Source organism: Pezoporus flaviventris, unplaced genomic scaffold (assembly GCF_033815535.1).
Source record: "Pezoporus flaviventris isolate CSIRO_AGI_PZ_B2104156 unplaced genomic scaffold, CSIRO_AGI_Pfla_v1 ptg000031l, whole genome shotgun sequence".
NCBI classification, from domain to species: domain Eukaryota; kingdom Metazoa; phylum Chordata; class Aves; order Psittaciformes; family Psittacidae; genus Pezoporus; species Pezoporus flaviventris.
In genome coordinates, this window is record NW_026892579.1 from 21,550,531 (window position 1) to 21,838,888 (window position 288,358).

Here is a 288,358-nt window from a genome sequence, read left to right on the forward strand (position 1 = left end):
GGTAGGCTTACTACAGCCAAATAAAGGGAGGCTCTTGTCAGCATCATGAATTTGTTAGTTTTGGAAGGAAATTTAAACTAATTCTCTGTATTTGGTGATGGAAGGCAGAGAGAGGGCTGTAACAAAACTTGTAGCTTAATGGAGGATAGTAGCCTATGTGGGAAAGTCCATGTTGCTGCTCAGTGATACATATTTGGTAGTCCTGTGCAGTACTGATTTGCTTTCTGATGGACTGTTGAAAGCCAGTTAGTTTAGACACTCTGGGTCACAGGAAGTTGAAACGTCTGAGCTGTTTCACAAAATCATCAAAGCAGTACTTCTAAGCATTTGCCAATTTATGGGTTTATCGTTCCTATGAGGAAGGGTTTTGTGTACTCGCATCATTTTGTGTGGCTAGCTGAGAGATTAGTGGCCTAATCCTATGTAGATAGTTGGAGTTCTTGAAATTACCATTTTAACTTAGCTTTGGCATGAGCATCACAAGGCACTGACATGTTTCTGGACACGCTTCTTTTAGAAGAGCTCCTTCTACTGAATGCCTAAAAGGTGGACAGAAGTGGAGTCCTTAAACTAATCACACAGTGTCCTAACTTAGTCATTTTGGCATAAAATTCTTCTGTTAGTTTGACCAGATTTGGAGATTCAGAGTTCTGTCAGAAGCATTTAACGGCATAAAAACGACTTAGGTGAAGTTTAATGAAACAGACTGTCCTGCTGATCAATGTAAAGTTTCTGTTTTTTTGGAAGTGCTTTGTAAATGCAATGCTTTCCTGTCTTTTTCCTCTATGTGCAAGTGTTCAGAGAAATTTTAAAACACTGTGTTTAAGTTCTAGACCTTTTTCGAAAAAGGGAATGGTTGCACATTCAGGGGTATGTAACTGGAGCCTTCATGGGCAGCTGGTGATCCTGCAGACCACCTTCAGGAAGTATGTAAGTATTTTAGTTGCGAAGTGGCACTTGGAAGTGCCAGGTGCTGTATTTGACCCATGAAGAAACTTGCATCATCAGTGACATTTAGCGACTGGCTGCTTCACACTTGAGCGCAAGGTTTGGAGTGATCCTTAGGAGTGATATGTTCTGAGAGTGGTATGTCCATGTAACAGCTGGGGAGTTCAAGGTACATTAAGAAAATAAATTGGGAAGTTCTTAAAGAAGGCAGGTGCATCAGAAACAAACCCCAATGAATGATTAAAAATAAGTCACTTGAATAGTCACAGCTCCGCCTTCCCTTAGCTTTGTATAATTTCAGTTGTTACTTTCTGCTGCTTCCCTATCCTTAACTGACCTTGGGCTAATTGCGTTTGTCAGTACAAGGTTGCCCTTGGTATTTTGTCTCTTCAAATGGCAAAGGCAGCTTTTTCTGAATGGAGACCCGTGCGAATGAGATGCAGATACCCAAGGGGAATGCTAATGGAAATTGTGCTAAAACAGCAGTGCAAGTTAAGTTGTTTCACTGCATTTTGCTCAACTCTTGAAAGTTTGAGTGGCATTTGGTCTGTTCAGAACTTCAGAAACAGGAAAGTGGAGAAATTGAGAAGGAATAGCAAGTAAATGAAGATCCATTATTAGAATAAATAACATAAATAATGCGAGTTACATTTCTAGTGGAATAGAAAAATCTTTGGTAGTGTTTTGTTTGGTTTTTTTGGTACGTTCAGTTCTTGATTACTTTTTTAAAATGTAATTTCAGAAGGAGAAAATAAGATCACTTAAATGTTTAAGGGAGAGAGCGTGGTTTAAAAGCAAAGCAGTTCTGCAATCCTAAGGTATACATTATGATACCAAAGTCTCCACAGCCCCAATGTTGATTAAATTTCTACTGAAATTACAGCAAATTTACACAACCCTAAAGAGATTACACAACTGAGAAACCAGTGTCCAGCCTGTGTTCTCTGAAAGTAAGCTGTCAGCAAAAGATAAAGGGCAAAATAAGCTGAAATGTGAGGGAATCAAGTCTGTCCTGAATAAATTGCTTTTGACCTGGCTGCCTTACTGGACCTGTATTTTCACATGTATCACTGTATCTGAAGTAGAGCTGGGCAGCTGAGCACTGTCAGACTTAAAGCCACAAGGTAACCCACTGTGTCAATTTATATTAAATAAGTTAGTAAGCTTCTACATTTGAATCAAAGCACAAGAAGGTACAGGAGCCTGTCTGTAAACAAGTCCAGTGGCAAGAACTCTGTCATCCTCCTAGCTAAAGGTTTATTATCATCCTTTTATTTGTAGGAAAACTTGACCAACACTTCCACTGTTGGTTAAATTGCCATATACGTAGCGGTCGGGAGATGCACTAGAATGTTCAGCGCTGTTAGTTTTTTGTAAAGGCAAGAATTTTCTACTGCTGTTCTCTGTAATAGGGGTACTTTTTGCTTTATTCAGAAAGCCTGAACTTAACTGTAAAGGTGTTATTTGGCTAACTATAGCCAAGTTGCCTTGTCAGATTGCCACCAATTGCCTTCTCTAATGTCCAATTCTACATTTATAATAAATCAGAATGAAACAATCACAGCTTTCCCATAGAAAACAGACAAGGTGAGAAGCAAACTATTTTGTTACATTATTCCCTTTGTGATGAACCACACAAGGAGTTCTATGGTTTTGTGATATGTAACAGGCTAGGACTTAAAAGCATTCGACTAGTAGGGCAAAATACTGCCTTATTCTAAGCACCATTGAAGTGGTTATAAGTGGGTTCTGGTAAGAAATGGCTTAACCAACACCACATTTCAAACTTGTCAGTTGATACTAATTCGCCTTTTTTTTTTTTTCCCAAATGTGAATGGGAAAGTGTATTTGCATACCTGCTAAGATAAGGCTAAGCTGGTAATACAGATTCATGCTCAAAACAGAAACTTGAGTGCGTGAGGCCATTTTGCCTCATTTCCATGCTGCATTTAAGTTACAGTGGTATAACTTGTAGGAATTGTTATATCGCTGTTTTGATTCTCGTTAAGAAAGAAATTTCAGACTTGGGGCCTTTAAAAACTGGAATTGTATTGAGTGATTTCAGGTATTAAGCTTTCTGATATGAATCTTCTAATAATGAACAATTTAATGGAAAGCAATATAATTTCAGATGACAATACAGCAAGTGGAAGTACTGATCTTGTCAAAGTGCTCAGCCTATTTCTAAAATGAATAAAAAGTTACTGTAGTTCCTCACAAAATAGAGGTTGTAGAACAAGAACTTCTGCCTTGTCTTGGGCCTAAGTTGGAAGGCCATTCTAAGCTTTGTTTAGAAGAATCAGAGTAAAATACCACAATCACAGAATGGTTTGGGTTGGAAGGGATCTGAAAGCTCATCCAGTTCCAACCCCCCTGCCACGGGCAGGGACACCTTCCACTAGACCAGATTGCTCAAAGCCCTGTCCAACCTGGCCTTGAACACTGGCCAGGGATGGGACAGCCACAGCTTTTCTGGGCAACCCATTCTAGTGCCTCACCACCCTCACGGGAAAGAATTTCTTCCTGATAGCTAATCTACATCTACGCTTCTTTCAGTTTAAAACCATTCCCCCTAATCCTAGCCCTACATTCCCTTGTCAAAAGTCCCTCTCCAGATTTCTCATAGGCCCCCTTTTGGTACTGGAAGCTGCTCTAAGGTCTCCCTGGAGCCTTCTCTTCAGGCTGAACAAGCCCAACTCTCTCAGCCTGTCTTCATAGCAGAGGTGCTCCAGCCCTCTGGTCATCTTCATGGCCCTCTGCACTCGCCCCAACAGGTCCATGTCCTTCTTATGTTGGGGCCCTAAGCTGAACAGTACTCCACGTGGGATCTCGCCAATGGAGCAGAGGGGCCAGGATCATCTCCCTTGACCTGTTGGCTGCGCTCCTTTGGATGCAGCCCAGCATATAGTTGGCTTTCTGGGCTGCAAGTGCACACTGCCAGATCATGTTGAGCTTTTAATCAACCAACACCTCCAGGTGTCGTAAGGATCTGATTCCTTAAAACAACATGAGAAATCATAAGGATATTTATCTATCTCAGGAATATTCTGTAAGAAAGTGAAGGTGTGAACTCTTTAACATGTTTCATAACCTGTGGAGATTAAGAAATTGGTGTATGTATGTCAGTTGCATTGAGAATAACGAGAGACCAAAATTCTTTGCATGTGTAAGCAAGCCTTGACTGTCACTAGATTTATTTCCCCCCCCCCGTAAGGTTTTTAATCAGCAGTCCAGTTACTGAGGGTACTTCTTTCGTTGTTGCTCTTTCTGGGGTACACTTGGGGTAAATCTTGTAAGGTTAGGGGATTTTCCTAGTTCCTTGAGGGTGTTTTTGCATTTAAGTATCATTTGTGTGTCAGTGCCAGATTTCCACCAGTAGGATAACTACTGCTTGTGTTGAGCTTCTGAAGTCTTTCAGAAAGTTTTGCCTGCTTCATCTGCCAGGGGAACGAGGTATGTGACAGCTTAAACTATAAAGTCATTCTGAGAGACAGCATCCAGAAGCTGTTTGTTGAGGTTGCCACATCATCTTACACAGATTTACAAATGTGTTACACTCAATCTGGAGAATTAGCAAGTCTCCAGCCAAGCATTGCATTCATGGTGAGAGGGTTCAGTGAGCTCTGACTCTGTTCCAAAGGCAGCAGGAGAGCATCCCTCATCATGTGAATGAAAGTCTACATCAACATTTCAGCTCATTTTAAAATAAGGGCTGAAGATGAAAATTCTGATGCCCAGTTTTTTGGTATGGAGGGGATCACATGGGATAAGCAGTCTGGCATCAAGGTGTTCCTGGAGCTGGTGAGGCACTGGAACATGTTGCCTAGAGAAGTTGTGGCTGCCCCGTCCCAGGCTGGACAACGCTTTGAGCCACCTGGTCTAGTGGAAGGGGTCACTGCCTGTGGCAAGGGATTGGAACTGGATGAGCTTTAAGGTCCTTTTGTGAGAAAGTGAAGTACTTCAATGTCCGTTGCCTGGAGGAAGGGTGAGAGGAACTGAGATGGGTGGGAAGAGCTGAGATAAGACTCTTTAGGCCATTATCTCAAGGATTGGTGTATGGAATTGTTGCCCATTATCCCAAGAATTGCTGCAGGTATGTGCAGTTGGAGAGGTGGTCCACCAGGAACATGTAATATGTGACATTAAGAACAGAGATACTCCCCCAACTCATTATAAAAGGGGGAAAAGTTAATCACCAGGTAGGACAACTCCAGAAGGACATCCTCCACAGGGACACCCACCTCTGATGGCTACTACAGGCTCTTGGGTACACTGCTCTGATACTGACTATGGACCCTGGAGGACTCCCACCACCTCTGACAACAGCCACAGACCCCAGGGACACCACTGGATCCACGGTGGTGACTACCTCTCTCTCTCTGCATCCTGAATTCTTGCTTCATTTCTGTCTTTTCTCTGATCTGTCCTCTCACTATCCCTTTTTTTATAATAATTTCCTTCTTTATGATAATTGACTTTTGCTAATAAACCAACTGACCAATTATGGTACTTGACGTTTGTGTCTTAATTTCAGTTTTGGGATCAGGAACGAAATGGGTCCAACACTGGGGTTTTCTTCAGTCAGACAGACCCTGACACCTTTCCAACCCAAAACGTTCTGTGGTTCTATGAAATGTACTATCTACATCAGTGTCAATAGGTACCAGCCTTTTAGATAAGGCTGAAGATTGCAAATTAAGATACAGCACCAGGGGAAGGCTTCATGAACCTGGCACCTCTACTGCTACTTTGATACTTCTTTATACAATGGTCATGCATCAGATGGAGATTGCTTGGCCTCAGCAGCCAGAGGTGAGGTGTGGGCCAGGAAGTCAGAACGTGTGTGTAATGACTGCTGCAGGGTTATTCTGATACCAAGCAGCAGAGAAAGGGCATGCTTCCAGGAGGTTGTGTAAGGATAGATTTGGTTGTGGCTTTTTTGGCAGCTGGTTCTGTTAAATGACCACAGTGCTTCAGAAAGCTGGCAATAATTATTCAAAGATAGTGGATGTGGATAATGATAATAGGAATTAATTACAAGAGGCAGTTAGCTCTGTGGTAGTACAGATGCTGTTACGTAGTGTATGAAACACTTCCAATGTTGAGTTGCAAGAGCCAGTTCCAGCAGCAGTTCAATGTAGTTGGTAACCCAAAGGCCAGATAAAAATTAAATTGTATCTCCAAGTAGTTGTCACCCTTGGTGATGAAACTGCAAGGGGGGATCAGTGCCACACAGGTTTCAAGTAACTGATGTTAGAACACTTTTTTGGCTCTGTCAAGCCGCTGTCACGTTCACACTTCCGTGATTACAGGGGTGTCTTAAAAGATCCAGCATTTCAAAACTACGTGGAAACAGCAGTAACGCTTCTCATCTGATGAATGCTTCAGTATTAGCGCTGGATTCCCTTTTCTTGGTGGGGTGGTGCTTTAGGTCTCTAGATCCTAAAACATGTTAAGTAGTATGTAAAAAGCAGCCTGCAGCACAAATACTGCCTTCTTACAAAATTGAATGACTGATTCAGTTTATCACTGGTAACAATAGCCTTGTTCTGTATCAACAAGCATGGGAGATACTGACTGTGCCCTGTATTTCATAAAGAATTAGACAATGCTTTTGGCATCATATATCTCTTTACAACAGCGCATCTGTCACATTTAGCAGATTGATGCATTCTATGCTATTCTTGGACCATGAATAAAGGGCTCTGCTTTATATGACTTTTAAAAAAATGGATGTTCCTCCTTGTCCGCAACAGCCCTATTTTTACCAGGTAAGAACAAGACAGCAGGAAACTTTACACCCAAATCTCAATTAAGGATTCTTTTCAGTGCTTTTATGTACTAAACCTTCCTGTTCCCTAGTAAGGTCTGACAAAGCCTTTGATCACGTAACATCTCCTCAATATCCCTCAAGCACTTTTAAATAGATAGGTTGCAAACAACTACAACCGGCTCTCCACTATGTCTAACTATAGGTAGTTACTAGTTCAGACACTGTAAATGTTTGAGACATGCTGTGAATCAACCTGATAGCTGTTAAATTATGTTTACCTCCGTTTAGCGTTACATTGTTTTCTTTCAACTTCTGTGTGGCTTTATACTTTGTATTTTCCAGGTTTAATAACTTTAACATCAACTCTGCAGTGATTTTTAGTTGGGGTCTGAGAAGCTTTTATGATCATTTTAAGCTTCTCAGAGTTTTCTCATTACTTGCTGGACAGAATGAAGAATCAAATAATCGGAGGCTGAGCAAAAATGGACTACTTTGATGTACCAGGATTTGTTGCAAACTAGGCAGGATTTATCTCGGCCTCTAGAACTTCCTAACAAAGGACACCTGTGTTGGACGTGTCCCATATTTTACACCTCACTAAAAAGACGTGATTTTTTAGAAGTAAAGAACAGTGGCAGTCTGTGGTTTGGTTTGTTGCAAAGGCTGTGACTGTTGACAATTAACAGGTGCCAGGGTACAGAACTAGAGCCTTGAGGCCACTGCTTTCACTGTTGAGCTGTCAGTCAGCAGAGACCCAGCGTTCTCCCAGGCAAGCCTGCGCAGGGGTCAGGGGTTAGCTCAGCCCCAGCCGATGATGCAGATGCAGTTGCCCTGTTTTGGTGGCTGAAAGTTTAATAATATGGATACAGCCATTGGCATGAGGCAGCTGGCCTCAGAAACAGCAGGCACTAGTACTGTTCAGTTTACTGATATGGGTAACATTCAGAATTGAGGAATACAAGTACTCTGTATACTGGAATTCAAAATGTTGTTGTCTGTAAATATACCATGACCTGCCCTTCTACACTGCTGGAAACATCCAACAGGGAATGAACTGAGAGGCACACACACCACCCCAGAGGGAGGATTAAAATCCAAGGGCACTGGCTGCTGGAAAATCTCAAAAATCGGGGCTGGAGGATATGGGAACAGCATGTTTACACTTAATCTGACAGAATCTTCGATGCACTGAGTAGACCATAAATCAAACTCAGCCAATTTCGTCACCCATAGCCATCAATTTTTAAATGCTTTCCTATAGCACAGGTAACTTCTGCAGGTTCATCTACTACTTTCTCACTTTCTCTCTAAACTCCTTGTTCACCCCTTGAAAACCCAACCTAGAAAAACCTGACAGCTAGCAGGCTCTGCAGGAAACTGTTTTGGTAATTTATTAGGCAACTCTTCTGTTTGCACAAAACATACTTTTCAGAATTCTCTGAAACTTAACTATGTCTTGAAATTTAAGCTTTGAGACATAAAGATTAAGTTCTGAGGGAAATGTGATTAGCAGGATCTATGTGATCCTTTCATTCCTCTTGCAGCTCAATAGTTCCCGCCCCGCCCCCCATTCTTCTCAAACCCTATGATTTTTATGAATTGTGTTGGACTACATGGGAGAAACCATGTTTTCTACTTTTATTTCTCAAATTGTGGGAATTTGGTATTTTTCTTTCTTGCTCAGGTCTGGAACAAAGCAAACTCTGAAAACCTCAGCTTTGATTTCTAACATAAAAAACTTAAAACATGGCTCAGCTGCTTCTTAAGAACAAAAATACTCTGCATGCAAGCAAAAAGAATCAGTGTTTCTAGATAAGGACTTTGGAGGGTTCCAGCTCCTCAAATGCTGACAGGCAGGTCTGGCATGACTTGTATTTTAACTACGTGATTCAAAATTTAGTTGGATTTAGGTGGAAAGGTCAATGAATCCTACGCAGTCATTTCTCTTTTAAAGCACTTTCAAACATATATACAAAAAAAAAACCCTCAATAACGTGGACGAAGTAAATGAAGCTTTATTATAACCATAACAACCAACTCTAAAATTAGAACTATGTTAAAAATAAATGTCTCTGTATTTCTTTAAATGCTCAATCTAGTCTTTGTAAGATAATGTGTTTTCTTTACGTTAGTTGATTTTTAGTGTTACTCAGTGCTTTATGAGGACCTTGTGCTTGACCTCATGCTTGACCTCGTGCTCACCAACAGGGAAGGGCTCATTGGAAATGTGACTCTCCAGAGCAGCCTTGGATGCAGCGATCATGAGATGCTCGAATTTGAGATCCTCAGGACAGTGAGAAGAGCGTGCAGCAAGCTCACTGCCCTGGACTTCAAAAGAGCAGACTTTGGCCTCTTCAGGAACCTGCTTTGGAAGGTTCCATGGGATACAGCCCTAGAGGGCAGGGGGGCCCAAGAGTCTTGGTTGATATTCAAGGATCACCTGTTACGAGCTCAGGAGTGTTGCATCCCAACCAGAAGGAAGTGCAGCAGGAGGGCCAGGAGACCTCCTTGGATGAATAAGGAGCTGCTGAGGAAAATTCAGATGAAAAAGGAGGCTTATAATAAGTGGAAGCAAGGACAGGTGGCATGGGAAGAGTACAGGGATCTTGTCTGGGAAGCTAGGGACCAGGTTAGGAAAGCTGAGGCCCAGCTAGAATGAAACTTAGCTAGAGGTATTAAAGATAACAGGAAGGGATTCTACAAGTACATAGCAAATAAAAAACAGACTAGGGAGAACGTAGGCCCCCTCAGCAAGCTCTTGGGAGAACTGGTTACACAGGATTTGGAGAAGGCTGAGGTTCTGAATGACTTCTGTGCCTCGGTCTTCACTGGCAAAGGCTCTGACCAAACCACCCAAGATTTGGAAGGCAGATGCAGGGACTGTGAGAATGAAGACCTTGGACCCACTGTAGGAGAGGATCTGGTCTGAGACCACCTTAAAAATCTGAACGTGCACAAGTCCGTGGGTCCTGATGAGATCCATCCGCGGGTCCTGAAGGAGCTGTCGAATGAAGTTGCGAAGCCACTGGCCATCATATTTGAGAAATCATGGCAGTCAGGTGAAGTTCCCGATGACTGGAAAAAGGGAAATATAACCCCCATTTTCAAGAAGGGGAAAATGGATGACCGGGGAATTACAGAGCAGTCAGTCTCACCTCTATGCCTGGCAAAATCTTGGAGCAGATTCTCCTGGAAGGCATGCTAAGGCACATGAAAATCAACAAGGTGCTTGGTGACAGCCAGCATGGCTTCACTAAGGGGAAATCCTGCCTGACCAATTTGGTGGCCTTCTATGATGGGGCTACAGAACTGATGGACAGGGGTAGAGCAGTTGATGTCATCTACCTGGACTTGTGTAAAGTGTTTGACACTGTCCCACACGACATCCTTGTCTCTAAATTGGACAGACATCAATTTGATGGATGGACCACTCGGTGGATAAAGAACTGGCTGGATGGCCGCACACAAAGAGTTGTGGTCAATGGCTCAGTGTCTGGCTGGAGACCAGTAACGAGTGGTGTCCCTCAGGGATGGGTGTTGGGACCGCTCTTGTTTAACATCTTCGTCGCTGACATGGACAGTGGGATCGAGTGCGCCCTCAGCAAGTTTGCTGATGACACCAAGCTGTGTGGTTCGGTTGATATGCTGGAGGGAAGGAATGCCATCCAGAGGGACCTTGACACACTTGTGAGGTGGACTGATGCCAACCTCATGAAGTTTAACCATGCCAAGTGCAAGGTCCTACACCTGGGTCGGAGCAATCCCAGGCACAGCTACAGGGGTTGGGCAGAGAAGAGATTCAGAGCAGCCCTGCGAAGAAGGACTTGGGGTGTTGGTTGATGAGAAAATGAACATGAGCCGGCTTCAGTGTGCGCTTGCAGCCCAGAAAGCCAACCGTATCCTGGGCTGCATCAAAAGGAGTGTGACCAGCAGGTCGAAGGAGGTGATCCTGCCCCTCTACTCTGCTCTTGTGAGACCTCACCTGGAGTATTGTGTGCAGTTCTGGTGTCCTCAACATAAAAAGGACATGGAACTGTTGGAACAAGTCCAGAGGAGGCCACGAGGATGATCAGGGAACTAGAGCACCTCCTGTATGAAGATAGGATGAGAAAGTTGGGGCTGTTCATCCTGGAGAAGAGAAGGCTGCATGGAGACCTCATAGCAGCCTTCCAGTATCTGAAGGGGGCCTATAGGGATGCTGGGGCGGGACTCTTCATTAGGGACTGTAGTGATAGGACAAGGGGTAACGGATTAAAACTTAAACAGGGGAAGTTTAGACTGGATATAAGAAGGAAATTCTTTCCTGTTAGGGTGGTGAGGCACTGGAATGGGTTGCCCAGGGAGGTTGTGAATGCTCCATCCCTGGCAGTGTTCAAGACCAGGTTGGATGAGGCCTTGGTTGATATGATTTAGTGTAAGGTGTCCCTGCCAATGCAAGGGGTTTGGAACTAGGTGATCTTAATGTCCTTTCCAACCCTAAATATTCTATGATTCTATGACCTGACAAAAGGCAATTAGTCAAACTTGATGCTGAAAGATCAAGTTCAATTCATTTTTTCTTTGATCTCAGAAGTCTGAGCTTCAATAAAATGCACACGTGTGGAAACTAGCAGTTTGCTAATACACCAGAGCTTGTTGCAAGAACACTTATCAATGCGAAGGTGACCCAGTGCGGGTGAGAATCTGTATAATAGTGTAACTAAAATAACCTTCACATAATTTTACCGTTCATAATGTAGACACTTAATTCTCCAACAGTAGAAGTTTCTGGGCATCAAGAAGGTTCCCGAACATGTGCAAAGCTACCTGTTCTGGCTAGCTTGCAATCCACAAATCTGCTTATCTCGCTTGCATGCTCCACATCCAGAGCACTCTTACCAGACTAGGTCCCAGCTAAAGTGGCGGTTGTGCCTTTAGTCTATCAACTTTCTCGTTTTCATCTACTCTGATGCACAGGGGGATCCAACTTCAGCTCAAATTCTTCTACAGGGAAGGGAAAACAGTATTTTGTACCTCTGAAGAGAATGAGCTAGCCACCTGGGTAAATACACTTGAAAGACCCTTCCTCTTAGTCTCTGTTAAATAAGCTGCTCCACTCTGCATGGGAAAACTATACAATAGTTGAGTTTCACTCATTAGGTGTGTTTCAGGTTCACTCATTAGTGTGATCACTCATTAGGAGTGATCACAGTCTTTTAATCTTGCAGTAGGTCCTCACCTGGGAAAAGGGAGGTGCCTGTGCCAATCTCCATCTTATATTAAGTTAAAAAGAAGGAAGCAAACAAAAACCAGCAGCACATATATGCAAGGTCATTTCTGGTCTAATCACACTTCTTGTCTTGGGTACTCTAAAACCTGTAAAATCAAGAGGTTGATTCTATGATTTTGTATCAGTGGTTATCTTACACAATTTAGCTCTCAGTTAGCATGCCACACCTACCTGGCACAGCAAAATTCTTCTACAGTTTCTCTGGGGAAATTGAAAAATACAAAATAACCCTTTCAGGGCACCAAGTAGAAGCTATAGAGGAATACAAAATATTGAGAAATCTGGATCAGCAACCCAGTATTTTCTCAGAAGACTGAACAATAAATGGAGATCAGAATCTCAGTGATGTGTATTTCATGGATGATTGACAAATCACATATGCTGCACAAAGTAGGCACTGTCAGCCAAATGGTTCAATGCTAACAGCAGTAAAATCTTTCCTGTAAGTGCAAATATTGGTACTACTCTCACTGCATTATTGCTATTTTGGGGAAAGCAGATATTCCAAATACACAGACATAAAAATACTTCGCAGCTCTAAATGAAATCAAACAGTAGAAGGAAACACTTGGGAAAAACTCAGGATTGTCTTAAAGCTAGCAACAAGGCTGTGCTGGATCAGACTAATGATCTTTCAGGAGTCTTACCTATAGAAGTGTCAGTTCTTCTGGCAACTGCTGAAATCCTTGCTTTAGTGGTTTCTGAGGAAAAAGTAAGGCTGGGATGGCTGTATTTTGTGATGGGGAAAAACATAATTTTTAATTTGAAATTGTTCAACTACTCCAGTTCTTGAACTGTGTCCTAGAGTTTATGAAGATCCTGATTTATCTTCTCTGAAACAGGGAAATTTTGCATGCCATACTTAAATATTACCTCCACCAAATATTTTATTCCATTTCCCTTGGTCCTTAATCCTATTCCTAGAGTATGTTTTTCTTGTTCCTAATATTTTCCTTATGTATCTCTGAACTCTTATTCTCTGAAGATACAGTGACTGACTCAACATTGTATTCCAACAGAAGATGTATCATTATTTTGTTTGACTGGTTTAATGTTAAGAGTCCTAGACAAAAATTACCATATTCTCAATGTTGACTCTGTAATAAATAGAATGGTGGTTTTAAATTATTTACTACCAACTATCCGATACAGATTTTTTTCTTACTTTGGTTTAGAAGCCCAGAAGGAACATGACCGACTCATATTATTTCTTCCAATAGATTATTTTGAATGTAATGTCATGAATTTTTACCTACATGGTTCGGCTCAACTCTTCTCTGGGAAGATCTCTCTGATATTTCTTATGGCCTCCTCTGGTTTTATCTAAATTGCACAATAAGTAAACACTGAAATATTCTTCCTTCAGCCTTTCCTGTAATTACACATTAACAAGTGTATCAGACTGTATCTCTGATAACAGTACAACAGAATCTCTCAAGTTATTACATAGATGTATATCTTTAATAGTCCACTGCATTACCTTCAGTTAAATTCCAAGTTTATACCAAAGCTACTGATAACCAGCCCTGTTCTGAAAAGTCAGATAAATAACCCCTCATCTATATTTCGAAAAGCTGCATTTCTAACCATCTACTATTGTAACAAAAAAAAAAATAATCAATCCAAACCCCAAATCACAAGTGGCCCTCAAACTGGGTTAAACAGAAATTCAAAGAAACATTAAAGAAACATTAAGATAGTCACTGAAGGACACTATTAAATTGTTTCTTATGAAACTTCATAATTTATCAATACACATAACATCTGTCACATAAGACTTAAAATAAGTCTTCTCGGACTTAGAACTCTAACATGAAACCAGTAAAACATACCAATGATACACCTCATTTTGAGAATCTTTCGCTCCACGGAGGTTGCCTTTGCATACTGGAATACCTTACCAGGAAGTACAGTAACAGCGAGCATCTTCAAAAGTTTTCTAGAAGCAATAATCTAAGAAAATAATGATCAATATACAAAGCCACATTGTAAACATTCTTTTTTCTGCTCCTATTTTTATAATGGAGCAGCCCTCCTCTTAAAATTATTTTTTTGAAAGCTCTGCTTAAAAAAAAACCCCACATAATCCTGAGAATTCTCAGAAAACTTTGGACATCAAATGGATGTGAAACTGAACATGGCAAATATCCAAGATTCTCTGTGAAGAAAGGCCCAATAGCAAACAATTAAGCACAGCAGTTCAATCATTTTCTCAAAATTCTCAGGATAATTAGGGAATGTATTCAGCACAGAAAATTGTACTGTCAAACTAATCCAGTAAATTTAATCGAAGGTCTTTCACCAAATACAGGAGCACAAATTCAATTGCTTTAAAACAAAACAAAGCAAATCCCAAACAAAACCCCACCATAAACCAGTAGAATTCCTTTATTCAGTAGGAATTACGTAGGCCTAATTTTCAGTTTCTCTTTGTAAGGGAAGTTTTTTGTACTGAAAGATATAATAGTGAAACTGAAAGAGCACCAAGGCTGATTCAATTCATGTTTATTTGGGTAACAACATACTAAAGAGATTTTTAGGGTTATTGGATGAAATTCAACTAGACCTATTTACTGCTCAAAATATAAATGACATCTAGATCTACTTTCAGATGCTTGATAGTAGACATGTGGTTTATTATTTATTTTTATACAAAAATAAATGATGTCGTCCTCAGTGACTTGATTTTGCTTTACTCTTCAACCTGCACATGAGGAGGACACGAGAAACCTGCCTGTCGGAAGCTAATCTTTGCATATGCTTTTGGAAGATGTTAATTTGTCAATGCTGATGGTGGTTTGGGTAACACAGATACCTAATTCTATGCTACTTTTCACAAATAAGGAGAAGCAAGGTAAAGAAGTGTTTTGGTTGGAGTGGGAAGGCATCCACAGTCTATGGTAGTAGGTGCACTGAAAAAGGAAAGAAAGGTAAAGAGCAGAAGCATACAGTTCACTATTTAATATCTGATACAGGCAGAATACACAGTGGCTAAGCACTCTGTAAAGAACTCCATAGTTGAAAATTCAGGTTAGCACTGGAAGGTGCAGACAGGACGTATTGTTGGCCTGAACCACAAACAAGTGAGTATTTGAAGGAGTTTTGCTGTAAAGGTGCTTAGTTAAATTGCAGACTAAAAGAATTTTGATGTGAAGACACTTAGTTAAATTGTAGGTCATTGTTTAAGACTATAGGATTAGTTTACTCATAGTGGTATTTTATTTTGGCATATTTGGTTCTTTCTGAAGATGTTTAATATATGTGACAATAATAAAAAAGTTGACTGGCCCTCCTAAGTTCCATCACTCACTTCTTGATTATTGGTTGGTTTCAAGTGTAATAATTGACAGTCACAAAAAGGGAAGCATCAAGGGACCAATAATTCTCATGTGAGGTGAAAAAAACCCCACCAAACCCCCCCAAACAAACCACCAGTGAAACCTGAGGGAAGCTTAGTCATTGCTTTATGTTTCTCTCAACCAGCCATCTCCCCCTCCACCCCCCACCAATATCATGCTTCAAATATTTAGCTACATTGTTCAGCTTGAGAATTTACAAACCCTAAATACTTTCCTTGTCTATAAAGAGCAAATTTCACAAGAAACAAAGTATTTCCTTCTTGAAAACTGCTACCATTAAGGTTCAAGTAACACACTTGCTGGTTGCAAGCTGTTAAACCATAAAACTGATATAAACAATTATGAGGGGAAGAAATGTCAGCTTAACTCCCCCCCCCCCCCCGCCCCCCAACTATCAAGATACAGAAAAATCAAGAAGAAACCAAAGATACTACATCAGAAGTAACTAGTAATTCAAGAGAACCAAATGCATGTCTGTATTTGGATACTTACAGTGCTTATGCACTTTTTGGGAAAGGAGAAGAATAAAATATATAAGGCCAAGGTAAGGAAAAAAACACCAACCAACCAACCCTTGGGATGAGTCCATAACTGACTGTAAATTTTATGTATCAGCTTTATTTACAGCAAAACATAGTAAACTTTACTCTTGATTTTTTGTAAAATTATTTTAGTGAACATGTAAATATTCATATTTAGAAGTCACAGTGTAAAAGGACGCAACATTTGCAAAAAGAATATGTAAAACTATTAGATGTTAAACCAATTAAATGATTAAAATTATACGAGGTTTTCTTTTGAACTCAAACAATCGTTATAGCTGAAAAAAGGAAAATAATTCCATTACTACTATAACTTTTTTTCCTCTAATGCAAACCTTTCGGAGTAGAAACACCTCCTAAAAAAGTACTAAATCTCATTAACAAAGCAGAACTGATGTAGTTTTACTTAAGGATAATGGGAGGTGACAAGATCACATGAAAAAAAGGAATTATTTGAAAACAAAACAACCAAGGTAGTAAAAATTCAGAGATGAGGCTATTTTTCTTCACTTGTGTACATAACAAATATCCTCAATTTGACTGCAACAGGGACAAGAAAAAAAAAACAACAAAACAACAAAAACATCAACAGCCTTTAAAACATCTCTGAAGAAATAATGGAATATTTGTTACTGCTGTAGGAATTCTTAAACTTATTCTAATGCACACTACCAAACAATAATTCTGCATCTTCTCCAGTGACCTGTATGATTTCCACATTTAGCCACAAATAAACAAAAATCCCCATCAGGTTTCACCTGTCAGGGGAGGTGGAATGTATGTTTGTAAAACCTGTTTATTAAATATTATTTTAGTACCTCGGTGCTCGAGCTCAGGTCAGGCACTGGGGTTCCATTTTGCTCAGTGCTTCACAATAGTTAAAGACAATCCTTATTTTGCAGTCAAAACACCACTAACATCTTGATTCTGTGGGCTGTATTTTAAACTGCATCAGGAAAAGTTGAGTTGCCAAAAGAACAGGGAAGTTCAGTATACTCTGATAGTTTTCCTCTATTTTCAGACTCTTTAACTATTACAATTTCTGTATTCCTCAGTTGATAGTTTTAGTGATGCCATACAGAAGTATATTTATGTAAGCATCAAGGGAAATTAAAATGTTAATCACATTATTCATGTAGCCCTTTGTTGTGAGAACCACCTATGAGAGATACTACAATATGTATTTTACATAGCTAATAAAAGACAAGCCACTTTATGTTTTAAATCTTTATTAGATGGTAAATATTATTTCATTGCCACTTCAATTATGTGATGTGTGGATTTAAAATACAGCTGAAACACGGAGCAGTTATTGTTAGAAAAACTGGGAAAAGGGAGACACACATACATTTTTAAATACATAACGTGAGCCTGGCTACAGACAAAGTGATCAAACCCATGCAAGAGTTTATATCTTAAAAAAACATTTGTCCTACAAAACACATTTACTCTGACGATTACAACAGACATGCTGGATTATGATTTCAATGATTTTTTGAACATTTGATAACAGTATGTCAAAATGCACAGCAACACAGCATCTGCCACATCAATCTGATTTTTCTCACTTTTTATAACACGACTTCATGGAAATACCTGACATTTCAGCCTCCCTTCTCTAACCTTCCACGGATATGTTTGTGCAATAAAGCTGAAGCGTGGTCGCAGCAGCTTTCTCACCGTGCCAAGCACAAAGCTCAAGCAGCAGGCTTGTACACCAACCTCAGAGCCTTGGAAACATACATGTAAAAATGCTCAACTCAGCCTCCCCTCAGCTGCACAGAAAGATGCTTTAAATCGAATTTTGTTAAAAGTTATGCAGTTGGGAGCTTTAGGGTCTCTACATACACAGCATTATTTGTCTAATTCCTATATAATTTCAAACATACTTTCGGCTTTGCCTCACGAGTCACATTAGTTAGTAAACGGGGCAAAATAATACTAAAAAATGACGGCTTCTCCTGTTTACACCGATCCCTGCTACATTCACTCTTATTGTCCACAAACATGTTGGCTCTGGCAAGGCCCAAACTCGACCTGAAAAAGCATAGATGCATTGCAAACCATAAAGTAATTATGCTCCTTTATACCCCTTCCTTGTCGGACACAGATTTGTTTTTTAAAGGTAGTTATTAGTAGTAACGATAGTTACCTTTAAACAAAGCAAAAATTACTTGCTTTGGTTTTATTTTCTTTTCCTTTATGACTGCAAGCAGCAAATAAAAAGATACAGCACGAATCAGAACGTTTACTCGGTATCGTCAAGCTAACAAGCATTAAATAAACCAATGTTTTAATCTCTAATCAGGCCCTGTACAATGTTGCAGCCTTTCAGGAACCTTCGGTACGTTATTGATCCACTAGTGAATTACCTCCAGTCCAGCCATAGGTTGCAGGCATCATCATCCTTCGCTTGTCCTCGCGTTGACAACACTCCTTTTGCCATCGCTCCTAGAGGCCGCAAGATTCGTCAGTCCGGCGTGTCTGATGTGGTTGGCGGCAAGAACAACGAATAAACCGGTTACTAGCTGTTTGAGTTTTTTTTTTAAGGGAAGTTCTGAAACGGAGTACCCTGCGAGCTCTTCACCCTCCGTGGCAGAGACATGGCCCCAAACAGAGCTGCCGCCTGACGAACAACCACGTTTCAGGTTGTCTGGGGCTTGCTGGGACTCCCACTCCCCCCAAACATAAGGCAAGAACCCGGACCCGGGCACGATGTTGCAAGAACAAGACCCAAAAACGCGTGACATTGGCACTTACGCGCAGATGCCAAACCCGCCGCACCCCAAGGCCCCGCCGAGCGCCGAAAGAGCCCGGGGCTGCCGGAGCCTCGCGCCCGGGAGGGGCCTGGTTACGGGGCTAGGGGAGCCTCAGCGGGTGGAGGAGGGGGGCTGAGAGGAGGGCCAGGCTTCCTCAGCCCGCCTCCCCAGCGGGGCCGCACTCCCCAGGGGCATTTTGGCTTCGTTCGCTTCCCTTTTCTGCAACACTGCAACTCGGTAACTTCCAGGCCCGCCGCCGCCGCGAATCGCCGCTGCCCCTTCTCAGCCCCTCCTCCCCGTGCGTTGTATCCCTCCGCGCTCCGGCCGCCCGCACCTCGCAGAGAAAGCGCCTTTCAGCAAGCAGCCCGCCGCCTTCCCGCCCGCCCCGCCTCTGCCGCTCCGACATCTTCTGCCTCAGCCCGCCCGCTAATAAACACGTAGCGCTTGCTCTCGCCCCTTCTCCCCTCAGCCGGGCAGCGGCGGAGGCCGCCGCGGCGGCGGGGCAGGGGCAGAAGAACGCGACTCCCCCCTCCCTTTCCCCGCCTGGCCGCCGCCGCCGGGCGCTGGGGACTGAGGGGTGCAAGGAGCTGAGGGAGGAGGGGCTGCGCGCGCGGCGCGGAGCGGAGAGAGGCGCCGGGAAGGCTGAGGCGGGGGGCGCGGAGGAGGAGGGAACTCTTTCTCCGTGCGGAGGGATCGCGCTCGCGCTGGCTGGCGGCCGCGGCGGTAGCAGCGGCGGCAGCAGCAGCAGCAGCAGCGGCGTCGGCGTTGGCGGCGGGTCGGTGTGAGTTGTTTCCTCCTCCTGCCCGTGGGTTGAATGGTGGAGCCGACACTCTTCCTGGTGAACGAACAGTGACAGCTACCGGGCGGGCGGGTGCGTTTCGCTAGGACCCTACGCTGCCGCGGGAGCGCGGCCCGAACCTCCCTCCCTCCTTTTACTCCCCCCCCCCCCCCCCCTCCCGGTTTTCGCCTCGCCATGTCCGGGGACGGCGGCAGCAGGCACACGGCGGAGCTGCGAGCGGGTGAGTGAGTGCCGCGGAAGCCACCGTGCAGGGCGGCGGGAGCCTGAGAGGGTCGGCGGGGAGGGGGAAGAAAGAAAAGCCAGCGGGGAAGGGGCGAGCTGCAGCCTTCACCGCCTCTCCTCTACCCGCAGAGCTCTACTTCCTCATCGCTCGCTTTTTGGAGGACGGACCCTGCCAGCAAGCGGCTCAGGTAGGGATGGAGGGATGGAGGGAGGCAGGGATGGCGCCGCCGGGCCTGGCGGGGAGGGGGCGGCCGGGCAGGGCGGCGGAACGGGCTCTTCTTTTTCCGTATTTTCTTCGTTCTAAAATCCACATCCCTTTTCTCAATACATTCTCGCATCCCTTTTGTTGCTGCAGGTCCTGATCCGAGAAGTGGCGGAGAAAGAGGTAAGCGGTGCCGCGCACCCGGCTCTCGCCCCGCCTGCGGCCTCCCTCCCCCTTCCCTCTCTCTCTCCTTCTTCCCCCGCCCCATCCCGGGGCCCTGCCGCTGCCGGGGGGCTGCTCGGGGGAGGGGAGCCACTCACGGGGCGTCCTCTCTGCCCTCCCCTAGCTGCTGCCCAAGCGGACCGACTGGACGGGCAAGGAGCATCCCCGTAGCTACGAGAACCTGGTAAGCAGCCGGCGCGGCGGGCAAAGTTGGGTGGATTTTCTTTTCCCCTCGCTCTCCCTGAGCAGCCCTAGGAAAAAATTGAATTTCCCGCAAAAAGAAAATTACAACTTAAAAAAAAACCGCAAAAAACAAACTTGAGAAATTTTTTTAAATTTTATTTTTTTAACATAACCTCATCCTCGTCCTTCCCTTTCCCCCCCTATCCCGGGGGCAGCCGCGGGGTCCCGCCGGTGTAGCCTGCGCGGGGTAAATAACAACAAGCACCCAAGCCCCGGCGCGGCCTCGCCGGCTGCAAACAGAGGTACGTCATGGACGCGGCGCGGGCGGGCGAGAGCGAGCGGCGCGGGGCGGGGCCAGCGCGGGGAGCGAGCGAGCGGGCGGGCGGGCGGGCGGCCGAGGCCGCGCCGCCGGCAGGAGGGGGCGCTCTCCTCCGCATAGAGCCGCGCCGTCCGCACGCACAATGGCTCCGCGCTGCCGCGCACCGACCCGTGGTGAGGCAGCGGAAGGGGTCGGGGCCCGGGCCGCTGTGTTGAGGAGGCCTTTATTCCCCTTCGCCCTGCTGTTCACGGGTTGGGATCGACACGGCGGTTTGGGTTTGGTGTGTCCTTTCTGGTGCGGTGTGTGCCCGCGTTTCGTATTGCTTTTGAAGCTTGTATACAGTGTATCTGGTGTGTAGGAATAACTGGTTCACAGGTTGACATCACAAACTTAAGTGGTGTCGTTGTCCACCCCACACCTCCCCCTTGGTTTTTTTTTTTATTTTCCCCTAATTCCCCGTGTGTGCTTTTCATCTCTGGTGCGCATCAGTGATTTAAAAGTGTTGTCTGCGCGAGTGGTATAGCTCTTGCTAGCTGAGAGGGGCCTGGATATATTTTTCTTTAATATACTATGAACTGCAGTAGTTGGGGAAACGGCAATTAAGGTGCCTGAATTGTGTTTGTTAGCAACTCGTTGCTGGTATTATTTTTGTTACAGGTGCGCTGTTGTGCAATTTAGTCTCTGGATTTCTGAATAAGATTTCAGAGGAAAATTGAGCCATGTTTGTAATATGCGTCAAAGCAAGATTTCCCTTTGGGATTTCTGGTTGGTTATGGCAGTTCTGAGCTCCAGTACTTCTGAGACTTAGACCAGAGAACTTTTGAGCTTGCACAAAAGGAAACAGAGCAGTTCCCATCAGTAATGCATCCAGTAAATACTACTGGCATATACATTATCTTAGTTATATTATTAATGTTACAGTATGACTCATAGGTATTTATTACAGTTGGAACAGGTTTATTTACTGCATTAGTTTTCTCTGGAGCAAGAGGTAGATTGGCTCAGGCACTTTAATGCATGTGTTGTGGAAGAATTGATAGCAGCTGACTTGCTGAAAACTGATTCGTACATACCAATAGTTCTCAATTTTCCTGAAATCAACCATCAAGAAATTCAACTGTGAATTTCAGAGTGCTGGTACTTTTGCATTATATACTGTGCTTTACCTATCTATTTATAAGGTCATATTATTTATTTCAGGTAATAGTCAGAAGTTGGTTGGCAAAACTTCCCATGTTTCTTGCGGTTTTGTTTTTTTTTTCCAATAAACTATGAAGAATTGCAGGTGTACTCCTAGTGTAGAATGGATTTGGGTTTCTTCTGTATAGTCAGAGTATGAAAGGATGTGACAAAAGAGAAAGTGAGAAAAAAGGGAGTTTGAAGTAAGAAGACTTGATGAGAAATAAATTCATTCAGACCCTTATTTCCAAGAAACATGTCATGTTTGTTGGAATGTTGGTATTCAGTTGTAATAGATATGTAATGAGGTAAGATGTACTTACTCAAAATTTGGACTTGATCGTGGGTACAGGTATCAGGCAGTGTGATGCTGACAAGCACCTTTCTGTTTTCACAGTCTTCAGTTCCTAACAGAGTTTCCTTCCCTTTGTCCCTACCTACATGTTGGGGGGGGGGGGGGAGAAACTGGTTACTTTGTTCTTGATGCTTTTCTCCATCCTCTCTCTGCTGTTGCTTCAGTTGTCAAAGATTCATAAACTTTGTACTACTTTACATTTTAGGCTTGTGAAAGCTGTCACGGAAGTGTATTTGCAGTGTGGCAGTTACATTTCATACGAAAGAGATGTTTTTCACAATGTCTTGTTTCATTAAACAAAAAATTTGCTTATTTCAAACCAAGGAACCTGTTAAGGTAGAGGGTGATGATAAGCTAATTTTCTGTTTCTACATTTTTATTATCTTTTTACTATTATTTAAATCTTTTTCCCAGCTTTAAGATGCTGCTTCTTTTTTCTGGAGACAGCATTTTCTGTCATGTTGGTACCACTTCTCAGACTTGAAAGCCTTGAGCTTTCACTAAACTTCATAGAAGGAGCTGAAGGGAGAAAAGCTAAGAAATAAAAATACCAGTAAATGTAGTGTTGGATGTCTGACTTTTGCTCTTGGAGGGAATAAAGGCTCTGTGTAACATGGGTGGAATTTAATCCCAGGATCTGTCTTGTTGGTTGCAAAATCATGTCTTTTATTATACATCTATTAAGGTGCATATCTTTTAAAAGGATGATGTTTTTCCTGGTTCTGTCCTTGTTTTGAAAACACTTACTTAGGAATTCCTATTAGAACTAACTTTCTGTTATTAGACTAAAATTCACAGCCTTAGATACTTTATTTCTGTCACTTAATTCATGCAAATAATGTTAAATCCCATGCAATTTTCATCTTGTAAATTATTTTCATTTTTCTGTTTGGTCAGTGAAAGTAAATGTTTCATCATCTTACAAGCTAACACTGTGCTCTGCATCCTTGTAATGCTACAGGAAAATAAATATGTTCAGAAATGCTATTATAATACAGTTTACATTCTGAAGTGATCTTTTTTGAATTCAGAAGTATACTGTTTCTCTAATACACTTTTCTACAGCCACCATTTGTCATATATATAAACCGCTTGAATCTCACTTTGAGAGTGTGGTCTCATTTCAGAGCACCAGTCTCATTTTTGTGTGTCAGTATGAAGGTTTCTATTTGTGTGATAACAAAACAGTTTCCGAGAACTAAGTACGCCGGTAGGTCAGTCTCAGTCTGTGTGTATCAAGGTTGGTGAGACTCTCCAGCAGCAGATCTCGGGATGTTTTGCATTCTCTTGCATTAGTTGAGACTTTTTAATGGTAAGCCAGCTGTTTTTGTCTTCTTTTTGAAAGACTGAGGATTTCTCATGATGGGGGACAAAAATCGAGGAGTTTTATGAGTTAACAGCTCACTTCGGGAGAGCCTGCAAATTGTTTACAGATTGTGGTTAAAGATGTTGTTTAAGTGTTGTGTGGTTAGGCTTTAAAGCACCTTTGCTAGGGCCTTGACACATGCACGAGCTGTGCATCATCATTTGACTCTAGGGTAATTGTTTTTTCACATTGCAGTTTTGACGTGCGTGTAGCTGCTCTAATTGTACACTGCAGATCAAAGCTGTGCATCTCTGCTGCATCCTTTGTGTGGACATGAGTGCTCATCCCAGCATGCGGTTAGTTAGATAAGGGAGCTGAACTGTCTGAAAAATGCACAGTAAAAAAATAGGTTTTGGGTGGTTCAGCTCTCCTCTTGCATGCAGCAATGTGTGTCCTACCAGCACAGTGAGGGATGTGATAGGGTTGCGCCTGGAGGGCTTTGGCAATGTGTTGGTGTTGCTCTTTTTGGGAGCAGAGTGGACTTTAGATGGGTGAACATTAAGATTCACAGCAACAATTTAGAGCTACTGGATTTTTTTTTTTGTTTGTTTTTTGGGGGGAGGGTTGGTGTGGTGTTTTTTTTTAAATAATATTATTATTATTTTAAAGATCTTCTAGGTTATAAGCATCATACTGTGCATGAGTTCAATTTTTCTTATCCAAAATATCAATGTAACTGTCATTTTCACTGTTGAGTTAGAATTTTGTTCATGTTGGTGGTGGTTGAGGAGAGAGAAATAGGAAGGCGGTGTGACAGGCTTAGGGGGTAGTATGCCTTGTTCTCAGGAACAGAACAGTTTATTGCTGTTTTGTTCACATTTGTCCTTTTCTCTTCCCCTGCCCACAATTATTAAATGTGACTCAGAAATGATAAAATGGCTGTTTTCAGGCAATCCTAGTGTTTGTTCTTTTTTGGTTATGCAAAGGTATGTGAAGTTACAAAGTATCTGTGGGACTGGGACACTAGGTCCCTTACACAAACAATGAAATACAGTGCCTAAACTACTTTTACCAACATAGTAAAAGTCTTTTAGACAGCATTTTGGTTACTGTTTAATAATTCTGCTTTTTAATAAGTAAGCAGATAGCAAGTGTGTTTTTTTTTCTTCAGGAAATGTGCAGTAAAGGTATTCAAAGACATGGGGAGCAAAAATAAAAACTTACATTGAATCAGACAGCTGTGTCATCATCTAGTTTCTGTTATTAACAGTAATTTGGGGAGAGTCTATATTCAGTGCTTTGGAAGGTGGTCTGAGAGACTGGAGGTAAGAAAACCTGTGAAATCATTGTGATCTATGGCTGTGTTTTTGGTCTCATTGTCAGTGCTTCTGTTGGACATAAATCAACTTAAATGATTTCCTTTTAGTTCTGAAAGACAAACATTTCTGTTCTACAGGCTGTTCCCTTACCTGGGAAATTTAGGTAATGTTAGAGCCTCTCTGTTCAAACTGTTACATTTTGATGAGAAGGAGCTGTTCATTGTGCAAAATACCACACCTTCGTTTTGTTCCACAGATAACTGAGAGGGTTAGCTAAGTGACCTGCTTTGTGCTAGTTCTTTCAAACTGAAACTAAGGAACATTGATGAGAGATGAGATAAAGAGGTATATCAAGTTTCTAAGGTGTAACTTTTATTAAAAAAAACCAAAACAACAAAAAATGCACAAACCCCCACAAATGCATGAGTTTAAGATGGGCAAAAGGTGCACGTAATCTAACAGTAATAAGCATAGGTGAATGTCTTAGTTCATAAGGCTGAAAATGCTGCTGTTTTTCATACCTTCTCATGTGTAAATAGCAAGCTTGCTGTGGTGTGTTTTTACTAAGGTTTTTCATCTGCTCTGGCCTCACGTCTATTAAAAGTGTTAAATAGTTGGAAAAAATTGTATGTTCTTGAGATGGCTGGTTTCATACAAGTCTCTTTCATATAGAATCACAGAATGGTTTGGGTTGGATGGGACCTTAAAGATCATCCAGTTCCAACCCCGTCCCATGGGCAGGGACACCTTCCACTAGACCAGGTTGTTCAAAGCCCCATCCAACCTGGCCTTGAACACTGCCAGGGATGGGACAGCCACAGGTTCTCTGGGCAACCTGTGCCAGTTCCTTACTACCTTCACAGGAAAGAATTTCTTCCTAATATCTGATCTAAATCTCCCCTCCTTCAGTTTAAAGCCATTCCCTCTTGTCCTGTCACTGCATGCCCTTGTAAAAAGTCCTCCTTCTGCTTTCTTGTAGACCCTCTTTAGGTAGTGGAAAGCTCTTATTTAATTAGAGGAAAAAGTAATCTCGCATTAAAATAATAGGTGTTCCCATAGGAAATAGAGGTGAAGTATCCATATACTTTTAGCTCAAAGATAATTAGAAAGTACCAGAGAAATAAATACACTTTGGAGGAAATGGTTAATTCTCCAGTTCTCCTCTCCCTGTTGTTTGTTGCTCTGCCCCTCCAGCCCCCCAAAGGAAAAAAAAAAAGAGAATCCTTCAGGGAAAAGTAATTGCACTTCATTGCAATTCCTAATTTTAAAGTAATAAGGCACTTGCTAGTGGTACAGGGTACTGTATTAGATTGATGGTTTGATATAGTACAACAATCACTGTAATTCAATTGGAGCTTGTTTTGGGTAATATGTTACATAGCAGAATAGTTAAGCCAGGATAGCTGCTGATATTGGCAAGATAGAGCTCTTGCATCTTGAAACGAAGGTGGCTTACTGACTCTGGATTTTGTTGCTGAATGTCCTTGTGAGGAAATGTGTTTTTCTGAAAGATATTTACAGTCCGACTTGTAGTAAAGCATGTTAATTGTTAGCATGGGGAGGGGGGAATCCCCCAACAGCAGTACATCGGAGAGCGTTTCTGTATGCTTTGTGCTTAGAGCAGAATCCCGAATAGGGTCGTTTTTAACTTGATGCCTAAAAAATAACTGCATTATGTATTACAAATTTAACTAGAGTCTAGGTCAAATCTTGATTCTGTTCACGCATTCACTGTGATTCTGATGCTGAATTATTCTGCAGAGTCATGCAGAATGAAAATACAAGCACTTAGGTCTGTTTCAAAGATAATAAAGATTTGAATGTTTGTCGGAATAGCTGTGGAGCTGCATTTTGTGTATTCCCATGCTGTTTGTTTGGAATAAGTAAAGCTGGGGTAGTAGGTGAAGGGTGAAGTTGAAGATAATGCTTCTGTTTGTTTTCTAAAAAATACTATTTGTGCTTGAGATCTGTATTTTTTTTGTACTTGCTGACAGAATTCTGTTTTTTATTAATGTTTAAGAAATGTTGTCTTATGCAAAAATTCTATTCAAACAAGACCAGCTCTTTATTATACTTACAAAAGCATGTCTTCTGTGCATTTCTGTTGGAAGAAAGAGCAGAACTAGATGTTGCAAATAGCCTAATAGGAGGAGGAAAGAAATCAGCTAGAATTTCAGCTAAGTGGGATTGGCAGAGGAAAAAAAAAAAAAAAGAACAACCCTGGTGCTGTTTGACATCACAGTTTTGGCATAAAATTTTTAAATTCCTGTTTGTAGAGTCCAGTTCTCGCTTTTTCTTTAGAGCTGTTTGAATTTTAAATACTTGTACATCTGTTATTTTTTTTCCTTTTGCTTTTACTTTCTCTTCTTGGTATTAGAGATTGATATCAAGACAAATTTCCATCATTCTGTTGTGTTTTCATAAGCTTTTCTGTTTCTGACAAAGCTTGTAAAGTGTCCTTTTAAAAAATAATTTTATTTCTTTTGTCACTGAAATCTGATTTGAAAGTATTCTTGACAAGGGTTGCTTTTCTTTGTTATCTGTTTTAGGAAAAGGACTCAGAGTGGTGGGTATATTTTAGGTTCGTTCTAGCTTCTTTTTACAGTTAGTCAGTGCAAGAATTGTCTCCTGATAGGCTGTACTTTAGAAAAATGCAAATAATTTTAGCTTTCAAGCCCCTCTGTTTAATGTGTTAAATGAAAGACTTCCTTACCTTGTCCTTTCTTGAGTTGTGGCTGTAGCATTGTGGTTCTCTTCTGCAGTTTTTTTGTTTGTTGTTTTCAGTTTCTCAAAAGGGAGGAATCGGGATTAAGGTGAATTCGTGTTACACACTTTCTTTATTTGTGACTTCTACTGTAATGCTGATAGTCACACATACAAACTGTAACTGCAACAGGCTTCCTAGAGAGGTGGTTGCTGCTCCAAGCCTGTCAGAGTCGTGGGCATTTGGACAATGTGCTTAATACCATGCTTTAGGTTTTAGTGAGTCCTGAGGTAGGCACTTGGACTAGATGATTGCTGTAGGTCTCTTTCAACTGGAAATATTCTATTAATATTTTTAAAAGAACTTTGTTGTTGTTTTGTTTTTTGGTGGTGTTTTTTGTTTTTTTTTCCCTGATGGAGAAGAAAGTACTACACTGGAGAAAACTTACTTAATAGCCTGTTTGTAATGAATATTTGATTTCCACTGTTTATTTCTTTATAAATGAGAAAACGGGAAAGAAGAAAGTCCAAATAAACCTGTAACAAAATAAGAGGGGTTTTCGTTAGTAGATTTTACAAGCTTATTTTTATTACTAAAATAAAGTTGTATAAATTTTCTGGAACTGAGAAGTGTTTAGATGGCCAGTGTCACTGTGTTTTTTTTTTTTAAGGGTACAGCTCACTTAGTATTGTTGAATCAGTTTGTTAATGAGGTGGTTGCAGATGCTGCTTAGTAGCAGTATTTGGACAAATGCTGCGCAGAAGCATCATAAAACTGCTGCGTAATTTGGTATAAATAGCTGTTTTGACACAAGTGGACTTAGATGAGGAGAGACTATAGTGTGGGTGTGAGGTATAGATTAAGATCTTTAATAGGCATGATCAAGAGTAATGCAAATAGATCTCCCTTTCCAAAACATTTCCTGTAAAAACTACACGAGGAATTGAGCCTACCTCGTTTTTGTTAAAATAAAAAATGAACACATGGCTTATGACAAATCATGAGAAGTATGACTCAAGATGTCATCTAGCCGTAGTTTTGGAATGTGTCAAAGCCGATTTGCTTAATTTACTTTTGATTTTGTGTATTTGTGATGATCTATAAAATGGAAGGTTTTTGAGCAGGATACAGTGATAACCGAATTGCATATGTAGTTCTAATACTTGTGGTGAAACAAAAAATAATTCAATAATTATTAATCTTGGAGAGACAAGTTCAGGTTTTGCAGACGTGAAGTCTGTTTTCAGGTAGAATTATACAAAGGACAGTATTTAAGTTTTTCAACTCTTTTTGGTAGTAGAGGAGGAGAACAAAAACTAAGGAAATTAATCGGGGCTGTTGGTGGCAGAAAGGTACGTAGTTTTGTCACCTGTTACAGCTGTTCTAATATTTTAGGGCTCTCAAGCATGTTTTTGACTGATTCCTTCCTGTAGGAAAAAACTTCCTTCCTGTAGGAAAAAACTTCCTTCCTGTAGGAAAAAACTTCCTTCCTTCCTGTAGGAAAAAACTTCCTTCCTTCCTGTAGGAAAAAACTTCCTTCCTTCCTGTAGGAAAAAACTTCCTTCCTTCCTGTAGGAAAAAACTTCAGGTTCTCTTTACAATTTACTGATAAAAATGAATTGGAATAGCAAGTTCTGAACTGAGTAGATAATTTTTTGCCACCCTTCTAATGATGTTGAATTTAGACATTTTGAAGAGCTGATCTGTACAATCTACTGTAACTTGATTTAAAAAAAATTTTTTTTTTTTTTTTAGTAAGAGGCTTTTTCTTTTTTTAAATGACTTAAAAGATTCATGCAGGTTAACCTTTAGGGAGTCAAATTCCAGCAGCTTGCAAGGCCTTCTACAAATGTAACATAATTCACGGAAGGGAAGCCCTGCTTTCCTGGAAGCAGCTAAACATTTGCCTGCTGATGGGAAGTAGCGAATGAGTTCCTTATTTTTCTTTCTTTGTCCTGCAGCTTTTGCTTTAACTGTTAAATAGTCTTTATCTCAACCCACTGGTTTTCTTTCTTTTACCCTTACAATTTTTCTCCCCCACCACACTGAGGGGGAGTGAACAAGCAGCTGTGTGGGGCTGAGCTGCCGGCTGGATTGAACCATGGCAGGAGCAAAAGAGGAGCTTCACTTCCTTCACTAGAGTGTTGTGTTGGTGGTGGTGAGAATTACTGGTATAAGCAAGACTTTTCCAGAGTCTCGTTTTCAGACATCAGCACTCTTTATGTTACCAAACTGCTGGACTACATGAAGCGATTGTAGCTTGTCGGCAAGATAGGAGCACATTTGTTGAGAATGAGGTAAATTCCTGTTAATTAGGGGTAATATAGAAGCATCATTCTGCCTAAAATGTCAATCAAGGCATTCTCTAGTTGAAGAGTAACAAAACATCACTAGCTTCTACTGCAGTACCTTTTTTTTTTTCCTTGTTTCTGCAAAGTAAAGCTGTGAAGATGTATTTCAGGCTGTGCGAAGGATAAAACTGCTACACACTAGATCTTGTACAAGAACTGAAGAAAACAGAGTTTCTCCCCTTCCTCCTAATTTTATAATTTTAAGTTTGCTTTGTTATTGTCTAAGCTGACAGTAGCTTATCCGTTTTAAAAATGCTGTTTCTTAACCAAGAGCTTTATAATAGGATTGTACTGTTGACGCATTTGAAGCTTTTTTCCCTTCCTATGCAAGATGGTCTTCTGCTCTAGTATTATAGTAGTTCAAAAGAATGAACTGTGTTTTTTCTGGTCAGTCATTAATATTCGTTCAACACTGCTATAAGAGGAACTCTACTGATAAGAAGAGCTTGTTTTGATACTGTGTGGTTGAAAACAATGAGCAGTTTCCAAACTGGTCATGTTTGTAGCCTAATAGAGGATCATGCATACCAATTTTAAATTGCTTAAGCCAACAGTTTCAAGATAAAAAAAATAAAATCCAGTTGTGAAGCTTCAACAAAATCTTGTAACTGGTAGGTTGGAGGAGGATGTTTTTGAATTGTCTTCTACAAAGCAGCGTTATTTGTGGATCTTCCAAGAATTCTGTAAATAGAACCATAGAATGGTGTTGCTGTCCTTACAGTCTTTGTCTCATCTTTATCTTAGAGTAACTCAAATTGACCAGATCACTATTTAAATATAATATTGAATATATATACTTTACATTTTGTACTGTGGTTGTAAAGGTGCTTATTAAGTCTATGAGCAACTGTGCCTTAAAGTCAGAAAGCAGAAAATACCAAAAGTTCTCTGTACAAAGTGGCATGTGTTGAATAGAGTAGTAATTAGGACCAGCTGGAAAGAATTATTGCACTTAAAGGTCATTATTTGTTTGTATCCTTAATAAACTGTGATTTTTTTTTTTTTTGTGAATTTGTGTAACAATCTGGAAAAAAAAATCAGTAATTCTTCAAAAATACTGGGTTCTTTAGCAGATGTTTTGTTTGCTCTTTCATAAATAGGTGAAATATTACAGACACTTGGCACCTGACCACTTGCTTCAAATATGCCATCGACTTGGACCTCTTCTAGAGCAAGAAATTCCCCAAAGTGTCCCTGGAGTGCAGACATTATTAGGAGCTGGCAGACAGTCTTTGCTTCGTACAAACAAAAGTATGAAAAATTTATAATAATTTTGAGAGTTCTTGATATTTCGTGCCTCTTCTGAGTTTTTGCATGAAAAAGTGCTCGCCTATATTTTGTTTGTGTAATTTTTTTTTTAAAAAACAGGTTGCAAACATGTTGTATGGAAGGGATCTGCTCTTGCTGCACTACATTGTGGGAGGCCTCCAGAGTCCCCTGTAAATTATGGCAGTCCACCTAGTATAGGTAAGTCAGTTTTATTCTGGCATTGCCATTACCTAACTCCAGGTTGATTGATTATTGCGAGGATAAGAGCTAAGTAGTAGTGCTGTGCGTATTTGACCTTGTTTGTGTTATATACCTTACATTTAGTATCCTTTTTATTAAGATATATTGTCATATTTGCCAGTTTGTATGTGGGAAAAAAAATGGGTATTGTAAGTTAATACACTAGTTCTGCTCTGAAGCTAATTTTGTCTTTGAACTATGAAGAGGAATAAAATACATTTCAGCAGTGAATGCATGCAAATAAAACTTTTTCTTAAAGATGTAGGAAAGCTCTCAGTAGATAAATAATTAGTATATAACAACTTAAAACCAGGAGAGTGTGGTCTGCACCCATTGTTGGGGAGAATGAGTAATGTAGACTGGTGATGCTTTTCTTTGGAAAGATGTGAGTGTCTTGTAGAAGTTATTCTTTCTGCTCTTTGGTCCATTCAGTAATCTTGTAGCTGTGCTTTAGTTTGCTGTGCTGTGTCATGAAGCATGCATGTGCTGTCTGTACAGCTGAAAAAGTGAGAAGCTGGGGGTCAGAGGTGTTTTTTTGTTTTTTTTTTTCTTTCTTAGCTATTTTTAAGCTTTCATATGGTCACTAAAATATGTTTTAGTTTTCAACCTCTTAACAGAAAGATACATGGGTGTATTTTTTTTTTAGTTGCTAGAAGAATTAAGTTGTGGTATTTTAGGAAATTGTCATCCTTTTAATTTTGTCATGAATAGGAAAACATGCAAAATTACTTTTGTCTTTTCATCTTTTTCCGCTGATGTCCAGGGAAGGGGGAATGACTAAGACCATATTACCAGTGTGGGTTATACAAAAGCAGTAGTGATTTATACCAAACCAGTAGTTATAGATAGATGTGCAGTGTGAATAGCAGTGTGCAAAAGCTATCCAATTGATTGGTTCCTGATCAGGTGGAGCTGCTGCAAAGACAAAGGTTTCAGTCTTGGAAAGAAAGAGAAGGCTGAGTATATATTGGGAAACTAATGAGTAACAGTGTACAGATATATAGGTAGGTGCTTTTTGGAATAGGGGCATATTTAATGTGGTAACTTGCCATTACATTTTTTCAATCTCTGAACTCCTTTCAGAAGCTGTTGGTAGCCTGTAAGTTTTCCATTAATTGGAGGCATATATATAAAAATACATAAACTATATGACTGAGCTTAATTTTTGCTGTTTATATTATTTCTGATGAACTCCAATCTCAGAATGCATACCATTACAATTTACCCAGAGAATTAGTTCAAAAACATGATACAGCTGAGAAGCTTCGACTTGGTCAGGTGTCAAAAGTAATTGGTTATCTTGGTAGCTCTTTCATTTTAAAGCACAAGTTGGATGCTTTCAGTGGTATTTTTGTAGATGCTGGGAATATAGGAAGAAAAGATGGTTTTGCTGGGTGTTTAGAGCTGAGTTTTCAGAATCTCATCAGCTAGTATGTATATTGGTTAGAGGTAGTTCACCTAAATGCTCATGTAGCACCTGCATCCATTCAATGTGGTTTTGTTTAGAGCTACTGTTTTGGTACCTATGTAGAGAGTCGTTTCTGTGTCATGCTCTAGGTGTGGGGGAGAAAATGCTTGTTATTGAATAGAAGAATTCCCCTTTTGAGTGGCTGCACATTGGCCTGAATTGTAAACTGACTAATTGTAAACTTGGAAAATCTTGGGCTAGATTAGTGGCTATTTCTGTAAGGTGACTGGAGGCCTATGCTTTCTAATAGTTAAGATTTCTGTAGCGGTTGCCTTACCCTATGCCTCCAACATGCCTCCTATGCCTATGCTTTACTCCAACATTTTAAAATATTTTTAAGAAATCAGAATAGGAGGAGTGTTTAGCATTGTACTGTAGCTTGCTCCATGGTATATAGTTTTTAGAGGGAAAAAGGTCAGTGTATGAAATCCATGGCAGCTGGAGTTCAAAGAAGGTTGTAGAGCTGCTGTGGTAATAAAATTAAACGTTAAGACAAATAATGTCCAGACTCTCTTTGGGGAAGAGCAAGTTAAGGCTTTCTAAATAAATGTTACTGTTATTGAACCGTCTGCAAAACATTGAGTATTTGCAAAATTACAGTTATTTCAGCATACCACTTTTTTCATGACCAAAGATTTCCTTTTCCAAACATTGAGATAAGTGCTGGTAACTGAATGTTTTCAGCTGTGAAGTATATTCTGATTTTTTGGATGTCTGGTTCAGAACTCTTGTGTTAAAGCATTTGGTTTTGATTTGTCCTAATCTGATCCTCTCAATGAAATCATGAACTGCAATGACACTTCTCTTATAAATTGAACTATAAAATTTTGTTCTGTTTCCTTATGTAATTTCTTGTTTTCCCTATTGGAAGCCTGTATTTTACGGTTTTGTCCAACAACAACAACAACAAAAAGAAACCTATTATTCTTCAGGCTGTTTGTATTTCAGGTGGAGAACCCCCTAGTGGTTGAGGAATAGAAAACATACTGAAGTCTTTCTCTTGGGCAGGAAAACTTAATTTGATTTCAGCAAACATACTGAAATACTTGTTTGTTTGCTAGTGTGATGAATCCGTGCAACCTTGTAGCTGGTTTATATGCAATTAAAATACAAATACGTTATTCTCCAGAAAACTACACAATATCTGTAGAACGTAATGAAGAGAAACAAAGCTTCAATGTGGAATAATCTTTGTCCAGTTGCTATTACTTGTGTAACATAATCTAAGAAGTTGCTGAATTAAGAAAAAAAGAGCTATGTCATATGCTAAATTTTGGTATTATTTTTCTTCTGTTTGTTTTTTTAATTAAAAAAAATCGTCTTTGATGCAGAAAGGAAAAACAAACTCAGTATTTTTCAGGAACTGCTGAGAAAGCACAGAACCAAAGCACAAAGCTTAAAGAGTTTCCAGCTCAAGGCTTTTGGGGAAGCTGGCCACTCAGGTGTGAAGACCTGCATGAGACTGGCTGTTTACCCCAGACATTGAAGAATGTTGTTCCTGACCATCAAAAATAGTATATCATGGTCTTACTGAATAGTCCACCTCAAGAAAAGTTCTGAAGCATTTTGTACTTTTCTCAGTTTCTTCTTAAATGATCCTGCTGTTTTGGCTGTAGGGAGAATGAGAGGTTCTGCAAGTGGTGCAGATCTCTGTTTCTAGAAATACAGTAAATACTTCAGGCCTAAAGGCTAACCTAAGAGTACTTTATGTAACTTTATTACTCTGTTAATTAAAGTAAAAAAATCTAAAAGACCATCTTGTGTTAAAGGATCTGTGTAAAAGTGACATTTTCTTATGCATTTATTCAAGTCTAAAGTAAATTATACTAAATTACTTTTGTTGTGCAAGAAGGAATGAGCTATAGAAGTCTTAAGGAATTTACACTTTGAGTAAAATATGAGTTGAAAAAATATATCATGAAAGCAAAGGGGGTTGCATTGAAGTCAGGGAACAGTTTGGAAATGGTTTTGATTGTATAATTTTCATTTGTTTTTACCTTACACCTTTTGAAACACCTCAGATTCTGCTGTATGAATTAGAAAGGTTGGCAGTTATTTTTGTTGGGTGAATTAATACTATATATATAAAGTTTTAGATGTGTAGAGAATTTTTTTGTTTTCATAAATGCTCCAGTGAAAAGTCAGTATACTTCCGTGAAATGCCCAGAGACAGGTTCTGGCTTCATCACATTCCTGGCTTACCCACTTTCATTGGTTGACAATGATGTATAAGCCAGGAGAGCTGGAGTACTGCATACAGTTTAGAAGTTGAATAAAAAAGTGGCAGGAAGGTAGAAGTCGATTTAAGCTGGTTTTTTTACCTTGGACATCTTTACAGAAGAGGGGGGAGAGAAACCCCAACAACACAAAATTGAGTGTTTGATCCATTTAATCTTGCTAGCCTGGAGTGTGAAAGCAGTCTAGGTGTCTTCTTACACACACACACACATATATATATATATATATATATATATATATACACACACACATACATGTTATTAACAGCTCTGAATGCACTGGTATTTATTAGAGGCTTGTCTAGGCTCTCAAATTAAGGAAACTTGATTCAATATGGATAAGAGTTGTAAGTGAAGTATATTCTTTAGGTGTCCTTCCAGGTTTCTTCTGAATTTGGTTCTGGTTTTGTGTGACTGGAAGGGGAATGCAGGTGGATTCTGTTCCTCAGAATAGAACTTTCATTAGTTAAATACAACTCCAGAAAGGAAGAAAATGAAAGAAAAGTTATAATGTTTTTTGTGTATGCTTTTTTTAAATGTAACTTGGTACAAATTAAATTTGCTTTATCACTAACTAGCAGATAAAGCAGATTACTCTCCCTCATCTTTAAGGCGTATTTCATACCTGGGATAAGATCATGTAAATAAGCTGATGGAATCAGTCACTTTGGTAAAATTGAAATAAGAAAACCAAGAGGGAGGGGAAATCAGCACAGCTAATACTGCCATATCTTTCAGACCCCCAGATTTATTTTCCTTCTACAGATCACTGTTTTTCTCTGAGCTGCTTGTTCTGTTGTGGGTAGGGAGTGGGTTAGAGACCTTCTAAAACTTTGAAGGTATTCAGTTGGTGCCTGTTGCATACCTTTTGAGTGGGAGAAAATCTGTTTTGTAAGTCTTCCTGAAAACTCCCTGAAAACTGCCACCGCTTTACCTTCAGCAGCTTTATGTTTGATTTTTAGATAGATTGTTCTGAGGGAAACCAAACAAACAAAGTCATCTTGACTGTTTGAGATGTGTGGGTTTCAGATTGAGGTTGTTGGCAGCAGTGAATTGTAACAGTCAAAGTGAGATTATAAAAAATGAAGTTCCATTTTATGAAGTTGTTTGAAGAGCCCACCTGTCAATTCACAGTTTAGGTTCCTAAGTGGCCCTTACAAAAAGGGAATTTAAACTCTTAGCTTTAGTGTTTAAGCTTAGAGCCTTCTCACCCTACCCCGTTTTCTTTTCTTTTTTTTTTTTTTAACTCTTCGTTATTGCTGAAATGTTCATGGTGGTCAGGGGAGCTTCCTGAGGACTGGATGAGCACAGTTGTCACGCCTGTCTTGAAGTAGGGCAAGATTGAGACTGCAGAACTAAAGGAGAGTCCTTCCTGCCTCAGTCCTGGGGCAAGTGATAAGAAGATACTCTGGAAGCCAAAATACTAAGGTCAGGAACATGGCTGAGTAGTTGACATTTATCTGTGAAGAAGTGGTGCCTGACTAGCCTGGTAGCCTTTTGAACAAGATGAGTACTTTGGAAGATAAGGGAACAGCAGTGAATGTTGTTTATGGCCTCAGCAAGACTGTCTAAATAGGCTCCCGTAACATTCTCACTGACCAGCTGATAAGATAAGGCAGAAATGCTTGACCCCAAGGGTTGTGATCAGCAGAATGAATTCTAGTGACTGATGTGAGGGCCTCTCGCTCATGGTGTACTCTAGGGGTTGATACTGGTAGAGCCAGTATTGTTCAACATATTCATTAATAACTTAGATGGTGAAACACCATGTTTTGCAGATGATGCAAAAATAGGAGTGACTGATGGATCAAACGGTCTGTGTTGCCATTCAGGGGACCTCTGTAGGCTGGAGAAATGAGTCAAAAGGAATCTAATGAAGTTCCACAAAGAGAAGTGGAAAAGTCACTGGAGGAATAACCTCATTAATCAGCAGACACTGGGGCCAACAGGCTGAAAAGCAGCTTTGCAGAAAACAAGCTGGCTGTCATGGTATTGAACATGTGAGATGTTGAGTCTGCAACATGCCCTTGCCACACACAAATGAAGCAGCATCCTGGGCTATTGGACACAGTGCATTGCCATTAGGTTAAGGGTGTTCCTTTCTCTCTGCTCAGCTCAGGCAAGATCATACCTAGAGTGTTGGGTCCAGCTCCTCAGAACAAGAAAGACATGGACAGACTGTGGATAATCTAGAAGCAGACTAGGCAGATGATGAGGGAATTGAGGTATCTGTCATTACAAGGAGAAGACAAGAGAGCTGGGATTGTTTAACCTAGAGAAGAGAAGAGAAAACATGGGGGTAGTGCTGTCAATGGGCATAAATACCTAAATGGGAGGGTGTGATGAAGATGGAGCCAGACTGTTCTCACTGGTGCCTTCTGGCAGGACAGAACCTTATATGAAGTCATTGGTTCTTATCCTAAAGAGTCTGCTTACAGTTTCCATTTATTGACAGAACATCTCTTCAAATTAAATTTTTAGTTCAGCTTTTTCTCCCTTTTTGTAAACTATATTTTCATTTGAAGGCATTGCTAGAAGCTGATTTCCAACAGCCATCTCCATCTGACATTAAAAACAAGCAGAATGTAACTTCTGAGTAGGTTATTGTGTAAGTTCACTTTATTACTGTGACAAACACCTCCCTTATTCTCTTTGTCTGTGCATGTGTGTGTGTGTTTGGTTTTTTTGTTTGGTTGTTTTCCTGGGGTGCGTGTTATTTTTTGTTGGTGTGTTTTTTTGTGGGGTGTTTTTGGTTTTGTTTTTAACCATAGGATAATTTGGCAGAAACCAAAACTAGATTTATCTTGTGACTGAACTAATCCTGGTTTCCTGCTGTTCTAAAGTAGACTCTTGGCAAGGAAGAGCTTTGTCATAAAGCAAATGCGACCACATCTTTTTCTTGCGAACAGGGAAAGTGAAGAGGGTATAGTAGAACCTTAAGGCAATAGTGGCACATTGACTAAAAATGGCTCTTCCACAGCTAATGATCCTGCTCCTTCACAAAGCATCTTGAACTGTGAAAACTTCCTTGAATCCTTGGGCTGCACAGGCAGTTAACCAAAATGTTTCAGGGCTCTTCTTATGGCCTGAGGCCAACGGGCTTGGCAGTTGTCCATACCACTAAGTGCTTTTGCTCCTTATAGAGTAGCTACAATCCAGTTTGCATATTTAATGTAGTTTGACCTGTTCTGACTCATGAACCAGTGTCTGGTTGGTCTGGGCTAAAACCAAGTGATGCAAGAGGTGTGTAGCTGTTCCACAGTTTGATGCTAGGGAGTGAATGTTGTATCGCCTGCTTTATCACCATTCTGTGGAGTATAAAATGAATCGCCATTGCCATTCTGCGGTCTGGTGATGATACCGGGAGCTATTTGACTAATGTCTATGTATGTATCCATGCATATAAGCATTATACTCTGTTGCTTTGTCATTGCATGAGTAACAGTTTAAAATTACTAACACCGAGCTTTATTTTCCTTACTGAAGTTCTTGATGGAAGATTTTTGTTTGTTAAAATGAAGTAGATTCCTGCTCCTGGACCCGCTTAACTTTAACAGTAAATCCTAAACTCTTTGAATAAGGTTCTGTTAAACAAAATCAGAGTGTTCTGTAAAGTTTTATAGCTTTGTATGTAAATTTGTTTGGTGTTTTTTTTGTTTTGTTTACCTGTAGTGGGTAGCAGTATTAATTATTGACTTGTAAGTGGTAGATAAATATTTGATTACTTAGAAATCAAAAATCAGGTTGTCTTGGAGAAGATTTGAATGTTTAGTCATATTCAGTTAGTAGCTGTGTGGAAGCTCGTAAATTTACTTAACTCCACTATGGAAACTCTCTCAGTTCTCCTGAATTTCTCACTCTAGGTATAAAGTTTGAGCATTGACAGTTAAAAGATGTATTGCAACTTTATGCTCTGTCTTGCATTTTGGTACTTTTTTTGACAGTCTGTGTCATAGGCTACCTTTGTATATATTTTTCCCTTAACTAGGGCAAAATGAGAGAATTACTATAGTGACCTGTTCATGTGGGAAATGGTCCAGTGTTGAAACAAGCTTTCCATCCTGGAGATGTATTTTAGCTTATGAACCCTTTATAAATGCTGTCTCTTCTTTTTTCTTCCCTCATTTGGTAGTGGATACCCTATTTTCAAGAAAACTAAATGGAAAATACAGACTTGAACGCCTCGTTCCAACTGCAGTCTATCAACATATGAAGATGCACAAACGAATTTTAGGCCACTTATCTTCTGTATACTGTGTAACTTTTGATCGGACTGGCAGGCGAATATTTACTGTAAGTACAAAATCTTTACTTATGCAGATTAATTTTTTTTAAGTACAGATAGCATTACATGATTGTTTCCAAAACTTAAATATATTGATATTGTATATCAAGAGCAGATATATGCTTTACTACTATTGCTATCATATATACTTTTTAATAACCATACTGGTTTGCATGTTAAAACAGTTTTGTCACACATCTTAAGGCTAGATGATTTCTGACTGAACTACGCAGATCAGCAAACTCATTTTTTTCAGTAGAAAGGAATTATGCTGTGTAGATTCTTTCTTTCCTTTAGGAAAACATAAGCAAAAGGATGGACCACCACTGCAGAATTTGATAGGAAGTTAGAAAGGACAACCAATATGTAATTAAAGGTTGTTTTGACTTTTCCCTGTAACTTTTCTTACATTTAATAGCATGAATATTAAGTTTAACAGTTTGGTCATGCACTTAGGTTTGATACAGCGTGTTGAAGGAAACTAGAAAGCTAAAAATTCATGTGGTGTGTTCTGACAAATGTTGGTTCATAAGGAGTTGTCTCAATGAGATCCAGGAACTTCTTTACTTTGTACCAGTGTCTTAATAGTTTTAACTATTTTACTTTTTGACAACAGCAAAAAGCAATATTGGAAGGATGTCTAAAATCAGTACTGAAATTGTGAAATTACAAGTTTTCCAAGGAGTGGGAATTATAAAAACAGATATGTGTCAGTGGAAGTTGGATATCTTGGTAAGCAGTTAATTTAGTAGAACCAAAGATCTCATGCACACGCACACCTCGTGCCAGTCTGGGACACTTTGGCTGCCTTTATTACCTTCCCACAAATCCTGGATGTAATTGATACCTTTGTGCATCCAGGAGTTTGACTGTCCTTTCTAACCTCATGGCAGATAACACCAGCAATGCAGGTGGAGGTGTAGTTCAGTTCTGCTTTGTGTACTGCACTCTTAACCTCTCAAATTCTGTCAAGGCAGTCGTTAATATAATTGGCCCTTTTGCCCACACACATTTTGCTTTGTTTCGTGCAGGGATGTGGGGTTGCAGAAATGGGACGCTTGCAGTGTTTTGAACGGATCTGTTTGCTTTTTACCTCAGGCATCGCAGAGACTTGTTTCATGTTTCTTCAGCTTTCATTGCCAAGCTCAACAGTCATAGGCATTAAATTCTTATGTTCTGTAGTTTGTGTGGTTAAGCTATCAGGAAAAGGGCTCTGTGTTGTAGCTTTATTTTATATGTGACATGGCAGAATGGATTAGAGATTTCACGTGTGGAAGTTGGCTGTGCTTACCCTGTTCACCTTTAATATAAGAAGCACAAACAATTTTTTATTTAAGTGCGTAAAACTCCTTATTAAGGTCTTCAATTCTTCATTTTTCTAAAAATTACCTAAATCTTCTTCCATAGATGTACTGTACTTCCTCTGGTGTGCATCTGCAGTGATCATTCTTTGTTGCACATTCCCTTGTTTTCTGCAGTCTTATTTAAAAGTGATTAAGAAGGGAGAATTCTCTTGACTGTAAGAACAGTTTGTTTCCAAAAGAAAAGTAGAGGAACCTGAAATAAAATGGGGGGAGCAGTATTGCTTCTGCTGTAATCCCATATCATTGCTGTCAGTCCTTTGCTGACAGATATACTGGTGTACTGGTATGATTGCTTGAAAAAAAAAATCCCAGTTTAGATCATGATTACTTACATCTAGTGCTTAAATAAAGTGTCCATAGAAATCAGTGGTGGCTGGTGAATATTCATTTTGGAGAGCCTCAGAACTTCTTACGTTTGCATTCTGAGGTAGATCCAGGTTTTTTTGTGTAGATGTTTAAGTGGTTGTTAGCAAACAGAAAACCAATGGGTTGGATTCCGTTTTCCATTAAAATCCAGGTTGCTGTAGCTGGTGTGATGTAGTCAGTGGATAAACAGTCATGAGCTGTCTTCTTGTAATTGCATCTGTGTAATGAAATGGTGCCAGTTCTTTTCAGTCTAGACCACTACTGTTACTGAAGTCTCTAGTGCAATAAGGAGGAATAGGAATTGATAATAAAAAGTACGCCAAACTTCATTCCAGACACGTCTGTTGCCGGCATGTAGATTTGCGTGCATCAACAGGGAATCGTTCTCGCTCTGCTTTTTCACTCTAAACCCGTAGCATTCAGTGTGGCATGCGCTAGAGGAGAGGTTGGTTTAGATTTATAATTGGTTCTAGAAGATGCATCATAACCATTTCCTTTTCCTCCTGGCCTCTGAGGATTGAAAGCCTCTAAAATTCAAGTTCTTTTTATGTTCTGCTTCAAATTAAAAGGAAAATGAAGTGATCTCAGCACACTTTTGAGTCATATTCTTCTGGGAGATGTTTGCTAGGAAGATGATGCTCTTAGTTTGCCTAAAGGCAATGAAAACAGGGCATTATGCAGTTCTGCTAGCTAGTAGGTCTGTATTGGGTTTTTATGTCAGGGAGAGAAGGTAAGGGTACAAGGGTGGCATGAGAAGTTGCTATAAGCCTCTTCTGTATCTGATGGAGCCAATGCCAGCTGGTTCCAGGACTGACCTGCTGCTGGTCAAGGCTGAGCCCAACAGTGATGGCAGTAGTGCCTCTGGGGTAACATATTGTGTAAAGGGGATGGCAAACCTGGTCAACAGCAGTTGGAAGAGAGGAATGAGAATATGTAAGAGAATCAGCTCTGCAGACCCCAGAGTCACTGCAGAAGGAAGGGAGGAGGTGCTGCAAGCGCCAGAGCAGAGATTCCCCTGCAGCCCATGGTGCAGACCATGGTGAGGCAGGCTGTCCTCTGCAGCCTATGGAGGTTCATGGTGAAGCAGGTATCCATCTGCAGCTCATGGAGGACCCCACACCAGGGCAGGGAGATGCCCAAAGGAAGCCGTGACCCTGTGGGAAGCCCACACTGGAGCAGACTACAGGCAGGACCTTTGTCAGTGTGGAGAGAGGAGCTCACGCTGGAGTAGGTTTGCTGGCAGGCCTGTGATCTCATGGGGGACCCATGCTGGATGAGTTAATGAAGAACTGCTGCCTGTGGGAAGCACTCACATTGGAGAAGTTTGTGGAGGACTGTCTCCCATGGGCACCCCCATGCTGTTCTTCCTCCTGAGAAGGAAGTAGTAGCAGAGACGACATGTGGTGAACTGACCACAACCCCAGTTCCCCATGCCCCTGTGCTGCTGGGGGGAAGGTAGAGAAAATCAGGAGTGAAGTCAAGCCCAGAAAGAAGGGAAGGGTTGTGGGGGAAGTGTTCTTACGATTTGGTGAACGATCTCTCCCTGTCGTTACCTTGACCCATGAGCCTTTTGTTATGTTTTCTCTCCCCTGTCCAGGTGACGAAGGGGATGATAGAGTGACTTTGGTGGGCACCTGGTGTCCAACCAGGGTCAGCCCACCACAAACTCATGCAATGGTTGTTTCTGTTTATATTCATGTATGGTTTTCACAAGGTGTTTCTGAAGATCAACCTTTTACACATTAGTTTTTCAATTTTTTTCTTTTTTTTCTTTTGTTTTTTTGAATATACAAAAATATTTGTAATACACAAACTGTGGCAATTTAGTTTTTTTAAAATTAACTATAATTAAAGCATCTTTACTTGAAAAGACCCAGCTAAAAGACCTATCAGCCATCAGTGAAGAAAACCTAATTATTTGTGAGACTTTGTGTTCTGCCTGTCTTGAAAAGCATGACTTGCAGAACCCACACAGGGTAATAGAAACAAGCATTGTCTTTTCTGGTTCCCGAACTGCTTACCTTTCTGACTGCAAAGGGCGGCTATCTCCATTTTCCCTACCTTTATCATCCTGTCTCCTCTGAGGTTACTCTTTCTAAGGAATAATAAACAGCATTGTGTAATAGCCTGTGTAAGATTTCCAACCCAAGATTAATTTGGATGTTTCTTGGCAGTTTTATTTCAGCCCACAAGTGTGTGTAGTAGTAGGAAAGTGAACCAGTTTTACTCCATACCTTAGCAATGCTGTCATTAGTTCTCTTGGTGCTGAACTTGTTCTAGGATTCACTTTTGACAAATGCTTTTTAATAGGCACATAATTCATAGCAGTTGCAGATATGACCTTGGAAACCTGAGCTGTGGTGTAAGCCAGTGCCTTTGCTAGTAGAGCTGCAGCAGTATTTTAAGAGTTGTGAATTGTCCCATTCAATTCAGATAGAGTTCAAATAAATTTATGGGATTATAATATTGTTATCTTGCCGAGATGCTACAGAATTTACAGCTTTATTTTGAAGTCTTGTTTTTTCTTCTTCCCTTTTTTTTCCCCTTTTCTTTTTTCTTGTTAAGACTTGCTAACAGTCATTTTATTTTCCTCTGCAGTGGAGACATACACACATTCCTCTGTAGCTATACTATAGTCAGCTGGTAGGGAACAGGCTCGTTTTATGCTGATGTTCTTTCCTTGGTTTGTTGTTATTAAATAGACCTCTGAGGACCCTCCAGGTGACATTGTGTCCCAGAACTAGCATTTCTTTTCTTGCTGACCCTTTTACATATTCAGGTTGTCTATGTGCAGGTTGTTGCCCATCGGTTATGCTCTGCAGGCAGCATTTTAGGGCTCTCATAATGCGGGGTTTTGATTATTGGTTGACTTCTCTCTCTTTTATTTCTTTTTTTCCTGTGCTTTGAACAATCTGTTCATCTGGTAAAATGTCTGCAGGCTGTAATCTTGCTCTAAAGTCAGCAGCTTATTCATGATATTGATCTGTACAACGTGAGAATTGCAGAAGCGTGTTTGATGTAATATGTATAGTTCTGTTGATGGAGTAGTTTTTAATTAATTTGTGCAGCCCCAAGAAAAACAGGACCAGTGGTTTGAGGTTTCTGGACTATGATGCAATTAATGTTAATGGCTTGGTTCTGTTCTCATGCATGTACTGCTTTGAGAAAGAGATAAATCCACATGTGAATTATTTTCACCTTCTATAGTGTTTTGGAAGCTTGGGGTTCTGCATTCCCTTCTGCTTTCAGGTCTCTCTTCTGAGCAGTGAAGCTGTTGTCAGCATCAGTTTTACACATGCACATGTGCATGCACACCGTTGTTGTCTTCTCTGCTTCTTGGGGTGTTTTGGTGGTGACTGTAGTTTTGAGAAGAATACACAAGCTTTTTCATGTTGTTAAGTCTAGTAACATCATGATAACAGTAGAACAGAATGAGCTGATACTATTATTCAGATAATCATGAAGAGTTTTAAACTTTCTGAAGCTTTAGATACAGAAATGCAAATTGGAATCTAGAATATAGGAAGAGTTGCAGAAACTTTGTAAGCATGGGTAAAAAAATCCAAATCTGACAGCTTTATAGAGTGCTCTTATGTTTGTTTTTAAAGAAGCAAAGGGATTAAAACTGAAACTGCTTAGAGCTTTATAAATAGAGTTTAGAGATAAAGGGCCCCATTTTTCCTCTAAACTGCTTATAAAGCTCTAAACAGCAAGTTTGCTAGTTCCGTTGTAAACCTGTGTTAACTTGTTCATTAGAATTGATGTGGCAGTGTGCATTATTGAGCTTGTTTACCAACCTTTTTCCTTCTCTTTAGCTTCTTAGCAACTTACAAGTGAATAAATCAAGCTATAAGTGAAATTAGCCTGTGTATATATTGTTGTCAAAAAAATTCTATGGTTGAGCTAATCAGTTATGTTTGGTTTTGTTGGTTTTTTTTTAAACAAATAACATTGTATGTCTCTTTCAAGATATTCTATAGGAGTAAGGTTAACAACTACATTTAAATGCAGTTCAACAACTGGTAATTCAAAATGTCATTGAATCTTCCTTTTTTCTTGTAGAAGTTAAGTACAAGTGAGCATCTTTTTGGGATGGTCCTAAGTTCTACCTATTAAGACCTGTTTCTGAAGGGAAGTAGCAATAAAGGTAGAATAAAGTGCACAGTAGGTTCATTTATTGAACCTTAGTTCAGCGAGTCTGAATCAAAACAAGGGCAGTGATTTAGAAGGAAATGTTTTTTTTTCAAGGGCTTAAGATTTTGAGAGAGAAAGAGAACAAGCTAGAGTACTGAGCACTTGGTTTTCATACTTGTGCAGTCTGACATGGTGGGGGCAAAGAGCAAAGACTGCAAGCACTTGTGACAGTTTGCAAGGACACAGTTTGAACAAGTTCTGATACCTTGGGAGGACTTTTGAGGTTCACGCCAAGTAAATTGGGTGTCGTGGTTTAAACCCAGTCAGGTAACTCGTTCACTCACTCCCCCCCCTTCTTTCCCTCCCCCTACTCCTGGAGGGATGGAGAGGAGAATCAAAAAGAATGCAACTCCCACGGGTTGAGATAAGAACAGTTTAGTAACTAAGGTATAACAGAGATCACTACTGCTACCACCAATAATAACAATGATAAAGGAAATAACAAGGGAAGAGAATACAACACCTCACCACCCGCTGACCGATAACTCGCCCCCCCCAGCCCGACCAAGCACTGACCCATACCTCCTCCAACCCCCCAGTCTGCCAGCCCTTCCAGGTAACTCCCAGTTACCTCCTGGGCATGACGTGCTGTGGTATGGAATACATCTTTGGCTAGCTTGGGTCTAGATACTTGCCCATACTGTCCCACACACCCTGCCACTCATGACTGTCCAGTCTTGGGGAAAATCTCCTGGTCCCCCTGTATTGTCGTCTAACCCCAGACAAGGCCCAAAACCGACTCTGCTTAACTTCTGAGATCAGACAAAGTGGTGGTGGGTAGAACACAGTCTGTGTGTGTGCCAACATGCTGATCCCCATCACAATGAGCAGGCAGGTCCCAAGGATACCCAAAGGCCATTCAAAACCTTCAGAACTCTCAGTTGATGCTGCTGTACTTGTCACTGGGGCTGGAGTAGCTGCTGTGCTCGCCGGCTCTCCCACCACCAGCTTCTCTTTTCCTGAGTCCAGCTCTTCCTCCTCTGCCTTGCTGGGAAATGCTGCGTGGTCTCCTGCGTCCTCCTGGGGCTTGGCGGGCGGCTGCCGGGGAATGCTCTCGGCCGTCGTGCGGCTCGGCTCCTCCGCCGCCTTCTCCCTCTGCTCGGCAGCCGCTTCCTTCCGCTCCTCGACCGCCCCGACCTCCTCCACCGGCAGCCGTCCCCTCACGGCTTCCCGGCCCGCTCCCGCCGCCGCTTGGTCCCTGGGGCTGCTCTCTCGGGTCACTTCAGCAGCCGCCGGCTCCTGGGGCCGCTCCCCCTCGGCTCCCCGCGGCCTCACGAAGACGGAGGCGAGGGCGAGGGCCAGGACGGTGAAGAGCAGCCGGACGGCCAGGTACAAGTCCATGGCCACGTCTGTCCCGCCCTGCTGCTGGAGCCCGCCCGTATTACAAGTCATTGCCATAAAGCACAGTCAGACAAGAACCTTAGCCCAAGCCCCACACTTGATAAACACTATCACAGCAAATACCGGCTCTAAGTAAGGTACTACATTCTGAAGCTGTGAGATCAACAAGAACAACTCTGAGAGCCAATAAATCAGCATTGTGACGAGTGACTATTAATCCAGTCAGATCTGTCGTTATCTCAACCCCTTGAGCTCCATGTTAGCCACCAAAAAGAACTGTTGTGGTTTAAACCCAGTCAGGTAACTTGTTCACTCTCTCCCCCTCACCTTCTTTTCCTCCCCCTGCTCTCAGAGGGATGGAGAGGAGAATCGAAAAGAATGCAACTCCCATGAGTTGAGATAAGAACAGTTTAGTAACTAAGGTATAACACAAATCACTACTGCTACCACCAGTAATAACAATGATAAGGAAAATAACAAGGGAAGAGTATACATCACCTCACCACCAGCCAACCGATAACTCACCCCCTCCAGCCCCACCGAACACCGACCCGTAGCTTCTCCACCCCCGCAGTCTCCCAGCCCTTCCGCCTAACTCCCACTTACCTCCTGGGCATGATGTGCTGTGGTATGGAATACCTCTTTGGTCAGCTTGGGTCAGGTGTCCTGTCTCTGCTTCCTCCTGGCTTCCCCTCTTCCCTAGCAGAGCATGAGGTTCACAAAGTCCTTGGCCAAACCAAAACATCATTGTTATCAGCTCTGTTCCCAAGCCAGAAGTCAAAACACTGCACTGCACCAGCTACCAAGAAGGAGAAAAATGACTGCTACTGCTGAACCCAGGACATTGGGTTAATATATATATACTTGGGTTGCTGAGTTGTGATTAATGAGTACGAGTCCTAGCTTAGAAAAAATAAAGAGAAAACCACAGAATTTGTATTGTACTTGCTTCTAGGCTTCTCTGATCCTTTTATTTATTTACTTATTTTTTAATGATAATGCCTAAGGATAATAGAAAAATTGAAGATTAATGCTCAGAAAACAGTTGTGGCACTGTCCAAAATGGTGCTTGTTTAGTAGGGTGCTCTAGCATGCTTGAGGTTTAGGACTTTTAGTGTAAAACAGAGGTTCACTGGTTATTGTGCAGTTTTGCCTATAGATTACTTACTTTCTTTTTCCTTGGATCGTGTAACTGCATTAACAGAGACGGGTCCAGGAGAGCTGAGGGAACTAGCCAGTGACACTGTGAGGCCATTCTTGATAGTCTTGAAAGGCCATGATGATAACAGATTCGTGAGGAATGGAAGAGAGCAACTGTCGCTCTTGCCTTCAGGAAGGGCAAGAAGGTTATTCTAGGAAACTATAAATCTTCATGTCAATCACCTAAGAAGCTGATGGAGCAAATCCTCCTGAAAGCCGTTACCAAACAAAACAAGAAGATGATCAGCATAGATCTATGAAGAGGAAATTATTCCTGTCCAACTTGATAGCCTTACACGATTAAATGACTTAAGTTGGATGTGGGGTAGTAGTGGATGGCTGGTTTTTCCTGACTGTAGCAAAGCTGTCAGCACTGTCTCCCATAGCATCATTACTGACAAACTGATAAAGTACAGGCTAAGGGAGTACAGTGAGATTGAAAATAGCGTGAAGTGCCAGGTTTGAAGGGTTGTGGTTAGCAGTATAAAGTCCAGTTGGAGGCCAGTCACTAGGGGTGTACCACAGGGTTTGGTATTGTGGCCAGTATGTTTTAACATGTTCTTTAAGGACCTGGGTGATGGGACAGAGGGTATCCTCAGTAAGTGTGCAGAAGGTAACAGAATAGAAATGGTTGATACATGGTCCTGTGTGACCTGCTTTAGCTGACCATACTTGAGCAGGGGGTTGGGCTAGATGATCTCCAGAGGTCCCTTTCCACCTCAGTGGTTCTGTCTGTCAGTGTTCAAATCTGCAGAGTCTGGTTATTTTCCCTGGGCTGGCGCTGCAGCAGTCTAGCAGTTAAATAAGGCAAATGTTTACCACAATTTCAGTGTGGAAGTTTTATGCATAAGTAGAAATAGTGTGGGCTATACCTTTAAACTACCTTTATTTCACATGTCTGGAGCCCCCCTGCAAGATATTCTGTGGGGTTAAAATGTCACCAATGCTCCGAAGTAGCCTTTTTGCCAATGCTGAAGACCAGTAGAGAGTAACCTGTATTTATGAACTGCAGAAAAAAGTGTGTTCTCAATGTACCTGAATACAATCAACTTGCTTTCAACTGTTTCACAAACTGGGGCTATAGCTGTATCTTCTTGTGCTGAGGGATGTGTGTCTTGTCTGAATTGGTATAAGTAAGGAAGAGAGAAACTGCTGTGGATAATTGCTTGTGAGCCAGAAACAACTTCTTGTTCACTGAACAGAATGTAAGCCTGAGGAAGTTGCCTGGTTTGCAGGGTGTTGCTACAAATGAGAATTGGGTATATAATTGTTAAGTAACTGCATGTATGCTGTTCTTCTTCTCCCAAATAGTAGTTTTGAATCTGAACTAAGGAGCAAAATGTAGCTGTTTTTTCAGGTAGAGAACTGACTCTTTTAAAATATAGTAATAATAAAAAGTTAAATAAGGGGAAATAAATTGCCTATTCATCAGCATTAATGTAAACAGGCTAGTCAGTATTTATTTAGAAAAGGGAAGAAAAAGCTTTCTAAATCCTTTTCTGCATTCCAGTAGCTTCAGGATGTACCTGGGTTCCTTCCTGAAAGCATTGCCTTGGAGTGTTTGCCTCTACTCCACATGTAGTAGCTGCATTGGTGAGAGCCTGCCAAGCTGGGTATTGGTGTTCTGGGACTGGGCTGCCCAGAACAGTAGCAAAAGTGGGCTGTGGCAGTGTGGAATTTCCGTAGCTGCATAAATGTAGTCTAAGAATGTACTAAATAAGGAAAATATCTATAATTTACCTGTTTGTAAAAGCTGTAATGTTGAAAATAGCCTCTAAATATGAGACTTTTGGTTGTTAGGTGCTTGTATTTACTGAATGCTTGCCAGTCTTTTAAAAATGTGGCTGTTGTACTTTGGATACCTTTTTTTATAAAAGGTGGATGATAGTATTGCCTTGCCTTCTGATGTCTGTAAGGAATAAATCCTAGAGGATTTCTGTACACAGATAAAAGAGGAAAACCCAGGTGAAATACTACGATGGTGTCACATTGTAGCTTGCTGTGGCACGTGTCCGTGTCCAGTAGCAGATCAGTGATGCACGTGTTAAAACCCAACTCCAGGCTTTATATTGCTTCTGAACCTAAGCAAATGAGTGAAATGTTTACAGCAATTCTCCTGTCAGTGTCTCTTTGCAGTGTTCAAATGCCATTGTGTCGAGTGAGCTGCGAAAACGCTTTCAGATGCAATAAAAAATGAAAGGCTAAGTTCTGAAATTCTTACTAGGGTTGTGACTTTGCTGTATGCAGCCAAGCAGATGTTACAATGATGTGGGAAGATCAGCAATATAGGAGTTAAATATGAATAGGTAGTGTTTGTTGACAAAAATTGGTCATTTTGATGTTCATTAATGTGAAAGACAACGCAGATTTATGGTATTTCAGCTTAATAATGGCATAGCTGTTAAAACAGGCTCTTTACCTCACTGTTACTTGGTAAGCATACTACTAATGCTGGTAGGGCATGAAAATAAAGCTACAAAGGTAAGGCACATAAGTGGGTATAATGCTAACAAGCAAACACTGCACCTATTCGCAATTCATTTTCACATTTAATGTAAATTTTCATTTCAGTGTATTGCCACAATTTGGCAATTTGGGCTGGAGTTTTGCAAAAAGTGTCTTGCTGAAGAGCGTAAATCCAACTTGCTGCAGGATTTATGATTTATAAATGCTTTATGCTTTGTATATACTATTGAAAATGTAATCTCATGTTCTGTTTTGAATGCAGTGTGGAAAACTGTTGAAAGCTGGGGGGATGGGAATGTTTATCTGTGTGTGCTACTAGTTCTGTTTTTTTGGTTAATTGTGTTAGTTAACTGTAACATCAAAATCACTAATGGTGTGGTTAAAATGATTTCTGCCTTACTTCTAGGGATCAGATGATTGCCTTGTAAAAATCTGGGCAACAGATGATGGAAGATTATTGGCTACCTTAAGAGGGCATGCAGCTGAAATATCTGATATGGCAGTGAACTATGAAAACACCATGATAGCTGCTGGAAGCTGTGATAAAATGATCAGAGTTTGGTGCCTTCGAACTTGTGCACCCTTAGCAGTTCTGCAGGGCCACAGTGCATCGATAACATCATTGCAGGTAGGTTTTTGCTTTGCAAATTCACCTGAGCAAGAAAATTAATCATTTGACTGCAAAAGGAACCACCCAATGTTCTTTGTAATAAAAATGCATGCCTGGCAACAAAGCCATGAAGTCAGAAGGAATTTTCATGTTATACATTGTGAAATAACACGTGTCTATTGTCAAAATGCCTGACCCTTGAAAAATGCCAAGCATAATTCTTGTTCAAAAAAAGTTGAATGGCGCATGTGGGCAGTTCTGTTTTGAAGTATAGCTCCTTTGTAGGCTGTGATTCATAGTACAGGTACATTGAGTAAGAGCTGCAGTCATTGCTGAATACTTTGGTTTGTTTCTGTTTAGAGTTTCGTGCTGTTGTGCAACATGGGTTGTGGGGAGGGAGAATCCAGAGTGCTTTGGCAAGTAACCCAGAAGGGTTATTCTGAAGGAAGAGATTAGCTCTGAGCAGCATCGTGTTATTTTTGGTGTGAGTTATAATTTACCTTCCCTAAGTACAGTTTTGTGTCAGAAGTCAATGACTTGAGGAACTTCTTAAAACATCTGGAACAGATTAACAGGAGACCTTTTCTTTTTATTTCTTCCGCCAGTTCTCTCCACTGTGCAGTGGCTCAAAGCGATACTTGTCTTCAACTGGGGCAGATGGAACAATATGCTTCTGGCTGTGGGATGCTGGCACCCTTAAAATAAAGTTAGTTGCTGTTTTATTAGTTGCTTTTTTTTTTTTCCTTTTGTAGTTAAGCATAATGTACAAATGTTTGAGATAAAAAAATTGATTAAACCAAAACTTGTCACTGGCTGGTTCACTGTGTGATGTAGCTATTGCTTGCTTGTCTTTTAAGGACTAAGTTGATCATATAACATTTTGTGGAGTGAAGCATGCAACTTTTTTTACTCTTTTGCTGTATCTCTGTCACTTTTGTAAAAAAGTCTAATGAGGTATCGTGTTTGTTTTTTGTGATGTCAAAGTTGGCACTTTTTGGTTCTGTTCTGACCTCAATCCCAAATGAAATTAAAATTATGTTGGTAAAATGATTGCAATTTAGACTTGAAAATCCAGGGATTTTTAGGAGGCTGTAATGTCCTAGTAGGATGGGGTATTTTTGATGTTTGTTCTTTCCTTATCTGTATTACCTTTTCTTAGTTGCTCTTTACAGTAGCATGGCAGGAGGCAGAATTCTTGGGTAGCTGTGTTTTGGTGGCTGAAGTTGAGCCTGAAGTTTCTGCTTTCAAAGTATGAAACATTTTGATGTTGTCAGGACCCTCAAATAGAGACAGTTTTTTAAAATTAACTTGTTAATTGGCTTTCAGATTCTTTTTGCTCCTTCTTTTCCTTTATCACAAAACACCTGTAGCTTAATATTGGAAATAGTTGTTTTGGTAATCATTAGTGATTTAGCTTTGGGGATGGGATATGTTCTTAGGGATGTATTCTCCTGGCAGGTAGGTTCCATTTTCTTGTAGTTTTGATAATTGCTGTTAGAATTACTCTCCTGAAGTGCATCAGGTTTATGTAGGGCTTGTAGGTATGTTTGCCCAGATACTTCTCTAGTTGTCTGACCCTGAACTATTTTGACATTCTCTGGGCATCTTGGCTCTCTTGATACTGTAGATGAAGCTGCTTCTCAGGCTGTTAATCCTCTGTTGACTGGTGCATGCTGTAATCAAATTAAGACTCTTTCTTACTGAGAGGAGGAGATGGCTTACATGCTTATTTTTAATGTGTGAAGGAGAGGAGTTGCCACCACATTATTTTTCTTAATGTCTCTTAAGTCTGAGCTCTTGTTGACAAGATGAAATCTTAATCTGCCTGATTTGTAAACCTTCGAGCCCATGTTTCTCTTTCTTTCTTTTTTGTCCTTTTCCTAAGTAAAGTTTGAGTCTATGGAATTGAATTTTGAAACAAATGCTGTCATTGGAGAATAGCGGAGTCCATGAGAGTTAAGTGGGTTATGGTATATGAGCTGGGAGGTGAATGTTTAGAAATCATGAATGTTTGGATGCATCATGGGGTCGCATGGGGTTTATCTTGAGGTAAAACTTACGGAGTGAGAAAGCTGACGTGAGTTATGGTAGGGGATTCTCAACTCATTCCTTTCCATGATGATACAGAGAATAAAATGGAGAACAAAAATTTACAGTCAGATGCACTCAGAAAATATTAAAGGAATAAAGGATTTTTGAGTAATGCTTTCACTTCTGAGTAGTCACAGCAGATGTGATCAGGCAGTGGCATAGAGATTAGTTCATCTGTCTCGTGCAGCTGAAGGAAGGAAGTGCAGTTCAAGGAAGTGGTCTGGAAAACCAAGTCATGGCAGTGATTAACTACAGAATGCAGATAAAGTTTTGAGACTGGAATTCTGTCATCCGTACCTTCTGTTCTGGAAATATTTTATACATTGCATTTGAGAAGACAGAGGAACCCTTTCAGCTCTGTTTTCTTCATTGTGGAAAAAAGATGAATGCATGAAGATGAGACATGAACAGTCATGGGTGTCTTGAGGAGGGCCTATGATGAGTAACTGCTTTTTGGCCCTTAGTGTACTGGAGGATATCAAGTGAGGGTAGCCAATTCCAAATTGTAAGGAGGAGCTTTTTCTGCTCTTACACTTTCAGTTTTGACTACTTTAGAGGCAGGATGCTGGTCTTGAATCTTTGTTTGGACTTGATAAACCTATTAAGTATTTGAAGTAACTGACACTTTTTGTTCCAACATAAGACTAAAAGAATCTATGATTATACAATTAAGACTTGATAAAAATATGGTAAAGTCTAAATAAGAAACAGATATGTCTTTTTGGACTGGAAAAAGCTGTATGTCACATACAATATCAGAATAGTTGGACACACAGTAAAGTCTTGATGTAGCTCTTCCTGAACTGAACAGTATACTAGTTCAGGGGAATTTGTTAGTTATGGGAAGTTTCACTTACAGCTTTACTTACAGCTAAGCTATAAACTTTTCTAGCTGTGGTTGCCATGCATATTCCAGTAAACCAAAATAAGTGATACCTGGAAACTAAGAGTCCAGTGTAATTTTCCACAAGTAAGCTGCAGTGGATGGTCAGTGTCATAACAGTCTTCAATGAAGTGATTGCACTTTCTTACACCTTTAGCTTTGGATCTGCTTCCAGAACTGCAGCAACATGCAATCCATTCAATAATGGGGGGAAATGAGTGCTAGCAATAAAAGAGTATCAAGAAAAATAGAAATTCCAGTTATTTTTTCAAACGGCCTATTGTGAGGTAATTTTTTTAAAGAATATGACATGTAGGCTATCTGGAGGAGAAAATAACTGGTGGGGTGGGAAGTTCGTTCTTCCTTTTATCAATACTTAACAGAAACAAGTTTGGTTTTTTTACTGTATCTCTAAAACAGACAAAAGCTGGCAGAGAAAATAAGATCTCTTCCAACAGTTATTCAGACTCTGAGCCTGCAGCCATGTATCATGGTTGCAGTACCACTCCCACCCAAGGAAGCTTAGGAAATGGGAGCTTTCAGGCAAGACCAAAAGATCTGGGTCGTACAGGTGAAGAAGTGTGCTATCACATGCCTAAGTCAGAACTTGGTTTTGTGTTCTTCCTGAGCATCACTGCAGCCTGTCCATCAGGAATACATTTATTATCAGTGATGAAAGTGCTACTGAATCATCCAGTACTTTAAATGGGGACTGGTGGCGAAGTCTTGAAATTTCATCTGCTTAAAAGAAAAAAATCTGTATCTACCTATACTCCACCCCCTGCTTTTTATACTCGGTACTGCTTGAATCATCTGGCAGTAAATTAAGATTAGGAGCTGTTGCGCAGCCTCATGATGATCACGTGGTTGATTGTAGTTTCAAGATGATTGGCAATGCCAGCAGTACTTTGCTGAACTTTTTCCATTAAATATGGGAGAGGCAGCATTTGCATACGCTACTGTCTTCCGAGTGCTCTTGAATTAAAAATAACCTGTTTTGTTCTTAACTACACTGAAAACTGTTTCAGTGGAAACCAGCTCGATGGTTAAGTCTACTGGATCAGCTCCCTGTCTTTAAATGAAAATTGGACTTAGTCCCTCCTGGGAAGAACTCCCTCTGAAGGGACTCTTTCCCTGTCAGCTTCGTCAGGAGATGAGGAAACGCAAAATCTTGTTCTTTATTCCCCACTTAAAAGATCAAAATATGATGGAGCAATTATTTTATCTCAACAGATCATGAAAAACTGGAAAACTCACTACCTTGAAAACTGTAGTATTTGCCATTAAAATGGACTTAGACATCTTTTAAGCCTCCTAGTGTCTAGTGCCCTATCTCAGTTCTGCCAGTTCTGTTTTCTGTTTGGTTTTATTTTAGTTGATTGTTTTGTTGGGTTTTTTTTAATCTCTGCAAATGTTTGTTTTGCTTTATTCTTAGATCTCAAAAATCCTTGTATTCGGCTTTGCCGGCAGCTCTCCTGCAGTATTAATAGTATCTCTGAAATTAGAGACTTCCTATGTTGGTTTCCCAATTTTATGATAATGTCGTTAATTGAGGCGTGTTCAGTATCTAGGTCACACATATGGCCCAGACAGGAGATCCTTGGTGACAGACCTCTGTTTTGTTAAATTGCAGAAGGACACATTACAGTAGATTTGGTGCTGTAGGATGAATCGCAGCTATTAGCATGGCTAACCACAGAATTCTCATGTTGTTCAAAGGAGAAGGATCAGCCTTGTTCACGTGCTTCTGTGACTAGTGTGGATGCATGTTTTTCAGTACTATAGGTCTTCCTCTGTGCTTCTTTCAGTGAAGAGATTTCTGACCAGACAGTTACCATGTATGTCTGAAAGCAGTAACATTCCAGGTAGATTCTGGTTGCCATATAGAGGAATGGTAAGGTTAGTTGTTACTGCAGGTAAGGACGTCAGGGAATGTGGTCCAAACAGGATGGGAAAACAATTAAAAATTTAGGCAACCAAGATTTTTCCTGTATTTAGTCTCCTGTTGTTATTTTGGATGGTGATAGGAAACACAAGAGCTGGATTCAGTCAGTTGACAGTAAGGGGACAGAAAATGAAGAATAATCTGCCTCAAGTTTAAGGGAGAATTATTACAACTGATCAGTGCATCAAAGTTAAATGAATTGCACTGCTAAATATTTGCAGATGTGTCTTCTCTGAGAAAGACGGTGAGTTTTCTTGTTAGTCTTCTGCCACCTGTTTGGATCATGTTTCCATTATTAGTCTGTTATTGGCAGACCGTAGGAGCAAGGCAGCAAAACAGTCTCACAAATTTGGGTAGAGGAGCTTACTGTACTGGGTTTTTTCCCCCATAATTTTAAAAAGATGAAAAAAAAAAGGATAGGAAAAACATGTGCTGATGATTTTGATGTTCCTGTTTTGGACAAGATGTTGATTTCTTAGTTGTCATCAGTGTGATGTTATACTTCCCATCTGCTTTTCTTAATCAGAAGGCATTTGATGTTAAAGGGGCTGGTCATGCATCAGAATTCTGACATGTTGAACCTTGGTTGTTAGCTTGTGAGCAAATACTTCTTTTGGAGAGGTTATATCACACAGGTGTTTCCTGGGAAGTCTTGCTTGAGCCACTACACGTCCAGGTTGAGGTTAGTCTGTAGAGCTGAATTAGGTAACCATTCCTAATTTTGAGGCATTTATATGGCTGAAGTGTCCCTTACTTGAGGCCTATAGACGAAATGGCTTCTTTGTCTGCTGCTCTAAGTGCAGGTTATTTTTGGACTGCAGCGTCTCATTTCTGGATTTGTGTTGAGCTTTTACTCTCCAAGAGGAAAATGTCTGACCAGGGCTTTTCTGGACCTGTTTATCAAGTGTTTGTGAAGGTACCCTAGTGCCTTCCAGCCACTTAATAGTTGGATTGAGAATGCTTTAAAGCAAGACAATTAGTTTGGTTTCTGCATGTTGCAAAAAATTATGCTTTTATCCCCCTACCTTGCTTCCCTAGAATACTTATTGCCTGGCTTATGTTGCAAAGACCACAGTCTGCTCTATCATAAAAGAATGACATAATCTTTTGTTTCCTAATGCCTACAGTAGCACACATTAGAGAGACATAGGTTGGAGAATTTAACTCGGTTATTCAAACTAGAACGTAAGTGCATACTTGCTCTATTTTACAGCTGTCCTAACTCCAAAGGCAGAGTTCACAAACCACAGTGGAAGAAAACAGCAGCCTATTTATCTATTTACACTTGCTCCAAATTAAGTAAGCTGCATATTGAATCATCTGATAGTTCTTTTGTTAGTATCTCAGTTAAGAAGGGTTTCCACTGCTGTAGAAAAGTTTTTTGTCTTGTTTCATGTATCTTGTTGTGAAGTTTCCTTGTCATAAGTCTGCAGGGAATTAAAACTCCTGGAGGAAAGTTCACAGAAAACAGCCTATACTGAATAGACAGTTTGGAGAATGATTTCTTAACTGATGTTCATGGTGTTTATTACTTTGTTTTATACATAGGCACCACTGAAGTTTAATGCTTACTACTTTTCTTTGAGATAACAATAGATGATTAGTGAAGAAAGGTCTCTTATACATCTGCCTTCAGCTGAAATACATTATATAGACCATTTTGCTTTTGAAAGATAAAATTTTGGATAAGTTATGAATATGCATTCTTTTTTATGTTGAAACAAATCTTTAGTGATGACAGTTGTGGGTGTAATGCTGCTGTTCCCTAGTAAGTTTGTTCTTTGAGTGAAAATTGCAGATGGTAAACTATGCAAGACCACCTACTGTTCTGAGGTTGCTGCAGTGCATGAGCAGAATTGAAGTAATGATTGAAGAGCCAGATCTGATTTGTTTTGGTTTTATATACTCTTAAAGTGCTAAATCTATTGAAGCTTTAGTTCTGCTTGCACATCAGGTTCTGAAGTGTCTAAAAGAAAACATAGGCCATAAAGTAGAAATCCTTACAAACTTCTAACCATTGTCCTGCCATTCTTTGGGCAGTATTTGGAGCTAGCCCACAAAGAATACATGTCCTCTGAATAAACTGGTGTATTCTAATAATGTATCTTATTTATTTAAATATTTATTTGTTTGTTTATTTAAATTTCTCTTGCAGTCCTCTATAAAGAGTGGCAAGCCCTGCTTGTCTCTTGTGAAAGCAGTCATGTGCTGCAGGAGGAAAACCTGAGTTCCAGTGCACCTAGTGGTTTAAAACTGAACATCGTGGGCAACTGGCTCTAGTGCCTTCCGTTCTGCTTTGCCGATGACTTCGGGAGAGTGTTTTGTATGGCAGGAGGGGAGAGGGGAATGGTATTTAAGTTGTGAGACAACTCTCCTTGTTACATGGATTACTTAGTCCATCTGGATGTCTTAGTTTCCTAAAGATCAGATCATGAAGCATAGTCACACAAAATTGTTTATAGATGGGCAGCCATCTGTTCCTTCATATTTAATTTTATCCTTCTGTGCTTTATTTCTAAGATACTGACTTATTTTTTGAAGCCCTATTAGGAAATTGTTTAACTTATTTCTTTATTTCTAGTCCAAGGCCAACAAAGTTTACAGAACGCCCTCGTCCCGGAGTCCAAATGATCTGTTCCTCTTTTAGTGCTGGTAAAAGACTTCTGTTTTTTTCTTTTTCTCCCGTATATAGGTATAAGAAGTCATTTGGAAAGTATAATGATAAAAGTATAATACATTTACTGCAGCATATTTCTTGTTCATAAGATGCAGTCAAGTTAAAGTAGCTATTAAAAACCCAAAAACTTAAAACAGAAATTCAGAATCTATGCATTAATGCTTGGTAATATGGAAATTCTTGAAAACAGTTAAATATGTAATGTTGAAAGTAAGTCTCTTGTGACTGCCAGTCTTTTAAAACATGACGTATACCTTTTTGTCAGTGATCCTGAGATTCGGCCTTATCCGAGGTGGAATTTATGGGGATTGGGACAAAGAGGGTCTTATGGTCTGAATTTCATTGATTTCAGAGTTGGCAATTGAAGAATACAACCTAAATAATTGGATGAAGTATCAGAATGACTATCCTATTTTCAGGGTTTGCTAATCCTCAAATTTTATTCAGTTTTTGTTAAGATTGAGGCTTCTGAGGTTTAGTTGCAAACAGATTACTGTTGTTAGCTGATCTTTCATGTACATCTGCAGATTTGTATTTATCTGAGAGCATATGTGAGGTCATTTAACTCCAGTTAAACTTTAGAGTTTCTAAATCTTGTTTTTATTTAAAGATTAGTTACATAGGTGAAATGAGATACAGCTATAAAGGGAATAATACATTTAAGTATTTGATGTTACAGCTGTATGAAAGTACTCTAATAACATTAGATGGCCCTTTTTGCTTAAGTCTTATTTGTTTGTTTTTCTCAGGTGGAATGTTTCTGGCCACTGGAAGTACAGATCACATCATTAGGGTTTATTTCTTTGGATCAGGTCAGCCAGAGAAGATATCAGAGTTGGAGTTTCATACTGTAAATACTTTTAAAAAATTACATATGTATTTGATTAAAATAATACTTTGGATAAATTCGGATATTTTGTATTCATAGTTGACTTTTTTTTCTTTTCCTACTCTTTTTTTTATATAGGACAAAGTTGACAGCATTCAGTTTTCTAATAGTAGTAGCAGGTAAGCAATTTGTTCATTCAGAGCTAGTTTTTTGACCCGGTGGACATTTGTAAATATCAGTTTCAGCTGGAAGTAGCTGTTTAAAAAATACCTGTTTTTTGCTTTAAGGTTCATCCAATTAAATAATCTGTATCTACTTGATTCTTGCTGTTTTATTTTAATAATACGGGGCCTCAGGATTTCACTTTTACAGGTCTTCAATTTTTTCACTGCTGTGGGAGGTGGTTTTCACTTAGCACCAGTAGTACAGTATTCTGACGCTGTTTGGACTTAACTTATAGCTTCCCTTCTCAAGTTCTAAATTTTGGGACTTCAGTTTTCAAGTGTCTTTTCTGTACAGATCTGCCTTTGTTGTCCACGTAACTTTTTTCTTCTTTTGTTAGATTTGTGAGTGGAAGCCGTGATGGAACAGCGCGAATCTGGCAATTTAAGCGAAAGGAATGGAAAAGCATTTTATTAGATATGGCCACTCGCCCAGCAGGGTAAGTGATGTAAAATGTTCTGCTATCAGGTAGATACTTAAAGGCCATTGATATCATTTGCTGACTTATTGGGGGAGGGAGGAAGAAGGGGGAAACGCCTTCTCACAGTATTACTGTTTAAATGGGCAGTATGCTTGTCTAGCTCTTGAAGTCCAATGAAAACAAATATTTGACTATATATTCAGCTGTGAAAGTAGCTTGTCCTCATAATAGCTCCACTAGTATTTTAGTTAGATTAAAAGAATAAAAGATACTCAAAACACATTAAAGGTCAAATTTATATGGCTTTTTACATAGGTATTTATTCCTGAAGTGAGAAAACCAGGTCGGATCTGTTCTTGAGACTGCTTGCATTTTAGTAATACTTAAAGATACTGTGGAATCTGTATGCCTGGAAGAGCCGTATTGGGTTCTTTCATGCCATGTGGCAGAACAGATAAATCACTGGCTCTGTAACAGCTTTTCATTTGTTAAAACAGACTGAGAATTTACAAGACTTTGTAGGTATGGGAAACTTCTGTACACTGGAACAAGCAACAAAAGAGGCCTTGAAGATGGAGAATAACTTAGTAGGGCTTGTGGCTTGCACCGTTTTACTTTGGCATGGAGGAGATTTTTCCAACTGACATACATTAGAAAGATGTAAGGGGTAAACCTTTTTCCCCTTACTAATAATTCTGTGTGATTTGAAGGATGATATTTAATAAGGAAAAAAAAAAAAATTACTTCAGGTGTAATCCTGTGGAAGGATGTCTGAAAGGCCAAGAGAGGGATGGAAGCAAAGGCTAAATCTGATCTAAACATCTAATGAAATTACAGCTTAGTGTATCTTGTCAGTTATGGGCAGATGCAACAAAACAAGGGTATAAAACTGTTGGACAGGAGCATATGAAACACTGGTACTCTGAGAACAGACTGAGTTGCTCTTTCTTAAAGTGCAGCCTGTAAGAATTGTTAGTTTTACCTAATCCTGGTAAAAAATAGGAATGAATTCTTCATCGTGATCACAAATGCTGTGAATTTCTTTGAGGAACTGAACTGCTTATTTCAGTAAAGCACCTTTAACTGAATGCTGTTTTGTCGTTTCCACTAGAGGCTAAGTGCAGTTCCAAATTTGATGTTTTCTGCACAAGCACAATTTTGTCAAAGAAAATGAAATTACTGCACTGAAAGGGAAGAGTGAATTCAGCTTGTAAAGCCTCCTGGGTTCTGCAATGATTCTAGAAGAGAATCTGGCTATAACTACATTTTCTGTTATTGAGTTGTTTGATATATACTGTTGTGTAATGGAGTGCTTACTATATGGAAGGTTCTGTATTTTGTCTGCCTACTTGGTGGTAACATGCTGTTGTTGTGTTTGGTTGATGTTTTCCCAGAAATTAATGTGCTAGAGAATTCAGTGTTGAATCATCTTGAAACCACAGTGAGAAAAATAGAATTTTGGAGTATTCTGATAGATTGTATTACAGATGGCTATTGTTGGGGTTTCATAGGGATAAAAATAAAGTACATGCAAGGTAAAGCACCACTATTATTGATAGTAAAGTGATGTAAGAGTGGTGGTATAGTCCCTAAATAAAGGCTGAGAATTTAACTCATTTAAAGACATCAGAATACTTCTCTCCACATTTGTAACTACTTGTTACAAATACTCTTCAGGACAAATTACTGTTCACTGGTTGAGTAGTTTGAATTTTTACTCTTCAAATGTCACAACAAATACTGTAGCTATCAAATTGAATTGGCTTAGGTCGTAAGTATCACAGGGCACTTTCCGGAAAAACAGATCAACATATTATTTAAGATATTAAGAGGACTCTGGTCATTCTTTAAGCTACAGTTGTTTTGTGGTTGCATGTGCTACATAACAGAAAACATCTTGTTTCTTCAGTTTCTTGAAGAAGTAATGCTTCTCTTTGTAATAAAGAAAAATAGAGAAGTATTTCACATGTTAGGGACATAAAAATGTTTTGTCAAACTAGGATTGCTTCGAAACCTTTTGCTCTTTTGTTTTAGGCAAAGTTTACAAGGAGTTGAAGATAAAATCACAAAGCTGAAAGTAACCATGGTAGCATGGGACCGCCATGACAACTCTGTTATAACTGCAGTAAATAACATGACTCTGAAAGTTTGGAATTCTTTCACTGGCCAACTCATTCATATTCTCATGGTAAGGTGTTCCATCTTGATGTTTTAATCCTGAATGCAAAATTTACATGTGCATTATCAAAATTACTCCTTATGTGGTTTTTCTTGTTGTTTGTTTGTTTGTGTATTTCTGGTGTTTTGGGGTTGTTTTTTCTGTATGAAAACTGCCTTAGAAAATGTTTCTGGATAACTGAAGGGGTAATAGTGATGTCTGTCAGCTGCTTATTAGAAAATAAAGCTTTAAAGTTGCAAATAACATTGCTGTTCAAGATGTCTGAAACTAATTTTGGACTTTTTCTCCCTGATGTGTGATCTTGAAGGAGAGAATGAAACAATTGTTTCTTTTTAGCCTTATTTAATTTGACAAATGTTTTGAAATACCTTTAATGGGTAAATTTACCCAGTTTCAGCAAAGACACTTCTGAAACTTAATTGTTTAATGAGTATAAAAAATAGTCTTCTAGCTAGACTAAATCAAACATTTTTATCTATGTCTGGTACTTTTTTTGTAGCTGAGAAAATAAGTAACTAGATGCTCAGCCAGTGATGGAAATATTTCATAGAAAGCTTTAAAATTCAGTATTAATTTTGGAGATATTGTTCTCTAGCTTCTAGTTATGTATCTCTTTGATTCTTTATGGGTTTTCATTAAATTTCTAACTGCTACTCTGCTATACAATTTGAAATATGCAGAGCATTAAGACCAAAAATACCAAATGTTATGGACTCTAATCTTTTAAAATCCTACCAGAAGTATTAGGACATACTTGTGAAGGTGATATACTTGACATACTTCTTAGGAAGCTAAAATTGCAACTGGAAAGAAAACGGTGTAATACAGCAGTGGGGAAAAAAAAAAAAAGTCTGTTTAAAGTAGTTATTTGCTGGACACTTTCTTAGGTTAATATTGCATTTACTAGTGGTGTTATACTGAATTCCTAGATGAGTATTTTAAGACAATTCTCTTGTTCATCTTGCTGTATCTTTTAATTTCAGGGACATGAAGATGAAGTGTTTGTACTTGAACCTCATCCATTTGATCCAAGAGTTCTCTTCTCTGCTGGACATGATGGAAATGTCATAGTTTGGGATTTGGCAAGAGGGGTCAAAGTCCGGTCTTACTTCAACATGGTAATTATTGTGCTTTATGCAGATATGCCAAATCAACCTTCCTGAAATTTTGCTTTTAGTACATTATGTAGGCCATCCTGAAGCATGCATTTGTGTGCAGGGCAAGATCCTGCATCCAGTGAATTCCAGATGATTCCTATTCAGTTTAGTGGGGCAAAGATTAAATCTGTAAAACGTAAAAAGGTGGTTTTTTTCTGTTTTTCGTAGTGTCACCTTTCTATATGCTTCATCCACATAATGTTGAGGTACTAGTTTACATTGGCAGAAATCATGCGTAAGAGACAGACAAGGTGACAGAGACCCTGCTTTTGAGTGTTCTGTCTCCTGCCTGGGGAACCAAGGTGGAACTTGGTTTATTTTTGCATTGCTAATTCTTAATCTGGCTAAAGCTCTTCAGGAGTCACCTGATCTCGTACAATGTTGTTGTGTGCTGCCTGGGCCCATTGGACAGAATGCTGTCAGCCTTTCTATGTAGAGCTTTTCCACATGCAGGTTTCAAATTTGGTCTGTCCTGCACTAAACTAATTCTTCTGGAAGATGGATACAACAGGTATTTCCATCTGTTTCTTGATTTTAAGTGGGTCTTTACATGCCTTTTTTTCTCAGAAAGGTAGTGATGTGTTGTGCAATTCAGGCTGTCTCCTGGAGAAAGTGACAAAAGTCTTTGTAGAACATGAGGAAATATTGAGAATGCTGAGAGTAGGCAAATGGGCTTCATCCAGGCTTCAGCCATAGTGGAATAGCAGTCTTGGAGACCAGCACAAAGAAAGTTATCTGAAGAAGAGACCTGCCATAGATGTACTCACCAAAAAAAGGAGCATTTAGAAACGAAGTCAAGCTAGGAAGGTCACTTTGAGCCTAAAGAAAGATTCTGAGATTCGCAGTGTACAGTACAGTTCAGAAAGTCTCTGAAGAAATTCTGCCAACTTTAATGGAGGAGAGAGGAGCCTAGACTCCTTCAGTACTGACCTAGGTTCAGTAGTGTTCCCTCTGCACTGATTTCTGTAATTGGACTTACGAAGGATCTGAGGCAGTTGTCTTGGAGCTATGAGTACAGATCTTCATTACTCGATGCTATTCACTGTTACCAGTTGAGGTTTATGTTCTCACTGCATGGTTAGGTTGCCTTTCCAGTACTAGTCAAAATGTATGTGATAGTTTTCATGGAATTTAAGGTCAGAAGAGGCTGAGCTCATCTATTCTTTATAAGACAAGCCTATTTAAGAGCTATCAGAATTTAAATTGTAGATGACTGTGACAGAAGGCAAACCCATGAAAGACTGAAATAATTATTTCAAGGGTGCAGTGCAACACAAACACCTAAAAACGGTAAAGATCACATACATTTTAAGATCTTTGGAATCAGAGAAATATGTAGACAATCAGAAGATCTCAACAGCTAGTGATCTGCTCTTCATGCTAAAAGTGAATGTGAGAAAATCTGCCTACCGGGTGAGGTGAGGAGAATTGTAAATCTGGCAATTACTTTGTCTCAAACCAATAAATAAGTCATATGAGCCAGGTATGCAAGAGAGGCATCTCTTTACAGTCTCTGAATATTTCAGCAGCCAGTCTTCCATGTCTGATGTTTCAAAACACATAGGTGGAAATTAGAGGTTTTCTTAGATGACTGGGGGGGCAGGGTAGTGTGGTGTGGAAATGTTTCTAGATTGCATAGTCACCTTTGTAGAGCTGCAAATGTTAAGTGTTCTGGTTTACTAAGGGAGGGCATGAACACATACATTGCTGCCAGTCTTCTCCCAGTTTCCTAACTGGCATATCAGGTGGGAACATTAGCAGATTAGCCAATATTAAATTATCCTGATAACCACAGTTGCCTTCATTGACTTCCTCAATATGTCATCTCATACTTCTGAGCAATAGTATTCATATTTAGGGAATGGGAAATTTTTACAGGTTGAGTTCTTTTGGATCAGACAGAGAACATCACCTGGAGGAATCAAACCTGAGAGTTGAATGACACGAGAATCCTGATACGCAGTTCAAGAACTTTGTATTGTCATGCCTGATAAGACAGTTTCTGTGGTACCAGAACTGCCACTGGGTGACTTTGTCATAACAAAAGCTCCTTAAAAAAAAATTCAGACTGTGGGGTGTTGGTTGAAAGATGACTGTTATCTTAATGTTAATCTAGTCAGGTATTCCCATCCTAGATGGGTTGCTTGGTACATCTGAAGCTTTGTGGAAAATCCCAAAAGTTGAGTTGGATATTTTTAAGTTTTGTTTGTGCCACCGACCCCAAAATCCTTCATTGTCAGCATTAAAAAAATAAAAAAATGAATTGGATGCAAGCAGTGTCAGTTAGTTTGAAACTTAATGTCTTTCATCCAGTAAGGGAATGTGAAATTGTAAAGCCATAGTAACCAAATATACTTTGTGGTTTGTATTTAATTTAACTGGGAGAATCAAAGTTTATTTATGCTTTGATGGTTACAGAGAGGTGTCATGAGGAAACTCTGGTGATCCTACAGATCATTCTCTCCCATGTTTTTATGCTTAAGATTTGTTATATCACAGTTTATTTGAAGAATCTTCAGTCTATTTGTCAGATATGTATTTGTCAGTCTTTATAGTTACTAGTAAACTCAGTCCCATAAGTGACTGTCTATGTACGTGGGTTTACTCTCAGTAAGTATGTCTATATTTTATATATTCTGTGTTTTCACCTATAGTCTTCATTTTATCTAGGTCTGTTTTATATAACTCTGTGCTGGACTTCATGAGCATTCAGAAGTGGCTTAATTCGGTGACTTTAGTCAGCTAGACTCAGGGAGTGTGTCCTTTATCCCAGAGAATGAAATTTGCCATAGAAGTATCAAGAGTGTGAGGGTTAAAGCTTTCTAGGAGATTTTGAGATGCAGAAAGTAAGTCCTGAGATGTTTTTAAATTGCATGGGCAAATACAGGTACTTTCTGGTTTGTGCCCTGTATGATACCTCTGCCGGTCCTGACTGAATGCAGCTGCTAATGAAAATGTGTTGTCAGTGTATTTTTTGTCATTCATTTTTCCAAGGAATCAGTGAGGTCATGACTTTGATGCTGTAATGTTAGGGCAGTTTCGCATGCTGTATTTCCCAGGTACAGATAAGCATTTAGCAGACTTCTGAAGAAACAGGGTAATGAAAATCTGAAGTGGTTGCTGCAGCCAGTTGTTTCAGAGCTTAAATATTTCACAAAAATAGTGGGTCTGCTACAGAATGATAGCGCAAAACCTTGTAAATATTTAAATTGTGACCCATAACCCAGGGCCTAGATTCACTGAAGGGATTGACTGTTGTGGTACCTAAGTACTGGGGACCAAGGTTCTTAGTCTCCAAAGTGGAATGCAATATCCTACCAAATCTTTAGTTTACTGAGCAGGATATGAGATTTAGGTGTCCCCATTCCAGGAAAAAAATATACACTGAGTGGTGGGTTATCTAGTGAAAGCCACTGTGTGATAATCTATGTAGAGACAGATCTGAAATGCAGTTTCTTACTGAAAGCTGCTGTGAGGCATGTGGATCCCTTGTGTGGTAAGGCATCTTTCCAGTAACTGAGGGAGGTCCCTGCTCTCCTGAAAGGAGTGTGCAGGAGCAGATGGCACTCATCTTTTGGGATTGATTTAACTAATGTTGAGCTACTGAGCTGGGAAATAGAAGTCCTAGATTCAATTCTGTCCTCCATGGGAAGGTGTTCAATTCAGTATCTGTCGCTTACAGAAGAGGGTATCTCAACTATAGATGTTCAGACAGGACTTTTTCCCAACTTTCTCTTGAAGTTGTGCTACTGTGGAGGGGAGTGAATCTGTAGCCTGTGGGTTTAGACACTTCTGCTAGGCTTGTTTTGGAAATCATATATGGAAATCATGTTTGAGGTAAATTGGAAAGTGATAGAAATGGCCTTTGGCTTCAAGCTTCAGGCAAGCTTTTGAACTTGAAGCGTTAGTGCTCACTTACGTTATAGGATCTGTTTTCTTTCTGGTGTTCTCACAAGGTTCCTTAATAGACCCAACACCATTGGTTTGTTAGGAATGCTGGGGTTGGGACTTGTATGTGTTACAGCTTAGCCTAAGGCTTGTAGTTCCTGTAGGCTTTAAGCAGAAGTTTCTCAATTCTGAGAATGTACAAGGGGGGGAAAAGAAAACTACAGGTACTTAAGGGTCTTCCAGATCAAACAAAAAAAAAGGTGCCTAGTAATGTCAGGTGGATGCACTGGTTTGGTGATTGGGTTTTTATTGGTGTTGCAATTTGGACATTAAGTACTGGAATTCCTCAGGTCTGACTCCAAATACATCTGTAGTGTTAGTGCTGCCCTTGATTTTTATTTTTTGGACTTAGACTGTTTTCTTTAAGCATGCTTTCCTTTAAGCAGTACCCCTTGGGGGATGAGATTTGCTGATTGAGACTGCTTGCAAAAGGCTGTCTGTCTGCAGCCTGTGAGTGCAGGTTTCTCCTGTGGTAAAGCTGATAGTTCTCATGTGAGTGAGGTGCCTTGTAGAAGGATATTGAAAAAAGTTGCCTAAAAAATTTTAGGGTATGTACAGGCCTGTAGCTCTGTTCTTTTTGGTTCTTTTTTTAATAATTCAGTTTACAGTATAGCTTTATGAACAGTTGCAGGGACATATGGTGACTGCAGTTACTTTAGAAGTGTGCCATTGGAAGTATGAAAACTGTACTACAGTAGCAAAGAATGAAAGACAAGGTGAGAACAGGCATTTTTTACAGTCTTTGTCACTGAAGAATATTGGATTTTTGCACTGCATCTTCGGGTGTAATTGCTTTGACTGAATCTGATACCTGACTTAGCAGATTTTGTGAGGAGGCATTGCAATTACTGCACCAGGAAGCTTTGTGTGTTAGTTGATAAGGACGAGCCTTACGGTGTTTTCAGAAATCCTTTTGTTAAGTAGAAATTCAGTAGGCATGCTGATGCCTTTAAATAAAAAAAATATTTTTCTAGTCAACAAATTGAAAAAAAACAAACCAACCCACCTCACCCCCCAAAAAAACAACCAAATGGAAAAACCCCAACAAACCAAACAAAAATAAGCAACAAAACATATTTCATGTCTGGGTGTTGCTCTTCTGTTTTACTGGATTGAGGCTTCTTGAGAGATGCTTCTATGAGAAGCTGGGCTTTGCTGTAGCCAGTAGTAGGAGGTCTCATGTCTGACATGATTCATGTACCTCAGTGGAGCCTGTGTGCCTTAGGTTAAGGTCAGATTTCTGCTTACCTGTAATCTCAGTGTGCTTCTAGTGGTTGTGAAGAGCTCATTTATGTTACGTTACCTTACCACTAAGACAGTCTTTCTGAGCACTGGCAAGTATTACAGTGTTCTTTGCAACATGCTCTAAGTGGGTGGTAGTTCTGGAACCCACTTTGAACTCAGTGCAAAAGTGGCCTTAGTCCTTTCGTCGTATTCTGAAGAATGCATTGAAAATACCCGTACAAAAAGAATGCTTTTACGATCTTGTGTTAAATTCACAGATCTGAATACTTCAAAATCCTTCTACCTTTGCGATGTTGTCTGACTTGCTGAAAGGATAAGCCACCTTAGCCTTTGATACTTAAAGGTCACACTGTGTATCTCCAGCTGTTGTGAATTTGATGATGAGTCATTTTCTGAATGCCTAAAGCACATTTCATCAGAGCATATAGAAATACCATGCGTATATTTCAGAAACACATTACAGCTCAAGCTTTGTAAAGTGGCGATTTGAGGCAACCTTCAGGTTCTTTTTGAGGAGAAAATAAATAGAAATTCCTCACAGAACCTCTTCTTCCCTTCACCCACCCTCAGCTGCCTTTGAAATGACAACAAACTGTTACATTTACGAAAGAAGAGCTTTAATCTTTCCCAGAAACACCACTGTTCTCTGTGTCTCTAAATGTTGCTTGCCCAGGAAAGCAGACTGGTGCTTCGAGAATAGTGGATGATTTCTTAAGGCAGTGTAACTTAACTGCTTGAATTGGTGTTTGTTGTTCTTAAGCTCTGTGTCCTGCTTTCATGGGAACCATCAGGAAAAAGTAGGGGGACAGACAAGGAAACTTTAAAATCTCAAGGCCCGACGGGGAGGCTGACCTTCCTGTTGCATTAGTATTGGAGAAGATACAGGGTATACTTGCATTTCTTGGCTGTTTTTGAAAATCTCTGATCAGGTTAAAACATGTTTCTTCATTAAGATCTAGAAAGACATGATGTCTTTGATAGTTGTAGTTGCTGTAAGGTATGATGAGCCTTCTTACAGGTCTTCAGGTGTCCTAGAAAAAGACAGGATTTTTTCTTTTTAACTGGGCATGTTTTCATCTAGATCTCTGTACCAGAATCCTGGCTGTTTGCTTCCATTCTGGGCCCTTTTCTGTTGGAAGTTCGTGATGAATAGTCCCACACTTCCATATAGAATGCATAACTTAAATTTTATGTAAATAGGCAAGATATCCTTAACTAGGAAGCTCATGACTTGCATGTGTTGTTTCCAGTATGCTTAATAATTAGCAACAGATTATGAAACATAAACCTTAAATGTGAACATATTTTAAACAAGTAAAGGCGCACTTTGTTTATTTCACAATATGTTAAATAGCTTATTTAAAGATTTGGGTAGTGTGATGAGCATGGCTTCTTCCATCTGTATTAAAACCCATATATTAAAACAGGTACAGTGTAAGCAGCTGAATTGAAAAGTGTAAATTTTCTAACAAGTTACTGTTTTGCAGTTGCTATTTTAACAAAAGTTTAGTAATATGTGATTTTGTCCAACTTCATGTAAAATTTCCAGCATAGAAGCAAATTACTTGAGATTTTAGGATAAAGTCTGGATTTAACTGTAGAAAAAAAGTTATATTTCCTTTTCTGTTCTTTTTTTTTCTTCTAAAGAAAATTTGTGACAGCTGAAAGAAAAATGGGGACAAAACTTTTTGGTTTTGGAGTTCAGAGACCGAAGGACGTCTTACAGCTGTACTTTAGAAAGCTGGTCAGGATTTCTTAGCAAGACTTAAGATGAGCTACTTAGCATGACCAACTTAATGTTGTTGGCTTTTGGATTTTTAGTGGAGGGGGGGCGTGTGTGTTTGTTTTGGTGGTGTGTTTTTTTTCCACAAATTAAAGGGAAAATACCTGAAAAGAGAAAAAATACCACAGCTTGTTTATGTAGTTTTCAAGCAAATGCATAATACCTTTCTCAGCATTACTTAACTTTTTAGAGAAAGGACTATATATTGTTACTTTAAAATTCATTATCAGTTAATTTTAAATTTCCTTTTTAATTTCTGTACTTCTGTCATGAAGTGAAGCAATGTAAGTAAAGCTCAGTTGACATTTTTTAAGAGCTGTGGTGGTTATGTCTGGGTATTCCTGAGATAGAAGTTTTGAAGAACAAATGTTTTGCTTCACTAAAGAGATCTTTCACTCTATAATTTAGAAGACAAGGCTTCAGCATCTGATTTTCACTTTTAAACGATTACAACATGACCATATTTCTAACAGTTACCACTAGAAAAGTTAAGCAAAAGAAAATACATGTTGGAAGGAGCTTGTGATGCTGCAGGACTGCTCATAAAACTTTATTTACTTCGCTGCAGTAGGTTTCCTTAGACTACATTCTAACTTTTTATGCAGTGAAGCATATAATGCTTTCACATGATCTAATACAAACAAATTTTTAGGTCCTTCGTTTCCTGATCTGTCTTAGACTCAAGCTCTTAGGACTGAGTTGTAGTAAAGAAAAAAAGTGTGACTGTGGTCCTTAGCTTTCTTATTCAGGTTGCTTATTTCTTGAGAACCCTTGGGCTGAGGAAACAAAAAGTGGTTTTGATGTGCTTGTTTTGAAGGTGATCTCTGAAATTCGTTTATTTCATTTGATTGTTTTGAAAACACGGAGTAATAGAATCAGCAAGCAGATACTATCCTGCTGTGTAAGGTCACCCTTTTCTGGTTACAGGATGATTGTATTTGTATAGCTCTGAAATACTGCTGCTGTTTCAAATGGTGTCTTGATGAAACACGTATGCTTCTTAGAAATGCTAGCAGAAAATTGGGAAGTGTAGTGATGTGTATTATGATAAAGCAATAACATTAAGCTCTTTGAAATTGAAACTGTACTGTCACGCATCCAGTGAGAAAGCTTGTAGCAAGTGGATAAATTCATACTAGTTTTGCTTTACATTCTCTGTGTGAAGTTGCAACAGTTAATGTATGTCTTTTCATAGCAGTTTTTCTGCGCAAATACAGATAAATGTTTTATACAAAACAAAACACTGCCCAAACCAACCAACCCCACATTGATGTTAAGGCTGAAAACTTCTGGCTACATAGACATTAAGAAATCAGGACAAGATTGCTGAAGCTTACATCCAAGCTTTTGGCGCCAAGTCTGTAGCTGGCTGGCTATCTAGTTAATGTAAAGTTGTCTGGTACTGTTCCTGGTTCCATGCATTTCTTTTCCAAGTGGGTCCTTAACTACTTTCATAGGATTTATGGTAATTGCATTGCATGGTCCTTTTACAAGCTTACACATTTTCCCCAACTTTCTGACACTTAATTTATCTTTTGAAAATTTTTAATAGAAACTTTTGCTTAGCTTTGTGCATATTACAGATTTATTTGAAGCTGCTGGCATAAGCAGTGGCTGAAATTGTCATATACAAAACTTAACCATGAAAAACTCAAGTTCAAGCAGCCTGTGGAATTTTCCTGATTTCTAAAGAGGAAGTTATAGAGGGTGTAATTTTGACCCTACTTGAAGCTAATGGAGAGTCTGCACTACGGTTGGAGAATCACACCATTTGGATGTAGAGATGTGTTGGTGGTTTCCCTGTCCAATCTCTCTGCCCTCTTCCCACATCTTAGATTTTTATATAGATGAGTGAGAAAAATTGGGAACCCCCATGGAGGTGATAGTAGCAATATGTTTAATAATGGCAACGATAACCTACTTTTTGTGAATTTGGACACACGCATCTCCTGTTAATGACCGTTAAAATGTTTTAATATAGCTTAATCCCTGTTTTGCTTAGAATTTACTGTCGGTATTATGGCAATAACTGATATGAGTCAAAAGGGTTTCTTCCTGCAAATTGTCAATCAAGCAGAGGCTACTAAGTTGCAATAGGATTTTTCTGTGTGCTCCTCCTCCTTCAGAGAGCTGGTTGGTTGTCCTGTAGCTTTGAGTGAACACTTTGTTCTAGGCAATTCCTATGCTATGCCTCCTCATCTATCTTAATTTTTTTTCCTGACCTATTTTCTGAGGTCTGACCTTTCACTGATCTGTGCAGTGTGGTTCTTTACTGTCTGAAGCTACTTCTACTGTCAGTGCAACCTGATAAACTCTGAAGCCCTAAAAGCATTATCATGTCGCTTACAACATTCTTTCCTTTTCATTAATCGGTAAACCTGCATGGCCTACCTAGATATTTGTTGGCAACTACTTGATTAGTTTTAGGCTAAATGGGCTGCATCAGGAAGAGCATTGCCAGCAGGTTGTAGGAGGTAATCCTTCCTCTCTGTTTAACCCTGGTGAGGCCTCACTTGGAGTCCTGTGTCCAGTTCTAGGCTCCCCAGTATGAAGAAGATACAGAACTCCTGGAGGAACCCTACCAAAGGGCTACTAGAATCATTATAGGTCTGGAGGAAAGACTGGGGAGCTAGGCCTGTTCTGCCTAGAGGACGAAGGATCCAGGGAATCTGGCTAGTGTTTGAAGGAAGGGTGTCAAAAGGATTAGGTCATACTCTTCTCTGTGGTGCCAGGTGATAGGATGAGAGGCAACAGGTATAAACTAAACCACAGAAAGTTCTTCCGGAACATGAGGAAGAATTCTTTACTGTGAGGGTGACTGAGCATTGGAATAGGTTGCCCAGAGAGGTTGTGGAGTCTCCTTCCCTAGAAATATTCAGGAGCTGTCTGAGCACAGTTCTGAGCAACATGTTCTAGGTGACCCTGCTTGAGTAGAGAAGCTGGATTAGATGACCTCTGGTAGTAGCTTCCATCCTCAACTGTTCTGTGATTATGTCACATACCAAACAACTGGAGTCCCAGTCAACATCTAAGATTATATTCCAAATAGGACAGCTCAGCAGAATGCTCTGTGCATGGATTTTTTTGTCACATGAGGTGAGATTTTTGGACTAATGTCCAAAAGACATACATCTTGCTTGTATGGATAATGCATAATAATCTCTAATGGACGCAGAGATGTTGATTAAAAATGTTAAAAAGAAACATATTTCTTATGCTGTGGCCTTCATAAAGTCTGAAGAGACTGCTATTTTTGCTAGAATTATATGGGATTGTATTTTTAGATGAGGTTTTGACTAGAATAAAGTTATAGATGCATTATTTATGAATCAGTGAGTGTATAGTCCTACTGAAATGTTCCTGAAAACTCTCAAGAGGTTCCACCTTTGAATGGTACATAAAAGTGGATCCTGAAGAGCAAAGCCAGCATGATGCTCTAGTAGTCCAAGCAGAAGCCAGTACTGACCTTTCAGGATGTTTACGAAGAGTAAAATTCTCTTAAAGATAAAAGTCAGAAATACTTTGTTTTATAGCCTCTCTCTAACTTCAGGCATCCATAGGGTGGGTGATCTGTCAGATCTTTTTGTTGATACATTTATCTTTCAAAACAAATACAGTGTTCCTGAATGGATAACTGACTTGTGTGGTAGGAAGAGAGAAATACTATTAGTAAACATTTTACTCCTAACTAATTCTTGACATCTTCCTACTTTTGATCCTTTGCTACTGTTGCGGAAGCAGTGTAGAAACCCTGTTTTTTCTTGTTTTTTCCTTTTTTTTTTCTAGCTTAAAAATTGAGTTTTTGAGTCCTCCAGAGTTGCAGCAGCCTCTTCTAACTTTGCAGAATGTCTGTACATACCTTTTGGCTTATCATGGAAGCATGCTGTGATCTGAGATTGTTCAAAGCGACTTCAAAATACTTGGAGACTGGGTTGACTCAAGCAGCTATGATATAGTTTCATCACTTCTGAAAGAAGTTACATGTTTTAATAACAGTTAAATTTGGAGGGGTTTGATAGTTCTAGAAAATTGGTCTAGCATGCTGTCATTCTGATTGTTAGCATAGGAATACCAGGTTTCAAGTTGAATGTTACTTGTAACTGATTTCCATTTCTTCCTGTGCATTTGAGTAGTTCTCTTTCTGCTAAAGGTCTTTCTGTATAGGCACACAAAATAGTCCTCTTTCTTTAGTGTCCATGTGAAGAAGCTCAGCTCTTCAGTTTTCCATTAGCGTGACAAGTGGAAACATTTCTCTGTAGCTGTTCTGCTTAGAATTTACCTACCTTGAGCGTTGTCTGCCTAGCATGCGTGTGCTTTCTCTTCTGGATATACTTCTGGTTTAGGATTATAGGTTTCTTGTTGATGTTGCATTGTATGTGATGCATTGCAACGAATACACAGTGACCTATCTCCCTGTGTTTCCAATTAATTGCCTCAGTTCCTTAATGTGAAGGACAGGAGAGAACATTATCTACCTCAGGCTAGTAGAGGCTTAGTTCACTGACTTTCTAAATAATGCTGTCTCTGTTGGCAAGTGTGGTAGAAATGCATGGTATTGCTATATGTAGACTGTGTTCCTTCATTTTTTCTGGCAGTGTGTTAGTAAGTTATTTCTAATGATGTTATTAGGTTCATGACCTATTGCCTTTTGTCATGTTGGCTTTTAATTGCTTCAGTCAATACCGTTTGTGCTGTGTCCTAAATCTGCTCTCAGTGGATGGTTTCCTAATGTTCATTTCATCAGTGGGCTCTCATTTTTTTTCTGTAGTCACTACAGAAAGGCCTGGCTTGGAGAACTTCACGGATCAGTTTAGCTTCCTTTAGTTTTGTATGTCTTTTCCAAAACCAGTAACTGTCATCTTTTCCTTGGCAAGTTCGCCTGCTCTGCATTTCTGTTAATAATTACAATCTCTTCCGTTAAAACTAAGTTATCAGTGCCATATCATGTCTGTGAAATCTGCCTAGGTTGAATGAATTATATTTTCTTGGTATAAAAAAGAAATCAATTACTTTACTGAAGAAAGTCTGCTATGTTTATCTGGTACTCTCTAATCTTGACTATTAGGCTTATTATTTAGTTCTCTTTCTGTAGGTGGTACTACTTGTGTTCACATAACAGATTATTTTTTTAAGAAATTATTTTTATGGATCTAAGACATGTTAGTTCCTGTACTAGTTTCAGGAGTTTGGTTTGGGGAGAACAAAAAGTTCGCTTCAAGACTTTGAGGGAAAGAGGAGCTTCCCTTTTTCATTCTCTTATTTCATCAGCTTTCCTCCCTTCGTGATGTATCAGTGTCCACCTGCTTCCTCGCTAGTGAAAATATAGGCAAATAGCTTAATTCTTGGGGTTGAGACTAAAAGTAATCTTAAATTAGTCCTCATTGTATAGCATCACTGGTCCTTCCCTGTTCATAGGTAAAGAATCCTTGCTATTTGCTTTGCTGCCAGCAGTGTCTTAAGATGTTCGCTCTTCGCAGCCGTATGTTGGGACAGCTCTTAATTGACCAGTGCTTTTTCTTTTCTTATGAGTGGTCTCTTCCCTTCACCATCCTTTTATTCAGGTGAAGGTTCCAGTCAGAATAGACAGTCAACCTTCTTTGGAATACAGTCTTCTTACAATTCTTGCATCTTTGATTTAAAAGAGCTGGAGAGGGGAAGGAAGTTTCCTTCTTGCTCAAGTCCTTTATCTAGTTTGCTGAAGTTACAACTCAATGATTTAGTACAGCTCCCCCTTATGCAACTTAACATTTAGTTTCTGTTCCAAATGACCAATTCCTCTCTGTTAGCTTTATTATTGGAGAAATTCCATTGTAAAGTGTGATCTATTAATCTAAAAATAGTTTAAAAATTTTACTGGGTAGCACACTCTGGCAGGCTTTGCTCTTCAATTTGTGATAGTAATTATATCTTTGAAGCTTATCCTCAGCAGTAGTTTTTCTTCTTATAATATTAAGGATCTTTATTTCCAAGTAATAGTACATAATACTTGAGGGGCTGTACTAAAAGGTCTTGCTGATTTCCTTTCCAAAAGGACTTTTTAAACTAGATTCTGGCCACATGTGGGTAAAACTATTTGCTCTGCACTAGTCACTTAATAATAGATCGCTATTCTTTTCCTTTACATAAGAAGGGAATGTCTTCCAACTAACATTCTACATTCCAGGGGTTTCTTGAAACTGATCCATCCAAACCATTTCTTACTGGGAAGGATTAAGAATCCCATCATCTTAATAGTCTGATTTTTTTTTTTTCCTGCTATTTCTGACTTTTTTCCCCTCACTGTGATTAGCAAATAGTTCATACAGTATGCCTTGTTTTCCTTGTAAAACAAAAGGTCTTAAAATCTTAGGCTCTAGCAGAGCCCTGAAATTCTATTTATGAAGGACTTGAATGTTAAGAAGCTTGATACTTTGATGTTTCCTTTGTTGGAGGAAGGGAAAGGGAACAGAAGTCTGTTTCAAAGTACTCCTTTTCCAGGTTTTACTATACATCTGCAAAACTTATTCTTGGGCTGAAGTTCTTTCTCCTTTCCACCTGTTTCCCCAGACTGTCTCCCTTGAATGCTGTGAGCTTTCTACATACAAAAAGCAAAACAAAGTTGTAAGTTTGCCTTGGTTGTTGGATCTTGCTTAGTATAAATTAATTCTTCATTCCTAGCTATTGTGATGTTAGTGTCACTTACTTGAAGCTATTGTGATACTAGTGTCACTTACTTGAAGCTCTGTTTTTATTTTTCATCTCTTTCTATAGGATACTTCATTTCTTCTGGAATAATGGGCAAAATAGAACATAAAACTAGCACTGGTTTATGTTCCTCTTTTGCTAATCCAGAAACCGATTTGACTTTTATGGAAAGTACTTAGAGTAAGAAAGACCTTTATCATCACCTACCTGCAAGGACTGGCAGTAGGTGCAGCAGCCTCTACCATTGGGGTGGGGGGGGGTGTGCAGGGGTGTGGGTGTGTTTTAGGGCCCTGGGCAAAAGATGTAGACTTCTTGCCTTTCTCTCAGCCTGTAAGGCAGTGAGAACATTACCTACCCTGCAGGTTTTTGGAGGCTTGGTTCCTTTTTAAAGTAAAACTGATGGCCTCTGGGAGGTGCTACAGAAGTGCATAGTGTTACTGCCTGCAGGCTGTGTTTTCTGGCAATGCATAGGCCTGCCATAGTTAGGGAAAGAATTTTGTTTGGTGTCTCTTTAAAGAAAATGCGAAAGTGCTTTGCTGGGGAGAATAGAAAGGGGCTTTCTGAAGAGGTGCTGAAGACATGAAAATTCAGAGTGGTGATTGGTCACCTCTGCTTGATTGACAGGTTGCAGGGAAAAACAAAAACCCATTTGTTCTGGCTTAATGGAACTGGAAAACAGAAAATGAGTATCAGGTAAAAATTCCTTTTTTAAAATCTTTGCAGTTCTCCTTTAAAAGGTGGAGTTTTTACACAAATCTACACCTCACCCACTCCAATAAATTAGGAGTAGGAATTACAGAAGCAGGCAGTTGCTAAGTTGTGTAATGTGGGTTGTCTATGTCCGTGCGTTCCTGGCAGGCAGGTGTTGTGAAACACCACAGCAGCCAATGCTACTGGGCTAGCTTAGCAAGAAGGCAGAGGATTGAAAGGGTGTAGTGACTAAGCCCTGAACTGGACCCAGCTCTCTGGTTAGGCTCATTAGCAGGACATTCAAGGGGAAGCTTTTATTTTCACTTCCTATACTGTGCCTGCTTTGTGGATAAAGTCTCAGTTTCTACTACTATCAATTTGGCATCTTTCATGAGCATTATTACAAAATTCACTGAGAAGTGAATAGCTAAAAAGCAAACTATGTTTTAAAGTAACTTCCATCTAGCAGTATACTGTCTTACAGATTTTATAATAAATTTCAACATCAGCACCACAGTTTTGAGAATCATAATTGAAAATGATTTCTTTCTGGTAACTTAATTATTTTGTATGTTGATGTATTTCAGATTGAAGGACAAGGACATGGTGCAGTCTTTGACTGCAAGTGCTCTCCTGATGGACAGCATTTTGCATGTACTGATTCTCATGGTCACCTTCTGATTTTTGGCTTTGGTTCCAGTAGCAAATATGACAAGGTACAGTGCAAGATGAAAATCAAAATGTTTGTCTGTGTTGAATGCATTCGTGCAGACTTTCCTCCAGAGCTTCATTGTATCATAACATAGGTTTGAGCCATTAATTACTGCATGTTTCAGATTCCTGTTGTTGACATTGAGCTTTCTTTCACTCTCTTTGTTTTTTAAACTCTGGAAATATGCTATTAAGCTACTGTTTACATGGGAAGTTAAAAGTTAAAATAAACCAGTCACTTTCTGTCTGCTCTCTTAAGTGACGAGGCTACAAGTGTCTGCTAATAGATCCACATGGATCAATGAATGAACCGAAGTGAAGTTGATAATGGTTAAATATTTTGCTTTAAATATTTTTTTGGTTACTAAGACAAAAATGGGAGCGGGGATTGGGGGAGGGTGAGAAAGGGGGACAGATAATAGAATTAATTCCTGCTATATGTATTTAAATATCGCATAGCCTGTGATACAGTTTTTTACAGTAAATACACTATGTGATGTATGTCTGCTAATGAAGTTGTGTCGTGGATACCTCGGTGCTTACACTGCAATGTTTCACTGTTACTGTGCGATTAAAATACTACGTCTTTATTCTAATGTCTACATTGTGTATTCTAAGTGTGGGTGTCTTGCCACAGACCCTTATGACTGTAAAGATGCGTGGTGGTTTTTTTCCTCTGTGAATGCACGTGCCCTATGAACCATATAGGTTACCTAATCTGGAGTGCCCATGCAGTCCTAGTTGTTCTTTTACCATCCAGGGAAAAGGTGAGGTGGATCTCTTCTCCCTCTTTCTAAGACTTAAACAAGCATGTCTGCTCCAGGATTTTCATCTCTGCTTCTGGTAGCTGGTACTTGAAGGTTGGTTGTGAAGCACTGGCTTCTGGATCTCCCTTCTGCTTTGGATCTTTGGATGTATGCTGGCCTTGAAAGCTTTTTGGCAAAGAGTAGCACAGAGAGGCCTGAAGGAGGAATAGCAAAAGGAATTTTAATCTTTGTCTTGTAAGCCACTGCATTTCTTTCTGTAGTCTTCCAGCTCTCAATTTGATGATAGTTACAGCAGCGTTTGCATATTGGGGATTTTTTTTTTTCTCTTTGGCTGTCAACTATGATTCAAAGCACTTGGTACTTGGCTGCTATGGTTGTTCCTCACCTATTGCTAGCTGTGCATTTCCCTTTCCATTCCAAAGAAAGCAAATGAGCAGAGAGACACCACAGCAAGGAAAACTAGGATTATCAGATCATTTTCAAACTCTTTCTCTTTAAGAGTTCCAAACTTTAAAGCCCCTTGTAGTAGAAACCTTTTTCTCACCATATCCATGGGTCATTCCAGGTATATTTTTTCTGTCCAGTCATTTCGGAAGCATATAGTCCTCTGATTCTCAGAAATGTTGGACATGAACTTGGAACTGAGAGCCTTTTTGTCTTTGCTGGAGTTGCCTTTAGACTCCCATTTAAGAATTTATCTTGTGAGGGATTAGATCTGTTTGAAGAATGAAAAGAGTTGCTTTTCACTTCTTGAATTCTGCAGACCTTTGTTCTCTTGGTGCTTTTGCTGCAGCCTCTGAGAAAAAGATGGTTTAAAATTTTTCACTTATTGGATTGGATCTAAAATTATCTTCTCCAGCTGTTATTTTGCTGGTGATAATCTTGTCATGCTTGACCATAGAAGAAATGGAAGCAAACAGGACTTACATTTGTTACCTCTTTAATCTTAGTCTTCAACAATCAGAAAACTCAGCTTGGAAGTTTCTGGTCTCCTTCTTGTCTGCGTCCCTCCCCTCTTTAATTTTGATTGACCTGATTTATGCAGAAATATAACTACAGATAGGTAGGTGCTGGAGATCAGATGTTCTTGATCAGACCTGCAGGCTTTTTTATTTTAAAGTGTTTTCCATCCATCTTGGGTAATGAGTCTTATAGAAGAAAAGAGTGCGCTAACCTGTGCATTTGTGCAGTTATACTCAGGACAGTAATTATAGCTAAGATAATGTTATCTCTGCTGAGAGAGCAAGCTCCTGGTTTTCCATGTGTTTGTTTTTTCTTGTGATGTTCAGATAGTACCCATGTTTTCTAGTTCACTGGAACTGCTGTTCTGGTTTTGGTTTTTTGTCCTGCATGTGATCTTGGCCACAATGAAGATGATGGGATGTTCTCTTGATGATAATACTGTTTAGTGGAGTAATTTTTAGTGATGGAAAGAAAATATACATTTGCTGCTTGTTTGGGGCTCCTTTGTTATTTGACCCAGTTAAAGAAACCTTGAGCCAATCTCAGCTGAATTTCTGAGTGTGCGAAGATCATCAGAGATGAGATGAGCTCACTTTCAACAGGGCATGTACACTTCAGAAGTTCTCGCTTGGGTGGAAACTTGTCCAGGAATGCCTAATGATTCTAAACCATAAGGTACCATTCTGTTGATTTCAAATCTTAGCTTGGACTAGGTCTCTGAGCTTTCTATGGCTTTTTTTTTGTTTAGACTACCCAAACCACAGTTCTTTGTCAGAAGACCTGTGTGGTGGATTGATGCAGTAATGGGGAAAGTCTCTTTGCATTTGCATAGGTCTTCCAATTGGGAAAAACAGAGCATTGTGAATGTGTAGTGCAGTTACTGGAGGAGAGTCTCTTTTGTAGAGCTCAGACCTTGTGGAAAGCTTCTGCTCTGAAACAAAGTGGGTTTGTGAAGTCATATATGCTAATGGTGTTGTAGCGTCTTCTTATTGTTATGAATTTGATCTCTTAATAGTGTTATCAAGAAATATGTATGATTGTTGGTAACATAGAATCAAAGAATATTTTTTAGTGGAAAGGACCTTAAAATTCTAGGTCTCTGGAGCTGACCCCCCCTGCTATGGGCAGGGACACCTTCCACTAAACCAGGTTGCTCAAAGCCTCATCCAACCTGGCCTTGAGCACTGTGGTGTTCCAGACTTCTGATACTCTTCGTGGGTCCATCATGGAGGTTGGCCCTGCAAATTATCATTTAATATGTCATCTGGTTGTCTGTTGAACATAGCCATTTAAGATTCACTTAAATGTCTAATTCTGATTTTTCTCAGGACTTAGAGTAGCCTGAGGGCAGTTGTTGCTCTGGGTTTCCAGGAGGGACATTCCAATATTCTGCCTAAGAGTTGGTCTGCACCTGGATTCTTCATGAAATGCCATTATCTTTTGGAGTAGAAAATCGTTGTTTACCACATCTCATTGCATTGCAGAGACCAAAGCAAAGAAGGGTGATTGCGAAGAAGTCCTCATGATCTTCCATCCAGAGTCTATTCTGGTAGAGGTCACTGAATCTAAGGAAGAAATTTCAGATCTTCCCTTTTCTTATGAAACCTGGGATGCAAACAACACTGTACAGCCAAATCACAGCACATTAGGACTCACAGTCTGTTTGATGCCATTGGAATCTCTCAGTGTGGGAAGTATTTAACAGGACTGCTTACGCTAGGTGAAAGTACTGGATACTGTACTATTATTATTCTGGGGAAAAATTTAAGCTGTGCTAGAAGACCTGTATTTTTATCATATTGAGGTATTTGAGCTGAAAAAAATAAAGTTATTAGGCAGACCTTGATTCTGTCAGTCAGGCACATGAAAGTACGTGTATGTTCGGCCTCTAAGTTACAGAGAATCTGGCAGCAAGACTTCATCCAGTCAGGACTTCTTAACTGCAGTGAGATGTCACCTTGTCCATACTTACTTTGTTCATATCCTTGCTTTTGGAATCCATGAAATAACTCCTCTGCTATTGCATCTTGCCATGCATCTTTCCAGTTTCTTCCAGTTACTACTTTCTTGAATTTCTATGGGATCCATATTCTGTGATTCCTGTAATTTTTTAAATTTTTCTTGCTCATCTCCTGTGGATGCGCGTAGGCATTTGCTGATGTTGTAACTGACATAAGTTTATGGCTGTCTTTCATTCCTGGTTGTCTCACATCAAGAATGGGAGACCTTTGTCATTGAGAGACCAGACCTCTGCACAGATGCTGTAACCTCTGCCTTACTGATTTCTACTTAGCAAGTAACCAAAAACTATGTTATGGATTGGTCATTATGGAGCATTCTTTTCAGAAATCAAGAGTATGTTCTATGACAGCTTACGCATTCCTCTGTATATGTTCAGATACCTCACCTAAGGCAATACTTTCTGGAGATCTCCATGCCTTAAGTCAATTATTTAATCATTTTTATACTGCACAATCTAATTTGTGTGGATGGTGATATTATGATTTTATTTTTACTTTTTCATAGTTAAACTGAGTGTATTAGCTGCCAAGGGGTTTGCTTGCCAGTAGGTAGTGTTGGGATGTGTGTCAGCTTGTCTTCTGTTCTCTTTTCTCCTTGCTGTTCAGTATCTTTCTGACTGCACTATATTGAGATGATGTGCCAGCAAGGGATGCAGCATAAGCTTTTTTACATGCTCTTTGGACAATAGAGTTCCTCAGTCTTGAGTGTCTGTGGAAAGGCATCTAGAATAAATCGTGAACAGGTGGACTGAAATAAAGAAGGCTTTGAGCCTGAAGAATTCAAATTTAGATCAGCCTTGTTTTATCTACTGGAACTATTTCACATATCTAGCATTAAAATAGGATGTATGTTTGGCTGCCAGTTGAAGTATTTGGCAATGATATGATGTGATAATATTTTCCTCCTCTTCTACACCATAGCTCCTAAGTCTGTGACACAGTTCTTTTATCAGAATATATATTCAAAATATAAAAGAAAATTTGTAAACTAATATGTCCATGCTGTGGTCAGTCAAGTGTCTTCCAGCAGTTAAATGTTGCCCCGTTCCCCTGTTCTTTAAATGCTCCCCACCCTCAAACATGTGGATTATTCTCCTTGCACTATAATACAGAAAAGGAGTACTGGGGAAAAAAAAATAATCATGGAGTCATTAAATTTTGCCCTTTAACTAAGATAAACAGATCATTTTATAACCTTGTTTTTGCAAAAGTGACCATGAGTAACATTGTTAAAAATATTTTTGGCAGTTATCTTCTGTATGACTTTTTTAATAGGTTCTTTTAAAAAATTACAAAATGACTTTGTTTACAGATAGCAGATCAGATGTTCTTTCATAGTGATTATCGGCCCCTTATCCGTGATGCCAACAACTTTGTCCTGGATGAACAGACACAGCAGGCTCCACACCTTATGCCTCCCCCATTTTTGGTTGATGTGGATGGCAACCCTCATCCTGCAAGGTATCAAAGACTAGTTCCTGGTCGTGAGAACTGCAGGGAGGAACAGCTTATTCCTCAGATGGGAGTGACATCTTCAGGTATGGAAACTTTCACTTCACTACACAGTAGCCTATGTAGTTACCTCTAGGTGTCCTACACTTTCCCTTTCACTTCATCGTTTTTATTAATTTCTGGGCATAGTAGTTCATGTATTGTTGAAGAATTACAGTGTCCATGGCACTGATTGCTTGTGACAATTACAGTATTGTCATTGATCAAGTCAGTACTAGTTGATGTTACAGTGCCAGTTAGCTTGGAGCTCATTTCATTATTGGAGCAGCGTATGATGCTGAGTGAGCTTTCAGTTGATCTCTTTGGGGTAAGATTTCCTGCTTTTGAAAAGCTGGGAAATAGACTGTTCTGCCACAAATCAGTTGGAGTAGGTAACACGTACAAGAAGAGAAAAATGAAGACGACACCTTAAACATGCAAAATCCCCTTCCCCTTCAGATGAAGGCAGTCATTCAACTTAAGCTTTAATGGTTTGGTTAGAGAACTCTGAAGACTTGATAAGGGTACGGAATCTAGGAAGTTCCTGAAAAGTTGTATTCTCCATGCACACAGTGTGGGAGGAACGTGCCTATTCTGAGCCAGTAGGTGGCTGTTTGGAAACTGCCAAATGTGGCCCACATGGGTGGGGCTGTAAAAATGATGCCTACTTGTTACGTGTCACTAGTTTGATATTAGCGTGAATGAGCAGTGACTGGTGAAAGTAGCTTTAAATGTTTTCAAGATAAACATTGTGAAGTATTTGGATATTCTTGAAAATATAGGGAAAACTGACTGTGTCTGCAAATAGTGGCTTATATGTACACCACATTTAATCCTGTGTTGTGTCACACATTCTGGGAAGGTTAACTGATAGTGTTGTTAACAAAAGATCTCTTTATCCTCATTTGTAGATCTGAGAATTATAAGCCACTGAATACTTGAGTAATAATCTTTAAGGAGCATTTCCGTATTTCCTCCAAAATTATAGGAAGAAATGTTACCGGACAAGCAACTGTAAGAAGGAAAAGGCCCTTGTGGCTGAATGTATGCTGTGTTTTATTTAACTTTTTAGCTAGTGGCTTTGAAGCTAAATTCAATTTCCAAGGAGGGATATGATTTAAACTTTGTTGTTAAAATTAGAGTGTCAATCCATGACGTTCTGAAACTCTCCAAATTTTAAAATGTTCTGGGCACATTCTTCAATATAATATCTTGAAACAAGTCAGACTCTGTATGCAGACCCAGCAATATTAAATCTAATGGTGTAGCTGCATATGACACATGAATGCCTATATCAAGATGGTATCCATACCATTTTGTTTAATATCAGGAAGCAATCAACTAAGCTGACACAAAGCCGGAGAGATGATGGAGAGACAGAAGACATTTGTCTACCTCTTCACAGTTTAGCAACAATATATGCAGTCTTAGCAGAGCTGAAGTGTGTGCATGTATTTCATATGTTACCTTCCACTAAGGAAACTTGGTTTCTTTCTGAAACTTTATTGTATGAATTGACGGATCTCCCTCAGAGCACTGATAATTTATTTTGTGTCAAGTTTTCTGTAGGGGCTTATAAAACTGGGGGAATTTAGGTAGTGATGCTTGATGTACTGTTTAGATATACATGAAGCTCCTTTGACAAATCAAATATATACCAGTGTCTTCATTATTTCTTTAAAAAACCTCAAAAAATTTGCTGTAACTTATGAAGGCAAAATCCTGCAAGCTATATGCATAAAGAAGCACTCATTTTGTTTAGGTAGCTGTTCCTTATTTAAGAACATTCTTGGGTTGCTAGGTTTTTTTTCCCATTGTTTTCAGCAGGCAGTATATTGGATTATGAGATCACCAAATAAAACTGTCTTACTACATGAGTCAGAAAACATCCAGTTGTGGTTATACCAGAGCTCATTCCATGATTCCAAGCTTCTGCTGCTTTAGGGAAGTTGACTTCAACTACAGTAACCTTGAAACCCTGAGAGCACTGTCTTAAATATTTACGTTCTTTCTGCATACCATCATCTGTTAAGAGAGAGCTGCTTCTGTCTAGCCACATAATCAAAGTTCTTCATTTCATAGCACAATTACTGCAGTATCTTGTCTTTGATCTTGCAAAGTGCAGTTGATAATATCTCTTCAGAATTATACTGGGAAACTAATTTCTGTAGCTTGTTTCTTTGAACATTGTCATTCTTCAGTACAAAATTTTGCAAGTTCTACTTTTCTTGACCAGAGCTTCCCACCAATCCACCATCTGACTATTCTGTGTGGAGGTATCTGACATCCTTTTCGAATGAGTACAGTAGCCCTTGCCTATTTCTCCATAAGTCTTAATTTTTTTTGTGACCATTGTATGAAAAGAAGTTTTGTGTGTTTTATGCTTAGATGCTGTTTATTTTGCTTCCTGCGCAGATACTGCATTATCACCTTGTAATCGCTTCTGTGAGAACTATTTCTTTTCGGTCTTTTAGGTCTTTTATTTGAGACCTTCCCAAAAGGAGGTTTCATGGCTGTTTTATACACCAAAGATTATTAGCATTATTTAGTCTGTGCGGTCATTATGCCCATGTGGAGCTCAGTCAGACATTTTTACTGTTTGGTGTTCTGCATTATAGATAATTCTTCTCTAACTCAGTTCTTGAAGTACTTATTTTATTGAAGCTTATACTGAAGTGTTTAGCCTGCCCAAAATGCATTATAAAGCATGAATTAGAACAATTTAAGTTAACTGAGAAACAACAGCTGTATTCAACTTCTGTGACTTGTTTGCTCTTGATCAAATTTAGGCATTTATTAGGAGTGCCATGTGATCATCCTGACCCTCCTTCAGAAAATACAATTTTCTCAATATATTGAGAAAAAGGTTGTACTGTTTAGAAACTGGCTATTACAAAAATATGCATTTAGCCCATATTTACACATGTGTACATGCATTCGGTCCTTCAACATTTGTATGTTGTTTTCTTGTATATTTTACTTCACAGGATTGAATCAAGTTCTTAGTCAACAATCAAATCAAGAAGTTAGTCCGTTGGATAGCATGATTCAAAGACTTCAGCAAGAGCAGGACCAGAGGCGCTCTGGGGAAGCAGGAACCAGTAGTACGAGTCGGATAAACAGAGGTAGATTACTGGGAGACGGGTGTTGTGGCTGAGAGCTGGAAAACGTAAATTACATTATTGTGCATGATTTGTGAATTTTCTGGAACTATCAGAAAGGAGGTTTGGAGCCATGGAAAAGATGGAGCTTCCCTGTTTTGTGTTTGGGTTGTTTTTTTTTTAACGTTTTTGCAAAATCTCTGAATTCTTACCATTACAAATTTATCTTTAATGTTATTGTGTATGCTTAGTCAGGGAACTTGCAGCAACTGCATTCCCTTAGAAGTTAACTACCCTACTGTTTAATCTGGAATTGGCCATCTACTTGCTTAAAACCTGAATTGTTGCAAATAAGAAAACAGGAGAGAGAAAAGAGGAAGGAGTTGCTTGTTTTTCAGTACAGCTGTTCCATGCTTCAATGTCTTGCACTAGATTGTGTAGTAGTTTTCAACACTTAAAACATCATGGTTGGCAGTCCACCTGAGTAAGCAAGAGTAACTTCTTTGTGGAAAGATGTAGAGAAGTGTTAAAGTTCTGCTACAGTGTAGGTGTTTTGAAGGTTTTGGCAGGCATTTGTTGGTTTGGTTTTTTTTGTTGAGTTTGTTTGTTTGTTTTAACCCTTTCGATAATTTCACCTTGTCTGTAAATTTTACAGCTTGAATTCCTTATAATTCAGTGTTATGGCTTCTTTTTTGAAGGTGTAGAAGACACTGATTCAGTCAGATAGCTCACCTTTTTATAACATGGATCTAGAGTGCAGTAGCAATAGTCAGCTTTACATTTTTAAAGAAAAGCAAACCAATGAAGCATTTACTTCACTTCCAATTGTTGATACACCTTTTCCTTTTTGATACAAATTTTTTAAGTATAGTATACTGCAGCCCAGTAGCTGTTTACATGTGTGTTTTGATGACTGTAGAGATGGATGAAATAGTTATATTCAGCTCATACTTAGTTTCTTTTGAAGGAATAGATAAGTAAAAGTTTTGGGGGCTTTTCTTGTTTTGGGTTGTTTTTTTTTTCCCCTTTGAGTTTGCTTTTTAAATGCTTCCCTCAGAATTTCAGATCAAGTACAGCTATCACTTTTTGACTTTTTAGGATCTGTAAGTTCTACCTCAGAAGTACATTCACCACCAAATATAGGATTAAGGCGTAGCGGACAAATTGAAGGTGTGCGTCAGATGCATAGCAACGCACCAAGAAGTGAAATAGCCACTGAGCGAGACCTTGTGGCTTGGAGTCGAAGGGTTGTAGTGCCTGAACTGTCTTCTGGTGTGGCCAGGTAAGCATAGGCCAAGTATGCAGTGAATATTAGCTTGGTGAACTTAACAGTTTTAGAATTCACATTGTCACAGAACTATTTATGTGGTATTTATCTATTGTGTGGTCTCATATTTCTTACAACATTGGGTTTAGTTTCAAATCAGTTGTTTGTGTAACACTTGAAGCATCTTGGAATTGTGAATAAAAATCACAATCATTTAACAAATGACAGAGTAATTTGAGTTGTATATGCAGTGGGATCTAGCTGCCTCAGTGTATTCTGGCTTGTAGCATAAGATTGCAGTATGTTTTTACTCTATTTGTACCTGACATTATATGACATTTTATGGCTGGGAGACTGACCTGATCCATTAGGTGCCAGCGGTGAATTTTAATTTTCCAAACTGGAACTTTAGTTAACTCACTAATTAACTCTTGTGACGAACACTTACATTAGTAAGTCAAAAAACCTTTCTAGTCACAATCAAACATAAGCTGCTTCAGCTTTTTGAAGTAAGATTGAAATCTTACTTTGATCAGAAAGTGTAATATTGAAGTCATCTTCTGACTGTAAAGAAAAGAACTAGTATTCAAAGAGTGTTGTAAATGGTAAACATCTATTCCTTGATTTGGAATAGATCATCTCAGTTGTAGTATTAACTTGCTTTATAGTTAACATCTCAATTTATATTTTTTTCAGTAGGCAGGAAGAATGGAGAACAGCAAAAGGAGAAGAAGAAGTAAGAGTGTATCGATCAGAAGAGAAAAGGAAACACATAACAAGTCACATTCAAAGAGACAATAAGATACCCACATTCTCTAAGGTAAATAGTCAACGTTTAGCTTATTGCAGTAAGAAGCGTAAAATATAACTTAACGACTTAAGCTACAGAAATTTACACTCCTCAGTTTTAAAAACCAGGGGTACAGGAATTTGTACAGAAACATCTCTATGTTTCACTATATTGTGGATAAACAATGGGGTTTGCTTTTAGAACCCCCTGAGAAGCCATGTGAATGTGGTGTTTGGGGCATGATTTGATGTAGGGAGTCTGGCACTATTAATCAATATACCCTGCTAGTCTTGTCTGCTGTTTGACATACTGTTCTGGAGAAAGGTTTGATTAAAACTCAAGTCATAATTCTTAACTTTCACATATTTAAATGAGCCTCCAAATACAGAACTGGGTATTTTCTCTCATGGTTCCTAATAATCATATGGTGGTTTTGGATGGAATGTTTCTAAGTTGTGGTTTTTGCTAGAGCTGGACTACATTTTTCAGAAAAGAGGAAAACAGGGTAGATGAAATAGAAGGGAATGGGTTGTATTAAAAATGAAAGTCATAACTTGCAAAAAAAAATCTGATACATATATGCAGGTAAGAAAATGTGAAGGATGTATGTTCTACATTTACAAAAATTATTTTACTTTTTTGTTAGAAATTAGTTTTATCTGTGTATCTCACATGCTTATTTGTGCTTTTCTAGCTAAATAACCAATTATATTTTGTAATCTACAAAGTAAATTTCAAACAACTGTAAAGGAGAACCCATGCTTCGGATTTTGTAGTATGTTTATTCTGGATGAGACTCTTTCACCTTTAATCAAAAGCTCAGTAAAATACAGGCCTTAGGGAATGCCTGTACATTGTCCGTTGAAAAGTAAAGATGGCTTACGTGGTTCAAGGTGGAAAATGAAAAAATAAGTATTAATAGCAAGTATATAGAAGATTGTGCAGCTCTTAACTTTATCAAAGTACCATAGTTAATTAGCTAATTGTTAAATTAGTCTGGGGGAGGAAGGGACTGAGATTGAAAGCTGTCTGGAAATAAGTAGATTTCAGATATTCAGCAGTGCTTCGTGTGTTTTTTAATAATGACAAATTAAACTTGTATGCAGTTGAAAGTGTAAATTTGAGATGGGCAAGTTTCTGCTTGATACTAAACTTGAGTGTTTAGTTTTGCTTCTGTTTTTATAGTCTGCTGATGTAAAGCTTTGGAAAGAAGTGAGATTAACGCTCCCCCCAAAAGTCCCCTGATAATTTTCAGGTTTTCTCCAGTTTCTTTTGTGTATCAAAACTGTGTGAATTGCTGTCTTAAGAAATGGTACTGATACAGTAATTTCAGTGCTGCAGGCAGAACATTGTGTTTGCCCAAGGTAAAGCAAGCAAACATGGGTTTTTTTTTTCAGTGTATGTCCAAGTTTTGTACATAGAGGGGAGAAGCTCTGCCACTTATTGTTCCGAAGGTTAACACGGCAGGGCTTATTAATGAAATATCAAGGCACCAGAAATCTAGGTAACTCCCATTTTCCTCTTGGAAATAATGGAATGCAGGCCTCAAATTCAGATTTTAACAAAGCTGTTTCTTGTCTTGAGGGGATATATTTTGGTGCTGAAATATAGATTTTCTTTTAGTTTAATTAAATAATTGCACTGAGAGTTTGTTTGGTTTGGTTTTTCCTGCAGCTAGTTAGAAGATCCTTCCTGATTATGTGAATTCCTACCAATTTACCCTTAAATTTCTCATTGGATTACAGTTTTCCTAAAATACCACTAGGACACAAACATAGCAGAGTAGGCTAGTTGGGCCAGCATTTTGGTTTCAGCAATTACTTCTACTGCAGCTTTGAAACAAAGAAACTTAATATGGATGCTTTTGGAAATCTCAGAGGAGACATTTTTTAGTCTCCAAACTTTAAAGGTAGCCCTGGATCCTTCTGAACCCCACATTTTCATTGTGGATATTTATGCCCTTAAAATCCTTCAGAACTACAGCTAGTGTGGGAAAATCTTTCTTCAGTTTCATATACTTACTCGGAGAAGAGTATGTCCTCATGTATCTCAGTCCTTGAAGGGTCTCTGATCTGGATTCTGATGCCCAAAATACAAGGGAGAGAACTTAGTAAATCTTCAGTCACTTCCCACCTTTGTCCTGAGGAGACAGAGCAAAAAACAGATACTCATGGTCTCTGTAACTGAGAATGTCAGTAAATTTTTTTAGAAATTACTGTTGAATTCAGTAACGCTTTCAGAGCATTTAAATAAATCCTTAAGCCCTACAGGATACTGGCATCTCGTGACAAAAAACCTGACGTTCCTTGTAGTTTATTCTTCATTAAATGTGTCTCTACTTGGAGGACTCGGGTGGTTGAGAAGTACAGTAATTAAAATCCCTTGAGATAAATCTCGGAGGGATTCAGAAATGAGTAGATGTCAAATGGGCTTTAAATAAGCAAATTTGCAAGAAGAAAAGGGTGCTTGATCATAAGTAATTTGAGTCTCCAAATTAAACTCAGATTTTAATGATTTGCATTGTTGCTTATGATTAGCATGAGCAATGCTTCTGCCCAGTAGTGTCTGAACAATAGGCATGGTGAATTGGAATTGTCATCTTCTGCAGTGTCCATAATAAAATCAAATAAACTGGGAAGAGAAGCAAGACTGACTGCACTCTAGAAGCTGTTACGTGATATTTTTAAGGGTTTTTAAATAGAAGTTAGTAACTTAATTATAGCAGCTCTTCTGCTGCTGTTCTTTACGGTAACCGTCTGGCTTTAAATACAAGCTGTGTTAAGTTGAAGATAGAACTGGAAAGTATTACGTAAATCTTTGTTTTCCTTGAGTGCATGCAGCAGGTTTTGATGCTGATACCTTGTCATTTGTATTACAGTAGTGTTGTGAGACTACAGTCCTTTTGTGTTGCATAATGAATTTTTAAGGCTTTAATGAGAGAATTTATGATCTAGAGGAGATGGCAAGACCTTAAATGAAATACAGGGGAAAACATCACCTAGTAATGTATAGACTTAAAATTACAGCATCAAAAATTCTAGGAAGTCTGTCATTCTATGGTACTGTCAGCTGGTCTGAGAACAGAGTAACAGAGCTTGTATTAAAACATAGTTCTCATATGCAACTTCATTTGTATTTATACCAGCAGGAAATACTCATTTTTATATCAGCTTTTGTGAAATGTATCAGTTCTGTTCGTGTGGTGAGAAAAATTTATTTTCTTTTGTTCCCCTTAACTGAAAAGAGTGAAAAATACAGAAGTAAAATGAAAAGGAGGGCAGGAACAAATGTTAGCATTTTGGATTACAAGCTAAAAGCATAGGTCAGTAAAGAAGAACACACAGCAACTGTAATTACTTTTTGAGGAGATTCCAAGTACTGTTACTAGGTTGTTTTTTTTTTGGCCAGGGTCATTATAAGGGTATATTAAAAGTAGCACAGAATCACAGCTTAGTCTTTCTTCTTTAACAATATCTCCAGCTTAGATGGAAGTCACGTAAGCATTCTCATTTTAAAGTTAGAAACTCCACGTTTCTTTGGCACAGGTCATATTGAGGAGCGGTTGTATGTGATTGTTTGAGGGACTAATGGACTTGTGTGAGAGAACCTAAAAGCTTGGGTATTTTGACCTGAATAATGTTTAGTATCACTGATCTGCATGTTAAATGAAGAACCTTGCTTGACTTTCAAGGTCATTGGTGAGGAATAGGGTTTTCTTTGTTTTTTATTATTAAACAAAAGCACTTTAAAACCCCCAAGCCCTTAATGACAGAGGATAGAATGTGACATTGGAATCTCCTAATTTTCAGATCGGAACTGTATTTCAAATTATTTTTTTCAAGACCATGCCAAAGATGGGAAGTGAGAGAAGTAACATATTTAGGTAAATGTTCCCAGTTGGAGTAGTTAGTTTATCAATCTACTGGGATTACAGAGCATTATAATAAACACTGGAAGAGTGTGAGATTTTTATACTGTAGCAGGTTGATGTGGTGTGTGTTCTAGTAAAAAACAACAAAAAATGAAGAAATATTTCAGCTTAAAGGTAATTAGAAATTATAAGCAGAAATTTGAAGGAATTAAAATTTGAGATTTTTATGGATGGACACAAGTATAGGCCTCTGTGACAGGTGCAATGACTATTGAAACCTAACAGAAACCAGTGATGAGAAATGTGTGCATTGTTTTGTTTAGTTGTGTTCCTCAAAAGTAGTAATTTCTCCATTTACATGTTACTTAAACACTACTTCCAGGTAAATCTGCAAGACGTTAAGAGCAAAATAATCTAAAACTTGAGAGACTAAGCACTTACTGCTTAGTGCCCGTTATCTTCACTGCCTTTGGAGTAGTTTTCACTAATGTCTTGCGCATGTGATGTGGTTAAGAGTGAAAATGAAGTAATTGCAAGCAGTGAACCAGATTTGAGACTATGGGAGGGTGATTTTTAGTCAGAAAATGACAGGCCAAGAGGCAGTGGGCACAATCTGCTGAAACAAGCAGTTTTGCCTGAACATAAGGAAGCCCTTCACTGTGAGGGTGACTGAGCGCTGCCCCAGGCTGCTCAGAGAGGCTGTAGAGTCTCCAACCTTGGAGATGCTCAGAAGTTGTCTGGACGTGATCCTGGGCAGCTGGCTTTAGGTGGCCCTTCTTGAGCAGGGGGGTTGGAAACGGTGACCTCCAGAGGTCCCTTCATCGTCAACCATTCTGTGAAATAAAAGCTGTTTCAGCACTAACAGCTTGGGGGATTTGTTGTATTTATCATCTGGGCACAACTCATAGTCATCAAAGAATGTTAAACTCGGGCAAAGGTATATGCTAATGACTTTGGTAATGCACAAGTATCCCTCCAGAAAAATAAGAACTTAAATTCAGTAGGGATATTTAAGTTCATAGAGAAAAGTTGTATTGAAGAATTTAAATAGCATATCTAGTCAAGAATGAAAGCAGTTGTGTAGGCTACATTGACTTTCAGCATATCATTTCAAATGCAATGTGAAAATCATATGCAGACAAAAAAGCCAAAGTTTCCTTTCTTTGACTTAAAGAGGCTGCAAGCGTCTGTTTAATGTTAGGGTTCTGATACTTGACATATGCTTGTGCCCTGCCCCTGTTAAACTTTCTAGTAGAGGCTAATTCCTGTTTCTTAAGGAGGACATATTTTTAGATAAAGAATAGATACTGCTGGTGAAGAAATAGTATGAAAGTGCTACAGCCAGAGCTTTCTAAAATAGCTGCAGCCCTGTCTGAAAGCACAGCAAAGCTGTGCTTCCTGGAGGAGTTGTGGTCTTAAGGACAGTAGAGTGCAATGGTCTGATCTGTCAGAACACCACTGAGTTTCCACTGTATATTTCACAAATAGTGTTACAAAGATGCTCAGCAGTGTCCAGATGACATGTTTGTATCTGTCCTGCTCAAATACAGGAAGTGCCATCATTTGTTTGCAGAAAAGCTGTTCTGACAGGAGCTGTAACTTCTGGCTTATCTGTAGATGTGCTCTGATCCTGACTGGGAGCCTTGGATATGATATGAAGTACTTGGCATATATGACTGTTCATCAAAGTGTAGCAAGAGAAAGTGCTGATTGAACCTCAGATCATAGGTTATCTTGGCTTTGTTTCCAAGCCTCCCATTAGAGTTGAGAGTCTAATTTCAGACTCTAGGATATATATTTGGAGGGCAGGGGGTAGAGACCATCAGCTATTTCTTCAGTCATTGTTGAACCTGTTGGTGATAGGTTCCATTTTGTCAGAAAAAGTTTGTAATACTTTGTTGTTAGTTAGACCTTCACACCTGAACCCACCCATCCCTCAAATAAAGATCTGCCTGATCTGCAGCTTTTCATCAGAGTTTGGCAAAGCTGCGTGGAATAGGAGTCATGTTAAATACATTTTTTTTTTAGCAAGACATGGCAGACCTTTTATAGTTCCTGCTTGAGCAGTGGGGTTGGACGAGCTGATATCCAGAGGTCCCTTTCAACTTCAGTTATTCTGTCATTCTGTTGCTTATGGATAACTACTTGTGTGTTTGGATGTTCTGGGTTTGTGGGTTTTTTAGTTTTCATTTTGGGTTTATGATGATGATGATGGTGATTATTATTATTACCCATTCTTGTTTTGCTATTGAATCTTTCCAAAGCAATTTTGTTACTCTTTGGCATCACTCTGGCCCAGTATTTTATACAGTCATGTTACTTGCTTCCAGGAAGGAATAGTTTGGGTGAGGGGATATTCTTTTTCCTCAGGCTTTGAATTGCCAGAAAAGAACAACTCTTTCCAAAACCAGAGTAATGCAAAACGCTTCAGTTTCTCAAGGTTCCATAGTTTCAATATAAGTAGGGAAAAGCTATATTTATAACAGCCATTTGAGAAATCTCACCTCTGAATAGAAATGGGGATGTAAATTTTTAGGACTTTAGTTTCTAGAGAGAAGGCATGATTATTTTTGTTGGGCTGTGATATAGCTTCTGTAAAATACGTCCTCGTTATTGTAAAGGATACTTGACTATTTAATTGAGTTTCTGTGATTCCATTCTGTTGTCTGTGCTTTTTCATACTGTGTTTCATGATGCTAAAAGGCAGACAGGCTTTATAAAAAAAGTTGCAATTCAGTGACAGAAGCAAGTTGCTGTAACACTGGCTCTTGAAGGCTCTCTGCTTCAGCAGTGAATCTTGAAAGCTTGACAAGGAGTGAAGGACAGAAAGGCTCAGCCCTTGTATGATGGGCTCAGCCACTAGTCTTAGGGTTGCTCTGGAGCTGTTCTAGGTCAAGTCAGAGCAGCTTGAGGAGATCTGGTAGTGCTGCCAGTTTGACTCCAGAAGGAATGGCCTAGGTCTCAACTTTGGGTAATGATAAAATGCTGATTGCTGAGCAGTCCCATTAAAAGTGTCTCTGGTAGCTGTGCTGTCAGTGCTAGGTTACCCAACTTGAATTCACTGGACAGAAAAACAAGCACAATGCTCACTGAATAGAGCACAGAGCAGTTTGTGTTGGTCTTTTGTGCTTTGGTGGAAACTGTAATGCAGTTGTACAGTTTTCACCAAAAAGCAGTTGTGGGTTTTTTTTTTTCCTCAGTGAGAAAATTTAACCTCATGAATCAACTTTTATCATACATGACAGGACAGATATTCTCTTCCCTACAAAAGAAAAATCAGGAGGAACAGGTACAAGTAGTCTGCCCTGCTAGAAGGCTCTGCTAATATTAGCATCTTTCTGTGGTTTGCTCCAGTTCTGCTTTCTTCATCTCTGCGACTGTGTTTTCAACCATATCACCATCTAATAGATCTCTGAGGTTTCCTTTATGGAAGAAAGCAGTGGGGAAGTGATACCACCTTTTGTGGCATTTAGAAATGGGTCCAAAAACTATTTAGTTGTGTCTGATCTAGGCTTAAATTTGAATATTCATGCCAAAAAATTAGCACAAAACTCCTGAAATTGAGATTGTAGCTCTTGGGGGGGCGGGGGGCAGTTGTTGTGGTTTTTGTTCGTTTGTTTGGGGTTTTGCCAGGGGTTGGGGACTAAAGATAAATCACTTTCTGGGGAGAGCAAGTGTTTGCATTATGTATATACTACAAGACGAACAAAATCTCTTAATGCTGGAATGTGAAATGATTCTTAATTACAGCCTTATTTCAGTCTCCTAATCTTCATAAGAATTTAGATTCTTTCCAACTGACTCATTTGTTTGAACTGTTCCATGCATCATCATACCATTTAAAGGCCTTTACTTGCTAACAGTCATCCCTGTATGCCAAGGGATGTATTGCCATACAGGTGCTTCTTCTGACAGATCTGACCACTCAGCTGCAAAATAACACACTCGGGAGTTCTCTGTAAGAGTCCCCTTTCCTCTGATGTCCATTTTTAGTGTAATTTTGAGCTGTTAGAAGCTCTTAGCAGCCTATCAGTAGTTAACTGATAAATACTTTGTAAGAATGGTTTTGATAATTAAAGGTGAAAAATTTTTATTATATCTGTGGAGAAATTTTCATTATTTCCAGAATGTACTGAGCTGCTTGGTGCTTATATTCAGCTGTGCACACGGAGTGCTTTCTTCAGCAGCTCTTCAGTTTTGGACTCGTGGCCTGGTTTGCATTTTGTGATGTTGAAGCTTGTATCTTCTTGCTCCTGCAAAAGTTGCTTCGTGGAATACTATTATTAAAATACTATGATAATAATAAAATGTATACACAAAAAATACATATTTTGACATTTGTGTCTTCACAGAACCATTCTCATGATCATTTACTAGACACAAGCGACTCAAAAAAACAGCAGCAAGCTAATCAGCACAACTACCGTACGAGATACGCAGTAGAAGAAACTGCAAGGCCTGCTGAAGAGTTAGAAAATGGACACAGTTCCTCAGATGTAAGATCCTTATTCATGAGGCAATCTTACGTATTCCATTTCTACTTGTTAAGCTCCTGCCTCAGCTAATAAAATATTGTTTCTAGTGGAAACTCATGTTGCGTTTTCCACTGTGTGTTTTCTTTCACCTCTTTAAAAATTATGAAGAATTAGGTTTTCACATGTTGTTGTATATTTAGTATTACTTAAAAATAATTGTCAGAAAGGGAGAAATGCTTATTTGTAAGGGCATTTTATGAAGTGTATGTGTGCAATGCTATATCTTCCTTCTATTTGTAAGCCTAATCAGTATTGCCCATATGGCCTAGCAAGTATGGTCACCAGCTCTAGGTGGCCCTGCTTGAACAGTGAGGTTGGATAATACAACCTCCACACATCCCTTCCAGCCTCAACCATTCTGTGCTTCTGTAGCTGTAATAGAGAAAGGAGTAGTAAGAGCATATAAAGTTCATACTGTAATATGAACTTCTGTAGCTGTAATAGAGAAAGGAGTAGTAAGAGCATATAAAGTTCATACTGGGTTTTTGTTTGATATGAATTGAAAAGATGTGGAAATAATTGCATTAAAAGGGCTGGAACTAATTTTCAAAAAGGCAAGCTAGCCTCTTTAATTGAAGATTGAGAATCACTCAGGACTCTACTGGCTGTACGTTAAAAAAATGTTGTTCTACACTTGTGCATCTCTTCAGGCATAGATACTGTTTTATTTCCTTTATTTCATTGCATCCATTAAAGTAAAATAACTATTTGCAAACTAAAATGCCTTTTTACCAGTATAAAGCTTTTGTACTGCTAAATGTTTATAACATATATAAAGCCTAGAGAGTTTTAGTGATATTGTCATGTGTTACAAGTTTTTTGAGGTTTAAAGAAAATGCTTTCTTTTTCTCTGCCTCCCCTTTGCCCCCGCTATGTTAGGAAGGGGAAGTAATTGTTGCCAGTGGTGGAACATCAGAAGATGATGAAAGAGCATGGCACAGTGATGGCAGCTCTAGGTAAGTGACAGTATAAAGTCCTGCTGATATATTTTAAATAATCTTCTCTGTAAACATTTAATGAATAATAATGAAAATTGTGCACATTTAGAAGAAAACATGCAGAAGAACTTAAAACTTTAAGGGTTTAATTTTTAGCTATATTACTAACTAAAATTTAGGAAAGGTTTCATTCTTGTTTGTGAGAAGAATTGCTTCCATTTGGTTTTGCAGGAGGGTAGCATGCATGCTTCAGGCATGTTGTAGCCTTTTCCTGTGACTGTCAGCCTTTGCTGTGTGACTGCCTTGCTGACCCTTGGTTTGAAATTAAAGAGCAAAGCTTGAAGAAGATTCACACCATCCTTGGTTTCTTTAGCAGATTGAGTATTTTTTTTTTTTTGTTGAAACTATTCAAAATCAGAAGTCCTGAGAGCAATATTCAGATTTTCACATGTATCATTCTTGAATTGACCGAGTTAACAGTGGTTTACTTCTTGTGGTGCTAGAAGCTGTTTCTTGCAAGACTGAATGATACCAAGGCTTTTAGTTTACTAACATTTAAATTGTAGATAGAATATACAGGTTTAGGCACTGGTTTTAACTGTTAAAATATTGTAGTTACTTAGAATATTGACTGTGATCTTCTGTTGGGTTATATCCTATAATCCAATGCACTCTGAATTGCTTTTTTAAGTTCCATTTTTTAATTTCTGTTTTATTTCGGTATATGATACATAGTGACTACTCAAGTGATTATTCTGACTGGACGGCAGATGCAGGAATCAATTTGCAACCACCAAAGAAAATCCCTAAAATTAAAACAAAGAAAGCAGAAAGTAGTTCAGAAGATGAAGAAGAACCTGAAAAACAAAAGAAGCAAATTAAAAAGGAAAGGAAAAAAGGAATTGAGGAGAAAGATGGACCGTCAACATCACCAAAGAAGAGGAAACCCAAAGAGAGAAAACAAAAGGTTACATGTTCTTTTTATATTGCAGGATGCTCACTCTTGATGTCTAAAGAATTAGTTCTATGATTCAGTTACATGTACTACTTAATATTGTCTAATTTGAAAACACATCGTGACTTGTGAGAAATGATAATTACTGACTCTTGTAAGTCAAATGATAGATTGTCGTAATGATACGCTTTCTAAGTATGAGGCGCTTTGCTTAAGGAACAGTTCTAATGTTCTTAATACCATCTTTTCACAGACCAGAAACTTCTTTCTATGGATATATTGAGTATTAGTATAACAAATGCTTGTATTTTTCCAGCTGTACTGACTGTCTTCCTGCTTAATTGCACTTAGTCTGCACAATCATGTAATATTTTTCTATCAATTCCACGATATATGATGTTTGCTTTATGCTTGCTGCTGTACTTCTGTTGGAGGGAATTTCACTTGATCAGGGTTCTGCTGTTTGTCTGTTTTGTATTTTTTTGCTTTTGAATATATTCATGTCATTCCAGTTTAGATCAGTACACATGGAAATTTTGAGTTACTTTTGTTGCATTTGAATATGTTACCCTTGGAGTATCCCATCTGCAGTCTGCGGGTAGAGTCTTCTGTCAGTGGCTATATGGATTTCTGTACAACAGGCCAAGGCGTCTTTCTGTTCATGGACAAAATTCTGTTAATTTCAAAGCAGCCTTGCTTGAATGGTTGCATAAAACCCTGTTTTATCTGGCGTATCAGATATAGACATGCAGTGTGCGCTTAGGACCAGCAACTGCAATGAGCTTTGTTACTTACAAATACATGGTATGAGCACATAGAATTTGAAACTGCAGTCCCACAGCACATTATAATAAAATATACCATTAGGTAACATGGAGATACCCAATCTGGGTCATTTCCACATGCTTTACCTCTGTTTGTTTGTTAATCTCTCCCTCCTCCTTTCGTGGGGCTCCTTAATTGGCATCTGTATAATTGGTCTTACGGACCAAGGCAGTTGATTTTAATAAGACACTTCCCAAAATACAGGGCTTCCTCAAATGTTATTTAATTCATATTAATCTTCTGTGTGTATTTTCTTCAGAGGTTGGCTGTAGGAGTTCTGGTAGAAAATGGTTTGACACTGGAAGAATGGCTGCCTTCAGCGTGGATTACAGACACTGTTCCTCGTCGGTGCCCGTTTGTGCCACAGATGGGGGATGAGGTATTGTATTTTTTTTCCTCTGTGTTCTTGCTTCTTTCAGCTTGTTTTTGCTTTCTTTTGTTTTCATCTATGCATTTTTTTCTCAGAGATTTATTATCAGAATATTTGGGATTTTCTTCAGAACATTGTTTTATCTGGCTAAAATTTTTTCAGTTCCTTCAGTCTTTCCCAGTGTTGCTTTAGCTGATTTTTATTCCATACTACTGTGGTAACATTCCTTCTTGCACTATGTTCACTGTGTTAATTTCCTTATGACATGCATGCAGGCTGTGTGAGGTGCTTTATGTAGTGAAACTAGTTCTTAGTGGTAGCGTATCTTGTATGCTGAAGAACAGGTAAAAAAAATCAAATACAAATTGAAGTTTAATTAAACTTTGGTTTGGAACTTGAAATAAAACCCAGGAATTAAACCTCTGAGAGGAAGGTGGGGGTGTGTGTTTTGTTTGTTTGTAAATTTATTTATTCTGAATAAAAACTGATACTGTCGTTTTCCCTAGTGTTTCTGGTATTGGGAAGCTTCTGCTGGTCTCTTACCACAGAAAATCATAAGGGATTTTATGTATATATGTATTTTATAGGAATTGGACTGTAAACAGCTTGTAAACAGCCCAGTAGCAAAAGGACACCCACTAGTTTCTACTTTGGAAAATGTGAACATTACAGTGAATTGTATGAATAAGTAGTATCAGATAGAAGGCAGTCTTGAAAACCAGAGCCTGCATTTTTCCTAAAATCTCCTCAGGTTAAAATAAGAGGAAATAGCTGCCTTATGCTGTAATGTATAGTCTTTTGGCTCTTCAGGGAGGTACTAAGCAGAGTGCTTGTAGAGCTCACACCTTCAGAATGAAGTTGGAGAAATACTTGATGTGATAGCAAAGTTGATTAACTTTGGTCCTGAGCCAGAGCTGTTTGCAGGCACCACCTCAGATACTGAACCTGAGCAGAGGTTGAATGTGCAAGCTATTTTGTTTTTACTGGGTCGCTTCACTGATGCAGTTCACAGCACAGCTATGCAAAGATTACATCACTGCTGCTCATGAGGGAGGGAGGGAGCACTTCAAGTTGAGAGTTGCAACTGGAGAAAACGCTTATGGATTTATACTCTCCAGCAAGCATGTTTTGGAGACTATGCTGTTCGAAAGTTCAAGTCCAAATAAATATATTTGGTGCCTGATACCATCTGGATACAGTGAAGCAGCCAAGGATTTATCTGTATCATATTACTCAGGAGACTTTAACATCATATTGATTTAGTAAGCTAAACTGGTGTGTTTGGTTTGGCACCTGCTGAATAGCGTGTGCAGTGTGTACTAGGAATATCTAAGTAGGCTGCATCCTTTTGCTGGAAAAGGCTTTATATGGTGAACAGGAAATTTCGTGTCCTGTGCCTAGAAAATAGGAGTAGTTGCGCTAATAGAGCATACGTTTGTAATCAAGATGCTCTGTCTAAAATTCCATCTCTGATGCTTGCACTCCCCAGATTTGCATAAAATGTGAAAAGAAGCTATTCATCTAGTAAGTTACTTGTGAGATCCATAGGAGTAGAAGATCGGTTTGATTAGAGATGGTGATGAGAAGAGGTCTCCTGTGGCCTTTGAACATTTTGATGGATGGTTGGTGTGCTTTATAAGATTTGGGAGGAGAGATATTTCAGATTCATTCTCTTACAGCTGTACAAACAAGTAAGAAAAAACAGTAGTGCTATATTTAGTTCTCAGCACATAAGAATAGCACATACCATCCCTTTCCCCTTTCTAAATACTCCCATTTACAGACCTTTGTCATGTGTTTTGAGGGTCAGGGGAAAGAACCAGAGAGATGTGACTGCAATTGCCCTGTCTTGATTATCGAGCTACAATGCTTACTCATTGGGGTATTCTGCTGTTAGCACAATAAAGAATAGTTTTGTCTGGGTACTACAACAAGCGTGCAGAAGTGGGAATTTATCAAGATTAAAAGTATGATTTCCTGGAAAAGACGTAAATTCTTTTTTCCAAAGATATCTTTTGAATTTGTTCCTTTGACAGAAGACGCAATGCTTAGAGCCATTTATAAAATAAAAGTTTTTCACTTCTGTAAACAGATTATTGTATGGAATGCATCATTGCTGGAATACAGCTGTTTAATCAGATCTTTATTCTAATTAGTTTGGGAAAACTGTGTTTTGCATTTCTTGAATATATGCTTAAGGTTTTCAGCATACTGCTTCATTACAGTGATGGTTTATAACAAAAACGTTCTTCCACGTGATACCATGTACAGCGGTGTCGAAGTAAAACTAATAGACTCTGAATGTCTGAACCGTGGAAATTCGTAGTGGAAGGATTAAAAAAATAAGCACTTGAAATGTGCTTATTCAATTTAAAATGTGCAAATACAAATATTCTGTTTGTTCATGTCTTGGGCTATTTGTTCAGTGAAGCAAATACCAGAATCTTACAAGAACAATAAGAAACAGCAGAATTATCCTCTTAAAATATATTTCTCATTCTAAAAGGATATGATTAGCCAGACAGTGAATTTAGTAATACTTGATTGTCATCTTAGGGCTGTCCAACAGTGATGAATAAACAGATGGATTAGTGGAATTGATGTTGCTTGAATTGTTCTGTAGTGCAGTAATAAATAGATGGTTCCGTTACTGATTTTTGGTTTTTGTCTTGTGTAGTTTAGGATATTTTGCTCATAGGGAAAATGGTTATAGAACATATTTCTATAAATGTTTCTATGATACCTGCTTTAATTGGCCACTGCATTTTATTTTTTTTTTTTGAGAACCTGTGACTTTTTCAGGAAAACCAGGTGGAAAAAAATTGATAACAAAATAGAAAGTACACACATTGTATGGCAGTGATATGCTAGCATTTCAGCTCCTCAAAGTCTTTGGTAGATAACTGTCACATTTCACTTCTAGGTCTACTATTTCCGACAAGGTCATGAAGCATATGTTGTAATGGCAAAAAAGAACAAAATATATAATATTAATCCCAAGAAGCAGCCATGGCATAAAATGGAATTACGGGTATGACTTATTTTCTATTTTGTTTGTATTTTAATATTTTTCAAAATTTGGAAACTAACTGAAACTAATTCTTAATATGGATGTTTCTAATGTGCTCTTAAAATATTAAGGGAGAAAAGTTAGTCTAATAAATATTCAAATGAAATCAAACCTTAAACTGTATATCCTTTTGCATCTGCTTGAGCAAGTGAGGTGGTCACACTTCACAGCAAAATACTTTTCAGACAAGTTACATTGTGGAAATAATAGCTTGTTTCAAAAGACTGAATCTCAGATACTTGATTTTGGCATGTTCTGGCAGAAGTCTGATCTTTTCAGTATACCCGTATTTTCACGTTTTAGAAAGTTACTATAGTCATCTTAACTTCAGTGGTGGTACATAACAGTTTGTTTATTCCAGGAGCAAGAGCTGATGAAAATAGTTGGGATTAAGTATGAAGTGGGATTGCCTACTCTCTGCTGTCTTAAACTGGCTTTTCTTGACCCTGATACGGGTAAACTAACTGGAGGATCATTCACCATGAAGTAAGGAAAACAGTATTGTATTCAAACTGTGGGATTCCATCTTGGGAACCAGGGGCTGAGGTTGAAAGTTAAAAGATAACATTAATGTTGTGACTTCAACTTTGGCTTTTGAAGTATTGAATTGAAATTTTTTAGTTTTTTTGGTTTTTTTTCCTAAGTGCTTTACTTTATGCTTTTGCTGTTTTATCGCTTAATAGTTATGTGTTCTGTTTTAATTAGGTACCACGATATGCCAGATGTCATAGATTTCCTAGTTTTGAGGCAGCAGTTTGATGATGCAAAACACAGGCGATGGAATATAGGTGAGTTGTGTGGGGAGGATTTTTTTGGTGTGGCTTTGTTTGCTTTTTTTCTAAGTGTCTACGTATTTTCATGATAACTTACTAAGAAGTAGCTTACGGTAAATAAATCCTAATGCTCTGCTGAAGTTGGAGAACAGGCTCTGTATATTTGGATGCGGAGTGCTGTTTCACCCCTGACTGATGCCTAAAGCAAGCAAACAAAATACAGAAGGTAATCTGTAAAAGGAAGTGCAAAGGAAATCTCAGTTGTGTGTTTGTAGAGAGAAATGAAGAATACTTTTTAGAAATGTGTTTATTGGTAACTAATAATTTACTGTAGCCTATATATGGCTTGTCTCTGTTCTGATTTAAGGCCCTCTTACAGCTGCATTGCTAACTAGAAATGGAGGGGGGTGTCTATTTCTGGAATTTCTACTGGAAATAGGAAATGCATGACTTCTAGACTGTACAAAGAGAATGCCTTTCCCATCTCTATATTTGCTCGAATTCTGTTCTAAAACCCTTATGCTTTAGCTTTATTGAAATGCGTATGATTATAATTCACTGCCGTGTGAATGGGAACGTTTTCTATTCATTTTGCTTTGCCTGTGATTAATTATTTCCAAGTATTGTATACTGGAGGAAGTCAGTGGCAGGCTTGTCCTTCAGTCACATCTATTTCCTAGTCATCTTTTTCATATGATAATAAAGACCACCTTTCAACAGTGGAACCTAACCTAGGTGGAGAGAAAGTTCCATTATGATAATATGAACATCTGGGGGCGGTGGGGGGGGGTGTTAAGGAGGTCAGGAAATACGTATATTCTCATTCATAAAAACAGCCTTAGATTGTCTCTGAAACTTAAAAGATTAAGCAAGTATTACTGATTTTTCAGAGTTCAGGATGAAACTCTTTTCCCCCAAGAGAGAATTTGTATATGATACCATATTTACAGAATAACAGACAGTGTTAATGTCTTTCCCAGTATCTCTGTATATTCTGTGAAGTGACATGTTTCTAAAAGCAAAATATTGATAGCCTTCCTTTTTGGTTGGGTTGGTTTTGTTGTGTTTTGTTTTGGTGTTTTTTTGTTTGGTTGGGTTGGGTTTTGTTTGTTTATTAAGTAGATCTTAATGTTAAAAACACATCATCTGTAAAGCAGCAGTGATTTCTGTACCAACTGAGTTCCTGTGGTTCTTTAATTTGGGAGCTGTGGCTAATATTTACAAAGCTGACTTGCCAGCATTTCTTGCCACTGCAGGCAAAGCATCATGTAGGAGAATGGTGGATTTTAATGCAATAACATGATGGTGTATCTGACTGCCTGTGTAGAAATGACTGATCCAACATACAACATCTCTGTAAATACACTGCCCCCTTAGTCTGTACTTGCAATTTTCAAAGTGCTGTCCTCTCAAGTTCATCATAACTAAGTAACCTGAAGAAGTGGCACAGATGGATATTAAAAACTTCTTTATCATTTCTTACCTGACTTTGCCAGGAAAGATGAATTGATCTTCTGTCCTTTGATTACACATCATGATATGCCTACTTAGATGTGTGCTTTAGCAGTAGATGTGTAAATTACATATGACCGTATTAATAAGTTCCATATCATCTCATACTGTATTCTCTGTTGTCTGAAAAGACAGCTTATCTTTGATTCTGTAGGGATTTTGGCAGAGACCCTCAGCTTCTGATGCAGTAGGAAATGTATACCTTGATTTCTTCTTTAAAGATCATTTTGGTTTAAAGATTTTTTTAAGGGACAAGATTGGGCAACATCTACTGATATGTCAGCAAGCTTTGCTTTTTCCTGATGGTTATGGATCTGTGGTCTTGTCTTGCTCTGCCATGCCATACATATTTTCCCACAAGATCGAAGCAGCAGTAGAATAATGGCTGCTATACCTTGTATGTGGATGGCCTAGCCAGATGTCATCTGTCAGTTGTTATTATAGAAATCCAGGAGTTAGGGACTTTGAAACGTTGCTCTTGCTGCCCTGAAGAGAACAAGCACGGGTAGCATCTCCTTCCTGGGCTAGCAACTGTATTTTGAGAAACTTGCAGTGTGGAAGGAATCAGAGCTGCACAAAAAGTAATAAAAGTGCCAGAACCTTTTATCAAGACTTCAGTGTAAATAAATATGAGTTTAAGGCCAGTGGTGTCTAATACCAGCTTGTAACTCTGACAGGTGTGCATTAGAGTTCATTCTTCAGTTCTTTTGGGTGGTAGAACTAGTGATAAAATAGCTTCCTTCTTTGAGGCCGTATGAAATGCTAAAGCAGAGATAGCAAAGACACTGCAGTTAAAACTGCTACAGCTCTTCCAGAGGCCTTCCAGATAGCTACCCTGCTCTCTGTGTTGACACTTCAGATATTTTACTAATGTATGCTTATGTATCTGGGACAGATCATGCACTGTTTTGTGGCAGTGTGGAATACGGTATAAAAATGTTCCTTAAGGAGATAAGGAGAAATGCCTTAGAACTGTACCTGAATCTGTTCCTGACTTTTCAACCAAATGAATCTGAAATCTCCAAGATTTATCTGACATGGTCAAGTCTTCTGAACTTTCACTTTTTATGAACAAACTGGTATTTTTTTCAGTCATGCAGTTGCTGGTTTGTCTTCTCAGGACTACTGTAACTATCTTCCTTACTCCTCTGTGATTTCTGGCACCTAGCCTATAAATCAATATTTTTATAGCAACTATTTGGGGAGTTGCTGGATGTTAAATTTTCTGCCTCCACTTTAAGTCATTAAAGCATTGATCCTTCAACAAATAACAATCCTGGGTGTTTTGGTGGGGGGGTTTTGCTAGGTTTTTTTGTGGTGTGTTTTTATCATTTGGCTTGGTTGGGGCGGGGGGGGGGGGTTGGATTTTTTGTTTTTGTCTTGGTTCTTTTTGGTCATTTGTTTTTTTTGTGTTTTTTTTTGTTTAGGGAAGAATGTATTTATGGAGTTTTTTAATATTAAAGTTATATTAATGTATTAATCCTTTTGGAAAGAACAAAGTTTGAGAAGTGACAGGTTCTTATTTCTAGTGAGATTGTATTTATTGCATATCTTTGTTTTATTATAGCTTAACTACAAGATTAATACATGGCTAAAAGCTACATTCTGCAGGATTTGTGCAGCTTTAGCTATATGTCTTAGACAAGCGTGCATATGTGTCTCTTACATAGCAGCCACTTTTAAGTTCGACCTACAGTTTACATTTTTATCAAGCTGACACCTGGTGATTAAAAAGTCCTGGGAAACTGTGCTAAATCCTTCCAGTAAGAATTTCCGATCTGCTGTCCACATAGATGAAGCAGCACAAAGGACACTGGAAAAACTATGATTCAGGAGATTGTTCTCTGGGCTTTTTCAAACAAATTGTTTTCAGCTTTAGCGTTCTGTCCGTAGGAATGCTGTGGCTCTTGAAAAATCAGAACTGCTGCCAGGATACGCTCCTTTCAGTGGTTTTCATTTGCTTAATGTTCAGCCCCATGAGGGCACTTGCAGTTGTACCTACACACATTTTGTTGTAAAACTGATTGCTAGGGAGTGACATGTTAGGAGACTGTGCTTTAAGAGCTCTTTAGAAAAATATATTCCTTTATAATAAAGCATCACCTCTTATATTTTTGATCTTGCCATTTCAGATATTTCTGGTATACTTTGTTCTCTTACAATCATCACACTTAGGACTATTAATGGAAGCTTTGTAATTCTCATAGAATTACTTGCAATCCATTAAATGAAAAAAAATGCAGTAAAGAACAATTTTGAGAATATATTTTCTTCTTACTAATTCAGACAACTGCAGCAAGCATTTGGGCAGAGCGTGGATGTGTTGGAATAGAGCAAATACTGCAGCAGTTGAGAAAGAGTGTGTATGTTCCATGCCATGAAAACAAAAAACTGCAGTTTTTGGAATCGTGCACTTAAATTACATTTGTTCTTGTATTGAGCAAACTGAATACGCCACTAAAAATTGTTTCTAAATTCTGTGATATGTGTTACAGAAAATGTTGGGCTTTTTGATGATGTGTAGTACATGGATTCTCATGTGTAATTTTTTTAATAACACTTGTGACCTTTTTTCTCAGCTAGGCAAATGCTTTACAGTAGTGAAACCATTTCAAATCACAGTAAATTACTTTGCTAACCTTTTGGAAAAGCTTTAAAAATTTTATTCTTTATCAGTCAGATTGCCTTCATAGTAAAGAGAATGAACCTCTGGATTGCATTTGGGTAGCTGGAAAAGCACTTCAGAAACTGAGAAGGAGCTCAGCAATATTCAGAATATTCCCCCGTACAAAAGCATCGCAGTACTCGGTTACTTTAAGATAATATGTAGTGTTTAAGACAAGTAGATTTGAGTCTTAAAGTTACAGCATTGAAATGTCTTACATTTATATGTAATCAAGAAATGCATATATGAAGAATATGTAGGTAGATTTTTTTTAATAATTTTTAATGCCATATTAACTTTTTGTTTAAAAGCAGCCTTTAGGAAGAATTTTAATTTTTGTTTTAACTGAATGCGACTTAACGTTTTGCCTGTCGATGTTGCAAATGTTCAGAAGGATTTCTGTATTCAACATCAAGCCAAAGGTATCTAAAAACTGCTTTTACTTGGAGGTGTAAGGTTCCTTGTATTGATAAAATGGTTTTGTGTTCTCACCTAGGTGATCGTTTCAGGTCAGTGATAGATGATGCGTGGTGGTTTGGAACAATTGAAAGCCAGGAACCTCTTCAGCCTGATTATCCTGATAGCTTATTTCAGTGCTACAATGTCTGGTTAGTAAATTTATGATCAATCTTTTATTTAATTACTTCATTTGAAGGATTGACTAAGCAACTTGCTTGCATTAAATTCAGTCATGCATCTCACTGTACCAGTTTATTATAATACTCTGTGGTATATATATAGTTATTTTGCAAACATTAAATAATTACATTGTCTGTGGTGTATGTATAGTTATGTTACAAACATTAAATAATTACACTGTTGAAGCAATATTAGTAGATAATTTAAATGTGGGGTTTGTTTTGTTTGTTTTTAAGCTGGGACAATGGTGATACTGAGAAGATGAGCCCTTGGGACATGGAGCTGATACCAACTAATGGTATTGTCCATTAATAACATAATTGCTTAAAGAGTGTGTTTAAAGAAGGAAAAAAATGTTGTATGAGTTTACTTAAATAATGCTGTTTCTCTTGGGCAGTAGGGGGAAGGCCCACAAACCAGCTGCATTTCAAGAACATCCTTAAAGCAATTATTAAACTAAAAGTGGGTCAAGATAAATGAACTGCAAAAGAAAAATACAGCTATCCTTTGACAAACTAAGTGTATGTTGGAAATAGAGACGTTAAAAAACTTGTAACAGATGACATACAGTTAAAGGTACAGTTTTGCGCAGTTAGGGAGGATTAAAGATATACTGGTGCCCTGTGTCATCTTTTCTGAGACCTGTCAGCATGACTGCAGATGTTCAGTGTATTGAAGATTCAGCATATGCCTATGTGATAGTTTGATTAACAGGAGGACTTGCTCCCTATCTGGCCCAGCATGTGTGGCAGATAGATGTGCTGCAGTGGACGGCATAGTTTGTGCACTGTTCCCAGGGAAGAATACTGTGTTTCTTCCTTCCTCGCTTAGTTTTTGGGGATTTTTTTGGATTTCATAAAAAGCTGGTTAAAAAACAAAAGTAGAATCACATTATTTCCTTGTGTTTTCTAGAAAACGTTTGATAATACTGGCACTCATAAGTAAGCATAGAAGTAACCATTAAATAATTCTTTTAAGTTATACAGCAATATACAGAAAGCATACTAGTTGCATCCAAAATGTCTTTGAGCGAATTGGGTACTATGCATTTGTATTGGTTAGTAAAATGATGTTATGTATCTTTGAATCGCAGGTATATGTACTGCACAAGATACAAAGATTTGTATTTTATTTAGTTTTCATGTTATTACATTCCAGCTGTATTTCCAGAAGAACTGGGAACTAGTGTTCCTTTAACAGATGATGAACGTAGAACGCTGCTCTACAAACCTCTGGATGGAGAATGGGGTTCCAGGACCCGAGATGAGGAGTGTGACAGAGTTATCACAGGGATCAACCAACTCATGACTTTAGGTAAATGCTGAATAATACAGGAGATGCTTTTATGTTACGTTTTTGGGAATAGGCTCACGTGTACTTCTAAAATTACCCAAATGAATGTGATAAAATACACCTTTTACTTCTAGATTAACTGGAACAAAACTTGAGCATTGCACATATTTTAATTTTTCATGTAGTGAGTATAAATTCTCCCGTTTTCAAAGGTAACTGTTGTTTTGAAATACGCTAGGGGTTTGGGTTTTACAGGAGAAAAACAAGTCCTAGTTTTTTTTACTTTGGCTAGCAGAATCTTCTTGGGGTTAAAATGGCAAACTTCATGATAAACAGAATATTAACTATATTACGAGCAGATGCAGTCAGGGGAATCTTTTATGCTTAATGCGAGAATGTGTAGATTTTCCTTTCAGTAGGCTTTTCTAACTCCTGTTTTCTCCCCCATATTGCACAGTTAGAAAAATGTTTAGGAAAAAGTGATTAATTCTCTGCAACTGAATAGCAAACGGCTTTTAAGTTAGTCTTTAGTTGCAATTAGTCTTTACAGGCAGCTTCTGAAAAGGTAACTGTTAAAACATTTAACACATCACTGCAACATTTACATGATTGAAGGTAGGTGCCGGAGACTGAGATCCACCAGTGAAATACCTGCTAAATCATTAGTCTTCTGTATGTTTTGTGATAAGAAAACTGTGTTAAGTCAGCAGTCTTGGGTTTATGACCAGGCTAGCACTGGTCATAAATTAAATATATAAGTTGTCACAGATAATTGTTTCTTAACAGATTTTTTAAGTACTTGAAGGAAAGCAATAGCCATACAGTATAGTAATCCAAATTATAGAATTACATTAAAAAAAAACGCGTGAGGAAATGAAATTCTATTTGTTCTCACTCTGTTGTCTAAGAGTAATGGTTATGTGTTTTGCATTACCTTTCACGGCATGCTGCTTAATTTGGGATTTAACTGTAGCATATGTGGTATGTATCAGTACAAAGTAGCAGTTCCTAGAACATTCTTCAGAGTGAGTAAACAGCTTTTAGAAGGACAGTCTGTTTAGCAACAAGGTACGGTCTGTTCTTAAAGACTTTTCCTGAGAGATGTTAAAGGTTTTTTGTTTTTTTACGGTTTTATATTATGGTATTTTCCCTCGAGGTATAAAATGTTAGCATGTGTGTAAGCACTCATGATGCTCCTAAACACAGGAAGAATAAAAAAAAACAAGTTTGTATAGGTGCATAGACTTAAATTGCTCAGCAGTCTGCTAGCATTATGATGGATTGGTTTTAGAAGTCTTTGCTGTTAGGTAGGGACAGAAGATGTGTTTCTGTTTTACTTTGAGTGTAGTTTTCAGTCTTAATGAGATTGAAATAGTACTGTAACTTTATGGTAAGAATTCAATGCATTGCTTGCTTTGAAGGTGGGAGAGTGGCAATATCAAACCAAATGAAATCGCCCTATATTGTAAATAACAATACTGAGCTGCATGTTTTTATATATAATTTATACATTTAAATCTACTTTTCAAATGTTTGTGTCTTACATGCATTTGCGTTGTCTCTGAGGAACATTGGTGCTTCATGTACAACTGAATGGGTAGTGACTGCAGTGGTTGTACTTAGAGCATACATATCAGCAAGCACTTTTATATGGAGATTGTCACAAATTTTCAGAGTAGTTATTGTTGCTATTTTATAAACACACTAAGGAAAGTGTGTTTCAGACATTAAGAAATGGCATATGTTGTGGGAGGATGTGAATCTTGAAGCTGCCAAGGGACGTGTGTGGAATATATCTTATTTTTATTTATTTTTCATTCTGTCTAGATATTGCTTCTGCATTTGTGGCACCTGTGGATCTCCAAGCTTACCCAATGTATTGCACTGTTGTGGCATATCCCACAGACCTCAGTACCATTAAACAAAGACTGGAAAGCAGATTTTACAGGTTAGATCCAAGTCTTGGTTCCTGCTGTGAAATACTGCCAACCATATTTTTGGCAGCTCTTTGTCTTGTAATACCCAAGTAAGAGATAGGTACAGGTGTGTGCTTTCCATTTCTCCCATCTTCTATCCTTGATAAGATTTCCTTTTGTAAAACTTTAAAAAGGACTGTACATCTCTTCTCCAAAATGTATTTCAGTGTTATGTGACATTCAGATTCCTGCTTATGCAAATAACATTCAAACTTAGTCAGAAGGATTAAGTTTCCATTTTATAATTTAAAAAACAAAACCCTATTTTTTAATAAGTAAAATCTTAGAAATAGTCAAGTGTGTTTGTCCTAATGTGCTTAAAAAAAAATAATCTTGTAATGTCTCTTAAGAAGCTACACAGAAAATAGCTTCTCAAATTACTGGCCTTGAAATTCTCAATTGCTGGACAGCAACAGAAGTAAGTTGACTTTTTGGCACAGTTTTGATGTTTTCCTAACCAGGGATTGAAATTGCTGTATTATTTTGCAGTAAGTATTATCTATGAAGGAGAATGCTCCATTAAATTACTTTTGTTTCCTTTCATTCTTGGGATATTTCTGGGTTGAAGATCAGTGTCCCTCTAATACTTGTTTTGAGTAAACCATGGATGGTGTTTTGGTTTGGGCCAAATTTCAAAGCTAATTTGTAGTGTTTTGAGTCCTAACTGAAGATTGAATTCTAAATTAAAATCACTTTTTAATTTTCAGAAAAAAAGCCACCTCTTTCTTCAGATGTTGTAATTCAGTAATGCACATTTATTGTTCCATGTTTATTGTGTGACATAAGGTAATCCAGCTTTCACTTCTGCAATGTACTGCTTTGCAGTTGGAGGTGGAGACGATTTTTTTTCTGGATTTTGTTTCTCTTGTCAAAAGAGTAAGTAGATATTTTTGGCAGTCAGCATGCCTTCTTCAGTTAAGCCTCTGTTGTTAGTTTCTAGTATTGCCAAAGCCTGGTTAGGTAATAAGCAACACCTTGTGTTGTGCTTTCTAGTAACATTTTTTCTTCACCTTTTGAAGGAGGGATTGTTCAGATCACTTGTGACTTTGGTAGCTTTTTGTGAGGCTTACCTTAAAGCACACTTTCTCTTCTCTGAACTAGGAGTCTTGGCATACAAAGAAAAATGCAAAACCAAACAGAATAGTTACAAACTTTCCTAGTCACTACTGGCATCACATAGCATTAAATGCTGGACCCATAAACATTATTAAATTGCATTTAAGTGCTTATGCTTTTCAGCATGTTTTACATAAAACCTTCTACTTTCATGCTAGTATTTGTAACTTCTGTGCTGTCAGAGTTTTGATTTGAAATAATGTGGGGTTTTTTAGATCACAAATGTTTAATTTGTTGTGCGTTTTTTTTTTTTCCTAGATTTGGGTCTATTTTTTCAGTTATTTTTGCTTTCGTGCATCATTTTTCATACTGTGTCTATTGTATAGTTACGTCATTAAATCAGAGCTATGGAAGGAAACTCTTATCATTGTCTATCTGTCAGAAAAAATATATACTTTTAATAAATTCTTTATTACTATTTTGGTGATCCTCAGCTGTGATTTAAGAGGTGGTAGGGGCTGGGTTATGTATAAAAGCTGAAGCATCACAGCTGAATTATCCCAAGGAGTGTCAGCTGTATATTCTCAAAGCCATTTGTATAGATTACTGCAGGACATGAGAGCAGGAAACCTGAGGAAGCTGCCTTCTGCTGGTCACATAGGGCAACATCTCAGAGCGTGCATGTTTTCTGATCTAGTGTAAGCCAAAAAGATGAATGTGATAATACATTGGAAGAAGGATGTAAGGCTTTTCTCCTGTTTCATATATGTTGCTGGAAGCATGTTTTTTTAATTCCCTTCCCCTTTTCCCTCCTTTCACGTACAGGCGCCTTTCTTCATTAATGTGGGAAGTCCGGTACATAGAACATAATACTCGCACATTTAATGAACCTGGAAGTCCTATTGTCAAATCTGCCAAATTTGTCACAGATCTTCTGCTGCACTTCATAAAGTGAGTTGCTTAGTAGCTCTGTTGTTGCTCCTGTCTCTTCCCAGGGTATTCAGCCTTTTCAGATCTGAATTTTAAAGTGAAATAGTACTGCAGCTTGAATAAGCCTGCTGTCTGCTGTTGGGGCAGAAAAGAATAAAGCTCATCTTGACAAAGAATGCCTACATTTGCAAAACAACATAAAGTTTTGTAATACATTGATTGGCATAGATTGACGTGGCATTTTATTTGAAGAGACTTTCTGCTAAATGATAAAAATGGGTCTGACTAACTTCATGGAGCGATAGATACATTTAGAGTTAAGTTAGGCAGTATTCAAACTCAAAATTAGAACTCCTATGTTAATGTAATCGTGGGCATTTAATTCTGAAGTCTTTACAATTTATAGTGTGATTGAAAATGGTGTTATGCAAAATAAAAATTGGAAGCTTTGAGGTCGACAGATAGTAGTTGTCTGTCAAATGTTTTATTATTGTCTGTAGAAAAACTGAATGGGAAATGTTTCAGATTTCTCAGTCACTTGATACATCTGTGAGCCTGAAGTTTGTAAGAAGAGCTTACCGAGTGTGTCCACTGCTTTTATTTGCTTTACACTGTGAATGCTCCTGTTCCTGCCTTGTAAAAACAAGAAGATACTTCGTTAGTGTGACAAAAATCATGATATTTTTAGTAATTTAGTTTCTCCGTGTTAAATTGAATCTTCTTATTTTTTGTGTGCTCTTAAAACATTAGAATTGCATTATGTATTTGGAAATGTTGGACTTTGACGCCGTACACAAATTTTTTGTATCTTCAGGGCTCATGATTTCTGATATTGGCTGGAGAATGAAAAATACTCAAAAGTTTCAGTGAAATGCACCGTTAGAAACACACATGTTTCTAAAGGGCTTCTCTAGTACTGTGTTCTTTAACATTTTCAGCTTACATGGGGTTTCCTTCTGACTAATTAAGCAGCTCAAGGTTTGTCAAAGTGTGTTTTTTAATTGGCTAAGCTAAATTAGTTTAACATGTGGATATTCTTCCTTAATAATGGCCTATAGCTTGTGTTTATTAATATACCCATGTAAGTGAACTAACAATGCACATAAAGCCCAGACTTGTATTTTTAGTGTGGGGCAGAAGGCCTAGACCACCATGGAAGGCAAACCCCTTGATTCTAATGAGAGTGAATTATTTAGATGCCTCTGAGAATCCAGGGCTTAGACCTTGAATTACCCAAGTCTTTAAAAAGCAGAAAATAGGGAAGGGGGTGTTGCTTGATCTTTTTCTCACCTTCTCCCCTGGCTCTTCTAGTGATAATTATAGTTAAATACAGTAGCCTGTATTATGGATTGCAATTCCAGCGTAGAGTTGCTGAGTATTTACTCCTGGTTTTCCAGTGGTTTGTATGGCTACATAGTGGAACACCTTTGGGCTTTCTTTTGCTGGGTTGTACAAGAATTGAAAATCAGTGTTTGTTTTGCTGATTTAATTATGCAGGTTTATATAATAACAGTGTTAGTCCTTACACAAATAAAAATTACATTTCAGCTGTCTTGCATTATGGGTGCTAATGTATTGAATTGCACTTTTGTACACTAAATCCACTGTACTGTTTAAGTGGTATAGTGTTAGATTTTTCTAATGCTTATGCATTCATGGTAAAAGATCATGGTTTTCAATTTTAAAACATTGACACTGTTAAATGGTCTGTATTTTACAGAGTGCAGAGATATTTTACAGCTTTTTTGAGCTGAAGACAAGCTTTTCTCATTAGTGCAGTCCTCTTAGTATTCATACATCGCTAAACACTGTATCATTTTATTTGGGAATGGCTTTGTAAACATTTTTCTTATCATAGGCATAATATAGTTGATCCCATAAGTGTAGATAGAAAATAAATGTTAGTGTGTATTTCTTTTTACACAGAGACCAGAGCTGCTATGACATAATTCCATTATACAATGCAATGAAGAAGAAAGTGTTGTCTGACTCTGATGAAGTAAGTGGTTGTGTCTTAAGACGTTGGCATTGGTTAACTGGAGAAACAGGGCTGCTGTCTCTGTCCTGCTGGGTACAAAAGTACCAATTTCTGTCGCTGTAAGGGAGTGGGGTGTACTTCTCTGTCAGTTAAATGTTTCTTGTTTGTCAGCTGGGAAACTGGGTAAAAATTCAGGCTCCTCTCCTTTAATGCTTTAGCAGCTTGCTGGAGAATTTAGATGCTGCTTAGAATTCTGAGAGGTTCTCAAAACTGGCAGTCACGTGAAATGCTTCCCAGAGGGACAGGGGTAGAACTATAAAAAAATCAAATTATAAATGAAGTATAAAAGAATTCACCTACTCGTACATGCTTACATTTTTTTAACCTTTTTATGCGACTCATTATCTTGCTCAAAGGAAGAAGAGAAAGATACAAATGTGCCAGGAACTTCCACTAGAAAAAGAAAGGTAAATCTTATTTTATGATTTACAGTGCTACAAATAATTAGACAAGCATTGGTTAAACGAATGCAAAACTGAAAGTGTTTTTATTATCATCTAATGTCAGCTTTTGGAAAGTTTTGAACTTAAAAGTCATGTGTTGTTCTAGTGATCACTGCAAAAGCATTTTTGTCTGTGCTGCTGCATGTCACGGATTCATCAGTTAGAATTTATATCCTGCAGGGTACCTTTTCCATTAGATTGTGTAAGAACAGCTAGTTTATTTAATATATACCAGACAACATTGTCATTTCAGGATCATCAGCCAAAGCGGCGGCTACGTAATAGAGCTCAGTCATATGATGTTCAGTCATGGAAGAAGCAATGCCAGGAGCTGCTGAATCTCATTTTTCAGTGTGAGGATTCTGAACCGTTTCGACAACCAGTGGATCTCCTTGAATATCCAGTGAGTATTTTGGAACAGGAAGGCCAGTTATAATCCAGTTTTTAGGTGGTTGGTTCTTGTTTTTTAAACTGTGACCATGTTTCCAACTCTTAACTTCAGGCACCTCCGTTGACAGAAATTTTTTTCAGTGCTTGGTTGTCGCCTTATATTAATGTTTAGTGTCTTTGTAAAGTCATTTCAAAAGAAATTATACTTCTCTGCTGTACTTTAGTTGCAAACTGGTTTGTATTCAGGGATGCCATGTTAAGTAAGTTACAGCTTTTACAGTTGTCTTCCCTTTTCTGAGCGAAAAATGGTTATATGTGAAGTACATGTGTTTGGTTGTTGTGTGTGACCATTGTTGTCATGGGTCGTTTTTTGTTTTCAGAAGTACAAAAAACAAATTTTCATATCAGTCATCTGGGCTTGATTCAGAAAAAGTACCCACTGAAGAACTGTAGTGAACCATTAACTGTAGTAATGATGACTTTCCCCAGTTTCGCTTTCTGCTTGGGTGACTGCACTGGAGTTCAGATAACCATGAGCTAGTTTGTAACTTCAGAATATTTTAACATGAAAGTCTTGTTGCCTTGGATTTGGTTTAGCCTTTTAGTTCAGTTTAAGTAACGAAGCCAAAGGGTTTGCATACTTTTCTTCTAGCATATCTGAAGGTTTTGTTTAAAATACCACTCTAAAGTGATTAACATGGGGGAAATTAATCTTCCCAATTAGAGAAAAGAAATGCTTCTCTTTCAGAAGTCACTGATATGTCTGTCTTGACACGTATGCAGTCAGTGGGCACTGTCATTTTTGAAGTAACTAAGCTTTATACCATGGCCTAACTACAGGTGGCCCTTTGTGTTTTGAGATCTTTAAGTGGTTTGAGAGAGAGCACCTTATTAGGCTTAAGTATGAAACGCCCTGCTCCTGATGTCACACACCTGCTTAACATTCAGAGGCACTCAACACAAGTTCTATTTGCTCTCGTGGATTAACTGTTTTACTTCATTTTGGTGTTTAAGCTTTTTTTTCACACAGATATTCCTCTATTTCTCCCATAGCCTAGGAAAAGTTATGTCATTGGCTTGAACACAGTCCCATTTAAGCCTGTGGAGTTTTCATTATTATAATATTACTTCCCTAAATTGTCAGGTCTCCATTTGGGAAACTGCTCTGGTTTCAGTAGGGATGTGCTAAGCCTCTGATCAGGTTCAAATAGCCAGACGTCGTATTTTAAAGTTAATATGTAAAAACGATGTTAGGCTTAGTACCAAGTCTGAGCTGTTAAGCCATCCAGAAAGCTCGTAGTCACACTTTCGTATCACAGTTATCTTCATGAGTGTGTGTCAGTCATACAGCCCTTAGGATGCAAATTTTGAGCTCTGTATTTCAGTAAATCCTTTTTTAAAATTAATTAAGTCTTGTATCAGTTAACTTCTATCCTCAATCCTGTTGAGGAATTTCATTGTGTATGAGTGGAAAGGAGCAAATTGCCCTCCATATCTATTTAAAGAAGACATTTGCTTTGAACAGGTTCGTCGAATGCATCCTAATGAAAATGTTCCATTAAGACTCGTGGTGGGGGGGGAAAGCTTGTAATACATGGCTTTGCTATTTCTCAACAGGATTACAGAGATATTATCGACACTCCTATGGATTTTTCTACTGTTAGAGAAACACTGGAAGCTGGCAACTATGAGTCACCAATGGAGTTATGTAAAGATGTGAGACTTATTTTCAGCAATTCCAAGGCCTATACACCAAGTAAAAGATCAAGGGTAAGACTTTTTCTTTGTTGTTTGAAACAATACTTACATCTGAAAAATATGGGACCCAAAAAAAAAGGAAAGAGACACTGTTAACAGATTACTTTAAAAACAAGCTTCATTATTTCTGACCTTCAGATGAGAATATTTCTGAGAAAGTAGTATAGTTTGGGGTTTTAGAGGAATTTGTGCTGTTTATATGCCTGAAGTTCTGATGTTCTGCAAGTATGGTTCAAAAATAAATACTTGAAAGTGGATGCTAAGGGAGAGCCACATTGAAAGATCTGCAGAAACATGAGTATAGGTACAATAGTGGAATTTAACTGGTGTTTCTGTGAAGAAACTAGGTTTTGAAAACACACGTATGGAACCACAAACTCCTTTGTTTTGGAGGTTGCCCCAAACTGAAATACACAGGTATAGAGAATGGGGGATAATGAAATTCTATGCTGCTTATCAGTATGCAGTGAGATTGTAATGAAATGCTTAGAATTTCTGGGAAACAAAGCTGTTCACATTCTTCCTAATACTGAAATGCCCTGCCAATGGTAGAGTTAATAATGCTTTTCTCTAAAATTGACTTGTAGGTACAGTATCTGTAAGCAGTGAAAGTTGTAAATGTATACACATGTTCAAGGCTTCTGTGTAGCTTTTCTTCTGGTAACATGCATTACTTAAACTGGAATTATTAGCAGCTTTTATGTTTGGCTGTTCTGAATAGCAAATTAATCATCAGGACTTCATTGTCTTAAAATGTAGGGACAAATTTCCTTCGTAAGTAGGTGACTAGCAAGAAGGGCTGATCAGTGATCGATCTCTCTTCAGTCAGTAATAGACGCTCCCACTCGCTGTCGGGGCTGCCTAAGAATCAACACTACATAATTCTAATACATGCCTTGAGCCTGCTTCAAAGGAATGGCCTGATGTTCAAATACAGGATATAAGGACTCAACTTAATACAGAAGAAAATCAGATTCTTCACCCTTGGTATGATACAGTAAAATTCAGTTAAGGATCTCTTTGTGGTTTCTGCTGAAGCTAGAAAGGGATGCTTTCTGGAAAGGCAGATGGAATGGGACAGTTGAAAAGGTGGCTTTTCTAATTTTAACTTGTGTGTAATCTTCAGTTGTAACACACTTGTCAAAGACATGAAAATAATTAAACCTACTCATGGATTAGCGTAAATTTGTTGAGACAGACTGTACATTTCCTTTAAACATTTCCGTATCAGTTTACTTTTGTATCTGTTGCTCAATGGTAAATAAGTACAGTGATGATTTGGAAAGGTATATAACTTGCTTTTTTATTGGCTTTTCTTTTTTAGATTTACAGCATGAGTTTGCGGCTGTCTGCTTTCTTTGAAGAACACATAAGTTCTATTTTATCGGATTATAAATCTGCCCTACGCTTTCATAAAAGAAATACAATAAAGAAAAGAAGGAAAAAAAGAAGTAGAAGCAGCTCAGTTTCCAGTAGTGTTGCATCCAGGTACATTAATTCCTGTAAAGTATTCATGAAATGCTGTGCCAGTTTGGCATACCTGTACAGCAGAACTTAGTGTGGTTTGGTTTTTTCTTAATAGTTCCTTTACTGTTCCCTATATTGCAGAATGGTAGCTTTGACATGCAAGTCCCTATGATGTGGAAGAGTTTAAAACTTTACTTAGTGCTATCCTAGTGTAAGTCCTTAAAATTCAAATAACCAATAAACATGTACAGTAAAACAGCATCATTAGGGTAGTGATGGCATCGTGCTTTGTCATGTAACTGTAGCATTTATTGTAAAGATTCACTGTTTGGAGGCTCACGACTACATGAGTTTCCACAGTAAATGTCATATTTTGAACATACTTCATACAGAGATGATTGGTTTACTCCCACAGTCTCAGACGTGGGAGTAAGAAAGTGGTCATCCAGGATCCAAATTGTTACTCCTTTTGCAGCCCTGAAAGGAAGAGGAGATTAATAAAACCTCAGCTGAAGGCAGAAACTGCTGCCACCTCTTCATCTTCTGCACCTGCACGGTCAACAGCACTGAGACATGCTCCACCTCAGATGAATGGAAAAGCAGCTGAAACCTCTTCCCTTGTGCGGACTAGAAGCAATAGGGGAACAACAGAAGTGGCTGTTACAGAGCAACCATCTACTTCTTCAGGAGCAAAGCCTTTAACAATAAAGCCTTTAATTATGAAGTCTAGTACTACTGCAGGGTCAGGAAAGTCAGGCAAGTTGGGGTTTTTCACTGTTTCAGGGTTTTTTTGTTGGGTTTTGCTGGGGTCTTTTAAACCATGAATGTTTATAAATATAAAACTTACTTTTTGGAAACCCAGTGTATTTGTCTCAGTTAAGACTGGTTCTGTTTTCAAGATGCAGAGCCTTTGAGATTCTTCAGAGGAAAACTCAGCAAGTTAGGCTGTGTTGTTTTATCCAGGAAGCTTTCTTACCTCTAGATCACTATTCAAATGGTTTATTTATAGTAGAACATGAGTTCCTTTTGAGCCAGATCAGAATGATTGTGGTATAAACTAGTTGACTAGAACAACATTTTTTTTTTTGTCCTTCTAGTACTGGAGAATTCAACCAAACATTCCAAGAACCAGAATATTGTGTCAGTCCCTGCTCAGTCTGATTACAGTCATCACACTAGGAATAACTCCACAAGAGAAAATCCTGAGAAAGAGAAGCAAGTCAAGCGCAAAGTAAAATCTGCCACTGTTAATCAACAAGGTATGGGGTTTCTTTGGAACATTTCTCCTTTCTAGTTACTGATGTAGTGGCTGTAATGGCACACTTTAATTGTGACAATTTGTGGGTGTAGAAATCAGTATGCATTATGATTTATCAGAATAGGGAAGTCTGATAGAACAACTGAGTCACGCTTAGTTCCTTCTTGATAAATCAGCACAGTTTTGACTATTCTTAACACCGTTTCCATGATTTGATAACTGTTGTCTAGCCAATTTTTATATCTGCACTTTCATTTCAGTTATGACAAGGGTCATATAATGAGTTCTCGGATTCCAAAGCAGATTTTTGCAGGGTCACACTCCAAAGCCTGTGGATTTTACCTAGTAAAATTTATGTGGCTTATGTTTGGGTCAGTAACGCTAAGTGTGATGACACTGCACAACCACAAGCATAAAATCAGAGTATCCCAGCTGCAACTTTGTTCTGTGACTTCTTGCCACAGCAAAAGGGAACTATATAGTGTTTACTGCTTCTGTTTAGTGTATCAATCCTATAGCACAGGATTGATTGAACCTAGTTTTATGTAGTCTTCTAACTGAACTTGCTTGGTCTTTTTGAGTCTGGGTACCTTAAAACTCAAAGCATCTGTGGAGACTGAAGTAAGATCTCTTAGTCATAAAATCTTTCCCGTTAGTGAAGGAGCTTTGAACTGTTGTGAAGCTTCTGTGAAGCAGCTAGATCCGCTAAGCATCGTTTTTCTGAAGATGAAGAAACAGTGGTCTGCAGATTGGGCCCTGCCTAATTAATCTGGTTACTCCTTGTAGTCCTCCTCTCCCTGAGGGTTTTCCTTTCTTTCTCACTCTTACATGCTTCTGAAAAAGCAGCTTGTGGTCTGATAAATTGTCCATTCCTTGCAAGCTTCCTCACAAAGGCCTCAGCATATTATGTGACTCAGTATGCACCCATTATGAGATTGGATGTTTGGTCAAATCAGAGGTATTTGAATGTTGTTGACATGATCCTGTCTCTCCTGCACAACCACCCATATGGCAGTGGAGGCCTGTGCTTTTAGTGTGTGATGGAGGACATTTGAACACAGCAGGAGCTGTGCATGACTGTTTCCATCAAAGGACTGGATGAACTGTCATGCTAGCTATGAGTCTGTTCCTGGCCTCGTTTTAGGCAAGGGTTGTGATATCAGAACACCTGTAAAAGGTCATGTGACATGCCCCACAAGGAAGTTAGGTACCACTCACCTAAGAAAATCTCATAGCCCATGAAAGTCTCGAAGCAAATACCTTCTGCCATGTGTCTGTAAATATGAGAAATCTGTGCAATTTGCATACTTTTGTATGTGTGCGTGTATGTGTGTCTCCCATGTTTCTACCCTTTTTCTGGGTTATTACTGAAATAACCCTAGTCTTATGAACTGATTATGAAGGATCCTACCTCAAGCTGAAAGAGGTAGCATTCTCCAGAAATGACCTGCTGGGAAGCATTCCTGATCCTTACAGCAGTGCTTCTTGAGCAGCTTGTTGCTGTTGCAGGTACCAAATACGAGTTTTAGTCCACTGGTGGTGTGTCAGCCAAGAAGAACACTTGAGCCTTTTCCTTTTCTCTTCTCCCCTCCCCATCCCCCATTTTTTTTCTGAGGTTTTTTATTTGTTTGTTTTTTGCAGGGTAGGGGTTTGGTTTGTTTTCTTTCTTCAAGCTACCTTGAGCTAAACCCAGCTAGAAGTTAGTCCTCACTGTATACTGGAATGAAGCTGTTTGGGCTCTACTTTGGGTTTCTTAGATTTTGACAGATTGTCAATCACTGTGAATCCATTCAGATATTTTAATAAGAATTTTATTAAGGCAGCTTGAAAGTGAATGTAAATCCACATCTGTTCCATGACACATACTTTTGTTTCTTTACAGCAGATTGCAAGAATAATGCTTTGGCATCAGGAAGCATCCAGGTAAACGGACATGGCGGACAGCCTTCAAAACCTCCCGTTAAAAGAGGTCCTGGACGGAAGCCGAAGGTGGAGACTAATAACAGTACCTGTGAGGTGGTGCACAAGAAAAGAGGCAGAAAACCAAAAAAGCTGCAAATTGTTGAACAGCAGAAGGTTACAGAGCAGAACGCAATCCAGACCACAAGGGACGTACCAGAAGAAGCCTCTGCTTCTACCGCATGCAATTCTCTTTCTGAAAATAATATGAAGGAAGACTTGTTACAAAAAAAAGGCCGTGGGGGTAGAAAGCCAAAAAGGAAGATAAAGACCCATCAGCCAGGCTCGGACCTCCTAGTTCCTGCGAATGTTAAAATGCAGACAAGAAGCAGGAGGAAAAAGATAGATGAGCCTATGGAGGAGGGGTCTGAAGAGCTTAAAGATTCTGAACCTCACATGAGAACTAGAAACCAGGGTAGGAGGACAGCCTTTTACAATGAAGATGACTCTGAGGAAGAGCAAAGGCAGCTATTGTTTGAGGACACCTCCTTAACTTTTGGAACATCTAGCAGAGGCAGAGTCCGAAAGTTGACTGAAAAAGCAAAAGCTAATTTAATTGGTTGGTAATTTTTACCAGGGGTTTTACTTCGGAATGCTATGAAGCAGGTAGTTAAGGAATGGCAGAACAGACTTCTGCTTCCCTGCTGCTATTATGGGTTGGAAGAGTATGTTCTGGCTTGAGGAGAAAAATTTAGCAAAAAAAAAAAAAAACTGAAAGAGCAGTCTTTGAAAGAAATATATATTTTAAACTTTTGCTATTTATTGCCCTCCAAATAGGTTATGCATTTCAACAGTCATTTTGTTCACAGTTGAGAATAATGAAAGCAATTTCTGGCTGACGCACAGAGTTGAGAGCGACTCTGCTCGAGTAGTGCATAGTATCCTTACACCAGTAAAGAAACAGGTGATAGAACTTGTAATGCCCTAAACTGAAAGCAGAAGTCTATTTTTGACCAAGCAAGGTGCACCTTGATTGTAAAGTCAGGTTGCCTCAGAATGCAGGTTTTGGCAAAAAGTGGCAGTAAATTCACTTACATTTCTACTAAATACAAAAATATCAAACTTTGCTAATCTAAAAATGTTTAATTTCAGGTGGGATGGAATGTTCAACTGCAAAGGAAGCCTAGCACAGGCTGTGGGTTTATCCAAGCTCTGCCAAACATAGCAAAAATGTAATCACGTATATATATATATATATCCACATTGGAAAAAGTTTGACTAATGTCTAATTTTTCAGACCTTGATTCTTGTATCAATCACTAAATTTCTGTTTATTGTGCCAAAGACTGAGAATCAGTGCAGTGGAGAGCCTTTTTTTCTTTCCAAGTGTCAATACAGCATACCATTTGCAGTGATAAAAGCTGTGTATTGTTTTAAATAGTAAGTGGTTAACATTGTTCTGAAATGTATCCTTTTTGGTACTTTTGGTAGAAAATAATGCACTGGTGGGGTCCTTTGACAGAGATGTTTTAGACAAAACATATAATTGGTTAAAGGATTCAAGGAAATTACAGGACAGGTATGGAATGAAGATGTTTACTTTCTGATTCAGATTGATTGTTGTTTCTACAACTTTAGACGTGCTGAAGAGGCTAAAATGACCTACAAAGAAGAGTGTATGTGTATATATTAATATATACATGAACACATGCATATAGAATATTACCCAGGTATAAATTTTTTTCAGGATTTTTTAGATAGCACTAGAACTGAAAATAAATTTTAAAATGTCATACTTTATAGTTTAATTTTAAGGGGAAGATTGGTTATTTTCAATTATTAAGGTTAAAAGGCCAAATCACTTTTTATGCAATCATGTTTTATACAGTCGTCTCATTGCACATTGTGTTTTTCTGCACTTTTTATGGTATATCACGCTGACATAAGTCAACATACACCCTAAAGAAAAATTCCATTTAATGATTGTGCCTTGTATTCTATTATTTCTTGCATCCTTAGTAAAATTAAGTTGTCTATTGTAAATGATAACTATATGACTTAGGGGAATGTATTGTTATATGTACTGCTCTGGAAAAGAAAAGCAGTTATTTATTTGTTTATGGTACATCTAGTTATTTTATACCTTTACAAACAAACTTTAATACCATTTTCTATCACTTAAAAAAGTATTGTCCAGTTTTAAGGAAAAAAATACAGAAGCAGTCATATTTTCTGAGATCCAGTATGGTACAAAAATGTAACCAAAATTGCCTGGTTATACATTACTTTGGAAGCTTGGGTAGTGTGAAAGGGGTTTTTTTGTGTGTGTGTGTATGTGTGACCCTAACTTAGTTGAAGAAAATAAACCTGAAATGAAACCTCAATTCCGTACACCCTTGCTGAAAAATAATTCTCTCTTTTTATGAACATCATCTGCAATAGCTGGAAGGGACGGCATACAGAATTAAGACCTTAAATTTGCACCGATTCTGTATTCGTTTGGGGCCTGATTGTTCACTCTGTATTTTCTATTACATACAAAAAAAAAAAATAAAAGCTTAAACGACACTGGTATTTGACACTGAGAGGAACAGATGTAAGCTAGTGTGGACAGCAAATTATTAACCACCATACCTAGTTTTACATTGTTCACCATGCATTTAGCTACAAAGAATGACTGAAGTATTTTCCAGATCCTCTTTGAATTGTTCAGGGTCTGACTGTGGGGAACAGGGATTAGTTTGCATTTCATTTGTTGGGATATTTATTTTGTCTGAGAAGTATTTCTCTATGATCCAGTTAAAATGGAGTCACAAAATGTGTGGTAAGATAACAAGCTATGGTTGTACAGTTGCAATACAGCTTCACCGTTCACAGCTGATTGACTCTACTTGTTAATTTTGTCAAATCTCACTGAAGGCAATCATTTGAAAATGTGTAATTTCCTGATGTTATCTGCATTGTAATATATGAAATAGATTATATCTAAAATTCAGCTTCTGTATTTACTCCATTTGTAATAATGTTTGTTATGGCATGTTTATGTATATATTTATGTATCGGAAATACCTTGTATGTAAGTTTCAGAGACTGAAATAATATGCATTCCCTTAACAGTAGGTAGACAACTGTACATCATAATTCTATGGTAATAGAAGGCATTATCTGCAGAACTGGGTACTGCTTCCCACCCAGTGATATCGGTGACTTTAGCCAGTAATTTTTAAATTCATATTGGACGCATTAACATTGTTCCTTTTAAAATAAATTGTGGATAATTAGGGTCATTTTTTATGGCAGCAATACTAAGAATTTATTAGAAATTAATACCAGATTATTTAAAAGTTATATTTTTATAATTTAATTTCATGAGGTTACAGACTTATTTATAAGACTTCCGTCACCATCAGACTGCATTTTGGTCTAGGAAAAATTACTTGAGGTTGTTGTGACAAACTGTATCAACACAGAAAAAGAGCTTTTGATTACAAAGTCTTAAGCTTTTAAATGTGAGCAATGAACTATTGGTCAGTGTTCTGACATAATTTAAGAATTACAGTTAAATGCATGTTTTATAATGCCATCTTTAAGTACCTAACAACTGGCTCAGAAAATGGAGTATCAGAATCTCATGTGCTTGTTTCACATTTGCATTGTAAATTGGTTCATAGTCATACACATGCAAACGATCTCACAGGCCTGGCAGCAATTAACGCAGTTTTATTCATTAAATTAATTTATACTTGACATGGGTATGAGGATACTGTTCTGGTATTTCTGCTCTATACTGGAAAGCGTTAAAATGGGTATTTATTGCTGAGTGATATCTTAATAACAGTGTGTTCTCTAACTACCAGCGAGGAAATAACTTCTGTTGCTGTAGAGCCAGTGTGCTCTAAATGTTTAACAGAAATCATTGTACCTGTGCCTGCATACTTAACAACTCTTTAGCCTTTTTGTTTCGGTTGTTAGTTCATTCTCTGGGGACTGAACTTAAATTTTACCACTGTAGTGTTCATTACTGTCGATATGGAACTAGAGCTCTTTGTCACTTGGCACTGATGGGTGATTCAACTTTACAGAAAAATGTCTTCCTCCGGTGATTAGCCTGCTGTGGTATAGATTTACAGATGTTTATTTGTACAGTGTCCCGTTCGTACATGTGATCAGTTTGTTGATAGACTTGTAAGATTGAGTTGGTTGAGTTAAATATTACTATGGCTTAATATTTGTAAAACTATTAATCGATAAAGGACCCTAATGCAGCACGTAGGATATATTAATATCTATAAAAAAATAAATGTAGCGTAGAGACAACTTTCTGTATTGCTGTACCAGTTCTGATTCTGTGCCAGAGGCTTTTGTCTGACCAAAAAATAGACAACATACAACACAAAAAATAGTCTGTCTATTCAGTAACTTCAGGCTTCTTCCAATTTTGACACCACGTTGTTCAGTCTTTTGCTCATATTTGTTGGATCGAGGATTGCAGGTAAATGCTTTAGCATGTAATTTGGATTCAGGCACGTATTAAATGGTTGACTGGTTCTATAAAAGCAGTAGGCTTAACTGGATGAGACCCTTTCACCCCGTACTTAGAGTAGATTGGAGGTTGCAGGTGTTTAAGCTCACTTTCATCAGCATTCACATTTAGTCTGAAGCATGCAAATCTTGCAGAGGTAATTTTAGCATATTGCTGGTCAATCAAGGTACCGCCATACCACAATAATTACATTGTGTCATAGTCCCTACCCTACTCTAAAATGGTATTTTTTCTCCACAGTAGTTCTTCAAAGCTTTTTCTTTTTGCCTTTTTTCTATGTTGGGGTTTCCTTTTGGGGGGAGTTGAGTGTTTAACAGGAATTTAAATACACCTCGGCCATAGTGCTGTGATCCAGAAGGTAGAGGGCTTTAAAACCTCACCTAGAAACAATGAAAGCTCATTTTCTTCTTACTACTTAATGAAGACGAGTTAACTGTGTAAAATTGCTATATAATATATTTTATCCCTGAAATTCTTGTAGCAGATTGGTTTCCAAGGGGATCTGGATATTCAACTGATAGAAGGGCTGTTAGTTTTCTGCTGTGAATTATGTATACAGGCTTGTTCATATGCAGAGGAAGGTGTATTGAATTTCATAAAATCAGCCAGGGCTTGACACTGTGTTTCCAATAGCAATCTGGTTCTGACAGCTTATGTAGTTTCCTGGTTTGGAGTCGGGAATATAGCTAGTATGATTTCTACTGTGTCTGGGAGAAATGGCAGGTAGCTTTTAAGCTAGAGCTAACCTCTAGGTGCTCTTGCGCTTGTGCTAATTCCAACATGGGAATTTGCTGTGTCGTTTTTACAGTGTGTTAGAGGAGGAAACACGCCAGATTACAAGACATCTTAAATAGCAGGAAACAGCAATTAGTTGCCCCCCTCCCTTTTCCCAAGGTTATAACAGCCTCGAGGCACTCAAGAGAAACCCTATATGCTGCAGTAAAATAAAGATGAATAAATTTAGCTTTTAGGAGATAGATAGACAAATAGTCATTTGGATCCTTTTTAATGCAGATAAATACATCAGGAAATGCACTTCAAATAATGCAAAGAGTACGTTTTAGGGAGGGAAGGTAGTGCTGTACTATGAATTTCTACCCTGAAAGAACAAAGAATGAGGTCATACAAATTAGGAGTAGAAGGAAATACAGGTACTGACCATGTACACATGCCTGTATGATGTACATGTACTATTTTTAGCTTACCACTGCGTGTGCTGGTTTGCTGATACATTGAGACCCTACAGAAGTTACATTTTTGGACCATACTAAAACTGCAGAAGTGTGGTGCACAACTGGATAATGATCTCGCATGAATTAAATTCTGTCATAATGTTTAAATATGTATAGAATGGAGCTCAACTTCAAGGAAATGACCTAGAAAGGTTAATTTTGAAACTGACACATTTTCAGATTAAAAATTATGCTTATTTTGTACAGAATTATGTAAAACACAAATCTGTTGTATGTAATGAGTAACAGTTTTGAAAACTATAATTCTTTAGCTTTATCAAGGTTGTTTTTTTTTCCTCCTTCCAGAAGTCTAGATTATCATGTTATAACCTGAAGTATCTCACCAGGATAACAGTGCCCTTTCTTTTTGTACATATTGATTGGAAATTTCTTTACTGTTATGTGGACACTTTCTATGTTAGTTTTGATGCATAATACTTTGAATCCTTTTATACAAACTAGAATGTATGTGTAAGAATTACTGTCACTGCAATGTAGTAACTACAAACTTATTTTTAAATAAATAGAAAACATGTTTTTCTAAGCTGTCCCAATTGTGTGTGTTTCTAGCTAATAATTTACTGTTAAGGGACAATTGCTTATGTGTTCTTCAAACAGCCTAAAATTGGCCTGGTTTGATTCCTCACAGAACATGGTATGGCAGTGTATGGTGGTATGGTCTAGGGTTCTATGCAGGAACAGACAAAATTACAACCAAGTTTGTTGGTTTGTAGGGTTTTCACTAAACCCTGCAGTTCTGGAGGCACGGTAAAGGCACTGGTGTCACACTGAAGATGCCATGATGCCAGTCCTCTTAGCTCACTTCCACATGTACAGCAGGGTACCCCTTGCCTACAAGAAGCCATTCCTGTTCAGGTGACAGCTGTTTGTACCAGAGCTATGTCCGAGCCCAGTGGAAATCTCTGCTTCCCAACAGCTCTAAAAGAAGCAAAAACTAAGCAGAGAGAAGTCTCCTGCCTCCCTGCACATAGAGTACTGATGTCCAGACTAGTTGCCCTGAATGGGTAGTGCACAGAAAAGTCAGTATAGGGTGTGTTTTCACAATGCTGTTGGGTTTCTTTGTTTACATCTACATGTGTCTGCTCAGCAGATGTAGGACTAAAGAAATGCTTGGTATTTCAAATACTGCACCATGTGGATTGTTTAATCTCATGTTACTTGCTTTATTAGATCATCTTTTCCTCCATATGTACCTTACCTGAAATCACAAGGAAGTGATAGAAGAACCCTTACCCCACAGACGCAGGTATGTGTGCTGCTGAGCAACAGGGTCAAGAAACGGTCAGAACCAGTTGAGTTCTATGTAGCTTTCCAGACATGTCCAATACGGAGTCTGGCAAAAGCAAGACTTGTTTTGTAGCATATGAGGAAAAATCTCCTTTGTCTCAAGTATCTGAGTATTAGTAATTGGCATGTTCTGCTTGGAGATAAATTATTTTAGAATACTGAAAATGCAATATGCCTCCATGTTCCTGTTCAGTACTGGAGGCAGTAGCACTGTTGCATATGCGTCTTCAATATTACAGTATTACAATAGTGATACGCTCTTGTGAAAACAAGCCACTGTTCTGTTACTGTGAAGAGTTTTAAGAAGTTAATATTTATTTTTTTGAAAAGATCTTTCTGCATAACTTTGTACAGAATCCTTAAAATACAGTTCTCGCTGGTGTGACAGGTGTCTTTTTGAAACCTACTGCGGTTATTTTACTTTAGGTAGGAATGAAGACTTTGTTTAGGATTAACTGTGAAATTGCTGGTATCTGACAGCCAGACGCTCACTGTGCCAGTATTAATGCTTCATTGTTAATACCATTTATTCCTGTTTAGATGGATTATAATGCTCATTAAATGAAGGAAATTATGTATGATCACTGAATTTGACCATTTTGTTTCCAAAGTGAAATGTTCTTATACCAAAACCTGTGCTCTATCCTGCTCTACCAAGAAATGTCAGCTTCACAAGAGTGGGTTTGTCATTTTCCCAAAGACAAATGAGCAAAGTGTAATGGCCTTAAAAATTAATCGATGTTTCTATTTGAAGCACATGATGAAAATAAAGCAAGTGCCAGAAAACTAAAACCAGCAAGCAATGTAGAAGGTGACTGGAATTTAACTGGCTTTTAACTGAGGTTCTGTACAGAAAATTTGCATGCGAAATACAGTTTTTGTGGGTTTTTACTAATGTGTATGGGAAACAGCTCAAAATGTCAGGTTGCTTTTTAGCTCAGAGAAATATTATGCTAGATACCTTCACAACAGGCTTAACAAACTCTTTTACAGGAGTGTAGTGAGGATTATGAATCCCCTCTCATAGTCTGAAACCTGTGTGTGCGTTGAAGGGAGGGACAGGGTAAAGAATTTGGGAATACTGTTCTAATCTGGTAACAGGCATACAAATTTCCTTCATGCTTCCTTTTCTCGTCTCAGAAATGGGGAGGCTTCACCTAAACTTGATCCCTAATTTTACTTTAGCTTGTAGGCACATCAGTGAAAAAGGAGACAAGAGCAGAGGCAGGTAGTCGGTTCATTCAGCATCCAATTTCTTCAGAGGCATATTCCTGAAAATACCGAGTTCAAACTAAATGTTTGTTGGTATTCCAGGGCCAGAGAAGCCTTATCTGTGAATCTGTGCTTTGTCTCAGCTCTCTGAATTTGACTTTGAACAAGGATATTCAGAATAATGAAGACTGTAACTTAAAATACAAAGCTAGTTCGAATACAACTAACACTCTAGAAACACTTTATATAAATTCTACAATAGAGAAATCTAGTGGGGTTATTTTTTATCACATTTGAGCACCCTAGTTCAGAATTTGAATTCTCCTTGTAACTAAGGAGGGTGGTGTAAGCTTCCATGACCTGCTAAGAAATGCAGTTCAGCTGTCAAAAACCTCCCATAGTTGTAAAGGGTTTGAGGTTGGTTGTAAAATGTGAGTTAATATTAAACTCTTCTGAGAAAGTTATTAAGGAAATGAGACTAAATTATTTAGGAAAAATATTAAAAATTCATATAAGCTTTGTGTTAAGAAAGGTAGATCATCTGAAATAATCTTCTGGACAGGGTTTTCTTTCTTACATGCTGATTTATCAAGTAGTAATTTTCCTCTGGGTTTGGAAATGTCCCAAGAAAATGCTTCAGTCTGTGTAGCATCATCTCTAGCCTTTCTACAAAACCTGCAGTCTTTTAAAACTTCTTTGAGCTTTGGACCTTATTTTTGCACTTGTATTGGTGCCCTTGGCTCCCTGTTAAACTTCCTCTCTCTTCAGCAGGTTGTTACTGCTACGGAAGACTCCTAGCAGAATTGCAGTTTGCTGAGCAACAGTTTCCTTACCCCAGGTTTCACAGACTGGTTGAGAATTCCAGTTTCCTTCTGTGCATGCGATTTGATTCTGTTGGGTTTATGGAGAACTCGGTCTTCATGAAAGAGGCTGTTTGGAATTTTTACAGGACAGAAAACAGTTTTCCTGGTTTTCTACAGCTTGGTAATCACTGCTGTTTCACAGCTCTGTATCTTATTCATTAAGGGAAATTTGGTTCTTTTGCACATCTGGAAGTTCTTGCTTCCGCATGGAGGAAGAGGACAGCTGGAAACAATGGGAATTTTATGCATGCAAGAAAATTTATGCAACTATTTAAGAAATAGTTTCCTAAACTTAGGATCTTCCCACAGGCCAGAGCACCCCAAATGGATGGTAGCTCTTGACATGTGTTGTTCTCCCTCCACCTGTTTGAAACATCCAAAATGATTTCTGAGCATTTTGTCTGACGTTCCCCTTACACATCAGGAAAACTTCTCTGATTCCCTCCCTGTGGTATTCTAATAAATCAAAACCTTTAGGAAGTAAAAGTCCTTTAATTAATTTCACTTCTTTAAAGAAATTGCAGTACAGGGGTGATGCAGCTGGTGCCATCCAAGTCCGGGATTCTGGGAGCCAAAATGTCAGTAGGCACAACTGATTTTATAATTGTTTCTTACGCCCGTGACAAAGCCTGCTTTGGCAGAGGCGGAAGCTGCCCTTGCTTTTAAGGCCCTTACAGCCCCACTTTTGCGGTCTTCCATGGAAGACTGAGAGCTCAGTTTGACTCTGCTCATGCCAAAAGCAGTTCTGACCACTGATGCCTTCCTTTCCTTGCAGTGGGTGTGTTGTGTGTGCCTCCAATTTGGGGGAGAGAAGAGTCTAAGTAACTACAAAACAGCTGCTGCTATTGTATGCAAACATATCTGGTTGAACTTGCATGAAATTCAGCTGTACTGAACCTGAAGTCCTTCATGGAGATACTGATAGTGAAAACCCTGGGCTCAAAAAATGCCCAGTATTTCTTTCTTTTTGGGGAAGATTTAATACAGACTATACTGTGCAGGGTTCTCACCTTGACTTTGTAGGAAAGATCATTTCCAGGGAAAAGGAGAGACAGTTAACCACTGCAGTTCCCTTTTGTTTTCCTCAGTTTTTCTACTCTCTATGTACAAAACCCAAATGATCTTTACAACATTGCAGGAAGAAAATGTTTTTTTTAAAAGGTACTTGTTTAGTTCAGGACAATAAAAAGGTTGACTTCAGCAATCTAAACTTGAAATCATACCGTTGCCAAGAACAGAAAAAGACGAGAGAGAAAAAACCTAGTTTGTGCACCACTTCATGTATCATCACAAAAAAGTGTCTGGATTTAGACTGCTTTCCAATCACTTGACACCCCACTGATTATGTGCCTGTACCTTACATGAAAAAGTATATAAGCATATGAATAGTCTTAACATAGTTATAGTGGAAGCCTTTCTGCTTCTTCCTGCTGGCCATGCTCTTATTGCCTGGAAGATGACTGCAGAGAACTCTAACAAAATCCAGAGACATGAAAAAGATTGTAAAAGCTCCCTTTTTTTTTTTTTTTTGGAGCTTCCACACCAGATCACTGATAACTTTAGATTTTTTATGTCATGAATGTATGGAGAGTCTTTCCCACTGCACAGATAGCCTTTCTATCACTAGGTAGGAATATTTTCTCATCTTGCAGGAAATTGTTTCTGTTCAAGTAATAGCATAAGTGCCTCCTCAACCTCTCTATCACTGCTTTCTCAAACAGTTGTTACCTTCAAATCTAGATAGCCCATTTAAATGCTAGAAACTGCATTCACAGCAGTCCAGATGCTAAGTGTGCTTTTCTGCCCCTATTTTTCTTCCTTCCTATTATCCCAAGTTGCTTTGCCTTTTGATGCTGACTGGGCTGTAAGGGAAGTGGAGCTCCTAAAAGAGGTCCTAAACTCATTCTTCTGTTACTACCATGGCAACATAGGGGATAAACAGGCACCTTCTCTTGTGCTGATGTGGCTATGGTTTGTGACACCTTTGTGATAAGCTATTCCTAAACAACCTCAGAAAACTTAAGCTGTTATGTTTCCCTTGTCATGGTTTAAGCCCAGTCAGCCACGCAGCTTGCTTGCTCACTACCCCCCTTCTTCAACCCCGCTCCTGGAGGGATGGGGAGGAGAATCAAAAGAATGTAACTCCCATGGGCTGAGATAAGAACAGCCCAGTAACTAAGGTATAACACAAATCACTACTGCTGCTACCGCCAATGATACTAATGGTAAGGGAAATAACAAGGGAAGAGAATATAACTGCTCACTACCTGCTGACTGATACCCAGCCCGACCGAGCAGTGATCTCTCCCTTCCAGGTAACTGTCACCAGTTTATATAGTGGGCATGATGTGCTGTGGTATGGAATGCCTCTTTGGTCAGTTTGGGTCAGGCGCCCCGTCTCTGCTTCCTCCTGGCTTCCCTTCCTCCCTGGCAGAGCATGAGACTCAGAAAGTCCTTGGTCAGAGTAAACATTACTGAGCAGCAACTACAAACATTGGTGTTATCAGCACTGTTCCCAGGCTGAAAGTGAAAAATGCAGCACTGCCCCAGCTACTAAGAAGGAGAAATATGACTGCTACTGCTGAACCCAGGACAACTGTGTAATGAAATTTCTATTGGGTTAAAGAATAATAATTAAATTATCAAACTGAAGCTATTTCTGCTTTATTTTATCTATAGAGAAACAACCTGATTGGTTATCTTTTAAAAACAATTTTTTCTTAGGTTAAATTTGTATTTCTAGTCTGGTAGTATTTATGTGAGTTTTCAACTGGGCACACTTGCCATCTTGCACAGCTTTAAATCCATCAGCAAACGAAATCAGAAGCATGGCCACATAATGTGTTTTCTACAACTGCTGTTCTCTTGAAATCACTATTGTAATTTTTGCCGACCCCTCATCATCTTTGTACAACCTTAAAACTGACAAACTGAGACAGTCCCCAAAGCAAGAAGGTCTCTGAGGAGACCCTGAGGTGGCAAGGGAAAGGAAGAACAAGTGCCAACACAAGCAACGAAGAAGGGAAAGCAGCAGTGCCAAATCCTGATGCATATTTTCCTTAGCTTCCTGCCTAGCCAAGACACAGGAATTCAAAGCACTTTATGCACTAGAAAAATGGATTATCCTTGTTTGACCGCCTGCCCCAGGGTGCTGCATCTAAGCTTCCTGAAACTATGTTTGCTTTTTTTCAAAAATGTTTCGTAGGCCTCAGGCTCAAAACCACTGCCTGAGACAACTGCCTGTGTCAAACTGGTGCAGCCAACAGTGTGCTCTTCTTAAAAGCTAACACCTCTGCCCTGTCCGACATGGTGTAGGAGATGGTACACGATTTTCCCCGTCTATGAAATCATAGAGTGGTTTGGGTTCAAAGAGACCTTCAAAGGTTATCTAGTGCAACCTCCTTGCAATGAGCAGGGGCATCTTCAACTCCAGGTTGCTCAGAGCCCCATCTAACGTGGCTTTGAATGTTTCCAGGAATGGGACATCTACCACCTCTCTGGGCAACCTGTGCCAGTGTTTCACTAGCCTCATCATAGCAAATCATAGAATCATAGAACAGTTAGGGTTGGAAAGGACCTTAAGATCATCAAGTTCCACCCCCCCTGCCAGGGGCAGGGACACCTCACACTAAACCATGCCACCCAAGGCTCTGTCCAACCTGGCCTTGAACACCACCAGGGATGGAGCATTCACAACTTCCTTGGGGAACCCATTCCAGCACCTCACCACCCTAACAGTAAAGAACTTCTTCCTTATATCCAGTCTAAACTTCCCGTGTTTAAGTTTTAACCCATTACCCCTTGTCCTATCACTACAGTCCCTAATGAAGAGTCCCTCCCCAGCATCCCTATAGGCCCCCTTCAGATACTGGAAGGCTGCTACGAGGTCTCCATGCAGCAATGTCTTCCTTATATCTAGTCTGACTCTATCTATCCTCTTTTAGTTTAAAACTGCTATGCCTTGTCCTGTCACTACAGGCCCTGTTAATGAAGATGAAACATAATGACTTGTTAGGTGTCTACTGGGCCATTATTGGTAGCACTATTTGTACTATACGTTGTTGATTTTGCCCGCAAAAGACAGCAGGGACCATTTCAGTCTGTACCATCATATGGCGTAGTTTCTGCATTATTCAGACTATTTTTGAGACTGTTTTTGCTTTTAGCATATGCCTAAAGGAAAAAGTACTTTCTGAAGTTTTTCATTTGAAAAGCGTGTATCGATGTGTTACTGAAGATACAACGAAGAGTAAGCGACAGCTTGATGACATTTTCCTTTTTTTTTCTCCATAGTACTGCCCTTTACAGAGATATGCGAGAAGAGATGACTAGAACATTTCTTCTCCCTTGGTGAGACTCAGCATTTGCTACTGCTGAATTTCCTGTGTGGTTTGTAATGTTCCTGTTGTGCTAAACCTGTCTGGGTCATTTGCAGTTTGAGCCTGTCCTCTCCTGTTTGCTCTGATTTCAGTGTCATCAACAAATTTGAATTCAACACCGTTGAATTTACACCAAAGAGATCCCTGACTCATTAACAGGTTCTGACCCCCATGCAGCAGCTTCCTGGTCACAGGCCCAGAGGGAGGCTCTGCTTGATGGCTGACGTGCAGTACTGAAACCATGCAGGAGACTTGTTCCAGCTATGCCTTTACGCGTCTGTGACAAAAACAGGCTCATGGCCCGCAGCCAAGTGCTCTCTGAAGTATCATCAGGGTTGTTAGAGGTGCGCTGTGAGGCTGGGTTAAAAGTTTCTGTTAAAACAGGATGCCTTTTGCATGAACTTTTCACTATAGAACTTCCTTCTGACCTCTGCTCAGAGCTGGATGAAGGAGCTTGTCCACAGAAAAAAATTGCTTAAGGGAGTTACAAATATAATTTGCAGGGCTGACCTCCATGACTGGACCCATAAAGATGAACAGAGGACTGGAGGGCCTCTCCTGTGATGACAGGCTGAGAGATTTGGGCTTATTCAGCCAAAGAGAAGGTTCTAGGGATGACTTAGAGCAGCTTCCAGTGCCTAAAGGGGCCTACAAGAAATCTGGAGAGGGACTTTTACAAGGGCATGTAGTGACAGGATAAGGGGGAATGGCTTCAAACTGAAGCAGGGTAGGTGTAGGCTAGATAGAAGAAGAAATTCTTCACTATGTGGGTGCTGAGGCACTTGCACAGGTTGCCCACAGAAGCTGTGGCTGCCCCATCCCTGGCAGTGCTCAAGGCTAGGCTGGATGGGGCTTTGAGCAACCGGGTCTAGTGGAAGGTGTCTCTGCCCCTGGCAAAGGGTTGGAACTGGATGAGGTTTTAAAGTCCCTTCCACCCAAAACCGGGCTGTGATTGTGACTCTGTGATTAAAATAAATAAAAAATAAATTAAAAAAAAAACTGCAAAAAGAAATAAGAAAAAGTATTTCTTTATACCTCCTCAGAAAGGGTAAGGATGTCAACTGCCCCCAGGCTTTTGTTTTATTGCATTTTGAGCATGAGAAATCCTGATACACTTTACATGCGAGGGGAAGGTGGCCAACAGTCGGGGCGAAAGGGGATAACCGCCGGACTGAAATCCTGGCCCGGGCTCAGGCCCACCTTTCACCACCCGGGCACCACTTCAGGCACCGAGACGTTAGCGCCGAGGAGGCCGCGAAGCCGAGAGCAGCCCCGTCCCGCCACTCCCCTCAGCCGCACAAGATGTCCGCCGGCCGTTACCTGCCGCCCCCGCCCAGCCCCAGCCGAGCGGAACGGGGCCTGCACCTGCCACTCGGAGCCGCGGGGCAGAGGGACGCGGCGGCCGCCGACGGGTGAGGGCCTGCCGGGGTGGCTGCCGGGCGAGGGGCTGCAGGGGAGGGAGGGAGGGAGGGAGGGAGGGAGGAAAGGAGAGTGGGTAACGGGGTGGCACCGGCACCTGCCGCCGTGCAGCTGCCTGCCGGCTACCTCAGCCGGTAGGTGGGCCGGGTCGGGAGGGCTGCGAGGCTGTCCTCTGCAGCGGCAGCTCTTCGGAGTGGGCAGCCCGCCCCGCCGCCTCACCTGCCCGCTAGTCGGGGGGCTCGTCGGCACCGGGGGTGTTGAGAGTGGGCCCTGCGCTCGATCCCTGCCTGTTTTGAATCCATCAGCATAGGCGGGGTGAAGGCTTAGCTTGTTTCTGAACGGGTTTACGGGTGTTTAGAATAGGCGCAAAAGTATTTTGGTTGCGTGGGGTTGCAGCCTTGCTCCAGGCTATCTCTGTCTGCATCCACATCCTTTCTGTCCAGTGGATCCAGCTGCTCAAAACCTGCTTTTAGGAAGAGGAGAAACACCTGCCGCCGCCGGGTCAGCACACTCGGGTTGGGCAAACGCTGTGGGCAAAGCGATAACCTTCTCCGGGGTGCCTGGCCGGCTCTCCAGCCCAGCAGGTACGGTCATTTTGGTGGTGCTGATGGACACTGTTCAATTGATGATTCTTCCTCCCTCCCCCCGATGTGCATGGGTAAACAAGTGCTCCGGATGTACAGTACTGGTATTGTCTCAAATTAGATGTGTTTTTCTTTGCTGTTGGTTCTAAAGGAGGTAATGCAGAAGTGAAAAATGTAGTTTGAGTAACTCTTCATCACGTGCACAGAGGTTTACATATTCTTGGGCCTCCTTTAGCATTATCCTGTGATCTTGACTACTTTTGCTAGGTGGTTGTCGTAAGTCTAACTTCCCACATACACATGTATATATTACAGCAACCCAGATTATTTTGTAGGTGACACAAAATAGCAGGAACTAGAAGCAACTCAGAAACAACTGAAACTATTTGCTTGTACTTGCAAGGTGAGTACTTGAGTAGAGAGTAGTAGCTGTAACTGCCACTACTGCAGACTAGTAAGACAGAACAGAGAGTGGATATAGCTGACTCTCTGAACATTGTGATAAGTCTGTGTGCTCTAAGAATGCTTGTATAAAGTCTCAAATATCAGCGAATCTTAGCTCTGGTTTGAAAAATCTTCATATATGTAAAAAGACAACAAATGTGCTCCTCAGCTGCAGGTGAATATCTTAATTTGTCAAGAAGGTGGAAGAGTCATGAATATCTTAACGCATTGGTAAGGTGTGCAGGTGCCTGCGAAATGAATGGTAGCATCAAATCCTTTTCTAGTGCTGGGGCTGTGGCACATCTTGTTATCATCTTGGTATGATGCTGTACATGCCTTTGATCTGTTGCCCTTAGTTCTGTCGTATGTGCAATAATCACTTAATCTAAATAGATTTTTCTTGAGGTTATCAAGCTGATATGTCAGGCATGTTTAATAAACTTAAATAGATGATAAATTAGAGCAATGAATTTTGTTCTTCTAGAGCAGATTTCTATTACAAACTGGACAACCACGTAACTTTCCTGTTCTCTTTTTTTCTTCCCCCCCCCCCCCCCCTTTCCAGATGAAACAGATGACTGTATAACTCTTAAGCAGTCTTTATTTTTGTTTGCTTTGTGAAGGTGTCTGCTTGGCAAATCTGACTGCTATGTTTTCTGTCTCTCCTTTTGTTTCCCTCCCTCCCTTTCTCTCTTCAGAGTAGAGAGCAGGGAATTGTTTCTGAAGAAACTTCCTGTTAGAATGCCTTACATCAATGTGGCTGCAGCTCTGCAGATTTGTGCACTGCTGTCTGCACTGCCTGCACAATATTTCATATCCCAGTGGTATGGAACAGACTCTGCTCAGCGCATCCAAATAACAGAAAGGTTGGAAGTATCTCTTTCCCTGCTTTTTATAAAAATCTCTTTCTCATCCCCAATGACACTTTGTCTTGCAAAGCTGGAGTGTGGGTGAGATACATTGGCCATTCCTACACGAAAACAACATTCAAATCACACCTCAGGCATTTTTGTGGCTTAATGTGACTATTTATTTGTCCTTCAAAAAAAGATGTCCTTCAAAATTTGAATAATAATCATTGTTTTCTTTACATAAAAATCTGTGTACAATCTGTGTTAGTACACAACTGTCCCTCAATCTCATTCTGCTTTTGGACATTTCAAAATATGTTACTATGGGTTATGTCCCTTCAAAAAGGGAGAAATGAAGTGTTTGATTAGTAAGACTGTAACTTTCCATTACCTTTTGACACTTACTGTCAAAATAGATTTTCTTGCATAGTATGACTAAGTGCAGGGCCTTAAGCAGCAAAAATTTCGTAGTAAATTACTTAAGGCACTCATAATACCAGAGTTAAATAAGTTGTGCCATTTTGTATATGAATTAAGAAGTTATGTATTGACATGGTCATGAGTGTCTATCTCCAAATGTAAAGTGGAGCGTAATACATCAATCCAAGTATTTGCTAGTGGTAACCACTGGCAAATGTTGGTATCTTGAAGATGAACCATGCAAAGAGACTTAGTTTTAACAGTGCAGCCTGTGTAGTGCACTGGTTGTGCAGTTCATCTGTAGAACTTAAATATGTGAACTAATGAGAGCAAACAATGAAAAAAAGAACCAGGTCTGGCTTTGTGCGCAAAGGCACAGATTTAAATAACTCTTAAGTTTCATGATATGAGTCAATTGTGAACCCTTTAGATTTATGCAAAAAATTTTAGGATATTTTTAATAGTCTTTTGATTACATGCATCATGTTTGAAATGTCTCATGCTCAGTACTCTCAAGTAACAGTTGAAACTGAAGAATCTGATGCAATTTAGCAGTTCCTGTGGTCTCAGTACAGAAAGCAAGTAACATTGTCATGAAAAATGGCCTTTTCCAAAACTTGTATACAGTTTACTGATACAAGTGATGATTGAAAGAATATTTATTTGCAGTCTGGATATTAATCTTGAAGACAACTTGTTCCTGGCCACTGACTTTTTTTCCTGTTTGCTACAGAAGTGAAGCCTTAAAAGTTTAAATAGTAAAAAATATATATAAAAATACTAGAGATTGTTTTTTAAACCAATGTGATAATCACTTTTACCACTAAAGGGTCATTGCCTCTTGGAGAAGCTTTGCAAAACCTTACTTGAGTCTGGATGCATGGGCAGATCGTTTAAAGCTGTGGCTGTCAAAGACAAGGTAGGATGATGTTACATACTGTCTACACTTACGAATCAATTTCAAACATGGCCTTTTCTTAACAGGAGGGGATTCTGTAGGGGTGAAACAAGTAGCAAAAAGAAAGTGTCTCTTATTTGCTTATTGAGACTGATTTAGAACACTCTACCAGTTTTAAGAAAATCTTGTGCCTATATTCTACACAAACATGCAATTTGAGCTCCATGTGAAACAAAACGTCAATCATGGCAGTAATTCTATATGTAGTCTCCTCTACTTTAAATTTATCTGACTGCGGAGTCAGGACAATTTAACCATATTAGTGATTACAAGCAGCTACATGTTTGTAGGATCAGATCCTACAACGTGGGATGGATATCCTGTGCTGCATGTGGTAGTTCAAAAAAAGTTGAAATTGAATTCGAAAACTAGGATGGCAAATCTGTGGGTTTAGGAAGAAGGGGGAAACTTAATTCTTGGGCATGTGACAGTTGGTCTAGAAAAACTAAAGTTATATGCATTTATGTATATGCAATTTTAATTTAAGAAGAACATTGCTTGGACTTGTTTGGGGAGGTTAAAGGACTTGTTTGTGAGATTTAATTCTCCAAAGGTTTTACCTTGTCTGGACCTTCAAAGATCCCTTATTACTGATGATGTACAATAATCATGAGTGTGAAGTCCTCTGAACTGGGGAAGATTCAGACTTAGTTTTGCCCCCAGGAAAACTTAGGGGAATGGTGTATGAATGAAAACAGAATCTGTTCTTTTCTTAGGTTCACCATAAATTGCTTTGAAACTTTGTGGAAAGCTCCAGGCACATCTAAAAAGAAAGCCTTTGAAGACTGAATGATCCCTTGCTTATTTGTATATAGTGTTTTTATATAGTTTGAGCTGCTTGTGTCTTCTGATATCTTATAATGTAAAGAATTGGTTATCCTAAAATTGCGGAGACATTTGAGACCTTCCAAACCTACTATATTAGCTGCTGTTTTCAACAATGCAATCTGAAAGTCAGGATATTTGCCCATTCCTGTTTCTGTTAAATGGTATTTTTCAACCTTAAGACTTCCTACAGATTTGAGCTAAACCAAGACTTTTAAAAAACACCTTGTTTACACAGTTGTGCAACCTGCTCTGGCCTTCTTGCAGGTGGGGTGAAGGGAGTAAGACTGAAAGGTGAACACCGTAAAAGAGGAAGGAGACTAAGAGAGAGAGCCTGCAGTTCTTTGACACCAGCAGGGTTTCTGGCTGGTGTGGGTGAAGAATGTTAACCCAACTACATCTGTTTGTAGACTTCTCCTGCTGCATTGCCAGCAGAAGGAATATTTGAAAGCTCCCTGAGTAGATGTTTAGTTTGATCACTGTTTCTTTACCCTTTCTTTTTCACAATAGCATGAAAACCAGAAGACATTTCTGCTTTCTAAAGATGCCCCTCCCTTAGTCCCCATCCTTTACATTCAATGAAATTCAGCCTGGTGCAGAAGGAAAAGCTAAACTTACAGTAGCCTTAAGATGGGACTCATTGCCAGGCACCTTGTCCATACCAGTGGTAACCAGCCTGTAAATATTTTACAGAAGATACTAAAGAATCTCTCTGTTAGATTTTAGAACAATATTTGTTCGCATGTGTAAAATAAATGGGTTTCCTCAGATATAAAAATTTCAATGCAACTGTAGAGTTACATATCCAAAGAAATGAGATTCCCCTGTTAGAACAAATTCCTATGTCTTGTGTACTTTTCAAAGATTGTTTTAACGTAAAACTTATCTGGGCTTCAAATTGTGAAGAATTTTGTATGAAAAGCTTTGCAGTATCCCTTTATAAATGCTGAAGATTGTAATAACCAGAACACAAATGATCCTAAACCTCTGTTTCTAAAGAGCTTGACTGTTGGGTTACTTCCTAATTTCACATTTTAGGAATTGGTACTATGGAGCAAAGAAAACTCTAAGTGGTGATAATGAACCAGAACCCTATTCTTATTTTGCAGGTATTGGAGTCTTTGCAATCCTTTTTTTGATTTTGCTTGGGATGGTGTTATAAGGTCTTCTATAGTGGGTTTCAATACTTAATATATGTTTGCCTGTTCTCTAAGCAATATTGATAATGTTCAGTAAGCAAAACAGTAAAATCCAGAGCTTTTTCACCTTGTGTTGTGTAACAGCATCAATAAGCTATACTATATGTATCTATTTAATTGAATACATCTGATAGTATGAAATTGATGGTAATATTGATGTATGAAAGAGTGGTATAGCTTTCACTTGATTCAAATGAACTGACTTGAATCAATTTCATAAAAGGAAAAAGAAACAGTTGATCAGTCTGCTTCTGGGAAAAAAATTCCTTGCAGTCAGACTGAATAGAAGAATTCCATGAGCTAAACTGGGAAAAAATAACAGCAAACCCATTTATCATGTGTAAACACTGTAGAAGTAATTGTCAATACATTCAGGTGTTTATGCTTTCCAAAATTCTGTTAAGACCCACCATGTAAAAGCAAAGGCATACAAATAGGAAAGTGCCTTCCTTGGTGGATGCTGTTTTGTCAAATATCATAGTAATATTCTGGGGGAAAACCAAAGTACCTGTTCCCTTGTTTACTTCACATATTAATCTAATTGTCAGTTCTCAACTGGTAAAAGTCAGGAGAATTTCAGTGTTTAATATACTTGATCAAACACTTATCCTTGATAAGTCTCTTTCTATGTTAAACTAGAATCAACTCACATTCACAGTCCAAAGCCTGAATATATTCAGTTCAGTGTGGGACAGGTAATAGTTCACAAGAAATTTGGCTATTCTGGAGTCATTATTGGATGGGATGTGAAAGCTAACACTCCAGGAGAACGGCTGCAACAGAAATATCCTCCAGTGAAACAGGTTTGAATGTGTTAAACTCTTGTTTTATTAATATATACACAGAGTAACTATGGCTCAAAACCCCCCTCAGAAACACTATTACAGACAGACTTCCTTTTAACTCCTGAGAAATACATAAGAGCCCCATATCACCCCTGCAGCTGAGCGGTACCTCTTCTGCTTCTGTGTTGCTGTCACAGTGGAGCTCTGTTTTAGCATCACTGATTAGTTAAGCTTCGCTGGTCAGGATTGTACTGGTGTCCTGGGTTCAGCATGTCTCAAATGAAAATAACTCACTTTTAATGCACAGTGTTGTATTTAAAGCAGTGGTGCCAACCTATAATCACAGAACCATAGAATGGCTTGGGTTAGAAGGGACCTTGAAGATCATCCAGTTCCAACCCCCTGCCATGGGCAGGGACACCTTGCACGAGGCCAGGTTGCTCAAAGCCCCATCCAACCTGGCCTTGAACACTGCCAGGGATGGAGCAGCAGCAGCTTCTCTGGGCAACTTGTTCCAGTGCCTCACCACCCTCACAGTGAAAAAAATTTTTCCTGATAATGTTTGAATGGATTTCTTGTGGTGTGTTACTAAAGTTGAGAGGTTGTTAAATCATCTTGTAACTGATCATCCATAATTGGTAACATCTTCATTGCACCTAAGAAACACAGGTAATCTGTTGTGTTTGATCAGTTTCAGTTAGAAAGCTGTTGGGGATCTGGGTATTGGAATGGAAATCTATTTTTAAATGTTTTTGCTGGAATTCTTGAAGCTTTTGAAATTCTCTAGCCGAAGTCCTTGTATTTGAAAATCAGATGCTAAATCTTTGTTGACAGTGCTGGTCTGATAATAGAGTGCTGCATACTCTGTGGGTTGGCTGCTGCCACGCTGCTCAAGTGGCAGGAAGGCACTAATCATTAAGTCAAAGAGGACTGAAAATGAGAAACTGCCTGTAGCAGAGAATTCACATTCAGCTGGGAGCAGACGTTCAGTCCTGTTCTGTGCATTGTGTTGCTTCCCCACTGTAATTTTATCCACCTGCCACTCATCTTGGGCTTCTAAAACACCTGCATCCTTGCTTTCTTTTCTCCTCTCCTTTTCTCCCCTTAGTATTGTTGCCACCAACTGAATACCCTTGAATTTCCCCAAGGGCATTCCGATTCTTTTTATGTGCGTTACATAGTTCTGTTCTCCCAGTGACCTGGTGTTCATCTTTCTTGTTTTAATTTCAATAGTGATGACATGTGGTTTAAGCCTGTGCCTTTTGTTTGTTTTTTAACTTGCCTTTGCCTATCATGTTACATGCATCAGCTCTGCAAAATGCCTTCTGACCTTTGCAAGACAACTGCTAAGCCTGATCCTTGCAAGTCCCCTCCAAACGTTAGCCAGGATGTCAGCCCAGCTTCTCCTTGCCTTTCTCTGACTTTCAGTTCTTTACTAAATTGCTGAGCAGAGGCCACGTGGATCAATACTAACTGCTTCATGAACTCATTACCTGTCTGCATGCATCTATTGTTTAGACTGTGGGTTACTTTGGGCAGGAATGTTTATGGGTAGTAGTGAGCATCGTGGGACCCTGGCCCATGTTTTGTTTTCAAAGGCACTGTAAAAATAGCAGTAAGCTACCCTTTTTCTTTCTTGGCTGCAAGATTTTGCTATATCCATAGAAGCTTCCTGAGCTCTGTCCAGGATTGGGTCCAAGACTGTTATGGGGCCCATATACAAAAGCAGGGGGATATTCTAAGTCAGGTTTCTTGCCAGACCTATGGGAGAATAGGTGAATAAAAATCTTGGCTCTTAAAAAATGTTTCAGATGTGGCATGAGCTTCATGTATTACAGGTTTGATGGCTTTATATTTAATCTTCCAAATTGATGTTGGCAAGATCGTAAAAATGAACTTGATGTATGTATATATTGAGTGGGTTTAGGTTCTGTAAGCCTAGGAAGAGTTAACTGATTCTATAAATGTAATCTTTAGTCGGCATCTCCCCTTGAAGCTATTTACTTTCCTTCTATTTTTACAGGATCTAAAAGGTACTCCTCACTATCGAATTCTAATTAACAAAGCAAATGGATTTGGCAAATCTACAGCTTACATTCCTGAGGAAGAGATAACAATTATTATGGGATTGGAGGTGCTATTTATTTTTTATTCAATTGCAACTTTTACGTTATCCTGTGTGTTTAAAAGCTGGCTGACCTTTGGCTTAATAGATACTATCAATTCTGTAAAGTTAGTGAAAACTAATAGAGAGAGCAGATAAATAAATTACTGCTGTACTTTCAAGTATGTAATGAATGACCAAACCCAGGTACTGCCTCCTTCAGAGTATCCCACTGCTTAGTTTTGTAAGTGTTGTAGCAGCTTGCCTTCTGTTACGTAGAGGCTGCTGCAGACATGGACTTTTGTTTTAGGGTTTCACTCACCTGACAAAGATGAATGAATCATTTAATACTTTCTACTGGATCTAGCAAAGTATATTGTTTTCTCAATTCCACTCTGTAAAATCTGCATTTCCAAGAGCTCCTGCTCAGCTGCTGCCCAGGCTGGATCATGTCTCCTTTCTTGGCTGCAAAACTCTCTGGGAGCCAGAAATTTGTTTTGTGTATCACAGTCTCGATAGCTTTTGGTTTCTAGCTTATGCAAGCGCACCTGATTCTTATGCTAGTCAGAGACTTTGATTCAGAAAACCAACTTCAGGCACTCATGCCAAATATGAACAGCTTTTGCAAGGGAAGCATTGCTCCTGCGGATGCCTTCTTTTAAATTGTGATGGTGGTAGTATCTGTATTTGAAATAACAGCAAGTGCTGAACTGTTCCTCTAGGAGGAAATGCTTGGTCTAGTTAAACAGAGGAGATTCAAATAGGCATCTTCTGCCTTTCAGGAGAACCCCCCAAAGGAAGTGTATGAGTTAGACTGGCCTAAAGTCCTGAAACTGTGCCACTGCACATAAAGGACAACCCCCCACCCCCAATCAGTGGGGTGAACAGTGTGACACCATCACCTCTTTTATGTGGGAGTTCAAGTCTTTATTGCTGTTTTAGCCCTGATTGTAATATAAAATGTGCTAACATGCCTGAATTTAGGAGCAGGCACTATGCTGTCCCAGGATAAGCGCTATCAGTATTTAAAATTGGGTTCTGACAGCTCTGTGTCTGCACTGTTCCTTATGTCAGTCAGCTGGCGACCTTCCGTTACCTCTATAGTCCATGGGCAGAAACAGATATCTCATCTTAAACATTCAGTAAATTAGCCTTTAAGATGTCAGATTGCTTCATTCACCTGCATGACAGGCTAGTTCTCCCCACAGATTATTAGGAGAACTCATAGTAACAAGCTCAGAAAGTCAGGTATTTGAAAGTTAGCTTGTTGAGATTAATTACAGCTGGTGAGTCAGGCCTATGCCTCAAGTTCAAAAGGTCTGTAGATTGCCCTCACTCAGCCTTTCCTGCAGCTTAATAGGCAATTTCCTGAAGAGCTGAGAATGATGAGACAATGCTTAGACTTGTCTTAACCCTTTCCCAGTTGGCAGCTCTAACCTGCTCACTTCAAGTTTCCTGCATCATGACAAGGCAGGAAACTCGGACTGCCCTGTGTGCATTTGCGTCTCCAGCTTAGACATTGTGGTACCTAAGGCCATTGCCTTGGTGTGTCTTCACCATTTCTCCAACTGCTTCTTTACTGTTCCCACTGCCTAATTGGACTGGATGACTGATCCACTGTTAAAAATAACAAATAGCTCTACCAACAACATGTGAGTGGCAACTACTTCAGTAAGAAACAGTGCCGATTTTAAAACAGCAATGCTGGTGTAAATCTAGCACATAGCATCCCATGAGATGTGCTCAGCATTTGTAGAGTACTTTAACAAGTTTATGTTCTGATGACATAAATTAGGTTTATACAGATCCATGATGAGATACATGCAAAATCTCACTGAAAGAATCTCCATGTACATTGTGTATTTAAAAACTCATCAGGAGTTTTCAAAAAGTTACCTGTAGTAATTGTAATGATTCTTTTAGGTATGTTTGTGTTTATTGCTAATTTTGGTGCTTATTCAACTTGACATTGTTTTTGCAGGTGCACCACCCTGATATGAAAGCCTATTTCAGTGGATATGATGGAACAAAATACATCATGCAGCCATGGTTGAAAAAGATCTATCCTCACGACTGAAGGGTTTGTACATGTAATGTACAACCACACAATGTATTTCCTTTTTAAATGGGAGCAAATAAAACTCCTGTATATTTTTTTCTATGATGAAATAAAACATTCCTAGGTATGTTTTATGTTGAACAATCCATTTCATTGGAAGTGAACACACTGTGTGTTCAATTTACCACAACTCGGGATGGGGATTAGTTTCCTTCTAGATCTGTGAGGAAAGGTCTTTATATAGCCTGGGTTCAGCTGGAAAGTACCAAAGGTTTTTGCACATGAAGTATCTGGCCCTTTTACAAGGGCAGAGGAAGAAACTAAATAGTTAAGAACTGTACTTTCAGAGTTAATTGTAACCTTAGAGCTAAATAAATGCCAACAGGAACTGAAATACTTCTGGGGAGAGCTGTAGTAATTAAATCCTGCAATACTTCAGCTATTCTCTCTTATCAAAGCCTGCATTATGCTGCTTTCAAATGAGACATGCAAAGGAAGAGTTCATCTGCTTTTTTGCACATGGACAGATATGTTAGGAAACCTTCTACCTGGGCTCACTAAACAAGCCTCATTCTTAATATCCTCTTCTAACCATACTTGCTATCATAAGAATAAAGTTAAAAAAAAACCCAACCCAACACACTCAAAAAAGCGTGAAAAATTTATTAATATGTAGGGTTTGAAGATTTCTAGAGCAACTTGTTTCTCCTGTTTTCTTTTCCCTTTATCTCAAACACAGCGAACACTCTACAAGAAGCATAAGCTGTAGCATTCTGGATTCTTTCCTGCAGAGTCAGTAAATCTGGGGAGTTGGGAAGGTGACTCTCAGTGTGGCCTCCCCATTCTCTTGTTTCTTCTTCTCTTATTAATAAAGGTTTTCCCAGTGACTGGCCAAAGAGCCGGCAGACTTCCTGGGCCTTCCGTCGGGTGTTTTCAACAGCAGCAACGCAGACTTGACGGCTGAGAGAAAGAAGCAGCAGCGCAATAATAACAGGGCCAACTGAATTCCAAGTATTCCTGCCAAACATTTATTGTATTTTACTTTTTAAAGCCTCAGCTTTTGTAACTGCATAGATGTAAGCACATCACCTGCCATCAGCTTCTGCGCAGTAGCTTAGGAGTATCCCAGATGCTCCTAAACCACACTGGCCTGAGCTCCTGCCTAGGTACCTCTGAGATACACTCCGACACCTGCAGAACCGTGAGCAGCAGCCAGCTGAGCTTGCTTCTTGCACCAGATATAATTCTTTTGTTTAAAGAGGCAAAACCCAAACCAAGACTAAAATTCCCTCTGCCCCTGCAATATCAATAGAAGCAGCACTTTGAATAGTTAAAATCTAAAATATCAAGATTCTCAGCTTCAAAGTAGCATGTTTCGATGCTGAGCAAGCACCACACATGGTTCTTTTCAGATCATGTCAGCAGCTAAGAGTAACTGGAATTAGCAAGGGTACTTTGAATTACCAGCATCTGGTAACACACTTGTACCTTCACAAATAAACACAAATCTACACATGCTGACGTAGTGACAAAAGTCAAATTCTGTTGACCCAGTATTCACAGTAGCTTATCCTTCCATTTATTACATTCTCCTTTTGCACATAGGCACTGTCAAAAGAACGAGCTGTATCTTCTAGGGTAACCATTAATTTCCAAGTTATGTTTGAAACAAATACTGAAATATTTGAACATAAATTTTAATAAGTATGAAGAAAACAATTCACTCCCACTACAAACAGGATAAATTATGTATTCTATGTATTCCTATTAACTATTATACAAGGCTGTACAATCTGTGGCATGAGTGAGAACTTACCGAAGGGTGTCCACAGCTTCTGGTGTATGGTAGAAATGGGGTGGGCTGATGGTAACAGAGGTTCCTAACTTTTCAATGAGTAGATTGCAAACATTCTGCATTTTTCCAAAGTCACTGAATATGATACAGACCTGGGAGTGAACACAGACGGCACGCAAAGTTTTTCATTTTCTCCCTATGACTTAACACTTGGATATAAATCAGTATAAAGCCAGATATGTAAAAACCGAGTAAACATATTAGTCCTGTATATAACACCAAATTTATTTACTTAGAACACTTTTACATAGCCCTAGAGACTGTAATTAGGTTTTCAACAGAAAGTAGTTCATAAAATGGTTTAAAATTGAGGATTAAGAAGTGCTCTTTTGTGAGGAAGTGAGGCATTCTTGGTATGTAGACAATCTGAAGAATGAATGTGCTCTTTGGGACACATGACCAGGTGCATCCCAGTTCTTCCCTTTTTTAGGTTACTAGATGTTAATTATGCAGAAGTTCAAGCAAAATGATGTGGAAATCATGGTGCAGGAAGGAAAATTACATTTTAATTCCAAGCATTAGGTTCAAGAAACCGAAACTATGAGAATAAACTACGGGTAGCCCCGTCCAGCTTGCAAGTGAGCTCAAAACCCTGCATTGGTTTAAGACTCACTTCAGTGCCTACAGAGAACTGGGCACTTCAGACTTGGATTAAAACCAGTTTAAACATCTAGCTATCTGTGGCTTTGGCAATAAGAAACATTAAATACAGATGCATCAGGAATTCAAGTGCTTTCCTGAGTGCTGCAAAGCAAGCATCACTGTCAGCCCTAGAGAGATTAAGAGCCCTACCACTTTTCTTGTGGGGAAGTGCCAATCCAGGCACTGACTTTCCAGGCAGAAGCCACCCTTTCCCTGTAGCAGAGCACAGTCACCAGGAGCGAAGCAATGATGCTGAGCTGCTACAGCATTCCAGAACCAGAAATCCTGGCTCCCAAATCTTGGTTTTGGGAGAACTAAATCCCTTGTGTTCACTTCCCAGTACAATGCTCTTACCACCAAGTCGGACTCACCCTCTCTTTTATTCCTGACTCATTCCTTTCTTTTTGTACACCTTCAACAGGAGAGGAATTAAAAAAGCTGTGGTAAAGAAAATTCTGCTGCTGACCCGTGACATACAGTCAGCCCCGTGACGGCTGCAGTGCCTGCAGATGTCTATCCCAGTGAAGTTATACAGTACAGAAATCTAAGTTATGGTACTTCAGTTGCACTGCAGTAACTTCCTGTGTATACCATAGACTTACCTTGTGGAAAATGTGATAAAATTCAAGGCAGTGGAATCGCTTGGTGAGAGAGGAGGGGGTTACTTCATATATAGGGTAAGGTAAAAAATGGATATTGACAATTATCACAAAGTAACTACTGCACATGTCTTACTGCCCTCGGTAGCCTAGTGGTGCAGCACATGTAAGCTCATCCTGGCTTGAATCGTGGCACTGGCTCCATAGCTCTCCACATAACTGAGGCAAAGCTGAACTTAGAGCCTTAAAAATTGACCAAGATGAAGTGCCAGTGCAATTCCATCTTCTACTTGGACAAAAGCTCATGCCTGTCCTCCACAACTGCACCAAGTCTGCATCTTCACCTCTGCTCTGCAGCCTCTATCTGTAACTCAGGGGCTGGATCGCTTTCTGCAAGGCGCTTTATCAATCTGAACAAAGATTGAAGATGAGACCAAGTCTAGATTTCTCTCTTCAGTGGGAGTTCTTGCCATATATAAAAAGCATGCATCCTCTTGTGCTGTTTTGCCAGAAAACTGTCATGTTGTATTTTGTGAAAAGTTGGAAGTCTCACTGTGAGGACCTGTCACAGTGTTTTCCAGATTGCTATCAGTGTTTATGAGATTAGTTCTCTCAAGGGGATGAAACAAAAGAATGCTCAAACAAAAGAACCACAAGTCTTAATCAAGAGATAAGCTACTCAGACTGGGGCAGTTTGGGCACTCAGGAACTTTATTGTTAAAAAAGCATTTAACCAGGTGCCCTCAGGGGAAGAAAATAACTGAGCAGTAACAGTGAATTTTGTTGGGTTTTCCCCATTAAAAAAAATCAGCTGAAAATAAATTCCACTTACATTTGCAGGGGGTACTTAATCATTACAATGCAAAGCAGCATTTCCATTTCTTCTATTATGATTAAGGTTAAAAAGTGTGAAAAAGCAATACAAGGGTATGCAAAACCATTATGAACATTGCAAGGTTTGGATAAGGCTGTGAAGGACAAGAAGCTACAGGTTATAGGGAGGTGAGTAGATCAATAAATGTAAAAACCCAACATAGCATTCATTCCATGACAGCACCATGCAATAAATTAACTATTACGATTTAGACACTATAGAGCTTTCCTTTGTTATACCATGAATTAAAATTTATCTCCTTACAGTTGAAAGTGTGTCTTGTATTCTTGATTATACCTTGAAAGAGCTATCTGGGCGTTGCTTTAGTTTTTTAAAGATTTACAGCAGATAACTGGTGAAAAGTTTGTAGAAGGAAATAATGCACGACTTCCATTTGTGTAAAACACAAATATAATGGCAAACTCTTTAGTAAAGAAGCGAGCAGAAGTTAGTTTTAAATTCATTTATATTGCTGAAGTATGCAAATACACTGGGCAGTGGAGCTTCATTGGTTTATGAAGCTGCACTAATGAAACAAGTACACAGATAAAGGGAGAAGCAAGGAGAAACTAATCTCTGCATAAAGAGCGACCATACTGATAGTTAAATGCACAGGGCAGCCCAAATATCAATAGTGTGGCTAGATTTTTCAAGTTCTGACACTCAGGATCTAGGCAACCACGCAGCTCTTGAACAGCAATTACTCCTGGTTTGAGCTGCCTACAAATGAACACTAAATCCAAACTTTCCACCTACAAAAAAAAAACGAATAGCAGAAGGGAGACGATTGGTGAAGTTACCACTGAAGACTGAAGTAAGCCTTAGCTTGTCATAATTCAATATAGTTTTATTAAATTGTTAAACACGGTGATTTAAGCTCTCATGATAGTAGGTGTCTACATTATGAAGTTAAAGTCACTGAGAACACAACACTGATGAGACCTTAAGACTCATTCTAAAACTCCCAAATTTGTTCTCCAAATTCTCAATTATTTCTGTATTTATTGGTGTTATTTAGATGAGAATATACCTGAAAGCAAGAAGACTAAAGAGGCTGAACTCTGGTTTAGGGGATTGTAAATAACAGCTCTATAGAACTAAGCTATCATTGTATCGCTGGCTTCCAGGATTTCTTCATAGGAATCTGTAAATTTGCTGGGTGAACATTAAAGTTTCATGGTCTAAAAAGATCTACTGGCTGAATATATATCATTTGCCTCAATGAATATCTCCAGCACAGCATTTATTTATTACTACAGAACAAACATGCAAAATTATACTCTCTTGAGCCACTTCTGAAGTAAACAGGATTATTCCCATAACATTCAGCTTCACACAGCACTTTTTACCTGCAGGATTCCAAGTCAATTACCCAGGAAACAATTAGCTTTGCTTTACTTGCAGCAAGCTAATGGCAGAGTCGTGTCAGATAGACCAAAGTCCAGGTGCTGTTCAAGAGTGGATTAAGCAGATCTAGATTATGGCTGCCATGCCACTGTTGTCCCCCATCCACTCTTGTCCTCTGCCTTGCATTGCTTACAGTTCAGGGAGCTAAAATAATGGAAAAAATAAAAACTAATCTGGAAAAAGAAGAGTTATTAGCTGGAGATGCTTTCTGAACTGACCTATCACCTGATTACCTAAGTACAACTCCTTGCAAGAAGTAGAGGGCAGGAAGGGCAGTGGGTGGAGGAGAGTGCAGAATCGTGGGTTTGCTTACACTGCCACAGAACAACAGCTGTAGAGCTCCAGAACCAAATATTCCTTTCTGTAGCATTGTCTAACACTTAAAAAGCACACATTCATCTGAGAAGAAAGGATTTTTTTTCTCTATTATAGTGGCAGAAAACAAGTTCTACACAAGACAGAAGACACCATCTGAAATCTGCTTTAAACTGCCATCCTCAATAGCTTCTTTTGACTGTGCTGCCTTTAAAGAACACCTACTCCTCAGTATGAGGAAAGGCAGGCTTTGCAGTCTGTCCTCCTTGATCCTTGAAATATTTCTTATTCTCCTTTTGTTAATATTTTTGGTTAGGTTGAATACGTACCTCTGCTTCCATTTGGTAAGTATTTTCTACTCTATTAAAATCCTCTGTTACAGTCATATTTTCTTCCTAAAACAAAGTACAAGAACAGGATCTTAAAAGACTGAAATAAAGCACCTGTTGGAATTGTATGTACATTGTGCCTTGTAAAGGTTGAACTGTTTTAGCTTATTACTTATGGCTTTGCAACAGAAATATGGAATTTTCCATGCAAAACTCTTCAGTTAAAAACTAGCTGCATGCTAAAGACTTCCTGATGTTATTTAAATTATACAGTAGCTCTATAACACCATTTTATCACTTTTCACTTGAAGAGAACAACTAGGTCTTCAAAGTGACTGCTAGCTAGAAGTGGTGTGTATCAAAGTGTGACTGTGAATTCACCTGGTTCAAAAATCTAGAAGCTTCAATTGCTTTCAGAAAGTTCGGGTGTGAAAAGTGCATTTCAGGCCCCTATTTTAAGATATTTTAACAGCAGTGTCTTGTAACAAGGTGATGAGAACAATGACTGAGCACTGGTTATTCTGGCAGAATGATAACCTTTAAAAACTGTTCCACCAGTGACACTTTTGCATTCACAGCAGCTACATTATTCAACATAATGGCTGCACAGAGCACTAGCAAATCCTCTGTGACTTATAAATAAGATACTGAACTAAGGTACAGAATAATTTTGGTTGTGGCTGAGTATGTGACAAGCTTGCTAGTGGTCTAACAATCACATTTCTCTCACACACTTGCTTTTTCAGTAAACAGTTTGGAGGAACACTTTATTGTGAAATTACTACAACACAACAAAAAGCAAAGTTTGAAATTTAATTGTAAATATCACTTCGAATTTAATAGCCAGGAGTCATAGGGAAGCAGCTACTAAGCCTTTCAATTACTGAAAAAGTTTTACTTACTAAATTTGTTTGCACAGGAGAACAATATTTGCTTTCAGTTTTGACTGACATTTCAAAAGATGCTTTGTGTCTGAATATTTTCTACGGAGGCCCAAATCTTCAAGTTTCTCCTGTAGCATGCATGCGTAAGTTTATATAATGACATTAATCATGAGAAGCATTTTCCTTTTAAAATATCATATGGAAATTTGATCCATAATTACCATTGCACAGCAGCCTACAAGAAACAAATTTTGAAATGTCAATTTTTTGATTGACTGGTAGTACTCAAATCCAAGAACAACAGTCCTATTCTTGGATAATCTCTTCCAGTAAGGGCAAGGACCAGAGCCAGTTAGTCACTAAAAACTGTATTTCCCCTTTTATGTGGCTGGCTGTTGTTTGCTAAAGAGTGAACAAGTGAGTCCAGAACCAACAACTCATTTAACTTTCAAAATGGAGCAAATGTTACTATTTATGACAGAATCCAATTACAACTGACAAGAAAGATATTTTTCTAGAGCCCTTACATATCTTACATAAATAACCACAGAGAGAAGCTTTCTTCTACAACTCTCATTTCACAGAAATAACTATGCTGTAATAAAACGTAAAAAAAGAAAAAAATGCATTTGCATTCCCTTGTCCCCACTCCTTAATCATCTTTTCGAAAAAGTCCTCTTTCGGGGTGAACAGGTTCGAGCTTCCAGTTTGGTTTTGCCCTCCACGAGGTTCTTGTGTATTTAAGGACAGTGCCATCCTGTGGCTCCAGGCGCTATTGCAAGATCAACTGAAAGATCATTTTGTGCCGTCTATTATAAAATTTCCCTCGCAGCTAATTTTTATCCCACCAGATTTGACAGTAGCTGTGAAATACGTGTTTCTGAAGATAAATAGGCGAAATAATCACTTAAGTCATAACAAGGTTGCCTCCTGTGATACATCCTCGGTTAGATACTTTGTTCCTGTGTTGGACTAAGATATGGAAAAGACAGGTAGGTGATGGCTGAATTTTAAGTTGGAATCAAAACTTCGACTACATCAAAAGCAAAAGGCTTTTTTTATTTTCCCCTACTGCTTATGTCTATTGCTCATATTTTGGCAGAGGGCCTATCCATTTGGTTTCAAAAGCCACAGGAAAAATAAGTTTTCACTCACTGAGGGAAAGCTACACTTTTGATGTGTCATGTGTGCAGGACTTCTGCTATAACTTTCTCAATTTTCTAAATCTGTGGGTCAAAATCGCAATAGGAAAATTAAATGAATATAACATTATTGTTACGTGAGAACTCAATTACCCCAAAAGCCACTGAACAATTCTTAACAGAATAGCATTTGTATTCCGGTTATACAGCCTATTCTCCAAGTCAGCAGTGACATAAACCATCACTGCTGCAGATACTCTAAAAAACAAAAATGAAAAAGACAGTCATTATCCCACTGAGCCTCTAACATCTAGTCTAGACCTGTGTTCCACCTTGTATTTTCCTTTTCAACAGAACAAAATCATATATAGCCCTTCCTCCTACCTATCTGCTACATATTTACCTATTTCTGAACAATATTTTCTCCACAGGACCATCGTGTCCATCCTCACAACACCACTGCTCTTTACAGGAATGATTGCTCCTTTATCCAGGAAGAGAACAGGGAAAAACCTAAATAGGTAAGTTCGCAAAAGCATGCTGCAAGGAAACAGCTGTATAACAAGACAGTATGAGAAAGCCCATCTGCAGATTAAGTTATGCGTTCTGCTCCTGTTACTGAGTTAAACAAAACTGTGAGACCTTGTCATTAAACACAAGACCAGCCTTAGTAAGGGAAAGTGTTTATAGTTTGGAAATACACGCTAAGGCACCCTTGTGGTAAGATGCTGCTGGGTGTAGCTATAAACAAAAAAAAACTGCAGACACCTGGAAATACCTCTTACAATTTACTTGTACATTTGCACTGATCTATCTAATATGACTTTACATTATGAAAAATAAACATATTTAAACAACCTAAAGTACTTGTGTTCTTAGTAATAAAGAAATGGTTATTGAGAGTCTCGATGCATGCTTGTATCTCAAAACATCATAGTGTCCCTGGGTAGGTAAGGATGATAAGCAGCTCTAGTCGGCATGTACCCCAGTTAGGCACTGGGTACCCATGCTCCAGCCTCCCATCTGCTCACTCACTCAGCTCTGTCTGGCATTAGTCGGACAGAATGACAGCCTAAAAATCTATGGTGAAGAAGTTTCTGCTGCTTAATGTCCATTCAAGAAATAACTGAAGTATGTGGAAACAGTTATTTTAAGATGGGTAAAAAGCAGATTTGTACTCAGCAAACGCAAAGATACTTTGGGGGTATTTCTTAAAATACATGGTAGTCTAAAAAAGGTGATGTCTTACAAAGGTTTATACCTTTCTTATTCAAGGATATATTGAAATGGGAAGATTTTGTAACTGAGTGAGCAAAACTACAAACTCTCTTTTTAACTGATTGACTGGATGTGCATCCATAGCTGTGACTCCTAAATAACGATTTCAAAATATGGAGGATATTGCACATATATCCAAGGATATATCCTAGTACAGACAAACTCTAAGCCAGAGCCCACTGGATATAGTTTGTGAGCCGGTTTGTTTTGTTAAATAACACTCTGACTGGTACAACAAATACTACCACTGTTATTTTTAAACAAGATGGCCAATGCCAATTATTAGATATAGCGATTAAAGAACACAAGTGTTATCTCTACTCCCCAAATAAAACGCTAGGTGGTAAATATAAAATCAGTTTGCTTCCAGAGAAAGGGAAAAAAATGCTGCTTTTGAGCAGCTGGGCTGAGTAAGAGAGATTGGATTCCCCATTGATTTTACTTTCCCTGCAGCCTTCAAAGCAGATTCTATGCTCTGTAGTGCTGCATATACTTACAGCACTCTATAAATAAATGCCACTATGTGCATCTATTTCTGATTAAAATCCTGTGTAAATATATATGGAAATTAGGTGCTGCCCCTAGGCATCTTGACAAACTGCTAATGCAAGCTCCTGCTGCTGCAGAGGTTGTGCACTTCTGATCTGGTTCCTCACAGGCTTACTATGATAGCAATAACAAGGGTTAAGGAAATTGTTTTATGGCTTAATTAAAATAAATATATAGAATAGCCATCTGATTTATAAAGAGGCCTTACATAAGCTTGCAACAACTAGAACAGTATGGAGATTGTGAAGAGATATTAATTTTACAGTGGTCTAGAATGGTATTAGCTACAAGTGATGTTAGTAAATGTGGTTAAGAACAAATTGCCAGTAGTGAGAGTTGTTAGCAGAAAAGCTGCAAGGCAAATAAAAGCTCCAGCAGTTGAGTGATTTAAAATTGGATGGAACAAAGCACTAAAAATTATACTGCAGGGAACTACTCTGAAAAAAACCCCCAACTTCGTGTTGTTTTTCTTGGAGTTCCCTAGAGCTAACACTTTGCTAACACTGAGAAACCTACAACTTAAGCAGCATTTCACAGTCCCCAAAGTAAGCAGAAAGAACATTTTCATTCTCCAAAACCTGGTATCTCTGAAACAACAAAAAGATTACTGTGAAAATATTATAACTATAATAAGACACTGAATGCTCTCACAGTGTAAAAACAGTTACCTCTCCACCTATGTTACACCACCACTCCTCACTTGCTCGCATTACATTTCTGAATCTGACTGCATGTACCCAAGTCTAACCATTGTCCTTATAGGCCCCCTTTAAGAACTGAAAGGCTGCCCTAAGATCTCCCCAGAGCCCTTTCTTCTCCAGGCCGAACAACCACAACTCTCTCAGCCTTCCCTCACAGGAGGTGCTCCATCCCACCAGACTTTAAACTCCTATTAATTAACTTCATAGAAACTGAAGGCATTCAACCTGTAACCCCATACAAAAATTCACCATTTCTGATTGAAAAAGTCATTCTGATGGTAACAGAACTGTGCTTCTTGTGACAGACACGTACCCAGCCATGCTTTCCAGAAAAACGTATGGAGCAGGATCAGGTCTCTAGCCCACAGCAGCCTCCATCTCTCCTTACCTTCTAGTCCCACAGCTCCAATATGACCTTTTTGTAAATCATGGGTCTTTTTTATTGCCTTCTTTATTCCTGAACAAATGCTTTATTTAGAAACACAAAGGTGATCACTGATAGCATCACTGTCAGTTTAATAAGAAAACAGTAAATCCTATTTTGTTGGGGCACTGCACTTCAAATGCATACAGAGTTGGAAACATGAGCATTTTCACTGTAACTCATCGCTGTTTAGGCCAACGAACTTACTCTCTTACATCGCATTTACTAATCCTGTACTGCACTGTAACACCACACAGTACCATGACGCCCTTCTGCAATCCTTTGTTTTTTACATTAAATAGTTTGGTGTTGATGGCAAACTGTCATCTCCTTTTTCCTCAGCTCATTTGTGAATACACTAAAAGGGCACAAACTTCCTGAGGAGATTCACTAGTAAGTAACTTGCAAAAGCAACCACTTACTCCATCAAAGATCAGCTTTGTTCTGTTTTTAAAAAGAGTCCTAGGTGTGGGACACTATTCAAAAGCATTTTATAAAATCAAAAAACATCAGCAACATAATTGCTAGGACAAATATCACCCTTATGAGCATTTATAAAGGTTTAGAGCTTTACGGACAAAAAGCTTTAAAGGCAAGACTATGCTTTTCTCATTGTCACAAATCACTTCCTGAGGCCAAAAATCTTATTATGGTAAATGAAGCTTTTGAGTCTACAAAGGGGTTGTGTCACTTTGGCTGCCTTGACCACATCTCGTGTTTTTTCATACCTCTCTACTAAAGCTCTGCAGGCATTTGTTGGTAAGCTATGGCCATCACATAGCTATACTGACACTTAACACACGTGTACGGGTTACGTTGCTCTGTACCACTTTAACAGTTTCATCCGTATGCACATAAGGACTGCATTCATTGAATGGTTTGGGTTGGAAAGGGCCTTAACATCATCTATTTCAAAACCCCTGCCGCGTGCAGGGACACCTTCCACTAGACCAGGCTGTTCAAAGCGCCATCGAAGCAGGCTAGTTTTCCCAAGCCAAGCCAACGGCCTGTTGGGACAGCCCGATTGCGACATTCCATCTTTTCTGCTGGGGCTGGCAAAGTTACAAGCTCCCAAGCACAGGCAGGCTTTCACAGCAGTCCCCCAGCGCACTCCTGAGACAGCGGGCCGAAAGCTTCAAACCCCGTTACTCCCGTTACTTCTGCGCCTCCCGCCGGTCAGGCCGATGCAAGCACCGCTCCCGGGGCCCCTCAGCCGGCGCCTTTCCACTCAGGGCTGCTCCTGCTCCCGTCTCCGTCACGAAGACACCTTTACCCCACAGGCTGCCGAGCGTGGCAGGGGAGGCTCCGAGTGGACCCCCCAGCAGATGAGAGCTAACCCGCCCGCTCCTCCACTCGTCTCTCCCAGGGAAACCGCCCGCCCTCCAGAGCCCGCCGGCCGTTTCACAGAGGGTCCCCGCTCCGCCGCCGGCGCCTGCAGGAGGCGGAAGCCTGGGGGGGGCGTCTCTCACCGGGACACCGCGCTGGCGGGCGGTCTGGGCGATGTACTCCAGCCGGCGGGTCACGCTGCTCCGCGCCGCCCCGGCTGCCTCCTTCCGGCTGCTCAGACGCGCCGACACCCGCGCCCGGTCCGGGCCGGCGCTGAGCTCCGCGCTGCCGCTCACGTGCACCTCCCGGCCGGACGGAGCCGAGGGTCCGCCGCGTCCCGCCTGGGCCGGAGTTAGAGGAGTCGGAGCCTGGGCCGGGACGAGCTCGGCGAAGACGCGGGAGGGGGCCGGCGCGGACAGCGCCATGACGGCGGAACCCCCTCCCCTCACAGCAGCACCATGGCAACCAACGCCAGCGCGCCCGCTGTACCCTGGGAGCAGACCCACGTGACACCCTCACGCCTGCTCACTACCGCCACCACGCGGCGACGGCACGATGTCACCCGGCCATCGGCAGAGCGAGGCTCCCTCTCACCCGCCATGATGGGTACACAGGAGGAAGCGCCGGGCCGCTCGCTGTGGCGGTGCCCGAGGGAGGGCGGCGCTGGCCGGGCTGGAGCCGATAGGAAAGCTGTACCAGGGGACGTGTAGGTGCGCGTACTCCGAGGAAAAGCTGCCATGTTTCTGCCATTTTGGCCCTTTTACCATATTTTTTTTCCCAGCATACTAATGTCTGGAGCAACCTGAGTGTGAGAAGGACTCGTGGAGAAAGGGCTGTAGTCACCATCTGTGGAGGGAAGACTGGGGTGTGCTGCAGCACATACTTGGCTGGTAGCAGGACCTAGGCAGAGGTGACTAAAATCCATTCTAGTGTCAGTGCTGCTGGTTAGTTGTGGAGGGGTCTAGCAGCACACATGTTGGCTTTGCTAATGTCTGCTGTCCCGGTTCTGCTAATGCTGCCTTCCTCTGCCCTTAGGAAAGGCAGAGGAGTCCAGTTTGGCTCCTCAGAGAGCTACAGAATGATTGAGGTGGGAGGAGACCTCTTGGGAGGCGGTCCAGCCCCTGGCCCAAGCAGGGTCAGCCAGAGCAGGTTGTCCAGGGTCATATCCAGTTGGGTTTTGAATATTTCAAAGCACGGGCACTCCAGAGCCAATCTGGCCAATCCGTGCTAGTGTTTGACCATACATAATAAAATTGTATTTTAAAATAAATGTAAAAATAAAGGTAATAAAATAGGTAAAAATAAAGTGTTTTCTTGTGTTCACAAGGTGTTCCATGTGCTTTAATCTGTCCTGTCGGGCACCACTGAGAAGAGCCTGGCTCCCATCGGGCATTTGCATACATTGTTAAGATCTCCCTTAGCCATCTCTTCTCCAGGCTATACAGTCCCAGCTCTTTCAGCCCTTCCTCGTGGGAGAAGTGCTCCAATCTTTTAATCATGTCTATGGCCTCTTGTTGGACTCTCTCCAGTATTTCCTTATCACCCCTTCACTGAGGAGCCCATAACTGGACACAGCGCTCCAGGTGTGTGTCACCAGTGCTGACATCTCCCTTCACCTGCTGGCAGCGCTTCTCCTAGTCAGTCCGGGATGCTGTTGGCCTGCTTTGCCATGCGGGTGCATGATCTGCTTATTTTACACCAAGACTCCCAAGTCCTTTTAAGCTTTCCAGCCAGTCAGGCACCAGCTTGCACTGGTGCATGGGCCTGTTGCTCTCCAGATGCAGGATTTCTCATTTCTCTTTGCTGAACTTCATGAGATGCCTCTCGGCTCAGTTGTCCAGCCTGTGCAAATGACTATGAAATGACTAACTCAGTGACTAGGTCTCTATGTCTGGTCTCGTTTGCATAAGGGTTTTTGGGAAAGACTCAGGTAATGTCATTCCTGTTTCTATTTGTGGTACCTGGTGTTTTGATTACCTGAAATCTGGAATCTGGTACAGGGTCTGGAAGCTGACAGTACTGTGTGTTTATACAAGATCTTGCAGCCTTCAGAATTCACATAGCAAGCGTTAGAAAGTCTGCATGACGTGATGCAGGTTAATATTGCTAAACCCTCCTAGGCAAAAACATGACATGCAAAGATATCAGGACCTGATCTTACAAGTTATATGCAGAACCATCAGAAGTGGCAGGAAAGAAATATTAAGGGAATAGAATCTCTGTCTTTTTTACCTGTCATTCATCTGCCTGGTGTGGTGTGTGTTTCATGTCCCATCAGTAGGGAACATCTCTACAAACTTCTTTTCCAGTCAGTAATATCAGATCTGCTTTAAGAGGTATCAGTGACTTTTGTATGCCTTCTGACTTTTTGAGTCTTCTGCCTTTGAACCTGTTTTTCTCTCAGATTTGCTGAACACTTAAAGCTTCAAATAGAATGGATTGAACCTGTTAAGTATTTGTTATCCCTGGAGATGACACTCCATGTTTCTCAGCATGAATAACTAAAAGTAGAGACACCTAAAATTTTGAGTGTAACTGACTTAGATCAAAGTCGTATGACAAGACAGGAAGAAGCTTGTAACAGAATCCAGAAATATTGGTGCCTAGTCGTTTAACATAATTCAAGAGCTTACATGAATAAATTCTAGGCACTGATGACTTTAAGAAATAAAATATAAAAGGAAAATGAGTACAGAGGAAATTATAAATGCATATTCCTCAGAGATACATTCTTTCATTAAACAGGGAATTAAAACTTTTGAAAGTAGTTTGTCACAACAGTACTTTTTTTGTTTAGCCAAGATGTTTGGCGAGGATTTACTTTAATATGTAATGGTATCACTGTACACACTCTAAGAATTGAATGCTGTTTTATCAAGCAATCATCAATAAGCTTTTAAAGAAGTGTTGGATAATGTAATGAAGCCAAATTATGTACTCTCCAGGTTATTGTGTGATCAAGACTATTCTGATTTAATTGTTGATTAGAAGAGATTTTCGTTTTTTTGAAAGACAGCTTGTAACAAACGAGATCTGTTGGAGTAGATGCATGCATATACGTAGATGTGCAGTGAAATCTCATGTGTTATGCACCTCATAATTCAATGCTATACAATCTTTAACTTTCTGGGAATGCAGTGTGTGTTGTAGAATTATTACAAACAGGTATCATAATTAAGAGCTTAATTGGATAAATCCTAGAAGACCTTCTCTAAGACCAGTTATAAAATGACCTTAGATGCAAATTAATCTATAGAAAAATACTTTTCTTTGAAACAGGGTCAAACATTATTGAGTGGGTAGCATGCACTATAAGAACCCTGCACTAAGGATAAGTTAATAAATATAGCCACATTTTTAGTTTGCACTCAAGGGCGCTTTGTAAAGATCCAGTTTAAGTATATTGAGTCTGTCACTCAGAATTTGAATATAAAGCCAAATCTGTGGATAATAAGCTTTTCTGACTTAGAGTTTGAGTAGGAGGAGTTTTTGAAAATGATGGATTAAACTGTTATTTCAGAATTGGAAACGCTAATTTAATTGTGAATATCATTTGCTAACTTATGGTTGAATTAAAAAATTGAGAACTTAACTACAGACTACGAAGAGATGGAGAAGGTGCTAAATTGTGTGTGGGATTTGTTTTTTTTTCCTTAGGAAACAGATGGTTTCATGTTTGGATCTATTTCTGTATGGTAGCAGTGAAGTGCTACATTGCTTATGACTTTTAGCAACAGAGCTGGATTTATTTAATGAGGTAAGATTTTTGAGGTTTGGAATGCCTGTGACAAGGAAATCTCTTTTTAAAGCTGCTGCCAAATGCTTTTTTTTTTTTGTGAAAGGACAGTTTGCACCAGCCATGTTCACTGCTGTCTTTCTGTCATGTGTCTCAGATGCTGGCTTACTGTACTGTAAAGCATTTAATGAATGGAGGCCCTATGTCAGTTATATCTGTGTCTTAATTGGTTATTCCTTACAATGTTTTTATGCAAGGTTTGTCAGTCACCCACTTCTTACATGGCGTTGACAATCACTCTGTAAGCCAGATTTGTTACCTTTTCAAAACCATATGAGAGTCAAAACTGAGAAGGTTAATTCTGAGCAAATAGAAAATTCTTCTTCAGTATTTGAAATTAATTTGTCAGAGGTCTAAATTACTGAATTCTTAACTAAATAATGACTGCTGAAGAGTTCCAAACTTTTGTTTCAGAATTATTTACCTTTTAAGAAGAAACACTTGTTGAAGAAAGAGAGAACAAAATTTCTTGCCCTGCCCCTGCTGGTGTTTTATTTCCAAGATCAGTTTTTAGTGGATAAGCTGGATCCGATGCAGAACTTAAGTGCTTTCTGTGAAATCTCCTATTTTAAAGAAATGCGTGTCCTCAGTTCCTTCATGGACTAATGAAAATAACTGAGACTTACTGAGGCTTGAGCGGAACGTAGTAGGGCTCACAGGAGGTGGGACTGGTGTGAATTTTTAAGCCAAACAAAGGTTTATCGTTTAACAAGATACAGAGGTCTGTAGAGAAAGAGAAGTGTCTCCAGTCTTCTCACTCTGACCTTGCCTACACAATTTCCAGGGGTTGTTAACAATTTCTGTAGCTCAGGAGGTTTCTCAGTGAGTCTATGCTGTAGATGTCACTTACTGGAAGACACACTTCTATGAGTAGAATCTGTAGCCCAAGTACAGGACGTGGCAGCATTGCTAGAAAATATAAATGGATTTGTCACATTTTTACTTTATTTTAAACAGCTCAGCATCTCACAGATTCAGAAAAGACATCTGTCATTTTTTTTCCTCCCAGACTTCGTACCACGTAGTGATTTGACAAGACAAAGTGATTTTAGAAGTGGCTCCGTACAAAACAACTGACTCAGGCCGCGCTTAGATCTGATCTGATTTTTTCTAGTTTGAAATTAGTTCTGTTAATAAAAGTGGAAATTTATTTACTGTTTTTCTAAGTCAACTTTAACATGCAATGTGAGCAATGAAATTGTTCTCTGTAGCTAGCCCTTGATGTCAATTTAGTCTACTGGTCCAAGGCCCACAGTACAAAAAACCATCAGAACATCATTATTGATGATTTCTGTAAAACTGTAAGGAACTTAATAGAGTTGCTACTGAAATCAGTTAAGACACTGTGATTGTCTTTGGTTGCAACTTCATGAAGCCCTAAATCATGGAACATACTGATATTAATAATGCTGTCAGAGAGAAAGTTAGGTTAAGACTAATATAAATATGATTTTCATCTGTTCTCTGTGGTAGATGTCACTGAAAAGTCTCCTATTCTGTGCTCAGTAGTATCTGAAAGTGAAAAAAGACACAGTTGCTGTTCAAGGGTGTTAACATTATGGAAGTTCATCAGGGACATTAGTGATAGGACAACGCGTAATGGGTTCAAACGTAAACAAGGGAGATTTAGATTAGATATGAGGAAGAAATTCCTTACTGTGAGAGTGTGAGGTACTGGAATAGTTTACCGAAGGAAGTTGTGAATGCTCCATCTCTGGCAGTGCGCAAGGCCAGGTTGCATGTGGCCTTGAGCAACCTGGTCTAGTGGGAGGTGTCCTTGCCCATGACAGGGGGGTTGGAACTGGATGATCTTAAAGTCCTTTCCAACCCTAACTATTCTATGATTCTATGATAGGCTAAATGACTCCTTGAAGCAGTCTTCAGTGTTGCATTTGTGAGGAAATGGCCTGGAATTATTCTTTGTAAGCAATAAATCTTATTTATAATAAGATAAATATTATAAATCTTGCAAAAAAAGTGTGTCAAAAGCAATATTTAAAAAAGTGTGTCAAATGCAATATTTAACAATTTTAATACTGTGTCTTCATTTGATGTTATTTAAAATGTCATCTGAGCTTTCATGAGTTGTGGAAGGAAACTGCATAATTTCTCATGTCTGAAATTTCGTATTTTCATAGAAGTTCACAATAATTGTGAATGAACATATGCATATACTTCTCATATATAAGCACTGCTAAACATCTTAATGTTAACTGCTCACAAATACTCCTTTTTAGCAAAGTGGTGTAATTTCACCACTGGGAACCTGGCAGTTACAGAAATACATGTTCAGCAGGAACACTTTAAATGAGCTTTGTGGAGGCAACCCTATAACTGGGAAGAATTACAGAATGCTGCATTTTAAGACCAAAAGAAATCCCTCTGTTGTGACCTCTGTAAGAGGCCATACAACTTTCAGAAGTTTAGAAGTGAGCTGACTGAACTTTTAGAAGACTCTGTAATCTTGATGGAAAGTTTTAATATTACTGTGAGCCTCTTACTGTTCCTGGGCAGATATTTGTTCATTATTCTGCTTGCTAAAGAAACCCCAGGGGAAATTATATGTCACCTAGATTAACAGAAAATGCAGATTAGAAAAGGCTAGAAATTAACAAGTCTGTTCTTTTTCAAGCAGTCCTTGGTGGATTTTAGGCTATCCACTTCTAAAAAGTCCTTCTGATATTAGAGTTTTTTTCACTTCCTTGTGCCTTAGCTGTTCTCAACTGTCTCTTACTTGCTTATATCCTTTTTGTCAAGTAGTCAAGGAATGCACTGATTCAGCACTAATTATAATCAGCAACAACGAAGAAAAGCTGCTGTAAGAGACTTTGGTTTCCTTCTTTCTACAAGCACAGTTACTTAATTTCAGACAAGGTTCCTTGTGCAGTATCTCTTTGTCTTCCCTCTCTCACAACTGATTGCAGAGACCTTTGTCACAGCTTCAAAATGCAAAGGAAAGGAGTTTTTATCCCAAGTGGGTTTGTTCTGGGGCTCAGTTCTTAGACTCTTATTTTTTGCTCCTGGATATGGTCTGATGTGTCGACAAGCCTTAAACTCATAAGTGTGTGGGCTCAGGGCAGCTTTTATCTGTCCTATTGCTGCTTGCTCACATTTCTGTTAATGAAATGGAAATTACACAATGGAAAATAGATGACTTTTAAAAATCAGCACTTAAAAATTGTCTATTTAAGCTTGAATTAGATTTTTTTTTAAAGTACTCTTTTCCTTACATGTTATTTATTTAACTATACTGAACCTATCCTAGTGTCACAACACTATGACATGGAGAAAAAAAAGCTTATTTTCAGCAGGGCAAGGTACAGTTTAATGTCTTGAAGCAAAAGAATAATTGGGTATGCAATGCAACAAATGTTAGCTTTCATAAAATGACCCAGGCAGTCATCATTAGACTTGACCCTATAATTTAAATCTCCTGCATCAAAAAAATCCATAGTTTGACTATACACAGACCTTAGTCTTTCATTATCAAATTATCAATACAAGTGGCATCTTGCTATTACACAATTGGTGAGGAAAAGGCTAAAAACTCTGAATCTAGGCTGGTCATTGGATGATCATCTTTTTAAAAGAAATAAATCAATAGCAAGGTGTAACTGGTTTTGTGGAGATTTTTCTAGGGTTTGAAATAGAAGGAATAGTGTAATATGACTTGAGAATGAGTAAGTAAACACCCATCAAAAAATACACCACTTAGTAACTGAGATTTAAAGAAATTATATCAGTAATTTTGCAGGACTGTCTGAGGTACAGATAGTTTTAGAATAGCCACTTCAATGGCTACAGCAATAGGTTAGTATAAATATAAGTGATACTGTAGGAGAAAAGCCAAATCACAGTTCAAAGATAAGCCAATAGAAAATGTTCATGGAAAAATTGCCTATAAAAATGCTTTTAAAGAGCTCTGGCTAAGTGCCAGAGAGAGAAAATGGGATAGCTAAGACCTGCAGAGACAGTAGGACAGTGTGCAGCAAATGCCAGAGCAAGTGATGACAGAAGAAGAGCTGTCAAAGCAGATGGGCAATAGTTCTAGCAAGGTAGAAGGGTCTATTATCTGAAAGCTGTATCTTGAGAATGTGAGCATGCTTGGACTATGAATCTGGAGATTTGCAATATTGCTAGTAAGTGTAAAATTAATTCAGAAGTAGAGGTGACTTGTGAAGAAACTTTTAAGCAGTTGTGAAGTAGCTGTGAAGTGGAACAGACTGGCATTGTAGTTAGTAACCTTGAGGGACTAACATTTTTAAACACTTATGTAAAATAACAAATAATAGGGATCAGTTCAAAAGCCTTGCAAGATACACAGAAAAAAAACTTGGGGGTTCTTTTCTTTCAAACAATAAATTATATTTTATGAAGTGCAATAGAGAGACTTCTGTATTTTTCTCTGTACAATGAAACTTTTTTTTTTTGCCTAAAATTACCGTGGGCACTTTACGAATACCTAGGGATGCGTAGAATACTCTTCAGCCTTACAAAAGCATCAGCTGTGGTTTAAAGTATATGTGTTTGCTTAGTACTGAAGTTAAGCTGGCAAATTATTTTTATTGCAGGTCTCTGTACTTAAATGTCTATGGACCTAGCTTGAAGCTGAATTCCCCTCTGAATAATCTCTGTCCCCTGAGTGCATGAAAATGTATTATATATAACATATCAGGCAGAGAGAGCTGGGATTGTTTAGCCTGGAAACGGAAGCTCTGGGGAGACCTTATTGCAGCCTTTCAGTACTTAAAGAAGGCTTATGAGAAAGATGGGGACAGACTTCTTAGTAGGGCCTGTAGTGATAGGGCAAGGAAGAATAGTTTTAAACAAAAAAAACAGAGAGATAGACTAGATACAAGGAAGAACTTTTTTTATGAGGGTGGTGAGGCACTGGAGCACATTGCCCAGAGAGGTGGTAGATGCCCCATCCCTGGAAACATCCAAGTCAGGTTGTACAGGACTGAGCAACCTGACCTAGTTGAAGATGTCCTTGCTCATTGCAGGGGGGTTGGACTAGTTGACCTTTAAAGTTCCCTTTTAACTCAAACTAGTCTATGATTCTGTGATACTACCTTTTGTTTAAAAAAATAAAGAGTTTTTGCTATTTTAATATTAGTTAGACTTCATATCTGCTAGCTGTATTTCCCTGCTGTTTTCAGGAGACCAGTGTTATCAGTGAAAAATAGGTTTGCCTTGTTAATATACACCACTTTTCCCTATATTTATTCTTCCTCTTTTTGTAGTAATAAAATCTTTAATTAACTAGGTTTAGATTTGTGCATGCGTGTGGGAGAAGCACCAGTATTTTTCATGACCTTGAGTATGACCCTCATATCCCTTTTTTATGGTAGGGACCTGTTTTGCACCTGAAATGGTGAATTAGGTCTCATTTAAAAATATGATTCTGTTTATAACAATCCAGCATGTTCTGGGAGTTTTCAAGATTAGATTCTGCACTCTTTCTCCTTGCAAGTAAGCAGAAAGTGGTAACTTACAACTTTGGATTTCGCCATACTGGAATATGCCACAGAGCAGAGGGTTGTGACAAGGGCCAAATGATGTCCGAGAGTGGAGAACACTTTTGGATATCATTTATTTAAGACATATCAAGTTGTCCTTTTTTGGATAATGTTAGAATCAGGAAACTGAGCACAGAAGAAGATAATTTTGCTTATTAAGTGAGATACAGAAATTGCTCTAGCAGTGAATGGATCAGATGACTGTTTTATGCCTCTACCAGAGCTTTTCCCCCAAGGTTCTATGACAGTATGTATTCATTAATGGCTTTAAGCTGAAAGAGGGTAAATTTAGATTAGATATTAAGGAAAATCTTCACTAGAGGGTGGTGAGGCACTGGCACAGGCTGCCCAAAGAAGCTGTGGCTACCCTGTCCCTGGCAGTGTTCAAGACCAGGTTGGATGGAGCTTTGAGCAGCCTGGTCTAGTGGAAGGTGTCCATGCCCGTGGCCAGGGGGTTGGAACTGGATAATCCAAACCACTCTGTGATTCTGTGGTTCTATGATTCTATGAATCTATGATTAGGGAAAGATAAATAATGAAATACTTTGCAGCTCTCATTTGATTGCGCTGTCATTGAGAGTGATGGCTGAAGTGTGTTTAAAAGGAATTACTGTAGCACATACCAAAAGATCAATAAAAATGTTGTCTTGCAGCATTGTGCTTTGGGATTACAATAGCTGGGAACAGTTGAAGTCAGTGCATTTTATGAAAATGGAGTTTATGTGGTATAAAATGTGATTGCAGAGTTTGCTTTGTATTGGAAAGTTTGTTTACACTGGCTGTACTGAGAAGCTAAGCTCTATTTTAATTTTAATCAGTGCAGCAACAAGAACAAAACCACAACCGAGTGGGAGAAGGGAAAAGGAAAGAAACAAATCTATTTGCTCTAATATATCAACCACAATTTCTGTACTAAACTCTAATCATCAAGGTCTAGAGCAGAACTAAAATGGAGTGGCTTTTACACATAGTGCTGGGAAATATCTTGGCTAATAGAACATTTGTTAGAGCTGTTGGGACCAGAAAAGGAGAAAACCTACTTACATTTTTATGCTTTGCAGGTTAGGCTCCCAGTGTTCCTTTACCAAAACCCTAAACATTTGACAAAGAAGACACCCACAGAAGTACGTAAAGTCATTTAGAGCAATTTTTGAAAGAAAAAGTTTTAAAGGTAAGGTTCAATATAGACTGCTATTGTTTCTTGTGCCTCATTCATTTTGGTGTTCTGTCATTTAATGCTGTTTAAACAGCAATTTTTGCAAATTATTTTTGAGTGAATAATGTATACTCTGAATCTGTTTTCACCAGTTATAGGCATCTTTCTTATAGCAGGAAAAATACAGGGCTATCTTCATTTACTTTATGGTCCCTAAGCAGTACTGGAATGGAAATGTGGAGTCAATCAGTGCAAATGAGAATCAAGCCACATGTTTGAAAAGCAATGGGCATCTGAAGAAATAGTTTTAAAGGGGAGAGCTTGTTATTAGCTTTTCTAACACAATCCTCAAAGGTGATGGGGGTTCTTGGTTCTCATCAACTTCAAAGGGAATTCAGAATTCAATATTTTCTTGCAGAATTGGGGGTGCAGGAATGAGGGTCAGATGATAATGAGGATGACAAACATTTAGGAAAGAAAATGCTGTATGTGAGAAAGCATTTCTTCAGCAATTTTTTTTTGCATGTCATGGCTTGTGCAGTGACAAAAAATGGCATAGGATGGCAGTAAGAGATTGCAAAATATAGTGGAGCGACACATTCCAGGGAATCAACCCACTGGCTTGCAACTAACATGATTGTATAACAAGTGACAAAATGGGGGTTGCTAAGCTCCCATCTAGGCACTGGTTTCTAAATTTTTGCATTTTTTTTTTCCTCAGAGGAGAATCTCCAGTTTATTTGACATTTATACTTTCTCATCTGAGTGTGGAAAAATGAAATAGTATTTTGTACAGCATTGCCATCTGTGTGAAAGCATTTGAAATTCACTGCTCATAGTTTTTTATCTGTGCTATATGAAAATGACTCCAAATTTAGAGTCATATTAAATATGGCATCATGTACTGGTAGGAACAAAGTAGGTCGGAACAACTACAACCACGATGTCATAGAATCATAGAATAGTTAGGGTTGGAAAGGACCTTAAGATCATCTAGTTCCAACTCCCCTGCCATGGGCAGGGACACTCACGCTAAATGGTATCACCCAAGGCTCTGTCCAACATGGTCTTGAACACTGCCAGGGATGGAGCATTCACAACCTCCCTGGGCAAACCATTCCAGTGCCTCACCAACCTAACAGGAAAGAATTTCCTCCTTATATCCAATCTAAACTTCCCCTGTTTAAGTTTGAACCCATTACCCCTTGTCCTATCCCTACAGTCCCTAATGAAGAATCCTTCCCCAGCATCCCTATAGGCCCCCTTCAGATACTGCTATGAAGGCTGCTATGAGGTCTCCACTCAGCCTTCTCTTCTCCAGGATGAACAGCCCCAACTTTCTCAGCCTATCTTCATACGCGAGGTGCTCCAGTCCCCTGATCATCCTCGTGGCCCTCCTCTGGACTTGTTCCAACAGTTCCATGTCCTTTTTATGTTGAGGACACCAGAAGTACACACAACACTCCAGGTGAGGTCTCACGAGAGCAGAGTAGAGGGGCAGGATCACCTCCTTCGACCTGCTGGTCACGCTCCTTTTGATGCAGCCCAGGATACGGTTGGCTTTCTGGGCTGCAAGCGCACACTGAAGCCAGCTCATGTTCATTTTCTCATCAACCAACACCCCCAAGTCCTTCTCCGCAGGGCTGCTCTGCATCTCTTCTCTGCCCAACCTGTAGCTGTGCCTGGGATTGCTCTGACCCAGGTGTAGGACCTTGCACTTGGCATGGTTAAACTTCATGAGGTTGGCATCTGCCCACCTCACAAGTGTGTCAAGGTCCCTCTGGATGGCATTCCTTCCCTCCAGTGTGTCAACCGAACCACACAGATTGGTGTCATCGGCAAACTTGCTGAGGGTGCACTCAATCCCACTGTCCATGTCACCGACAAGGATGTTGAACAAGACCAGTCCCAACACCGATCCCTGAGGGACACCACTCATTACTGGTCTCCAGCCAGACATTGAGCCATTGACCACAACTCTTTGCGTGCAGCCATCCAGCCAGTTCTTTATCCACCGAGTGGTCCATCCATCAAATTGATGTCTCTCCAATTTAGAGACAAGGATGTCGTGTGGGGCAGTGTCGAACGCTTTGCACAAGTCCAGGTAGATGACATCAACTGCTCTGCCCCTGTCCATCAGTTCCGTAGCCCCATCATAGAAGGCCACCAAATTGGTCAGGCAGGATTTCCCCTTAGTGAAGCCATGCTGGCTGTCACCAAGCACCTTGTTGATTTTCATGTGCCTTAGCATGCCTTCCAGGAGAACCTGCTCCAAGATTTTGCCAGGCACAGAGGTGAGACTGACTGGTCTGTAATTCCCTGGGTTATCCATTTTCCCCTTCTTGAAAATGGGAGTTATATTTCCCTTTTTCCAGTCATCGGGAACTTCACCTGACTGCCATGATTTTTCAAATATGATGGCCAGTGGCTTAGCAACTTCATTCGACAGCTCCTTCAGGACCTGCGAATGGATTTCATCAGGACCCACGGACTTGTGCTCATTCAGATTTTTAAGATGGTCTCAAACCAGATCCTCTCCTACAGTGGGCCCAAGGTCTTCATTCTCACAGTCCCTGGGTCTGCCTTCCGAGACTTGGATGGTGTGGTCAGAGCCTTTGCCAGTGAAGACCGAGGCAAAGAAGTCATTCAGAACCTAGGAAGTCATTCAGAACCTAAGAAGTCAGCTTTACAGCCTTCCTAGTAAACAAGAGGCTATTAAGATCATCCACTGTCAAACTCCAGTGTGGAGGACAGGTTTTTGTGGGCCTAGACTCATGCTGACAATCTAGGCAAAGTCCAGGAGCTGTGCTTGGCCTGAGGAGGGTAGAGCTGGTGAGCCCTGGGGACACTAGATCATGAGATGTGGCATCTAGGCTCTAGGGTCTTCTTATAATCTTTCAGTCCAGGGTTATGACCTAGAGAGATACACTGCTGCCTTTTCTTAGCCAAAGAAATGAGTTTGAATATTAATACAATTACTGTTTGTGATCACTATATGGAAAGAAGCTGGAGAAAAAGAGAGGACTAAATTTCTGGAGACTGATTCCAGCAGGATTTCTCCAATTTAAGCATTGCTAAAAATGGGAATATATGAGTTCCTTGCAAAATAATAGGTGTGTAATTTCTCAGTGTCAATGATTTCATTAGATCTGTGTTGAAATTTTCAGTGATGTCTGTACATTACTCTTTAAAACTACGTTCTGCAGCCTCTGTGTATACTTTATGTTCCTCTCAAACAAAAAGATTCACATTTTCTGAATTCTTTGCAGTGGAAATGATGATAGCGGTTTTAGTTAGTGCTTTTCATCCTTGGATCTGAATGTGCCTTATAAATGCGCATATCACTTACCAAAAAGGTCTTTATGTGAACAAAGTAAAATTAACATGAAGCAACAATGAACAAGAAACATTTTCTAAAGTGACTAGCATGTTGCCTAAACTGTCTTTTAGAAGGGAAATGTAGATGTGGAAGAAATTTTTATGTTTGCCTAAGTTCATGAGGACTTTCATTCAGCAAAATGTTTATTTTCAGCATCTGTGTTAATGTAATCACTAGCAAGTTAAGAACTTGTTTTGCTGCAGTTCATAAGTACCTGATTCTTTCCAGTCAAGATTTTAACATTTCAGGAAATAAAAAGCAAAATTCAATTGATATAACTTCAGCAAATTTTAATAATTATATTTTTGGGAAGATCAAGTGGGCATTTTATCATGTGTCTTTTCAGTACAGTGTTTGATCATGTGGGACATAAACAGCTTCTCTGCTTTGTAGACTATGATGCCCTAGGTGTGGGCTCTGTATCAGTGAGGCAATCATGTATGGCTGTAAGCAGGCATCGTCGCAGTGTCCTGTGGGAAGAGTAGCAACAATCCAGAAAGCGTAAGCATGGATTATACTCTCATTTCACTGATAAAAAGGAGGGCTTCAGCTCCTAGATCCTTAGGATCGCAGTCATAAATACTATCAGTATTTGACCGTATGATCCATTAGTTGAAAGCCCCTTTAGAATTTTGTGTAATGGGAACTGCAACTGGCCAGAGCTCTGAGTTCTGGAATGAATCTGCTGGGGATTCTTCTGTGTAGTGAGCTTCCCTGAAGGGCAAAAGGGCTTTTAAACTAAAAAAAACCCCAAACCCAAACAAAAAACCAACAACAAAAACCTCCCAACAGTTTCTTGAGAATAAAAGTAGAACTGATTTATTTATTTATTTATTTATTTAATGAAATTAAGTGGCTACTTAAAACAGAGTAGAAAAAATACCTTAAGAAAAAAATCTTACCCTGCTCAATGCAGTTTGAAGGCAGGTCCTGGCTTCCAAGCATAGTTCAATCAACTGAGAGGCATAGCGGCTAGTAGCACAGTCTGTACAGTCCTTTCTGGTCACTCTTTTGGGGATTGGTTATGCCACCTCTGCTCCACTGGGGAGTTTTTTTCAGGCTACATCTTCATAGGCAAGTAGTGGGAGCCACTAGCTGTATTTGTGGAGCAGAGCGTTGCCGCAGAGAACCCACTCACCATAACTATGCACAGGTACTTCAAACTAACTCTGGTGTGGTTCTGTAGATTGAACACTTACTTCAGGATGGGATTTGAAATCCTGGAGGGCATCTTCCAATTAATTTTTATCCAAAAGTAATCCAGTTAATATGATGAGAGACCACTCCATGATGCAAACTCAACTAGATGGCATAGAGTGGTACAACATTGCATTGACATAACTAGCCTTCATATTAAAAATGCATCTGAATAGCATAGCAGTTTAGTTTTATAGACAAAGTAGCTTTAGAATTAGGTTACTACTTTCTGTTCCTTTTGGTAGTGTTTTTGTGTGGTGTTAAATTCCACATTGGACTGAGAGATTAGAATATTTATGGTGTTTTACATTGTAATCGTAAACACATGGCACTGCATAATAATGAAATTATAATAATGGTACATTTTACTGTGTCTGCATCTTGTTAATTCTGATGAGAAATTGATGAAGATCCCTGGGGTTTGATTCAATTATGTGAAGAGCATCAAAGTTTGATTTAATGAATTTCACCTTGGTGTGTTTAACTCACATAGTTTCATATAGATAGATGGATAGGAGCATATGTATTGGTAGATAAATGAACTAAAAGTGTGAATTGTTTTCCTTCAGTCTGTTTAGAAATTATTTTAAATTGTGGGTGGGTTGTCTATTATCATTATTATTATTATTATTATTATTATTATTATTACCAGTACTATTTTGCTAAGGTAAGTTCTTGCAAATTCAAATGCAGTGGTGCTTTTTATTCCTATTCTTAGCCATTTGAATCTGCAGAGTTGGAAGCTCTCAGGTAGGCTTCTATGGGTTTTGAGGACTTCATTGTTTACCCATCTTTGTGCAGTCACTTCAGGTGTGGGCTGCTTTTGACCGCAACTTACAAACAAATTTCCAAGTCTCAGATTCGTGTTCTGACAAAAGCTGTCTTCCAACAAGAATTCTGTTAGCAGAAGGAAATAGTAATTACCTGTATAGCAAGTTTATTATACATATACATATTCTCATATACACACAGAGAATGGATGTTCTCAAGTCAGGTCCATTTTATTGCCATTTTTGTAATGTTCAGTGTAGTATGGTGATTGACAGCTCGTGTTTGGTGACAGCATGTTTTCCAGATTATTTTATCTTCTGGTTCTTCTTCCCCATAATTCTGAATGATGCAAGCTATTTTGATGCACAGCACAAACTATTTTTGTTTTCAGTAAGAAATTTTTGCCATTAATCCTAAAGTGGAAAATCTGATAGAATTTTCATACACTGAAAAGCACTGATAGTCACTGAAAGCAACTTCTGGTATAATTGCTTTTTTATGATGCTGCTGTTTCATACTAGAAATACTTGACTGTCCGTGGTCCTCTTGTCAGGAGAGAGGAAAATAAAATGACTAAGTCATGTGATTTTGCCTCAACAACAAGCATGGATATGGGTTTAAACAATATTTTTATGTGTTGGCCAAATCTAATAAAATTCTGATTAGTTGCAGTACTAGGGGGATTCTAGAAATCAGGCTAAAAGTCCATTTTTCATCAGTTTTAGACACACTCTTGCAATAGGGGTTTCTGAGAGTCTTGCACCTCTCATTGGACCTTCTACTGGCCAGAAGTGAATGACAACCATATGGTGCAATTTTGATGCAGTTTGTCAAGTTATGTATGACAGCAGGTCAAAAAAGCTGCTGACCTTCTGGACTGAAGTGGGCTAATCAAGACATTGGCTCTATCTTAAAGATTCAAGGAAGTACTTTTCCTGCACAGCCTGAAGTGAATTGACTTCTTGTTCAGTAGTAGTCTTGATGAGTGCCCTTGCCCTTGTCCTGTTTTCCCTTAAGGTCTGATCCAAAGATTGTCCACAGCAAAGATCTTCTAGTGGGTTTGGATCAGTGAGTGAAGTCAGGTCAGGCATCCTGAAGCTTGGCAGCAGTGGCAAGAAAGGCAACCAAGACCAAAGACTACAAAAGTGAAGAAATTCCCAAAGTGGAGTTTCAGAATGGAGTGAAAAATGACAACAAGGTAGGATTCATCTTACCAAACTCAGGCATCTAAAAGTTACTTGTCATAGGATAAGAAAGAAATGAAATAGTAATTTATTTAATATGTCTTAGATATCTACTTTAGGATGAGATGAATTGCCTCCTAGAGGTGCCTCTTTCTCTCCTTCAACTGTAAAGGACCCCAGGGGACTAGCTGACATTTAGGCATCTGACTTTTAGATGCTAAAGTTAAAAAATCCCTCTCAAGGGAATCTGTAGAAGTAGCTGTTATTACTACTCTTTCTTGCTTTCTCCTCTTTCTTTCTCCTAGCCATTAAGACAGTATTGCAGGTAGGTCTGCTGGCTTGAAAAGGCACCCTTCTGATACTCTGGTACATCTTGACTCTGCTTTCCTCCAGAAAATCTAAGCTAAGAAACTGATATCTAATAATTTACTGTAAGTAAGTTCCCCTTTCTCTGAAAAAATCAGGATTTTCTGATTCAGGAATAATAATTCCAGTTGAATAAGCTTCTTAGTCAGATTACCTGCAGTGAGAATAGAGCTCTCTATTTTCCTCCTGAATAGTTTAAATATCTCCTATTATTCCTTCCACTCCTTCTAGTAAGTTAGCATGAATATTAATTCAAATATGGTTTTCTTGTATCTCAGCTGCTGCTCTTAATACTTGTCCAGGTAACGCATTCTTGTTGAAATCAGAGGCAAAGTTGACTTGTATTTACTGTGTATTTTTAGCAATCTGGCCCAACATTTATTCAGGAGAATATATACAGAAATAATTTAATCTCTTTTATCATATTATTATAAAGAACAGAGTATGGTTGTGTCCTTCACACAGAAGGAAATTACTTCAGAACAAAAGGTTCTATCTATGTACTGCCATAGAGGAGAAAAACTGGCACCTAATTTGTTCAGACAGCTTGGTTACTGAGTTGGTCTGAGTTCATTTTTCTTGCCTTTTCAAATGAGATTTTTTTTACTAGTAGGTGGATTCTTAAATTTATTTCCCTCCTAAAAGTATGTGTGGCTACAGAGGGGGTTTCTCCATAATACTGCATTTTTAAGAACCAAACCTTTGTACTGGACCCTCAATCTCATTGATAGTCAATGATATTTAATTTTCTAAATTTAATTTAAAATATATTTGGGCTACAAAGGTAGTTAATCTTTAGATGCTTTTGAAATATCCAGACTTGGATATTGAATTAATTTATGATTTTGTACTCAGTTTTGAAATAAAGTTTATTAGTATAGAAACTATTATTTTTAGTGGACTGTATCTCTTTATACAAATGCTACATTTTGGTTCATTGCAAAAAAAAATAGTCTCAGGAAATTAGTGTGAATGGAGTCATCTGTAATAAGACATACATGATCTTTTTTGGAAATGATCATAACTTCAGATACAGACTTTGGTTTCTCTACTTTTTTCCTTCTTTTTTTTCACTGGGAGAAAATGAAGTATTTGTTTCTGCAAGGCAAGAAAAGAGAAGAAACAACTGCAAATAAAATAGATCTGCTCATGAAATACCGTGAACATTATGGTGGGATATAATGTAGGTTGAAGTTGACAGCTCTTTAAATATATATGGGGCCAGATTCTTTACTAGAATCAGATACGTAAAGTCACTTTTGTTGTATCAAATTGAGTTGGATCCTACCTACACTATCTAGTAAGAAAAGGTCAGCTCTGTAACAAATAGAAATATTACTTTTTAGTTACATGTCTAATGTTTGATTCTGCACTTATGGGTATTTACAAAAATAGCGTAAGCCCTTTTGTATGGTTTTACAGACATGCTTCTTACTGAAGTTAATACGAGCTGTCAGCAAAATCAGAAAGCAAAATACATGAAATAATAAAATAGTCCATTGTGTACTGTAAAATATTTTAAAATATTATTATTAATTAATTAAAATGCTTCTCAGGAAAATATTTGCCAAATATGAAAAAAAGTTAGTTTCTTTTCAGTGCAATTCTCCATTAGGTTAGCCAGAATTTTAAGCACTTGTGGGAATGCTTTAGTGTTAAAATAGCTGAAGGTAAATTTTTTCTTATCTGTTTTGTTGTCTTACAAAAATGCCTAGATTTCTGGTCTTCAGAAATATTTTGATGGTACTCATCAAAACAGTGCACTAATTCCTCCAAATCTCTAGGATTTAGTTTTGAATAAACTTAACGCTGTTTTTCATTGCTTATAAACGTATCTGTGTACAGCAATGATTCAACCAAAAGCAAGAATGCCAGAGGAAAATTAAAATCCTATTTATATCATGTGTTATCAAGAAGAAATAATCTTTTCCCTTCTCTCTTAAGTTGGTTTTGAGGCTAGCACTAGAAAATGCACTAACTAGTCTTGGTGAGCAGGCTCTTCCCTGTAATCCGTGTGGTTTCTGAGACTGAAAAATACAGGGGAAAGAAGAACGTATTTCAGAAATTTAACTCTGCAAATTACATACACATTTTCCTCCTTAGATTTAAACAGGAATCTAGAAATACTTTTATGTAAACCAGTTATATCTATTCCCACAAATATAAACATGTGATTCAAACAGAGATCTGGCACATAGCCTCTGCATAAAGGAAAGTGCAATTGAATTGTTTACATAAAGTAGAACTGATCCCAGATGTTTTTTGTAAACTCAAGTAACTCAGCAAGCATGTTAAATAGTATGCTGTTCATTAGTCTCATTAGATGAACTAAGTTATTAAACACGAGGATGATCAGGGGACTGGAGCACCTCCCGTATGAAGACAGGTTGAGAAAGCTGAGACTTTTCAGCCTGGAGAAGAGAAGGCTGTGTGGAGACCTCATAACAGCCTTCCAGTGTCTGAAGGGGGGCTGTAGGGATGCTGGGGTGGGACTCTTCATTAGGGACTGTAGCGACAGGACAAGGGGTAATGGGTTCAAAGTTAAACAGGGGAAGTTTAGATTGGGTATAAGGAAGAAGTTCTTTACCGTGAGGGTGGTGAGGCACTGGAATGGGTTGCCCAGGGACGTTGTGAATGCTCCATCCCTGGCAGTGTTCAAGGCCAGGTTGGACAGAGCCTCGGGTGACATGGTTTAGTGTGTGGTGTCTCTGCCCATGGCAGGGGAGTTGGAACTAGATGATCTTAAGGTCCTTTCCAACCCTAATTATTCTATCGTTCTATGATTCTATGAATATGTAAGTTAAAAAATATATTGTACATATAATTTTGATTTGTTCAGAATTTTAGGCCCTCTTTTATGATAGGTCATTATTTTAGTGCAGGTGCAATGTTCTGGTGAGGTGGATGTAATACCAAATCTGTTGTCTCAGTTTTGGGTTCTGACTAACACAAACAACTCTGGTTTATAAGAGTTAATAGCTGGGATTAAAAGTTGCAAAACAATTATCTAGATATTAAAGTTATAAACTCTCACATAACACACCAGTTTTCTTGATGTTTACAAAAGCTAAAAGTGAATTTGCTGGATACAATTTGCAAGAGTCACCCAAATATTGAATGGGGGGGTTTATGTGCTTTTGTGTCCTTATTCAAATGCCTGGTATAACTCCAGCAGTGGCTTCACAGATGAAAGGTTTCAGCATAAATGAATGCTTCACTTTCTGAAGGTCAGAGGAGCTGTGTTCCCTTGTGCTAGAAGGCCCTTGAAATGCAATTCTCTGCATAATATCAAAAGCATCTCTTTTTCTTTGGTGATGTACATTTTACCTTTTCCAGACTGTAGGCTGAGGAATGCTGCTCTGCGGGGAATTCTCAATACCAATGTGGGTGCCTGATTTCAGCTACTTTATGCTATTTGTTTGTAGATTGTCAGATTCCGAAGTCTGAATAAAGATTTATGTGCTGGACTATTTTATTGATCACTCTTATCTGTGCCCTCGTGATGTTATATCAAGTTTCCAGGAGTGAGAAAAAGCTCATGTAAGGAGGTCTTGGTAAGGGACTGTGTAATTTACAGTGAGCAATCCTGTCTGATTCTGTCCTGTGCTGAATTGTGCAGTAGACATACCCACCAGACAGGACGGAGGAAAACTTGTGTCTGGTGCAGTAGAATCCTCTAAAGCATTACCCGTGTTAAAAGTTATTTTATGCCTTAATCTCCCTGCAATGAGCCGTGTAGCCTGGTTGTTGAGAGGGTTTATTACAGCTGTTTTGTAGGTTGTTGTCATGAACCTTTGCCTCTAGGCTGTCTGGAAAATTATTTTCCCTCCCTCTGCCAATAGACCTTCAGTCAACAGACCCTCTGAATTCCTTTTCTAATAGTGATGCTAGGTTAGAAAGCAAAGAAATTCACTTACATGTATGTCTGTACTAGGGCAGTGAACAAATCAATCTCAGTTTGGATGCTTATACTTTTACTTTAGCACAACTGAAGGAAATTCCTTTTTATAAATCTAGAGATTAGTAGGTTGCCTATACAATAACACAGCCGAAGAAATGTTCTATCTAACTGCCGACAAAAGGCAGTCCATTGAAAATATGGTTGCTATGGCTTCTTTAATGGATTTTGCACTTACTATCTGTAAAAGGGATCATCAGTACCTATCTGTGGTCTCCACACAAGGTGTCTCCAGATGCCCAGGGAAGTGATAATTCAGCAACTCAGGAACAGGCCAGACACCCAAATTCTGTACCGTGTTTTACACTAGACCCAGTGTCAAGCACAAACACCTGTTCTGGAAGTATAATTTGTAAGCTTATGGTAAATACTTAATTTCCTTCTGAATTTAATAGGGACCCTTGGGCATCTAGGATTGGTTTTATCAGTAAACAGCCCATGGCGATATATTGAAAGAGCCTGTGGAAATAGAACTGTCTCAGTTGCTTAGTTGTTTAGGTGCTTAGATGCTTAGGTGGCAGTGGGATTTGAAGCCTAAAACTATTTCACAGACATAGGTGATGAGCCTTTGGATAGGAATCTAATGTTCTTATTGGGGAGTAATTGAGATGCTTTTCCTTTTTGTGGCAATTCAGCTCTCTCAGCCTGGCAAAATGGAAAGTGCCTTTCTGCTGGGCCAGTAACCACTCTAAGCAAATGCTGTCTGCAGTTGTCCCGTTGCAGCTGGACCATTGTGTATCCAGGAGTGGAAGCTTCCAAAGACACAGGGAAAAAGGGATCTGACGCTGATGAGTAGTGATAAGAGCCACAGTTTAGGAGAAAGGTGTCACTCATATCATTGGTCATGCATTTTATCTAATTACTTTCTAGTCATAAGTGCATAAATATTGTTGGACTAGAGATTATTGTTGGACTCTTTACTCTCAGAGAAGTGTTACTTTACGCAAATTCTCTTGGATTTATGTCATAGTGTCGTTGATATAAAACCAGTACCGGAATTGAAGAACAGCGATTTAACTGGGTGTGAGATTCATCTGTCCTAATGTTAATTGCTTTGAAATTAGCTTTTCGGTAAGAAAGTGATCTAGGCTCTTAATCAGTGGACAGAGAGAGAGACAGAAAATGACTCAGCCCATCCTGAAACAAGACATGCTGATGAATCACTGAGCAGAAAGATCCTGTATCAAAAAGTACTCCATTGAGTATGGAGAAAATAGGAGAAGACTTGCTTATCCAAAATTTTGAGCTTGTGGACAGCTGAAGTAGCAGGAGACAAATTGCACTCTAGGTCTGCTATGAATCAGTGTTTGGATTCACTGTGAATCACACTGGGAGTTCCTTAATGTGATTGATTTTGAAGTGCAGATGGGATCTCAAAGGAGGATCCCAGTTCTGAGAACATAAATGTCTGTCCAGTCTTCCTCCTGCATGTGAGAAAATTAAATGATTACATATGTATAGGAGCAGTTACATAGCATGAACAATGTGGTAAGCGGAAGCTCTTCTTGTGTGTACCAGGAAGTTGCAACTGAAAGTACAGGTGGCTTTCACACATCTGGAGAGCCTTCGAAAATGCCAGCCCTTCGTATAAATTCAGTATATATATTTAAGGTGAAGAAAGCCATTATCATAGAATCATAGAATGGTTTGGGTTGGAAAGGACCTTAAGACCACCTAGTTCCAACCCCCTTGCCATGGGAAGGGACACCACACACTAAACCATGTCACTCAAGGCTCTGTCCAGCCTGGCCTTGAACACTGCCAGGGATGGAGCATTTACCACTTCTCTGGGCAACCTCTTCCAGTGCCTCACCACGCTTACAGTAAAGAGCTTCTTCCTTGTATCTAATCTGAACTTCCTGTGTTTTAGTTTGAATATTTCTCTTCTGCAGAAAGGTAGCAGAATTTTAGGAAATGGGGCATGCTGTGGCCACAGGGAAAAATTTTCCTGTAGATATGCTCTGTACAGGCAAGGACAGAGCAAGTTATCTGGCAGGTATATTGCATATGTGCCTTGCTCTATGGAAAACTGCAAGTTTAATTGGGTTTTTCTCTTGCTGTTTTTTAACAATACTGAACCTGTCACTATGCAGGAAACTTTGTATATGAAAAATGTCAAAAAAATATTAAGATAAGTGGCATTCCCGTGAGTTCTTTAATGCTCTGGGCACAGCTGGTAAACCTCAAAAGACTATGGCAACGATAGCATGTAAGAAAACAAAGCAAAAATTACCATACAATATACTTTATTTATATGCAAATCAGGGATAATTCAATGTCAGTATCCTAATATTTTTCAAGAAAGAAAACACAGAGCTCAAAGAATGTTAAACTGCCTGGCCCCAGTGGTGATGGAAATCCTTTCAGTCCCCACTTGTCACCAGCAGCAGTCACAGGTTTCTGTGTGCTATCCTCATTGTGTGTCAATGTCAAGGAACACAATGCAGGGACGTGAGCCAAGGTCCACCAAAACACGTGGAGCTGGAGAGATGAGTTTCTCTGCGTATATAGTCTAGCTTTAAGACTGTTACTGCCATATAGGAATCCACAGTGGAGGGACTCACAGCGCCTGTTTTCTGCCCCAAAGGAGTGGATGCCTCATGAGGCATGCACAGTCAGCACTTGGAGGGGAAAATTGTCATGAATCACTGTGAGGAGCAACTGGGAATAAACTTCCATCTCACATCCTCATCCTTGCCTGAACTCACGGACATCCAACCTGTGACTCCAGCCTTCCCTTCAGACAGGCTGGACTAAGTTGTTTGCCCCAGAAATTTTCTTCAGAAGTGGAGCAACACTCATCTCCTAGAAGACATAACCAGAGAAAGTAGTAATATCTTCTTTCTCTGTGATCTTTATTGTGTAATTCTGAGTGGGCAGGATGAGATGCAATTCCATTCCCTTCCTTTTTCCACCTGAAGGAATTCAAACCACCTCCCACCACCTAGCCGAGTGTCCCAGACAACAAGAATAAATGCTCCGGCACATGTGAAAGAGAAAAGAAGGAAGAGGGGCAGAAGTTAAAAAAGGCTATTTATGTCTCTTTTAAAGGTTGCCTAAAATTGAATGTGACTTACTTAATCATTAAGGTGTTTCTGTAGAACAGGGGTCCTGGGAAAGAGCAGAACAGCTTGTCTACCACTGGAATGTTCAGGCTGGGGCCAGCCAGGGGTATCGTTTTTGCACGGAAGGCAGAGTTCCTTCCCACTGTAGTTTCATCTGCCCGAATTAACTGGAAACTTGTGAAACACATGTACTGCACAGCTAGAGATTGCCAGAGCTAAACCTCTTCTTTGACAATCCTCCTATTTTTGTGGCACACATTACTTGGAGATTCATGCTGTTTAGGTTTCTTCCATATCCTTTCTCCCCCTTTTTTCAGAGAATCTCTGCTGAAGCTTTTGGTTGTTTGTCCATTCATGGTGCTGTCTTTGATATCTGTTTATTCCTGGTACCATGTCACATAATCAGACTGCAGCGGTGTCACTGAACAAAGCCTTTTTTTCAAGCAGTGAATTGTCATGCCACTGGACCTGAATAAAGGTATACTCTGTTTTGTAGCACCCATATTTCCAATGTCTTTTCTGGGCAGCTAATCCCAATAAGGTAAGTTCCAACCATGACAGGAGCCATGGAAATAGCCCCAGATAATTTGTTTTTTTCTGAAGCACCATCACCTTTAAAAACAAAGGTAAAATTTTGTGAGTCTAACGCTGAACTAAAGGCAGAGGTGCTAAAGACGAAAGTAAGGGTCTCAGCAATTGTTTTCAAATTCTTTCATCTGTCAAAAAAGTGACTCTTTCTTTACACTTTAATCTTTGTATTTTTAACTGATGAATATGAAATTTTTCTTATTTAGCATTTAAATAGCTGCTATGGATCTCTTGATGACTTTGGCTTATAGATACTATGAGCAACCTACTACAAGTGTGTGTTTTGCACCAGAGAGCTGTTAACTAATGTTGAAGAAATAACTCCATGATTTCATCACACATTCCACACAGGAGTGTCTGTTGTGAGTTAGCTGCAGAGCACCTGTGTGCTTGGGAAGCTCTATTATTCACAAAGTGCTCTGCATTGGGTACAAACATGCAGGAGAAATGGATATATAGATATGATATAAATTTTGTATGAAATTCACTTCTGTGTAGCAGCCTAATGAAAAGTCTGAACACCACTTCTTGTCTGACTTTAAGGAGAACTTGAGCTTTAAGTTTGCTATGTGTTTGCATGCAATTTTAAGTTTAGCTAAGTAATACAGCTGCGGCATCCAATATGACAGTAATGTTAAAAAGCCAAGAATTTTCTTCTGCTGATACCCCTCACTGTCTGACTGTATGTTTATACTCATATGGTTCAGTCATCTCACTGATTTACTTACCAGTGCTTTTTGTTTTGTAGGCAACATTGATTAAGTTTGTAATTTTACTTCCTTCTCCATCTTGTGCTGTTCCCAGATGATGAGGCTGCATTTGGCAGGTGCTGACAGCGTGTGTGCATCCTATTTCAAATGTCCCTGCCCAAATGTAACCACACTTCAGTTTAAGAGGGAACTTTTAGAAATACTTGGTTGACTTGCTCTTTCTTTATACGTGACTCATGAAACAGGATGCTAATTAATGGATTTCTTTTTCCTTATTATTGCACTGCTTTCCTGTGTATTTTTGTTCACTTGCTCTCTCATATATCAGCTATAAGACAGAGACTATTAATTTCTCTAGTGCACAACTTGAGATATTTATCTGTGACTGTATTTTTGTAACCCTCAAAATAATAATTATAATTACTAGTTTTCCTGGTTTTTAATGTTGAGTTATTCCATCAGATCTCCGTGTGAAAAGTTGCTTCAAAGGGAAACTACTGGTTATAAACAAAGAAGATTGTCAACTTGTGAAACAGTTTGACTCCTGAAGAGAACGTTTCTTTTTAAAAATGCAGCCTTTTGTAGTAGTTTTTGATCTTATGTTGAAGATTTTAAGTTGTCTTTCAGGCCTGGGTTCTGCATGCTATGGTGTTGAGTTAATTGTGAGCTTTATGGGATTCTTTTCTTGAAAGATCATTCAGTTCCATTTTCTCCTTAGAAAAATGTCATGTGAGGCATCTGTGAACCCATGAGAGAAAATGAAAGCTTACACTTAATAAAATGCATTTACCTGCATATAAACTGTGACTGGCTGGATTGAACTTCCCTGAGCACTGCTGTTATTATATACCATACATCTTCCACAGACATACAAGACTAAAGGTCAGTGGGGAACAAAATGTTTTGTATAAATGCTAGTACTGAAGACTCCTTCATCTCCTGAAGCTGTTGTGCCTGAAGAAGCGTCAATTAGGATGAGAAAATTTACTAAAAGAACTATTGCTTGGCTTCACACTCAGCTGCTTCTCCCAGATCAACACTTGCAGCTGCAAAGGGTTTCTCTGAATAGATACACAGTATTTGTGGTCCAGCCCACAGAGATTTTACAGCAGAGGGAAGTAGAGGGAGGAAGAAAGGGAGTGAGGGAGGAAGGAAGTAAAAATGGAAAACCTTGAGTGTCCTCATGTGCTGAGAAGGCTGAAAGAAGAAATGTTCTCTCCACTGCATTTCAGGACTGTCATATGCTGTGACGCATTTCCCCTTCTGGCAGCTCCTACACAAGGTACTTTGAAACAAGCACTTGGCTTATGGCTTTACCTCTGTTTTGTAGCTCAGGCCATATGAAGAACTTGTGGAATCATAGAATCAGCTGGGTTGGAAAAGACCTTTAAGATCATCAAGTCCAACCATTACCCCAGTGACAATGCTGAAAGTCCTCAGCTGAAGAACACTGGTGAGACTTAATAGTATCAGATAAGAGTTGTGGGTGTCCTGGCAGTGGGCTTGCATTAGCTCTAATGATGTATTTGGGATGTGGCAGTCAATTTTGTTATATTTGTCCTTTTGGAGCCAAACAAAACTTTTTCTGTAGTATTCTATGTCTCATAAGAGAGGGGGATATCAGTTTCTGGAAGATTGGAAAAGACAAAGCGAAGTGGTGGCAGTTGAAAATACTGTTACAGCATAAATATAATGAGCTACTTGGGTAGCCATTTTGTATTAAAAAATAAGCCAAACCCAGATGACAGTGTTCATAGCATCATGGAACACTTTGGGGTGGAAGGGACCTTAAAGATCATATAGTTCCAATCCCCCTGTGCCATGGGCAGTGACACTTCCACTAGACCAGGTTGCTCAAAGACCTGTCCAGTCTGGCCTTGAACACTTCCAGGCATGGGACATGCAGAACTTCTCTGGGCAACCTGTTCCAGTGCCTCACCATAAAGAATTTCTTCCTAATATCTAATCTAAATCTACCCTCCTTCAGTTTAAAGCCATTCCCCCTTGTCCTGTCACTACATGCTCTTGTAAAAAGTCCCTCTCCAGATTTCTTCTAGGCCCCTTTTAGGTGCTGGAAGATGCTTTAAGATGTCCCCTGAGCCTTCTCTTCAGGCTGAACAAACCCAAGTCTCTCAACCTGTCTTCATAGCAGAGGTGCTCTAGTGTTGACTTGTGATTTAGCAATGACTGCTAAAACTGACGTTTTCCATGAAAGGAGGCGAGCTTCTCCTGCTTTTCAGCTGAGGCTCATTTTAAAGTGCTCAAGCTGCTCTTCAGGTGTATTTAGGACAGCTGGTGGCAGTGCTTGCTTTTATTAAAAGCAGGGTGTTCCAGTGCTCCTTTGTCTTAGAAATTAACTATCTGCTTATGTACATACATCCTTTTAATTCCTCAAACCATCTTCAGACTTGATGCACCTCAACATTTTTGCCCAAATAGATTCCCAGAAAATCATGTCTTGATTGTTTACTAACAACTGAAATATATTAAATGTCCTCCTACAATGACTTTTAAATTCTCACCGTTTGCATGCCTAATTCTCTACCTTTTTATCTTTTAATCAGTTTCAAATACCAGGATAAAAGTTTGACATTTGACCCATACTTAATTAGTTTCCTTAACAGCCATAAAAATAACTTAGTGAAAATAAAAATAATTTACAACTTACCAACCTACTTTAGCTATTAGTGTGCTGACAAGAATTCTAATATGTAGAGAGACAACTTTCTCATACAAAATCTCTTTGTCTCTATTACCTTACCTCTAAAACACACAAATAGCAGGAGCCAGACCTTCAGCATCACTTAACTAATTAATTTGAAGCTGTGTTAATTTACATCAGTTGATGGTTTGACCAGAAGTATACAAGTCTAAGAACCTCATCAAACAATCCCTTCTCTTGCAATTAGACCTTAGTTGCGTACATAGTTCCAGTAGGATTAGTAGTGATTCAGGCAAAGTGAGCACTTAAACTTGTATTCCAGTGATGCTGAGTGCATGCTCTCTTTCTGGATAAGCTTGCTGACATTCACATTGGTGTCATATTGCTGTCTGGTGGTTTTCCTGTGAGCTGCCCGAGAAGCATGCGGGCATGCACTAACTATTGGTGACCAGATTCTACTTGCTTTCGAGATAGCTTTTCTCTGTAATAATAGAGCAGATCTTCTGCAGGGCTTTAGCTCAAGCCAAACCTGTAAGCAACATGTTGGTTGTTGGGTTGTAAGAGTGATATATGTGAATATATGTGTCTGTACATGAGGGATTTTTTCACTGCTATTGTCAGGTACTTGTGTGTGAGTAGAACGATAGTTTTGAGTTGATAATACCTGGGTGGTGGTCCAGTTGGTTATGCAGCTTGAGGATTGTGTGCCTGAGGCAGGGAGCCTAGGAGCAGTCAGGCAGCTCCAAATCGACTCATTCCCACATGGACTTCTTGTGGGGTGACCCTAATTAAAAATGTTTTATATTATACAACAGTATATAAAATAAAATATCAATGTAAGCCTTAGAGTCAGAAAGCTTCTCAATAGATACTTGTAAATATGTCTGAGTAGCTCACCACCATATTTTTTTAAAAGGCCTGGGTAAGACTTCCATTATGTCTAGACATAATGCTACTAGAAAATATTTACTTTGAAGTAACAAGAAGCAAATACTGATGACAAATATTTGGGGATGCTGAACTGCAAATAGAAATATGTGTCAGCTTCATCATTAAAGCAATATCCAATGTTGATACCTTGTGAAAAGTGTCATTGGAGAAGATAATGTCGTGTTTCCTTTCTGCAGGTGAGCACTGAAATGGTGGTGTTAATTTCAGCCAGGGTATTTTGTGTGGTTTTAGAAGGATGGTTTAGTGCTTTCATTCCTTTCTACTGGTTTGTTGTACAAATGGCAGCCTAAGTACTTTCATAACTACAGATGCGCAGAGGACATATTCCCTGGGGTCTCTCAGACAGGAAAAATCACAGCGTGTGGCAGTATAAATATTGTATTGAACATTTGCTGTGTCTTCAGAGACCTCTGATAAACTCAAGATCAGAAACATAAACCTTCCTTATTTAAGACTGTGCCTAAATAATAGAGCCTGGCCTTCTAATTTAAATACCGTTTATTTTGGAGTGGAGCGACTAATTTACAGAAGAGTAAAAGCGCTAGCTGTCTTGAATTTATTCTTTGTGATTTTATCTTTCATCGTTGAGGTTGTTAGATCTTCTGAGATGGAGTATTTCCTACACTTATGTATAGGATGCTGCAGAACATGAGACAGTATAACAGGTCATATGTGGACAAATGAGCTGCCTGTTTTCATTGATAATTATTAAAAAGTCTATTTAAGCATGAGACACAGAAATAGGCAGCTACTGGAAAAGTTCATATGAATACGAGTATTTTTCTAAAGGTAGTGGAAGTACAAAAATGAAGAGATGTGAGCTAGAGTAACTGATCTTAAATGAAGATACCTATGTCTCAACCTCAGCAGAAGGGATTTACAGGAAGCACAGTGAAAGTGGGGAATTAATCTTAAAATGAATTATTTCCATTGACATTAATTGAGGTAGTTGTCCTAATGTAAAATCTTCCTTTACAGGAGGTGTGTCTGAAGCACTCTCTCAGTATGAAGTGACACCAGAAGAGGGTTTAGAGAAGTCAGTGGAAAGAGAAGAATCAAACTGATGACATCAGGCAACATGATCCAAGTATGTACCACTGAATTCAGGGCTGAGTAAGCTCAACAATTAGTTGTAGCTTCCAACCTATTGTTTAAAATGTGCTTTTTTCTTTTTTTTTTTTTAATTTATTTTATTTTTATTTTTATTTTGGATGGTTGGGAAGTAGCAAATGAAACACCAGTCTTTTTTTCAAAGGGCTGCAGAGAAACTATGGAACAGTACCTCTGACTTTTGTGCTGGACAATTCAGTAGAAGCTGTAACAAATGGTAAAAAAGAGGAAGCAGGTGAAATACAACACAAGGGAGAAGAGTCAAGGCAGATTTCGTAGACTGAAGTCACAAATCTCTTCTAGCTCTTTGAAGCATATGTGAATAATAGTGATGCAATTAATAAATTTCCAAAAAGCTTTCAACAATAGTTTTTACAAAAGGCTCTTGATGAGATTAGGATGTCACAGATTCATAATTGGTTAAATGAAAGAAGCCACAGGGTAGGAGTAAATGATGTCTGTCTCACAACAGAGAGGAGTGTCCACAGCTCCAGATTCTGTGCTGTTTAGTGTATTCATAAATGATCTGAGAAGGGGGGGTGAGTGATGTGGTCACAACTGCTGCTTGATGAGACAAAACATTTCAGAACAGCTAAAACTCAGATCGACTGCAAAGAGCATTAGAAAGATTACTTGATATTAATTGACTGTAAAATAAAAAATGGCAAATGAAGTCTGGGGCCCATATACCTTATGTAATGCACCTGGGAAAAACAACACCAAATATATGTACAAACTGCTAATTTTCCTATTAGCTATAACAAATTGAAGTTATTATACAGAATTTTCTGAAGAGAAAAAATGAATTTTTATAATGAACAATGCAAATTGATAGACAAATGTAATATTAGAAGTTGTAAGGAAAGGAATGAGGATAAAAATATCATTTTGTCATGGTTACTTATATGGGGTGTTGAATAGGGAGCTCATTTCTGATCCCTTAATCTCAAAAAGGTATACTGGAGTTAGAAAAGATACAAAGAAGGACAATAATGTTAACCAGAAATCTGAAACGGCTTCTGCACAGGGAGAGATTAAATGAGTTATGACTTTTAGCCTGGAAAAGAGACTATTGAGATGTTTGTAGTGCAGTTCATTTGGGGATGACTATTCTGTCTCACAGCCTGTGCAGTTTGGGCGGCGTAATGGGGCTATTAGACATCTGGCTTAAAGTCAAGAGAAAGTACTTTTTCACACAGCCTGTGATGCAGCTCAGGAACCCATTGCCATATGATGTATCAGATGTAAAAGTAGAAATACATTGAGCGAACTGGATGGATTTGGAGCAGAAAGGCCATAACCGTCCCCTGGCACAGAGCAGCTTCAAACACCTGCTTGCTGGGAAGATGAGCTGTGGTCAACAGGGCTCTCTGTGTGCCATGTTTCCTGGCAGTAGCATCTGCTGATAGCCACTGCCAGAGACTGGCTACAGGAACAAATGGACCTTTAGTCTGACCAAAGTGTCTTAAAATATTTATGTTTGTATCTATTCTGTTGGTTGCATGGAAGTAGCCCTGTTCTTTGCTGTTGACTGGGTGACCAAAGGCTGTCCTGTGCCAGAGGACTCAGGTGTTTGCTGTGACTCAGATCTTTTGCCAGTGGAAGGCTGTGGCTCTGTCAAGCTGTATGCTAGCCCTGGTTTCAGGCTTCACTAGTGTGCTTTTGTTACTGTTTTAGACTTTCTTTTTGCCTCCCAAGCCTTGATTTTCCTAACAGTTGGGTTTTAACTCCTGTTCTTAGTAAGTAGAGGGTGGTGCTTGGAGGAAGCATATAAGCACAATTCCACCACATCTGTATGTTGGTCTTATAGCAGGAAGTCTTCTTGTGTTACTACCCAGCATGCAGTAAGCGGTACAAGCTCTGCAGTAGGATCTTTCTCTGCCTCCTTGGCATTGTAGAAGGAAAGGTGTCCGCTAATAAAGCAGGTGATTCATTATGGCATGAACCAGACTGAGTATGACTCCTTCGTCAATAACTTCTGGCTATGTTTGCTAGCAGACAAGTGGAAGATCCTTATTTCTATGCATTAATGACACATGCTTATCAAAGAATAATAATGCAGTGGATAAACAAATGGCATTTCCAGTATTAATATGTAAATTACATGCTAAGAAGAAATGATCAAGGCCTCCTGGAATACAGCAGTGAGCACTAATTTCATCCCTTGCCTGTCAATATACCCTGTGTAGATAGCTCTCCTAAAAAGAACAGCCTTTGGGTGCTCTCATTACCTAGAAATGTTTGTATGTTATTCCTAGCTTGGGAAGAGTGGGTAGAATACTAAGGCAGATTTCCTTGTGAGAAGGTATGCAAATAATTACCTTTTGCAAACACATCCAGCCCTATCTTGGAAACTTAGTGGGGGGCTGTGTTTTGTTCCTGGTATTTTTTCCAGTGTTCCAAAAACTTTGGTCTCCAGATAGCTGGAAATCTCATTTCTTACTGACCGTTTTCTTCATATCCAACACTGTTTGTGAGCTTGGAAAGTTCCTTTGGGTTTTCTCCCTGAAGTGTTTGTAGCACAATTTTGCCCTGTCTCAAGATGTGTATCTTTGCTTTTTTAAAGCTGAATAAGTAGTTTTGTAATAGTGTCCCCTTAGAAGATGCATCTCCATTTCTTCAGTCCTCTAACCAGTATTCCCTGAACATGTGCCAGTCTGAGTTTCTCTTTCTTTAACATATCTCTTTGAAGATGTAAGTGCTGTGTGAGCTGAGGCCTTCCTTACCAGAGCCAACAATGCTACTCCTCTGCTTTCTGTAGGTAAGAGTAAGATGACTATGGAGAGTGGGGAGATTATGGAGACTTGTACAATATGTCTTTTCAGATCAAGCATCTCCAAGTGAAAAGATCCTGGTGGAATAGAAAAAAAATATTCAAAATAAGCTACATGAAGAATAGCTGAAGCAGTGCCTGAGGAATGCCAGGGACTTGGGTAGAACCCTTGCACCTGACAAAAGGACTTTTGCAAGCCCAGCTCCTTGCCACCCAGCATAGCGCTTTTCTGGGTGACTCATGGCTGGATGTGTGCAATATTTAGGATTCCTTTTCCTTACTGGAGCTATGCAGAAGGACTATAATGAAGAAGGATCCCATTCACATAGTCTTTTAGCAGCTGCTGTCTGTTGACTAAAGGAGTGAATTGCAAATTGTTTCCTAACTTCAGTTTTCCTTTGCTTATTTATTTGTATTTACTAAGAAGAGCTGATAGATACTGGAGAAGGTAGTGTCTGGTGGATAAGACTCAGTAGGAATCTCCCCTCCCCAGAGAGGGAAATATGTATTGAAATCCCTTTGGAATTGGCTTGATTGAAGTTTTTAGATGATACTCTGCTGTATCTAGCACTGGAAGAAGTGTAAGTTTTAGAGAAAGGATTCCTACATGCAGGTAACCCCTGGCAATGGCAAGAAGCAATTCTGACATACAAGACACCTTAAATGCTATGACAGCCTTCACTTTCTGGAAATGTGAGGTACTATTTGTTCTACCATGCAGCAGGCATGGTGGTGCTGTGTAGTAGTAGCTGTTCAGAGGTGTAGATTGGATATACGTGGTTTAAGATAGTTTCACTTTTAAAACTGTCTAAAACTTAGTCAACAAACTCATTTCTGCTTAATGCTCTTATGTTTATTCTCTTAAGTTTTAAAAGAAGGCCTTTAGACTGAGGCACAAATAATTTCCTTTGAAGTCCCACTTCTGAGTGGGATTCAATTCTAGTGAGATGCTGAAGAGGGCTGGGGAGGGTGTTTTATTCATTGAGAAGCTAAAGGGAGACTTGAGGTGATCTCTCTGCTTCTGATGAAATTCATTGCTTTATCTGTAAGCTCTTAAATCATTCCTGGCAGAGGTGACATTATAAAAATAATTCTGAAGAGCAAAAGTTCTTGCCCTTGGATTACACTGCATTGCACCAAATAGTAGGCATTTATTATGTTTTTTTTTCTTAGGGAGGCTACATAAAAACTTTAGTTTCCTTCATAGCTTTGAGAACTGCATGGAAACTTTAGTATCCTTTAGGTTTCTTTATCAGCTTTTGCGAGTGGATAGGTCTCTTTTTTTCCTCTTTGAATACCTTTTGAAATAAGCTACACAAAGGATAGCCAGAATGGTGACTGGTGAACCCCAGGGACTTGCTTGTGGCAGTTTGGGTTCATCCCTCTTCCAGTTTAAGGAAGTTTGGTGAACCCAGCCCTGGCTTGCCATTCACCACCCCTGTGGCAATATGTGCTCAAGGGAAGCACTGCACAGCTCTTCCCATGTACTTGGTTGCAGCAGAGCGTGGCACAGACATAGTTGTACATGTGTGTTTAAATGGGGATAAAATAAATCCTTTTCCTATGGCTTACTCCTTTGGCAGGCAGATGAACTCTGGGGGCATAGCCTTTACTGCAAGATAATACAGAGGGAATTTTGTGGGAGTCTGTGTGACTCCGTAACACCCTCAAATTTCCAAATGAAAGCCTAACACCCTCAAATACCCCTCTAGTGACAGAGAATCTGTGGGGCTGGCTTTCTTTCTAAGCCACCAGGAGATGGTTCTTCCTCCTTCTGATGGTGTAAAGAGGTAGAAGCTGGCACAGCCTCTAAGAATAGATGAATCTGTTCTTAGGATAGTTTACTGGGGGATTTTTTGACAGTAAAGACAATACTTCAGCTGTGCTGAAGCTGAGTTATGGACATAGAATATATGGAAAGCCTGCTACTTACAAGGGCATCTGTTCCTTTCTGTAGATTATTAAAAAGCTCCCCAGACTCAAGGAGTTAGCAAATAAAGGATGAAGGTCCTTTATGAAGCAAATAAGGGTGAGTCTATTCAGCTATATTCAGTGGGACCTAATTCAATCTGAATCAAGTTACAAATCTAGGTGCACATATAATGTAATTTTGAAGTAACTTCTGTTGGTCATAGTGATTTTTCAGGACATATTTTGGAATATCACTTGGTTCATGTCATTCTGGAGGCATGTCAAGTCTGGTTTAAGAAGCTTGTATAAGTTCTGGTTAGGAGCTTTTCTACTATATTGGTCCAAGGTCCCAGCTCAGGTTTTAGCCAGGAGATGTGGTGGTGAACACACTGCGTGGTCCAAGAAGCAAACAGATATCTAGAAAAAGCAGATGGAAAGAGGTGAGCTTTGACCTTTCTCTAAGCAGCTTTTTCAAGCTTCTTCCCAGACTTTAACTCCCTAACATCTGATTTCTGTAGCTTTAAAATATTTATTTTAAAATATCAACTTTGTGCAGCTGTTCCAGTTTTCATTTGAGCGTATTGCAATGATTCCTGCCATGTACTTTTGATGCTGTTTCCCAGAATTCCACAAATGGCTTGAAACAGGAGCTAAGAATGAGTGTCTCAACCACAGCGGCTACTACTGTCCTCTGAGCAGCAGCTTAATCTATGTGACAGTTGAGGGCTTCTAATAAAAAAGCCATTTTACTGTGCATACCTGATTTGTTAGCCTGACTTGCAGAAGGTAATGAGTAATCCTCACTTTCAGATCAGTTCTGAGACATAGTAAGATGTCTGGAGGCTTTCTAGTAGCAAAGGTTTTAATATAATATATTAATTTATAGTATAGCATTCTGTTTAGCATAACTCAGCTTGACACATTGTTTGTCTCTGACCTGTATATTCTCTCATATGGCCTGTGATAACAGTGACTTTTGAGGATGCTCCTTGTTACCAGATAAAGGAAATGCTATTTGGGAATCTGAAAGGCAGCACAGAACAGAGGTATTTCCTCTAGGAGACAACTTCATGCTGTTTGGACAGTGTGAAGCTTACTCATGGGTTTTTTTCCAGGCATTAGGGAATTCAGCTTTGTTGAGGAAACTTCCATATGGTATCAAACCACTGCATCACTTTTGCTTCCCTCTGGTTGCTGGTATGTGGCTGAGAGTCCTATGGGTCGGCAAAGTCTATGGGTGCCAGGGTGTCTTTGGAAGTGTTGAACAGGAAGGCTGCTCTAACGTGTGGGGTTGTGAGCAGGCAGTTCCAAAGGCTTTCTAAATCTCTGTTGTAACCCCCAGACAATACTTTTTTTTCAGGTCCATGCTGCTGCTTTTATTAAATAATCTGCCACGAATGTAACATTCACCTGGATGTGAAACCTTTAAGGGTTCATCTGGATGTGAAACCTTTAAGGGGCTTTCAGGTGGGGAAGGAAAGCAGTACTGTGTTCAAAGATGGAGACTGTCAAGGAGCCACCTGCAGTCTTAATGGCCGTGCTGCTGTCCTTTATGTTCATGGCCAAAGCATGCATCTCAACTGATGTTACTCAGCACTGAAGAAAAGTAACCAACAACCTCTTAAAGAAGCACTGATTTTGGGCATCCAAATGGAGAAGTTTGCAGTCTTGACTGCAATAGGCTCTGTGTAGGGGAGCAGCCTATGGAACAGTGTATTGCACTCATGAATGAACCATGAGCTTGCTGTGTGATCAGTAAAGCAGGTCTCATACAACAGTGGCTTTACTGGAGTCACCTGTATAGATGTGACCAGAATCCATCCATAATATGTATCTGCTCATGCAAACTTGCCAGGATACAGAAAGATCTATGTGGCAAACATGATAATGAAGTGGTATTTCATTATTGCTTAGGTTAAATTTTCCCACTAGTGTTACTGTTGAAGTACTCAAGCCAGATAATCAAACTGAGAACCTGGTCTGTGTTTCAGCACAGTGGCCTTGAAGTCATGGTGGCAAAGCTCTAACTGATTTCAGAGAGGGCTGTCTGTCATCCAGAGCAGTAGAACTCCCCTGTGCCTAGCACTAAAACCATTTTCGACTTAGCTTGTCATGCTTTACCTACCACTTTATTGGTAAACATCTTTCATATTGTAAGCAATTCTACAATGTATATAGAGGTAGTAAAACAAGCAGTGATTCTGTAACTCTGAAAATTCACTTAGAATGATGACACATTTTGTTTTACCTTGTCTGACTTTCAAGGAAAAAAAGTATTACAAGTTTTGTGTTTGAACATTTTCCTTAAAGAGAGTTCTGACATGTGTAATATCTTATTTGATCTGGCTAAGTGTATTTCATTTCTCAAGTAATGTAATTACATGTATTTAATAGAAGTAATTCTTATCCCTTACAACCAAAATATTCTTTCCATCAGATAGATACAAAAAAATACTTAAAAGAATTTTGGTGTTTGCTTTCAATTTTTAAGATTTTAAAATGTAAATAAAGTGTCACTCATTTTGTGTTTGGAAACTCAGCTGTAGGAAGCTTCAGGTAATTTTTCTGAGAATGGAGAAGGTATGTGTGGAGGTGTGTATATGCATATATTAATATATATGTATGCACACTTGCCTGTGAACATTTAGACATGCATATAAGTGTGTATTCATAGACACCTCCTCAGACAGCAGTGCAGAACTTCATTTGCAGGATTAGTGCCATCTGACTAGCACCTCATGCTGCCCCAGCACCAGAGGAGGACAGGGTCTTGTAAAAAATATAACAAATAGGTTTAAAGAGGAAGGAGGGAGTAAGAAAGGAAGTGTCCTGGGTTCAGCAGTAGCAGTCATTTTTTACTCCTTCTTAGTAGCTGGTGCAGCACTGTGTTTTGACTTTCAGCCTGGGAGTAGTGCTGATAACACCAATATTTTTAGTTGTTGCTAAGTAATGTTTACCCTGACCAAGGACTTTGTGAACCTCATGCTCTGCCAGGGAGGAGGGAAAGCCAGGAGGAGGCAGAGACAGGACACCTGACCCAAACTGACCAAAGAGGTATTCCATAGCACAGCACGTCATGCCCAGGATGTAATTGAGAGTTACCTGGAAGGGCTAGAGGACTGCGGGGTTGGACTTGGTATCGGTCGGTGCTTGGTCAGCCTGGGGTGGGGCGAGTTATCGGTCGGTGGGTGGTGAGGTGATGTATTCTCTTCCCTTGTTATTTCCATTATCATTATTGTCATTGGTGGTAGCAGTACTGATTTGTGTTATACCTTAGTTACTAAACTGTTCTTATCTCAGCCCGTGGGAGTTGCATTCTTTTGATTCTCCTTCCCATCCCTCTGGGAGCAGGGGGAGGGCAAGAAGGAAAGGGGGAGTGAGTGAACGAGCTGTCTGGCTGGGTTTAAACCACGACAAGAAGGAAGGTGAAGATGATATCACAAGATGATATAAATTATCTGTGGGCCCAGCATGGTGTTTCTGAATCATTAGAAAACACCTTTAATAAGTAATGTGGGTTGTCCCTGACTGCTGTTAACATGTAAGCATTATTATTTGGCTGATGGATATCACAGCAGAAGCAGGTCTTGAGAGATTTGAAAGAGAAGGTTCCCATCAGATCTTTTTCAAAGGGTACATTTTCTCCTTTAAATCAGTTGGAGTTCCCTGAGCTGAATCATTAATAGCAACCTTTTCTGATGAAGTTCAGAGCCCCACAGCACAGGGACCAGGATGAAAGCAAAGCTTGAGAGACTTGCCATACACTCAACCGCACAAGGGCTCACTCTTCCTGAAGTTGCCTCATGTTTTCTGGAGGACTGTTGTGTGTGAATGAGACATGGCTGTGCAATATAAATTCCCTGCTCAGCATGTCCTGGGAATGTTTTTGAGGATTATGTGAGGCAGGCTGTGGTCAGGAGAATGACCTGAGGAGGTCTGTGCTGCCAGTCCTGGCAAGCAGAAAACTGAGGGAGCTGCAAGTATGCAGATGGAACAAACTTCAATCAAGTACTTTAAAGGGGGTAAAACTGTATTGCAAAGCCTGATGGCTCTGTTGAAAACTCTTTCCGAGTGTGCACAAGCTGCACAGAACCAAATGACACTTCTTACTGGATTATAACTCAAGAAGAAAAGTTAATTTAGTTCAGTATTCAAATTGCTGTTTAAGCCTTGAATTTAAGGTCAAGATGGTAAATTTCAGTTAGATATGGATGGAACAGGTAGGAGTGGGTTTGTTTGTTTGTTTAAATAGGGTTTGTGTTTTTAATCTCATTTACAAGATCTCACCTGTACAGATTTAGCAGTTAGAGTCTCAGAAGTAGATATCTCTAGCTTCTGCTGAGTCTGGTTCAAGGCAGGTACCTACACTGAGGTACACTGAGGACACAGGTATAAGTACCGCATTCATTCCTCTCCAGACAAAGACAGGAAATCCACTTGGGCTATCGTCTAGCCTTTTATACCTTCACCTATGTCTGATTCAGGCTGCTGAAGGAAGCATTTATGAACACCTGTTTTTTCACTGCAGCAATCACACAGTAAAAGTGAGGCTTTTTCTTACACTCTCCCTCCGTGAAGGCTGAATTCAACATTTCTGTCTGAGTGGAAATGGGACTTCTATGTTTGGACGTGGTTTACCATGACTCACTGCAGAAGAGAATTACTCATCTGCTGCAAAGTCTCAATGAGGCCATTCTAGATTCAACCTACTGAAAACTGAATATGATTAAGAATTGGTCACTAGTTTGGCCGATGTCTAACTGATTTAGATGTTATTCAAACACCCAGCTTGATGAGATTGAGCTTTTTTTTTATTAAAAAGATATTGAAATGTCATATTTACATCCTGTATGGAAAGTCCGTTATCAAAAATGAATGTTCAGTTCATAAAAACTGTTACTTTCTTTACTCTTAATAGTTTATTGGTAAATGAAAGCAGGCAGCTCTGTGTCTTCTCTTGTATGGAATAGCTCAAAGAAAGAAAGATATTACTTAAATGGCAAATGCCTTTGCCTCTTTTGGTTGTTTTTTTTTTTAGCTTAGTGACCTTCAGAAGTTTTCTGAGAATCACTCAGATGAAAACTGTACCAAAAGATGAGTCACAGAAGAGCTTGGGGATAAGCATTACCTGTTGTGCCTGCAACTCCTTTCTTTGCTCTCAGTAAATGTGATTCAGACCATTTCTGGGGTGGATGTGGCAGTTTTGCTTTCAGGCTATTGGAAAGCAGACTCCTGCTGTTGTTTCCAAGGAACTGGTTTTCTCATGGCAGCAGGTTTTATTTTCATTAGGTGTAGGGTTTTTCTTCTTTTCTAGCTCTCAGGTGTAGAGTAAGAGGTTCCTTGCTGTTTTCTGGCTTCCCCTCTCAGTATCCTCCTATGGCACATCGTGACATGGCAGCTAAGCAACTCTTCTGCTCTGCCTCCACAGGCATGCTATTTCCACTCTGTAATTTTTAAGAAAGTGGATGATTTTCCTCCTTCGCTTCTTTCTCTGACATGTAAGTAATTCCCCATCCTACCAAATAAATCAAAAGCAGCATGAGCTGGAAGATGTCAGGTGTGAACAACAAGGAAAACAAATAAATAACCCCTAAACCCCCTCCCAAATCTCACTGATTTTGAGCTTAGTCCTGTCTTTGAGTAATTTTCTGACTCTCACTGGGTTCCATACAGTGACATCTGTGAACTGTGTCTTCTGAATGTAATACAGATTTGCAGCCTTTTTGTAGCACTGAAGTCAAATCAGAAGAAAAGCGAGGTGAACCAGAGGCTATGACAATGATGGCTTGACAGGGTCCTGAGCACCTTTATTCTCATCAGCCAGCTTACCTTCCCCATTGCCCTCTCCCTTTCCTACTGCAACCTTTTTCTTCTCAAAATTTACTTCCCCTTTTCCATATCTAATCTCTCTCTCTTTTCTGTCTCTGAGTCCTCTCATAATTATTTCATGTGCAGTCCCACTTAATTGTCTTGTCTTCCCTCACCCCACCCTCCTCCATTTATTCCTGCAAATAACAGGTTTGCCCAACTTTGATTCAATGACAGGTTTTTATTTTAGCCTTTTTGTTCTGAGCAACCAAGAATTATAAAAATGCACTGCACTTGTCTGTCTGTCTGTTGATCAGTGGTTCACAGTCCTGACAACCCTGGCCCCAGATTTTTGGATGTAGGAGATAATTTCATCTAAGCTTGTCGGAAAGGTAAAGATACAAGAAAAATAATAAACATCTACAAGCTTTGTGAAAATAGTTGGTCATGTAGAGGAGGAAGAAGATTCATGCCCCATCAGGGGAGAATCTGATGTGGAATCATGTTGCTTAGACATCAGAGAGCCAGAGGAGAGCATAGTCTTGAGATACAGATCAGCAGGAAACCAGGTGTCGTCATCTCTGCTGCTCGTACAGCTAGGCATTTAATTCCTTTCTCTCTCTTCAGAAACATTTAACTGTTCTTCTTTACTCCCATTGTGTCACTGTGTTTGAACCATTTATTTATTTATTTATTTATTTATTGCACTGTCAGTTATGATTTATTTAGGTTTTGTTGATGCTGTTTATTGCATTGAAGACTTCTGACTGTGACCTCTATGATGTGGAGTCTGTCACCTGAGTTTTCTTCACTGCCTATTTTTATGTCCTTATGTCAGAAGCGAAATAACGGCTGTGGTCCTAAGTGGGAAAATAACTACTAATGGATTAGGTTGTATCAAATGGATTGTGTAACGAGGCTGAGGTTACCAGCACTAACCACAGTAAACCTGAAATTTATTGGTGGTAGAAATGAAAGTCACAATCCAGAGAGGAAGTTAATGGTTAGATAGTCAGATTTTAAATGGTCAGATTTGCTATGGAATAATAGTCCCATTCTTTTTTTATTTTTCTCTTCTGTCAGCTAAGAAATAAACCTCTAACATCACATCTTTTTCAAGACATCATTCAAAGATAAAAAGAGGTAATTTTGTTCACATAACATCTATTTCCAACATGAGCTATATCAAAAGAGATTAAGTAGATATCTTCTTTCTGAAGAACTCAGTTTAAAATCTACTGGCTGCCAGTGTCCTTCCAGATGACAGAATGTGTTAAAGAGTACAACTTGGTTGATTCTTTTATAAGTAAGTGAAGGAGGCTGTGAATTTATGTGCTTTGTTTAATAAGGTCCCTAGCTTGTGGTTTTGGAAAATGGTGGCAGTAAAGCTGTACTGTTTCAGAGTTATGGGAACATATCTCTCTGGTTCTCACTAGACAAACTTTCAGTCTGCATAATTTCATGTTTATTAGGATCAATAACATTTAATATCTAAAATTTTCATGAAGTTTTGTGGCTTTAAAGTGCTACAGTAATCACTTTCTTCTGTCTCAATATATTCATGGTAAGTTTGCAATATGTTGCTCATAGAAATGATTCAGCAAGAGGAGCATGGTGACTCCTGTTGCAAAGCAATTTACTAATGAGCTTTTATCTTTTACTCAGAATTTGAGTTCTCTCATGTAGTATTTTTGTAGCCAAGCTTTTAAGCAAACTCAAAAGAGATCAAAATACAGATAGGAAACAGGCAGTATGTTAGTGGAAGAAAAGGTAAATAATATGGTCAAAGTTGATAAGAAAAATAGATGGAATAGTCTTTTGAAATTTTATTTATTTTTCTGAAAACCCATTTTGGAGAAAAAGAAGTTGAGAGACCATGTTGAGACATCCTATTGAACATTGTCTACACCTGTTCTATTGAACTGAACTATTAAAAAATTGATTGTCAGAGGAGAAGAAAAAGAGGCAAGTGGGAGAGTTTTCAGGTTTCAAAAATTTTCCTTTTGGTTAAAATGCAAAATTAAAATCTCAAAAGTCTTGGTGGTTTTGCTTAAATTTGAAGCCAAAATACTTTGAATACACAAATTGTAACTTTTTTCCTCAAATGAAACCATAGAAGAATGTGAAAACTTGCATTTCCCTTTTTGAAGAATTCTGTCAGGGCTGTCTTTTCTACAGAAATTTTTAGCAAGTAAAGATCTGCCACTAGGTAGATGGGAACCACTAACTGAAAAATGTCTCACCTGCTCTACAGAGATGTCTGAGATGGCTTTGATTGCAATGAGGAAGAGCATTCTCTGAAATGGATGAGTTGTGCTCTCTGCTTTTTCTTTCGTCTTGACCGGAATGGTTAGTGCATGCTCAGAGCTTCGAGCAGCCACTGCTGTCCATTTTAAGAAAATACAGCCAAATTACCTGCATAATTTATCGAGATGTTATAAAAATTTCAATACAAAATTTTTGAAGAACACTTTGACTTATGGCCTCTTCATTATGAGCAAAGTTTAATGTGATATTAAATACATGTTAAACTATTTGGTGAGAGGGTAATCAAAAGGTATGAATTACTCGGAACTCTGCATGGTTGGCATGTTTCCTTTTTAGATAACCCTTAACAGTTTCACTGTCAACTGATAATTTCTAGCTCTGCTGTGATATATCATTTATTTATTGGTTATTTCACATCATTATGAGCTGTTTCCCCGCTACCCTAGTGCTGCGCAAAGTTGGAACAAAAAGGCAGACAGTCTTCTTTTGTTTTGCTTGGAAATAAAAAACACCTGTAGAAGAGAACAGGACTGAGCAATATCTAATGGTCACCGTCAAAGTGGTACAACTGATTGTGTCATTTTGTCACTGTGTGCAGTCTGAAATCAGTCTAGCTCTGCAGTTAAATGCACCAATAAGACACCATTTTTTTTTGCCTTTAAAATTTTCTGGCTTTTAGTAGCCTGGAGAAAATTTTTCCTCTCAACTTCAGCAATCAAATGCAGCTAATATAAAAGTTTACCTACTATTGTGCAGGCTTCCTACACCTATTGGTTATTCAGAAGGCTTGCCTCTACTCAGTGATTGTGGGGGTAGTATAAAAATGTATTTAAATCTGTATAACTACTATGTTGATATGAGTATTAATTGATACCACCTAAAAATATATTAATGCCTTTCTATTGATGTAACTGTCTGTCTGAGCCTGCTGCAGTAATTTAGTTAAATCAGTTCGTTACTGATTTAGTGTAAAGTAAATGCTAGATACAGAAAAAGGCACGTAATTTCTATCACTACTTAGAAAACTGTTGACTTTTCCAATCAACAGCAGATTTCTGTGAACAGAATAGTCATTCTTACAAAAACTGCAGTAAATGAAATGTCATTTTTATTGATAACGATGCTATTTGCTCTGGAGAACTCTTTACTGTTAGAGGATCTGGTTCTAGACTTGCTGGTCCTGTCTCCATTATTCTTAAATTTCTCTGCAGCAAAGACATTAACTGAGTCCTATAAAGTTAATATTTAAGGATCTTGGGGATCATTCCTTAAAAATTTTGCATGAGCTTTTATCGGTAGCAGCATTCTTTGTACTTGTACAAGACAGGGATGATTTTCTCACTGGGAACAAGGAATTCTTATATTCTTTTTTATTCTGCCCTTGATAAAACACAGTATTGTCTAGGGTTTGTGTAAACTACATTTTCACCTCCAGGGAGTGAAAAAAAGGAAAAGTATGACACTAATCGAGTTTTCTTGTTTCCTTTCAAGTTTCATCATCGTGACTCTGCTTGGGCATCTGGATGTGATTGTTCTCACTCCTGCCAGGGGACCGTCTCCCACATGCCATTCCTCCCTTCGCCCCCGCCTGCTTCCTCTTCGCCTCCCTCCCAGAAGTCACTTTTCTTGAGAAAGCCATCAGCATGTCCTGCTGCTCTGAGGGCCATTTGCCATCTGTCTTTGCTCTCAGAGGTGGGTGACATCTGCTTTCCTTCATGGGCTGGTCAGAAAGCAGCAGGCAGAACTGGCATCTTCCAGCTAGGGTGTGCCTTGTACCCCCCAGAAGGGCAGGAGCAGAGATGTTCTCATGCTGTGTAGGTAACACGCATGCATGGCTGTGGTGGAGAAAGGACTGCTGGGAGGTGGTGGACAATGGAGCAGCTGGGACAGAGCCGAGGGCCACCCACAACCAGCCTGCTCAGCTCAGATGGGGTGTTGAAAGGCTGTAAAATCTTGCACTGGCGAAGAAGAGGAAAGGCATCCAGCTGGCATGGCTGTTCTCTCCCTAGAAGAAAAGACTGTAAATTGCAGTTGTGCTTTGAGAATGACTTACTGTTACTCTGTTTATCTGCCTGTTTAGAGGCATTTTGTTTTTCTGCTGTTAATAAAAATATTCCTTGTTACACCATTTGTTTCCTATTTGCCCTTGAGGACAGTCTGCTTACTGAGTCATTTACACTGCTCTTTGCTTCAGGATAATTTTCCCTGTTGCCTGGGAGAGGACTTGAATGGTGCTTTAGTGTAATCTACCCTTAAATGTGAACCCACCTATTAGTCTTTTCACTCAGGTCCTGGTAGAAGGCTTACAAAATGTCTCATACCAACCACAGCTTGATCTCCAGTGGTTATCCAGTACCTGTTTAAGAGGAGATGACTGCTATCTGCCAAACTCTGCCAAAGTGACAACTGAAAGGAGAAAGGCTCTTTGTCCTGCTGAACTGAGGATACCGGTCAGTGCTGGGGGAAGGTGTTTGAGAGGCAACCAGACACAACGCCTTCAAAGGTGAGCTGCTTCTTGTGCTTAGTCCTGCTTTACCTGCAGAAGGGCTTTCAATGAAACAGTTGCAAAGAGTATGTTAATGCCCTTGCATAGTATGACAGAGATATAAATATTTCTTTAATTAAATAAATAGAAGGTTGTTGAGTTTCTACCAGAGCTTCTAAACCTGCTTAGAAATTCAAAATCAGTTTTAGACTGAAGAAAATAAACTCATCAATGAAAGAAAATATTCAAATCCTCCTCCACTCCCCTAAATAAAAGGAAAGAGGAAAAAAAATGTCATTTTACTATTAAAATTAAAAGGCTTTAATGGTGAGGAGAAAATGATGGGGGTGACAAATCTTTAAAGACAAAATGAAGTGCTATTTGAAAGATTCTTTTCTTCTTTTCAGACTGTGGTATTTTACAGCCTAACAGATGACAAAGCAGCTGCTTCCCTTGTGCTTGGCTGAATGCTTTCTCTGCACACCACTGGGTTGTTTTTGTTTTCGTGTCACATTGATCTTCTCTTGTTGCGCTGCCTCTAACATGCCGTTGGGCGCCTCTGGCTGCCAATAGTGAGGGAGAAGATCAGGTTCTTGTGGGTAAACTGCCATTAGACTCTTCCTGACATGACTTATACTATTATGGTCCGTGTCTACTCTTTGAGAGTTAGAATCGCCTTATTATTGTTTTTACTACTTGTACTGAAGGACTTTCTAGGGGCCCTTGTCCAGATCTGTCAAACAGGCGTTACACAAATGATATTAAAACACAGCACCTACATCCCAAAGCCTGCCTGTGAACAAGTGAGACAGAAAAAAGGCAATTATTATCCCCAGTTTTCAGCATCTACCTAAAGCTCTCCAGGGCTGCACAGAAAAATCTGAGCAAGCTCTGAATAGAAGTAGTATGGGTGAAGGAGAATGATACTATATCTATCCTAAAATAACTACTTTCTCACAAGCTCTAAGGTAGTGGCATGTTAAAGCAGTAATACAAGATACTCATAGTGGCTAATGCCTGAAAATAGAGTTAATCAGTCACATTAACCAGCCTGGCATCTCTCATTCATACTAAAAATGCTGGGCTATTTCCCCAGTCCTCCTTTGGATCTTCCATTAAAATAGCTGTCTGTGTCTGTAATTTCTGCTAGGACATGGCAATGATGAGGCCACTGGCATGTGAGTGCTTTTGTCTATTGTGCCAGTCAGTACTGTCTGCTGGGTTCTTATCTGGTTATATGGTTCTGGTCTGTTGCCTCTCCACTGAGGCTGTAGGTGGCTAGGACAGTGTTTTCAATCTGTAGAGCACTTCACACAGCAGGAACTTAGTAAATGTTGGGTTTCTAGGTCCTAGGGTAATATATATATTAATAACAAATAATAAGAAGCAACAAGAAATCTTCTTCCAGCTGCATCAATATGCTTGCACACAAATACTTTCCTCTTGCCCCCTGCTTTCTGTCACGCTGAAATACAACACAGCTTGCCATATGTGGGAGCAATTTGCAGACACCGATATTAAGGATGCCTGTCTTTAATAATTGAAAAGAACTACCATAATGCTTGACTCATTAAATTTCTGTGGGGAAACAGTAACCTCCAGTGGTCATTTAGAATCCAGTCATGTTCCAACGGACTTCAGTGAGAGTACTATTAAGTCTTTATTTTATACCTCGCTTTAAAATTTTCCTTGAAGCCCTAAATTATACATTCATAACCAATTTCTTGTACAAGACATAGCTAGCTGCTAGAACTGAGCTCCTTCAAAAGTTTATTTTGCACTTATTTACCTTTACAAGGGACTTAAGGTCCAGGAATAAAAAAATCCCTATGAAAATGGAAAGTAATATCAAATGTTAGTGAAAAGCACCAGTTGTTTTACCTTATTTAAGGGAACAGTGCAATTTGTGTAGTGGCTGAACTTAACTTAGGAATGTCATCTAAGTGCTAAGTGAATAGATCTTTTATTCTTTTTCAAGTGGGGGGGCATCCTCCAGTTAGAGGGAAAGCTAAAACTATTTTCTTACATATTTGAATTTATTTTTTTAAGAGGTTAGAGTGTGCAGTTAGGAATGTGTTTAGGAGTTGCTCTACTTTGACCAGTCAGCAGTCACAGGAAACAGGGGTGAAAGGGACCTTAGGAAGAAACCTTCAAGGCGACGCTAGCTCTAGCCAAACTGTTTCACCCCTCGGCTTCCTTCAGGCTGCAGTCCCACAAAACAGAGATAGAGAAGGCTGCCAATTTTTACGTCTCTTTGCGGTTCATATTTACGTTACAGACCCTGACTGAATCTGGTGTGATGCTGGAGCTGCTGCATATTGCTGATAATGGAAGGACTGCAGAAACCAGCATGACTTTTTCCTTTCCTTCAGGGGAATGACAATATTCTGCCTGAGAGCTCAGAGGCTAAATCTTGAGTGCTACCTGGGGTTGCAACACGTTAATCTGAACAAGCACTATGCAATTAACCTTTCTGTGGCTGAGTTTGTGAGGGGGCTGAGGGAATGCCACTGAATATGGCTTGAGTGATCACAAGTCCTCCCCCAAGGTTTTTAATTGTTTTATCTGCTGAGTGAAGTAAATCATTATTTCTATGTGATTACCAAGTGCTGTGTGGGTGTTTGTTTAGATTTATGCTCCTGGGTGGTTGCTGTCAACATAACTACTGTGAACTGATCAGAGCTTTGAGTGAGCCCAATCTCACAGACTGGGAATGAAGTATATTAAGCCCTCTTCTTCCCTGGGTATCTGTTTGAGAATGTGTCACTTTTAATGTTTCAGATGGGATAAGTTATAGCTGGCTGTGGAGGAGTTTGATTTAGGGCTAAAGCAGCTGTGAGATGTCAAAAAGAGAAAGGGGAAAGTCTTGATGTGCCTCAGGGTCATAGTACCATTGAGTGCTGCATAGGAGCATCCCACCCTCCTGTGAAGTAGCCAGCTGAGATGGCTGTGCTGGCTCCTCAGATGCCTTGTGCCTAGTTAGTCCTAAGGTAGTCCTATATACTTCCTTCTATATGCTACCTATCCCAGCTCAGTGTGGCGCTGGACTTGTGATGAGAGAACAAGTAATGTTCTTGGTGATCCTAATGGAGAGGTTTGGCTGGAGCTGCAAGTTCAGGAGGCTGGAAAGGCAAAGGGAGAGAAAGCAGAAAGAGAGGGTCTTGTCTGATGGTGGATAAGCAAGATGCCTTCTCTGTCTATGCGTGTCTTTGTCAGCTTATCACCACCTCCTGCTTGGACAGTCACCTGTTCCTGCTTTTTGCAGGGTGTCAAGCTTCTGCCCACAAGCACTATACATCTTGGTTGCAAATAGGAAACAATCTCTGAAAATCAGCCTTTCTTCTGTATTGTAAGGTAGGTAATACCAGTCTTCTTCAAGATTGATCTGGAAAGGTACTGAAACAAACTGCTTACATTTGTGTCTTAGGAAGATTCCCTGAGAATGTCCATGGAACCTGATAAAAATTGTGCTGGTTACAAAGCTGCGTGTGGAAATCTCTTTGGACCGTCAGAGTCCTATAGGTTTATCACAGCACTCTCTCTCTCTGTCTTTGTTTAAATTATTGACTATTATTCAGACTTTAGTTTCTGTATATTAATGGCCTATGTGGAATTGACAGAAATCAATACAGTATTATTGTGTACAAGGACGTGCATAGCTATGACTTTCTCCATGGTTAGGAAAGATTTATGTCTTTTTCAGTCTCTGTTTTACCTTTCTGCTTTCTGCACAGTCCAATGGTAACAAATAATATTAAAACAATGCACTGACTTCTATGTTTCTGGTTAGTTAAATTATTAATAAACATTTGGTGCAAGACTGATTTCAGCTAATTTTAGCAGTCTGCAGTGCATACATTTAGATTTGATTTAGGTTTTTAGGGTTCTCTTTATTGGCAGTGTGGGGAAAAACATTCCTAAGGAGTGATGAATATCATGAGTTTTAGTTACATTCCTTAAATGATTAAAATTATGCCCTAAAACACTAATCGTTCTCCAGCTAGCTCCAATGCAGTTGTCTTAATTTGGAGAGATGAATCTTACCCTTTGTTCAGCTTGTGTAATCTCTGTGTGTACTATTATTACTTCGGATCATATTTAGCCTGAGGCAGCTGAGGGACTATTCTCCTGTGGCTTGAGGTGGTGCAGAGAGTGATCTCCCTTCATGAGCACCTGCTGACTGCTAAAATAGCCAATGTTTTTTATGAGTGTCGTTGGTCGCTTGTTGTGAAGGCATCTAATTCTGCTCATGCTGTGTTAAATGCCTATCAGATTCAATCTCCCCCAAAACGTGACAGAAGAATGCTTAATATCGTGATTCTAGTTTCGCTCATATTGGAAAAGGGTTTGAGAAGCTGGGACAGCTCCTGCTGAGCAGGAGCCAGAGCAACACCTCAGGTACTGAATGGACTAGAGTTAGATAGGAGGATGCCTTGTGATTATAAATGTGTCCCAGGTTAAGCAATAGATGTGAGGGGATTTTTTTTCTTTAAGTTATGGTTTCATTGGAGGTCTGTTAGTTCTGCCTCGGCCTCATGCCAGTGGCCCAAGTCCTTTACTGGATATAGCTGTTAATAATATTTGCAGCACAGGATTTATGGACACATTTATTCTGGAGGAATCTAATCTCTGCATTGCTTTTGTAAATGTAGCTGTATCAGAAAAACAGTGCATGAATTATAGGTCTCGGCAGGATTGATCGTGCCCTTAGGAACTAACAGCAGTGCCCAGAGAACAATTACATTCTTTGGCTCCCAATAATGAAACATTATTTAGAAACAGAAAGTCATTATGCAAAACTTTAAGAAATTATCCAATTACATTACATGTACTTTTGTCATAAGCCTTCCTTATTACACAAAATTTAAATGTCTTCTGAGAGGGAGTTCTGTAGTACTGGTTTCCTGCTCTTGTGCTTCAAGGCATTTTGCTTCTCTGTTAAATGATGAAAGAGAACTGTTTAGGGTTGGAAATATCATATATTCTGAAAATTAAAAAAAATAGCTTATAAAAAGAAATAGTGTCTGAAATCAAGCAGTTATATTCATTACCACTTAATATTAAATAACCTGTTAATTTGCCAGTATTTGTTTCATTTTTTGGCTTAGCAGGTTATTACAGCAAGATGTAACTCGAAGAAGTGAACGGAGGTATCTTACTTCTAAGGTTATTCATCCTATACAGTCAGTCTGATTTCTTAGTAATTGTTTAAGGTTTTAAATTTAAGCCTTAAAATGATGTTCTTTCCTTTACATGACAGTTGGTCTTTGTATTGCACAGTGGTGATGGGAAGAAAAATGAGCTGTGCTAATCTAGTTTGTGCAGTGTTCAGTAGTTCCAAGGCAATGCTCTGGTGAGTAGCTGAAACGTGGGACTGGTCCAGTGCCACCCCCTGCATAAAGGCAGAACTGGGTGTCAGGTAGCTTCAGGAATGGCTGGGATAGATCTGCTGTTTCATGATCTCTCCGGCTTTAGATAAAGTGAGACTCCGGCAAACATGCTGGTAGGAAATGCTGACGTAGCATTTCCGAAAAACTTAGTAGCACTCCTAAATCTTAAGGACTTTTACCTGAGGCTGGAACTGCAGCAAACATGAGTTAATGCCTGAGCAATCTGGCATCATCTGTGTGAGTCTCATTGCTTTCGCTAGCAGTTTTTGGTTAAACAAGATTTTCTTGAAGGGGACACGTTAGGCATATTTAATATCCATCCTTCTATACCTCAGCTCACATGACTGGAATATAGTCATGGAGGGCTATGTCCTTTTCAGGAAAGACAGGCCAGCCAGGCGGAGTGGTGGGGTTGCTCTTTATGTACGGGAGCAACTACAATGCACCGAGTTCTGTCCAGGGACAGATGACGAGTGAGTTGAGAGTCTGTGGGTGAGAATTAAGGGGCAGGCTGGCAGGGGGGATACTGTTGTAGGTGTCTGTTACAGACCACCAGATCAGGGTGAGGAAGTTGACGAGGCCTTCTACAGGCAGCTGAGAGCGGCCTCACAGTCACAGGCCGTGGTCGTCGTGGGGGATTTTAACTTCCCTGATGTTTGCTGGAAGGACCACTCAGCAACCCAGCCGCAGTCCAGGAGGTTCCTCCAGTGTATGGATGATAACTTCCTCCTGCAAATGGTGGATGAGCCGACCAGGAGAGGAGCGCTGCTGGATCTCATCCTCACTAACAAGGAGGGTCTGGTCGAAGCAGTAAGGGTTGAGGGCTGCCTTGGTTGCAGCGACCACGAGATGGTGGAATTCAGGATCTTGTGTGGTAGGACTAGTAGAATAGCAAGTAGAATTGCAACCCTGGACTTTAGCAGGGCAAACTTTGGCCTTTTCAAGCAATTGCTAGGGGAAATCCCATGGGCAAGGCTGCTTGAAGGTAAAGGGGCCCAAGATAGTTGGTTGGCATTCAAGGATTGCTTTTTCCGAGCTCAAGATCAGAGCATCCCAACACGTAGAAAGTCAAGGAAGAGGGCCAGGAGACCTGTGTGGCTAAATAGGGAATGGCTGGGTATGCTCAAGTGGAAGAGGAGAGTTTACAGGTCGTGGAAGGAGGGGCTGGCCACTTGGGAGGAATATAAGGCTGCTGCTAGAGGATGTAGGAAGGCAGCTAGGATGACTAAGGCCTCCTTAGAATTAAATCTGGCGAGAGGGGTCAAGGACAGCAGAAAGAGCTTTTTCAAATACATGGCAGATCAAACTAACACCAGAGGCAATGTAGGCCCACTGATGAACGGAATGGGTGCCCTGGTGACAGAAGATACAGAGATGGCAGAGTTACTGAATGCCTTCTTTGTCTCTGTCTACTCTGCTGCAGGCAGTCCTGAAGAGCCCTGTACCCCTGAGACCTCAGATGAAGTCAGGTCAATGGAGCGGTTTGCCTTAGTCGATGAGGAATGGGTTAGAGACCAGTTGAGCAATCTGGACATCCATAAATCCATGGGCCCAGATGGGATGCACCCGCAGGTGCTGAGGGAACTGGCGGAAGTCATTGCTAGACCACTCTCCATCATCTTTACCAAGTCTTGGGAAATGGGAGAGGTGCCTGAGGACTGGAGGAAAGCAAATGTCACTCCAGTCTTCAAAAAGGGCAAGAAGGAGGACCTGGGTAACTATAGACCGGTCAGCCTCACCTCCATCCCTGGGAAAGTGATGGAACGCCTTATCCTTGGTGCCATCTTAAGGCATATCAAGGATAAGAGGGTTATGAGGGGCAGTCAACATGGCTTCACCAAGGGGAAGTCATGCTTGACCAGTCTCTTAGCCTTTTATGAGGAAATAACACGGTGGATGGATGATGGCAGAGCGGTGGATGTGGTCTACCTTGACTTCAGCAAAGCATTGACACAGTCTCCCACAGCATCCTCACAGCTAAATTGAGGAAGTGTGGTCTGGATGATCAGGTAGTGAGGTGGACTGTGAATTGGTGTCCTGGGTTCAGCAGTAGCAGTCATTTTTCTCCTCCTTGGTAGCTGGTGCAGTGCAGTGTTTTGACTTTCGGCTTGGGAACAGAGCTGATAACAAGGATGTTTTGGTTTGGCCAAGGACTTTGTGAGCCTCATGCTCTGCCAGGGAGGAGGGGAAGCTGAGAGGAAGCAGAGACAGGACACCTGACCTAAACTGACCAAAGAGGTATTCCATAGCACAGCATGTCATGGCCAGGAGGTAACTGGGAGTTAGCCGGAAGGGCTGGGAGACTGCTTGGTTGTGCCTGGGGGGTGAGTTATCGGTTGGCTGGTGCTGAGGTGTTGTATTCTCTTCCCTTGTTATTTCCTTTATCATTATTATCATTGGTGGTAGCAGTAGTGATTTGTGTTATACCTTAGTTACTAAACTGTTCTTATCTCAACCCATGGGAGTTGAATTCTTTTTGACTCTCCTCTCCGTCCCTCCGGGAGCAGGGGGAGGGCAAGAAGGGGGGGTGAAGTGAGTGAACGAATTGCCTGACTGGGTTTAAACCACAACAGTTCTTTTTGGCACCCAATGTGGGGCACGAGGGGTTGAGATAACAACAGATACCGGATTAATAGTCACTCGTCACAATGCTGATTTATTGGCTCTCAGAGTTGTTCCTCTTGATCTCACAGTTTCAGAATGTTGTAACTTACGTAGAGCCGGTATTTGCTGTGTTAGTGTTTATCAAGTGTGGGGCTTGGGCTAAGGTTCTTGTCTCACTGTGCTTTATGGCAATGGCTTGTAATACGGGCGGGCTCCAGCAGCAGGGCGGGACGGACGTGGCCGTGGCCGTGGACTTGTACCTGGCCGTCCGGCTGCTCTTCATCGTCCTCGCCCTCTCCCTCGCCTCCGTCTTCGTGAGGCTGCGGGAAGCCGAGGGGGAGCGGCCCCGGGAGCCGGCGGGTGCTGAAGCGGCCCGGGAGAGCGGCCCCGGGGAGCAACCGGTGGAGGGAGCGGGGCCAGAGGCCGTGAGGGGACGGCTGCCGGTGGAGGAGCGGAAGGAGGCGGTCGCCGAGCAGAGGGAAAAGGCGGCGGAGGAGCCGAGCCCGGCGGCCGAGCCCAGCCCCGAGACAGCCGAGAGCATTCCCCGAGCCCCAGGAGGATGCAGGAGACCACGCAGCATTTCCCAGCAAGGCAGAGGAGGAAGAGCTGGACTCAGAAAAAGAGAAGCTGGCGGTGGGAGAGCCGGCAAGCACAGCAGCTACACCAGCCCCAGTGACAAGTACAGCAGCATCAACTGAGAGTTCTGAAGGTTGTGAATGGCCTTTGGGTATCCTTGGGACCTGCCTGCTGATTGTGATGGGGATCAGCATGTTGGCACACACACAGACTGTGTTCTACCCACAACCTTTTTGTCTGATCTCAAAAGTTAAGCAGAGTCAGGTTTGGGTCTTGTCTGGGGTTAGACGACGATGCAGGGGGACCAGGAGATTTTCCCCAAGTCTGGACAGTCATGAGTGGCAGGGTGTGTAGGACAGTATGGGCAAGTATCTAGTCCACTGGGCCCCTCCAGTGCTTTGGAAGCGTCGGAGATGGAAGGCAGCTGTATGGAGTCCCCAGCAACAAGCTGCAGAAACTGCTGAAGGGGACAGTGAATTATTTTAAGCCTGGTGGGCCCATGGCACTTCAGGCCATCAGAGCAGAAATGCAACACAGAGATGGACTCATGATCGAGGGGTGGACTTAGGAATGGACGCTATTGCCCAGGTTATTCACGCGTGTGAACACTGCACATAGTCTCTCCTGCTCTGGAAGACTGTTACAAGAGATGGAGCCTGACATCATGGACCAGATGGACGCAGCAGCTTTATAGCTACTGGTCCATGCACTGAGATAAGAGTGATGGTATATTGAAAATGTGGGATCTGAGCATGACGTGAATGGTATGGAATAAGGGGTGGATAATGTCCTGGGTTCAGCAGTAGCAGTCATTTTTCTCCTCCTTGGTAGCTGGTGCAGTGCAGTGTTTTGACTTTCGGCTTGGGAACAGAGCTGATAACAAGGATGTTTTGGTTTGGCCAAGGACTTTGTGAGCCTCATGCTCTGCCAGGGAGGAGGGGATGCCAGGAGGAAGCAGAGACAGGACACCTGTCCCAAACTGACCAAAGAGGTATTCCATAGCACAGCACGTCATGCCCAGGATGTAACTGGGAGTTAGCCGGAAGGGCTGGGAGACTGCAGGGTTGGAGGAGGTATGGGTCGGGCCTGGGGGGTGAGTTATCGGTTGGCTGGTGGTGAGGTGTTGTATTCTCTTCCCTTGTTATTTCCTTTATCATTATTATCATTGGTGGTAGCAGTAGTGATTTGTGTTATACCTTAGTTACTAAACTGTTCTTATCTCAACCCGTGGGAGTTGCATTCTTTTTGACTCTCCATCCCTCTGGGAACAGGGGGAGGGCAAGAAGTGGGGGGAAGTGAGTGAACGAATTGCCTGACTGGGTTTAAACCATGACAACTGGCTGAAGGAGAGAAGCCAGAGAGTTGTAGTCTATGGGGCGGAGTCTAGTTGGAGGCCTGTATCTAGTGGAGTGCCTCAAGGGTCAGTACTGGGACCGGTATTATTTAATATATTCATCAACGATTTAGATGAGGGAATTGAGTGTACTATCAGCAAGTTTGCTGATGACGCTAAGCTGGGAGGAGTGGCTGACACGCCAGAAGGCTGTGCTGCCATCCAGCGAGACCTGGACAGGCTGGAGAGTTGGGCAGGGAATAACTTGATGAAATATAACAAGGGAAAGTGTAGAGTCCTGCATCTGGGCAGGAACAACCCCAGGTTCCAGTATAGGTTGGGAAACGACCTGTTAGAGAGCAGTGTAGGGGAGAGGCACCTGGGGGTCCTAGTGGATGACAGGATGACCATGAGCCAACACTGTGCCCTTGTGGCCAAGAAGGCCAATGGCATCCTGGGGTGTATTAGAAGGGGGGTGGTTAGTAGGTCGAGAGAGGTTCTCCTTCCCCTCTACTCTGCCCTGGTGAGACCGCATCTGGAATATTGTGTCCAGTTCTGGGCCCCTCAGTTCAAGAAGGACAGGGACCTGCTGGAGAGAGTCCAGCGCAGGGCAACTAAGATGATTAAGGGAGTGGAGCATCTCCCTTATGAGGAAAGACTGAGGCAGCTGGGTCTCTATAGTTCAGAGAAGAGGAGACTGAGGGGTGACCTTATTAGTGTCTATAAATATATAAAGGGGGAGTGTCACGAGGATGGAGCCAGGCTCTACTCGGTGGCAAACAATGATAGGACAAGGGGTAATGGGTACAAACTGGAACACAAGAGGTTCCACTTAAACTTGAGAAGAAACTTCTTCTCAGTGAGGGTGACGGAACACTGGACCAGGCTGCCCAGGGAGGTTGTGGAGTCTCCTTCCCTGGAGACATTCAAAACCCGCCTGGACACATTCCTGTGTAACATTATCTAGGTGTTCCTGCTCCAGCAGGGGGATTGGACTAGATGATCTTTTGAGGTCCCTTCCAATCTCTAGCATACTGTGATACTGTGATACCTTCAGGGCCTTTTATTTAACAACGACTCTGCCACAGTGTGGAAAGCCCCCAAGACTCCACAGGAAATGTGGGGTTAACTGTATATAAACCAGTTGAAGAAGCTTTGTCCCATGGAACAGTTTTAAGTGCATCAGCAGTCTGTTATTTAAAGGCAGTTGCTTTCCACACTCCTATTTCTGTCTCACTAATTGATTGTGTATGCTTCCACTAAATGTGTTGCATCAAGAACTCAGTAACACTAGTGGCTAGAACCAGGGTTAATTTTCCTGACATTCCCCCCCCCCCCCCCCCCCCGGTTTCCTGGTATTTCCTAATGGGCTGTGTTGCATGTTGCTTTTAAAAATCAGTTCTGTGGCAACAATGTTATGCTAACAGTGTGTGTGTATTTGCGTGCTGGGAGGTGGGGCTCCATAGGAAAACCTGGGAGAAGCCTGGAACTCCAAGGAGAGCTGACAAGACCTGGTTAATCATTTACATGTTTAAGATTTTGTATGTAAGTCTTGAGGCACAGAAGCACTGAAGTAGTTCCCCATTATAATTAATTATTCCAGGAGGCTGTTAAATATCCACAGCACTGGAATAGCATATAAACCAGTTCACCTTGCCCTATTTATGTCCTAAGGGCTGTTTTCCAAGGTTTTAGTCACTAGCGCTGCAGTGAGCTCTAAAAAAGTATTAAAATTTTAAATAGATGGAAGCCCCCATGGATTGGTCATGAAAGCAGCATGGTTGCGTTTTGATGGTATTTCTCCTTGATTTCAATATATTCTCATGAATAGAATGCCTTATTCCCTACTAGATTCTATCCAAGCTAACAAATTGTTGTTGAAAGCATTGAATTCAGACGCCTGTCATTAGCATCTCGCACGAGCTGCATTTTGGATGTGGCAGTCAAACTGAATTAAGCTGTGCAGAGACACAATGTAATGGCTCAGTGACTGTGCTCTTCCTAGTCATCCCAGGTGGCGACTTTGCATAAAACTCAGTGCTACAGAGCTGCTGGGATGCGGCAATTGCGCAATGCCCCCAGCTCTCATGCAGTACTCTCCATCCAGTAGCTGTGGTTAAAATCCATTTTTCATTTAGGTTGTATAAGAAAGACAGTAGTAAAACTTGTCAGAAACTATGTATGCTAAAAAGACCATTAGGTTAGGTTTTGACCTTTTTCTTTGAAGGAGTATGAACATGTACCTAGTAATACAAAGAGCCAACTAAATGTCTTCTTTGATAAGCTTTGAAATCTTGTGTGTCCCAACAGGACCTCATGGAGCCTTCCCATTTGTTTTTAACACAACCCTTTCTGAGATCTTTAGGCATAGAGATCAGAGATTAATACACACACGTGTTTCTCAGATGTTGGTTCTCTCTGCCCGCATATTTGCTCCTAAATTTCTGAGGTCCAGTACTGCTGGCGAATAACCATGACACTTGGAGCCGCTGTGGACACTGGGCAACCCTGAATTGCAGGAAGCTGTTTGAATCCCTCAGCTGCCAAGTGACCCTGCTCTCCTCTGCACTTGTTAAGAAGTGTGAGATGGCTTTTGTTTTCTTTCATGTTATCTGATAAAACATCTGTGTAGTTTCAGCTCCCCACTTATTTCTGGAAAGCTGCACTGCATTTCAAAATTGCTAGCTTTTTTATGAGGAACAATAGTTTTCAAATTAGGCAGTGATTTGTTTTTCAGTCAAAGCCTTTGTCTTGGAAACAAGTCATTACAGGAGATGACTCCCTTATTTTAGAAAGAAAGAACCAACCCTCAAGCAGTTGTTAGTTTTAGTGGTTGCAGTGAAAAACTCAGTCATGACTCAAATTTACTCCAAAGGCAAATTAGAATGTAGGTAAAAATAATCCAGGCCAAATTCTAGCACAACCTAAAAAAAAAAAAAAAAGAAAGAAAAGCTGATGTTGATAGGACAGTGCTACACAGAGCCACGCATTCCACATGGATTGTGGACCAAAAGACCACGTGGATTGTGGTCTTAGTTTTAATCTCCTCATTGATATCTCCTACTAGGGAAGCACACTGTGTCTGGTGTAACCCTGTGGTTTCATTTCACATTGCTAAAGCTCCAGATTAAAGAAAAAAAAAACGTACAGACTGAAAAGATTCCTGAGGCACAGAATGGTGATACCTGCTCTTGCAGAAAAGATTGAGAAAACCTGTATGGAAATTACATGGAAAATCTGAAGGAATCTCCATCATTAAACATTTTAAGAGCAAGTTTGAAAACCCCCTTTCAACAAAGATGTTGGGGCAATGAAGCATTTCGGTAGTGGATGGACTAAATGACATCTTAAAATCTTTTTAAGTTCTCTATTTTATGCTCTTGGATTTTGTGAATGGATTGTGAGTGACCCTCTGAATCTGCTGGGTTTTTGTTTTTTCCCCTCTCAGATAATATTAAATCACGGACAATAATAAAATTTAAATACATTTTGTCTATGTAATTACTTTTATCTAGTAATTGTTTAAATCATTAAAGAAGTAAAACTGGTTTTGATAATGAGCTGTTTTCCATAAAACCATCTTGATGGGCATTGCTTCTGCTTCTGATCCTATCTGTATATGATCCCATCTTTTTGCGGAGCATCACATTATTCCTGTATTTCTGGTTATCCTTTAGGATAACTGTGTGCAATTAGCTATTTTCCAATGTTCTGGAAAGTCATCCAGGCAACCAAATTACATTGAATTCATATCCACAGACTAGCTTCATGGCTGGTTCTCTAACATTTCTTTGGAGGTAACAGTCCTGGTCTAAGTAAACCTAATGAAATCTGTAGAAATCCTGGGTTTAATTCTGGAAAGACCAGGCTGCATACCTGGAAGATGGGGCTGTTTGTGTGCATGCAAATGGACTGTCATGTTCAGAAGTATCTTAAACTCCTATGGTAGCATAGGAATTCAAAACTTCAGTGGACTGTGTGCTAATTTACCAGTCCAACAGAAAAGGTAGCTTAAAATTTTGTATTTCCCATGGCATCTGTTTTACAACAAGAGTTAATGCTGATTCACAAAACAGCAAATTAAAAGATTTCTGTTTTATTTTATAGAAGTGATGCTCTTTAAATATAGGTGTGAGAATACCAGAGGAATAGTACCCATTTTCCATATTGCTGAGGGGGATGGCAGTAGTGATATAGCAGATATCAGCTGTAACAGATGTTTTGATTAAAATGGTATTTATCTTGCTGCTCTTTCATCCACTATCAATCTTAACTGGATTAAAACCAATATCCAGTGGCAAGTATTCATTATTAAGATGATTTTCCAAATATGTTTAGTGAGATGAGCAATTGTATGTGTACCATGCCTTCTATGTCAGTAAAAATGATATAAGAATACACATGATTGTTAATTACTTTCCTTTTACTAGTGAGCTGTTATTAAAGGGAAAAAATGTAATTTTTTTCTGCCCTGTGTGAAAGCCTCTATAAGCCAATTTCTCAAGAGGAATCATCACAGTATTGTAACAAATTGCTGTTTGGCAAAAAGAGTCTCAACATAGACCTATTTACAATCCGCAAATCTTCAAGTTGTTTTTTCTCATCTGAGGGGCTGAAGTCAGATAGCTCTTTGTAGTCATACTGATGCATGTTTATAAGTGGATGTATTTTATACACTCTGAAAACCCACAAACATTCAGTGAACATGAACTTTGCTTGCTCAGCTCTTGTGAGAACCGTGGTGAACTCGACCTTCTGTCCTTTGGGATTTGTGTAGCTAAAACAATAGTGCAATTGTGTATGTATTAATTGGTAGTAGAAAAGAAACTGTGCAAAGATTCTAGGATATTAATAAAAAGCAGCATTATTTGAAAAGCTTTCTTATCTTGTTTTGAATGGTGAAAAGACCTAAACAGTGAAAGATGTAGAAGTAATGAGTTAGAAGAGAAGACACATGTTTGCAGCTGGTGTGTAGGGAAGAATGGTGGCAAATATTGGATTTAGACATCACAAAGATAGCATCCCCTTCTGCTCCCAGCAGGAATTTTGTAATCGATCTCAGTGCTAATAGGATCAAACTCAAAGACAAAAGGCATGTGGAAAAGGATGAAAGCACAGAGGTAAAAGGACCAGAGTAACAAAATGCTGACTGCACTGATACAAGGGGATGGCAGTCCTTAGAGTTAGACCTTTCATTGAAAAGTGCAACACCACTCTTCAAAATGTATTAATAACTTGCAAAAGGATTGATATGCATAAGTGTTCTACCCACCCGATGAATGTATTAATAACTGGGTTGTATAAATATATACATGGCTATAGTTGTTTGATATTCTGCATAAAATAATTGTTTATCAGTATCCTTTCTAGCAAATAAAAAAAAGAAAATTTGAAGTATTTTGCAATAAAATATACCAGACCATACTTAATACAGCTATATTTGTCCTAGGCTCAAAGTGAAACAAGAATTTCCACTATGAGATTTTTTTTAATTTATCCTTTGGATGCACACAAGCACATCATTAACATTATTCTGCATTATGAGAGCAATAGTACCAACAATAAAAGATAATACAACAGCTTTTTATTTAAATTTAGGTTTGATTAATGGCCTTGTTGTAAAACTTTATCAGAGTGGAATAGGAATCAGGTGGAAGCAAATAGCAATAAAACAACTAATCTTTGTTCAGTTCACATCTTGAGAAAAGACAGAAGGAGGCTTCAGTGAAAGGCTTGTGAGTAAGTCACTTCGTGTGTGATGCTTTCCAGTGTGGAAAGGAAACTGTAGGCAGACTTTTTTCTGTCTTTTCAGATCTCACATTAGAGGGATCTGAAAGATGCGGCAGTCCTTACCATGGAAGAATAAGTGAATAGTTGACCTATGGAGCCTGTCTCCCTCCTCATGTCCATCTTGTGTAAGTCCAGCCCCTTAGACACATGCTACCAGCTTCAGTAGTTTCCAGGATCTTTCTCTAGCTGATGCAGAGATGTGCAGTGATTCATTCCATTTACTTTAGAATAAGTACTAGTCTCTAAGGAACCAAACTGTCCCCATGGAAGAGGGAGCTTCCTAGCTCAGACTAAATGTCAGCCTTAAACTTTTAGCCTGCTAAAATTAGTATTTTTCAATACAATTTAATGTTATTCCCTCCAATCTGAACTTGTGCCACACAGTCACATTTCCTTGCAGCACACCTCCAAGTATTCTGTCACTGCCTGTCTCCCTCATCTGAGCCTCTAACTGTGGAAAATGAAGAAGCCTTCATCACCCTAGGGCATAGAGACACAAGATGCCATGTGTGACTGGGGGCTGTTTCCGTTGTATTTCCACTCTAAATTAATATTGTTCTCATATTTGTTGCAGAATTCTGGTAAATCCCACCTATTTTGTCTCTATACAAGAAAAAAGCATTGCTTTGAAAACTAGATGGAGAGGGTATGGAACCAGCATGATCTCATGAATGATCTATTTTGGGAACCAGAGCCAGAGTCACAGCCCTAGTGCAGAGCAGTGAGGACGCTTGCAAAGCTGGATGTAAGTCTTGAGTATAGAACATGCTCATGCAGCTCCAGATATATTTCTGATTTCTCTGGAACTGGTTTGGGTTTCTTTGTGCAGCACTGCAGTGTGTCATGCAGATGTATTGGTAGAGTTAATATATGCCCAATAAGCTCGTATGCCTGATGAAGAAAGGTTGGGTAATTTTATGTAGAGAAGTTTCTTAGAAGAGCTGAGGAGCTTGTGACAGAGAAACAGTTAATCAGCTGAAAAAAAAGTATCTAAAAAGGCACGGCGTGTTTGGGAAGGGATGATCAAAGTGTGTTACTTAATCAGGCACTCTGAAATGACTATTTTTGATAATATTTTTGCAAGATCTCCTGACATGTAACAGATGATTTGCAATTCCTATTGCATGCACTCCAGCAATAGTTCTGAAAAAAAAACATATTCTGGCTTAATTAATTAGGTTCAATTTCTTTGGAATTCCACTTTTTTTTCCTGGGTGTCAGGAGAGATGATGAAGAACATTGAAGTAAATTGGTGCAAATTACTGAACCAGAGTACTTTCCTTCCCCATTTTAGGGAAAGGAGTACTGTCTGGCCACAGACCCAAGGAAAGCACTTGTTGAAGGCTGACTGAGACTACTGGAGATGTTCACAACTACTAAATCTGGGAATCACACCTAGGTGCAAGATTTAGGAGGATAGTCTCCCAAAACGGCTGTGGCTGATGGAGAAATGAGCGTCCTCTGAAAGTAATTCAGAGCTGGAACCTACCATCTAGAAGTACATGTAGAAGAAACTTACCCATATTTGCTGCTGAGAAAAACCTGTTGAAAAGGCTGTTTTTTTTAAAACTCAGGAATCAGACGGAGTGGGTTTCTGGAACTAATTTTATGTACCTTCCAAGAACTGCTGAATAAGAAATTATGTCCAAGCAGTAAGCTCAGTGTGCAGGGTATCTCCTGTATCTTTTTCTTATATAATGGCAGGGCCGTGGAAGTCAGGATCAGTCCCGTCTGCTTCTGAGGCTGCTGCTTACGCTGTTGCAAGCAGTACAGATATGCCATTTGTACTAAGTATAGGAATCATTATGCAGCTGAGTAAAAAAGTGCAAGATAACTGATTAACCAAACTCTTTTTTTTTAGTTAGGCATTCAAAGGACAGAGGAGTCCTCTAGCCTCTAAAAAGATATTTTATTCTTACTCATATAAACAGAATCTTGCAGAACTTGAATTTCTTTTCCATTCTGCAATGCAGAACTCCCCCATGATATGTCTATGTACTTGAGTCTTTTTAAAGCCTAAAATACATATCTGTTTGCTTTCATTTTCCTCCACTTCCTCTCCATATCTTTTCAAAATCCAATAAACAAATTTGAAACTTGTATATTGTTCCTTGCATAGCCATATATTATGCATGTCAAGGTTGTACACACTCCATATTTTGTTTTAGAAGTTTTACCAACATCTTCTGAATGACATTTGGGTATTACTGTACTGTAACAGTGTTCACATGTTTGGGTTCAAAGAGACTCCCAGGAGTTTCTGTGGCACTGTCAGAACTGAAATGCAAATGATCATTTAAACTATATTGAAGGTGGAAGGTTACAGGCTGTTGGGCAGGATCTTGTTATGGAAGTCCAATTAATGGTAGGCTAGGTGAAGGTGAAGTCTTTGAGGAGCCTAAATCTTCCTTAGAGTTACATTTTCCTCTAAATGGCACCTTCCAAGGACTGCCCAGGTACTGCCCTTCAACAGATCTGAAATGAATTTTAATTCAAGTTACTTTTTGCTTATTTTTGTACAGGCCTCAAGGAGAAGGATGAGAGGAATATTGAACAGAGTTTTAATTTTTATTTCCTTTTCTCTTTTGTTGCTACTAAATTATTTATGCCATGTCCTTCTTTACCTGGGAGTTCTTCATTTTAAATGTTCCTAACAGAAATCAGCTTGTTTATTGTGAAACCTAGCATGTACCTCTCCGAGATAAGAAAGTGATCTAAGGATAGATAGCTGAAATGCTCAAAAGTGTTCATCACCGTCAGATTTTACATCCATACAAGCCTTTTGAGCACTTCTGTTGAACTGCTGCATAGCTTGGAGGTGTTGAAAAGCTCCAAGAGTTTGATCTCCTCTGCTCTACCAGCTTGTGAGCAGCAGAATCCAATCTCTGGACAAAGCCCTGGAAACTCTGAAAAGACTCTCCAGGGAAGCCTTGCTCTCCCCTGCCTTCACAGTATCACAGTATCACAGTATGCTAGAGATTGGAAGGGACCTCGAAAGATCATCTAGTCCAATCCCCCTGCCGGAGCAGGAACACCTAGATAATGTTACACAGGAATGTGTCCAGGCGGGTTTTGAATGTCTCCAGGGAAGGAGATGCTCCACAACCTCCCTGGGCAGCCTGGTCCAGTGTTCCGTCACCCTCACTGAGAAGAAGTTTCTTCTCAAGTTTAAGTGGAACCTCTTGTGTTCCAGTTTGTACCCATTACCCCTTGTCCTATCATTGTTTGCCACTGAGTAGAGCCTGGCTCCATCCTCGTGACACTCCCCCTTTATATATTTATAGACACTTATAAGGTCACCCCTCAGTCTCCTCTTCTCCAAACTATAGAGACCCAGCTGCCTCAGTCTTTCCTCATAAGGGAGATGCTCCACTCCCTTAATCATCTTAGTTGCCCTGCGCTGGACTCTATCCAGAACTGGACACAATATTCCAGATGCGGTCTCATGCAGTAGCAGTCATGTTTCTCCTCCTTGGTAGCTGGTGCTGAGGTGTTGTTCTAAGGTATAACACAAATCACTACTGCTACCACCAATGATAATAATGATAAAGGAAATAACAAGGGAACAGAATACAACACCTCAGCACCAGCCGACCGATAACTTGCCCCCCTCAGCCCGACCAAGCACCGACCCATACCTCCTCCAACCCTGCAGTCTCCCAGCCCTTCCGGCTCACTCCCAGTTACATCCTAGGCATGACGTGCTGTGGTATGGAATACCTCTTTGGTCAGTTTGGGTCAGGTGTCCTGTCTCTGCTTCCTCCCAGCTTCCCCTCCTCCCTGGCAGAGCATGAGGCTCACAAAGTCCTTGGCCAAACCAAAACATCTCTATCAGCTCTGTTCCCGAGCTGAAAGTCAAAACACTGCACTGCACCAGCTACCAAGGAGGAGAAACATGACTGCTACTGCTGAACCCAGGACACCAGGGCAGAGTAGAGGGGAAGGAGGACCTCTCTCGACCTACTAACCACCCCCCTTCTAATACACCCCAGGATGCCATTGGCCTTCTTGGCCACAAGGGCACAGTGTTGGCTCATGGTCATCCTGTTGTCCACTAGGACCCCCAGGTCCCTCTCCCCTACACTGCTCTCTAACAGGTCGTTTCCCAACCTATACTGGAACCTGGGGTTGTTCCTGCCCAGATGCAGGACTCTACACTTTCCCTTGTTATATTTCATCAAGTTATTCCCTGCCCAACTCTCCAGCCTGTCCAGGTCTCGCTGGATAGCAGCACAGCCTTCTGGCGTGTCAGCCACTCCTCCCAGCTCAGTGTCATCAGCAAACTTGCTGATAGTACACTCAATTCCCTCATCTAAATCGTTGATGAATATATTAAATAATACTGGTCCCAGTACTGACCCTTGAGGCACTCCACTAGATACAGGCCTCCAAGTAGACTCCACCCCATAGACTATAACTCTCTGGCTTCTCTCCTTCAGCCAGTTCGCAGTCCACCTCACTACCTGATCATCCAGTCCACACTTCCTCATTTTAGCCGTGAGGATGCTGTGGGAGACTGTGTCAAATGCGTTGCTGAAGTCAAGGTAGACCACATCCACCGCTCTGCCATCATCCATCCACCATGTTATTTCCTCATAAAAGGCTAAGAGATTGGTCAAACATGATTTCCCCCTGGTGAAGCCATGTTGACTGCCCCTCATAACCTTCTTATCCTTGATATGCCTTAAGATGGTACCAAGGATAAGGTGTTCCATCACTTTCCCAGGGATGGAGGTGAGGCTGACCGGTCTATAGTTACCTGGGTCCTCCTTCTTGCCCTTTTTGAAGACTGGAGTGACATTTGCTTTCCTCCAGTCCTCAGGCACCTCTCCTTCACAGTGGGCTTCAGGAGCTGATCCCTTGGGAACATAATAGGATGGAGACACAGTGGCATCATGGGATATGGAATATTGTGATCCAGAGCAAGGATTTGAGTTGCCCCCTGAAGGACTGGCCTGGGTGAGTGGTGTGAAGTTTGCTCCAGTGTTAGAAGGAGGGCATGAACCACTGCAGATATTTCCATTGTAGATGAGATAATGGTTGTAGGTCTGCCTGTTCCATGGTGTCAGGGAGGTGCAGCTACCCAGGGAGTTTGCAAGGCATGAATGGGGAAAACAGCCCACCACACACTTCTGGTGCAAAGGGACATGTAGGAGGCACCCAAGACTGGGGTGTTCTTCACTGTAGCTTAATGAGAGTCCAGCTTGGAGTTAATCAACCAAGCCTGCAATACATGGTAATTGATGCTGAATCAGAACACACAGAGTCTATTTCATTCATCAAGGCAATTTTCTTCCATAAGGGAATACATACATTTCCTGTATGGCATGTTGGAAGGAAAGCTTGAAGGTAACCTCACCTTAGCTATTGATTTCTGATCAGGTTCCCTGGTCATTTCAGTGTCTTTGTCTATTTGTGTCAACTTAGTGAAGGCAGCTGGTGTTTGCATGTGCACTGTCTCGGGAAACAGTAATGTGAAGGCCAGGGCAATCTAGAACCATGCTGAGCTATCTGTTGTGCAACTGAAGAATGGCTTGTTAACTGACAAAGGTTGTATTTAGCAACTCATTCATAAGAATTCAGAAACATTTTTTTTCAGCTGGCATAATTGCTTCCCCCAATATAGAGTTTGCCATCAATTTGCCTCTGTTTTTTTCAGCATTCTTCTTGATTGTTTCAGATCAGCCAAAACTGACAGCTGTTTTAAGCAGGTGGGAAACTAACTTCATTATTTCTGCGCTGCCAGCACTGGAATCTATATGTGTTTAAAAGTATATGCATACATATATCTATTTATATACACACATATTTCATTTTACAGCATGAAATTATAAGGTAGGAGCTATTTACTTAATATATGAAAGTGCTATGCACAAATATTGCACTATATCCAAAAAGCAATACACAGTAAATCACTTAAAGTTTTGTGAGTACATGACAAACTGTTTAAAGCTGGAGTCTAATCTACTGCAGTTTCAGACTAATTGAAAATGATCATTTAAAACTACTGAACTTATGTTTTGGCTCCGTAGTAAATCAGACTTTTAAGGTCCTAAGATTTTGACTAGTATAGAATATGAAGTCCTTCAGAACTTACACACAGAAAGAAAAGCAAAACTAAGCAGAAATGTTTTGTAATAATGTTCTATTATCCTTACACTTTAATGCTCCCTAGACACCATGAGATGCTTCTAGACTCCAGTTTTAGCTTCTGCTCCTCTTTGCAAATAAATACTTCCATAGTATGGGCCAGACAGTAATTTCCCTTTCTTGTTGGCAAAGGAAATAATCAGCTGTGCTCTGAGCACCTGCTGTGCCGTTACTGCTTCCTGACACACCCTGCAGCAGGAAAAGGAGGATAGGGGATGCAGAAGACACCATGGCTAAGCCCCCTTGCATGTTGGACAATAACCACATGCCAAGAAGAAATGCTCTGTGCCAAGAAGAAATGCTCTGTGCCAAGAAGAAATGCTCTGCACTTCCCATGCCTTCTCCATATTATGTATGCCTGATGAATGGGTGGTGTTTTATCACAACCATTTTGGTGTATTGTTCAGCCCACTTATTGCATTTTCTCTAGTGATGACAGAGGGTCACTCCCAGCACAGACTCCATCCTCTTCCAGCTTTTGGTTGTGTGCTACTACCAAACTCATAGCAACAGGTTGAGTGAATCCATGTACTGGTCTTGTTGCTGGGATGCCAAATATTATTAGTTCATACTAAGCCTTTGACTTTTGGCAGGCTTGTTTTGAATGGCTTATTTTCAGCTCTGCTTTTGAAACATATTCAGTATGTTTTGACAATGCATAATTGCCCCAAATATCCCTTCTTAACTTTGCTTTCATCAAAAGCATCTGACACACCATCAAAAGCATCTGACACACAGATTATTTATGTGACTGTAGTCATGGTCAGTTATGCTTCTTCTTACGGATTGGAGGGATCAGTGATTGGAGACAGCTCCTAGCTAAGGGATAAAGGTCAGAGGAAGGGGTGAAGGCTTTTGCTGATGGCCTTCTGACAAAATATTTTGACTTGACTGGATTCAGGCATGTGCTCTGAGCTGCTGAGCTGGATGACTTTCAAAGCTCTTGGAAAGTGTACCCATGCCACTGAGTTTCTGTGCCAATTCTCTAGCCATTCTGCAGGTCAGAAGGGCAAGTTTCAGATGTTTTGCTAGCAGTGTGCAGAGTTGTAATTCGTAGTGCGGGCCAAGTTAATAATTAATTTATTTATTCATGGCCTTCAGCCACAGAGTGCAAAACGAGAATCCTGAAGCAAGCATCAGTGCATTTGCTTATGAAAAACAAGGCACAAACTGGCAATTTTTTTAACCTTCGTTCAACATCAGTATTGTTGGGGCTCAATGCTATGCATATTGAATAATTAGTGTAGTATTACAGAAACAGTCTCAAGTGAAAAGCCATCATTACTTAACTAATTTCTTAAAAAATTAGATAGGAAGAAATGTGTATTGTGGGTTTTAATGCCTAATTCTCCAATTATGGTGAAATCTGAAGGAAAAAAAAAACAAACACCTTCAAAGATTTGTACATCAAATGCTAGCTTAACTGTTTCTTTTGCTTGAGACTAACTATTTTCCTTCAAGGCTGATCCTTTATTCCTAGGCTTCCTATTAGCACTGTGGTTTTCAGCAGTGTGTGTCCTTAAGGCTGGTAAATACAAATATTCCTGCTGCCAAGAAAACCAGGCTCATAAAATCCACAATTCCAAAGTTTTGCACCCCATTGAATTTGCACTTGGATGCATAAATGCATTTGTGCAACCCCCTAAATCCTTTGTTACATGCTTTTAGTTTTCTTCCTGAATGTTTTCTTCCTTTGCAACAAACATTGTAAAGACATTGGCTAGAAATACTTATTCAGTAGGTCTTAGGTTTAGATCAAAGGAATCTGAATATTTTAGAGCCAAAAGTACAAAAGGTGGTTGCTTCTGTAAGCAATGGGCTGTGTGTAAAGCATAGCAAGAGGCTAATTCTTTTCTCTGTCACTGGCAAACCCCCCAAACTGGACAGGTTTGGAGCTAGAGGGACTGGCTTACCAAGGCATGCTGAGCTACCACCTGGCTGCTGAGCATGTCTCTTAGCTCATTGAATTTGCAAAGTCAATCATATTAGCATGACAAACATGGTGAAAACACAGGACAAGAAGGTAGGCTTCATTTCCGAACTTCAGGTTACTCTTTGATTCAGGAGCAGGGGGGCTCAGAAACTTGTAAGCAGGATAGATTCCTATAAGTGGCAAGAAACAGATACTGCTAAAAGACACTGCACCCTGTGTGCTTCCAGGTCATGAAACAAAAAACCAAAACACTGTGGAATGAGTAATTAGGATTTACAGAGCTCTTTTCAACCGTTCCCTTCCATGTCCCATGACAGGATAAGGATCCCTTCCTGTCTTAGCCTCAGGTATTGACTACAAAAGGAAAAGCATCATTTTGCAGCTATGCAGAATCCTAGAGTAACTTTAATACTGTGGGCAGTTTTTATCTTTTCATCTCAAAAAGGACAGAGTGGACTTTAGTAAAAGTACGGGGAAGGTCATTAACATGGATAAGGGGGGATGATGGAGCTGCACACTAGGTTGGGAGTTCAGTCTGGGGAAGCTTTGGGGCATATGGCTTGGGTTTTAATAGTCATTGGAGGTAGTGGTTAAAATTGAAGGAGTCATCCGTCATAAATGTGTGTCTAGCAGGATGGTCCTACTGTTTTTTCAGACCAAAGTTCAGATAACTCCTATGGAAATTATTTCATACAAGTGGCTCTTTGGTCAAGTTCAAATTTACTGTTTTATGGAAAGGCTGTGATTTCTTTCCTTGGTTCTGTTTTTGCACAGGTGTAGTTGTCCGCAGTTAGTTCAAGATGGGCAGATGTCATTAGATAGCTGTGACTTATACACAGATGGAGGGACCCAAAGGGTCCTGGTGACCTGCTTCCAGGGCTGATCAGACTCAGGGCAGGTACAGCAATGTGATTATTGTCCCAGAGTAGGGCCACATATACTTGCTGCTTGCTGTGGGACAGGTTAGTTTTACCAGGTAGCAGACATGTGTGAGTATGTTGTGGGGAGAAAGCTGCTCATTGGCTTTCACTACACCTGAAAGAAGAAAGCTGGGGGAGCAGGGCCAGGAGCTGAGCAGGAGGCTGCAGGCACTGAACATATCTAGATTCCAGGTGATAAACTGGACCAGTTTCCAGAGCTTGTTTTCTCTGTCTTTCTAGTGGGATGACTTTATGAACACCTGAAACTGCTTATTCCCATGAAATTTTATGAAGGGAGAAACAGTTTTTCTGTTTGTCTGGTGTTTTCCCTTGGCTCAGATTTGTTATGCTCACAGGTGTTTTTTGAATAGGCTTAATAAAGGCTTGCTGACAACTGCAGTGTGCCAGGATCTCACTGAATTTGTGCAATATTGGAAGCACTCTGCAAGATGTTTAAAATCTGAATTGGGAGAACAAAACACATGCCAGCACAGCATCCTTGCATAGGATACCCCGGGCAGCTTCATCCCGGGGACAAGGATGCCCATTTACAGCACAGGATGAAAGCCAGGAGCAGGAGAAGCACTTACAAGCTGTGGCAACTTACTTATATAAAGATGATCTGCAGCCTCAAGGGAAATGAAGCAGAATTTCACCCGCTTGATCTCCTGTAATCACACAGCATCTGTAATACAGTCTAGAAATGAAAGACAAATGGTCCCATGTCATGCTGCTCATCTCGTGGTGAAGACAACACTGAGCAGCAGCTGAAACTTGATGGATGGATTTCCCAAAAATAAGAGGAAAGGAAACCAAACTAATAGCTTCTATCTTTTTTTTTTATTTTTATTTTTTTTAATCTTAGCTGTATTGGATTAAGGCATGGCTGTATTTTGTCATCTGAACTAAGTTTTCTATAACAGAACATTATTCCAAGATTTGAGACTCATATCATTTATACTAGCAGAGTGTTGAAATTAAGCAGCTCATTGATGTGACCGGGCAGAATGGGGTAAATTATTTCAGGTTAACAGCTGAAGGCTGTCTCTTCATCATATTCCCAAAGGGCTGGAAAAAAAACCATGAACCTTTCCACTATATTTGTCAAAGATTATGTGTGAGTCTCCACTGGGCCTGAAATGTTTGAAGAGCATTGTCAAAATGAAATGTACTATTGTGTTTAATTCTGCAAATCGCATGGCATTATTTCGATGCCCAACTGACTGATGTGTAGAACTAACTTGCAGCACAGCAGACTGTGGTTCAGAGGTTCAGGCTGGAGTGTAAGAAAAATGACTTCACCAGAAGCATAGAGAAGTGGTTCATACAGGCTGTCAGATCTCCAGCCTTGGATCCTTTCAACATGTTGCTGGATGAAGACATTCCAGACCTGAGCTAGTGATGGAGATGGTCCAGTGTCAAACAGGAAGTTGAATTAAGTACTCTTCAAACAATATTTATATGGTTTTGTGACTGCCTATGTTCTGAAATTGTCAGAATGGTCCATCAAAGGGGTTTGGCCTGAGGCAAGTATCAGTTTCCTGAACCATCCCCATGCATCACTTGGGAATTAGCCTAAGCCATTCCCAATATGTAGTTTGGATGGTGCCACCATGTTTATAACGGAAAGAATTTTATAGCATGGTAATGAGGCATTCTGTTGGCCTCAGTGTTTAAGTGTCCAGAAAACATAAAACTAATTAAATTTACTAGGATAGATGTGTCCTGTCAAGGAATGTAAAGTGGCAGCCAGTGCAGATGTTTCCTGCCTGGCTGTCTCTGGTAAATGCAAACACAGTGTGGCCATTTTGTTAGCTTTGACAGAGGGTAACAAAATGTGCACTTATTTACTGGAGCACTAGGATCACTAGTTTATTACTTTTAAAGTTCTTTAAAGAATAAAAATGACAATCATTTATCACTGCTGTCAAGAGGGTAATCTAGTTGTGATCTAGCAGATATTTTGTGAGTATTCTGTAGCAAAATAAAATTTGTCGTCTTTATAGAAATGTAGTGTGATGTTAAATTCAATTAGGATGTACTGTAAGAGGGGGTGCTGTCACATAATAACCTGATTTCTAAGACCTGAAGTTTATTGTCTAGAATTCTCACTGACAGCTTTCCAATTAAATAAACATGAGACTCTTTCTTCGTGGGTAGTCTAGTTTATGGACTCCAGGCTACATATGTCTGTAAGCAAGGTGCTTCACTTAAGATACTGCTATCATTTTACTCCTAAGAGATATCACAAGAATTCTTTCTGGATCAGATGGGGGTGTTTAGTCCAATGTTTTGTTGCAGGGCCTGGCTGGGCTCAGCATCAGAGTGAGCCTGAGATTCTGGTAACCAGTGGACACAATGTTTGGTACCAGATAGTGAAGAAAAAAATCTGTAACTAGCGCTGCAGCAAGGGGTCTGGAGCTAGAGATCAGGGAAATTCACAATAACCACCATCTTTAGACCTTGTTATTCTTTTACCAGTGGGTTTACGTTGCATTCAAAAGTCTCCTCTATTTTTGTTCATGTTCACCATTAGCAAATCCTGGATGCAGATGAGCTGTGTCTCTAGGGTGCAGGCTAAGAGGAAGGAGAGCAGAGTGACTCTGGGCACAGCTGATGTGCATCACTGTCATGGGGGAGGGAGGCAGAGCAAGCTTGGCCGTGAGCAAAAGGTCATGCAGACAGCCTGGTGCTCAGAGCTATGGCTAAACTCTGCAGGCAGTCACCTCAAATGGTTCACAACTTACCATTTGGGGCTGAAACTGGGGAAAGAGGGTGTTTGTGTGAGCACAGGCAGCTCTCGCTCCTAGCACCCTTCTGAAGAAGAAACTTTTATTCCCATTTGAGAACTGGTGAAGCCAGAGCAGTGAGGTTACACTTTCTCCAAATACACATAGGGGGTAAGTGGGAGGGTGTTAATTACAACCTGCATCCAGCCCTGAGCTTAGCCCTGCAGTGTGCTGCTTTCCTCTGTTTCCTGTTTCCTTTGTCCCACCACATCCACTTGGGAGAATAGTGAAAATTGGATATCAGGTCACCTCTCTGAGTTCAATCCCTGTATATTAATTAATATAATTAATTGAAAGATTGACTTTTGCTTGTGATTGTAATGCAGCATTCAGCTCAGCAGGTTTGGTTTGGTTTGGTTTTTTTTTTTTTTTTTATTATTCTAGTCTTTTTAAAATAAAGTTTTTTTGTAGCGGCACTTTGCAAAAGAAACATTTTTAAGTCACATATATTTATACTCTACAGTTGTCAAACAGAACAGTGATTAATTGGCTGTTCAATAACATGCAGCAGCAATGCTATATCAGGTGCTAACACTGATTACTTTTTACCTGCAGTGTAATTATTGATATGTTAGGCAAAGCGCTGCATTTAATCCCATAAGAAAGTACTGCTGTAATGTGGGAAAGTATTCTTATAACAATCATCAAAGTTCATATGCGTGTGAGTGAAAATGAATGTGTCAATCACCCTAGAAAGAAAATGGAGAATCACTCATCCTTTCTAAAATAAGTAGGTTTAGAAAAAGTATGAGTGTATTAAAGACACCTGACTTCTGTGTTCTGAAAAAGTTCTGAAAATATATTGTCTTCCCCCTCTTTATAGAGTAATAGGAGGGCTATAAAAGAAGATGATGCTTGAAAGTAGAGGACAGCAGGACTTAATAAAGGCAATTCAACATTACTCAGAGTGGCAAGTGGCTGATAGTATTCACTTCAGCATGTTTTTCATACCACCCTAAATTAAACATCGAAAATTTTCAGATGATGGTGTTTTAGCATAGCAAAAAAATGCCCTGGAATAACTAAATAATCTCTTAAATTTGTGAGGTCAAGGTATGTTTTCTGTAGTGTTTTGAAACCTGGACGCACTAGGAAGGCTTAGCAAAGAAAAGTCCATATGTAAGTGTTTTGTGCACCTAAAGTATGTGTTTCTATAGATTCTTGGCGTAAGAGTGTGTGGGGGTTGGAACGTATCAAAGCTGTCAGAGACCATGGGAAGGAGAAACTACAGCTGGCAATTAAGAGTGACCTGTCCCTGACTGGTACTTGGAAGATGTTGGAACTGGCAAGGAACAAGGATGTCGGAACTGGAAAGAGGATGTCGATAAGAAAATCAGATAGACCTTTCACCTGATGTAACCACAAGGCAAACACAGATGTGCTTTGCTAATTGCTTGGAAGCATATAAATATTGTGTAATCTGTTCAATAAACGATCCAGCTTGCGCTCTACCTCTGGGTCCGTGCCTCCATCCTCACAAATGGCGCCTGAACAGGGACAAGACAGAGCCGTGACTTGGCTACCGGTGAGGAGCCCAGCCGAACTCTGACAGGCTGCAGCAATTAACCGATACGTCTGACTGAGGTAAGCGGCTGGGAACGGGAACATGGGAAACTCAGTATCCCCCGAGCACAAATCGGTGTACAGAGTACCAGTAAAATTCCTAGCAAAGAAGGGGGTTACTGTAAATGAAGATAAACTGAAAGACTTATTAATATGGGCCTCGACCCATGCCCCAGAGGCAACATCAACTAATATTTATCAAAAGGGAGTATGGGACAAGATTGGGGTCTACCTTTGGGACGCAGCCACTAGAGATGATGCGGCAGCACCCGAACTGCTGTCCATATGGCACTCAGTCTATGAGAACCTCCGGATCCTCTATACCCGAGGCCAGTAGTTCCAGAAACTGAGCCAGATCTATTCCCGCCTGATCCTGGCATTGGCTGTCATGAGACACAAGCTTTGCCGGTGCTCACACACCCTCCCGCGCTTATCGATCTGTGGGAAGATATCTGCCGGCGGGCTGCAACAGCAAATGAGCCAGGCAAAGATGACCCTTTTGACCCCAGAGCAATCGACCCTGACAGAGAACTCCACCTCTACCCCCCTGACCCGCATGATATGTGGAAAAACATTAAAAAAGAAGCGGAAAATCAAGGTGCTGTGAACCTGCCCCACAACCTGAATGCTCCACATCCCGTCCGTCACGAGGAGAACCGGGGGCTGGACGGCGGGGAGGAAAACGGCGCTCCCGCGGGAGCCGAACGGAGGCTGCGGAGGGGGCTCCCCTCCGACCGAGGGGCTGCACTTAGTGGCAGCGGTGGGATAAGGAGCTGCGGAGCGCGGGCGCGCCGCCTCCACCTCCCTGATGCCGTGACCTCACTCACTCGCCCGGCGGCGGCAGCAGCAGGCTCCGGCGGGCTCCCCCCATTGCCTGCCCGCGGGCAGAGGGCTCTGATACTCGCCCGCCCCTCGCCTTTGTGTGCTCCGGCAGGCGCGGGGACGCGCTGCGCCCGCCAAGATGCGCGCTGCGGGGCGGCGCGGGGTCCACTCCTCCCGGTGAGAGGCGGTAAGAAACCCAGCCTCTGCCCCGCAGGTCTTTCACCCACAGCAATGGTCTCTTAACAGAGCACGATTCAGTCAAACACGCTACCCTTCAAAACAGAGCTCCCATAGATTTTTTGCTATTAGCTCAAGGACATGGATGTAAAGACTTTGATAGAATGTGTTACGTGAACCTGTCTAGTCATTCTGAGTCTGTCCATGAGGCAATTCAAAACCTAAAGGACGGAGTTAAGAAGTTGTGAGTGGAGAGTAGCTGGAATTGGCTAGAAAGTTTGCTGTCAGAATAGGGCGTCAGTGCATGCTTGAAAAATATTATTAAAATCGCATTAACCTGTGTAAAAGTCTCTATGTATTTTAATCAAACTTCCTTGTTTAATTGCTTGTGTAAATCGTTTGTTTGCTAAGTCTATTAACAATGTTTTGTTAGTTTATAAAGAAGGGGGAGATGAGGGGAATGCTGCACAAGAAGCTGCACCAGTAGACCTGGATGAGAGCCCAGGCATCTGGACTCTTATCAGCCACAAACCTTGGGAGAAGTGAACAGGACAAGTTAGGAAGAACTGGAGAAAGAACACCGGGTGGAACTGAAGAAAGAGCATCAAGATAATTTCTGAGGACTGTACATTTGGAAACAGGAGGATGCTTAAGACAAGATAAAGAATGTGTAGTCAAGGGGAAGTGGAGGTGAGATTGTAATGAGTAGTGATAGCAGAGAACTATGTTTAGAAATAATTATTCAAGCAAAGGTGTGTGGACAGTAATGTGATTGGCTGAAAGAGTGTGTGATTAATAAAATTGTTTTGTGATGGAAAAGTACCAAAAGAACTAACCGCTACTAACTGCTAAGCAGAATACTATAAAAACCTGTAAGCTCACTCAATAAGGGATTTCATTTGTAGCCAGAAACAGAGTCCATGCCTCAGTTGCCACAAGATCGGGCCTGGCAAAGGGTGCTATCCCATATAAAGGATGGCCTGTGTGCAGTAGGGACCTTAGGCATGTTTATCCCGAATAACACTATGATAATAAATAAACGAGGATTGTGTTCTCGAAGGTCAACGCACGCTTTTTAACTGAGCTGTGATGACAAAGTAAATTTTTGGAACCCAGGTGAAGCAATAGCTGCTTCATTTTTATCTCCTGGAGTAGCTAGCACTCAAGCTTTGGCAGCATTGAATAAGTTAGGATGTTGGCTTGCTAAGAAAACTAATGCTACAGCATCCACTCTCTCTGCGCTGCTCACTGATGTTGACTCTATAAGACATGCAACTTTGCAAAACAGAGCAGCAATTCATTTTCTCCTCTTAGCTCATGGACATGGGTGTGAAATTTTGGAAGGAATGTGTTGTATGAATTTGTCAGACCATTCAGAATCCATACATGAATGTATCCATAAATTAAAAGACAGTGTAATGAAGTTAAGGGAGGGTGATAAAGATTGGTTATCATCACTCTTCTCTGATTGGGGTATAACTGGGTGGTTATTGACTTTGGTTAAGGGAGGAATGATCATTTTGCTTGCTCTCTTTGCCATTATATGTGTTCTACCTTGCTTACTACAATGTATGCAGCGAATGTTATCCCAAGCTTTTGAAAGACGTGTATACTGCATTGCAAAAACAAGAAGGGGGAATTGTGGGGGGTGGAATGTATCAAAGCTGTCAGAGACCATGGGAAGGAGAAACTACAGCTGGCAATTAAGAGTGACCATGAGAAGGAAGAACTACAGCAGGCAATTAAGAGTGACCTGTCCCTGACTGGTACTTGGAAGATGTTGGAACTGGCAAGGAACAAGGATGTCGGAGCTGGAAAGAGGATGTCGATAAGAAAATCAGAATGACCTTTCACCTGATGTAACTGCAAGGCAAACACAGATGTGCTTTGCTAATTGCTTGGAAGCATATAAATATCGTGTAATCTTTCCAATAAACGATCCAGCTTGCACTCTACCTCTGGGTCCGTGCCTCCATCCTCATAAGAGTGTAGGAGTTTGGGGAGTGCAGCACTTTCTTCAAACTCTGCACATATTTGCACACTTATTACTTCTCAGCACTAGCATCCTGTTAATCTGTAGTAGACCAAACAGGAAAGATATCTGACACCCTTCCCTATCTTATACAGGATCAGAGATGCAAATGTACAGGATAACATGATAGCAATTTAAAATGTTCAATATTATAGGGAAAATACTGTGAACATATCTTAGCATTTTGAATGGTTGCTCATACAAAGTACGTCTTTACTAAGCATTTCAGTGAAAGGGTGTTTGCAAAACAATGTCTTTTCTATGTCTAAATATTTATGTTCATGTCAAAAAAGTCATACCTGCAGAGGAACAAGAATTGCTGTCTGGTTTTAGATGATTGCTATTTGTCCGCTGTTATGCTTGAATCTCTAAAAAGATTCTGTCTGGGGAGAAGAAACAGTATCATGTGAAATATAGCTAGTCACACGCCAAACAGAGATTAGTACCTATTCCTGGGTTACCTGAAAGGGATATTTCTTCATATATTAAGTTTCTCCTCTTATTTTCAAGTATAACTGACACTTTCATACAAGACAGGATTGTTTGCAAAGAGGATAATGGCAAAATGTGTCAGATCTATTCACAGTGAATCATTCAAAACAACCTTACTCATTTTTCTTTTTTTTTTCTTTTTCTTGGAATAAAGTGCTGCTAATAGATGGAAAGAAGGTTGATTGTCCAAACCAAGATACTGGTTAAAAACATAGCTGCAGTAAATGTGCAGGCATTTTATTTGGTACATAAATCTTTCAAAGGTACAGCATCAGATGGCAGCTGCCTGCCTTGCTCTTCTGGGTTATGAAATGAGTAATATTATCTGTGAACCTCAGATGTGACCTGTGTATTCCTAACAAAGCAGGTACATTTTTATAGCTTTAGTTGAATGTGGTAAATATTCCAGACCAGAAGGTGAGTTGCTCACTTACTGGATAGTGGGAAGCAAACCTTCTTTGTTGTTAATTGTTCTAAATCCAAACATTAGGTAAAACCAGAAGCTGGTTAAGCTAGAAACAAAGTTCGGTCACTTACCGAGTCAGCTGGTAACTAGTGATAGAACTATCTCTGTATAGGATGAGCGAACTCTTTCTTCTAGGCTTCAGTTTGAATCATTAGGTTGGATATCACAAATAGTGTAGCATCCACAGCCTCACACCCATCCTGCCAAAGACTGAAGGATAAGAGGTCTGAGAATCAGAGAGAATTAATAGAAACTTTTCTGTGTGATTGTTCCTTCCCTTGAAGCTCACAAGGTGTCTGCTGAATGAGCTCCTGCAGCCTTTCACTTGTGCAAACATTTCATGTCCACGTGTTCCACACCTATGCCTTATGCACAGAAAAAAACCCTGGTTAAGAATCACCTGTAATCTCAGCTCAGCTTCCCTTTTCCCCTGAAGTATTTAAAACTTCCAAGTTGCCTGGAAGTTTTTTGGGACCTCTTTTTTTTTTGCAGGACAGCAGAGTCACTCTTAATCCTTTGACATAAATTTTTTCTTCCTTCCCTCTGCCCCAGCCCTCTGGCCATTTAAATACTTTGCTCCTCAGCTAGGACAAAGTGAGTATTTGACACCAGCGTGGCTTAGTGCTCCAGAAGCGCCATCAGTTTGGCTCTGGGGCTGTTGGACAGTGGAAGACTGAACGCCTTGGGGAAGAGACCCTGGGGAAAGAGGTCTTTCTGCTCTGCAGCCCTGATCTGAGGCTGCCTTAGTTCTCTAGAGACGGAAGCTGACACAGCAATGTGCAGGCTGCTGTCTCTGGCAAAGTTGCCACTGAAGTATTAAGTACAATCAAACTTAAGTCAGCAGGGCTCTATAGTTCATTTCCTAGTGGTATTCTACTCAATCTTGTGCTTAATTTTTTTATATATTTATTTTATATATGTTTATATTTATATTTATTATATATTTATTTTATATATATTTCCAAAGCATGATAATAAAGAGATATATCTGTGCAATGCCATCTTTCACTTCTTTGAATACAGCTTCTCTAGGGAAATTCAGTAGCATCTGTCCAAAGTGAAGAATGAAGTAAAATCAGACACCTTAAAACCAGAAAGATAAACCATTTAAATGCTAAGTGAGGCATAATTCTGAGTTTGGACTGATAAGTCCCCATACTTGGTACATTAGTTATTTCAATAGGTGGTTCAAAGATGAAGTCCATGACCTGAGGCTGTTTAAGAAGCAGTGGTGAAGTAGTCTAGCTAGCATGCTATTTACTTCTTGATCTTTCATATAATGAATGATTAATTAAAAATATATATAATAACTTCCTCCTCCCCATAATTTTAAACTATTTTCTCTTAATGGCTGATCTGCATTTTTTTCTTCTTCCAAGGATTGTTTGTTGGCCTCACTTGACATTTGTTTACTGAGGTTTGAAAATAAGCTCTTTATATTGATTCTGGTAAGAATTCTCTGTGTTAAGAGATCTAAAACTTCCCCATTAAATGCAATACTGAAACTCCTACGTATTTCAGTAATCAGGGTTTTGGGATAACTCTCAGTGTGGTGTCATGAGTCTCAGGTGCCTGGTGCTAATGTGCATCCATGGCAGTAGATTCAGGCCCTGGAGGAACATAAAAGGCTGTTACCATAGAGTTTTCAAAACAAGCAAAACATGCATTATTTATCTGCCAGAGTAGAATTGGAAGGAGTTACAGTAAGGTTAGATAGTGCCTGAAATCTATCCTTAGTGCCTACTCTTAGTCTAAATTATACTTGCGTCTGTCCCATTTGAGGAGCTGAATTTGAACACGATTTCATAGCAGAAAAACATTTCCATTGACATAAATAAGCATTTTTTCTTTCCTGCAGACTGCAGACTCAAGGCATCTTGCTGTAGTGATTTAACAAACATACTGGCTTAGCACAAACATTGTGGGGAGCATTCAATATCTTTACTGTGACTTCTGTGTACCGAATCTTGGTCAAAATCTTGGGCCTTATCTTTAAAATATCCTTCAGAAATTTGGACTTAAGCTGATCTAAAAGACTGTGTGAACACAAAAGATGAAATAAGGTTGGGAACACAATTCCTTTGGCATTTTGGTCTCTGTGGAGGAAGCAGCTCCTTTGCTAGCTTTTTCCATGTCCTCAAGTATGGTCTATTATGTGTCCCATGTGCACAGCCGATTGTTGAATTAGGCACACAGTTTTGCCTTCTGCCTGGAGTAAGGGTGAACAAACACCAAGCAGTGTGTTGCTTAATGCAGTAGCAGAAGGGACATTGACATTCCGGGAATGAGAAAGCTACCAGGATTTCTGCAGTAGAGAATGAGTGACTGATGTCTGCTCCCAAATCCCTCTGAGCTTTGTGCATCCAGCTGCTGAGGTTATGATGATGAGACTGGTCTATTAATAAAGGTTTTCAGAAATGTCAGTCAGCTTTGTTTAACAAACAGAGCTTACTGGCAAGTCTCATGGTATAATAGAATGGGAGGAGACTGAATATGACCTATGTGAAAGATTTTTTCTGAAAATGGGTAAACAACAGCAATGCAGAGAGTATTTGTATGATTGAGACTCAGCTCCAAACTCAAACACGCAGCTCCAAACCATACAATCAACTTGGCACTATTGTCTCAACGGAAAATGGCCAAGCTAGCAGTGACAGTCCAGCCAGTGTTTGGAATTCAAATGCCCCTGACTGATTCCAGAAGTGGCAGCCAAGAGATCTGAACTATTTGAAAGTGCAACCAAGTGCCTGAGCTTGGCTGGCTTCACACAAAGCTTGTTTCAGATGGACAGAGCTCGTGGTTTTCCTCTGCAGATTTTATGTACTAACATTGCCATTTTGTGTCCTGGGATTTTGGATGCAGGCCCACAGATGAATTTAGCTTTTTCTGCAACTTTTCAAGCAATAGCTGTTTCATGTTTGTGACTTCTTTCACCAAAAAGGGATTAAGATCTGGCAGCTGTTACTTTAGGACCAGCAGCACAGATATCCGTTCAGATCTCTTGACACTCTGCATTGCAAGATTGCTGGAGGATGTTGCCTGACTGGTTTTGTCCAGCTAACTCGAGTTGTGATAAAAGATGTGCTCTTACCCCTGCTGAGGGGTAAATACAGAAGCCTGATGGAGAGCAGAAAGAGAAGAGGAACCCTGCTTCTTTCTTATTCTTTCTGCTTGTTCGGAATAAGGAGAAAAAGGGGTAAGTTAAAACATAAGTCCCAGAGATGAGTGATGGCTTGTGTCCTTGCTAACCTGCTCTGGTTCAGTGCAAGCTACCTTTCTGTTGCTCACTGCTAGGATGGAGAAACAAAATGCCCATTTTGTTGTGTTAGACAGAGGCCAGGCCAAAACTCGTAACCTGGTGGTGAAGTCTGGGCTGAGAGTACAGGCCTGCTCAAATTAGTGCTTATACACACTTTATGTATCACTTCATAGACAGTAGTACAGAGAGGGGAAGAGATGCCCACTGCTTGGTAAGACCATTTCTGGGAAGAGAGGCAGCGTTGTACCCCAGTATGAACCAGGTGGAGTAGCAGGTAGAAGCTGAATTTCACCACAACCTGGTGCTTTTGCTATCAGATTGAGAGGGTAGCGGGTGCCCACTGCTGCTTTACTGTGAGTGGCCTCTATGTATGCCGCTGCAGCAATCTGCAGCCTGGTGCGGAGTTAGCCTGCAGAGCTTGCCCAGAGGGACCTGAATACTTGAAGCAGCTAGATGGTGCCACCATGGATGTCACCATGGTCACCTTCTTCTTGCAAGGGTGAACTGACTCCCACAGAGTTCTGTGTTGCTGAAACCAGGCTTGTTCACATCTGAAGAAACCTCTGTAGCCTCTGTACTACCTGGCAGCCTGCATTTAAGTGCCTCTTTTTATTTCAGTATGATTACTGCAGAGAAATTAATTCCTAATTAGAAAACTGACTAGTTGCCAAACTTGGCTTATATTCACACACAGGTGCATACCATTGGGGCTGGATTTTCTTTTTATAAACACAGATAAAAACACACTGAATTACTTTTCCCTCTGACTCATGCAAACAATAAGATATTTGTTATTTTCACTTTTTATTCCCTGGCCATGCATTACCACTCTGTTGTTTGACAGTCTCAATGCACACAGTAAATAAAAACAGGGGACAAATTTAACCATAGGCAGAGAAGCAGCTGTCTGTGGTAATAGGCTGTAAGTGGTGCTAAAATGGCAATGGCAGAGGAAAGGCAGCATCCTGCTGCTGACTTTGCCAGGGCTGGAGCCTTGGAGAACCAGGCTTAAAGGAAACACATGGGCTAAGGAAGCAAGGGTTGCTGCTAGGAAAAAGGAGTCTGTCTCCTTAGACAGGATTTTTTAGTGATGAGAGGAAACAGATTCATACTCTCTATGTGTCTTACCCCCCCAAAGTGCACTGAGCCATGCTCTGCCCCTGTGTTGCTCTATCCCAGTTAATTTTGTTCTCAGAAGCCATGGGCCAGCTTTGAGAAATAACAGGATCATCTAACTGTATTCCTTGTTATTTGTTTTGGCCTTAAATAAAAATACCTCATCATTAAGAGCTCAAGCTTGTTCATAGAATCATAGAACCATAGAATAGTTAGGGTTGAAAAGGACCTTAAGATCATCTAGTTCCAACCCCCCTGCCATGGGCAGGGACACCTCACACTAAACCATGCCACCCAAGGCTCTGTCCAGCCTGGCCTTGAATGAACACTGCCAGGGATGAAGCATTCACAACTTCCCTGGGCAACACCTTCTAGTGCCTCACCACCCTAACAGTAAAGAACTTCTTTAATTATATTAATTATATTAAATTATTAATTTAATTATATTAGCTCCACTAATGCCAAATAGCATTAATAGTTATTTTTTTGTGTCCAATCCAGTTATTCATTTTCTTTAATAATTTACAATTTGACTGTCGCTATGGCACCGCTTTGCTTTGTACTTAGCAGTAATGGTGCTGTAGACAGGAAGCCGGCCAGGGAATGAACAATAACACCTAGAATCTGAATTCGTGACTAAAAAGCAGATTTTGAATGCAAAAACCAATCTCTGTCAGGCTAGAGTGCAAGGAGTGTGAGACTAAATGCTGGAGGCAAGGTTTACCTTAGAATCATAGAATCATAGAATAATTAGGGTTGGAAAGGACCTTAAGATCATCTAGTTCCAACCCCCCTGCCATGGGCAGGGACACCTTATGCTAAACCATGTCACCCAAGGCCTCGTCCAACCTGGTCTTGAACACTGCCAGGGATGGAGCATTCACAACGTCCCTGGGCAACCCATTCCAGTGCCTCACCACCCTAACAGGAAAGAATTTCCTCCTTATATCCAATCTAAACTTCCCCCGTTTAAGTTTTAACCCGTTACCCCTTGTCCTATCACTACAGTCCCTAAGGAAGAGTCCCTCCCCAGCATCCCTATAGCCCCCCTTCAGATACTGGAAGGCTGCTATGAGACCTGCTATGAGGTTCATCCTGAGTCTGTGGTGAGAGGAGCCTGGCATTGCTTTCAGGATGTGTATGCATCTCCGACATCTGAGAGCAGGATGAAAGAAATATTAAGAACAGGAGAAAGAAAATACAACTCACCACTACACTGTATTAACAAGCTATTAAAGACTGTGTTTTCCTTGACTTTCATCCGTAGCATTAATGTGATGCAAATATGACCTAACAGAAAGAAGATAAAATCCTGTGGATTCTCAAAGTCACTGTGGATGCTAGCTATGCTGGTGAAGAGTTATTCATATCTATGGCTTCATAGCTGTTTTTCTGGCTTCTGCAGTACAGGATATATTTTAAATTCCTACCACAAATCCATAAAGAAAAATATTTATAGTGCCTATGGTAGGTAATAATTTCAGATATTTATTAAAAATAAAAAACAACAAACCCTGACAAACAAACCATGCAATTCTTCCTTTAAAACAACTAAATTTCAAACCTCTACTTTTTAAAGAGGTCAAGCAGCATCACAGGGAGTTTTGGTGTTTAATATTATGTGCTCATAGTACTCTTCAAATCAGCTAACATTTAAAGAAGCATCACTGCGCAACTAAGCACCAATGCATGTTTTTAAGGTTGTTCAGGTTTTTGATGTGATAAATCAGTTTGATTTTGAGGGCTTTTTATAGTAATAGGACAGCTTCCACAGAGTTTGCTGAGTTTGTGCCACCTTGGGGTTCATCTGGAACTGAATCTCAAAACATAAATTTGCATAGGGTTTTCTGGGTCTAGATGTTTTCAAAAATGTTTTAGAGAAGGGTGGGAGCATCCACATATTTATACGACAAAAACACAGCAATTTGGAATCTCAGAAGAAATATGGAAAGTTGTACAGTCCAGAGAGTTTAAAAGATATGAAACTTCATATATTTTGTGAGATAATTTTGTGTTGCTGATTACCACCATGAAACCATTTTCTGAATTTTGCCCATTGGCAGAAGCATCTGTGAAATGACAGAACTTAAAGACATTGAATTAGTATTATAATTGCTATATATATTTTTACAGGCTTGGTATGGCCATACTCTCAAGGAAATTGATTTAATAGCATTTTTAATTGCTTAATGCATAGCTCAACCTTGAAATAATGTAGGTAACAAGTTCCAGTACAGATTAACTTTGGCTGGTCCAAAAATGGAGTAATAAAACCTAAACTTATGCAAAATAACTGGACTAGCCTATAGTACAGAGCAGGGAATGAGAGGTACACAGGTCTGCAGAAGATGGCTATTGCCGCAGATGCAATGAATAAGCAGTATTTTACTTTGTGGATGATTAATTGCCACTTTTTAACCCTGGTGTTGTCCCTGAAAGGATCAAGTGTGGGTGCTGGACTGATCATGGACCTACTGTCATTGCATTGTCATCAGCATTGCACCCTCAGGCAGTGCCAGTATGGTGTTTGCAACCTCAAGATTTTGATCTCCCTCTTGGTCCCTGAGTTTAGCAACACTACTGAGTTATCACAGTGGAAATGTAATCCCTAAGATTTCTTGGGACTGCATTTGGACGTTTTCGTATAACTGAGATGCTATTGCTAATCATTTATTTTGGCCTAGATGGGACAGATATCGCTACATTATCAATAAAAATCTGACTCTTGAGGGGAAAAGAGCAAATATTTGTCTTCTATAGGTAATTGTTTTCATTTCAAGAAAGGCAACATTTATAAATTCTTATTTCATTAGCAATTTTTTTCTTTTTTAAAATATCTGCTAACAGAATGAACCCCCCCCCCCAAAAAAAAAAAACAACAAAAAACCCACAGAAAAAACACTGGCAGAAAATACTTGTAATATCTCCTGACCTTGGTTCCTTGGTTATGATTACGGCAACTCCCTCTGGGTAATTGAATTAATCAGAGAACACACCCTTATCTACACCCCCCCCCCCCCCCCCCCTTACCTATCTTGCCACTGAGCATTTTTGAGTTCATATGCTTAATCTTAGATGGCTGAAGTTCTGACTATGTAGTTCAGGAGGAGAAACTGGTGCAGGAATACCTCAGGGTACTGAAGTGGCTGGGAAAGGACACAAGATGTGGGTGGAAGAGCCAAAAAAACCTGCCTTACGGAAATTATTGCCAATACAAATGTATTACAAGTGAGTTTTCTGAGGTACGGAATGTTTTGGGCAAGCAGAGGCTGTGTCAGATCCTTCCCAGCTGGAAATGTTCTCGCTACTTTTGGCATAAACAGTAGCTTCTGTGTAGGTAGCTCACTCTTAACAAACAAACAATATTCATGCAGATGAATAATGAGAACTATCTTTCTAGTCCTTTAAAGTTTCCCTTCTGCCTTGGAAACTTTCATCAAAGCAAGTGAATCTCTGAAGCTGCTGCTGGGTTGGGTGACAGGATCGACTGGAAAAACAACAGCTACTAAGGTACTTTATTTTTCTCCGAGACCTTCTGATGATCAGCTGGGCAGCAATAGTGGGGTTTGGTACAAGATGTTCCTACTATGCTATCCTGTCAGACTGTATAGTCATTTCTGAAAGTATGTCCTGCAAAAGGAGAGGATATGCTGAGCCAGGCTGGAAAATGCATAGATCAGAGCAGCTCCCTCTCCATTTGCCTGTGTGGAGCCATGTTGTAGCTCTGGCCAAGTTTTAATTAAAAAATGAGTTTAAATTCTACAGAATTTAAATTATTTTTGTAATTAAATTTAAATCTAATTTGCATAGAGGGTAGATGGGTATATCAGATACGTTTAGGCCGTATATGGCCTGTGACACTGAGACTTGGCCAAAGAAGTAATGCTGAAGAGTGTATCCACTTTCTCTGCTGTCACAAGGCAAGGATATACACAGAACAACAGAAGAGAAGGAAAGGAATAAGGTACGGACAATGGCTGTAAGTTCTGTGAAAGCCATCACACTCCCTCCCTTCTAAGACCCTCATAAATTTTGTTGAGATGTGCTCCAAGAGCATGGAAGCAGAGTTTGCATGTTTTGCAGGACATGCTTTCTTCCAAAAGCTGCTGCAAAATCAAGGCTGATATTTCAGCATATTTTGAATGTCAGATATGATTTATGAAATGAGACTTCAAGCCTTATTTCCTTTTATTACCGAATAAAAGTTTCTCAAATGCTTATTAAGATAACCTGAGAATCAAGGAGGAAAAACAATGAATCACTCACAAAGAAGAAATGAATCCTTAAGAGAATCCTGAAGAAGAAGCATTTATCATACATGCTTCTTCATTTATCTCCCCAGGCTGAGTTACAGTCCCATCTGTGTGACTGATGCTGCCTCTGAACAACATTTTCCCCCACCTCCTGCCTTGCTTTTCCCGAGTTAGTCACAGCATCAGCACAGAGAGTTGAGTAACTGGAGCTCGTTTGAGGTGATGGAAGAGATAGTTTCTCTCTCTTCCCCTGTTACCATTCGTATTGCAGCCAGTTCAGAGAGTGAACGCAAATCAATACTCTCAGCTGCTGAAATCAAGCAAACCTTATGGGCTGTTCTGTGTTGTCTTTCATGATTAAGTCATTTTCCAATAGTGGATTCTTAGGCTGCAATGCAACAAGAAAAAGAACAATTTCTCCAAGTGAGCAGCTGAAAGACAAAAATCAGTGATGTTAAATTTTATCCTGGTCTTCACCCAGAAACACCTGAATGTAATGGCTGCAAGCTAAACATATTGAGACTTTCTTAGGCAGTGTGGTTTGCGTGCTATGGCCAGGTCAGGTGTAGGGTACTTATTCCTGTCACCCAGCTACCCCCTGGTGAATGATCATCTGCTTGATCTTTTTAATCTCTTCTCCAGTTTAAAACTATTTTGTTCCTGTGAATCTTCTCTCTCTGATTACAAAAGCACTACAGAAAAATAAATTGCTTGCTGCGCTTATCTGTACGTTAGCTCAGAGACTGATTTTTTCCAGTTTACAGCATCAGTAAGAAACTGAAAATTTCAGAAGTGTTTCTGCAGTGTGCTAATGGCTAAGCTTCTGCTCTTCACCCACCTCAATACAGGACCGTTCTAGCTTTGCTAGTAATTAATCTAGAGCTATGTTTGAAAAAGTTAAGAAGGAAAGTGGGGCTGTAAAAAGTTAGCTGCAAAAATGTTGCCTTCAGTTTCTGTGAGCTCCAGCACTGGGCTCGCTCTGGTATGGCACTTGAGAAGGAGCTGTCAAAAGTACGTGGAGCTCCTCCTGTGCACTAAAAGTTTGTAACACTCCGTGTTTCTTCTCAGTCTTCATTAATAATAGAAAGCTGCAGAAATGAAAAAGGACACTTATAATGTGTCCTGTTTATTTACCGCTGATGTTGGGCATGGGGATGTGTACAGTCAGGACCCTGGGGTTGCTGTGAATGCTATTTGGAGGAAAGAGTCCTCCTAAGTATTCTGCCAATTTTGGAATGGGTAATCAGCAATTAAATTGCATTAAATCTGAAAATATGAATTAAAACTCAGGTTCGGGAAGTATTGGTTTGGGGAAGAGCAATTCAGCACTTAGCTTATATCTCTGTAAGAATTAGAGCTTAGTCGCCTGAAGATGACCTGGGGGATTTTTGGGGATTGATTACCAACCAGACCACATTGGTTATTCTTTCTTCAGAAAGAGCTTTGATATTGAGTGCTGGCACGTAACTCCTGTGCAGTGCACTCACACAAACACACACAGAGGCAAACCTGTTTGTTGCCATAATACAATAAAGTTATCTGCCAGTTTTTGACAAAGGTTGCTCTGAACTTGTTCTATCTATTGAGCCGTCAATCTTGAATATGGTCTCCCTTACCTTGGCCTGGCTTCTGCTGTCAATATGTATTTTTCCATTGAAAAGTGCTTCTTTTCAGAGTTGTCAGAGTGCAACAAAGCAAACATCCACATCTTTGCCCAAGGCCATAAGTGAAATACTGAAGTCAAAATCTACCATCTACCTAGCTGTCTGCCTAGGTTTTAAACCACGACAACCATGAGTTCTTGAAAACTGAAGAAATATTCCTTTGAAAAAACCTAATGACTGAGCTATGCTGAAACCAAATCTATTTCTTAATTATCCATACCCCTTATTTATACCTTAGTCTTAAAGTAACCACAATGGCAAACTTACCACTGAGACTAGTGGTGAATTTGACATGTAAGACTACATCAGAATAGCAGCTAGCAAAACTCTGGTGCAGCAGAATATATTCTTCCTCTTGAGATTTTACATACTAGTGATAGTGCTAATATGAATTAAAATCTCTGAAGGCTGGATCCAAGCTCTGCTGAAGACTTATTCTGTGTCCCACTTCACAACAGAGACCCCATATGCAGAGGCAGTGGGACAGAAACTTGTACACAGCATGCACTGATTATCTGTAACTATATTCTATTGCCATTAAGATAGTAATAAAACTGCTGGCTGTTTACTGATAAGGGAGTGAGACCTTAGGAATTCCTGTTTTTACTTTTTTTTATATTTTACTATATACAAATAAGAAATAAATTTATTATGTGATTATAAATTCAATAGAAAAGTCAGATAAAAAGACATGCTACCACAATTATTAATAAAAAAAAACCCAAACAGTAAGTAAATAGACAAACAGAAAATCATATTTCAAAACATATTCACTATATTGATTGGACAGAAATGGGCAGGGTGGGAGAAACTCCATGTCTTCAAGTAGAAGAAAACCAAATAATGACAGTTTTCACTGCACACCCTGCAAAGGTACAGCTATACATTCATCTAATTTGTTTTGCTGTATTTTTAAAATACTGAAACATGTATAAAGGCTTGGGGAGTTTATCTGAGTTTACACTATGTCAATATAGATTTTATACTGTAGCCATCATACAGTACAATACAATACTACAATATTGTGCCCCAAACTATCACAGATAAGGTCCTCTTTCTTATATTATAGTAGCATTTTCACCCTAAAATGAAATGACAGGAAAAAGCAGTTGATGTCTTCAAATCAATAAAGCTGTCTCATCTACTTGCCCCACACCACCATGTGCGTTTGTGTCTATGTGCATTTATGTGACCTGTTACTGGAAAGGAACTGTCAGAAGGCAACATTTGCAGGAGCAAAGAAGAGAGGTTTTAGGGGTATGAAATCAGAGCAGACATTCTAGTTATCCATTAAGAGGAGATGTGACCTTTAAATGGAAGAGTGATACTTTGGAGACTGACATTTGATTTCCCAGTGTGCCCCCAGCACGTTGCAATTTGCTACAAAACAATGAGTAGCATTCATCTGAGGCTAGAAGTTTCTTTTAGAAGTGCACAATACGCTGTGAAACAGCAATTGCATTTTATGACTTGCCAGGCAGTCTTTCACTGTGCTAGTGAAATTATCAGAAAAGGAATGGGAATGGGCTTATAAATATTGCATGAGAGCTGTATAAACAAACAAGCAAAATCTATGGTTACAGACATATTACTCCTTTTATTAAAGCAGTATTTATTCATACATTAAAAAATCACATTGAAATATTAGTTTGGGCTAAGCTGGGAAAACTGAAACAGTAGCTGTTCCAGTCCCTATTTTCCACATCCTTTCCCTTATCACTGTACAGTTCCTACTTTGCTGTGAGCATAATTCTGCCTCTGGACGGGACTCTTTGTGTTGTGGGAAATCTTTAACAATACTCTGCCTGGCCTCAGCTCGGGAAAGGAGCTGTTACTTGCTGGACACGCCGGTTCCTAGAAATGAGGGATGCTCAAAGCTCAAAAGAAAGGTGGGAAAAAACCCAGGGACAAGAGCTTGGTTGCTCTTGGAGGCAAGCAGAGGTGAGATTTTTGCTTTGCAGAGTTGTTTTCCACTCAGTGGATTTTTGTCTTGCACTTCCAGTGCCTGTTCTGTTGCACTTCCCGGGAAGGAAATGGCCTTTCCCTTCAGTGATGCTGCCATGGTTGGATATGTGCATCACCAATGCTTGTCTCAGTATTTTCACCTGATTTCAGTGATGCTCTATTAGCAGATGAGCGCTGTATTTTACCTGTTGTCCCACCAGGGAGCAGCCCGTCGTTGGAAAGTCCTGCTATGCAAGAGCTCTGTGAGTGTTGCCAGCCCTTCCTCTGGGCTCACAGCCTACAAGGTCACATCTTCACAAGCTTATCCTTTGCCACTCAGGGACACCGGTCCTGCTATGAGTTACTCACCATCCCACCATCAGTAGCTTCTTTTTGGGAATTTGAAACAGAGGATTAAAAGTTTCCCTCCTGTCCTGGGTTCAGCAGTAGCAGTCATTTTTTCTCCTTCTTAGTAGCTGGTACTAGCGCTTTTCTGTTACTGAATTTTTGTTAGAGCAAGCTCTAGAAGAGACATGTCGTCTCACCTGTGAGAAATAGGGCAGGCTGTGTTTTAACCATGTGTTCCTGTGATTGTCACTGAGGACTGCAAGGCAATGCTCCTCTATTTGGAGTCTGTCCCCTCAAATCCTCTCCTGAAATTAGCCAGTTACACTAGCTCTCACCAGCAAAGGTGGAGCTGATGTTCTGCCCAGCGCTCTCTTTACCTGGTAGCTGAGTTATTAGGAACTGGCAAATGCTCAGTGATGGACAGAGGGGAGTTGGTAGAAGCTACCGTATTTGAGGTTAAGTGCTGCTTGTGCCCCAACCCCCTGGGCAGCTGTGGAGTCCACAGGCTCTGGGGGGTCCCCTGGCCTAGGGCAGGAGCTGGAGGAATAAAATGAATAGGGTATGGCCACTGAGGGCAGGTAAATGGAAGGAGAGCAGGATGGAGATGCTCTGTCCACACTCCAAGCTGGGAGTGCTTTGGGTGGATCCAGGAAGAAGTGCAGGTTACTGGGACCATGGGCAAATCCACACGGGCTGGAAAGGAGCTGGTGACCACTGATATATGTGACAGCTGTAAGGACAATAGGAAAACTGGAAGGCATTTAGGGGTTTCACTGAATTCTATTCAGAGTTTTGGTGTTTGTAATTTTTCTTTTTTTTTCTGGGAGGGGGGGCTTGTTCCAGGAACATTTTGGGAAGTCAGAAAACTGGCAGGTTTAAGAGAAGAAATGTATATGTTCATCACTAATATTTTGCATCTTTGTCTTTCAGGATTCTAAACAAGCAGTGAAACTACCAGCTCCAGAAGGGTAGGTTTGTTGTTTGCAGTTGCTGGCTTGGACAGGTTTTTCCAGCTTTATCCACTGAGACCTGGAGAATGTAGCAGGTCTACTGATACGGGGTGAACTGCATGTCACCTGCTCAGGCCATTAGTACTACTGAGCTTTTGAAAGGCAGGGTTGTTCTGTAATTATTTTCCATCTCTACACGGTTGTTAAATGCTGTTATTCAACACCAAATGTTCTTAAAATGTTTCTGGACTGTTTCATTAGTAATAATAGACTATTTTCCCAAACAAGCAAAGCAGAAGTGAGCTTCAGTGGCTCTGAAACTATTGCAAAGGTAATTATATTAGCTCCACTAATGCCAAATAGCATTAATAGTTATTTTTTTGTGTCCAATCCAGTTATTCATTTTCTTTAATAATTTACAATTTGACTGTCGCTATGGCACCGCTTTGCTTTGTACTTAGCAGTAATGGTGCTGTAGACAGGAAGCCGGCCAGGGAATGAACAATAACACCTAGAATCTGAGTTTGTGACTAACAAGCGAATTTTGAATGCAAAAACCAATCTCTGTCAGGCTAGAGTGCAAGGAGTGTGAGACTAAATGCTGGAGGCAAGGTTTACCTTAGAATCATAGAATCATAGAATAATTAGGGTTGGAAAGGACCTTAAGATCATCTAGTTCCAACCCCCCTGCCATGGGCAGGGACACCTTACGCTAAACCATGTCACCCAAGGCCTCGTTCAACCTGGTCTTGAACACTGCCAGGGATGGAGCATTCACAACGTCCCTGGGCAACCCATTCCAGTGCCTCACCACCCTAACAGGAAAGAATTTCCTCCTTATATCCAATTTAAACTTCCCCTGTTTAAGTTTTAACCCGTTACCTCTTGTCCTATCACTACAGTCCCTAATGAAGAGTCCCTCCCCAGCATCCCTATAGCCCCCCTTCAGATACTGGAAGGCTGCTATGAGGTCTCCACACAGCCTTCTCTTCTCCAGGCTGAACAGCCCCAACTTCCTCAGCCTGTCTTCATACGGGAGGTGCTCCAGTCCCCTGATCGTCCTCGTGGCCCTTCTCTGGGCTTGTTCCAACAGTTCCATGTCCTTTTTATGTTGAGGACACCAGAACTGCACACAATACTCCAGGTGAGTTCTCACAAGAGCAGAGTAGAGGGGCAGGATCACCTCCTTTGACCTGCTGGTCACACTCCTTTTGATGCAGCCCAGGATACGGTTGGCTTTCTGGGCTGCGAGCGCACACTGAAGCCGGCTCATGTTCAGTTTCTCATCGACCAACACCCCCAAGTCCTTCTCCACAGGGCTGCTCTGAATCTCTTTTCTGCCCAACCTGTAGCTGTGCCTGGGATTGCTCTGACCCAGGTGTAGGACCTTGCACTTGGCATGGTTAAACTTCATGAGGTTGGCATCAGCCCGCCTCACAGGCGTGTCAAGGTCCCTCTGGATGGCATTCCTTCCCTCCAGGGTATCAACTGAACCACACAGCTTGGTGTCATCGGCAAACTTGCTGAGGGCACACTCAATCCCACTGTCCACGTCAGCGACAAAGACGTTGAACAAGACCAGTCCCAACACCGATCCCTGAGGGACACCACTCGTTACTGGTCTCCAGCCAGACATTGAGCCACTGACCACAACTCTTTGTGTGCAGCCATCCAGCCAGTTCTTTATCCACTGAGTAGTCCATCCATCAAATTGATGTCGCTCCAATTTAGAGACAAGGATGTTGTGTGGGACAGTGTCGAACGCTTTACACAAGTCCAGGTAGATGACATCAACTGCTCTACCCCTGTCCATCAGTTCTGTAGCCCCATCATAGAAGGCCACCAAATTGGTCATGCAGGATTTGCCCTTAGTGAAGCCATGCTGTCTGTCACCAAGCACCTTGTTGATTTTCATGTGCCTTAGCATGCCTTCTAGGAGAATCTGCTCCAAGCTTTTGCCAGGCACAGAGGTGAGACTGAGTGGTCTGTAATTCCCCGGGTCATCCATTTTCCCCTTCTTGAAAATGGGGGTTATACTTCCCTTTCTCCAGTCATCGGGAACTTCACCTGACTGCCATGATTTTTCAAATATGATGGCCAGTGGCTTAGCAACTTCATTCTCCAGCTCCTTCAGGACCCGCAGATGGATCTCATCAGGACCCATGGACTTGTGCACGTTCAGATTTTTAAGATGGTCTCAAACCAGATCCTCTCCTACAGTGGGCCCAAGGTCTTCATTCTCACAGTCCCTGCATCTGCCTTCCAGGACTTGGGTGGTGTGGTCAGAGCCTTTGCCAGTGAAGACCGAGGCAAAGAAGTCATTCAGAATCTCAGCCTTCTCCAAATCCTGTGTAGCCTTTTCTCCTGAGAGCTTCCTGAGGGGGCCTACATTCTCCCTTCTTTGCATCCCTTTGATGGCTCCAAAACCCCTGTGTTTAGGGGGGCAAAATTATATAAGCCTTAAATGTGCTAAGTAGATAAATGTACATGTTGTCCTTTGTAGTATTGTTTAATCTTTAAAATAAATTTTAGGCAGAATATCAACAACTCATAGTGAATCTCATGTATTCTGTTTGTACTTTGAGACTAGGGAAGAAGTTGAAGTTACCTTCAAACCCCTACCCTGCCATGCTTTTTTTTTACACTGAAAAGCAAATTGATCAATTATCTTCTCAGGAGACAGTGTTTAATGATATGTTCTCTTCCTTATTGCTTATTACTATCCTTACTCTATCCTTATTACTATCACCAGACTTTACTCTTTGGCACCAGGAGCTTTTTTTGCTTTGGTTTTAATAATGAAAAGAAGAATGATTACAGTCTCAATCTGTTAAAGTATCTTCTCTGTAGAAGCGAAACAGTGCAGTGTTTGCACTACAATGAAAAAGGAGAAAAAGAGGAAAAGACAAAAAGCTCTGAATTTTCAACCTCGACAAACTTGATTTATGCCAGCGCCATTTCTTGATTATGATTTTACTGATGGGAAAGCAAAACTCTTTAAGATTTCTTTAAATGATTAAGTAAAAACGATTGCTTGCCTTATACAGTGTCAGTAGAAAATTAGTAAGCTGCCCGTGGGAAAGACCCGATGCAGGATGCTGATGTTTGTTCCAGTAGAGGGCACTGAAAAAATACAATGAGATCGCTGTTTATTACTGTGGCACTCTGAATTGGAAGCACGAAGGGCTAGGTTATTTCACAGCAATGCCTATTCTCGAAGGCTTTATAATCTGAATGCATATCAAAGAAACATGCACAGGCTGTTAATAAACAACCGAACATTCCTATCTAGATGCAATGTTGCTTTCCTCTTTTGCAAAGTTTTAACTAAGCTCTCTAGCCTTGAAATGTTGAGTACCCTTTCTGTAATCTGAGTGCTAAATTACCTCTTTTTTTTGTTTGTTTGTTTCTTCAGTTCCAGCTTTAATGAATACTTTTATTGTGGAGGGACACTGCGCAGGAAAACACTAATTTAGATGTACCTGATTCACAGGGGACTTTAGTTTCTGATTGCTAAATGAACCAATGTACACCGCTTTTCTGTAAATATAGTGGCAACAAAATATTATTTGACATTATTAGGGAAAATGTCATGTTACCTAAAAAGAGGCAAATATTAATTTTAATTTGGGACTGATTGGACAAATAAGGCTTACAGAAAGTTCAGCAGCTTTCTTTAAAGTGAAAGAACAATCAGAGAGAAAGGGAGATGGAAGAGTGCTGTGAAAATTATCCAGCCTACCTCTTATAACAAGCCCAGATTTTATCTGTTAGATGTGTAAAAGTCTTGCTTGGCTCCTTCCTTTTGGCAGCTGTACCAAGAATAGCTTTTGACACCAATTTTCAAATTTTGGTCAGATTTGACTGAGGTCTAAATTTAATCCCTCATTATTAATTTTCTGGTGGCATTTGTGTATTAATTTGTTATTAGCACCAGAAGCAAGTCTTTTTTAATTTTAAATGCTTCTTTTCTGGATTGTTGGTGGTATGTCACTTAAATGGTTAACTTTGAAGGCAACTTTTGGTGAACTCCTTCCTATTTGTGAGATGTGTATTGCAAGCTGGTTTTAGGCTAGAACTTCTTCCTTCGTCCCCTGCCCCGTGGAGGGTTGAGCCTAACCTTGTGATCCTAACGTGTGATCCTTGCTTAGCCCACATGGCTACAGGGCAACAGAATTAGCAAGATTTACCTTTAACTCATTTAGATCAGAAGATTGAGCTGGTTAAGCACAAAGAAGCTCGTCTTGCTGAACTAACACAGAATGTGGTCATTCAAGGTCAGCGCAATTTCTCCTCTCTGCATTTCCTTTTCCAGGAGATAGGTAACAAACATAATTAATTAGGCATTTCTTTCCTTGGTTCGCAAAAGCAGCCAATGCTGCAGGCATAAACAAACAGCTTCTCTTCTGAAGTGAATTTACTAGCTTGGAAAAAATTATCCATAGTTAGTGTGAAGAATGTCACTGGGGCCAGCAATGCTGCTCACTTTCAATAGAGACCAGTGTTTATATTTTACTGATTAAGTCATAACTTAAAGAGGTGTTTGGGTATCAGATGAAAATGAAAGCAAGGGAATGTAGCGAAATGAGTCTTCCTCCTACCTTCCCTCTGCCAGTAGAAATACCCTCAGTTCCCCATGTTCCTCTTCAGAGTATGCTTTGTCCCTCAGTGTTTTTCCACCTCTGTACTTCTTGTTCCTCCATATACTCTGTCACTGCCGCTATACTTTAAATCCTGCCATGTCCCAAGCAGCCTTTACCATCGTGCCTCTAAATTTATCGATGAAGTTCTTTCTCACAGTTCATCCAATCCCTCTTTTAATGTCTTCTAGTAAAATTGCTGTGGTTTTCCCTATCATTTCTCATCCACCCTGCAATACCCTAGCCTATCATGTGGTCCTTCACACTCCTCACCTCCAGTTGCTGGTTCTTCCATGTTCTCACTACAGTGTCACAGATTTCCCCACTGCTGTTGGCTGCTTTTCTGGGAGAGCTAGCTGTTTGTGACTAGTGACTCTCCGGAAAACATGCTTATGTTCTTTGACCTGCCATTGCAGAAGTGATGCCCATTTGTATCAGCCTGCTGGCCAGGAAACCCTGTGTTCTGGCTGGAAATGACTGGTGCTCTGTCTGACACCCTGACGGAGCAGACAGCGTGCATGTGCAGGCTTTTCCTCAGGACTTGCTTGGCAGAAACAAGGGAAAAATTCAGCTCGAAGGATTTCACCACAGAAATATAATCTCAATGCTCACTAGAAGTGAGAGAAGATTACTCTAATACTGTGGTGATGGGTGAACTAATTGTATTCACTTGCAAATAAAGTGGCTTAACACCCAATATTTTCATTATTGGATGGAAAACTTTAATCTGATTAACAGATAATCAGGGTGACAGCAAGTATTATGGTGTTATATTAACATTCTTTTACACTCTTTCCTCCATGGGGCAGGCCAGCCAGTGATCTTTCCCCATTTGCAGTAACTTTTCATCACAGCCTACAATTTTAACTCTGGCTGTATAGGAAGGCTTGATTTAAGGTGGGCTAATATGGTGGTGTTCCTGCTCACTGACCCTCCTACTGTGTGTGACCTCTTTGGTTTTTTTGAGGCTTCACTGTCACAGAAAAAAAACCTGATTAAGTTGAGACTTAACTAAAGTTGCAAAAAGATGAGCATTTAGAATTAACTCTGTTGAGCAGCCCCATTTCAATGAAACACCAGCCTGCATTATTACTCTTCTCTCTCCAGCCCTAAAATCTCTCCCTGGCATTTAAATGACAGATCAATCACTTCAGCTCCAGGCTATGAAATCCTTCCTGCAATATTACAGGGCAGGTAGGTTTTCAGCTCAACATACTTTTCAGGACAATGATTGCAACTTGCAATTATAAATTTAATCTTGCTTTATGAAACTGGAAGAGCCTATTCTGGTGTGGAGATCTACATGCTACACATTTACACTTTCTTCTGAAATACATCAATTCCAAAGTAATGCAGCACTTTATTAATATGCAAAAGTATTCTTGTGATTTAACCCCAGATTTAACTGGAAGACTAAAAGTGAGAAAACTCTTGGGTTGAGATAAAGACAGTTTAATCAGTAAAGAAAAAGCCATGTACACAAACAAAGCAAAACAAAGAATTCATTCACCACTTCACTTGGGCAGGCAGGTGTTCAGCCATCTCCAGGACTTGGGGAGACAAATGCCATCACTCTGAATGCCCCCCCTCACTTCCTTCCTCTTCCGCCTGTTTTATATGCTGAGCATGATGTCGTATGGTCTGGAATATCCCTTTGTTCAGTTAGGGTCAGCTATCCCAGCTGTCTCCTCCCAACCTTTTGTGCACCTCCAGGCTACTTGCTGGTGGGATGAGGAGCAGAAAAGGCCTTGACTCTGTGTAAGCACTGCTCAGGAGTAACTGAAATATCCCTGTATTATAGACACTGTTTCCAGCACAAATCCAAAACATAGCCCATACTAACTACTATAAAGAAAAAGAACACCACCCCAGCCAAAATCAACGCATTCGTTCTGGTGAAGCATGATTAAATTAATAGCTGGAATAGAATGATTCATCTGCAAAAAATAACATATGCAGCACATGACCTCCCTTTATATATATATATATAATTTTGAGCACATCCTAATTTCTTTGTCTTGATTTGTTATTCCAAACAGTTCAACTACAGATTTAGTTCTGTTGATCTTCCTGGGATCTATGCCTAGATCTGGGAGGCCTAGGAGTGATGCTGTTGCTGGGGATGCGCTAATGGCTTACAACTGGTCAGTGAACTGATGGAGCTTTCTCTGCTTCTCATAAGATCCATACTCACAATTGCCAATCTATATCCTTGTTTACTTGACTCGTTGTGCAATGTATTGCTTTGGATTGCACTGCTAGGGACATCTGTGTGTTTTAAGTTCTGTTATACTGGTACTCCCTGTGACTCCTGCAGTGTTGAGGTCCTATGGGCAGCTCCCCTTGGAAGGAGAAAAGACTTAGCCCTCTGTCTTGAGAAATCATTCACAAAGTCTCACCTGAACAGGGGAGAAATAAAAGTGAAATAATTTATTGGTTCCCAATTTTAAGCTTCTTTAGAAGCAACACTGTGTCAAAATGCTTCTTTTGTTTTGGGGCACGTTTCCTTTTTGTGTTCTTTGGGTGTTTTTTTTCTTTTTTGAAAGCTTTCCTGCTGCTGTTTCTGGCTGCAGAGGCACATATCTCTGACAGGGCACAACTCACGCAGCTCAATTTCTGGGTGGCTGTGTGCAGGCTTGTTTTGGATTGCTATGCCCTGCTGAAATGAAATCACAAGTTCTGCCCAATCCTGCTTGAAGGAGAGGTATCCAACAGTTCTGTCTTGCTCCCCAAGGGAATAATGCAAATGTTTTTGACAAACTAAAAGAAAATAGTTCAGACCATGACCAAAACAAATTAATTCAGTCTTTTCCAGCTAATTCATTCAGTATTCAGATGGTGCTATTAATTGCTACTGTCAAGAAAATTTATGCATTATCTGTGTGATGCTGAATAAAAGAATAAAACCGAAAAACAAGTAAAACCAATAAAAAACCCATGTAATGCACACATGTAATGTGCACTGTAATGAAACTGAATAAAAGAATAAAAATGAAAACAAATAAAAGCAGTGAAAAGCAAATATTCAGAAAATGTAAAAACATTCATCTGTTTATGAAGTCTGTAATCCAGCCCAATTCAGTGCAATCCAAACTATTCACATATTGAGGCTATGTGAACTACCTCTGCAGAAGGTAGTTCTACACTCCATGTAGACCATGTTGATTAAAGACAACAGCGGAATGCTGTACTAATGTAGGAAACTCAGAAAACCCCACTTACTGCATGTTGTCTTAACATGTCCAGTTTAGGAGAAATTTGATACTTTTAGAGGAAGGAATTAAAAATAGCTTAAAAAACGCAGTCAAGTTAAATTGATTGGTTTTCTTCTGCTTTCTTCAGTCAGCTCCTGTAGGATTCAGCAGAGACAATACAATATTAAATTAAACTCTTAAGCTTACTTTTGAGCATGCTTATGATCCTGCTTCTGTTAATGAAATCTTACTGACATTTTTTTGAGTAATACGCAAAATAGCTGCTGTATCCTCGAAGTAGCAGTATTTTACAAACTGAAGCTGAAAGGAATTCCACAGGCTGACTGGGAAGAATACAGTTGAATTTTCTTCTCCTATTTCAAACTTAGCTTTCATGTTTGACATGATTTGTCAAGGCAGTTTCCAAGGTGTATTAAGAAGGCATTTAAGCAAATCAGGATGGTGAGGATGGAACTGTGTTTTAAGTTGTTGTCCAAGGAAACTAATCTGATATACTCTCCATGTAAGTTTTGCAAGCCCCTTGTTTTCTCTGTGACTCAATTGCCATTTGAATAACTCCCTGTCTTGTTTAGTGTGCTGATAAAGATTTAATAGATAGACAGACACTGTAAGCATCTGTTACATGATAAATATTGTATGGATGAAATTGCATAATAACTCTCTCACAGCTAACAGCTGGTCTACTATGGAAATTAGACTTTTTCTGAGGATGGACAGCAAACTGCTGTTGAGGTACAGCTCTTCCAATATCTTTCTTTTTTTTTGTGAGAATAAGGCTTTGGCCTCCTATCCTTTTATTGATGAAGACAGGATATAATATCTATGGGATCTAACTTTTCTTTCTTCAGTTATAGCTACCAGAGGTCTTCAGCTGGGAATTTAAAACTTCAATCTGAATTCTCACAATTGCTTTGGCTCAGTTTTGTGTTTTGATTATTTTTTCCTGTATTGCTTGTTTTGTTGTTTGCTTTTTTTTCTGTGAAGATTTTTAGCAGTGAAAACATCACTGCTAACCTCTTAGTTTAACTAAGTTAAACTTAGTTCTAAGAGAGAGTTTGAATCAGTCCATATAGAATGGACATCAGTAATAGCAAGATGTAATTTATACTAATTAAAGATTACTATAAATAATGTATTAATGAAGCAGCATGGTCTTAATTCTAGGAATTGCTGGGTTAAAGGTACGTCCACATGGATCGTCCCAGGAGCGAGAAATGAGTTGGAGTCCCCAGCAAGTACACATGTACATCCATGTGAGGAAAAAAGGTCAGGAAGGTTCTAAGGGGACAGTTTTTCCTTTTTTTTCTCTCTCTCTTTTTTTTTTTTTTTTTAGAGTCAGCAGCCTTTTCCCTGAGCATTTAAATTTTAGAGGCTGATAATGCGGGCATAAAACAGGCATATAGTACAGCTTCTTTTCTCTCACGCAAGCTGTGTATTGCCCTACTTAGATAAAAATTCTGCTGTGTTGTAAAAGGCAGATTACAATTGATGTTTCCTATATTTCCACTGGAGCTTGATGATGGCTAAGGACCCTCTGAAAATTATTTTGGCAAATCTGCCAAACAGTTTTGAATTGGCTGAGCCTGCAGCTTCTCAGCAAATAACCCTTCATCTACCCTGTGAATCTGCCATTCCTTTTCACTGCCCTTATCTTTTAAAACCAAGTTGCTTATAGTTGGCATGAATCTAACAATAGGGTGTCAAAAATATAGCATAAAAATCTCTAGAAATATCCTCGAGTAACTTCTAGACCTAAAACTTTTCACTTTTTCATCTGATATCTCAAGAGAGTAAGTCCAGCATTCTCTCCATGAAATAAAATTTCTGCTTGTGGGATCAGCTTGGATGAGAAGTAAAGCAAAGTCTGAAGTTCTTTGATGTTATAGAAATTTAAAGCAAGCCCCAAAAACATGGATCAGAGTTAGAAGGAGGTGAGGAATTGAGGTGATAATGATATTGATTATTACGAGGTTCTGAATTTCAGGGCGGCAGTGATGGAAAGCTCTCAGCAGACGTTTCTGGAAAGGCCAATGTGTTTGTTGCCCTTTTTTTCTCCAGGCTTCACTAAAAAGGCCAGCTGAGATCAGTCAGCTAATATAATTATCACTAAAAGCACAGGGTAAAATTTCAGGTTAGGAAGAGACAGAAAATGTATGGATAAATTTGAAGTTTGCTGTTCTTCTGGGCCTGATGATCTGCAAGCTATAGCTTTCTGAGGCTGGATGAGATGCATCTGACCAACCCCAAATGTCAGTTACAATCAAATAGGCATTGCTTATGCCCATATGTGTATGTACACTTACTTACAAATGTATTTGGGACTGATGAACGACAAGAATAAGCAATATGAATGAAGGAAACGTGCTGAAAAATAGGAAATAGGGACAGATTGAATATGGCTTGGTTGTAGTTAAGAACCAATAAGGAAGTAAAAAAATATTATGGGTATTTTAAACCAAAATATCCAATATTGATATCGATTGCCTCTTTACAGAAGTAACTCATTTGCGGTTCGGTCGTTATATCTATCTTCTCAGGGCAATTATTTGGTGTAACTACCTTTACCAAAGGGTCACCAGACAAAGACAGACCACAGAAGAAAGCATTTTTAAACAGTTTATAACTAATGAGATAGTTAAGTCAAGAGGTTTCCACTGAGCCAACGTTTGCCAACCTCTTCTGTTCCACATACTCAGATGCTGCGGGATGAGAACTCCCAGTAAGTACTGACATAAAAGTAATGACCACTCTGTCCTGGGTTCAGCAGTAGAAGTCATTTTCTGTTTCACTTGATTCTATAAGGCCAGTAATGTGTTGTTAATGGAGCAGCCAGGGTGCCTAGCACCCCCTTTTCTGGAACTATGAGAAACAATGAGCCATATGTATGGCAAATGTCTTTGGCAATACTGTGTATCCTTAACTGGAATTTCTGTGCTGTTGTAGTTTTATGACTCCATCTTAATGTTATTTAAACATCATTTTTCTGTGTTTAATTTATTTATTGTCTCTAGTGGTAGACACAGAGAATGGTGAGCTAGATTATGTTAACATTTCAGAGTAATAATAGAAGAAAGCAATTACTTTTGGCATAAAAATCATTTTAATTAGTCAGTAAAGTGGGAATGGACAGACAATGATGAATCATTATACTGTGATTTAATCAGACAGTCAGAGAGCTGGTCTGCAAAAGGAGCTCAAGAAAGTGTTTTGGCTAATTGAGTGAAATGTGAACAATGAGAAATAGTCAACTTCCTTGAGCCTCTTTGCATAACCAGTAAAATAAATGCATTAGCCCATCGTTTCTTTGAAGTCACAGGAAGACTTGGAGCTTGCTAAAATTTAATGGGAGTATGTTCTTTTTTCTGTCTTAAAATCCTATCAATCCAGCAGCAACTTTATACTGGTGGACCATTCCTCTGAGCCTTCACTGACGTTTCCCTCTTCCTCAAGCCACCGTATATCACCCTTTTTGTATCACATGAGAAAATCTGATAATGCTAAATTTTGGTAGCAGCCTTATTGGTACTTGATATTTTCCAGACCTGAAGATGAGAGGAGTGATCTGAGACCCACTTGTCTAACATGAGCTAGCAGAGCTTTTTTTCACAGTGAACAGAATGCATGGCCCTGCTTTATTCCTGCATCAATTTTCAGGTCAAGTATGACGAAGTGATCCCCTAATGTAATGAAAGATGAAACCAGATGGTATTGCAAACTCAATGTAATTTAGGTGCTGTGTTACACAGTACCTATCATATGATAAATAAGATCCATTTGCATATTAAGAGTTTTGATAGCTCTGCACAGAGCCAAAATGGACTGGATAATACATCATGATTTTTTATCAGCATCCAGAGAGGTGAAGCTAATGCAGCTCCAGTGTACATGTGCTGCTTAGTCCAGCAAAATTGCAGCTGAACAGCAGCTCTTCAATGCTGGCACTTTGAGGCTGTGTGCCAGGGTGCAGTGGGGCCTGCAGAGGCTGGGATCAGCAGTGGGTCCCCAGGATGGGCAGTGCAGGGCAATGTCTGATTTTCGGATGTGCTGACACCTACTGGGATACCTTTCCTTCCCTGCATGAGGTGCTTGGGCATCTTGCCATGGTAAAGCTAGATGCCTGAAAGTGGGATTCAGAAAAGTGAGTGTGCTAAGAGCCTCCTTGATTAGTCAATAAGAAGCCCTAATCAGAGTGGTTGGGGAATATCTGCATCTCACTGTGGTTTGCAACCTGAAACACCTGCCAAAGCTGATGACCTGAATGACAGCTTTCAGAAAACTAGTGGTTCTTTCTCCAGTTTCCTTTCCAGAGAAACTCTAGACATCTACCCTGAAGGCTCTGCTTAGGATCATCTAGATGACACTGGCAGCCACCAGAGTAGTAAGTATTTTTGGATGGGGTATTCTCCATCTTGCTGGATGATACCATTTCATTTTCCATTCAATTTTCAGTGGGCTGAAGAGATCGCTAAGGGAACTGGAGTGGAGACGTAAGCCTTATCAGAGGGGAATGCTTGCTTCCTTATGGTATGACATGCAGGGTGAAAGTGTTAGAAGTCAATGGGGGATAAAAATGACCACCAGGAGATGCCCACTGTTGTCTGTGGTTGATAGTACCAGTAGCCATTTGGATGGATTAGAGCAATCCTCTGAGAAAAAAGTAATTAAAACCCAGTTGAAACCATATATATGGTGTTTGAAAACTCATGTTAAGTACACAGATCCTCTCTGGAGCTTAACCTTGGGTACTGAAGTCCCATAGTCCATCAAGCATCTCTATGGCATCATAGTGGCAGCTTTTCCCTCTCCTTATGTTTTGCAAAGTAAATCCCCAATAGAAAATCTCAGAGGCAGAGAAGGGCAGGGCAGCAGCTGGCAGAGCAGGAGTCTGAAGGCATATGGCAAGTTCCACCGAGGGCAGCAATGAGAGGCAGAAATTGTTTCCCAATTTGGGGAAGGAGATGTGAAGCATGGAAAAAAGAGTGTAATTATGCAGATAAGAAAGAGAGTGATCGGCCTATTAGTGTGATTTGCCTATTAGTCATTAACTCCTAGAGGAGGTGCTGGAGTTTGAAGGGAAACTGAAGTCCCTTTTCAGCAGCATAAAGTGGTATAGATGTAATCACTTTATTAGGCACACTGATAGATGTTAACTGACAGCTGACTTTGAGGACAAAGTAGGCAGAGATACTTTGCTTCATTCAATGTTGAGTCAGAATAGACCAAGACAGCTCTTACGTGAATCCAAGGAAGATGGTTAGTAGCGCCCAAAGTCTGATTCACCTGGGAACAGCAAAATCACATCAGCCAAGTCTGCAGCTGAGCCAAGTAGTGCAGATGAATTTTAGCTGTGCTTCTCAATGAGTTAATGAGAAGTCTACAAATTGAGAGCTTTTATTCCATGACTGTTGACTGATACGATTCCCACAGGGTTTGGGCTAACCCTATTACCACACCAGCCTGGCTCTTGTGGCCTCATGGGGGTTCTGGGCATGAGCCTTGTCAGTGAAGCCCTGAGGGTTCCACTGTTGCCACCATTCCCTGTGGGGCGACTGGCCTGCATTGCTAATCCACAGTGACTGTTGGGGTCTGAAGGCTGTTGAAGAGCTCCTCAGGGACATAACAGTAGCATGTGGCAAGGTCTGTGGGACACTCAGTTAATGTGTGTGAAACAGGCACCAGCTGCTCCGAGGTCAGAACTGCTATGGAGAGCTGATAACTAATGTGTCATTGGATTCTGTTTTCTGTTTGCTAATTATCTGATTTCTTTTAATTTATTCATTATTCATTGAATAATTTCTACAAGTTCTTAGTCTATAGCTTCTCTGAGCTTTTTCTGTTTCAGTAAATGCTCCTACATAAACCTGCTGGCTAGACAGACACAGAACATGAAGACAAAATGAGTGTGAAAACAACAGCAAAGGAGAAAACCTATTTTCTCAGATGGTATTTGCATTTGTTCTGCCTTTCCAGGCCAATCCATGAGGAATCAAGACAGGATCTGGAACAATGGGAGAGCAGCACTGAGCTGCTGCAGGACTACCAGGTAGACTTTGCTGCTGCCACCTGACACAGACTGCAGTCTCCTGGAATAGTAAAAAAGCTGCCTTGCACATGGACTTGGCCAACTGAGTGACAAATATTGACAAGTAATGGCCCTTCACTTACTTCTAGTCTCACATTATTCTGGATTTATCTCCAAGACCATAACCTTTGAGTCATCTGCTAGTTCTGTCACGCAGGCAGCACCTGAAATTCCTCGTTCACATTCAGCGATGTGACGGTCTCTCATCCTAAGCAGCTCATGCTGGGCATGCCCACCTTGCCCTCCTCTTCAGGACTCAGCATGGAGGCTGCAGAAATTTGGCCATATCACCAACCACATTTTTTTTCCTCTCTGCCTTCATTTGCTCAGTTGTTGAGCTTCATTGACTAGGCAGTAAGCAAACACTGAGTATTCAGCACCAGCCTTTGGTTCTGCACTTACAGCACATAACTGCCTGCGGGATCAAGCCCTAATTGAAAGAGTAATCAGGCATGACTTCCTGGTGATTGCTGTTAATGACCTCATCCTAAACCCCCCTCCAGAAGATAAAGGCAGCTGAGGGCATTAAGCATCAAGGACAGTGCTCAGTGTCTCACACGTTTGGATTTTATGTGACTAGGCTGAGAGTTAGTGTTTAAACCAAGTGACAAGAGAGCTTCGAAATTAAACAGTGATTAACTCTCTGCTCCCATACCTAAGGAGGCTGAACAACTCAGTCAAAAAGTATTTTCAAATTACTGTAACTTTGGTTTCTGCACACAGTGGGAGATGAGAAGCAGGGAATGGATTTCAGAGAGGATACTTACCATATTTTCATGCTTATAGCTAGCAGGATAGCTGGGAGAAAAAATACACTTTTATTCATCCATTCAAGTTATAAATGAGTGTGGGTAATACAAAGGGAATTGACTGAAGCAATTCTCTTTTCCCTTAGCCCCACCCCGAGGCTGATTTCTACCTTATTGTCCTTCTTTCCTCTTATTTGCTTATATATCTTATTCCGGTCTTTATTATTCTTTATCTTAGTCCCTTCTACCCCGATTTTGTGTGCCTATCTAAGCTGTGAGTCCTGTGTATAATTACTAATTCACAGCATTCAGCAGATGTAAGTTGTGTGCAAGGCAAAGAGGTAGAGAAGGTGGAGAGTGGTGTATGCAGATTGGAGGTCAATAGTACTTCTCACAGCTGACTATAAACTATTGGTATTTACTGCAGCTACAAGGTTTTAAAAACATAAACAAAGACTAACGAACCTGAATGAGATCTCTGCCTGACAGGGGATTATTAAGAGAAATGCAAAATTCTGTATGGCTATATAATTTAGGCAACCCTACCAAAGTTAGCAAAACTGAAATGTTTGAAGTACTGATGACTGTGGCACATTGACTTTAATGTCAGAAGTTAGTCAGCCTGTGCCTGCTGCTTATGCTTCTCAAGGCATTTAGGTATAGATTGTTTTGGACAGAACGAAATGGAAGTATTTATTGTGTCACCTCTATTTGCTTCTAAGAACAATTTAGCTGGACACATGCAATAATGTAGGCACAATACAAAGCAAAACTAATATTAAATAGTGTCCTGCCCAGTCACTCTCAGGTAATGAACCTCATTAAGTTGCTTTTCTCCCAGCCTCGAGCAACTGCTTGGCAAGGAGAATTACCTTCCCCGCAACATGAATAAAGCAGAGATAGAAACAGATTTCTATTACAGTCACAGAAAAACTTTAAAAGTGAAATTCTGTTATAGGCAGGTGATAACGTTCTTTTTGCCAAAAGAATCCATGCTTCATTTTGTGCTGCATTTAATACATGTTATAAAATAATTCCACACAAGTTTATGAGCTAACTTTGCAAACCAACAAATATCTGTGACTGTATTTTATGCTAGGCTTTGAGGATTAATTTTCCTGAAGAATGCAGGTACCTGTGTTTCCAGCCACATATGTTTTCCATGATGTCTAGTGGTGAAATTATGGAGTGGGAGTCAGGAATTTTCTTTTTTAGCCAAAGCTTTTTGACCACTCCCCACATCTTCTGTGGGAGTGACTCTTCTGAAGAGCACCTCGACTCTTTTACTCCCAGATTGGCAGCTGTGTAAGGTAGCGAAAAAGGAGGGAGCAGAGAGAGGAATAGGCAAAAGAGAAGAAAAATGGGGTCCTGCATTCTCCTGAAGCGTATGAACTACAATGAAATCTCTTACTTGTTCTACCCATTGTCCCCCTTTTCTCTCCTATCTTAAGAAGAAAGTGGCTCTGACTGGCTAATTCTCTCCTCATGATTTGCCGTGGGATAAATCTGACAGTTTTTGAGCAATAAGAATTTGCATGGATTTCTTTTCTCTGTAATTGTCTTATTGTCTTAATCTGATTCTTCAGCTTTTTCTGTCACAGTTTTTTTTCTGCAGTGGTAAAGTGTATAGAAAAGTCAGATTTATTGCTCATTAAATGGAATCCCCCTGATTCTGTTGCACAGTTAGTGGGGAGAAGTGCTGGTGAAACAGATTTGGGGAGCATATGGGACTGTTTCCAGTTTTGAACATAATTAGCTGCTGTGTAACTGACCCATGTAATCAGAATTAGTGTCCAGTGCTGACTTGGAAAGTAAAATCCCCAGAAGCATTAGTTTATAGAGCCCTTCAAAGTCTCCTACTTTAAGCAGCAACAAGGCTAACCGGCAGCTGCCCTTCATTGTAAGTGCCCCTTCATTGTTAAGTGCGCTACGCAGTGTCATTGTTTCTCCAAGGGGGAGGGAAAGGCTGCCGTCTACAGCTGATCTGAAATGCCCAAGTTAAGGTAGGTACTGGGAGAAGAACTGTGAGCACCCAGCTGGTATCTTTTATTTACTGACGGATAAAATATAAGGTATTACTTCCATTACCCCCACACCTGAGAGGTCCAATCTAGCATCAGATCTAACTAAGATCATGTGCAGTGGCTGCTCTGAAGTGCAGAACAAATAGAGTGCGAGTGCTCACCATGAGTAGATGCTGATGACCCTGCTGTCAGCAAGGCAGGCTCTGCTTTCTTGTGGCATGCAGCTTAAATGTTGCTCAAGATGCCTGCTGTATTGTGGCAAAGGAGAACTGGGTGGAGGGCTCTGTGCAGCATTAAGGCAGGGCTGACTTGGGCACCCCTGCTGGGTGGAACAACTTCTTGGATTTCATATACCATTCCCTCTTCCTCCTGTCCCAGTACCAGCATACTGCCAGCCTGTGGGCTCCCGGGCAGTGATATTGCCTTCCCACCCACTGCAGTACTCCCAGATTTTGGGGAAAAAAAAACGATTTTCAGTTACTGATGGGAGGCAGCTCCTGTCCATGTTCTTTGCCTTTCACTCCTGGTCTCCCCTTCTACTCTAAATACAATTTTCTATCTTTTGCTTTCTATGCACATGAAAACCATTTCCTTTTCACACAGAGCAGAGCAGAGATAACAATTTAGCTCTACCTTAGCTATAGGCTCCTCAAGTGTGCATGTCCTGAAATCTCTCCTTTGGGGTATCATGAATTTAAATGATGGACAAGCAATGGCACTTTTCGATTTAAACTATAGCCATTGTGCATAGAACATCTGTGCTTCTCCATTAGGAAGCTGTTCCTCATAGCTGCACTTCATTATGCCGGTCCATGGTTGGTTTTAATTATTTTTCTTTCCACAGCCACAACTGGCTTTTACTAGAAGTAGGGAAACAAGACCAGCTTTGTAAGTGTTCTAAGGTACTCATACACAGACTGAGTTTCCCAGGCTGGCACAGTTTGAGCTCTTTGTCAGAGGGATATCTAACTCCTACTCAATTCATGTGTCAGTGGGTCATATCTTTGCATTTATAGATTTTAATGATTTACTGTTTTTTTCTGTTTGTCTTAGAAAATTTCAGTATCCTCATTAATGCTGACTCTACTCTCAGTTCTTTGTGGTCAGCTTATAGGTGCATTTTTGAAAGAGGATGCCTGTTTTTTTGACCCAATTCTTAGATAAGGTTAATGTTCTCACATTATTTACACACACAAATTCTTTACACAGTATTTACACACACAGTTGTTACTCTTCTGAGTGTTAGCCTAAGGATACTTAGGAGCCTTTTCAATAGCTGTTCCTGAAAGGGCATTGCATGGGTGAAAATGTCTAACCACCAGAAGGAGGGATGTTTCCAGGTCAAATTTTGAAGTTTTTTTTCTTTACACTTGAATCCACCTCTCTTTTTTTCTCTATTGAAAATAATAATAGTACCAAAAGAACACAGATTTGATAGCTCATGGTGTTTTTGCAGCAGGTTCTCTTCACTTAGGCTTGTAAAACTGGAGGAAATGGAAAGCTCTGAGGAGGCAAGGGAAAGAAGGAGTTTGTTTTGGCTTTAGCAGGTCTGATTGTTTGATCTTTCTTTTATAAGCCTGCTAAAAGAAAAAAAAACCCTGCTGTGTCTACCAAACCTCTGTGTAGAATGAAATCCCCATGCATAAAGTACCTATTACCAATGGGCACCATTACTCTGCACCTACAGCATATCTGTAGGGTGTGTTTATTTAAAGGCCTCTACAGTTCTTGGGTTTTATATAAACTGTGAGTTGGGGTAAATTATCTTGACAAGGAATCCCACTACTCAGAGCACCCTTTTTTCCCTGTGGTTTTAACTGCAACATGTTTGACATTGCAAAACTCTGCTAAATGGATTGCAACTGGCAGAGAGAAATGGTGAAAGGAATACTTTCCCAGGAAGCCCAAAGATAAAATTCAGTAAAAATTCCAAGTGTTACAAGAACAAAACTTTTTAAAAGGACTTAATTCAGTGCATTAGATGGAAAAATATTGAATAATGCAGTGAAGCTTTTCATGGATAACTGAAGAAGGATTGAAGTTATTAGCATAATACATTTTTCTCATTCAAAGAGCCTGTGTTTTGGTGGGTTTTTACCAATTCGAGGAGCCAACACAGTCTGCAGTGCTCTGCAGCTACTTGTTTGTGCAGGAAAGAGAAACTCTCACTGCCAAGTCCTCTGCCCCTTCTTATCTCTCCCAGCATAACGTCATATTGCTTCTACCTGGTGAAGCATGTGTGTGCTTATAAGCATTCATCCACCAGAAGGGAGGATGCTATCATGAATCCAATAAGCACTAAATATGGCAGAACTCTGGGTGGACTGACTGTCCCTTCCCTCCCTGCCACATGATACACTTATCTGGATTCTGGCTTTTATGTGAATGATAAAGGTCTTTGGGAAAGTTCCTAGAAAAGGGAGTAAGTTGCTCATAGCTATTCTTTGAATGTGGGATTTCAGAAGATGATTTCAAACCTACTAAAAGTTTGGTCTGTAATAAGCTTAATTTAAAATACTGGAGCTTATTAATCTTCTCAGCCTCTGTGCTGAATAAAATAGGAAAGAAATGCATCGTACAGATGGGATCTAGATTTTTGTACTCTGAAGAGATATTAACCTTTTGGGAACTGTTATGTCTTTGAGCATGGCAAATAAAAAGAAAAGTGCAACAACAATGTAATTGCTTCTTTAAAAGGGTATTTTCCTTTGTAATTGAGATAGTATCTTCTAGGTAAAACAAGGGAGCAGTGAAGGAATAGACTGCTAACACCTCAGTCATTGACTGTCTACAAATACTGTCACAGAACTTGCTACTAGTTATTTTTATTTAGCTTTTTTTCTGAGAATTAACCATATGTTCTATGGGAGTTTTATCCACTGATTGCATGTTGCAGAAGTGTCCCCAGATGCAGGATGTACAGGAACTCTTGGGTAAACTTATCTAGCTGTAGAATTTGGTCTTTAAGATCTCTGTGCATTTTGTAGTAATTAATCATGATTTTAAATCTCTGTGGGAATTTCACAGTAATTAATCATGGTGAGACAAACATCTCATTGACAGCAAGCAGCCACTCTGCTTCTGAGGAGCCAGTTATTCACAGTCAGTACAAGATCTATCTCATGCATAGGTGGTATAAAATGTATCTGTGGATGCAAAATAGATTTGGGCAGCAGGGAGCAGTAGTGTGACATACAGCAAAAAAAAAGCGTGCTGCAGTATTCAGACTAAAATAAATAAATTACAGTGACCTTACATGCAGCTGGAAATATTTGGTATCTAAAGTACATCTGAAGTGAGACAAGTTGGAGTGCTAATTCCTTGGATGATTCTGAAGGCACTCTTGGTTTTGTTGCTGAGACTGCTGCAGCTGAACTCCTGGGGTACAATATTCAAGTTTTTGCCTTTGCCTACCATGTAACAGCTCTAATAAGAAAAAAAAAAAGCTGGATGGAATGAAAAGGAGCACATACATTTATTTAGATTAGCTAACAATGTGACAAGTATGTCGTGATGCCAAAATGTAGCTATGCAAACCGTCCTCCTGAGAAGAGACGTATGCTGGGAGGTGCCTGGAGCATTGGGCCATTTGGAAGAGGATGGGCAAAACAAGAGGCTGTGGCATGCTGTGAAGCATGCCATCTTATAAGTCCTTTTTGACTGCAGTGTTCTGGTCAGTGACCCACCTTTCAGTGCCTCAGGCACTTTGCTTCTTCCTTGGTCCTGGCACCAGCCCCTCCAGGCCACCAGGCAAGAGCATGGACCCAAAGTAAGACTGTGGTAACATGCTTTAGAAACATGAGAAACCTGGCATGGTGCATGGAACACCTTGAGGGGATAATCTTTGATTATCAGTCTCAGTGTGAATTAATGGCTGTGTAGTCTACACACACTGCTTTCTGCTACAGAGAGGAGATGAGAGATAGGTAGTGCTTGAGGAAGCCTTATTTGCATAGAGAAAAATTCCCTGATTATTGACACCTGGGAGATATCTGGGCTGCTTTTCATTTTATTCTATTTTATTTTTGAGGAGAGGGATATTATTACCTACAGGTGAGTGTACAAATTGTTTTTCTCCTGTTACTTCTTAGGGCAATCACAAAATTCTTATTTCAAGAAAAGGAGGGTACTTCTTCCCTTTCTCCCTCTCTTCTCTCCTTATTCCCTCTCTCCCTTCCTTCATCACACCCCCTTCTCCTTTCCTCTGTATCATTGATGCCCTGTGTGAATTTCCATCATTTCCAAAATACCCTCAAAAACTTTCTGTCTGTTGGACTGTCTCCTTCCTATGATCTCCAGATCACTAAGTCTTTCTGAAGGCCACATACTCTTACAATGATGCACAGTGCTCAGTCTTACAGTCGATGTGCCCTATAAACATTAATAATACTGTCATTGACCTTTATAATTTCTTAAAACATTCAGATTAAGTGGAGCCCCGTACGTGGGCACCTAGAGATCAGATGCCCAGGGTGAGTGACAACAGCAGCTCAGCAGGAAATCAGAGGCACGTTTCAGTGCCTAATCTGATATAATTTGCAAAATTCACAAGATTCTCAGAGACAACACTGAGAGCAAGATCACGTACAGAATCTCTCTTCTCATTATCTTAGAAGCCAGTAGATATACATGCATATTTAAACAAACACGAGAAAGCGTATGGAAAGAAATTGGTAAGCAGCTCAAAGGGGGGAAAGCCATTCTGTATCCAGGGAACATGATGGAAATGCTGGTATTGGATATGGGTTGGCAAGAGCAAAATCGGGTTCAAATAATCTGAAAGTGAACTGAAACAGAAAGACTGAAGGACACTTACTGTACTGCTGCTGTTTCTAGAGAAACTACTCTGAAGATGAGATCTCAAACCCTGTCAGGTCTCCTATGAGCATAGTAGCTAGGCTGGGTGGCTGCTGTGCAACACTAACCCCTCCCCATGCCTGGGGTCAGCAGTCTGAACCACTGCAGTGATGGGAAAACAGATTGGCTCGCATCTACCTGATGCAGAGTAAATAGTTGTCCTTTTTGAGATCATCTGATGCTTGGACTCCAGGATTGTCTATATTTATCTGGATGCAGCACAGCTGTCATCTCTGGAAATGGTTACCTTTCTGGGTTTGAATGTCTCTGCTGCTTCCTGCTAGGTAAGGAAAGATTTTGAGCAGTGAAGTTCATTATTGCAAATGTGTTAAAATTACCACACATATTTCTAAAGAAGCTATTATGAATCTGTATGTTATTACTTGGAATGTGAATGTCATAATAAATTTTAAGATGGTAATGCACCGGCAGTTACAATAAAGTAAGCATTGGGTACTCCAGTTTACAAGGCGTCTTCACCAATTTGACTTTACTGGTATGTGTCAGAACCTATAAATCAGGCTGGAGTTAAGTTTGCAGATGTGGGGGAAAGAGACAGGATCAGTGTGGAAATGCCCCTGCATTGTCCTGCAAATCAGTGAAGTCACTTTCCCAGTCAAGATGATGGGAACCCTCCCATCCCAAGGAAGGTGGTGTCTTGGTCAGTGAATCTCAATTATCTCGATGCCCTGCTGAAGTTACTCATGAGGAAAAGCTAAGGTGGATGTGAAGTGTAAACACTGTTCCTCAGAAGAAAGCATCTAGTCACTCTTCAGCTTCACAGGCACCGACATCCTGGAGTTGTGTCTCAGACAGATCAATTCTCTTGCATATCAAACAGCAAAGGTGAGTAGAGGCATTTAGCACACAGCTCAGAGGAGCTGTTGAAAGTAGCAGAAATCCAGTTCGTTCCCTTACAGGACAATGTTTATAAAAACTTGCCACAGACAGAAAAATTGAATTAATCTAATAAATCAAAGCTTTTTGGATATGTCACAAGTGTGGCAGTGCTGAGATTGTACTTGTAAGTAGGTGCACAGAAACTAGCGACCTTCTTTGCCCCAAATTATTCCATTTAAAATTGGAGCCAATCAGTTTTGAAAAAACAGTGAGCAAATGGCTATTCTGAATGATCACAAATTGATCTGGATATTAGTAAGATATGAAACCAAGACAAATGAGTTTTACTGTTGTGCCTGGGACTCCAGAGCCCACTGTGTTAACGCCACTGTGCCATTATCATCCTGAGTCTGAGAGATGCTGTGGCAAGAGAGTCCTAAAGGGAGAGAGTAGGTGATACCAGGATCCCTGTCAGCTTTACCTGGCTGCCAGGTACCTTTTGAAAAGTACAAGTTCAATAGCTGTCCTCTTCCACTTTTTCTTTTTTTTTTTTTTTTTTTTTACCAGCCTTTCCTACCCTGTTTCTTACCATCCCTGTCTTTACTTTTGCCCTCTGCTTGAGGTTTAGCTGGTTGAGGCCGAGTCTTTTGAACACCTCCAAAATGGCAGCTAAAAGCAGTATATTACACAGATTAGCACTGATGCCAGATTGGCAGGTTTTGAGGTGGCGGACAGACGCAAGTGTTGTGCCTGAATTTCTCTAGCAATGTGATTACAAGTACAACTCAGAAACCAAAGTTATGCTCTCTGTTTCTGTTGTGGTTTCTTTTCCTCTGTTGAATATACTTCACTTGTTTATCTTCAAGAAAGCAGTATCAGGTTACAGTAATATCTCCAGGCCATCCTGATAAACATTTCTCCTTTTCAAAATCTTGCCAGAATGTTCTGAGAATGTCACACAATTAATAAAAATGTTAATATACTTGTTCATAGGAGTCCTCAGTGATGATGCGTTTGTATTGGGTAAGATCTAGTAAAAAAAACATATTGACATGTCTAAGCTGCATAATAGCACCATAGACTATAGGCTTTACCTCTGCATTTTAGGAACAAGTTAAAAAACCCCAAATGGAAAACCAAAAATTTCAGTCACCTGTCATTTCAAAATAGTGAGGACTGGACTGCAGTACCTGGCAATTGTTATTGCTGTCACAGTACACAAGGGGAGTTTTCTTTACTCTCTGCTCCTTTCAACTTGTATATTCAGGTGATGAACACAGTGTTTAATATAAATATAGTTTTGTATGGAGAATGCATGAAATTTTATTTAACTCTTCTAGACCAAAAAGTCTGTTTTACACTTTGCTAAAACTCACTCTTTTGGTAAGAGTCAGCCAATCCATTTCTGGTTGAGCTACTCCATACTCAGCACATGTTCATCAAAGTGAGATGTTTATGGAGTAACTTTGTACAAGGAAGGGTGGATAGAATGATACTTCAATAAATGCTTAGGCAGATTACCCCACTTTCAAAGGATGTCACATATAAGATATTATTAAAATAAAAATCCAGGGGAAAAACATGTCATACTAACTTCTCCATGTGAGCTGTGAAGAAAAATCACAATGCAGTCACACAAGTTTGGCAGGCAAATTCTGTCTTTGCTTCTTGGTTTCAGATCCCTCACATTGTTAGCACCTAAATAACAAAAAAAAAAAAAAAAAAGAAAAAAAGAGTTGTCATAAATACTATAAAGTACTGCTCTGTTGCTGTAACAGGAACTGAAATCTGGGTATTGCAACTGCTAGCATCTACCATACCTATAAATTGTGCAGATTAACCCAAGACCTTACAGTCCGAATGATCTTACTTCAGACATTGACCTTTGATGCTGTGAGCTGACCTATTTCAAAATTCTTCTGCGTGAGAGTTAAAGATGTGTAGGAGCCAGCTGCCATAATGTTCAAACACTATCCCTATTAAGTAGTTAGGGATACCATTATCAGATAGTGGAAAAGTTTGTCAGAGGCAACTGAAGGCTTTTCTGTGATGTAATACATTACCTTTCTTTAGCCCTTAGCAAGAAATCCACTCATTTCCATAAATTCTGCAGAAACAGGCTCCTTGCAGGTGGATGCAGAGCGCCCATCAAAATGAAAGCAGCCCTGACCAGAGAACTGGACCGTGTCAGTTCTTCTGTGCTAACAGCAAGAGATGCTCAGATCCTTGCACAAATAAAATATGGATATTTGGTTACCCTCACTGCTTTTCATGCCAGTCTGTGGTAGGCTAATACCCGCAGCCCTTTAGTATATATGTGTCCTTGCCTTGAAAGTAGTAAAATCTAGCATACTGTCCAGATATGATGCTAAAAATCTAGGTTGGTCGTATGTTGCCTTCTTTGAGTGTCAAATTTGGCTCTTAGTGATGTTTGGGTATTACTAGTAGATATTTCTGATTACCTTCTGCTTTACAAAATGAATGTCCATATATGCAACAGCACTTAAGGAAGAATAACAGAACTTGAGAGGAGAAACATCTGTTCAGTATACACAGACTGAGGTGTATAGACCCCATAGATAAAAGGGATAGGCGTCATCAATGGCTTTAACTGTACAATACTGAAAATTCACCCTTTAGACAAATGAAGGACAGCTCCAAAGGAAGTCATTTAAGTTTTTGATCTTTCAAACCTAGTCTTAACATTACCTTCATTCCCCAAACTATGAGCTGGCAATGTTTTAAAGTCCTTTTATATTAATTTTTTTTTGTTTTTTTTTTGGCTCTGGAGACTGAATTTTTCTGCATGTTTGTACCATAGAAGGGAAAACAGAGTTACCTGGCTTCATGAATTGAAGTTTCTTTGTTTTCTATTATCTCTGTAAAATCATCTTCTATAGCCTTCTGTTCCTCACATAGTTCATCTCAGGCCTCTGCTCTTCATATCATTAATCTGAATAGTGTACCTATTTCAAAGTTAATACAGTTCCCCCAAAAAGGGTACATTCAGATCCATTGCATGCTTAGCATCTTGGAGATTGCCCTTATGCTGAAAGGAGAATTTAAATCTCTCCAGGGTGAAAAGAGAGCTATCCATGTGTGAGAAATTCTAAGCTGGATGTGCTAAATTTTGTTAGTGTTTCTGTTTTCTGGGGCAAGTCAAGGTTTGGAACATGTCATTGATATATTGCTTTCATTAACATGATGAAACACAACAAGTATAGTGCTGCTGTTGGATTTGCTGCACCTGTCCTGTAATGCAATACCTAGACATTATCAGATGTAATTAGCATGTTTGAGGCAATATATTAGTCCACCACAAATGCTTTCTAAAAGGAAGAGGGCAGTTATATTGAGTGCTTTTTGGCTTTCCTGAAGAGTCTAAAAGCTTTTTAAAGGAGTAAAAAAAATGTTCATACTAGAAAAGCTGAATCAGGACTCTTCAGGAAAACTTTGTTATAGATGGAGAATTGCTGTTAGCAAAGCAGTGACATGGGAAACCAAGTGACATAAGTTTAAAAATTTTGATTCCGACAGTATAAGAAAACATTATGATAGCATCACTCACCTACAGAGCCTCTACACATTACAGCTTGTACAGAAGGATCAATAGCGTGGCTAAACTGATGGAAGGCTCTTCCCTGAACAATCTGGCATTTTGAATCTGATGTATCGAGTAGTGAAAAAAAGATTTGGGATGGACAGAAGAAACCCACTTATTTTCTTTTGTGCATGTAACAAAGAAAAAGGAAAGGTTTCTTATTTGTCAAAAGTACTGTGGTGCAAACCAATGACAGTAAAGTGAGAGCTGCTCACAGAGGTATCCAACTTGGGAATTTGCGAGTAGATCTGTATGCAAGTCTGAAAGCAGCCCAAGCTGAGTCTGTTGAGCATTAGAAAGGAGTGACTGAAGAATTATTTGTCCATGAATACCTATGTGGGAAACAGGTCCTGTAACAGGGAGCCCTCAAACCAGCAGGACAGTGGAACACTAACCTCCACTACCTGACAGCTGACAGAATTAAAAGTCAGGACAACGAGCAGCTGTTTGTTTTGGGGATTTTTTTTAGCTTTTTTGTAGTCAGATCAAATATCTGCTGGAGCAATTTGTGAGAGTGTCCTGAGTTCAGCAGTAGCAGTCATTTTTCTCCTTCATGGTAGCTGGTGCAGTGCTGTGTTTCAACTTCCAGCCTGGGAACAGTGCTGGTGATGCCGATGTTTTCAGTTGCTGCTAAGTAATGTTTGCCCTGACCAAGGACTTTGTGAGGCTCATGCTCTGCCAGGGAGGAGGGGAAGCCGTGAGGAAGCAGAGATGGGACACCTGACCCAGGCTACCCAAGGAGGCATTCCATACCACAGCACGTCATGCCCGGGGTGGGGGGTGGTAACTGGGAGTTACCCGGAAGGACACGGGCTTCTGGGTCGGACTCGTTTCTTGGCCAGTGGTATTGTATTCTCTTCCCTTGCTATTTGTGATGATTTATGTGTGATGATTTATTTGTGATGATTTATTTGTGATGATTTGTGATGCAGTGGTGATTTGTGTTGTACATTGGTTGCTGGACTGTTCTTGTCTCAACCCATGGGAATTGCACTCTTTCGATCCTCCTCTCTGTTCCTCCGGGAGCGGGGAAGGGGAGAGCGGGGGTGGGGGCTCGATTGCTCTCAGGTGGGCACCACTCACTGGGAGTGAGTGAACAAGCTGTCTGGCTAGGGTTTAAACCACGACAGAGAGGTTGCAATAACTTCCTTTTCCTTTGGAATATTTTTGAAACCTGAAGAGATGCTCTACAGCTGCTGGGTTTGAGCCAGCTTGCGGTGACCTTTGTTTGCCAGATGTATACAAATATACTAATATTTAAAGATCAGCCTAACCTGGCCACTAACACAGTTGCCCAATGTTGATGACCAGCACCAACCAGATATGGACATTACGCTGTGCCCAGAGCAAAGGAGCTTGTGCTTCCTGCTTGGGTCTCTCCTGTCCACTCTCTTGCTGTAATGGCAACTCATCTTCCTGTGCCATCAGTTGCCTCACAGTGTTTGGCTGCGATATTGTGCTGAAAAGAAATGTTCTAGAGAATATTATTTTTGTTCTTGTTTTTATAAGACATTCTCATCCTGACTGATAGCTTATTATTTTGATAGTACAAAGTGGAGGAGCTGGTAGAGAGAATTCATCTGAAGGAGAAAGCAAAAGGTTATTTTGTGTGTGTAAAGTACTCCAATACTAGAGTGACAAACACAGCAAGAATTCTGGCACTGACGAGAATACAGAAGAACTTATTGTGGAAAACAACTGGCAAAGCTACGACCATGCTTGGCAGTGCAGTAGTAGTAAAGCTATAATAGTTGCCATTTATATATTGTGACTTGAAAACGGGCTGTTGTGCCATTTCCGTGTAGGCTGATATTGTGTTTTCCATACAAGATTACTTTTTCCCTCCACATGCCACCTCCCTGGAATCAATCAAAGAGATTATTCGAAAGTGACCTTGTTGTAATAGTATGTACATTAAATTTATACATAACAGCAAATAAAATGCAGTTTTGCATTACTGAATGTATGAGTAGAGCAAGCAGTAGCAATATTACTTTTATTTAATGTTATGCCTACTACAATGAGTTAAAAGATAGGAAGATTTACTACCCATTTCAAGGGAAGTTATTGAGTTTGATACTAACATTCTCAGCAGTTTATTTTTTATTTTTAATCTGTAGTATAATAATGGAAAAATAAAAAAGCAAATTCTGCAGGCTATTGTTATACAGCCATCAGCAGTCTGTCTGCCTTGCAGGGGCTGAGGGTTGCAGTGGGGCTGGACAAATGTATGAGGTCATCCTAGATCTGTGGCCCCTAGGCTGGTCCTGCAATGGTGGGACGGGGAGGTAACATCCATGGAAAAGGATTGGAAGCATGGTGGGGGCTGCATCCACAGCCACCCTCCAGGCTTCCTGCGAGCCTCCACGTTCCTTGAGGGATGGGGCTGCCTCCGGCTGGGGAACTGGCCCTGAGCCCTGGCGGCTGAACCCCAGGGAAGGGATGAGTTGCCCTTATCACCTTTACAACAGCAAGGAGAAATGGGCAAAGCACGGGGACATCTACAGATAATGTAGTGAGCTTTGGGGCATGCATTTCTCAGTGCATATATAAGACACTGGTTTGCATTATTGTATGTAGGAGTACAGCAAGCAGTAGCAGCATTAACTGTATTTAATGTGGCCCATTCCATTTAATGGTCCATTTAATATGGTCCATTACTCTATGGAACAACTAAAATACCTACTGCATAGCCCCCTGTGGCACTGGTGAGGCTGCACATAAAATACTGTGTTCACTTTTGGGCCTCTCGCAGCGAGAAAAATATTGAGGTGCTGAAGCAGGTCCAGAGAAGGGCAATGGAGATGGTGAGGGATCTGGAGCACAAGTGTGATGATGAGTGGCAGAGGGAACTGGGGTTACTTACCCTGGAGAAAAGGAGGTTCAGGGAGTACCTTATTGCTCTCTACAACTACCTGAAAGGAAGATGTATCAGGGTGGGTGTGGGTCTCTTCTGCCAAGTAACAAGTGATAGGACAAGAGGAAATGGCCTCAAGTTGTGCCGGAGAATGTTTTGATTGGTTATTAGGAATGATTTCTTCACCAAAGGGGTTGTCAGGCATTGGAACAGGTTGCTGGGGTAAGTGGTAGGTTCACCATCCCTGGAGGAGTTTAAAAGATGTGTAGATGTGGCACTGAGAGACATGGTTTATAGTGGACTTGGCAGTGCTAGATGATCTTAAAGGTCTTTTCCAACCCAAACGATACTATTTTCTGTGATTATTTTAGTGCAGGTATTTGGATGACAATTTTCTCTCCCACTAAAGATGTCTACCTTTTCTTTGGTACTTTCCTCATTTAGTCTGAGAAGAACTCTGGGTCGTGACTCTAAGCAGTGCATTTAATTCCTGCATGCATCTGTCTGAAACTGGGGGTTATGAGAAATGATGTCTCTTTTCCTGGTCACCTTCTTGGGGTGCAGGTTGCTCCCAAAACTGGGCTCTCCAATTCCCAGCTGGTTTCTGGTTGCACATTGTTAGGCATTAAAAGCCATACAAATGGCAGGTGGGGGACAGAGCAGGATCTGGACAACGCAGGTGCCCACTGGGAGCTGCACAAAATCCTTGTCTCAGTGCCACCAGGTTTTACTGCCACTCCGTGGAGAGCTCTGCTCCTTCTCCTCCTGCCTGGGGACACACTTCTGCTTCTCCTGTCCTCATGACCCCCTCACTTTCGAGGAGTTTCTCAGCCCTCTGCTTGGGATGGATGAATGCCAGGGATACGTGGCTTTGAGAACGGACATAGGAATGCCTTTCTGAAATCCCCCCTCAGAAGCCATAGAGTATAATGAACTTTGTATGTTTTAATACAGGGCATTTCAATCCCTAAGCTTTGATTCCCTATGTGAAACAGAATCCTGTATTTTCAAATTTGAACTTGTGATGCCGGTGAAAAAGCAACTGCATAGCAAAACACACATAAGAATGATAACAGCCATCTATCTTTCTGAAGCTTTTTTGCAGTTTTATTCATATTTATTGAAGGCTTTTCCCCCAGATGACATTTTTCTGTAAATCCACTTCATCTGCCAGAATATCAAGTCACCAGAATATCCTCAGTGATGAATCATTAGAACGTGATTAAAATATGGTCCTTAGTATCAGTCATGGTCACAGGAATGCAATAATCTAAGCCACAGTAGCACATTCAGAGCTATCTAAACAGTTTGGGTTTTTTTGAAAGCCGATACACTTTTCACTTAATTACATTTTCAAATTATGCAGCCATTCTGCAGTGATTCATTGTAATTATCATCTGTATTTAATTTAAAGTAAAAAACCCATACATAATCATCTTTGGCATAAACACACTTTAGTCAGTGGGTTTGTGGCAAGGTGAAATTAGCCCTGCAAAAAGACCTTTTTACAACTCAGCTTTCCCATACAGAATATGTGTGAAAATACTCTCAATACTGGTACAGAAACGTGCATAACTGTAGCTGTGCTTAGCTGTGTAAAAAATCTCTTCAAATTTGCCTGAAAAAATATCCAGATGTAATGATTTTGGGTCAGACGAAACAATGTGACTTGAACTCTCATTTTATAGGCATCTATGTTAGCAAAAGCATTTTTGACAGCTCCTCCAGAAGCAGTCTGCATCTTCACATTGAGTCATCACCTGCAAAGTAAAGCACATCCACTAAATGCTCCTCAGCCTAGACTTTTGTGCAGAGGGTTAGAAAGGACAACCCCCATCTGGTATCTGAGCATACGTTTCCTCATTACATGAGGAAAGTAAGCAGAAGACAAAGGCAACACTGACAAAATCGTATGCCAAATTCAACTTCAGTGTAATATGAAATGACGTGGTGAGGCTGATCATGTGATGTATTTTTGGATAAATTCCACTGTAAAAACAGTGGAAAATTGAACTGGATAGATTGCATGCAAAGACAGAATTTGATCAGACCTAAATCATGTATTACCTCTTAATTCCCACAGTTTACTACACCAGTTCCTAAAGCCCAAATAAAAATACCCCTATGCCCAACATAAATATACCTGAGGTAAAGATCAGTGACCTTTCTCCCATATGTTCTGATTACTTTTCGTGGAGCTCTACTGAGCTGCTTCTGCTTGGGTTATCTCAAAACATACCACGCTATCAAAAACTTATGGCTGGTTTCCAAAAAACAGCTAGCCTAATGACGATTCAAGGTGGATCACTCTGTGCTGACATAAATAAGAGTTTTAGTCCTGTATGTTGTGATAATGAATCTGCCGCTACTGTAGCAGCTTTTTGTCTAGGGTTTTTATCTGCTAACACTTGAAGGGAATTATTATCCCAGATTATCTGCAGCTGAACACTTCTAAATCAATGAAGTTAAAGAAGCAAGAAATTTGGCCTGTTATTATTATAGTTAGTTGTATTATCCTAGCACCTGAGACAGGACTAGAACTTCTTTACAATAGATAATATCTAGACTTAGAGAAAGAAATTCCCTTGTGAGGGTTTTATAGTTATATGTAAAACAAAATATAAAAAGATGTTAAAAATAATAGGAAAAAAGGAGGACAACCTAAGAAGTTGATATGATTCTGTGGTTGGTTGGATATGTCACCTGAATGAATTGACTTTATTAAAAATGAAATAAATAAATACCAGCCATCCCCTATTGACCCTCATTTCTTTATTGCAGTAAATGGACCATTTACAAAGAACTGAACGGTTCATAGGTCTTCATTTAGCATCCTGCTATTTGCCAGGACATTTGCAATTGAATCAGACTGAGCAGTTGCTTTGTGACTGAAATCGCTTTGTATCAAACCTCAATGCTTTGCTGAACACTCACTGTTCTCTGAGCACAATATTGTCCTCAGTCACATGCTGACAAAATTTTCTTATGTATTTCCATCTCAAGGCTGAAGAGAGTAGCCTCCTGAATCCTTGGTTTTTAAAAGCTATTTTGAAAGTGGCTTAAACCAGACCACAGCATCCTGAGCATGAAGTAAAACTTGCAGGCAAGAAGCTGGTGTGAAGGAGCTGCTGCAGTTCAGAGTCCTGCTATGGCTTCTTTCCTTACTGTTCATTAGTGGAGACTTCCGCAGGCACTTTTGAAAATGCTGCCCACTATCCTTAATGTGCTTGGAGAAGTTTGCCTTGATCTGGAGAGCTGTCTTGTACTTCACATCCTCTGGGAGAATGATGATTGCATTTGTGACTTGTATAATAAGCCCTTTGTACAGGTATTTCCAGAGCAGTGCCTGTCCTCCCAGAAAATTAAGAGCCTGGGCCTGCTTGAGGTTCCTTTCAGGAGCAGGACCTAAGACAGCAATTAGAAAGATGAAAAAACTTATCTGCTCCTGAAAGGTAGACACTGTTCACTGGGATGAAAGTGTAGAAGAAATACAGTATTTAGATTAACAGATGAGTATCTCTGAAATGCAACAGTGAACAGCTAAGAAAGGGGTGGCCAGCAGAAGTTCAGTTTTGGCTTATGCGTTCTGTGCATAGGAAAGACCTCTTTCTCGGTAGTGCATTTGAAGCACAGCATCACGGACCCAAGAGCATCCTCACTCCTGGAGGTTTGGATACCAGCTTGGAGGCAGTATGACCAGGGGCAGCCCCTTTCTTTGGAGACCTTGAAACCAAGGTTCCCAGATGGTGCTGTGGGGATGCCTCAGCCAGGACCAACCCTGCTTCCAGGGAAAGGGAGACACTTTTAAACAGAGCAACAACCACCTGACCTGCACTGTGCCCTGACGTATTTCATTGGAAAGAAAAATGACAAGGCTTGTATCTAGGAACTTGTTTCTGTCTGTAATAACATCTGAAGGTGTTTTTTTTTTTCTTTTTTCTTTTTTTTTAAGAAAAAGGCCATTGACGTTTTCCGTAAACTGCAAGGGAAAATCTGCACTCAGCTTATTTTCATATAAAGCCCTGGTGGCATGCTTCATCTTGCAGAAACGATGGTCTGTCGAACAGCGCCATTTATAATATCACCTGATGTTTTCCCACAAAAAAGGAAATTTTTTGAGAAGAAACTGGGGAATTAAAGTCTTTTACATTTTTCAGACTCCTTAGAGCAATTCACTTGAAACTGCAATGGTCTTTGTCTTCCTCTTTAGCTGCTGCTGACACGTCAGTAGCAGAGTTTGTCAGAGATAGAGTAGTTCATCATAATGTTCATTTCTATAGTCTTTCAATATATTGGATGCCTACAGTTGCTCAGAAAGCAGAGCATTTGGCATTTCTGGACTGAGATAGGGGCAAGCTTAGATCCAGGAGCCTTGATTTTGCTTCATGGCAAGTGCATCACTTTGAGGGCTGACAAACTGGCAAGGAACTCATTCTGTGGAGTTAATGGGTTTGGGTAATCAGATACATATAAAATGCAACCTATTCACTGTGTTTAGGCAGTTCTGATGCCAGCACCTCATTCAAGTTCACACCGAGAAAGTAGGCTGCAAAAAGTATGCTTTGCTGCTTTGATTGAACAGAAAAGCTTGATAGGCAGAAAAGGACGATACACCTCAGATCAGCTAAAAATGACTGAAGTAAAGGAGGTGAATTATAAAAATTTCATTCTCTGAGGGTTAAAGATCCTTAAACAAGAAAGATCTGGTCATATCTCTGCCAGCCCTAGAACATTCTTTTTGCAAAGAAAAGAGACAAATTTACACCAGCCCACATGCCAGTAAAAAAGCAAAGGCCTGAATTAACCTCCTTCTAAAGATACTCCAAGGCTTTTTTTTTTTTTTATCCTGCGGGAAAAGTTTACTGTTGTTGAGACAAATTTTCCTCCTGACTAGTATTGACCAGTGTAGAAAAAGAAATTTACCTCATGGTTCTGTTCATATACAGCTTCATAGCATTTTACTTCACATTCTTGGCATCTAGGTAAGGGTGTTGGTGTTCTGTGTTGCTGGGCATTTTTTATTTCATTAGATAGCCCCTGTAGAACTTGAGCCCACTGAACTCTTGGCCGACATTATTTCTACCTAGGATTAGCTGTTCATTTGGGAAATTTCTAAATGCACTGCTCTGGAGTAGAAGGGTATAGATAACAATGGGCATGTACAATCCCTTCTACATACACCAAGGCTGAAGTCTAGTCTCTCTCTATAAAGTTGAGGAGAAAAAGACTAAATTATAAATAAGGTATTTATATAAATACTGAATTAAAATAACAACAACAGAAGAATGAAGAAAATATTAAGTTCCTAATTTGGAGTAACCACTTGCTGTATTTGAGGGACTAAGTAAATAACGTTTCAATAGTTGTGTGCTTTAGCCATACATGAAATTCTAGACATTTTTTAAGAGGGAATTCCTGTGAATATTTTGAATGTGTGTATTTGGTCTGGCTGGGATGGAATTAACCTTTCCCTGAGCAGCCTTCATAGCTTTGTAGCTATAAAGGAGTTGCTAAGACAGCAATGCTTTGGCCTCTGCTGAGCAATTCTCCCACAGCATCAAGGCTGTTTCCCCAAGCCCACCCCAAGGGCTAGTGGTCTGGGGGTGGGCAAGCACTTGGGAGGGGTCACAGCCAGGACAGCTGACCCAGAATGACTACAGAGATACTCCATACTGTATCATGTGCTCAGCAGGAAAAGGTAAGAGGTAGGAGGAGGGGGACATTCATTATTAAGACGACAAATGTCTTCTGACACAACCACTGTGATACTGGGTTTTACTTCCTGGGAAGTCTCTAGGCATCTCCTGCCTAGACAGTATAAATCTTTCTGTTTTCCTTTGCTTCCACATGCAGTCTTTGGTTTTCTTTTATTAAATTGCCTCTACCTTGACCTGTGAGTTTTTCATCTTATTTTTTTCCCCTGTCCCACTGAGAATGGGGAGTGATAGAGTGGCTTGTACCTGATGGCTGGGTACCTGGTGGCCAGCCAAGGTCAACCCATCACAGAAAACTGCAAACTATTTTTAATTTCAGCTTAAAGTGCTGCAAAGCATAACTTGGCAGGTGAGGTGTCCTCAGGCAGTTCCAGGTAGGAGGAGTATCCAAACTCCTTGTTGTTGTATAGAATCACTCAAAACCTATATTTATGAGAACATTTTTCCTTTTTTTGAGTGCTTGAAATGTCTTTCTAAGTTGCTGGAAAATTTGGCAAAGCAAGAGATCCAGCCTAGAATCTTAAACACCTCTTGTTACAAGGAAAGGTCTTTCATGAAATTATTTTAAAATTCACAAGGGTTCTCATTCTGAAGCTGTTCACCTGCATCTATAAAAGAAATTGATAAAAATATGTGATCAAAGTAGTATAAAGCAAATGGTAAT

The 288,358-nt window shown here is 39.9% G+C and overlaps 3 protein-coding genes and 2 long non-coding RNA genes across 8 annotated transcripts; 3 read left to right on the plus strand and 2 right to left on the minus strand.

Moving 5' to 3' along the window:
• Positions 1 to 18,113: 18,113 nt before the first annotated feature.
• Positions 18,114 to 18,970, minus strand: LOC133272848 (uncharacterized). Its single transcript, XR_009744585.1, has 2 exons — positions 18,652 to 18,970; positions 18,114 to 18,342 (listed from the first exon to the last, which is right to left on the minus strand). It is a non-coding gene; the product is annotated as an uncharacterized LOC133272848 (long non-coding RNA).
• A 412-nt stretch (positions 18,971 to 19,382) lies between these two features.
• PHIP (pleckstrin homology domain interacting protein) lies at positions 19,383 to 129,696 on the plus strand. Of its 3 annotated transcripts, XM_061460431.1 has the most exons (40): positions 19,383 to 19,669; positions 19,801 to 19,859; positions 20,027 to 20,056; positions 20,220 to 20,279; positions 30,912 to 31,062; positions 31,180 to 31,278; positions 39,158 to 39,318; positions 50,648 to 50,869; positions 51,457 to 51,557; positions 58,352 to 58,422; positions 59,197 to 59,297; positions 59,415 to 59,455; positions 59,839 to 59,937; positions 61,954 to 62,107; positions 63,082 to 63,216; positions 78,193 to 78,321; positions 83,380 to 83,605; positions 86,546 to 86,683; positions 87,758 to 87,941; positions 88,623 to 88,746; positions 96,940 to 97,083; positions 98,002 to 98,078; positions 98,796 to 99,027; positions 100,100 to 100,219; positions 103,134 to 103,241; positions 103,642 to 103,766; positions 103,986 to 104,068; positions 108,727 to 108,838; positions 109,106 to 109,167; positions 110,028 to 110,183; positions 111,990 to 112,110; positions 114,020 to 114,145; positions 116,051 to 116,123; positions 116,519 to 116,569; positions 116,859 to 117,008; positions 118,613 to 118,765; positions 120,078 to 120,241; positions 120,696 to 120,976; positions 121,318 to 121,479; positions 123,361 to 129,696. In XM_061460431.1, exons 1-40 carry the CDS (start codon positions 19,624 to 19,626, stop codon positions 124,002 to 124,004), a joined length of 5,475 nt encoding a protein of 1,824 aa, XP_061316415.1. In that variant the 5' UTR covers positions 19,383 to 19,623; the 3' UTR covers positions 124,005 to 129,696. The 3 variants fall into 3 exon arrangements, with proteins under 3 accessions (XP_061316415.1, XP_061316413.1, XP_061316414.1); XM_061460429.1 differs by lacking the exons at positions 121,318 to 121,479; positions 123,361 to 129,696 and having other exon boundaries at positions 88,626 to 88,746; positions 120,696 to 121,152; XM_061460430.1 differs by lacking the exons at positions 116,519 to 116,569; positions 121,318 to 121,479; positions 123,361 to 129,696 and having other exon boundaries at positions 120,696 to 121,151.
• Positions 129,697 to 139,022: 9,326 nt separating this feature from the next.
• On the plus strand, positions 139,023 to 148,689 carry LOC133272847 (uncharacterized). The gene is made up of 7 exons (XM_061460435.1): positions 139,023 to 139,071; positions 140,065 to 140,227; positions 141,462 to 141,551; positions 143,454 to 143,524; positions 144,254 to 144,417; positions 146,423 to 146,533; positions 148,485 to 148,689. The coding sequence occupies exons 2-7, from the start codon at positions 140,103 to 140,105 to the stop codon at positions 148,578 to 148,580; spliced, it is 657 nt and encodes a 218-aa protein (XP_061316419.1). The 5' UTR covers positions 139,023 to 139,071; positions 140,065 to 140,102; the 3' UTR covers positions 148,581 to 148,689.
• Positions 148,690 to 149,208: 519 nt separating this feature from the next.
• On the minus strand, positions 149,209 to 161,407 carry IRAK1BP1 (interleukin 1 receptor associated kinase 1 binding protein 1). Of its 2 annotated transcripts, XM_061460433.1 has the most exons (4): positions 161,031 to 161,407; positions 154,584 to 154,649; positions 150,379 to 150,509; positions 149,209 to 149,522 (listed from the first exon to the last, which is right to left on the minus strand). In XM_061460433.1, the coding sequence occupies exons 1-4, from the start codon at positions 161,310 to 161,312 to the stop codon at positions 149,252 to 149,254; spliced, it is 750 nt and encodes a 249-aa protein (XP_061316417.1). In that variant the 5' UTR covers positions 161,313 to 161,407; the 3' UTR covers positions 149,209 to 149,251. The 2 variants fall into 2 exon arrangements, with proteins under 2 accessions (XP_061316417.1, XP_061316418.1); XM_061460434.1 differs by lacking the exon at positions 154,584 to 154,649.
• Positions 161,408 to 186,819: 25,412 nt separating this feature from the next.
• On the plus strand, positions 186,820 to 201,658 carry LOC133272849 (uncharacterized). The gene is made up of 3 exons (XR_009744586.1): positions 186,820 to 187,858; positions 191,168 to 191,276; positions 201,022 to 201,658. It is a non-coding gene; the product is annotated as an uncharacterized LOC133272849 (long non-coding RNA).
• The last annotated feature ends 86,700 nt before the right edge of the window (positions 201,659 to 288,358 follow it).

Coding starts and splice junctions, on each gene's coding strand:
- LOC133272847 (XM_061460435.1), top strand. CDS start 140,103: ATGCCTTACATCAATGTGGCTGCAGCTCTGCAGATTTGTGCACTGCTG. Junction 144,418..146,422: donor AATATCCTCCAGTGAAACAG/GTTTGAATGTGT, acceptor CTATTTTTACAG/GATCTAAAAGGTACTCCTCA. Junction 146,534..148,484: donor CAATTATTATGGGATTGGAG/GTGCTATTTATT, acceptor TTGTTTTTGCAG/GTGCACCACCCTGATATGAA.
- IRAK1BP1 (XM_061460433.1), bottom strand. CDS start 161,312: ATGGCGCTGTCCGCGCCGGCCCCCTCCCGCGTCTTCGCCGAGCTCGTC. Junction 154,650..161,030: donor CCCGCCAGCGCGGTGTCCCG/GTGAGAGACGCC, acceptor ACTTTGTTTTAG/GAAGAAAATATGACTGTAAC. Junction 150,510..154,583: donor CTTACCAAATGGAAGCAGAG/GTACGTATTCAA, acceptor GTTCACTCCCAG/GTCTGTATCATATTCAGTGA.
- PHIP (XM_061460431.1), top strand. CDS start 19,624: ATGTCCGGGGACGGCGGCAGCAGGCACACGGCGGAGCTGCGAGCGG. Junction 39,319..50,647: donor CTGGCAGGCGAATATTTACT/GTAAGTACAAAA, acceptor CCTTACTTCTAG/GGATCAGATGATTGCCTTGT. Junction 120,242..120,695: donor TCCAGTAGTGTTGCATCCAG/GTACATTAATTC, acceptor CTCCTTTTGCAG/CCCTGAAAGGAAGAGGAGAT.